Source organism: Cuculus canorus, chromosome 17 (assembly GCF_017976375.1).
Source record: "Cuculus canorus isolate bCucCan1 chromosome 17, bCucCan1.pri, whole genome shotgun sequence".
In the NCBI taxonomy this organism is placed as follows: Eukaryota; Metazoa; Chordata; class Aves; order Cuculiformes; family Cuculidae; genus Cuculus; species Cuculus canorus.
In genome coordinates this window covers 2,320,584-2,579,966 of record NC_071417.1, presented here as the reverse complement: position 1 = coordinate 2,579,966, position 259,383 = coordinate 2,320,584, and the positions used below count along the sequence as shown (strand labels likewise).

At 41.3% G+C, this 259,383-nt stretch overlaps 1 protein-coding gene across 2 annotated transcripts; it reads right to left on the bottom strand.

The window, feature by feature from the left end:
- Positions 1-99,675: 99,675 nt before the first annotated feature.
- GALNT9 (polypeptide N-acetylgalactosaminyltransferase 9) lies at positions 99,676-257,372 on the bottom strand. 2 transcript variants are annotated; one of them, XM_009555710.2, is made up of 11 exons: positions 256,853-257,372; positions 223,498-223,678; positions 200,238-200,404; positions 197,771-197,945; positions 185,831-186,028; positions 175,835-175,952; positions 117,009-117,194; positions 113,177-113,314; positions 110,460-110,555; positions 102,527-102,694; positions 99,676-101,816 (listed from the first exon to the last, which is right to left on the bottom strand). In XM_009555710.2, the coding sequence occupies exons 1-11, from the start codon at positions 257,091-257,093 to the stop codon at positions 101,670-101,672; spliced, it is 1,815 nt and encodes a 604-aa protein (XP_009554005.2). In that variant the 5' UTR covers positions 257,094-257,372; the 3' UTR covers positions 99,676-101,669. The 2 variants fall into 2 exon arrangements, with proteins under 2 accessions (XP_009554005.2, XP_053938723.1); XM_054082748.1 differs by having other exon boundaries at positions 256,932-257,043.
- Between the last annotated feature and the right edge of the window lie 2,011 nt (positions 257,373-259,383).

Below are 259,383 nucleotides of genomic sequence, written 5' to 3'. Positions count from 1 at the left end.
TGCTGTTACTGAATTCAGCATCAACTTCCTGTGGCTCAGCATGAGAAATAGAAATATCTTCTCCTAGGATAAGAAGAGGAAAAAGTAATTAATAGATAAGGGTCTTCCCAGTAGAGGCTGATTTGCTTTCTGATCCACAAAGCATTGTAGATTAGAAACTGGAACTTAATAATTCACAGAAACCTAAAACTGCTGGAGAAGTGGGTGCTTTTTTTTTCCCCCCCTTTGCAGATTAGAGACACAGTCACCCTCATCTGCAATCAGGACTGCTAATTTCCCCAGCCCAGAATGCCTACTAATCGCTCGCTTTTCTTCATTAAAAGGAGGGTGAATTGAAATTTCCTGCACTGATTAGGAATGTGGAGAAGGCAATCACTGTCATTTGCATTCAATGAGATGTTTGTTCCCCCTGACAGAAGAGCATCAAGATTATTTGAAAAGCAGCAAACAAGTGCTGTGCCATTTCACTAATTAAACCCACCCTCCTGCTCTAAAATTGATGAATAACGACTGAACTTGACTCATAATCTCTTTGTCTTCTATTATTTACTCTTTTTTAACAGTGATTTATAGCAAGGTAGTGCTTTCATTATTCTTGTTAATTACCTCTGTTCTCTACTTCAGCTTGTAAAATATAATTGCCTAAAACATAAATCTAGTCTTGCCACTTATGTTCACACATCATTAATATTATTCGGGCCATTCTTATAAAATCTTTATAGAACATAATTATACACGTGCCGTTAAAAGCTATGTTGTGTTGAAGATGCCTTTTCTGGGGACTCAGCTAGTCTGTGTATTAAACCTTCCTCTTTGTGTTAACGAGTTCGTGTTCCAGTAAGGGAAAAAAACCCCATTAATTGGTCAGTGAATATTGTAGATCCGACCAACACACCTCCTTGAGTGGGGAGCCCCGCAAAGTGGCTGCTATCTCTTCTGCAATAGGGGAGCAGAGGCGTTTTAATGAAATCACCTTCACGCTCCCTCCCAGGAAACAATAATTTCCCTGAACTGAACAATGATCTCTAGGTAAGAGGGTAGCAAACAAATGCAGCGGCACCTCATTTGAGTGATTACCAAGTTTCTTTCTGCATGTAGATAATCCCCAAACAAATTATTTTCATCCTGTCTGCCCCTGATACTTCAAATCAAAATAACTCCATATCACAGAGAACAGAAATCTTCCAGCAGCCCTTTTTTCCTATGGTAATTTTTTTGTATTGCTTATGATTATATGTAAGGAAAAAAAAAATATTAAAAGGAGAAGAAATGCATTATCCCCAGCTGATTGTTGACATGATATTAGCTCACTATTTGTCAGGTTTCTGGTAATGAACAAGTTTATACGCAGCACTTCATGTCTCCAACAAAACACTTGGCTATATGAACAGCAGTAATATCCCAGCTGAGCCTGGCGAGAGAGAAACGTGTTTATTATTTCTCAAAAAAAAATAATCTCATTCCTCCCTGATTCATCTACTACATTATTACCTAAGTGTGCATTTGGAGGTACTAGATCAGCTAATATAAGCCCTTCAGCCAACGAGTACTATCAAGTGCATTTCCATTAACTTCCATTCTACACAGCAGTAGGAAGGACAGCCTATAAAATACTGCAATTCCATTTACAATTGTTAATTACTGTAAATTCAGTGTTTGAGATAAGAGCTTTTGCTCCCTCCAGGTCTTCTACCTGATGTATTGTAGCTATTATGGCTTTTAGTTGGATTCACAATGGTGAGATCCTAGCTGTGGGGTTTCTCCTTCTCCGTGACACCAACATGCAAGGTCTGAATCAGACCTTCCCAGCTCTACAGCCCCATCAGGATCAATGGCTCGAACAGCAGTGCAGATCTGAGAGGGAGGGGGCAGAAGGGGAGCGAGCAGGGGGTAGCCTGGCAGATGAAATCAGGACTCTTTCTCCATCTTTTCCTATTCTCTACATGACTGTGAGGAAAAATCTTTCCTGCCTGACCTCACCTGTGGGTTATTGAGTAACGGCGTTCTCGATAATGCATGTTGCCTGAGGAAAGAGTCGTAACTTGGTTACTTTGGGGAAAAGCATGGAAATGGGATGAGAAGGGTAGGCTTTTAAATCAATTTTGTAAATCTGTGGCAGATTGAATTGGGCAGCATGAAAGAGGCAGGTCGGAGGGCAAATTTGCCATCAAGTACGGTTCCCAGAATTAGACAGATTCATTCTTTTCTTTTTCAAGGAAAGGTTTATTTCTTAAAATCAAATCTATTTGCTATAAGCCGTAAAGCTAAACCAAGTTCTGGGACCTACCTTCCTTTTTTCTCAATGCAGATCTGCTGCAGAGGAGTATGTGTCTTCTGGAGATTTCTTTCTCAAGAAAAACACATTAGTGCCACTCCAGTCCCAATTTAAATTGCAAAAAGCGGCTCTCCAGCTTGAACTGGCCGTTGGACAGGATTCCCTCTAGGTGGGATGGGCTCTAGCAGTACAAGTGCAAATGCTTGCCGTGCTCCAGTTCCATTGCTGGATGGGTGCTTACAGTCGAGTTGTCTGCTGACATGGTCACAGAAAGCTAAAAGACTATCTTGGTGGTTACAGCCCTGCATTTGGGAGTGCTACTCTGTGCACGCTGTCCTGGTGTCCCCCTGTCTCCTGATAACCTTGCCAACACCAAACTGAAACACAGGTGACCAGCGCGAGTGGTCAGCAAGGAAGGCTGTGTCACCTTACAGTCAGACACGGAACATATTTTCATGTCAAGCAGGTCCCTTTCATTTAATTAAACCTTCTGAATTAATAAGCCTATCCTTCATTAGTAGCCAGAGTAGTAGTAGCAGCACGGAACTTCTCTTTAATGAAACAAAGCATACCTAAAAAGCGAAGAGGAATGTGAAAAAAAAAGTTGTACCCAGAGAGCTTCTTTTGCAGCTGTTGGCGCATCATTAACATGACTGTCAAGCAACTGCTGTGTGTGTTCTAGGAAACGAAGAAAGGCTGAACAAAGGAGTTTATACTAGACATAAGGGAATCAACTTTAGAAGTCAAAAAATCAAGTATAACAGGAAAAACCTGAGATCTTGGTCAGATATTCTTACAGTCCAGAACAGCTCATGTATTCAGAGGTAATGTTGTGAGATGTGTAACCATTTATCAAGATAGCGGTGGAAAAATTACCTAAAAACTCTTCAGTATTTCTCTTAGTGACTCTCTGAAGAAAAGCTCTAAGCACAGAGATCCCTGGGTGTGGTAGACACTGAGATACGGACCACAAGGTTGTGCATCAGGCTCATCTTTAATTCCAGACGCATCACACACCACTAAGCATCTTTTTTCCCCTCTTCTTAAAGTTTTCTCTTGTTTTGTAGTTTTTCCTAAGCTGTACAATCTACTATTACAAAGCTAACACAATCGTATCTCCTGCTCAGCTGGAGGTTCCTGAAGCCAGTTTTCTAAAGAAAATGTATTTTCCATCCACTGCCTCCATGAGCCTTCCTACTGAGAAGAGTTTATGCTTAGCTACACTTAGGACATAATAAATGTGAAACAAAAGGAGGTAAAGTGAGGATTTAAAGAGCTGTATCAAATTTTATCATTGGAAGGTCTGGCAATGAGCACAATCTCATTTTCTTCTGTTCAGTGCATTTTGGAGTACATTTTTCACAGGAACCTCTGCATCTACCTAAGGGATTTTTTTTTTTTTTATTTTAAACTCCATAAATAGGTGAAGTGGTCAGACTCTAATTGTGTCTGAAAGGCTACAGTTGACACACACTGGAGACTTAATTATGTAGTGTGCAGCTCCATCTGTCAGCTGCAATATGTTTTGTTACCAAGAATTAGACTTCCATAGAAGATGACGTGACAGATTCAATTTGCTTTCACAAGGGTAGCTGTTGTGTGGGCATCTGAATGATGCTGAAAATTAGAACAACATTTACATTCCTTGTGTAGACATTGAAGTGCTATTTACAGCAAGGTTTGTCCAAAATATAAAACTGAGGCTGAATGGGTGGCAGCCACTACAAGGCTGAAAAACAGGAAACAATCAATTAAAATATCATTACATGGAGAACAGTCTTACACAACACTGTCTGAGTAAAGATGAGGCCATACATGTATAGAAAAATTCTAAAGAGTTTGGTTTTGTGTGAAGTTAATAGAAAGAGCAGATGCAGTAAAATTCAAGAGCTTTTACAGCAAATCTGATAATAAAATGTAAAGACCATAAAATCCCAGTTTGGAAGGGAAAGGGGATAAAGTTTTCCCCTAAACTAGAGATTTTTGACCTTTTTCAACTCGTTTAAACTTTTTCAAAGGGTGACACAGATTGCTCTAAAACTATTTAAGCATGATGACTGCAAGCGTACCCTTGCTTCTGTCTCTGCAGAGAGCTCACAGATCACATCTCTGGATTCATTGTGAGGTACCTAATTTTCCCGTGTGGCTGGATAAATCCAGCTCACGGTTACGTTAGCCCGGCTGCTGCTCAGCCACTCGTTTATCTGAGATAACCTGATCACCCATGACTGTGTGTCTGGAGCCTTCAAGGGACACCAACGCCCAGGCGTCGCATGTCATCATGGGAGGAGGAACAGTTGTTATTTTCAGAAATTATATGTGAACCATAAGTTTTCTTTCAAGTTTTTGGAATCACATATTCTTAATTTTTCTCAATACACGTCTCTGTCCTGTTTCAGTTTGTAGAGCCCGCACAAAGTGCTTGGGAAGCAAAGCAACTGGTGACAAGAGGTTGGCATATTTACAAATAGAGAAAACAGAAAAAGGGAAAACATACTGTGAAGGAAGTTGCTATTTACCCTAAAATGAAGAGACTTGCTAATCAGAAAATGCCTTTCACAACTGATTTGATTTGAAATGAAGAGGAACTCTTTTTATCTGCTTATAGGCTGTGACATGTTTCAACCAAATAACAACAACATTATTTTTAGCAAGCTCTATATTCATCATATAGCAATGCATCAGGAAGTCTAACCTGCCATTATGCCAGCATGCAATATACAGTTTTGAAAAATTCTCTATATTTATCAGCTTTTGAATTCAACTGTTGTCCAATTATCTCTAAAATTGTTATAATCTTAGTTTTAGCTGAAAAGCTTTTATTGAAAATCTACTAGTAATCTTCTGTAAATGTTAGTCATAAACAACACTGCGAAAGCATAAAACTATAACTGCTCGTGATTAATCTGGAGAGGGATTTACATTAACATACTCAGTTCTAAATGGTCTCTTGTCCCAGCATCTGATAAATTGAATCAGCTTACTTAGCGTGAGGTTTGCTAGGAGCTGGCTGGTAAACCTCCTCTGAATTTCTTTTTTAGCACTGGCAAAAGCGCAAAAAAAATCCAACCCCAAACCAGGTTTTCTGAAGAAGGCACCGGTCCATGAGGCTCTAACAGAATGCTGTGTCTGTGCTCCTCTGAACGCACCTTTAAAACTCATTTTACATTCACTGCATAGGCAGGTTTTACTTCCCAAAGCGCAACGCGACCTGAGGCCAAGCAAACCATGATTTCTCCACAACTGCACCCCACCACACGCCTACAGGCTCTGCTCAAACTGAACCTCTTCCTCTCTGCTTGCTGCATTTACCCTACTCGGTGCACCCCATGCATTTAGATTTGCCGTGAGATCTACAGCCATGAGACAAACGGGAGACACAAGCAGGGAACACCGATGTGGTGACACCACCAAAGCCTGTGGAGGCCATCAACAGGGCCATGTACCAACACGCCCTAGTTGGGAGTGGCAAAACATAGCTAAGTAGGGTTGCTCAGGAACATAGGTGCTTATAGAGGCTGTGTTCCGCATCCATGTTTTGGTGGATAAAAGCTACCAAAGAAAATCTAAATGCTCATTAACATGAAGGGGGTCTGCACAGTGCTTGGCTCCTCCGTAGCAGAGCCGTAGCCAAAAGGCAAAGGATGGGAATGAGGTTGATATTATAGACTGGTGACAGCTGTAGCTCTGAGCCCAGCTGAGTGAAACCATGAGCCTAAGGAGTCCACAAACCATGTGTGGAAGCATTTTCCATACTATTTTGTATACTTTGCAAATACATAAAATACAGCTCTTCCACTGCTACAATTAATTCATTTCTACCTCCAGTTTGACCCAAAATTACAATCAGATGTGAAGCTGAAGAACTAATGCTGGTCAATGACAATTCTCTAAACACTGATTTGAATATTGCTCTCATTTGCAGCCTGACTGTACCCTGAGAGGAGGAATGAAGCAAATCTAACGAACACAAAACCAAGGCAGCGATGCTGCTTGCTTAGAAAGGAACGGCTGAATTATGCTGCAGGGGCAGCTTGAGTGGCTGCAGAAATCTCTTCTCCAGGGCCCTGCCAGGGTGGTGCCCAAATGGCCAGGGCTCAGGGGGCTGCCGGTGGCACCGGGATGCTCCAAGCTCCCTCCTGGCAGCCTCCGAGCTGTGCCTTGTGCGAGCGCTATTCCCTGCAGAGATCTGCCGGCTGACAGAGCTATCTTGCAAAATTAATACCTGCCAACTGACTGTAACACTGGGATGAAGGTGCATTTATTTTATCCCAATATTTGTCTTCTCGAACGCCTTTCCTCTGCCTTGCCAGCAGAACCACCTGGAGACAACCTCGGGGTGTTCCTCTCTGTGTGGGGCTGTCGGGGTGGGGGATGCCGGGGGATCGCAGTGGTAGCCAAGCGCTGCCCATTTAGCAGGAGGTTTTGATTAGCAGCTACATGGGCACCTTAATGCCTTTTGCCTATAGAGAATGATCCTGGCTTCCCAAATGCACAAATCAAACGGAAAAAACCTCCAAATGCCTCAATAAAACCCCATCTCTCTGACACCATGAGAGGCTTTTGACCGATGCAGAAAGAGAAGCTATGTTTTACTTCAGTAAAATGAGTAAATAGCTTCTCCAACACACCAGAAAAACACGGAAGACATGCAAACTTTAAACCGTAATTTGGTGTTAAATACTTGTAAAAACCTTTTTTCCTTAGATTAATACCTCACATTTATCTGCGCTATACATTTTGTAGACATAGTGAAAATTGCTTATTTCTAATAAAATGAAGCAACTGTCCCCCAAGGAAAAATTACTGTGTTATGAAATATTTTTCCCCTTTACCACAGGCAATTTAGTTTTCATTTAAAATTCAATAACTGCATCATACTCAGAATCTTCCATGGCTGTCATAATGAGTTGAACAAAAAGTGTGCTGTAAACAAGGAAGATTAGAAAGACATTATTGAGGTAATTTCTCCCCAAGTTTCTCTCACACAGCTAGAGACGCAGAAAATGGATGCAACAGTTAGCGTGAATATGATTTAGAAACAAATAGGAAAAAGGAAGCACTTTGTTCCACAGATACTTTGGTAATAAAAGCGTTACTTCCCCTATTTCTTTTGAGTTATCTTTCACCACTTGGTAGAAGGAAACATTTTGTTGCTTCCTCACTGAAATATTGATGGAAGTGAAGATGACAAACAACATAATAATGCAAGTAAAATGCTGCCTACTTGCTGGAACATTTTGTTTCCTTTCCTCTCAGGAAGGAGCTCTGATGGCAACTGCCGGTCCATGCTCCACGTGTCTTGCGTCGTGTAGCTTTGTTGGTAGCTGTTTCTTCAGAAAAAAAAATGTGAAGAAAGAGAACAGTCTTTCCCTTTTCTCCTTGCTTGGTGCCTGAAGACAGATTCCGCTCCTATCACATCAAGCGCATGGCTGCGCGTCTCCTCTGAGCAAAGCCCAGAGCCTCCATTTTGCAGAATAAGCCTGAATTCCTTCAAACATATCCAATAAGCAAAGCTGTGCGCATCCACCTACATCACTTGGAGTCATTCCTGTGTAAATAATCTTTACCCTTGCAAGTATCATTCCTATAATTTTCATTTTAACTCAAAACAATCCCAAGAGCTGAGAGGAAGGGAGTGTTTTGTGGTGCACTGAAGATGGACGGGTGCTGTGCCACTAACTTGCCCGGCATGGGAGCTGTGACTGATGGAAACCACTGAGAAATTAAACAATTCCGAGGCTCCTTTTAGAGAAAGTAGCAAGTGTGGATGTTTTTCTTCTGAGATCAACTCAAGAATATTTCCTTTACAAGGATTTCTGGATTTTTTTCCATCTGACCATACCACGAGGTTTATTTTTGTGTTTGTACAAATTTCCACCTTCCCTGAGCGCATGGACCCCAACTACAAGGAAATTCTCTCCTTTTCCAAAGAAATCAGACACAAAATCTACTAGAAACTTGTGTATACCTTAAAAGATCCTCTGAAAATGCTTCGTATGAGTAAATTCCATTAATCTGTAATTGAAACAAGTCTGAGGCCCTGACCCCATCGTTGCTCTGGGTTCTCTGCCTCACAGCTCACAGCTCCCTAGCACCTTCTGTCATTTCTAGTTGCTAATAGCTGACCTTGTAGGTCTTATAACAGTGTTTCAATTTACTAGAATGATGACAGCCTCTATAATTTTGGAAAAAAAAATGGGGAAAAATGCATTTCGAGTGAAGCTGAAAATCTTATTCTCATTACAAAACGAAGTTTGTTATATAAATCTCTATTTTTGCCACTTCAACAAATAGGGGGAACCTAGATGCATGTCTTACAGAAGTGCAGTGTAATACAGAGCAGCTTTCCATGCTTTTTCCTCAGAGATAAAATAGTTCATTACCAATCTTCTATTAAGGCCCATTCCCAATGTGAGGGTTCCTTATTTCTGGTGAACGATGCCTCCTAGGGAGTCCCAATCCAATTATTTCCTCAGGACTTTGCTTAGCACATCTTAAACAGCTGCAGTGACTGCTGTAGGCGCCTGCCAGGCGCATGTCCTTGTGCAGCAGTGATGTTACTAGTGTTTCATAAAATTCTACTCCATTTTGGTTGGAAAAGCATAGAATAATTTCTGGGAAGAAGGTGAAAATCCATGATGTTGTTATACCTTGCTACAGTCATTCCTTCTGAATGGACCCACCCACTGAAATGGTATCCGAGAAGCCCTGCTCTGCTCCCACTTCTCCCCCTCTGTTTTTCACTTTCTCTTGAGATCACCTACATCCAAACACATCCGCACAACAGAAACTCCTGTGGGAGTGTGGGTGCTGCTGTTTTGCTGTGGCAGGAAAAGAGGAGAGAAGCATCCTGGGCAGAGTGCTGGTCAGTCAAAACCCCCTGTGTTATCCCCACTGATATTATCTTCACCCTTTGGGATCTGTTCAGAATCAAATGGAGAGTGGCCTTTATGGTCAACTTAAATTTTAGCAATGAAACCTGACCTTCCCTTCTTCTTCCAGGCACGCACAACAACACAGACCAGAGCAGCTGCCTTCTCCCCGAAGGAGGACTGTACGCTCTTATTTAACACAAGCATGCAAACTCAATTTTTAAAATCCTGTTTTGATTCTTCTCCTCTTGTCTACACTAATCAATGTATTTTCAAGTGTTGATAGTGATTTTCTAGGCTTTTGCCAGGTGATTAAGCCAGAGGAGGTCTCTGCATGCCAAACCCTGATAATATTTATGCTAGACAGCCTTAATATTGCTCTACAGGCACAAGATCATGTTCACACCATTGACTTTCTGCCCCTTTTCATTCATCTGAAAGAAACATTTACATCTCAGAAACTGATAGGACATCTGCAAGCAGAGGGAGCAGGGCATGCCCTTTTTACAAAGCTATGCCATAGGTGTTGGCAAGGAGTAAAGGAAACTTTGGAAAAATGGCCTATGAAGAGCAATTAGAGCTTTCAAGAAATAAATCAGACTCCTGCAAGTGAGCAAGAAAGTACCAGTCTGTTCTATGACACATACAGGGTATGAACCAGTCTCTTCCTGCACAAGGCTGTCCTCAAGAAACAAATCTACTACATGAATTTTTCACATCTTTGTGAAGGGATAGTCTCTATCATTCACAAAGAATTAGATATTCAGGTCCAGTGTCTCAAACTTGCATCTATTACTTGAATACTTCTGAAGCAATTTTAACTTTGGCTTAATTCAATAGCAATTCCAATGATGGTAGGTTAGTTTTAGGTCCTCCAAAAGAGATTTAAAATGGGCCACATAATAGGAAAACACAAACGAGTGAACTGATTGCTGATTTGGTTATGTCATTAAGGTTTCTGTGTGATCTACCCTCAGACACATTGCTTAGAAGAAATAACAACCTGAATCTTGTTTTCACATCAGGACAGTTGTGCTAGAGAGCAACCCTACCTCATATGTGAAACAGAGACATGAACTGGGTCCTCATTCCCACAGGTACTGCAGAAGATCTCGGCATTTCCAGGGATCAGGCTTTCAGATTTACAAGGACACCAAAGGAATATTTGAATACAGATACCTTCTAGATATGTCCTTGAGTGACTTTATGATAATTTTTGCATTGTTCTTGTTGACTGTCACTGTTCAGTGCTGTCTGAATCATTGCTCCTTGAGCTTGACGAGAGTTTTTAACATCTCAGAACAGAAAATCAACAGACAAACCCACCTCCCCCACCTTTGCCCTCCGCACTCAGGTACTTTTAGATTTGATGCTGCCCATGTGATGGAAGGGTAACTCCCATAGCTTACTCTAGTTCTATTAGTGTAGATCAAGGAGATGATCTCAAACTGCAGATTCCAAGAGATACCACACTGGTGGAGTGAACAATTCTGATTTATTAGGTTTCCTTTTCATAAAGTATTGGTGCAGAATAATAAAAAAAGGCTTATTAAATTTTTTGGTTACCCAAACCCCAGCATTGAATGGGGACATAAGGACTGTAAAAATCTTGGTGATTCCATCCCACGTGTGCTGCCATTCAGCATTTGTAAATAGTCAGCTGCCAGACTCTGCAAAATCAAAAGTGAGCCTGCTATCTCCTGGAGAACAGCGATGTGTCAACCACCAGTGAAAACTAGCAGTCTTACTTGGCAGTCTTACTCTCTCCACACAGGATCTGCTGTTTACTATAAAGGCTTGTTCCTAGTCAACAGTTTTGGGAAAGGTAAGAAACAAAAGGATGGATTCTGCTTGGTCTTAATGCTGTGCATTTTTGCAAGAGGAAAAGAATCCTAAAAGCACCTTCTTAAAACGCGGACATACCATGCTGAATCAATATGCAGTTGGGAGTGTGAGATGAAAGGATGCTGTTCAGTCTGATTAATCAACCCCCCTTATGCTTGCCAAAGACTAATTATTCTTTGATCTGCATTAATGACTTCAGAAAGCACAGTACACCTGGTGGGAGTTCTCAATGAGGAGCATTTTAGACTAAAGGAAAACCCCTCCCTGTGTCACAAACCCCTAATTTGCTTGTATCAATAGAATCAATTGTTTTGTACAGCACTGCGGTCTCCCACAGGTACTGTTGGTTGTATTGAAAGGCAATATATGCAATTTTTACCAATATCAACAAGCTATTGTTTGACAAATAGCAAACTCCATCTCAGGGAGACTTTAAAAAACACATCCCTATCTCATACTATTGCTGTACGTAGCTTTTTATCGAGCGGTCGGGCTGTAACTCACCGGAGCGCAGAGACACATATCTCATAGTTTTCTGCATTCTCAGTGAGATGAATAAGCTGCTCAAATCCCAATTTAAAATTCAGTAAAGATTATTTTACAGTCCAGATTGAGAAACAGTCACATGGATAAGGATGACACAGCATCACAAAAGAAAAAAATTATGAGTAAAGAAATCCACTCCGGTTTATCTTGATTTAAATATCTTTTTATTAAAGCAAATAAACTGTTGAAAGTAGAAGGTGTGTGCTTGTGCAATGAGAACTCTTACCAGGAATTTACTATGTCAAATGGTACTTTATGGTTATCCAATGGTGGAGACATCCAGGGCCAACAGACCCAAAGAGAAATATAATAGAATTATTTCTAGCAAACCTTCCTGGAATTACATCAATTTATAACAGAATTTTTAAGATCAGAGCGAGTAACATACAAGTGGGGATAAGTATGTGAGCATCAGACAAAATAGTAGAACAAATATTTAAGAAATAGCCTGTGTTTGTAACAAGATAAGTTAGGGTAAACTAATAATGGCTACAGAGTCTCCTTCAAGCTGTGGAGGGAAGAAAGTATCCTTTTCTCCATATAGAATATTTGCTCATATCCCAAAGCCAGGAACACAGTTTTCTGTACATTTATGGATGAGACCACATAGACAACTCTCTAAATTTTAAGAAGCTGATGGTGTTTACTCAAGAATTTAAGGAAAGAAACAAGAAAAAATATGATTTCATTTAAGAAAGAACCGTATCAAATAGCTGCTGCCCAGGAAGGCCTCAGAAAGAGCAAAGAAACCAACATTCTGTTGTTTCCCTTGAGTTCATGAATATTGAGAGCCTTAGAATAAATTAATGCTGCAGTTTTTCAATGAAATGACAGACATGAGTTGAGTTTGGCAGAGAATCTAGGAATGCATCTGTTTTGCAGCCATATGTGGAGAAGAGGAACAAATCGGTATGGTACCAATTGTCATTCCCACCAGAACATATCCTCCAAGGTTCCTGGTATTGGCTTCCCCCAGTGGTTATGAAGCGCAGTATCTATAGGATCGAGGTGAGAGAGGATCTGACTCTGTTACTCTGTTTGTTTGGGTGGGTTTTTTTCAAGCAAGTTTTTCCGATTTAAGAAAATTGAAAACAACTGTGTCTAAAACAACATATCTAAACAAACTAATACAAATGTATCCTGATCACCAGTCTGGGAAGTAATTCTCCCTATGGATTCATTGATATTATTACACGCTATCACATACAGCTTGATTAAACTACAAGTTTAAGCTGGAGCTGCGGAACAAAGCATGTCTTCACAGAGCAAGTCCGAGGAGCAGTATGGTGCCAGTTTAGGCATCATACACAGGGCCAAATTCTCAAAAAGAAGTCAGACCATTGTAAGGATTTAGTCAGAGCTCTTTTTTTCTGACTCCTCAGTTGGCCTTTAAGTACTTCATTTCCTTTGTGGCTTGCAGTCTTTCACAATCCTTCCTGATGGGGCTGGATTCTGATACCAAGAGCTTCCATGGCAAGCCTGGAAGAGAAGCAGAGAGTGCTTCAGTTTGGAATTCAAAAAAGACTGCTTTCCTACATCTATTTACATGATATCATTATTTACTTCAGGGCTTTCAGCCCTTTTACCTCTGCGTGAAGCACTGAGCAGCGTGCGCGTCCCTGAATGGTGGGAGTTGGCAAGTGCTGTTGCAGGAAGCAGCAGTAGAAGACCTGTCACGGTGCAACTGGAGAGTCTCTCCTGCTATAGACTGCCAGGGCTCAGCCCATTGACCCAAGCAGGAGAGGACAAGTCTTAAATCAAACGGAAGACAGAAATGATTAAACAGTTTGACGGAATGATCAATGATGACATCACTTTGCTTCTTTCATCAGTGTATTATGACCACATAGTATTTTCTCTTGCAGCAGAATTCATTAGTTAAATGTGAAAGCTGTGGGAAGGGACAGCAATCACAGTTACAATAAGGAAGTCGACATGTTTGCCTCAGATAATGTTGCCCAGAACTCTTTTTTGCTTGTTATTATTTATTTCTCCATTCCAATACGATTCCTGACTACACATTTCATTCCTTTTTTCTCACATGACTTTATTTTAGGTCCTTTGAATTTTAATGCCCTGGGCATAACCTGTTCAGCATATCTATGAGTCACACTGTGTGGCTGTATGGGGTATGTGGCCACCAGAAAGTACCACGAGAGGTACAATCCTACCTTTCCCATTGACAGTGGCAAAGCATCAGAGTAACTACATATGCCTATGGTGTGTATAACATCCTCAAGTCTTGCCCTGCCAGCCCACTGATAAGTCTCCCAGTTCAACAGGCTAAAACTTTAGTTGATATCGATCTATCAATGGGGCTTCACTTATTTATAACAGGAGAAGTTATGTTTGCTTTGTGCTATCATTTCCTTCTCATCAAGAAACCAACTCAATTATACTTTTCTCTGCTCCAGGCGTAACTAATCAGCAGGCAACCCCCTCAGTAAGCCCAGCCATTTCAAATACCTCCTTTCACATGTAGATATCTCAAAAAAGAAGTGTTACTTCTATACCCCTCAAGGGGTGCAAGCACAGTCATTAATCTTTCTTTCATCGCACAGAATGCTAATAAAACAATCACCTCCCTATCCCCGAACTGGGTAGGTCCTAATTAACATGCTAATTTGGCAGATCTTCCCTAATGACTCCCAAACCTCAGCAGTAATATGTTATTTAGATAGAAAAGAGTTATCTAAAAGATAGGTAGAATTAAAAAACTGGCAAGCCAGAGCAGAGTTTGGATAGGCAAAATACTGAAACGGACCCTTCTACTGCAAGAATTAAAATTCTCCCCCAGTCTATGCTAGAGATCATGTATTTACAGATCCAGCACCTCGCAAGGTTCAGAGCAAGAGGCATTTTGAATGTAATATACAGCTGTAATAAAGAATACCATTCAAGTGGAGAGAAACAGCATATGAGTAGCAATGAAGTTTTTAAATATATTATTAAACTTGTTTATTTTAATATCTCTCTAAATAAAAATGGTTTTTATTATCTGACACAAAAATGTACAAGTTGTTTTGCAAACCCAGCAGTGCCAGAAGCCCTGGCAGTTTGTATTCATGAGCAACTTCAAGATAGATAGTTCAAGTCTTAATGGAATTAGTCCACTGAGGCTAGTATTGTGTTTATGCAGTTAGAGGCTCAATATAATCAAATTTCTGCACACTTGCTCTCTTCAGAAAATGGGACTCAATGATAATTTAAATCCCCTTTTAAGATAAAAGGAAAATATTGGCAGATGACATAAAAATCATTGTTCTAAAGTTTTCTTTCGTGCACACCTCATAGATAAAAGCAGAATTTCATTAGTAAGAAATCCAACATTTTGAATCATATTAAACAAAAAATTTTGATATGTCTGCCCTCTTGAAACTCCTACTGGTGTCCCCACAAACATGGTCTTACTCTGCTACGGCTGTACTTGATGACCCTCAAGGCTGTATTAGGGAGAACAAATTCAATGTGTCAGGACTACATAACAGCAACTAAGACTAACCTGAAACGTGCTTTGGGCCCAAACTGGAGAACCTCAGAGGTTCTCCATGCTGTGCTTTCGGAGCATGCAGAAGGAGAAGTACTGGTACGGGGACATCGTGGTATTATTTTGTACAACTTTCTGCACTTTATTTAACTCCATTAAAAAAAGCTATGAAAAGGAGTCAAAACATTTCAGTGTGATATTTTGGTTTGTGATGCAGAATGTATTCTGATTAGAAGTTTTTCTTACAAGATTCTAAAAGCTAAAATAAGATGGTTTTGTTCTGATTTCTGTGATTTTTTTTCCCCAGGTTTAGTTTTTATGGCCCTTGTTCACAAAACAACGTTCTTTCCTCTCTTTCCTCACCCCTCATCTCATGGTGGCTGCAAATTAAAAAAACCCTCTACATATACATACGCTTTTTCTCTGCCTATGAAAAAGGCACAAGCAATGTAATAGTTGTTACTTATAGCTGTGATAGACCCAAACCAAATGAGTACAACTGAGCTTTGGACAGTTAGGTCCCTTTCTTTTCATTTTTTTATATCCAGGCAAACCTTCTCTCACTTCTCAAGGTCCATTTGATAAAGAATGTGCTGGTTTTGTTTACTGGCAAATGCAATAAAGCCACAGGCTTGAGATGTACTATCAAAAATCCAGTCAGAGGGTCACACTCTACTCCACTAAAGTCAATATGCATTGATTTAGCAAAGCCCCTTAGCTCCTTTGGTACCACACTGCTGCTCTTGCCTTCACATAAGGCATCGTTTATAAAGTACATTTAGATAAAACTACCAAACAAGAGGCATCAGTCTGAACAGACAAGACAGAGTCCAAGTAACATAAAAACAGTCTAAAAGCAAGGTATCCTTTTTATATGTGCAATACTGAAGTACTTGGGAACATAAATACATATCAATTTCCATATATTTTGTTTTGAACAATATAATTCTTTTCTTAGGCGTTACTGACAGAAAATACCATTACAATGAAATTACTGTAGCTCTTATCCTGTGATACTGACCTGTGTTCCTCATTGGTATTCTGGTATACAGCATAATCAGGATAGAAAGCCCTTGGGTTGAAACTCCTGCGTTACAGACCAGGCTTTTATTTCACAGCTGTTTTTTATGGAGCACCTTCTCCCCAACCCTGCCTGACTAACGGGTAAGTACTTTTGAGCACAGAGAACTTCTTTACACCACCATTAAAAAGAACCTGTTTATGGTGTCCTCATTCACCAGCAGAGAAAGGATCCGCCAGCGACTGGAATCCTTGCTGGTATTGACAAAAAAATGTAAGTGTCCTACCTGGCTGGGTTTCAGCTGGGCTTTGTAAAGCCAACTTGTACTCCACCCACACATCAGATATTGCACATTTTGTCATTTGACTGGGCACGAATAAGGGACAGCGAAACCACCTTTGTGCTGCAGGGCAACTGCTCAGTATAGCTCACAGTCAGGGCTGGTCTGCTGATCCTCTCAGTGTCACAACTCCTTCCCTCTGGTGTTTTCTTCTGCTGAAAACAGAGTGTGCAGGAGAACTGTGTGCAGGAGGGCTCCACCTCACCCTGGAGACACGCTTGAAAGACACTTTCTGATCCCACAGTAGAGAGGGCAGCATCCATTGCGTGCTGCTCCGTAGACGAGGTGGGTAAAGATCATGCCCTCACACAATTTGCTGGTCCCAAATGTTCTGTATATGCAAGAGTCCACTCCAAAGAAGCAGTAACACTCAAGATGCTTACCATGGCTTCCTGGGATCATTAGCTCTTCCAAGTACCCTAACAGAGTCTCTGATTTCTGCTCAGGTGATCCTAGTGGTCTAAACCGATCACTCGCGTGCTTCGATCTGCCGAGTCCCCAGTTCTCAACCTGTGCTTTGTTAGCAGAGTTACCCTGACACACTACATGTGGTGAGAGGGAAGTTGCCACCCTGATGGATGAAGCCAGAGCTAGACCAGCTGAAGAACCAGCATGTGGATCACAGTAAAGACTGAGGGGACCAAGTTCTCGTCCAGAACTGTCACGACAGCAGCCTGGAGAGGACTTGTGAGGACTCACTTTGACTTAGATGCTGCTAAAGAAGCTAAAAGACTTGGAAAGATGGCTAGGATAGCACAACAGGTGTACATTGCTGGCATCATCTGCGTAGAAGAGCCCGTTTCTTTCAGCTTTGTGCCTCTATTTACTTATCTGTAAATACCGGTGTCTGCATATATGTACCATTCTTCCTCACTACAGAACCTCTTTACAGAGAATGCTAATATTTCTGTGTACCACAGCACGGCACTGTGCCACGCCAGCTGGGCGTCAAGGAAGAACAATGCTTCCTTCTGAGAGAAAAAGGCTCTCAGACACAGGCTTAAAAGCAACGAGACAAATAGCTCCAGGGTGATGTTTCTTAAGGGGTGTGTTTTCCTGACAGAAATACAGTTCCCTGAGCTGTATTCACATCTTCTGTACACTTGCATCGTGGTTCAATGATATATAATAAATCCAACTTAGATCGAAACTACTGCAGCTGTGAGACACAAAGCACTAATCCAGTATAAATTTGCTTTGCTGATTCTGATTTGTTTAGAAAAAAAAATGTTGACAGGTTAACTTCACACTGGCAGGCTTTGTGCTGGATCACGTAGTATCTGTCTGCGGCACTTTTATATTTTCTGAGATCCTACACCATCATCAGCTACCAGAAAATAAACATGTGCTCCTTATCTTATGTTTTGGCTAATTCGCTACAGATGAGAATTGGACATGCATGGCTGATTGTGTCCATCTCCGTGTTGCTGGATGGTCCTCTAAGCACATGAATCTGGTATAAAGACTAAAGAATAACATGTTCAGCCTTCACTGGAACAAACCCAGAATGTATTGCCCCAGGACAAAATCTATGGGCTAAGCAGGGATCAGGTGAGTGTTCAAGGTGGCAGGAAAAGTCATTTTATGTGATGTGGAGCCAAAACCGTCGTGCAACCCTTAAAAATTAATCTGATTTGAAACCCAAAGCTACTGCTGGTTTTGCTAAGGTTCGATCAGTTATGAGTATATTCTTCAGGTAATATGGACTGTGAAGTATTTAAAAGGCTTACAAACTATCACCTTACTCATCTCAAAAAACATATTTTTTGGTCCTTGTTTCAAAATTGCTCTTCTCCCTTACATTTTTTTTTTTTTTTGGTGTTTCCCAGAAATCAGTTTTAAGAGAAAGAACTTTTAGCTGCCTGCAAGGAACAAAATAGAGTAAATTTTTGGTTAGTGACCTTCTCCAAACAACCAAAAAAGCATGTGAAACATCCCCTGATGAGACGTGGGTCACCATCTCCTGTACAAGCCACCCCTGCTCAACTGAACGCAAAAATCATTCTAGGGGAGGTCAAAAAAAGGTCAAAAGAGAAAAGACTGTATTTGCAAAAGAGAAAAGGCAGATGAAGGTCTAACCTTGGTCTTTTTGAGATGACCTGTTTATTGAAGTCACTATGTGGAGTGTAATAGATCAGTGGGTTTTGAAAATTCATTGTAGGATGTGTGGGCTGAAAGCATTAAGTCTATGTAAATGGAAATTTTCTTTCCAAAGAGTGAAATATGCAGATTTTGCTCATTGCTTCCCCATTAACGAGTGACCAAATGAAGAGAAAACTGATCAAGAAAAATGTATGCATAATAAAAATGTGTACATGCTTCATCTAAAATTCATTGCTTCTGAAGGTTCATCAAATAATTACTTAATCTTGAACAGCTGCATGCACAATAAAATTTGCTTGTACTAGGTCTGCATAGAATTAATTTTTCTTGAGAAATGTAACATAACCAATACCATCTCAATGTTCAGCAAGTGGCAACTCTAACTGATAATGGCACAAAAGTAACTTGTATTTAGAAGGATTTACATGAACCGGATCGATTCTGAGCTGGCATTTGCTGATTTTAATCACGTACTTCATTGTATAGTAGCAAGAGCCTGAAGAAATAACAGAGCTACTGCATACAAAAGTTTATTAATGAGTCAAATCCAATTCATGCATTGCTCTGCTCAACTATCATGAGAAGCTTTATGTCACAGCTGAAATGTCAAATTCCCACTGTGAACAGAGGAGAGGATATTTGGGCCCTGTGTAGGAGATTTTAGACTTTGTGCCTGTTGTAAAGTCAGAGTTTCCTTTGGCTTCCCAGAACGTCTGCAGGTAAGCCAAAGGGCTGGGGTCTCAGGAGGGTTTGGGGCATGGCTCCTCAGTGAGGAAGCAAAGGGAGAGCCTCCCAATGTTTTTGGAGCAGAACTTGAAAAGAAAGATTCACTCCATGCTGTTCTTTCAGTAAAATCACTTCTGCTCTGGCAGCAGGATTTGTTCCAACAATCTTCATTTGTTAAAGTATCTGTTCCCATCAAATTTCCCTGAATAATCTTTATTACTGGGTCCTCTATCTTGAAACGGGAGGTGCAGGCAAGACACTGCCCAGACTGAATGGTGGTTCGAGGTCACTGATGTCCTACGACCTCTGTTGCGATTAGCCTTCCCCACGAGGCTGCTGCTGCAAGAAACGCCCCGACCACCAGCGAATCAGACTACTCCCTCCCCTCAGCTCCCTGCTCGCACAAAGCATACAGAGGGAGACTTTCTCTGTTGCTCCAAAGTTAGTAGAAAGGCTCCCACTGACTTCGCTTCAATAACAATTGGATCAGACGCTGAGTAGGTGTATCAAGAATTCACAAAGCACTAGTTTGGAAGCGCTTAACAAATGTCATCGTTTCCTCTAGGAAGAGGAGCTGCTTGCCAAAGATTCAGCTCCCACTGTGAACAAAGAGATGAGGGATCTTCTTGATTTACCATGAATACTACTCCTCACAGCACCAGGCTGCCTCTTTCCATGCTCAGCTATGAAATAAAAGTTCGACAATAATCACAGGACCAAAGCAGCTTTTCCTTTTCCCAAAGCTGAATGAGTTCAAAATATTTGGGATGAGAGATGACCATGTTCACAGCCAAGCTGGGTAGCGGCCCGTGCAGTTTCATAATTCAGCAAGGTTTGCAGGGGGTTTTATTTTGGAGAAAAAAATAACAGGTTCTCTTATAATTGGAAACGGATCTAAATGAATGCCAGTGCCTTTATTCTGGCAGCTGAATTCCAGCAGCGCTTAGCAATTGTCGTGTTTGTAATGTAAATATACTACTGTCGCTGCACTGAAATAGATTTCTTCTTTTTTTCCCTACTCATCAAAATAAAAAAATATGCTCCAGCTGCTGCTGTTCAAGAATTTAGAGAACATTACCCAGACTATTATTATTCTACACACACTGCCAGGTGCACAAATAACTCACCAGCATCTTTCTCTCTCAATATCCAGTTAATTGAATCATGGCTTGATTGGGTTCAACAGAAAATTAAAAGAAAATTCCCAGTTTGAAAAGTTGTGATTTACCTCAGTGAGTAAGAGAGTGATAAGGGACTTCTCCACATGAAAAATTGGGTTTACATGTCTCACCCGAATTGGTGTTCAGTTTTGTGAGCGCTCAGCTTTGCTTTTGCTTCCTTACTGTGTTTCTGTTAGTGCTGCAAGACACAGGAGCCAGCAGACACCAGAAAGGGTCAAAAAACAGAGGGCAAAAGAAATTTTAGCATAACTAGATTTTCTTACCTATTGCATAATATCTTGCAGTGTACAGATGGAATTTCTGCTCTGGTTATGTTCTCAAACGGGACTGCTACAGCTGCTTTAACAGAGAAGGCATTGCCAAAGGAGAGCTGACCTGCACTGCACCAGGGGTCCAGTCCACCCAGCGCTTCTCTTCTGAAGGCTGCAGCATCTCAGTCTAAACATCAGTGTCATGATTTGACATCAGGTAAAGCCCAAGAAGCCACAAAGACAGCCAGAGTAGTTGGTTTGTCCATTCAATTCAGCTGTAAGCGTGTGAGGGACACAAAAGTATTTTACAGCTTAGAAAACCTCTGATGTGCAGAACTACCACACCTTCCTCCCACCCCTTTTTTTTTATGGAAGCGTTGTGACAGAGCACCTCCATGCTCCCTAACTGTTCAAAGGGTTTCTGCGTTTGCCAGAGGAACCATGGAAATCAGCTACAACAGCAGCTGCGCCAGACAAACCCTCTCTCCAGCTGTGTCTTCAGCTTGTTTTTTTCCCCTTTCCCCAGCTGACAGTTCCTAAACTCCCTGCTCACCACCCTGGGGTGACCACAGCGTTGCTCCCAGTTCAGATCTCAGGGCAGCGTCCCTCCTCTAACACAGCTGCAGCAACCAGAGCTGGCTAACGGAGAACTGCAGAAGCCTGAGACCTGAAGCCCTGCACCCCTACCAGAACCCGGAGCCATCGACAAGCCCTGCCTAGAGGAGAGCAGGAGGTACAAGGAGACTGAGAAAAACTGCACTGTCACCATCCACGGCACTAACAACTCTGCAATTGCTTAGTGACCCCGCACTTAGCAGTCAGGATGAAGGTACCTGGAGGCCCACATAAACGTGGGCTTTGGGTCAGTGCGTGCGTTTGGTGCCTGGCCTTGTGATTAGACTTGAGTCTTCAGCTCTACCATTGTTTCATACTTTCCCACTTATCAATCCCTCTTTTTCTTGATTGCAAAAGGCCTAAATTCACAGCTGATGTAAATCAACACCCTCCTAGTAAAACCAGCAGTGCCCTGCACAACTTACCTCTCACCTACGAGGGTCCAAGAGATCTTACTCTTTCGTAAAATATTAGGCATTAAGCAGCAGGTATGAATTTGACTCATTCTAAGAGTTGAAATCCCATTCATTAGCATCTGCATAATATTTCCAATTTCCTTGTTTATTGAAAACGAGTGTTTCCTAAATATGCACCAAGGGTACTTTCTCAATAGACATCAGCCTCAAATAATTGTCAATCCACTCAAATTCTATTTAACAAGTGCTTGAGTAGAGCTTGTTCTCCCAAATTAGTATTCTGTTTTGGGAAACTTCAGAGGAGGACAGGCTGATTCTTAGCATCTAGCTTTACTGTGTTAACTGCCATGTGTATATAAAAAAAAGCCACCACCTCCCTCCCCCATAAAACAAAACAGAAATCAAGAATTAAGAGCTTCCAGCTGCATTCAGTTGTCAAACAGGCTCTGGAGTATTAACAGATGCAAAGAGTACGTATCTGGGTGCGATTAAGGAGAAGCTAGATTGATTATGCAGAGTTAAGCATCATACTCTGAATTAAATTCTGGTTTTATGTGCTTGACTGAGGTGTGCATGACACCCACTCGCACAGGTAAAGCTCAGAGCCTGTCAGCATTTCACAGTCTAAGTCAGGTCTGTTTTCCAGAGCAGGAAGGAGGTCTGAGGTGTAACTCAGCCGTAACTACTCCCTCGAGTCAGTGGTCTGGCAGACAAGGTCTCCTCTGAGGACAGAAGTGTTTGTTCTTCTAATTATTGTTCCAACTGGTTTACCTTTTAAAAATTAAAGGAGAGTTTGAAAAGAAATGTATATGCAGGTCAAGTTTTACAGAATTTCATATATTATTTTATGGCTTCGGATACTGTTTTATATAACTTTGAGCACAGAATGTGCTCAAACATACTGAAAATTAAGAATATGTCAGTCTGACCTCAGTGCTGGGGAAAGTCATGGAACAGGTGATCTTGAGTGCTATCATGAAGCACATGCAAGAGAACCAGGTGATCAGGCCCAGTCAACACAGGTTCATGAAAGGTAGGTCTTGCCAAACTAACCTGATCACCTTCTATGACAAAATCACTCAACTACTGGATGGGGGAAAGGCTGTGGATGTAGTCTTGGACTTCAGTAAAGCCTTTGACACAGTTTCTCACAGCATTCTGCTTCAGAAACTGTCAGCCTCTGGCCTGGACAGGCGCACACTCTCCTGGGTTGAAAACTGGTTGGATGGCCCAGAGAGTGGTGGTCAATGGAGTTAACTCCAGCTGGAGGCCGGTTACAAGTGGGGTTCCTCAGGGCTCGGTACTGGGTCCAGCTCTGTTCAATGTCTTTATCAATGACCTGGATGAAGGCATTGAGTGCACCCTAAATAAGTTTACGGATAACACTAAGCTGGGTGGAAGCGTGGATCTGCTGGAGGGTAGGGAGGCTCTGCAAAGGGATCTGAACAGGCTGGACCGCTGGGCTGAGGCCAATGGCATGAGGTTCAACAAGGCCAAATGCCGGGTCCTGCTCTTGGGGCACAACAACCCTGTTCAGTGCTACAGACTAGGAGAAGTCTGGCTAGAAAACTGCCTGGAGGAGAAGAACCTGAGGGTGTTGGTTGACAGCGACTGAACATGAGCCAGCAGTGTGCCCAGGTGGCCAAGAAGGCCAATGGAATCTTGGCTTGTATCAGAAATGGGGTCACCAGCAGGTCTGGGGATGTAATTCCCCCTCTGTACTTGGCACTGATGAGACCACACCTTGAATCCTGTGTTTGGTTTTGGGCCCTTCATTACAAGAAAGATATTGAGGGGCCGGAGAGTGTCCAGAGAAGAGCAACAAAGCTGGTGAGGGGCTGGAGAACAAGTCTTACGAGGAGCAGCTGAGAGAGCTGGGGTTGTTCAGCCTGGAGAAGAGGAGGCTGAGGAGAGACCTTATTGCTCTCTACAACTGCCTGAAAGGAGATTGTGGAGAGGAGGGAGCTGGGCTCTTCTCCCAAGTGACAGGGGACAGGACAAGGGGGAATGGCCTCAAGCTGCGCCAGGGGAGGTTCAGACTGGACAACAGAAAAAAATTTTTTCACAGAAAGGGTCATTGAGCACTGGCAGAGGCTGCCCGGGGGGGGGGGGGGAGTCGCCTTTCCTGGAGGTGTTTAGAAGGTGGGTAGATGAGGTGCTGAGGGACATGGTTTAGTGGTTGATAGGAATGGTTGGACTCAATGATCCTGGAAATCTTTTCCAACCTGGTGATTCTGTGATTGTGTCTCTTCAGGTATTTGATACCAACTCTTCCCAGAAAAGATCTTCAAGTTTCAAGCTACAAAGTGAGAACAAGTATAGATTCCTTCAAATCATGAAGATGTCAGTGTGTGACAATGTGGTTTGGATCACAGTTGACCCAAAGTGATAAATCTTTTTAAAGAACACAGTTGTTTTCACCAGGTTTTTTTCAAGCAGGCTAGAAGCAATGCAGCAAATGTAACACTTCTATCAGCAACGTTATTTCTGCAGATTCAAGAAATCAACATGGTAATTGGAAATTATTAAAAATTGGTAAACATGTGAATGAAAAGGAAGCACTAGAAGTCAATTTAAATGGAGGAACTAGGGAACAAAGAAAAAGGAGCAATGGAAATTTTTTTCACCACATAATGATTTTCCTTAAAAAGCATATGCACATACAAAGAAGAAGAAAAATGTAGGAGAAAGAAAGCTGGAAAATAGTTGCACCAAGGGACATACATCCAGTTGTCTCTTCTGGAGTAAGAAGAGTAGAGCATTAATTTAGTGCTAGCAGGGAACTGTTTTTAACTGCATCGGTTATGTTAATTCTGAACTTGGAAGAAGTTTTGATGGAAAACTTCAGCCGCAATTGCCAGCGTCCTCAGGACAGGAGACCTGATACTCCCATGTTTGGGAGTTTGCCGGAGGGGAAGTTATACAAACCCATCCAGAACAAGGAGGTGCTTCACAGAGAGTCTTTACATATGTCAACCTGTCCTCATAAACAGAAATTGCAGCAAAACAGCTGCATGACAAAATTTAGATTATTTAAAGATAATAATAAAATAAAAAGGTAATTAGTACTTAAGATGATGAATAAAATCTTTTTAACTCTTGAGGTTAAACAAGATATAAGGATTTAAAGAAAACTCTGCTGACTGCAGTGCATAGAGATCTTAAAATTCAGTCCTAATTGTGGATTCAGAGTAGTGAGAAACTAGCACTAAGCTTATGTCACAAATTTGATATGTGCAAACAAAAGGAAGAAACAGAGGACATAACTAAAGGAAAAAATTGAACAATTCCTGCCACTTGCCGTTATAAAAGTCAGGCCAGCGTTGAAAGCAAATACTTGTGGCATGGTACGTGGCAAATGGCTCTGATGACTCATAACCACTGCCAAATAAAGCGTTAATGAAGCACCGTAGCGTCCTTCTCTTGGCACAGGTGCCATATGGGCAGAGTTATTTCACCATGATTCTCCTTAGAAAATGGTAGTCTAAGGACTCCAGGCTGTAGGTAGATAGATATTAATTCCTTCTTAAAAGTTGGAGGCTTACGAATACTTTGCATTCCTTGTGTGTAGATGTCTTTTTTCCACCTCCTTTGGCTGTCGTTGTCATAAGGTCCTACAATATTTACAGCAACCCTGCAGTGTCTCAGTAACTTATCCAAGATTCAGCAAGCTTCTCCGTCTGCCATGCTTTGTGTATCCTTACGTCTCTTAAAGAAAAGAATTCCTGTGCTCAAAAACACAGTGCTAGCCCTAACTTAAATAGCAAACACACCCTTCGGATAAGGCACCAATTAATGCCATAATTCCACTGATTAAACTATCTAGCTTAAAAGTAAATTATTTTTTTTTTTCAATAGGGTTTTCTTTTGTGCAGTATTTTTAACATTCACTTCAAGCAGGACGTTATTTGAAGAGGTACTTCACCTGGGGATTTTGGTGTGATTTCTAGCCTCATTCTAATCTCAAAGGAGACTAAGACTTAATGCTTGTGAAAGGTGTTTCATATCGGGAACCACACAGTGCTGCAGACATAAATATTAATGTCTCATAGTAAGGAAGCTGAGAAGTACAGATGATCAACCTAAGGCACAGACATCTGCTTAGCAAATCACTGCTTCATGAACCTCACTTCAGGCATGTGAGTGGATCTTACTGGCAAATTTCTGGCTCAATTTTATTTAAAAAATGGCTGTTTAGGGACCATATTTGCGATAGTGAAGAGCCTGGCACTGCCGTTACACGGGTTCAAAGTTGTAAATAGTCTTCTGGCTTTCTATTTAGAAAGGTAGTCTGTATTAGTTCCGTTAATAGGAATTAAATTCATACTATAAAACACGTGAAAATTAGACCCAAGCTTCTTCTTTCTCTTCCTTTCAATTTTGCTTGTTTGAAAAAAATAAGTCCAGTTTTAAGATCTGGAAAGTTCTCAGAGAATGAGAAACATTTCCTACATGAGCTCATATGTGAGCAATCAAAATCAAACCAAGCATTTGACTCCCAACATCAGAAAGGTTCATACTATAATACTATGTGAAACACAAGACAAACAAACCTGCTTGTTTACTCTTCTAAAGTCATATACTTATGACAGAAGTTACTTCGGACACTGATTCCCTATGTGTTTGTGCTCATCCTTTAATAACATTTTTGAATTTTTAATTGGATTTATTTAATCCGTTTAGAAGAGACATTTATTGAGAAAAGTCATTCCTCTTCTAAAATAAGAGCAACCGCCTGCAGAGCCAATTAGGACCAGTTAAATGGCTTGAGATTCAAACTTTTCATCTTATTCTACCCTTTCCTGAGTAGAGATGTAAATCTTGGTTCACCTCTTTCTCCTTTCCTTACAGCTATCCCCTTATCCAGGGCCCTTTGAGACAGATAATTCAATGAGTGGTGAGATAAAGTTTGCCTGAATAAAGACGCTGTTTGCACCTGCTGCAGATGCTAACCAAGAGCTTTCACGCCACCCTCTCTCCTACAAATGTCCTACGCTGTCACAGCTCCTCCATGAGCTGCTGTCACGTTGCAAAGGCACAAGAAGTTGGAGCCATCTGCTTGCTTCAATTAATTACATCTTGCTCCTACGATTTCTGCTGGGACTATCCCCTTTCAGGCATGCCGAAATGCAACCTGCAAGCATTAGGGGAATTTACCACATTGTCCTACCTTTTAAACAAGAATAAAAAGAGGTGCCCTTCCTAAAGTAAGAAAAACTGTACTATTTCAGCTCCCTCAGAAATGACCGGTGATGTCTTACTCTGCAAAAGACTATTTACGATGTACACAAATAAGGCTAGGAGAAGTTGAAGTGTCAAGAATGGTTGAATTTTCAGCTATTTGCTCTTTAATAAATAATGACAAGTTGCACTTGGAGTTCAGCAAAGAAATTCTATTGCCTTTCTCCTGCCAGGACATCTTTATGCATTACATGATTGGACACAAAATTTCCTGACACAGCAAGGTTAGTGCAGTCACGCACTTGAAAAGTCAACCCAGTGATATCTGGGGTTGAAAACTGGCAAGTATTAAACTGCTCGGGTGCTATGCTATTGCTTTGTGAGCTCCTCCATTTGCTTGTTTAATGGAAACACTTCCTATGAGAGCATCAGCAAAAACATCAACTTTTGGGTCTTATTGCAAAAAAGGAATGTTCGTGTCCCAGATAGAAAGGTTTTTCAAAGTACCTAAAGTGAACATATAGTAGTATAATTTGCCAATTAGAAATAAAACTGCTGATTCACAGCCTTAGAAATACCGTGTTATACTGAATATATCCTCTCCTTCTGAATATACGTGATTAACCTAAGGAAGGTCACGAAGCAAAACCCCTCCTCACCTCTACTTGAACGCTCATGTAAGCATATGATGTTACAGTTTCTGTCACAAAATATCAAGTCATCTGCCTAATTATTTCCAAAGCATTGAAGTAAAATTTCCATTGTCTTCTAGTTCCTCCACAGTTCATCTGGGCTAGCTCTGTGATCAGATCCTGAAGGATCATTAACTTGCCACCAGGCTTATGACCTGCTCTGAGGACAGCTTGACATTGCGGCATAAAGAACCAACCTGAATTTTACTGGATCATTCCCAAATTCACTAAAATCTCCTTCTCACTAGCAGCAATGTGATGCTAAACAGTAAACAGTAGGCTAAATCTAACGTTTCATTGTTGCTTTAAATCAGCCGGCCAACTGCTCCCAGAGGTTCCCGATGAAGAGATACACCCTTCCCTCCCAGGAGAATACAATGCAATTGTTTATCTTAAGCTGGTATCTGCTAGCTTGTACCCAATACAAAGAGAAATATAAAAGGAGAGTTAAGTTTATAAGGTGTTTCAGATGTGTGTCTCACTCTGGTTTCCAGTCCCTGCCACAGACGCAATGAGTTACTGTGCCCTGTGCTCACAGTGACAGCTAGGTTAGCAAGGGGAAAGGAGAGCAAATTTCATTAGCTGGCGGGGAAAACACCAGTGAGCCTCTCAGTTTAGCCTGCACAGGATAAGAAACGGAAAGGGAAATCAGTGTGGCCTCCTCCTATCACACTGCCTTCAGAAGAGCCACAGCATCCTCGGACAACAAAATCTTGGAGCTATTGCTCTGAAATGCAATCAAGCTTGGAAACTTCTGAGTAGGGCTGGTGTCGTTTATTAATTTCCACCTGTTCAAAATATGCACAGACATCTAAAGTCTGAGGTTCATAAAAGTTACTGAACAAGTGCCACTTTAAGTGACCAACTGCAAATAGAGGAACATGTAACATCCGCAAGCTGGAGAGGGACCATTCATAAAGGCTTGTGGTGATAGGACGAGGGGAAATGGGTGTAAACTGGAGAGGGGCAGATTTGGACTGGACATAAGGAGGAAATTCTTCCCGATGAGGGTGGTGAGGCCCTGGCCCAGGTTGCCCAGGGAAGCTGTGGCTGCCCCATCCCTGGAGGGGTTCCAGGCCAGGTTGGATGGGCCTTGGGCAGCCTGAGCCAGTGGGAGGTGTCCCTGCCCATGGCAGGGGGTGGAACTGGATGGGCTTCAAGGTGCCTCCCAACCCAAACTATTCTATGATTCTATGATGGTCTATATCGAGCCATTAAAATGACACAGCCCAGGAATGCCAAGAAACAGTGACTGTTTATATGAGCTGCACAGCTGCTACTTCTCTCTTTACCTCCTACGCTTTCTGCGTAAGGATGCCCTTCAGATGGTTCCCTCTTGTAAAAAGAAAAAGGAAAAGGAAAACTAGAGGGAAGAAGTGGTGGGAGAGTTTTAAATCACAAATAACAGGTTCTGAACTCATTTTTGATAGAAAACTTGGAGTCTGACAGTTCCCAAGCCTGAAACCTGACTTGCCTCCCCAAGTCCCAGCAGAAAATGAAGGAGATGGTAAGTTGCAGAGTTGGCACATTAAAGACTCTTAATTCATTCTCGCAAAGAAGCTGATTTTAGGTGAATGTGCTGACAGCTCTGTGAATGTTTCTAGATTAATCTCAGCTAGTGAATGACATTTGCAAGGGTTAGATGGCTCAGGTTACACCCTGGGCTGGAACTCCTTTAAAGATTCTCCAATTCAATAACCTAGAACGAAGAATTCAATTAGAGAATTATCAGCAGCCAGTTTAACTAGAAAGTTGTTCACATGAGGTTCTTAAATTCCCTTTTCTTCAGTAAATCAAGGCATTTATTCTCCCTGTCATACATCATCTACTTGTTATTTGCCTGCCTTAAATATTTTAGCAAGTGCTTTAAAAATGTTTGCTATTTAAAAATTTAGGTGGTGAATAAACGTGCCAGTTTCCTATTTCTTTAAGCCCTTCTGATGCCAGAGACCAGATATTAATGGAAACACTTTTCTGCTGAGCTCTCACCACAGGAATTATACATCCCCATTGTTGTCAGAGGGCTTAGCGTGGAATGGAATCAGTTCAATGCTCTTAGCACATCACTCCTTTAAACATCCGTAAATGAATAAAGTGCATTTGATGAAAATCTGTCACACACAAGTCATCTGCATTAGCAGATTTTTAGATTTTCAGGAGAATTATGTTAGACTTTAACAATAATAAAATCCCCAAACTTGCCTGCATGGAACATGTACGGGGAGTGAGGGAGCATTTTTTGCACTCAGATTAAGGAGGTTTAAATATATGAACTATGCAACAGGGCTTACATCAGCAATGGCAAAGCAAAAACATACATGGTATATGAACTCTTCACAGAATACAAATAAGAATAAAGGAAGAAGAATTAATAAAAAGTACGTACAGGGAAATACACTGATTTATTCAGATTGGAAAGAGGGAAAGAAATAATTTTTCTTCAGAGAGACCAGCCCACACTTCATTTAAAGTCCCATGAAAATCCATATGCCTAAAGCTGGCTCCACCTGGACATTTGGTTAGTGCTGGGATGGGCTGAAAGAGAAATTTAAGAACTACTTTTTAGGAAAAAGCAACTCCATTGTAGCCCAGGAATTATCCTGGCCTTAGAATCAGGCTTGCTGCATTCTTTGCTCGATGTCATCGGATTTGTTTCCTGATAATTTTGGGTCCCTGAAAAATATCCCTCCTTAGTCTGTAACAGTTGATGATCCTAGTTCTGGGAAAAAAACATGAACCCCAAACCACTAGAGATTTCATCAAGAGCATAAGGTGAATATTAGTGATTTCTCCTCTCTTCACCCAATCACAAAACTATCCACAGACCAAAGAGATGGGTCAAAACACAACCTCAAACATCTTTGAAGTCACTGAACAGTGGGATGTTTTTTTCATGTTTTCCTTTCTGCCAGGATCAGCTGGAAAGACAAAGAGCAGCCCACTAGGATGACAAAACAATCCTCTGATGGAGCTACGCAGCCTGCAAGAGCTTCGCACAGCACAAGTGCCTTTGTAAAGTACGCGTTGGCCACCTTCTGACTTCATGTTTCCACACATGACAAACTGTACTGGAAGGTTTGCTTAACTATAGAGAATACAATGAAGAATAATTTAAGAACTTATCTGGTTAAACAAGACCTGCTAGAAATGAAAAATGACATTCCTGATACAAGGCAATTACTGTAGTTCCAGCCATCTAGTCAGGAGCAAGGTATAAGGGAATATTTCCCGCATTTAATTTCCTATAAAATCACAGGTATTAATTAACTTGACTTTTCAGAAAGGTGCTGCCTTTGACATTTGAACACATGCAGATTTTATAGAGGTTTGTAACCATCTGGTTTTTGAAAACTTATTCTGGTCTCTGTAACCTGACTGAATAGCCACACAGGTCAGCACTGAACTGCTGAGAGAGCGAATAATTTTTTTGTTCCTATTTAAGAGCTGTAGTGAGGGAACAGACCCCGGTTCAGATAAGTTTACTGACTTTTCAATAGCAGTAACAATTTCTGTGGGCGTTAGCCAGGGGGAGTCAGTAGATTAAGAGCTCACAACCGTGATGATTTTCTGATTAGAAAGCAGAGGAAATTGGTTAGATGATTAGATTTAGGTGGATCTTTGTCTGAATAATAAAGCGTCAGGAAAATTATGATGCACCGCAAGATTGGGAATAACTATGGCTTTACCCCCTTCAAAACTTATCACTTTTTCCAAAATTAAAGTGCTTCCTAGAAGCCTTTCCTTTGACCTGGACAGCATGGAGAGTTGGGAGGAGAACATAGTGAAGTTTAACAAAGGCAAGTTCAGAGTCCTGAACGTAAGAAAGAACACCCCGTATACCAGCACAGATTAGGGGCTGACCTGCTGGCAAGCAGCTCTGCAGAGAAAGACCTGGGAGTCCTTGTGGACAGGTCGATCATAAGCCAATAAGCTGTCCTAGAGGCCAAGAAGGTTAATGGTGTCCCAGAGTGTATTAAGAGTGTGGCCAGCAGGGCACGGAAGGTTCTCCTCACCCTCTATTCTGCCCTAGTGAGGCCCCATCTGGAGTATGTGTCCAGTTCTGAGCTCCCTAGCTCAAGAAAGACAAGGAACTACGGGACAGAGTCCACAAAAATGATGAGGAGACTGGAGCATCTCTCTTTAGGAAGCTGAGCGAGCTCAGTCTATTTAGCCTGGAAAAGAGAAGATTGAGAGGGGATCTTATTGATGCTTACAGATATCTAAGGTGCGGGTGACAGGAGGATGGGGCCAGACTCTTCTCAGTGGTGCCCAGCAGCAGGACAAGGGGCAATGGGTACACATAACAGCACAGGAAGTTCTATCTGAACAAGAGGAAAAAAATTCTTTATTGTGAGGGTAATGGAGCACTGCCCAGGGAGGGTGTGGAGTCTCCTTCTCTGGAGATATTCAGACCCCTCGTGGACATATTCCTGTGCAACCTTTTCAAGGTGAAACTGCTTTAGCAGAGAGGTTGGACTGGATGAGTCCGTTCTAACCCTGACAATTCTGTAATTCTGTGAACAACTCAGACTAGTAGGCCTGGTTGGAAGTCCTCCTCTACCGAGTACTCAGAAGAAAATGTATTTCCACAAGCTGCAAGTTTCTTCTAATGAAAAAATAAAATCTGCTATTTCCGTTCATGTTGTGTCCCAAGTCAAGTTTTCATCTAATTATCGTTACATAAAAACAGCTTGATTTTTCTCCTAAGGTCAGATCAGTAGGTCTCCATAGGCAACACATTCCCCCCTGCAACCCACCTCTGAACGCGAGCACAACTCCATACCCATATTGGCACATACAACCCTCATCAGCTGCTGCACCTCTGCTTTAAGATCTTTCTTCTCTGAAAGAAGGAAAATGACTCCATTGGTCCCATCCTGAGCATCCTTGGATGAGAAGGCAAATTTCAAACCCGTGTTGCGGCAGCCTTCTTGGTGCCTCGCCAGCACGAAGCCCCCCCAGATGCCCTGTGGGCTGACCCAGCGCTGTGGCTGCTGCCAGAGGTCGCTATCAGCAGCCAGTACCTGCGCACTCAAAGTCCTCTCCACGTAACTGAATATCCCCACGTCTCTCGTTAGCGTTCCTCACAATTCTCATTTATGATCTATCCACCGTACTTACAAGTGCCTAGCTGTTAATAAGTACTGTCACTCCAGTTATTACATTTCAGATAAACACATTGCAGTAATTAATAGTGAGTAGCAATTTGATTTAAAAGATACTGGCTTGCCACAGTATGAAAAATGACTGGACTGTCGCTGTAAGCTCAGCTAGTCCTCCATTACATTATGTGTGCAGTTCACATGGGGGATCATACAGAAATCCCTCATCAGTAAAATTATATTCATTAGCCCTCAGTTTAGAAATGAAGCCAGTAAACCAACTTTATCAGCTCTCTGTGGGGTGAAGGGAGTTCTGATAACAGATTTTTAATTAGATGAGACTCCGTAGCATCAGCATGCAGAGAAGTAAAACTGCTCGGATTACCTATACTTTGCAGAAATAGATCCTTTGATTCAGAATACGATACCAAAAGGATTTTAACATCAAAAGTAATAGGGACGGACTGCTTATGGATAATAGTGTCTATATAAATTACAGCAGAAACAGCTGCAGCAGAGATGAATGCCAGTAAAAATGATTCTGCTCGAAGTAGTCTGTTCACATCAAAACCCAGAGAAATGCAGTGCCAAGTGACTATTAAAACTTCCAGCCAGTTCCCACTTAGAGGGATAAGAGCTGCCTCGCACTCACTTTTGCTTATGGGACCTTGATTATAAAACATTTATCACATTTTTATCCCTTGTTAAATGATTTCTTCCAGGGGAATTCTTTACTGGCAAGCATATCTAGTGCTTCCATATGCCAAGCAAGCAGGAAAAACTGCAGGAGAATGGAAAGACTGAATATTTCATACAGTCCCTGGTTGCACAGTTGTATGCTTCTGGGGCACTCTGCAAAAAATATGAGGTTTAAATAAAGCTATTTCTAAGAAAATGGATGCTAAGTTCCCCATTTGAAGCTGCTAGTCACATAACTTCTCAGGTGGGAAGTTAACCAAGAACCTGAACACAGAAGCACTGAAAGCAGACTGCTAAGAAAACCCAGCTTCCTTCCACTAAGTCTTCCTCATACACTGGACTCAAGGCTTTCACAGGCTTTGCACATGCAACACATTCTTTCTTTGCTGCTCTTTCTGTAGAGAGAGGAGGAAAGCAAGCTATGAGCCAACAGGATGACTGCAAAAGCACCTATGGGAATAGCACAGGGTCTTACTCTATATCTCTGAGTTTTGTCAGAGGACTGCTTTAAAAGCCGACTGAATCTCCTATTTGCTAACACATGGAGCGTGGCAGTCTGGACAGCCACTAAGAGGACCATGAAATTATTGCATTTGTGTGTGCCTTTGAAGATTTGGAATAGACATCCACCTTTTTCCACAGAGTAAGTATACCAGTACCGAGTTGTGAATCTGAGGTACGTTTTCCTACAGCAGTTACTGTGCGCACTCCAAACGTCCCTCTAAACCTTCTCCCATCATCTCCATGCTGCATGTGCAGATATAATGTGCTTCTGGTACTCAAGATCAGAGTTCCATATTGAATGATTAAGGGCAGCATTTCCATGTCACTCATTTGTCCCTAGCTTGCCTCTGTCAGACTCTCCTAGCTGGAGGTAACTTTAACGGTGTGTTACCTAGCAGCGACGGGGTTTTGAAAGAAAAATATAATGCTCCCACTGCAAAGCTTGGGAACTGTAACCTGGGAGAAGCCCTCTGCCAATAGAGACTGAAATCCTCCTGGGTAAAAAGTCAACCACAAGGTCCTAAGGTCCCGCTCTGAGGTCTTTTAGAGTGACAAATCTTGCACAGTGGAAACACAACAGCAGAAGCTAAGCCATAGGCTCTGTTCTCTTCCTATCCATATACTGAATGCCTTGCATCATCCAACCCAGCCTGGAAAGCACCCCTGGGGTCCTAGATCTTCAATGTAAGAGAAACATGTTTTCTGAGGGAAATGAAGAACCAGTTGACTTCTAGGGGCTCCAGGAATTGCAGGATATCTGAGGTACAGGTGCAGACGTGTCTGGTTCTCAACTCTAAATGTCTTTAATATGACTTAGGAAGAAAAAGCACCCTCCTGAGCTGGCACAAGGGAGTGCGTGAGGAGGCTGTACTGCCCTGTGGTCAAGAGACTAATTTTTAATGCTAGGATACTGGATAGGAAAATAACGGAGCTGTCAACAAGTTGCCTCCATTCCTATGGAGGGAGTTGATAAGTGGGATACCTTGGGTCTGACCCTCCACTTAGAGACCTGCTCCAGGAAAAATCAAGTGCCCTGAATTTGCAGGAGCTCTTTGCCTTTTCTCAGCAGGCACACGGTGACCGGGACCCAGCACCAGCCAGCACCCCGGTACAATACCTCTTGGCTTGGACAGTGCACTCCTGCTGCTGAGGTTCAGTTAACGGACTTAATTAACATGCTTCCTCCATATGATACCCCTCACAGAGCACAGCTTCAAGTTTCCTCCTGAGGAAGGTAAAGCCAGCTGCCACGTAGCTCTTCATGGAGGCCATTTGTGCTGTGACCTTCCTCTGAAAATTCTGTAATATTCCCCTGTCTGCTCAACACAGAATTTTATGAGAAAAGATCTTGCCTGGATTTGAAATAATTGCAGGGAGATGGGAAGCAAGCAGAGGAGCACACACCTTTCTGGACAGATACAGTTATTTTACATACCACACAGCATCATTGCAATTTAAATGATGTCAAATGTAGCTCTTAGGATCTCTCTGCTCGGAGCAATAAACTTCCAGACAGTTTTAATACCATTCAGTTGTCAAACAAAGTAGTAATTTACATAATAGCGTACTAGTATGTCTGTGGAAGTCCCAGCTCTTTCATAAGGCTCCTTGGCATAACACTTCTGCCTCTAGGAATATTTGCATTATTTTATTCAGTACAATGCAGCTCTGTGGGTCCCACCAGATTGAGCTGTCCCAAATGAATTACTCTTGAAACTATAGAAGTCTTTTGTGCTTCTTTGACAGAAGAAATACTACCATCTGGTCTCCAAAGGCTTGCAGAAGCTCTCTACTGGCTTCAGCGCGTGACATAGCTCATGCCCGCTGGCTTAGTCATGGAAACGGTTTGCATGCATTCTCCTACTTCTCAGCAAGCAGGAGATAATGAGCAGAAAAAGGAATAATTCAATCCTGAATTTGATTCGTATTCTGCACACTAATGCTATTCATAATCCATGTCCTCTTTCGCCTCCAAATTCACTGGGGATGAAGGTGTTTTTCTTCAAGCAGTCAATAGGGAAGTGTGACTGCACTGACCACACCTGAGCCCAGCAGAGAGATGGCACAGCAGGACAACCACACCCCAGACAACTGCATGATATTGCATTATCAGGCAATCTAACATCTGCCTTCCAAATATCCAGAAGCTCTGCTCAGGCTTTTTTCTCCCTGAGCATAATCTGAAGAAAAATGAAATGAAAGAAAAAGGAGCACCTGCAATGGAGCTGAATTCTCGCCTGTGTCAGAAAGCAGGGTTTGCACTCAACTCTGCTATTGCTGTGCCAAGGATCAGGGGCAGCATGAGCCCAGGTGCCTTGTACACACCCTGTGGGAGAACCTCTGTTCTGTTGCACTGAATAAGAGTGACCAGGAAAGGTTTGTAACAGATGATGTAAAACCCGAAGAACTCAGAAACAAGAGGAGATTATATGACCTGTTGTGACTTTCTGGAGGTCACACTTTCTCTTAGCGCAGATCTCCTTGCCACCTCAGCACATTTTAAACTCCCACAGAATTCCGTTTATCATTCAAAATTATAGTAGTTCACTTGGAGAGAAATTTTGCACTGTGGTGTTGTGTATCTGAACTTGCTTTTTCTACACAGAAGCAATTAAGTTCCTATGAGCAAAGCCTGCTTTGTGAAATTCCTAACTTGGTTGCCTAGAGTTTTACAAAAGTATCTTCTATTCTGGTGGGTATATGACCTACAATCATGCTGGACAACGCAGTTTCCAGGAAAGTAAATTAAACCCAAATGTGAAGGACAGGCTGCTGCATTTGCCACTTTTGCAACGTATTATATCAGGAAGACAATAGTGACCTAAATGTATATCTGCTTCACATATAACAGAACAAGGAGGATCTAAAATAAGATGCTTTCCCATGCAGAATGGATTTTGAATACATATACTGAATAGCATAACTGTGCCAATAACGTCAGAGACAGATCCTTAGGTCAAAAAACTAAAATGTCCTTCTCACTGGCGTAGGACACCTGCCTCATATGATACAGCAGGTTTACAGAACACATTTGAGTTCTTTTCCATGTCAGAGGAACTCAAGAAATACCTTTTTTCTCCAGTTCCCCCTAACTCTTACTGAGTAATCTGTACCTTTTAGTTAAGCTGCATATGCATCAAATATAAAAGAATAAAGGAGGAGGATCATTCAAACTAGAGGAAGGAAAAACTGAGACAAAGCTGAACACACAACAAAAAAAGCAAAGGATACATCTGGAAGTCTTTTTTCTTCAACCATTAATTTTTATATTGGCTACAGGGTCTGAATTGTGGGTACATCCAGCCATTCATGGTGCTTCTCTTGTCACTTGAATGTTACTGTTAGGACAACTCCTCTTCATCCTCCAAAAAGCTACATTTCAGCTTGTGAAAAATCATCTAGAACCCTATTAAACTGTGCATGCACACGATCAGCCAAGAGCAGCTCTACTGAAGAAATACAGCCTGGCTACATTTATGTTTACTTTCATGAAAATCTAATCTTTGTTCTTCTCTCAATAAGGCTCTCACAGCTCGGTCTTTATGCTCTGATAACCTTGCTCTGAATTCAAGTACCTGCAGCTCATCACTTTCCAGTACGTATGTTGTTTTGTCAGGTGTATGCTGAGCATTTTAAGAACTACTGCAGTCATTAATGAACAGAATTTCAATCTGCTGTCATCTAGTCATGTAAATGTGAGGGCTTTTCACTTCACTGCTGTTAAAACCCCCACCTCATCTTTCATAATGGCTCCCACGTATTGTAACTACTGGTCTTACATGTAGAGTATTATTTTACAGTATACCTCATAGTGCTTAAGCCTGTCTTCAGCTAAGGAAGCTGAAGCTAAAGTCCTGAGTCTAAAGTTAAATGAGGTCATATTTTCATTTTCTTCATTGTGTAACATCACTTAATCATACAGATGTACAATCCACTTTAAGGGAAAGACATCTTAAAATGCCCAAAGATTTTACTACCCAGGATAAACAAAGCCAAAATGATAAATGAAAGGACTTTTACATGACCCAAACAACCCTAAACACTAGGAATACTAAAATGTCTCTGCCCCTGTCCCTTGAATTCAGCCCTTACCACCAGAACAGTGCCTTCAGCACTAGAAATATTTTTTTCTCATTTTGATATTTCTACCAGATTCCTTTGCATTTAGCACTGAGCAGACACAAAACTAAGAGAGACCATCCTCGAAGGTGAGAAACTAAATTGAACTTGTTTCTTCAGGTTACAAATCTCTCCTGTATCCCAGTGTGGATTAATCATACAAGTAAGTGAGAATTCTCACCTAAGTAATATCATCTCACTTTGGATGAAATTCTCTCTCTTTTTCAGGGAAACAGGAGTACTTATTTCAGTGTGATAAAACGTTTTTCCTTTCCAGTACTTCCATTCTATTTTCCTTTAAAAGGTGAGAGATCACAGAGGCACTCTTTGACTCTGGTTTCCTGGATAGAGTTATAAGTAAGAAAAAAGTGATTAAAAGTTCACAGTCTCAGTACATCAGAATTTCAGTGCCAGAATATGCTGTAGAAAAAAAACCCCTTTAACCTGAAATAGGGCTATTTCGCCCTTCCTTACATATCCACAATATATACTGTAGTAACATTCATTATTTTTTTTCTTTTTGTCTCTTGCTGTTTGTGGAGATGGCAAAGGTGAAACTGATGCAATTATTAAATAAAGATTGTGGTTTAGCTATTTCACAAGGTCACCTAAACCTTGGAACAGCTGATGATTTGGTACAGACAGAAACAGATGAATCAACGTGCAGTCATTTTTCAGAATGTTCAGAACGTTCAGATACAAATTGGTGATTAACCTTTGAGACATAGTAAGAAGAAAAGGAGCTGATTCTCTCTCTCATTGCCTTCAAATCAGACCTGCTCATCCTTCGATAACACATGCTACAGGCAGGACCAAGCTACTGTGTGCAGCACAGCCCTCTCTTTCCAAAATCCTTCATCCTAGTCTTTGTAATAGGAGAGACCATAGAAGTATAAAATCTCTTTCAGCTAAAACTCTGTCAACTGGCGCATAACAATTCTACCACCTACAAGCCAGTATTTTAGCATCCAACTCACACCCTTATTTAATCATTCTTTAATACCGTGTGGAAAAATGACAGTTTGTTGGTATCGCCACATCCTAAGCTATTAGAAACAGTGCACTTGTCTCCAATTCTGCAATTTTTCTAATGCCTCTTGTCAAATTAGATAGTTCTCAACTTCACCTAGGTGGGAATCATTCCAAATGGCAACCAAGGAGAAGCTGCACTGACAGAATCACAGAAGCTGACAATTAGGCACTGAATGGAATAGTGGGAACATCAAAGACTGGCAAAAAAAGAATTACTCATCCTTTGCAAGCGTAGAAAACATTATTTCATGAACAGTAAACTGAGAATATTGCTCATTGGCATGTGTTGATTTTAAGACTTCAAGGAAACACAACAAAAATTTCAGATTTATGTGAAAGTATTAAGATTTTTCCTTCCTACAGTGAACTTTAGAAGAGGGGAAAGTAACCTTAGTGTCAAAACAGTTCTCCAAAGTTGAGGAAAATGACAGATTGTCACCACTATCTCAATTGTGTTTGTTCACTGCTTCCAACTGCTGTCAGAAAAGCAGTGAAAAGCACACTTCAGGTCCTATAAAATTGTGTTTCTGCTCCACCAGGTAAATCTAAGCCTCTAGTTTGCAAAATTCAGTTGGCTGGAAAAAAAAAGATTTACATACCTCTGTAATATGAAAATGAGAAGAGGATCAGGTTTGTGGAAGATAAATATTTTTTCCAAGCCAGAAATCTGTAGTACATCCAGAAGTTACTTTTAATTACTCAAAATTCAGAGAGGGATGTGAACTGTTTGAATGAAGGCAGAGTCGGGAATGGAGAAATCTATGAAAGTGTACCCTGTCATGAAAGGGAAAACAGATCCATGAAGACCCCCAAAAACCAAAGTCAGGTTTGAAATGAAACTTATTCAAAATTAAAAATACAGATGCTTAATTGCCATTCTGGGACTGTCTTCGATGAATAACAACTATCTAGCAGTGTCTGGTTCCAAAGATCCAATTAATAGTCATCTCCAGCTATGTGTGGCTATCAGTTTAACTTCTGTAGTTACTGATGAATACATGCAGAAGACTTTTATTGCACTTCAGACAACAAAGAAAATTTGTGGCCATTTTTTTTTTTATTCCATGTCTGCTTCTGAATCAATTTATTTTATATGGAGGCTTTAAGAATGTGGTAAATGCAAAGGATAAAACTGCAGAATTCTTTATTAGATGACTAACCCTAGTGTGTGGTCATTAAGATTAGCAATGAATCTGTCCAGAGATGTACTGATATGGTGCTCTAGGCTTCGCTATTGCTTATTCTGGAAAAAAAACAAAACAGATCTGGCAAGTACCCTTGACATACCTGCTACATCAAACTCAGTCTTGTGGGACAGAAGCCAGAGTGAAGAATTTGCTTTCTACTTGACCTTGAAGAAGTCACTTGACCTTTGAGTAACCATACAAGAAAACCAGGTTAATAGAAGATCTTTCATGAGAGCCAGATGCTTTATCTGAACTGAATTTTTGCGAGTTCATAAATTATAGAAACCCTAGCAGCAGAGGCGGTATCAAATTTATAATTCGATTTCAGCTGATGTTTCAGAATCCTGTTCCAGCATACAGAGATCCAGTGGGGATTTGAACAACTTTTGTGAGTTGTTCTTTTTGTTATATTTGAATATTATAATTGGTTAAAAGAAGTACAGGACAGCTGGAAACCAGCCTGTCTCTAAAATCATGCTTAGACTTGCTTGAAGCTTCCCCTGACTTTGCTTGGCGCTTTAGAAAATACAGCCAAACTACACAACGCTAAATAAAGGAAGCCACTAAACAGCCTTTTCATGCATTTAGTGGAAGATTTAAAAAAACCATCCCAGCCCCATTATATTCTAGCAGCTGTTAATGCCTACAGCAGGTGGAAAATGCTTTTTCTGTTTGTAAAAAATTGTGCTGGGTAATTTTGCTTCCCTAAAATAAGAGAAAGCACGTGCACATGGAAACAAGATGCAAAATTCTTAGCTTATTCCACTTTCTTCTTGCCTGGCTGATACCGAAAGTCAATCTGCTTTTTTGTGAACATGTCATGTGGCATTGAACCCTTTTATTCAAGAATCAGGAAGGTGTTGAAGCAACCCAGGACGCAGCACCATCTTTATTTGGCTCTTCTGTCTCACGTGTGGCTGGTTGAAAAGAAAAGGCAGCCACACGTAGCAGATGGCCCGATGTGCTCCAATACACTCACATCACGTACAATGCTGTGTGTCGGCACAAAGCCTGCAGTTCTGATCTCAGACTTCACAAGCCCAGCACTGCTTCCTAAATTATTTATTTCTCAGATGAGGCTTAATAATGACGTGGGGGAAAATTTGGTTTTGTGATGAAGAGTGTTTTAACAGAGCTAACAGTATGCCTACAAGCTCTGCTGGGGCTATTCAGCAGAGAGGTGAACTTTCTGCTGCTCTGTTAATGGTTATGGGTAGTTAGTCATCAGACATTAACCAGCTGTCACAAATAAAATCTCTGCAATCTACCAATTTCTAGACGTGTAGAGAAGTAGTCTCAGCTATGGACAAAAATACTACCTTCTGGAGCAGGTGACAGGACACAAGATGTTGTGGTTTACTTTGTTTTTGTTTTGCGGAGAAACTGGCATTCTTGTTGTTTGGATCGCTTCATGAAACACCTGCCAGGTTTTAATTAAAATAAAATGGAATGCAGTTGCATGAACAGGTGGAAGGAGAAGATGATATACCATACAGCTCAAATCCCTCCATGTGTTTGGAGACTTTGCAAAGTCCCAGCTATCGCATCCATAAAACAGTGATAGAGTGTGTCAAGAACATTTTGATTGTGCACACGAGTCTGGTTAAAAAGGCATCTACTTAGTCAGGGAATAGCAGAAAAGTAATATTCAAGCAGCCTTACATTACATACAGGTAATGACCGGTGTAATGGTTTTTTGTTTCTGATGTACTACATGGTGATATTTTCCAGTTGTGAGAAGCTGAAGTATTCAAATCATTCACAATAAAGTGCTAGACATCAAAACAACAGCCAGACATCAAAATAGGTGAAGCATAAAATGACTAGGATTCAAAAAGAAAAAACCAAGCAACCACCATCAACAAAACCACAATTACAATTCCTATCCTGTCCCCACCCGTTCTGGCTAAGAGCCATCTCCAGAAGTCATGAGGTTGTGCACCTCTACCTGCCAAACAGAGCAGGGCAAGAATATCTACTTCATTTTTTGTTTAGGCATGGAAGAGAGGTGGTGCTCTTCAATAGACCTCTCCCTCTTGAACTTGGCACAAGGGTAACTGCTGCGTGTATGTGACAAGAAAATGGAAAGTAATGAAGAGCCAGAGTCCTGCTTTACACTATCCTGGCCCTGGCATGAGAGAGAAATAGGTAATTGTGAAACGTGCATTGTGAGCGCCTACTGTAAGAACCAGTTCTAGTGCTATCATTTATGGACAACTGAAGTTTTGAAGGACTTTGATTTTCTGGTGGGCTTGAAAAGTTGTCCCTTTGCCAAGGAACACAATTCTGATTGCTTTAAATTAAGTCTGTCCTTTAAGCATTGGATTTTTATGCATTTACTGTTAATGAACTTGTAAATGTTCATTTATTATTACTTTGGTGGGTAATTACTTCTAAAATTATAGCTCTAGAACAACAACAACAACAACAACAACAAAAAATTCCATATGAAGGCTGAAAGCCCTTCTCTCCCCCACCATTTCCATCAGGAGTAACTCATGTCATGAACTTTTCTTGTTGTGAATAGACTACTGCAGAAGCCCTTAGTATGCACTTAGTTCATCAGTAGATAGAAACTAGCTGGGGCATGGGTTATTCATCTTTAATAAACTTTCCAGTCTATCAGGTTGAAGCTGTTCAGTGTTATAAAAGACTTACGCAAGAGAGGCTTTCTGTACATAAACATCCACTATTTTCTGATATACAATGCATAAAGCCTTTCTGATTTTGCTTTCAAGATAATAAAGTCTCCTAAGGACTAATGATTTGTAAAATTTCAGTTTGATATAAGAAAATAGGGGAAAGCACATAACACGCTGCATTCAAAGGAGCTTTTCATTTCAAATAAATCAAAGGATTGCAATTGTGTACAGCAAGAGGCAACAGATGGAGCTGGAAGTTTGACCTGCTAGCTACCTGCTAATTCTGTTAACTGTATTATTTAACCAATGACCAACACACTGTACATCTCCCTTAAAAAAAATGAGTTTTCTGACATGCTCAGCTCCATAATTTGGAAAAACGCCTGCAGTTTGTGCTTTTATTTAGAAAATGAAACAGCAGTGATATTTTAAAAGCAAGCTCTGTAGAAGACTGCATAAAACTTGGGGAAAGTTTTGTTTTCCAAGAGACACAATCCAGGGCGCTTCTCCCAGGTGATGGGTGAAGCCTAACTAGGCAACAGGTTGGACAGAAGCTGGTAATTGAAACAATTTCAGAGCTGTAAACAAGGCTTGGAGACAACAGAGTATCAGGAGTTTTCCTCTTAAATACTACATTGCAGAGAGCCTTGAAACACCTTTTCCTATTTATAAGGTATCTCAGTCTGGACTATTCCTTTCATACTTTTTTTGTGTTTCTCTTCCAGCTGCATTCTCTTCCCACAGCTACAAACTCAGAAGCCGGAACACAAGAGCACAGGTAGCTCCTACCTTCCCTAGTGAGCTTAGTGTGAGCTTTACTTACAATACTGCTTCCCAACTGCATTAGAAGAAGAAAATCTCTACACACTTCCAATTCCCAAACGTAGCACTTAATTTTACTAAATCAGAACGAATTACCTTACTCATCCCCCTCCCCCAGTAATTGTCCATTAATAAATCCTACTGCTGCTCAGCCTCATCCTTCAGTTACCCAGCAGCATCAGTAGAACCAGCAAGATTGAATTCAAGATTGTTCCCAGGAGGGCAGTAAGAAGTAAGCAATCTTTGGCTCTTGGTAGGCATCAGTGATAATAGTAAGTAGTAAGGTACTGACCTACATCCATCTCACAAACACAAGAGCTAAAGAAAGTCTTGAATGCCAGCACCTTGATCTGTCTTTCAGCCCCTGTCTGTTCACATGCATTAGGATAACACATATTTGGAATTAGAGCCAGCATAGTTCTTTTTCTTTCTCTAGACCCATAAAGTGTCAGAGCCAGGGAAACTGTGCCGTGTAAGTAAAATAAGCCAACAGTTTCTGGGCTAATCAGTTGCTGACCCTACTTGGCTGTAGACAGGCGCATGGGCAAAGGGACATCACACATCTGAGGATCAACATTACAAACCTGGACTAGAGATGAAGAGAGGTGTGGAGGGTGAAGGGGGCCTGGTGCTGGGAACATACACAAACATCCCCTCAATCTGAGTGTGTTTAGAGGGCAGAGGAAAATGGTGCTCTGGAGCTGTTCAAGACCTAAGGAATTAGAACGGTTGTGGTTTTCCATAGAGGTTTTCTGTAGCTGCCTTCATGGTGGCGCAGAGGCATACAGCCTTTTCAAGTGTAGCCTGGTTATCTAACTCTCTTCATGCTTAAAAATAGTGCTGAAGGCCCAGTGTCCTCATGTAAGAACTGCTTCAAGATTAATTTTGTTGTGTTCCCTTTGTACCAAACACAAGAGAGGTAGTGCTTTGGGGCCTGCATTTTCACTGCTGCCTAAACTAAACTATTCTTTGTCCTCTGGAAGCTACAGCTGAAACAGAAAAGAAACTTCTCATTAAGCCACGGCTTGAGATTGTTCTCAAGCCCTCTCGTGGTGCTTATTGTCAGCTACACTTCAGAAGCATCCAGTCGGTGCAAAGACATAGAACGTAGGCTCTGGCTATGGCATAGACGCTCAGGGAAAGAAGATGTCGTATTATCAGTCTTCATTTGACATAACCCAGTGCCTCTCTCTTCAGTGTGTAGAAAGCAGATACAAAAGATACAGAAGTGGAGAACTCTTTGCAGCCCCTTACCCCCAGTCTGAATGCGAGTACCCTGCTTTCCAAAGGATGAGCTCTTTCTTTTTAAAACTGTTTAGCATCTACTTAAAAGTTCCCTTGGCTTATAACTCTTTTCTTTCTTTGTCCTCCTTTGGTCAAACAATCTTTCTCTTCATTTGGTTCCATCAGCTTTCAAAGAAAAGCTTCAAAGGGATACCTCAACCTCCATATTTGTGCTGGTTTCTTCAAATCTGTGTTGACCATTTTGGTTAAAAGACAACTTAATTTTGCACTGTATTTATCTGAAAGGCTCAGCATAACCCTAAGTTATAATAAAATATTTTTCCCTAAGGTACATACATAACTTGTACGAAAGCAGTTAAACACCGCACATTCACGAAGCCGAAGTCTCTATCACATTCTCAGCGTGTCACAAGAACTTTTACCTCAGTTGTTGAGAATCTAGAAGAGAAGTTACAAATCAAGGTCCAGTTGGGAAAGTTGAGCTCTTTTTTTTTCAGAGCTGAGAGATGATAATAAAGACACAATATTTGCTTCAGGGAAAAAGCTTTGTGCCACACATTTGAAATGCATGCTGTCTATTTTGTCCACATCTCCTCCTTTAAAAGGCTAATAGAAATAATCTCTTTAGACTACATAAAATGGTAAGCACAGCAGAGTTGTAGACCTCCAATGAATGGGTTTATCAGCCACTTTCAAAGGGTATGGAAATGAACTCCTCCTGACTTCATCAGCAGACTGGGAATAATTCAAACACTTTAGCCCTGAAAGCATTAGAGTTGTTCATCCCTGGCAAAAGGAAGGGTTATAGTAACCATACATACGTATTTATCTTTTCTTTCATGCAGTCTCAACAAGGAGCACAACTTGTTTTTTATCTGCTTTGCAGCATCTCACATTGAATAGTTTCAAAAAAATATTGAAAACTCAACTTCTAGAGCAATTCATTTGTCCATCTGACTAGCTCTAAATTATCACTTTCTATTGCAAATGACGATATTTAAGGGAAAATGACAGAAACAACTTATGAAGAGGAGTATATCAAAAGTTCTTAAGAACAGGATCACATTTGCTATAGAAATACCTTATCCCAGGATAAAATGGGTGGGCAGAACTATATCTTATAAACTGAACTTGGCAGAAATTGCCACCAGTAGCGTTGAGCGTATGACTGTGCGTTCCCATGAGCTAGAGCTATGGGAACTAGCTATTCTGAGTAGACATGTGCAGTGCAGCAACATTTAGGTTAGATTCTCACTTTCACTTGGCCTCCAAAGAGGGTTTACAGCTCCTGCATATTTAGGTGAATGCATCCATCCTCCCTCTTGGCTGTTGGAAGAGGTTTGCCCCTCTTGGGTTACACTACTTCTCTGGCCCATTGCTGTTTTCTATTCACAGCAACTTAGCTCAGTGTCTGTGGCACTACTCTATTCTATCACATAATCTCCAAAGGACTATGTTAAGACGATTGTGTGCATCCGGTGGCGTTCCAGACAAGCTGACTGTAATGATCTGGTTAATTTAATTTTTCCCAGCATTTTCTATGACTTTACCCCAGAGCATTTACAATTGTCTCATATTTGTATCCAGAGAAGAGATAAAGAACCCATGAAAAATTAAAGTGTTTCATGCTGCCAAAGTTGATCTGAAAATTGTGAAGCTTTCCCAGAGAAACTACTGCATTTGCTACAGCACTGAAGCTTGCAAAACACTTCCTCTAGAAAGTATTGCACTATATGCGTTTAAACTAAAGGTCATGCTGAACTAAATAAGAAAAATGAGTAAAGATGATTAGTGTGAATGTGGTGCAGAGACTGGACTTCTGTCCTCCATACAATGGACTCTTCTGCTGCAGCTCCATTTATGTGCTGCTTTTCTCACCAGTTGTCATTCCTAAGCAGAGAAGCTTAGGCACTGATTTCCATTTAATTGTTGGAAGAGGGCAGGAGAAGAGCAGAAGAAAAATAGTAAAGGGAAGTAGGAAGAGAGGTTGTTTTTCAAAAACTCACAAGGCACAACAGGGTGATCAAACCACACAGAAACAGCGTCATGCTGCTAACATCTCACTAGTCCAAGAATTTGGCTTTTTTCCTATGGTCAGTCAGGACTCTCCTGAAGGGCTCTGCGAGGAAGAGTAATTTTTTGCATTTCAAAATGTTATAGGAGAAGAAGTGGTAGACAGAGCTATTTGGTACGGTCTCTCTTTGTCATTCATTAGCACAATGTTCTGGTACAGATCCTCTCCACACATTTTATCCCACGCAAACGCTTACAATGATGTGGTGTTCCCTGGTCCCCAGTGAAACCAGAAAACCCAGCAAGCAGAAACCACAGCCGCACTCCTCAACTGCAAACCTCCTCCATTTGAATTCAGACCAGTCAGTAATCTTGGCCCTTTTTTGGGTGCTAAAACATGACTTTAAGTGCTTCACCTGAAGTTGCCTGCATTTCAAAAGTTCTTACTACCCTTCATTTTATAAAATAAAACTGTCAGTATTTTAGCTCTCTGTTAATTGAAACGGGAAAGGCTCTGCAGAAAGTGTTCTGTTGAGGCTGTCTGCTGTACTCTAACCACTGCAGAGAGCAGTGCAAGCCTGGGAAATAATGCTTTATCCATCAGAGCTAAGCAATCAACACGGACCTTGCTGAGCCCGGTATTTCTACAGCTGCTTGCAATGTGACTGTAGTGCAGCAGCCTTGAAAGAGCCATGTTACTGCTTTCAGCTCTAGCCCACGTAGTCTGACACAGGACTTCTTTCCCTGAAAAATAAACCTATCTGCCAATACAACGTATCATCACATCCTCCCTTCGGGAAGCTGTGGATCTTTGGATTTTTGAATTTTTTTTAACTTGAAGAACTTAGTGCATAAATAGACAAGATTCTTGCAAGCAATGGCTCTGAATGCAAACAACGCTGCTGTACAGGTGTTTGTATAAATATTTCACAGATTAACTCTTTTTCTTCATCTGTGCTATTCTCTTCTCCGCTAATGAGTTACACTCGTTCCTGAAGTCACCCGTTTCAGAAGTGCTGCTTTATTACAGTGGCCTGATTAGGGCTCACTGAAGCTAGTGGAAAAGTTTCCACCAAAACTTCTTTTTTTTTTTGCTGGGTTAGTTTCAAGCATTTTAGCAATAAACCTGCCCATTTACACAGCCTACTGTCTAATTTCATCAGACTGATTTTGAGACAAGCAATAATCAGCCAACCTCAATGGTTCACAGTATCCAGTGGGTAAAACTTGTAGTTAATGCCTTTAGAAAAAGCCCTTAGCGCCATTTAGATCTTACAATGTGAAAATTGGTTCTTTCCTGGCAGTGAAGAACAGAAGAGAAAGATTTTATAAGCCTATAAAAAAAAATACAAAATATATCCTTAGAGAAGAACTGCAAAAGAGACAGTTTTTCAGGCAATGAATATGAGCACCAGTTCAGAATGCAAGCAGCTACAGAAAAATCAATGCAAAGGCTGAACACTTCTCTTGACACTTTTCCTTTTCTGAATGGCTCTCATAAATTAATTTTTTAGCCCCTTGAAGTGCTTTGCTTCTAAAAGACTTCGTCTAGATCCAACATTCCAGTCACTCCCCAGAAGGTAATGCACTCGCTTATCGCAAGAAGAGTTATACAGAAAACAAATATAAAAAAATGCAAGATCTTATCAAATCAAGGAGTCAGTCTCAGATATTAACGCCTGATATCATAAGATACAAAGTGACAAAAACACTCTCGGTAGGCAAGTGAAAAAGCAGTAAGTTGGCAAGCAATCAAGAAAACTACAACCCTGGTTTACGGGGCTGGCTCAGCAGAACAAATCTCCGGATCCACAGAGTACATAAATGCCTGCATAAATCCATGGTTTCTAATTGGACTTGCTTACACGTTTCCTGTGTCCCAAGGGTGCCAGGGAAGTGAACAAGTATCTTCAGATCAGGGTTCCAACTTTCTAGGTCATTAATCCAGATTAGACCAAAAGCTCGATTTTTAGAGCAAATTCATTAGTTTGTAGCCTCAGAAATGTCATATTATCAGTCTTACTTGTACCAAGTTCTGTTCCTCTGCTAACAATTCCTAGGTCACAAAACTAGAGATGTCAAAGCTGATGTAGGAACTTTCCTTCTCAGATAGTGAATTAACAAAGGAAACTTAATGTTTCTGGGAAAGTGATGCTGCTCTACCACTTATTTGACAAGTGATGAGGACAAGATCACTCACAGAAGGCACAGCTACCAGTCCTTGTCCAGTTCTACATGGCCAGAGAGTGACAAAATTCCAATAAAAAACTGTCAACTTCCCTGAAAAATGGCATGATGGACAGAGTTTAATTATAGAAGATGTTATTTTGTCCAATTACTTGTAGAACACAGGCACATAATAGTATTCACATACCCCTTCATGGCCAAATGACTTGTGTTTGCTCAAAATTATACCAAAACTGTGCAGACAGGCTGCAGCCTTTCAAAGGCTTGAAGAAGTCATCACCTATTACTTAGCAATATTTTCTAACTATGGTCATTATTCTCATCTTTAAAAACAGAAGTGTATATGCCCCATTTTAAATTTACTTGGGTTTTTTCTTCTGCTTTTTGGCCTTTCAGTTTCATGAGCAAAATTAATCCAAAAACTAGGAAAAAAAAGCTTGTTTGTCCTGTCCAGTCTTAGGAGATCATAATAGCTGGATAGTCCTGGGAAGTAAAAGTGGTCTTGTTCACTTTTTTTTTATAGTCGCCAGCAGACCGCAAAGCTCATCAGGGACTGCGAGGAACACACTTGCTTAGTGAGGCTCCCTAAATACCTTTGCCATGCTGGAGTCCTTACAGACCAAGTATCAGTACAAGTCTGTTAGTCAGCGCCACGCCACGATTGACTTCAAACTAAATTCACTTCTTCCTACCCCAGTCAATAGCACAGAAGGGGTTCGGGCTGCAGAGCCAGCCAGCTCCAGTCCTGTCCATCTCATTATTGCAAATTAAGAACTTCATTTTACCCAGGGCTGAGCTGACGCTGCTCCTCCCTTCTCCTGTTTGCACTTTGTTGTGGCTAAAGTTTTCTGTCTTGCTGTGAATGTCTCCCCTGCTTTTACAAGAATATCTCATTTTAAAAGCTTGTGGGTTTCTTCCTCTGCTTCAGGCATCTTCATTACAGGATACTTGAAAAAAAACAACAACAAAACCATAGTGTAGTGTGCCAGTCAATAGTGAAATTATGAGAAGTGTAATCTACTCTCCCCACCCTAATGAGCTGATGAGTAAATAACTGTCAGGCCACGGCATTGAGCTATTGATTAGGGCTTCCCACAGAGCTGATGTGCTGCACAGGTACCTGCTGCTAAATTGAAGAGATCAATAGAGGAAACTTCTGAAAACAATGGCGAAAGGTTTCAGGTTTTCAAAATGCTTTCTCTCACATGCTGGAGCAGCACATCTTCATTGCTAGATCACACCTCCTGCCTCGCTTCCTGCCTTTCACCTTGAAAAGGTTAAACATGTTCTGTAAACACATAGTCCCCTGGGACAGAAAAGGCCAATTGGTGGGAAGTGTATTTTGTAGTAGATATTAAAGCAGCTGGCTGAAAGTACTCCACCTGTAACGAGTGCTCCAGAGAAAATTTCCTCAAAGATTTAAGCCTTCCCTTCTTGTCCCTACATAACACAGCCACCACACCGCACAGGTTGAGCTCCTATTCTACCAAGAGTCAAAGCTTGAAACTGTTTTGCTTTCAGAAGCTTTGGAGAGGCTCCTCCTCCATTTTCCACACTATCACCCTTCATTTACTACCAAACTTTCAGGGCAAGATTTATCTTCTGCTTTCTTTTCAAGTCTCATGTGAAAAATTTTCTCTTCTTCTAGACCTCAGAGTATTAAAACTTCTGCCTTCCAATGTTATTATTTACTTCAATAGTCCAATTTTCAAGACTTATCATAGCTTTTGGCCTCACCACTTCTCGTTGAAGCTAGGTATAGACACAGACATCAGCCTGGAATGCCAGTTTCCTTTTCCTTTCTATTGTTTCATAGAATTGCTTAAAAAAAAAAAAGGTTGTAAGAATTCAAATGTAAAAGCGACAATAAATTGTGGGTTTTTAATGTAAACAAAATGGTCAAATGACATAGATGATAATTTAAAAAATTCCAGGGTATGAACAGTTGCAAAGATCTTAATTCATTTGGGATCTAAACTTTTTCAAATTCAGGAGGTTCTTATGAAACATTACATCCTGTTATACTGTAAAAGCGGAGCCTAGAACGTCACCTGATGGATACACCAGCAGATCTACTTGAAACTCCAAGTGGACAGCACACACCTCCAAATATGTAGCTAGTGATACTCATCCCTCTTAGATTTTGTGTCTGAGTCAACAACATCTGGAAGCATGCTGTTCTCCTTCCTACAGACCTGAGATTCTGTAAACATAGACCATAAGCTTTATTGTATACTTATATATTTTCTCACTGAGATGAATCCTGAATGAAACTACCATGTTTCTATGGACTAGTATTATCAGTATATTTAAGACCACAAATAAAACCAGGTTTTCCCATAGAAAATGACCCATAGTATTTTTTTTAAAGTGTAACTATCTGGATAGAATTTTTCAAATGGAAAAGTTCAGGAAAATATTTGGCTCTTGCCAAACAAACAACACAGCAGTTTTGAAACACAGAAAACTTTTGCTTGCATAGGAAGCCCTGATACTCAACACATTTTCAAAAAATTAGTTACAAAGTTTTCAAAGTCAGCACAACTTTCCGTCTTGACATCTTGATCTGTGGTAGAAAAAAAGTTTCAGACTATCTGGGGTTTCTGCAGGACCAAAATTGCATCTGAAGATTTGTTGAAGGAATTCTTTAAAGCATGTACTTGCTTCATCACTAGTACCCTGTTTATTCAGAATTTGTTGTGGATATTTGGTTTCATCCTGTGCCCCAGAAGGATGTCATTGCAACAGTTATTTGAAGTAATGTCTATCTTTTCTTGCTCAAACTCAATAATTAAAGATAAAAAGGGGAAATGGATTAGACAAGATGTCCTATTCCTCCCCTTTACGTTGCCCCAAATCATTTTACGGCGGGGAAGATATTTTCAGCAGATAGGTACTTATCTCCATTAAAATGCAGCAGGGGAACTTTTAAAAATGATCAAGGGGACACACTGAGGTCTTTATGTTAAACAAACAAGAGAACTTGATGTACCACTCAGAAAACAGGGAATAAGTAGAAAGCTTAGACAAGATAAAAGAGATAACAGCACACAGAGGATAAGTTATCAAACAGAAGACCTTGAAGCAAAGCATATTTTGTTCATTTCAAAAAAGAACATAAGTTTCCACACAAGAAGATGGAAGAAGATTATTATTTTCTCCTGACAGATTCATGTTTGCAGCTTTTTAAAATTTATTTTTATATAGCTGCACTATAATCAATTCCTTCCTCGAGTCTCCACTCCCAAACTATAGATCTCAAGTCCCAGAATCTAGCGTGCAGTTGAAGTTACTCAGTTAAGAGATACTGTCAGGTCTGAAATTAAAAAAAAAAAAAAAAAAGATGAAAATAAGAAACCTGGAAACTACAATGTGTCTTTAAAATGAACAATGGACAACACAGCATAAAGCACTGAAAGCTATTTGACAGAGGCAGCTTCTAGACTGTTAAACTCGATATAAATAAGTGGGTTGGAAAAGGGAACAAAAGAGTCTTTATTCTAAGAAACAATTTATTGTAATATAGCCTCCTAACCAGTCATCCGAGCCGTGGGTCAAAAAGGAGACAATACTAGCTTTTAAATCCTAGCAACGTTCAACATTTGTTATAAGGGCTCATTTTAAAGATTTTGGTGCATGGATTAAGTGGATAGATCTAATCATGCGGAGTATGTTCTCTAGCTCTGCTAATTGAAAAGAAACATACCCTCATTTTCTCAATGAAAGCAAAAAAAATATAGGAACACAGAGAATGGGAAGGACTGTGAAAAATGCCAACCACTCCTTTGATATATCAAGAAGTGAAACAAAAAATGTAAAAAGCAGCTAGAGACCAAGCAGAACTTTGCTCAGCTTTAGAATCTCAGCAGGTTTTTCTTCACATTTCTTTGTGAGGGTCACCTTCCACACAAGGCAAATCTCAGAAAATGTCTGTGAAAATGATAATCAATAATGCTAGAAGGAAAGATGAAAGAACTGATATAGCTCTCTTCCCAGCACCTTGGGACACGGTGCTAATAGACAAGGAAGAACTATGATAATCTACAATCACAAAAAGATAATCTCCCCGTCAAACAGAATGCCAGCAGACATCAGAATATTAATCAAGGAAAAGATTTTCTGGTGTTCCTGGATGTCGTCGGTATTACACTGTTGATATCTAGCGTTCAAAGGTTTTACTGCCCGAAAGCTGATGGTGCCGTGTGTTTACCCGCAGTTAGGATCCAAGAGAGGCTGGCTTTCGCCTGAGAGCCCATGCATAGTATCATTATAACCGTATTTCCAAAAATTGGATATGCAGGGGAGAACAAAGGACTCTGTATATGAGACTTCAGCTGGCACATATCAATCCTAGAGCTCGAGGTGGTAGTCAACATTAATCAGAACTAGAAGATGGGAGATTCAAAACATTTTATAAAACCTACAAGCAGGTGCTTTGACAGAGTATAATTAGGCCGAAAAATTTATTGGCCGCTAGATGCTCATCAAAGCTGAAACCATCAATCAAAGTTGAAGAGGGAGTGGACATCAGACAGTTATGCAATAAGTGCAGATGACCATAATACTTCAAAAGGCCATGAAATCTTCACTTTCTGGCTTTCAGCCAATTTTTTTTTTTTTTTTTTTTTGTGACTGTAGACATTAGAACAAAAGCTTTAAGGCAGGGAAGAGACAGCACAGGTTATTCTTCTGCTGAGCACAGGAATCTTCTTCTGGAGTACGTTGTTACAGGACAGGATACTAGTCTGCAGCCAGGTTACTAGCAGGATTTATTAACTAGATGAAAGCAGAAGGTAGCAATTTCCATGTCCACGAATAATTCCGACAGATTCTTGTTCATGCTCTATGACCTTGTTCCTCATGTGTACTGGCTGCTGTTCAAGCAGGCAAAGAAACAGTCCATATTCTGCATTTCCTTTTGCGGTAGACAGGTATTCAAGTAAAGTTGCTGCCTTACTGCCTTACCTTACACAGTACAAAAGCTCCCGATACCTTTTACAGCCTTCCATGACCCCGTTCAGGGAGTGCAAGTTCAAATGGCTTGTACTAAAACAAAGCTGCGGATAATGGTAATGAGGTCTGTTCCCTCCTTTCCCCCAGGAACTCTTGTAGACTCCTTTCCAACTGGAAAGTTCAGAGGAGATAAAGGTTGGTGGGCTTCTTTCTGGCAGGACTGGCCACAATCCAGACCCAAGCATCTGTTAGAGAGTTCAGTATTGCTCTTTTCATAACAGATTTGGCTGGTGAATCGGGTAACAGCTGCATGAGCTATGCTTGTGATGCATACAATTAATTTGCAACTGGCAAACCTGTCATTGTTCATCACTAGATGACACCAATGCACTTCTGTGCATGCCTTGAACTGTCACTAAGGGCATGACTCCAAGCAGCCCTGTGTGGTTCTGTGGACTCTTTTCCTACCATAATCACAGTTCCATCAGAAAATGATGAGAAGAGGATGCACCTGGGGAGATAACTCTGCATGGACGAGGTACCACAGTCCCAAAGGGAGAAAAGACACCAGTCCAGTAAAATAAAAAATAAAAACGGTGGTGAGACTCAGGATTTACCTGAAAACAAAGACCGATATATTAGCTCCCTGCCTCTCATCAGCACACTCAGAGGAACTTAAGCCAACTGTACCACAGTGTTGTTAATATGATTTTCCTACATCCACAGCACAAATGTTGATGCTGTTGCGTTATAAGGCAGACACACAAAAAGTGAAGACTCTAACCATGTGATGCCATAACTCCCACTACTAGGAATATGCTGGGCAGCAGGAAAGGCGTACCACAAGAAGAGTGAAGCCTGTGGTAGGAATATCCTTCCTGGTCCTGGACATGGCACAGTGACAAACAGTTGTTCTGGCAAAGCCATTTGAGTGACTGCACTGCGAGCAAGTTGGTCAGGAAACTCAGCTGACATTGGACCAATGGGTCCACATCCACCTTTTTGCCTCACAGCCAGGCAGCTCACTGCAACACCCCCAAGCTATTATCCTAGCAATACCACGAGGACTAGTAACAGCAATAGCAAAAGTGAAGCTGCAGAAAGCAGGGGTGTTTTAACATCACACAGCAAGCAATCTGGTCAATCTGTATTTCCTCAAGGGGACACAGTTTAAGCTACAGGGTGGATGGAAGCAAGCTCATAGATGGAGATGAGGGGGTGGAGGAGGAAGCAAAAAAACCACAAAACCAAAGCAAAGCAAATGGATTGGATGCATGACCAATTCACAGCCAAACACTTCTTCATCTGGAGCAACTATCATTTAATCCTCCAATTTCCATAGGAAGGCAGTCTATAAATCTAGCTGCATACATACGTATGTATATCCACATTCACATAAATCCTTGTATGAGAACAAGGAACATGAATATCTGCAACTTCAGTGATTCCTTGCCCTGCTGGCAAGAGAAGAATAACGTCTTCTTATTTATTTCTATGACAAGCCATTCATTTACACACAGCTTTTTCACACTGCCCTTTTTTTCCTTCTCGCCTGATATTTTGCCTTTGCTCTATAGTTCTTCATTTATAGTTGTTTAATTCTGAAGTTAGCTTTTGGGAGGGCAGTCTTACAGCATATAAATGAAGCCCTGGACCACTTGAGGTCATTAGAGATTTGGCGGTAAGAAAATGATTTGTGAATAAGAAAACTTAGTTCTCTCTGCCTACAAGGAATAAGCATATCCCTGGTAAGACAAAAAAAACCCAAACCAAACAGAACAAACTCCAGCTCTCAAAGCACAGAGAAAGTTCAGCTGAGAAAACAGAAAGATGCATGTTCGCAGTGCTTCTGAAATATCAAGTGCTCTGGATTATTCACACAGCTTTTAAGAAACTATGCCTTGTTTCTTGTTCACGTTAGTATAATGATGTGCAGTTGTTCCGTTCTGGAATGGAATCACCATCTAACAAACTAGTCAATTTTTTTTTTCTAGTGAAAACCATCAGCCAGAGGAGCTCACCTCATATAAAATACCTCTATTGATTCCTCATCCTGCAAGAACCAAACCTTCTGACAGAGCTTTTGAAGGAAGCTGTCAGTTCAGACATTCACCTTCGTGACAATTACTCTTAAGAAAGTAATTTTTATTAAAAAATGAGGAGTATAGAGAAAGTAATAAATATACAAGTTTAGTATGGCAGCCATGCTGTAGACTCTTAGAGTAGCAATATTACTTTACAGGTTTTTTTTTTTTCTTCTCAGCTAGTCATCGATCCCTAAGTCCATAGAAACTTCTCCGAAAGACACACAGTTCTCGGGAAGATCTAAGACCACCCAGTCTGACTTTCCACAAAGCAAGATCTGTATGTACGGCTGTTGGAAGGCAAGTGGAAAACAACACTGGGCTGCTCAAGGACCTGTATTTCCTATAACTTTTGTGTTGATTTGTCTAGCTAAACGAAAGATGCTGGGCTATTCTCTACAACAGAAACACAGTGGGTTACAAGAAGCAGAATCCTTTTTTTTTCAGCAAAGCAATGAGGATTATTTTAGATCTTGTTTATCAGAAAATGAATATCATCCTGGGATAGCCCTCAACCCTCTTCAGAACCGGTTAGTCAATTCATCACTAAGTGAATCTAGAGGGCTCTGACAACATGTCTTTCTTCTGGTTTCATAACTGTGAAAACTTGTGTTTCATTAACCAATGTAGCATGTAATCCAGAAACAGTATACCAGCTTCTAGAGCCCCTTCCTGCTTCTTCTACTCTACCATTTTCTCTTCACACTGCCAACCTTCATCTCAACTTGCACCTTACCTCATGCTTCTGTTCCTCAGGAAATCTCTTTTCCAACAAGAGTGGTATACATTCCCACTGCCCGTTCTGTATGTGGCAACTTGGAAAATAAAGTTTCTTAAGAAAACATGAGGCAATGTCATTGTGCTTAAAAGGATATTAATGATTAGTAGGGGACTGACTGCTCCCTGTAATGAGAGAGAATGCAGAACAAGCTTCAACATTTGCAGCTCTTTGGGGAAGTGTTGTTGTTTTCCCTCTTTAAATAAATTTTGAAGAGACGACAGGTGAACTCTAACTGCAACTCCCTTTGTAGGCAATAAAGCATCTGATGGAATCGCTGCACATCTGTGAGTGAAATGATATGGATTAATCAACATACAACAGTGTGGGAAGTATTAAAAGCCTTCCTTAGACTGCTTCGCAAGATCATCCGCTTGACATTATTTTGATATTCATATCTCAGCCTCTATTTGCTCCTTGTCTTTTGGGGTGATGGATGAAGGTTAGAAAGTAAAATCTCAGCAAAGCACTTTCCTTTGGAAAATTCTTGCTCTAACCTTGCGTGTTGTACTTAGGAGTTGGTAGAAAGAAGTTCATTTTCTCCATTGGTTTTCATTCATGGACAGTAGCAAATTTTCTTTGTGTTTCCCCCCTCCACACCACCTAGAAGAAAAGGTGGAAAACTGACATATTTCAGAGAAAAGGTTTATTTTACCATGAGTCTCCTGATCACATTTTGCAATTATTAGAAAGCCTATTTTAATGTATAATGGAAATTTGGAAACGTAGTTTTGACAATATGAAATTGCAAAACTGAGATACTTTGAAATGATTGAAATTAAAATAGTACTTTATAAATTCTTCTGGAGTGGGAAAGAAATTCAGTGAATATCAGTATTTTATTTGTAAGATTAAAGACTTATAATCTTTGTCCAAGGAAGTACACTTAAATGAAATCTTATTAAGTATCTCAGAACTATCGAGGAAGCAATGTTTTTCTAAAGACAACCATCATTTGATTAAGTTATCACAGATGTGAAGAGATATCAGTGTTGATGTTGTCAGTACTCTCAACTGATTTTCTTTAAAATTTTGGTTTTAAGAGTATCTTCCACCTAGTTTGGAGTTCTACAGGTTTTGGAGGACCTTCTTGACTGAACAGCAGCCTGTTCTTTGATGTGTCACATGAGCTGTCCTGTATCAAATAGGAATTATTTTAGACAACTTTCTCTAAAATTCAGTTGTGTTGAAAATCTTGCCAAAAAAAATTAAAATGAGGATATAAGAGTAAGTCTTCAAATTCCAATCTAATTTTATCCAGAGGTTGTCTGTATGATTTAGTTTTGTGCCAACACTGTTCTCTAGCTCAAATAGGTATTTCTTTCTTGAGTTTGTATTTCCTTCTTCTAGATGAATCTCCTCCACCTTAAAACTACTTTTCATCCCACTTGACTCAACAGATAGGCCTATTCATCAACTTATCCTCGGAAATGTTCTTAATTCTGAATGTGGTTCGAATACCAGATCAAATCTTTCTAAATAAACCTACTCATAAATCTTCCCAGGTAAACATCTCTCACACACCTAAGTGAACTAAAGAGAAAAACAGATTCATGGCCAGTCAGTCACTTGCTTCCCCCAGTTTCTGATTACTGGTTCATCTCTTTGGTCGGCTACAGTCTGGCAGAGACAGAAAGCACATTTGTAGCAGCCAGCTCTGACTGCATTTGGAAAGGTTTGCTAACATGACCTTTTTATGCCTGCATGAAGACACAGAACAAAGCCAAGGGGAGATGCTTGCAAGACAGAGACAAGTACTTCATCAAATACCACTAGTTGCAGGAAATGTTCAACAACAGGGATATGTCAACGGGAAGAATGCCCGAGTCCAATGTAGCAGTGATTAGAGCAACCAAAAGAACTGGTAAAGATGTTTAATCCTGTGACAGCGCAGCAGCCAACACCTAACAAAGAGCTCAGAGAAGAGCTTAATGTCTGCAATCACTGCACTGCTGCAAGGGCTGCAGGAACCAAAGCAGAGCTGGAGGCAAACCACTGAACGTTGAAACACTGTGCTGTTTAATGTCTTCATCAATGATATAGACAGCGAGAATGAGGGCACTCCCAGCAGGTTTACAGATGACACCAAGCTGAGTGGTGCAGTTGCCATGCTGAAAGGATGGGATGTCATCCAGAGGGACCTGGACAGGCTGGAAAAGTGGGGCTGTGTGGACCTCATGAGGTTCAACAAGGCCAAGTGCAAGGTCCTACAACTGGGTCAGGGCAATCTCCGATTTCAATAAAGGATGGGGGATGATGTGATTGAGAGTGGCTCTGCAGAGGAAGACTTAGGGTGCTGGGGATGAGAAGCTCAACATGAGCCAGCAACGTGCACCCGCAGCCCTGAAAACAACAGTGTCCTGGGCTGCATCAAAAGAAGCGTGGCCAGCAGGGCAAGGGAGGGGATTCTCTTGTGATGAATTCTCATCTGGAGTATTGTATCCAGTTCTGGAATCCTCAACATAAGAAGGAGGTGGAGCTGTTGGAATGGGTTCAGAGGAGGCCACAAAGATGGTCAGAGGGCTGGAGCACCTCCCATATGAGGACAGGCTGAGAGAGTTGGGGTTGTTCAGCCTGGAGAAGAGAAGGCTCCAAGGAGATGCCACAGCAACCTTCCAGTACCTGAAGGGGCTACAAAAAAGCTGGAGAGGGGCTGTTTACAAAGGCTTGTGGGGATAGGATGAGGGGGAATGGGTATAAACTGGAGAGGGGCAGATTTAGACTGGACATAAGGAGGGATTTCTTCCCCATGAGAGTGGTGAGGCCCTGGCCCAGGTTGCCCAGGGAAGCTGTGGCTGCCCCATCCCTGGAGGGGTTCCAGGCCAGGTTGGATGGGCCTTGGGCAGCCTGAGCCAGTGGGAGGTGTCCCTGCCCATGGCAGGGGGTGGAACTGGATGGTCTTCAAGGTCCCTTCCAACCCAAACTGTTCTGTGATTCTATGAACACTGAGCACTTTAAACTGATTGAGTCCTTGTGTATCTTCCTCAGCTAATTCTCACATGCGCTCTTCTTAGGAGTGACTTCCTTGTGGCAAGACTGAGGGAGTTTATTAATATCATAGAGCAGAAAAGAAGAAATAACAGGGCACTAGGGAATCTTGCAGGCCACCAGAAACGTGCCTCTCTGTCTTAGGGGCTTGCATCCATTATACTGAAATCACCTCGGTGCCTTGTCAGGTACAGGATAAAACAGGGCATCTTTATTAGCAACAATGTACTCTCACTGGAATTTTAAAACAAATTGCTTGCTTAGGATTTCAGTCAACACTATCAGGAATATGTAGTACTTTGTGTTATAGAACGGAAGGCCGTGTTTTAGTACTAACAGCTTATTTTGACTAAATTTATCTCTGTATCCTGACATCGTAACGTTGATTTAGCACTATCTTGTCAGTTATCTTAGAATAGTAATACAACCTTCCAGCTAGGGAATAAAGCTTTAATAAAAATACTTATGGAACATATGATTTTTCTTAATGATGCCCAAGTTGGGAAGACAACTCACAGTAGCTAAACAAAATGCCAGCCATAACAATTACTATAAATTCTTCTCAATCTCTCAGCGGTTAGAATCAGAATATTAACAAGTGACAAATTGAAAACACTTACAGCAAAGTCACTGATTGAACCAGCATAAATGAAAAGATGTACTATTCAGAAATCTGAAAGGACTACGGTGCAACTGCTTGGACTACTCAGCCTTAATACCTTATGCTGCTTCGGTCACGTCTGACTCAAACACTCAACAAGTCACTGCTGATAATTACAAGAAAGTGACATTTAAAAAAGTGTGGCCAGGGGAAATCGAGCAAAAACAACAGAAAAGGTTCAGCAAAGAGACCATCCATCTTTCACAAATGAGCAGGTGGAGAAAACAGTGCAGAATTGCTGAAACAGACAAAGGAAAAAACCAATTAAGCAAACAAAGAGCATATGGTCCAGAGACACCACCACACCATCTGCCTCCATTTGCAATGGAAATGGTACAGTTTAGAGTAAATCTGTCTTTTGAACAGTGGCTGGACAGGTCTTCATCCCAAAGGGAATACTCCTCCCTGAAACAAGACGTTCTAGGAAGAACCATGCCTGTTTACTTGAAAAAAAAGCAATCAAATCTTACATTCCAGTTTTTGGCTGCTCTCATCTAAAGCCTTGCTATCTTGCTTCCATTCCAATCACACGGTCTCAGAACGGGGACTCCCAAATCAGGAATAATTCCCGGTGACAACTAAAGTAACCTTGCAATTGGCTGACAGTCAACAGATATGGCTATAAAATTCACATAAGACTGAAAAAAATAATCAGTTTAATCAGCAGTAACTTGTTCACAACTTCAATGAAGCTTTATATTTGAAACAGCAAAGAAAATTAATGAAAGAATAAAGTGAATGTTATCCCCTAGGGTCTGAGGCTACTTTAGAGATAGATTATCTCTAACTTTGTCCATAGGAAAAACTAAATATGATAGCCAAGCCTGACTCCCTCGTCCTATTTCGTGAAGTGTAAATAGTCATCAAAAGCTTTTGGAAAAAGAACAGCATATTCTTGACAGCAAATCAACCAAGGACCACTGTTTATCTCTAGGAATGACCAATCTGTTGTTGCAGTGTCAGGTTTTATTTGAGGAACACACCACAGCACATCAATGCAGATATGCAGGCATCTAAACTATTCTATCTGACAACTGTCATCTTCAATTGTGCTTTTCTTGCCTACCTTAGTCTTCTTGTCTTAACCTGTTGTAATGAATTCTAGAATCCCTACTATGATCCTGGCATCTTGTAAGAGTCCCGGGCAAAACGAGATTCCAGCCTGTCTCAAGTAGATCCGTGACCTGGTGCAATCAGTACATGAATGCACAGGAGCAGCTTGAAAGAGAGAAAGGAGTATAAAACACACTTGCACTCGCGTAGGGGCATGTTTATGGGCATTTGTAAGTTGTACTGCTGTAAGCACAAACCATATTTAAAAATCACTCATCAAAAAATCCTCAACATTATGAAGGAGATGGAGTTGTTGGAATGGGTCCAGAGGAGGCCACAAAGATGATGAGAGGGCTGGAGCACCTCCCACACGAGGACAGGCTGTGAGACAGTTGGGCTTGTTCAGCCTGGAGAAGAGAAGGCTCCAAGGAGACCTTATAGTGACTTTCCAGTACCTGAAGGGGCTGCAAGAAAGCTGGAGAGGGGCTGTGTATGAAGGCTTGGAGTGAAAGGATGAGGGGCAATGGGTATAAACTGGAGAGGGGCAGATTTAAACTGGACATAATGAGAAAGTTCATCATGGTGAGGGTGGTGAGGCCCTGGCCCAGGTTGCCCAGGGAAGCTGTGGCTGCCCCATCCCTGGAGGGGTTCCAGGCCAGGTTGGATGGGCCTTGGGCAGCCTGAGCCAGTGGGAGGCGTCCCTGCCCATGGCAGGGGCAGTTGGAACTGGATGATCCTTAAGGTCCCTTCCAGCCCAAACTGTTCTATGAGTCTATGATTACTCTTCATTCCTCTTTTCCTCAGCTTTTTTCTCCAGCAAGCCTGTTCTGCATAATCTCACCTGGGGATGATAAGAGGAGTAGCAGTGGTTCCATTGTTACCCTTCCTTCTTCTATAATCACATGAAGACTAAGCTCTGACACAACAGGAACACACATGGGCTAGAAGCAGAGACCAGGCAGCTACTATAATGCTGAGCTGAGCTTAACTCAGCAGTTCCTGTGAAAAAATTGTCCACTTTTCTTCTGACATAGCTGCTAACTTGAAGAACAGCAGATTTTGCCTCTTCAGGAGAAAATTTTGTTTGAATACAAGCCCCTGGAAGTCTCTCTGAGAAAATAGATCAGTCTGATATTCAGCTAAATGTCTTCTATTAAAAGAAAAAGCATGCACCTCCACTGTATTGAGGTCATTGTTATTCCTCGTGGCTTTGGGAGGTCTCCGTAGCAAAGTAGTTCAGGTTTTAGCTCTGCTAGGTAATGCAATTCATGTGTAACTTACATTTCAACCTGAACTCTGAAAACCTTAGGAGGCAGAATACTTGTGTTGGAACAATTTTAAGTACCCTTAGAGTTATTACAGGTATGATCTTAGAAAGCTTGCTGCATAAACATCCACCAGTGCCAGAGGGAGAACTATGATATACTACACTGTCTGGGACCCCAGAAGACAGGGCACGGCAATCTTTCAGGCAGCGTGCAATTCTCTCCCCCTCACACCAGAAGTACCTACTCTGTTAAAGAACAGATTATTACTTTCCCAGTTGCTTCACATTCCATCTTCATTATAATCTGATCAATACATGATCCTTGTACCCTTGTAAACAACTTTGCCAATAGTTCCAGTTGTGTGATCAATGCCTGTATTTCTTAAGCCATAAATATTTTGCTGCTAGTTACACAGTTTAGTACTCCAGACCACCTACCGATGCAATCAAACTTTGTGCACATCTGCCCCAGAGGACATCAGTTTTCCCTGGGAAAGTGTACTTTATAATTGAGAAATCCTTGAAAATACTGTCTGTTTTTTCAGACCTATAAAGCAAGTAGATTCCAAGAAGAACTGCTCCATGGGGATTTCATTTCAGATTTAAATCAGTTGGCAAATACAGATGGACATTTACCAAATATGTAAAGCATGCAGAAACAAAGTATTCATGAACAGAACAAGAGAGGGATGGAAGTGCTTCTATTAAAGATTAAAAAGAAAATAAATGCTTTTGACAAGTCTCACTGTTTCTACAATCTAGCTTGATTTGATTATTAAATAACTTAACTAGATGACTGTCATAAATATAAGAACTAGAAAGGAATTATGTAAAGATTCCCAACCAGCCATTATTGTTCTCATTTACACTTCGTTCCACTTGCCCTACCTGCGCTAATAACAGAAGAAATAACTACTGCTATTGTTTTCCTATACCTGTTCTGCTTTCAGCACAGTTTTATTTTTCCCTCCTTCCTCTTAGATAACTTAATTTCTAATTACTGTTTTCTGTTCCGTTTAATTTCCATTTGTTTTTTAAGCACAGGAAAAGATGAACTCTACACTGTTTTGGTTTTGCATGATCATCCTTAACCGTGCGGAGCTCCCAGCTATTTTCAGCACACACTCATTTCTTGGGATCCAGCTGATATACTTACTTATTTCCTCTGCTGGGTATTCTGAATGTCTTTGTTAATATGCCTTTTAAACTGTACAGTTTGGGTAAAACAATGAGATTGTCAGACAGTGAAAGAAGTCAGCTTTTCGCGTATGTGCAGCTATGTGACAAAACATGGTCTTTGTTGTAGGGGAGTAATACGTCTACATTACATCTAGGCCAGATAACTACACTACAAGATGTGTCAGTACTTGCAGAGCAGTGCATTAACAAATCTATGCTGCTTTTGAGGTCCAAAATAGTGCTCACGGTCCTCTGAGAATCAGAACACTGTGGCAGGTAGAACAACGGTGCAGGAAACACACCCAGTTGTGCTTTCTTGAGAGAGAATAATCGCTCAAGCATGCAATTAAGAGAATTAGCAATTGTTTTAAACCTGAACTACATCAGCAACAGAGAGGTCTTGAGACTGTATACTAATTAAAGAGATGAAAAGTTTTTTAAGAGTTAGTTTTGTTTTCTACAATTTCTTATCTTGCCTTGGTTAACAGAAACTTAGTTACTCTGCTTTGAGTGCCACTATTCAGGGTTCATCCCTAGAAACACACTGCCCACCAATTGTGCTTAATTTACAGGAGCACGTATTCTCTGCCTCTATTGAATGCCTTTTCCAGACTAGGAAAACCAACCATAAATTGACCTATTCCATCTCAGTTAAGGTAATTCTTCAGCTTTACAGTTACCACAGGCAGCAACGTTTAATCACCCACCTGAATTTATTCATTTTCATTTAGACACGCTGCACCTCTATCGTGCTGTAACTGATGTGGTCCAGGAAGTCATTTGCTCTAAATAGGGGTAAGCGTCCTTGCCATCTGCAAGGCAGTTATCACCATCAGGTACTTTTATTTAAATCACAGGGCAAACTGCTCATTACAACTGTACAACTGTAATTCATATCAAGCTTAATTTCCAACATGATGTAAATTGAATGTATCGCACTGGGCCATAGAACAATACATTTACCTGCCTGGTTTCAAGGTTCATTTTCATTAGAACTTGTATTCCACAGTTAGCTACAATAAATCAGCTCAACCTAAAAATGGTTTCAGTGGCAGCAGGTTTCTAGTCTTTGCTTCAACTCATCTCTACCTGTAATTAATGCTTCATCATTGCTCTTGAGGGAGAACATCTGTTTTCACAGATCATGCTAATGGTTGGTTAAATGCAACTGTCTTTACTGTTCCCAAAGATATATTTGGCAGATCCGAAATATGCTGTATCAGATTCTTCAGGAGAATTTTACGTTTTCCTAGACTCTTTACCATCCCTTTTTCAGATCTTGTGGAACTTTGTGAACCGACAAGGAATTACCATCCTACTTCCACTGCCTAGAGGCAGACCATTATCATGATTATGTTATCATTATTCTCAATTACACTAAACTTCAGTCACAAATAGTGCATGACATTATCTTTACCATCACATCTATTATTACTGAGGAAAGTAAGGTTTGAAGATAATTAGCAAAAGGATACTAAAATCTGCAACAAGCATGCTTTGCTCAATGTAAAATTTCAAACCTCTCCTGTCCTCATGCACAGACTTGCCGACAGACCCAATGCAGACCTCAGCTTGCTTACCCACTTCTCTTCCAAACAGCACGGAACTCCAGCAGCTTGTCATTTACTCTGGGAAACTGTGTCTCACGAGATGCTAGTGGTGCCAGGAGAATGCCTCCTCATGGATAGTGCCAACAATTCCAGATTGCAGAGGTGGTGATCACCAAAACAAAAAGAAATGCCACTTATTGACTTCAGAGACCAAAATTAATGTAGCTGAGAATAAAGAGTAACAGCCAAACCGCTCTCCCATAAAGTATAATCTTCAGCTGAAAGATAATAACAAAGCGTGATAGACATCAGCTTTCTAGAACATTCTGCCTTGATCAGCATGAGGTTGTGAATTTGAATTTGTGTTGGATGTTTTTCCCACAACCCCTCCCCTCTGATCCACCTGCAGTCCAGACTATGGAAATGACAAAACAATACTTCAGTAACATTGATGCTAAGGTCACAGTGAAAAATTCCCTGCAGAACAGATCGTGGTACTTGAAGATATTGATTCCCTCCTCTCAAAGAGTTTGATATTTTCATATATTCAAGGGTGAAAAGGATGGCGTTTATCAGCCTAGCTCAACTGCAGAGATGAAACCCATGGTCAGTAATCACGCGTGATAAGAGACCTGAATACTCTCTTTCATTTCGCAGTGGCTTTTCCTTCCTTACTGTAAGGTAGTGACGCTTTCCCTAGTCTCTACCGTTTCACCATAGAGCATGAAAGACACGTGAAACCAAGAGAAAACACCAGGGTCTAACAGGGCAATCTCATGTGACACCAGGACTTATTTCCGCTCCTGCACAAGAGAACAGCCACTGTGACACTTCACGCTCGTGGCACATGGCTGAGCTGTCGTGAACCCGAGGGTGGAGCACAAATGGTGGGTCTTGCTCTGATTTACCCTCTGCAGTGATAGCTGACAGGGTTTCATTGACTCACTTGACCTTTTTGCTTGCCCCACACCATGGGTGGGATGGAGCTAAACAATAGGAATGTTACAGCTCTACTGGGGCAGCTCTCTTGAATTGAAACTAAACCTACACTGCTGCTGCAAGCACATCATAAAAACCTCATTCATTAGCATAAACTACAAGTACTTAGATTATTTGCCTCACTGCAGCTATTATAAGACTGCTTCAGAACACCATTCCTCTAAAGGTTAAAAAGATGTTTTTCTACTGTATCTTAGTAACAGAAGTTACCCACACCAAACTGATCTTCACTGTTACAGATGTGCTGAAACAACAGAAGAAAATATTTAACCACCAATAACCCACATAACCGGGAGACGCTTAGCACGCACTTCCCACACTTCCAGTTGCTAGTACTTTAGAGCATGGTCACAGCACTAGCATCTTCAGAAAACTCCCAGCTTAGGTCATAGGAATACAATAAATTTGAGCTATGTTTCATTCTCATATAGGATTAAAAAAAAAGCATACACTCAAGTAATTGTTGGTCAGGGCATTCTGGGCTAAGCCAACACACATCCATTGTCAAGACAGGAATTATATTTTAACTGCAAAGTGAAAGCAATTGACAAGAGGATAATTCTAATAATTAGAATTTGCTAAGGTGAGAGTCTTAGAATCAAATAATCATATTACCAGCAGAACCATTTTAAAGAAAGTATAGCTCCTAGTAGAGTTTGATAAATAGCATTTCATTAGCAGAAATTCAAGGAGCCAGAGGTTAGTGAGAGGTAGAGTCCAGCCAGATTTGTAATAATGCTTCAAATTAAACCCTTCATTTAGAATATCCAGACAAAGTAGAAGCTCTGTTTTACAGCTCCTGTGCATTCACTACTTTAATCAGGTATCAGCCATCGCTTTCTCTCCCGTATGCTGCAGAAAGAATTGCTTCCCCTCTCTTGCTTTTATATGCACACAAGTGTCTGGCGTTTTCAGGTAAAAACTTTAATTGTTAGCACATGGCAAGCCCATCAATGGGAGGATTTTCACATCTGATGTTTCTTAAATAGGAAAAAAAGCCCTGCAATCCAATTAGCTGCCTTTGAGGGTAACCTTAATTTCTAACCTCGGGTAAAACACTTTCAAGGGAGCACTTTGTGTTCTGAACTCCCACTGTGCGTAGTATTAATTTGTCAGCATCAAAACCCCCTCCAGAAATGAAAATATTTTAACTTGGAAAGTTAAAAGCAAAGGTATTATAAACGTAACTAATAACTGCAGAAGCATACACAATCCCATCCTAAGCTTCTACTGGATTAGTCATTGTAGACTTAGTGGAGACAAGTTTAATTGAGCAATCATATGACAGAGTTTTTTGTTAGGGAAGAGTTCATTATGAATTCAGACACCCAAAAAAGAGCAAGAGCAACCCAAGAAGTTTCTGAGTCATCCCAGCAAGGGAGGAAAAAAAGCAACATGTGATCCCAAGTCAGCGGTCCACCTCCACCAGTCAGCCAACAGACAGACCATCCAATTCATGCTCTAGAGCCTCAAATTGTTTCATCCAAGCCATTCAACAGAAAGTTACAACATGTAACTACAAGAGTATGAGGGAAGGAATACGTTAAGTTATTGCTTCCTTCTGACGCTGAAATTCAACTGACTCATTTCAGGAATAGTGAAAGCAATTTCTGCTTAATTCTTTTGGAAATTCAGACCTGACTCCTCTGAGTTACACCAGTCTGCAGGCAAGCTTTGCTGAAGCCTGTAAGGCAGGGAAAATAAGAGACTACACAGACAACAGACACTGGGATCTATAAAGCCTCTTACTGCTTTTTTTCTGAAAGGCTCTGCATGACAGTGATCACATACAGTACTCCTGCATCAAACAGTACCTCATAACCAGATATAAGTTTTAAAGCATACTACAGCACACAAATACCGTGTACTTCCCATACTGGTATCTTAACTTTGACTCGAGGCTTTAAATTCACATCAGAAATTATCTACTTGATTCAAAGCAATAAGAGCATCTGTACTTTGCCATCACCACACAGATAATCCTCAGCCTTCTATCAAATTAGAATTTTTTTTATCATAAGACTTAGCGAATGAACCGGCTTTTTCACCCTTATATATCTATAGATAGACACCTCACAACCAAACATGCCAGATTAATATTCGATGCGGAATTAGGTCCTAACAGCATGAATTGCAAAAGCGGATCAATACAAAGCAAAAAAAAAAAAAACCAAAAAACAAACAAACAAAAACACAAAGCAAAAGAGTAAGTAAAACAATTACAATAAAATCAAATGGTTATAGCCCTTATGAACTCATTCATCAGTACAACTTTTCCTGTATTAGAACTGCAATGCATCTTTCTGAGTAGCTGACGTAGTTCCTTCAAGAAGTCCTTCATGGATTGTCTTTCTTCTTGTCTGATTTTTTTTTTTTAAATGAAATAAAGAAAACAAAGCAGAGAGTTTATTTTTATGAAGCCACCCATATATTTAATTTTAAAGGTTCATAACTAAAAGGACTTCCATTTCCGGAATAAATAAAAATTAGCTCAATTATTATGAAGATAAATTAACTGCAAATGAATAATGTTGATATCATGGGTACCTGATTTGCAATAATTTACTCATTGAAGAACTATAAGCCAGTCAATTTGCATTAGAATGGTTAAGTACTTTAATTCAATTATGGAATTAATATTGGGTGATTAAAGACTGAGAATAAATACCAAATAAGTCTGACTTAATTTTATTTATCTACTAACTACATGACATAGCAAGATTGTCAGTTTAATTAAATTTGTCTCTATGAGGATTAATCTGGTATTGCTAAAAGGAAACGTGCAGATGAATTCACTAAGGAATTTCCTTATCTATGTAGGAATGGTTTGGGATTGGGAAGGGAGACCTTGTACAAGCCCTTTTTTCAGAAGTATTGAGACAAAAATCTTTAATGAGGCCAGGTTGTAAATTCAAGAAGAAATACCACCTGCACCCTCCCTCCTTGGGACTTTCATAAATGAATTCATACCAAACTGGTTTAAACAGAACAGACTAAAAATTGGACTATAAACCTACCAGTGGCTTCTCACTCAATACGTGATTACAAATGAGGAACCAATGCCTTGTACGTGTGTAGAGATTTTTGATCAAAGTGAAAAGTTTTCAGTGAAAACTTCATGCTATCGGTTGTGAACCTGCCTTACTCAAATAGGTATTTAGTGATACATGATTACAAGTCTCTCTTCCAGCACAAGAGGATGTCCTTGCAGTTAGACAATCAGCACCATAAGTAAGCAACTCGTGTTCCTTTCGGCTGCTCTGAGGCCCTAGAGATTACTTGGCTGTGCCCTCTCTCTAGGAGAAATATAAGCTGAAAGTTACTATATTGTACATTCAGAAGGCTGAACTGTAAAAATCTCTTTATTTAATGGGTTTGTTCTGTTGTTTGTCCCTTTTAGCACTCCAAGGTGATTATTGATCAAAGCCTTCACTCCGCAAGGCTTTAGTAAATCTGGTTAATGGGCAAAAACTTGCATTGAATGTGCACACACAGTAGGCACACTTGTAAAACTCCACCAAATCTTGTTCAAATCTTGGCTTACTATTGTTCTTTTTGGCCCACTGAAGACCACTTGGTAATGGCTTGGAAGCTGGAGTGTTTTGATCACTAGTTATAACTCTGCCATACCTGCATTACTAGGCTATTGACTCGCCCTGTGCCTTTCACAGAATCACAGAATCACAGAATCACAAGGTTGGAAAGGACCCATTGGATCATCGAGTCCAACCGTTCCTAACACTCCCTAAACCATGTCCCTAAGCACTTCATCCACCCGTTCCTTAAACACCTCCAGGGAAGGCGACTCGACCACCTCCCTGGGCAGCTGTTCCAGTGCCCAATGACTCTTACTGTGAAGAATTTTTTTCTGATATCCAACCTGAACCTCCCCTGACGGAGCTCCAGGCCATTCCCTCTTGTCCTGTCCCCTGTCACTTGGGAGAAGAGCCCAGCTCCCTCCTCTCCACAACCTCCTTTCAGGTAGTTGTAGAGAGTAATAAGGTCTCCCCTCAGCCTCCTCTTCTCAAGGCTAAACAACCCCAGCTCTCTCAGCCGCTCCTCATAAGACTTGTTCTCCAGCCCCCTCACCAGCTTTGTTGCTCTTCTCTGGACACGCTCCAGAGCCTCAACATCCTTCTTGTGGTGAGGGGCCCAGAACTGAACACAGTATTCGAGGTGTGGTCTCACCAGTGCCGAGTACAGAGGGAGAATAACCTCCCTGGACCTGCTGGTGACCCCATTTCTGATACAAGCCAAGATGCCATTGGCCTTCTTGGCCACCTGGGCATACTGCTGGCTCATGTTCAGTCGGCTGTCAACCAGCACCCCCAGGTCCTTCTCTTCTGTGCAGCTCTCCAGCCATTCTTCCCCCAGTCTGTAGCGCTGCATAGGGTTGTTGTGCCCCAAGTGCAGGACCCGGCATTTGGCCTTGTTAAACCTCATCCCATTGGTCTCGGCCCAGCAGTCCAGCCTGTTCAGATCCCTTTGCAGAGCCTCCCTACCCTCCAGCAGATCCACACTTCCTCCCAGCTTAGTGTCATCTGCAAACTTGCTGAGGGTGCACTCAATGCCTTCACCCAGGTCATTGATAAAGACATTGAACAGAGCTGGACCCAGTACTGAGCCCTGAGGAACTCCACTTGTAACTGGCCTCCAGCTGGAGTTAACTCCATTGACCACCACTCTCTGGGCCATCCAACCAGTTTTCAACCCAGGAGAGTGTGCGCCTGTCCAGGCCAGAGGCTGACAGTGTCTGCAGCAGAATGCTGTGAGAAACTGTGTCAAAGGCTTTACTGAAGTCCAAGAAGACTACATCCACAGCCTTTCCCCCATCTAGTAGTTGAGTGATTTTGTCATAGAAGGTGATCAGGTTAGTTTGGCAAGATCTGCCTTTTGTAAACCCATGTTGACTGGGCCTGATCACCCGGTTCTCTTGCGTGTGCTTCATGATAGCACTCAAGATTACCTGTTCCATGACTTTCCCTGGCACTGAGGTGAGACTGACAGGCCTGTAGTTCCCCCGATCCTCTCTGCAACCCTTCTTGTATATGGGCACAACATCAGCCAGCCTCCAGTCTAGTGGAACTTCCCCAGTCAGCCAGGACCTCTGGAAGATGATGGATAGGGGTTTGGAAAGGACATCTGCCAGTTCCTTCAATACTCTTGGGTGGATCCCATCCGGCCCCATAGACTTGTGGACGTCTAGCTGGGCAAGCAAGTCTCCAACCACCTCCTCTTGGATCACGGGAGCCTCAATCTGCCCCTCTAACTCTTGGATTTGTAAACAGAAGGAACAACTTTCTTTGCTATTAAAGACTGAGGCGAAGAAGGCATTAAGTACCTCAGCCTTGTCCTTATCCCCTGTCACTGTTATTCCTTCTGCATCCACTAGAGACTGGATATTCTCCCTCGTCCTCCTTTTCCTGTTAATGTACTTGTAGAAAGACTTTTTGTTGTCTTTCACAGACTTAGCGAGTTTTATTTCTAGTTGGGCCTTGGCCCTCCTGATTTTTTCCCTGCACGATCTCACTTCGTCCCTGTAGTCCACCCAAGATGCCTGTCCTTTTCTCCAGAGCACATAGAGCTTCTTTTTCTTATTGACGCATCTTGAGATCTCCCTGCTCCACCAAGCTGTCTTTTCCCCCCGCCGGCTCCTTTTCCGGAACACAGGGATGGTTTGCTCTTGAGCTACTAGGATTTCATTTTTCAAGAGCGCCCAACCTTCGTGGGCTCCCTTGCCCTGAAGGACTGTTTCCCACGGGACTTTGCTAATCAACCTTCTGAACAGGCCAAAGTCTGCCCTCTGGAAGTTTAATGTGACTGCTTTGCTAACCCCCTTCTTAATCCCACCTAGAACTGAAAACCCTATCATCTCATGATCACTTAATCCCAGGCGTCCTCCAACCGTCAAATCCCCAACAAGACCTTCTCTATTCACAAACAGCAGGTCTAGGAAGGCACCCTCCCTTGTTGGTTCGCTAACCAGTTGTGCAAGGAAGTTGTCTTCGATGCACTCCAGGAACCTCCTAGACTGTTTCCTTTCTGCTGTATTGTACTCCCAGCAGACATCCGGAACTGACTCTGACTGACATGTCGTAGAGACTTGAACACTTTTTTAGGGCAGGTGCCTTTCTATAAATGCTCTGTTCAGGACAGGCTATGATGGGCCTGAACCTTCTAGACACGCAACAGACCAAAGAATATAAAAGCAGAAATATTAATAACAGTAATCATTAGCACGCAGTTGTGTTCCAAGGATAAAACATGGGAAAATGTATATGTGCATTCAAATCTGGCATTCACAGTATTTTCCATTCCATTAAAAGATATTGGCAATTTAAATATTTCTAGTAATTGGCTCTTTTTGTACCACTCACATTCCTAATTTCTCCCAGGCAGTTCCAAGAAAATTATTTAACACGCAGTGCAGATCTTCCATGTATAAAGGACCCATATTTTTAACTACAGTCATTCCACAGGATCTAATAGCAATAAGGTTCCCATAAATGTTCAGAATCTAACAAGCTTCAGAGCACTTCGCAAAGAGTAGCCATCATTCAGCTGAAATGTTAGAATGCCCTTTATTCCCTTTTTCTATTTCCCAGCATGCATCTCACGAGAATTATGAGTTTTAAATTTGCTTAGGTGTGAAGGGATTGTGTGCCCCTTGAGCCTTTGTATTATGATAACGCGTACATAAAGGTAAGTTTTATTAATTGGAGCTCTATCCACAGGGGTTAATACAACAGAGGAGGCAGGAGAACGGGAACTGAATGGAAGGAGTGACCTTAATGAGTGGTGATTCCAAGATCCAAAATTCAATCCTGATACACTTCCCCTTGAACCTGCCCCTCTTTGCCTGTGTGCTGATTTAATATGCACTGTTCCAGGCAGCATTAATTTTTAATAGCTCACTCCAATTTATTGTCTTTTAGAAAAAAAATCAATACTCCAACTTTCCTTGGCACTTATCTTGAAAATTGCACTCAGGCGAGATTGGAATTCATTACTGTAGCCTTTGCATAAAAGTACTCCGAGTTCATGCTCTGTGCCTTCCTAACAGCTCTCTCTGCCTTCCTGACACCATGAACACAGATGCGATAGATTGCTCAGTATTTTCCTCATTGCTGTCAAATCACACTGCGTTACACTCCTCCTTATTTGCATCCTTTTATATCTGTGATTCTTATCATTATTATTTTTTCCTTATATCTTCCCCCATTTTAATAGCTGAGGGATACACAAGGATGTTTTGATGGTGTCACATCCCTTTTGCCAATCTTGCTATGAGCATAAGTGTGACTAAACCATCACAGAGCCTTTCCTCCATCCGTATCTCCCAGAAGGTTTGGAGTGGGCAGAGTTGAGCATCCTCACTTTGGGAAACAAATGCCCACTTGACAAACGCCCTTTTTCTTTCTTATCATCTAACCAGGCTTTTGAGGGAAGAAAGAAAATAAAGCGTGGTGGCAGGTTACTCTCCCGCTTCACTGCTCATTTATCCAGGAAGCCAGCAAACATGCATTGGGGACAATTTGTAAGCTCTGATTTGTCAGAGGGAACTACATAAAAATGTTCCGTAATCACAACAGTAAATTAAAAATGCACCTGCATTGAGCAGATTGACCTAATTATGCTTTCCCACATTTTCAGTGGTTTCGAGTAAGATACCCAGGGAGTCCCTCAGGGACAGAGACCGATTCAAAGGCAATAAATCCCGGAAAGGGGCCCACCGTGTATCAGAATATACCAAGAGAGGAGAAGGAAATAACTGGCATAGGCTGGTAACACACAAATAAACCTTCAGACATACAATATGACAGGAACTCAACACAAACACAAAGAATTCAGAGTTGTGTTTGTACGCTCCTCCCTACCTCCCCCAGTCTCTCCAAATCCAATAGGATTTCCCCCCCCACACTTATAGTCACATACAACAAAAAACCCACAAAATTTGGATAGGCTAATGTTATTCATTAAATAGCGGGAAAAATTTACACTTCGAGGAAAACCAAACAGGTTTTGTAATTTTTAATAAGCTACTTCAGTGTTATATTAAAAATAATGACAATAACAAAATTCCTTCTAAATTAAGACTACTTGTCTCCAACTCCATTTTGGTATGAAAAACTGAAATCTGTTATTCAGGTGAATCTGAAATAAAATTTGTTTCCAGTTTCAGCCACCAAACATAAAACCACGTGAGTCTTCTCTTGTGCTAGGGAAAACAAGATATCAAATATACAACAAAGTTCCCTTTATACCTTCTTTCATATTAATTCGATGGAAAAGCAAAGAGCAGAACCAATAAAAAATGAATGCTTTAAACTTTCTGCAGCTTCTTGAGTTGTTGCATCTGTCTCTGATGCTCATGCAGAGGTTTCTCACAGTTAAAAATGACAACACCGAAAAGGCTTTTTTCCTCCTTTTTTCCACTGGGCGCTCATTCTCTTTTGAGCTAAAGGGCACAAGCAGAGCACAGCTTAAATAAACTTCTTCAGATCTGATGGCTGACAGCTGTAGTTTTTAAGATGTGGTTTGACAAGAATGAGGAAAAGCATACAGCGACCTCAGGAAAATGAAGCAAAATCAAAGGCAGCATGAAATGGGCATCTCTCTCCCATCCTGCTGTGTGCCTGACCTATATATTCTGGGTATCCCCAAAGCCGGCTCTGAGCAGAGAACGCCCTGCACAGCCAATAATTCCTGTGCATCGTGCTATGGATAAGGGAACTGGGTCCTTTTCAGATCCCTGTGTTTTGCAAGAGTTGACTACCCTTGGTTGTTTCCCTCTATTAATTTCTTAGGGCATTATGTACCTTGGAAAGAGACTTCACGTTCTACAGCATATGAGGGCTGGGAAATAAATCTTACAGCACCAAAGTAGAGTTTGAATCAGGGATGTCACTCTCCTTCCACTAACAATTCTAGCAAAGACATTGTTTTTCATATCATGCTCACAGATGCACATCTCAACAGCATCTGAGCATCCTTGTCTTTAGCAAATACCTTTAGTCACACAGTCTCTGTATTTAGCTGTACGTTCCCATTTAGCAAACACCTTTCAAATCTAGTTGCAACCAGTCATAAGCAATCACTGAGCCTTCCCACACCTGCCACATATTATAATAATAATAATTTATTACCAAAAGGGCTTTTCCTCAGGTAGCCCCAACCCTGGTGGCCCTCCTAGCTACCTCATTGCTTCAGGAAACAAAGAAACAATATTCCATTTCCTAATCTGACAAGTAAGGGAAAATTGACTTAGAGATTTTAATTACTTTAAAACAAAAAAACATACTAATATCATTGGTTGCCATGGCATTACATTCTTACTAAATGGAACAGCATTGGCAGTATTGGAGAAACTGTCTTTGTAATTGCTAGTCTTATAATACAATAAGATTATTAATTGTAAATTCTTCAACAGCCAATACAATAGTCAAGGACTGCTTTTGATGTACTGCTACAGAAATTTGTGTAGTTAGGGTTCTACAGGCTCCGACAGTGGGAAAGGATAAAGCCCAAACACTACTGTTTGTGCAGCATATGATAACAATGAAGTGTGTGTTTGGAGAACTGGGAGAGTGTGCAAAGAGTGATTACTCAGAGAAATAATCCCACGTATGTCTCGGTCTTAGCCTTTCTAAACAGTTGTTTAAAAGAATCTAAACAAACAAACCAGTAATGACAAATGCTTTATTGACGGAAGTAATAAAGAAAGCTAACCAAGCACTGAATGGGCAGTTTGGATTCTAACCAGTCATTGCCGTGAACATGAAGGCAAAGTCCAGTCTTTTTCTTTCTTGAATGCAGGGTCCTCACTTGCTGCCCTATGTTTTCCCATGCTTCTGGCTCTTCATATTCCTTCTCTCATTTTCTCTAAGGACTAGAGCTTAGGTCATTCCCACCTTGGGAAAGACTGACAAAATGAGAAACTGTCTGAATTTAATAACTTTCACATATTTTGGTTAAATATGACGCTATATCATTGAATTAATACAGTTCTTCAGAGTGGAAAAATCCTAGTTATACCTCCATCACTTCAGGTCTGCCCTTCAATAAACTACTGATTGGTGTACATGAGCCAGAACTCCATTTATTAGGTTTTTCCTTCTTTTTTTTTCTTTTTCAAAGTGCTACTGAGAGCAGAGGATATCGTTCTGCTTGTCTGAGTTTTGGATTATGCCCGTTAATGTCTGTTTACTCCACAACCTTTAATGATGAGGAAACAGAAGAAAATTTCAGGGGATAATATTGTCTGCATTTCTTCTATTAGTTTTGTACTGATGTCGATGACATTCAAAGCCATAACTTAAAGAATCTCTACTCAAGCTAAGGTATATATTGATGCACAAGTAGTGTGCCAGAAAAATGTTGAAAACTGATGTTATAGACAAATTCTTACTCAATAATCGGGTCCTTTCTGTCACACACATCTTGTATGTTAAGTGATTACGTTGAATTTTGGCAAAGATCTGTATATAAAGCATTAAGTGTATTAATTGAAATTAAATAAACCTATTTTTCTCTTCAAGAAAATTGCGCAGTGACTTGTGCATTTTGGCAAGCCTAGAAATTCTTGAGCATTTTATGAGATTTATTCCAGTGTTTACTGGATACTACAAGGACTGCAAAGAAAATGGAATGAAACATTTGAAGCACCCCAAAAAGGAACACCAAAAGAAAAAAATCCTCTAATTCTTTCAGTTGTACCTTCATGGCTTAGTAATTGTAAAAGAAATAATTAAAATAGAATTGCATAATGAACTTCAGACCTTGAAAGAAAATGAAAACCTAATCAAGGTTACCAAATCTAACGAAGGTGAGCCCTGAGTTCTCTAACAGCACCCAGGCTAATTTTTTTAGAACAATTCCAGAACAAAACCAAGAACAGATCAGGTTCTGCTCAGTATTGCAAAACAATGTCAGGAGAAAAGAAAAATTTATGCTAAGTGAACTCAAACTAATTTTTGGCTTCTCAGGTTTGTATTTTTCCATTGCAGAATACAGAAGTACATTTTTTTTCCTTAAAAACTCTCAACAAAAGAAGAATACACAACGAACCCAAGATTAATGTTACAGTGGTCTCTTTCAACTAGCATCTCCCAAAACGGTATTTTGCTGTTAGAAATTCTTCTGGCACTGCTGAGTCCTTGTCCTTATCAAACAACGCATGGGGGTTTAACACAGCTTAAATATTTTCCCTTGTTATTATCTCTGAATATTTGTATTCTAATTACTGAATGAAACAACATATGTATAATGAATACGTAGCATAAGTTTCCCCCCAGCCTCCAGAAATGCACAACACAGCATTTTATGGTTTCTTTCCAAAGTCTTGGAGTTTCTTAACAAAGTAAATGCATTTTTTCCCACTTTACTGGTGACATACACTGGGAAAAAAAGTGTCAGGACAAAGGTTACAGAGTAGTTTTCTATAGTAGCTCAGACTGAATTCAGCAACTTGACCCTCAGTCTCATGGCATAAACAAAAGCAGATGAGAGGACATGAAATGAGAACAGAGTGTGCAGTTGCTCTACCAGTGCAATGCAAGCGGAGCTTCCCTCAGCTGCTATATTTCATGAAGAATGGGCTGCAGTCACAGCTGCAGTAAATCAGTACCTCAAAAGCAGCCAATTTATAACAGTGAGGAAAAGGACTCTGGACATTTCTGTTTTACAAAAATTCCGCTATAATGAGCAGCATAAAGGAAGATTGATGCATTGAATACATTTTGGGGTCCTTCCTCTTTGGGATGATTTGCAAGAAATAAATCATCTCTCATCACCTGGACCAGCGCAAACAGACGTCAGTGAAATACAGAGAGCTCTGGGTCAATATCTGCCAGATGCACATATAAATGGTACTACGGACCCACAACTGCTCAGCAGCCTTCCCTCAACCAACACCTATTGAAACTCCGAGGATGAGAGGGTTGGGGTTGTTCAGCCTGGAGAAGAGAAGGCTTCCAGGAGACCTTATAGCGACCTTCCAGCACCTGAAGGGGCTACAAGAAAGCTGAGAGGGGCTGTTCACAAAGGCTTGTGGGGATAGGACGAGGGGTAACGAGTATAAACTGCCAAGTGGCAGATTTAGACTGGACATGAGGAAGAATTTTTCCCCATGAGGGTGGTGAGGCCCTGGCCCAGGTTGCCCAGGGAAGCTGTGGCTGCCCCATCCCTGGAGGGGTTCCAGGCCAGGTTGGATGGGCCTTGGGCAGCCTGAGCCAGTGGGAGGTGTCCCTGCCCATGGCAGGGGGTGGAACTGGATGGGCTTTACGGTCCTTCTGACCCAAACTATCCTATGATTCTATGATTCTTTGTATAGGATTTGATCATTCACATGCATCGCTGTTGTGTCTCCTAGAGCACGAGCAGGCCAAAGAAACAAAGTGCTACTACTACACTCTTTCCAAGCTCTCTTATGAGAATCTGTTCACCTGAGCCAATCAGCAGGTAGAGAATTGCTAGAGGACAGTGAAATCTGGACCACCGCTGACATTTATTTTCTAGAAGTCAATATGGATGGTGTTGAGGACCTAGCTAGAATGGCATAACGATATACAGTGCAACTCAGGAGAAGGAAGAATAAAAGGAAAATGCATGGGAGTCACAGCTGGGTGTGAGCGCTGAGCCACCCAGAACTCACAGGGACCCCTTGCCCAAAGGAGCCCATTAGTGACAACTTACAAGAACAGTTCAAATACAACACATTAAGCAGTGAAATTGTGAGATGGTGGGTTGTAATAAAAACCTGTCAGTGCCCTATTTATTTTCAGCTCTTTGAGCTTCAAGGTGTGGAAATAACCTAGAAATTTTATAGCATAGTGTTTAAGTATGAAGCATGGATTGTTCATACTGAGCTGTGGAATAAAGAAGGGGGTTCTGGAAGAAAATATTTAAGTTTAACAGCTGTCCTATATTCTGGGACACTCACCCAACTTTTAATTGTATTGATTTTGCTCACTGAGATCATTGAGATCATCAGGTTCCTTTTCTAAACAAAAAAACTACTTGCAGCTTAGAACTGAGGCTTGAAAGCATAAACAGAGTTCTTTTGTTCTATTAGTATGTTTTTGAAAAGCTCTAGGAGAGAGTACGTCTGCCAGTGAGGATTTCGCAGCTTTGCTTGCAAAGGTGCAAGAAGACAAAATACACATTTCCAAGTGCTCACAGCTTACGGTTTTCAGGAGGTGACCTGGGAATCCTGAAGGTGAGGACATGTCAAGCTGCAAAATTATACCCTATGTTAATGGCTTTGAAATGTTCTCCACTATACAATTAAGGAGAAAAATAATAACAGCGTATACAACATCCAAACACAAGAGATTTCATGCGGAAGGCATTACTCTCATTTGTCATCCAGCATTCAGAAGAGGTGCCTCTGGATTTTCTTTTTCATGAAGTCTAGGAAAGAGCTCATCATACTGGCACACAGGTAGAAAACAGAAATAGGTATTGGATTGTTCATTTAATTCAAAGCATGAGCAGATAGTCATGCAATATTTATCACTGAAGGGTAGAGGAAGCTATCAATAACGTTTTCTCATGTGGGCCATTTTCCTCCCTACTTTATAGGACAAATCCAGGTGTACAAATACATGAAGTATGCATAAAATCCACCAGTGCACGCAAGGCCATTGTTCACACTGTCTGCTTGTACTGCCCTGCTTTGGAGGTCTGAAATCTTGCACCAATTCCTCTGCAAAGGAGTGAGTTTCATCCCATAGATATTGTTTACCCTTTAGCAAGAACTTCTGAATTTCACCTTTAGCACTGCTTATATAGGAAAAGGTAAAAATCTTCAATAGCTACTGTGAAAAAAGAGAAAAAAAACCCCAAACCCATACAAATCCAAAAAGCAAAAGCCCCAAATAAACCATGATCTGTGACTCAGGAAGAGTCAGTCCTAGATACATTAATCTACCAAACTTCTTTTTCTCATTCTTTCCTTACTCTCCTTCTTCCTCAAGTCCAGATATTAACAAAATTCACAAGCTTCAGCTAATTATTCCAAATTAAAAATAGCGGGAGGGAAGACCTAGGAAAGGAGATGCAAACACCTAAACAGAGGCTATAAGAGGTAAATAGCCTTCACATTTAATTAACAACGCCTGGGTCCTTTGAACTGGACCAGTTCATATGAGTTTATATGAGTTTCACATCATCCTTTGTACGTTTTGGAAGAAATCAAACAAACAAGCTATGTCAGATATTGGATTTGATTATATTCATTATATTATTATATCATTCATTATATTATTAATGATAATTCATTAATAAAAATGCCATCCAGATGCAGCTTATTATTTGACAGTTACAGGAAAGGAGAACTGTGTCCAAGTTGAGCGCAGTTCCCCAAACACACTCCCTCTCTCTCTCAAAATGTGTATCAAAACAAAACCCTGGTTTAGCCAAACCTCCAGGTTTCCTTTACTCATAAAAAATACCACTTGGCAAAATGTCATAACTTCACTTTGTGTTGCTGCTCTGAGGATTCCAACAATATAGGTATTTTCCCGAAGTGTCAATTTAATGAATTTCACGGTTCTTTTCAAACTTGCCCATATTGCCAGCAGCCCTTGTACTTGAGCAAAACAAACACAGAACTTCTAGAACGGAAAAACTGCTGCTTTTTCTACTCTTCAAAGAAAGTGAGAAAACAAAGTCTCGTTTCAGATGCTTTCCCCCCAAAACAGAAAAACAAGAGCTGTAGAGAAAAGCCTCTTCTCTGCACTCCAGCACAGCCAGCGGTGCCCCACCACTCACACGAGGGGCCCTCAGTGCTTGCTTCTATGATTCTGACTGATTTCATTCTTTGCCTCTGAGGCCAAGCAGAAGCAGATCTCATTTATACACAAAGCACCAATAGCCTCAAATAACTTAGTGGCCTGTTCAGAATCTCATCTAAAGGGGCTCTTTATTTCGAAAGCTGTGAGAAAGATAACAAGGGGCATTCTCTCTTTAATTAACCAAAAAACTATTTTGAGGAGTGGCTGTTCCACTCATATCAGTGTAGAGAAACACTATAATTTGATGTTGAAATAAGGAGACGTACAACATTACCATGCAAGAGGTGGTGGCCATTTAGATTCATCATGTACTTATATCTGTACAGCTAAGGTAACAATATTTGACTGCATAAATTACCCTGCAGAAAAAATCCTTCCCGAGAAGACTATAGATTCAGTAATGGGTTAATCCACAGAAACCTGAGCTTTTTGGATGAAGAACAGTTGTGTAGCAGATACAGAAATTCCAGTTAATGCATTTTGCCCCAGTGGAAATATTTTACCACTGGGCAAACTAAGACACCTTCCCCTCAATCTTCAGACAAGCAATTAGATGTAGTCTATTCATTTAAGTGCAGCAATGACAACATGATATGCGTTTATGCCTTCAAGTTTCACTTTTGACAGCTTATCCATCTCCAATGTTGGATGTCTGAGCACTTCTGAAAACATGAAATTAGTTGCGTCTTGCTCTTTTCTCAGCTAACAAGCAAAAAAAGGATGTACTTCACATCTCTTTGGTTCATTCCTTTCTTATCTTCCATGTACGCAAAATTAAGGCTACATCTTCTCTCCTTCACAGTCGCTGCCCAGCAGCTGCTTTGGCCACAGCATTCTGGCGCACAACACTGCCATGGTACTTTGCTTGTCATTAGCACGCTTGTCTTCAATAACAGATAGAAGACGCACACTAGAGCGGAAATAATAACTTTTCTTTTTTCTCTTTCTGCTCAAATTTGCTATATTTGAGTGTCTGCCCTCGTCAGTAAGATTCTGACTGTTGTAGAGACCTTCTCTGATAGGAAACCAAAAGCCACCATCCTCAAAGGGCAGTAGTACTAACGTTACCAATACAGACTGCACAGCTGAGCTCTGACATCATTAGAGTCGCAGAACGGCACAAAGGGCAGCACAGCACGTGCTTAGAGTCCAAAGAGAAAAGTGATGCAGGTCTTGCACACAATACTTGCCAGAACGTGTAGGTGGTAACTTCTTCGTGTGTCAAACTGCTCAATCAAAGAACTTTCCTATCCAAATATAAAGTAGATATATAGATACACAACTAGGAGCTCATTTTGGAAGTATTGCCAAGATCATTTTCTTCAAGGAAAAAATCTCTGCATCTGCAAAAAATAAATGAAAGTTTGCAATTCTTTTCTCCTGCCAGACAAGGAGGGGAAAAAAGCATAGCTGAGGATACAAAGACGTTTTGTATGTATGTGCCATTTTTGTTGGTGATTGCAGTCTGACTTTTTTCCCAGAATTCTGAAAGGCTTTAGTTGGTGATGTTTTGGCCTTTTTGTTTTTCTCTCTCCCAAACCAATTGCTGCATTTTTTTCCATGAGCTGCACATGTTTATCTTCAACATCCTCATTTGCTTTTAAGTTAAAAGCCTGTAATTTTTCCAATTAAAAATTAACTTTAATCCAAATTGATTTTTAATGACTCACTAACCACTTAGACCAATTCTTATAAACATAAACATTAACAAGAACAACAACAAAAATATCTCCATACCCATTAAAAGCTGTAACAACATAGCTACCTATACCTACCCCTCTCTCAAATTCTTTATGAACAACTCTCCATTTAAAGGTTATGAGACAATGAGAAACTAAATCTCGCTTGAGACATCTCAATTATTTAATTAAAAATCATCTTTGGACATTCTAATCCTGACTTAGGTTTTAGTTTCCAGTCTCAGAAGAAGAAAGTAATTACATAAGCAAATCAATACTCTGCAGCAATATGGTACCCCAAGTGTATTTATAAACAGGAGGGTATTATTAAAACATAAAGAGCTCCCGAGCTCAGCCTGAGTGTGTGGTTACGGTTGATTATGAAACTTTGCCATCATCATGAACCCACTAAGAGAGACTGCTGAACCAAGAACCGTTCTGGTCCTCGGGAGCAAGGGGATAACGCTGCCGTCCCCTTCCCCCAGGCCCCCAAGGACAACGCTCGCTGCTCAGACTGCAAAGGGTCAGAATTAATTCGTTTGGGCCCATACATCTGGGATTTAACCTTTGTCTTTGACTGGTGGAAGATGACAACTAACGTGATCTGCTTTGGGGTTAGACAAGGGTACGTGGGAGCACAGCACATCGTATAAGTGCAGCAGGAATAACTGGGCAAAGAATCCGGACTGCGCTCCTTTCTTTTTGCTGTGCAAACTGCTTCTCAATTGACTTCACTGTGTTCCAGGCACTGAGCACTGGCTTTATTTGATGGAGGAGGATTGCTATTAAAATTGTATTTTTACAACTTTTATAACAATTTTTACTATCTTTACCACTGAACATGGTATTTTTATGGAAAATGGAATTCCTATTTAAAATTGCCATAGCCATACCAATGAGGAATGAGCCCCTTACCTCTGCTTGATATTTTTGCAAGGTGTAACCAAGGCTATGAGAAATGATAGTGTCACAGGTAGTAAAAACTGAGCATACTTGAAGGATACAGGGTCAAACCCTCTTCTCTGAAAAGAAAGCCCTTTGGAGCCAAAATGTCTGAATTTATTTTTTTCACAGTCATTGCTCTAAGGTGGTCTGAGGGATAAAGCAATCCATTTAAAAACATTTTCTGGCAATTTTTTTTCACTCACATGCATTAACATAATCTAGTTTGACCACAACTCCAGGAATTTTCAGCTCTGAACAATACTTTTAACGCCTTGACTCAAAAAGCATCCTCTTGTCAGCATTTTCCTTTGTTTGCAAGGACAAGGTGAAGACAAAGCCTGTTTCACCGAAACTGTTTTCTTTTCTTGTGATAAAACACAACACTACACAGCAAGGAAGAGGAGCAGAGAAGAGCACATACCCCGTCACACATCATTACGCAGCCCTTTCAGGAGGCAGGCGACGACCAAGGGTCACCTCCTGTGAGGTGACCGCCTTGAACTTTGACTCCACTTCTCCACAGGCCACTCAGTCACTCCTTTGCAGTGAAACCACTTCTAATTATTGCATCTCTGACACACAGCAAAAAAAACTGCAGCCTGCAAACTTCTTACAACTGGAATTATCTTTAGCACAGTAAGCTGAAGTCATTAGTTATTTATTCCCTGGCAGTATAGGTGGATAATTAGCTCATAATTTGAGGTTTTCTAGGCCTGACAGCCTGCTCTGACAGCTGCCCCTAGTCCTGATTAAATCTCTGCCTCAGGTCTTGCAGCAGCATCTCTTATGAGAAAATTCCAGGCTCTGCCAATATCAGGTTACTGTCTCGTAGGTTGAAATAATCACAAATGTTTTGGGTTTTTTAGCTTTTTTAAAGGCTTTTTTTAAGCAAGAAATATTTTTTCCTTTTTTGCTCTGATTAAACATTGCTTTGCATCCCATCCAAAGCACCTGTGAGTACACGGATGCGACTGTGGCTGAACGAAAGAGACATTACATATGAAGGACTGGAACATTGTTATGAACAGACACGCAGACAGGCTTGAGAAAGGATAAAAAAACGTAGCTGCATGCCAGAAAAGGGAGAGTGAATTCAGCATAAGGAATGTATTTAGACTGCTTTAGCCCCCACACCATGGACAAGACGCAAGAGTTGTTACAGGACACCAGTCTGTGTGCCCAGAGTTTCTCCCTCCCACATCACCGCACCTGGTGGTTCACAAGAAAGCAGCCTGGATGGAGTAAATGTGGTTGCCCGGCTGCCGCTCTTCCAGTCCTGTCCACTGCTCCTGAGAAGGGAACTGGTGTGCGGGTTGTCTCCAGCTTCTTCCCGGTGAGAAGCTGAGGGCAGCTCTGTTCCCCGCAGCGCGACTGGTCCAGCACGGCCAAACAGTTCGATAACGCTGCTGCTTGTGCGGTGTGCTTAGAGGACTGGGGCACAGGGAGAGGCTGAGTGACTTGGAACAATTTAGCCCGGAGGAGAGAAAGCCAAGAGGCTTCAATGCTTATAAATACCTAAAGGGGAGGTGTCAAGAGGATGGGGTCAGGCTCTTTTCAGTGCTGCCCAGTGAGAGGACAAGGGGTGACATGAGGACTGTGAGGGCGCCCGAGCACTGGAACAGGCTGCCCAGGGAGGGCGTGGGGTCTCCTTCTCTGGAGAGATTCCAAAGCCGACCAGATGTGCTCCTGTGCAACCGGCTGTAGGTGAACCTGCTTTAGCAGCGGGAGTTGGACTGGACAATCTCCAGGTGTCCCTTCCAACCCAGGCTGTGACTTTTCTTCCATCCTCTCAGGAAAAAACCCTTTTTTTCCATTCCCCTAAAGGCCCAAGGGAGGTCTGGAACCTGCTGGCCCCTTCCCTCTCTCCCAGAGGCTTCCTCAGCGGGGCTGCCTCCAGACCTAGTCCTCAAGTAGCATCTTCCCAGCTATATCACAGCGAGTTCCCGCTCGTGGACACAGGGACCAGGTACTGGCTCCACACCAGCGAGTTAAAGCCTGCTCCAAGGGCAGGGAAGAGGGATGGAGGGGCTGCCCACACAGGGGGCTCTGCCATCACGAAGGTAAAGCCCGCAGCAGCCTTTGGCTGTCGGCATCTCCTGCTCCCCAGAGGGAAGTTCAAGCTATCACTGCCCCAACATGAGCTACACCCCTGTTTTTTCTGCCTTGGCCATGGACCCAGGGCAGGCAGGCGGCAGCAGCCGCGTTTAACGAGGTATTGATTTTGCAGATGGTGGCAGTGGTGGCATTGCCGTTTTCTGCCTGTGGCGCCCAGGTTCAGTCACTCGTATTTTTATACATTGTGCTAGGAAAGGTCAAAGCTCCCCGAAGTCTGTGAGCTGTATTGTGGTCCCCTTCATCCCTCGATTCACTGAACACCAGTTAGCTGAGCAGCCTCTGGTGACAAATTATCCCAACCAATACGATAAAATGGACCATAATCTCTGAGGCACAGAGTGGGGATTCTGCACAGATAATTAAGATTTTTCCACTTCCATGAGATAACCAGGTTCTCTCTCCACGCTGCTTCTCCTCTCTTGTTCCCATTTTCTCGCTGTTTCCGCTCCACCTGACAACACAGGCATAAGTGATGGAAGAGCCCAGAACAGGGGCCAACAAACACCCCACATTTCTGTGGCTCCCCAAGAGTTGGAGCTTGAGTCCCTTGGGCCCTCCCTGAGCGCCAGGACCAGCACAGTGAGCATTCAAGGGGTGGCAGAGGAGGAGGAAGGATCTGTCCCCATGTCATGATAGAAACTAGAAAGAAGTGAGGTTTCCAGCTGCTGCTCATGTTGTTAGGCTCTTGGGGAGATTTTTTTTGAAAGTCACAATCCCTTCAGATTGTTTTGTGGATACATCCAGCAGCCGTAGCAGAAGACAAGTCCATTATTTACCTGAAAACTGCTAGGTCTCACACACAGACCTTTCCTCATCCTGTCTCACCTGAGCAGTCCAGCTGGCACGCATTCTCACAGCACAGGAGATGCAAGATTCCTCTTCCCACCTTCTCTACGTCCCAGCCTTGTTCATACAGGGACAAAAGATCCTGTCTTGGGTATCACCAAGGGACAGAGGGACTTCTGGCAACTACATCATCTAAATCAGTCCGTGGATATAGACTTGGTAAATGAACTGTTGGTAGAGCTTGACTTCCAGAGGCCAGTCCAACATCTCAATCCATAGCTATTCCACAGATGTCAATTAGACATCACCGCGAAGTCCCATCACAAAATATTAACTCTCAGCATCCTAATAAACACATTTCATTCCTTCCTTGGATGGATCCTTTATTACATTTCAGGGGCTAGTTTACAGAGGACAGGTTCATTTGCTAAGACATGAATCATTATTGCTTGGAGCCTCTGAGCTAGCAATTTTATGAGCACGTTTCAAAATGTATTTGATTGCTGTTAGAAATCATTTTGGTTCGCACTCAACAATGAGGCCAACCTAAGCCAATATGCTCTGCCTGGCACTGTGAGGGATGTTGTGAGAATTTACTTACTAACTGTAAGTTACTGTGCATACTGTGAATTTTAAATGCTCTATTTTTTGTGTGTGTGTTTTTTTCCCTCCGAGATAAAAACACCCAGTTCTTTAGTGCCAGCGTATTAAGATTTCTATCTAGCAGTTCTGGTAAAATTGTTTCAGTTTGTTCATCCTATCCACGCTGTCTTTTCCTATCCAGAAGCTGCCTGCAGACCGTAAGTGCCATCCAAACCAAAGTGAGTCCTCTCTGCCCTTCTGTAACCCCAGGCTACACCTTAGAGATTACACTTACTTCATTGGCTTCATGCAAGAAAGCTTTTGGAGAAACATTTGTTTTATGTGGTAAGGTAGAACAAAATATCACTGCAACGGGACTTCTTTGTTCTGGCAGCAAGATTCTTGCCTCTGGGAATGGAGGGAGGTATAGACTACAAAAATATACTTAAAATAACTGAAAGTCCACTCACTCTTTATTTCTTTTCCACTATTGTGATGGTGCTGATGCCTTTTTACTGTTTGGCTCTTATATACTTTGGTGACATGGAAGGTTCACAATCAGTGTTACACTGATATATACACAGAGTAAATCGGGACCTTATACTGGAATCAGATTTCATTAGCACATTAAGAAGAGCAGAAGGATGACTTTCCAGAAAGTTGCTTAGTAATACATACATTACGGCATAAAGCCAATGGAAAATTCAGCCTTTATATGCCTCTAGTTCTACACTGTGCTCATACCCAGTATTCTTTCAAATGACAATGACTAAAACACCTTGGGTCTCCCTCTATATTCCCTTGAGAAGCTTCCCCTGTGGAATATATAGTGTGCATCACACTCCCCACTGCTTATCAGCTTACTTTAACCCGTTAGGAACCCGGCACCACACCTTTTGTTAGCACTTGACTGCCAGAGCCGCAAAGGGGCACGGCGCTAGCTCAGCATGCAGCAGAAACAGGTCATGGGGCCTCTTTTCCCTCCAGAGCGAACCGTGACTGATGAGAAGCCTGACACGTTCCTCAGTTAATTGTTTAAAATGAGCTAGGATAAATTCACTCCTTCTCCTCCCTGTACTACAACTCCTCCTCTTTGTGAGGGGGAAGATATCTTACAAGGAAATTGCAGGAAGAGGTTCATTTTTGACACATTCAGACGTATAACAACGAGAGTCGCATCAGTACTCAGAAATTGGTACAGATACTGTGATAGACTTCTGATAGTTGACTTTTGTGCCTCACCCTTTAGATTTTAACACTCACTATGAAATGCTCACATCAAGTGGAATGTACATTTCAAAACAGAAATTATGATTGCCAGCTTAGGTTCTAGGTTTGCTACTTCAACAGTTCTTTGATTCCCATGCTTATAAAACCAAAACAAATCCTAAACCTTGTATTTTATCTTTTTTCCTTGGTGTTGGGGGTTGCCAAGATTGCTTGAGATCTTCTGGTCCCTGTGAGCTCAGTAAATATGTTAGACCTGCAAATTTTCCTGAAGTATTGGCACATTAACTAATTAGGAGCCTTGATTTTCTAAGCATCCAGCATATTTCTACTTGTTTGGGATGAATCCTCCACTGGTGTACAAAAGAACATTCCTGTGAGACATGAATGTGTTCTGCACATTTACCTCAGACTACATTTTTGGCCACATCTATCAACGCATTTCAGAAGGAGAATAAAACCCCCAACTTTCAAAGTCCTTTGTTTTGCCTTATGCTCAGGCAAAAAAAGTTTAGAAAGTGCTTCAAAAACCTTAGAATTTTCAGCTTTTAAATAGGTCTGATAGTTAGACAGAATGCCTTTCTATTAAACCCAGTGAAGCACTGGTATAAAGAAGAACAACCTTATGTCACGCTGACCTGATGGATAGCAAAAAGGGTCTTTGTAACTGTTTCAGACTTAAGAAAAGAGCTTTGGCTCCAGGATCAAAACATAAAACAGGCTCCAAAGAGATGAAAAGTGTCTTCACTTTTTTTCTGATAAGGCTGAACAGAAGTAAATCCTTCACTGCTCCTAAGAGCCCACTGAAGCTTTGAGTTTCATTTCTGTTCAGAAAAAGGAGGAAGCACAATGCAGTATCCTCAGCCTCAGTATTACCTTCAGAGTGAGAGGGAAACACACAGCTTGGACCTGCTAGGGTATATTTTGAATATTTTAAACAAAAACTCCAACAGAATAATTTAAAATGTACCTTTCCAAAGAACAAAGAAAACCATTTTCAAAATACCTGTGTCACTTAATGAACCTATACTCTCCTCTCAAGAGTGACTCCAAATGACTTACGCCATATATAAAGAGATAAATCGGATCTAAAGTTCTTAAGGTACAGATTCAGAAAAACATTTAGCAACTTCGGTTTCGTGACTTGGACATCAGCTGAGCTGCTGACTGACGTTATGCATCCTTGATGCAGATTCTCTTCTCATAACTCTCTGCCCTTTGGTCAGCAAGATGAGAACATCCAGTGTTTGTCTAGCCTAGACCTCTTCTCTTGGCATGAGAGTGACCAGTCAGGTCAGCACCCATTTACCCAGAATCATACCGACAGGCTGAACATCTTCCTAATTGCTTTTTAATACAAACCCATCAGTCTTGCAACGAAAATAGCAGTTTCTTCAGTTTAAACAAATAATGTTGCTGTTTACTTTCCTCCTGCTTGCTGATAGGTGGCACCATTTTCTTCATGGAATGCCAGCACTTGAAATACATGGAGAATTTCAATAGCTTTTGGCAAACGTTTCACTGCTAACACGCCATGGCACCAAGCTGTGTGTGTTTTGGAGCTCTGTCCACAGATTAGACAGATTTCACTGTAATAAACTGCAAAAGCAGAAAAATCTTTCCTGAATCCTGATTAAATTCTCATTATTGAAGAATCACGTAAAGAACCCAGGGCCTGATCAGTCAGTGAATTACTGTATGTTGGTTCATGCTTTCCAGATTGGACAGTGCAGGTCATCCTTTCATGTTCACCTCCCACTTTTCCAGTTGAAGGAAATCCCGATCGGCCTCGCCCTTTCCTCACCATCCTATTTCTGTAACTCCATGTTACAACACTAAACCACAATCTTTTCTTCAAAAACTTTTTGTGCCAGCTGGACCTGCCCAAGGATGGTGGTATCTTCCTCCACTGTCAGCAAGATAAGGGCCATTAGGAACTTCTTGGCTTTTCTATAACAAGTAACAGACTCTGAAAAATTGTACACCCGGTCTAATGAGTGTCATAGCACTTTCTTGGGTGCACCTTTACCCCTTAGTCCTGTAAACTTTGTGGGAGACTTTAACTTTCCGGATGTCTGCTGGGAGTACAATACAGCAGAAAGGAAACAGTCTAGGAGGTTCCTGGAGTGCATCGAAGACAACTTCCTTGCACAACTGGTTAGCGAACCAACAAGGGAGGGTGCCTTCCTAGACCTGCTGTTTGTGAATAGGGAAGGTCTTGTTGGGGATTTGACGGTTGGAGGACGCCTGGGATTAAGTGATCATGAGATGATAGGGTTTTCAGTTCTAGGTGGGATTAAGAAGGGGGTTAGCAAAGCAGTCACATTAAACTTCCAGAGGGCAGACTTTGGCCTGTTCAGAAGGTTGATTAGCAAAGTCCCGTGGGAAACAGTCCTTCAGGGCAAGGGAGCCCATGAGGGTTGGGCGCTCTTGAAAAATGAAATCCTATCAGCTCAAGAGCAGGCCATCCCTGTGTTCCGGAAAAGGAGCCGGCGGGGGGAAAAGCCAGCTTGGTGGAGCAGGGTGATCTCAAGATGCGTCAATAAGAAAAAGAAGCTCTATGTGCTCTGGAGGAAAGGACAGGCATCTTGGGTGGACTACAGGGACGAAGTGAGATCGTGCAGGGAAAAAATCAGGAGGGCCAAGGCCCAACTAGAATTAAAACTCGCTAAGTCTGTGAAAGACAACAAAAAGTCTTTCTACAAGTACATTAACAGGAAAAGGAGGACGAGGGAGAATATCCAGTCTCTAGTGGATGCAGAAGGAATAACAGTGACAGGGGATAAGGACAAGGCTGAGGTACTTAATGCCTTCTTCGCCTCAGTCTTTAATAGCAAAGAAAGTTGTTCCTTCTGTTTACAAATCCAAGAGTTAGAGGGGCAGATTGAGGCTCCCGTGATCCAAGAGGAGGCGGTTAGAGACTTGCTTGCCCAGCTAGACGTCCACAAGTCTATGGGGCCGGATGGGATCCACCCAAGAGTATTGAAGGAACTGGCGGATGTCCTTTCCAAACCCCTATCCATCATCTTCCAGAGGTCCTGGCTGACTGGGGAAGTTCCACTAGACTGGAGGCTGGCTGATGTTGTGCCCATATACAAGAAGGGTTGCAGAGAGGATCCGGGGAACTACAGGCCTGTCAGTCTCACCTCAGTGCCAGGGAAAGTCATGGAACAGGTAATCTTGAGTGCTATCATGAAGCACACGCAAGAGAACCGGGTGATCAGGCCCAGTCAACATGGGTTTACAAAAGGCAGATCTTGCCAAACTAACCTGATCACCTTCTATGACAAAATCACTCAACTACTGGATGGGGGAAAGGCTGTGGATGTAGTCTTCTTGGACTTCAGTAAAGCCTTTGACACAGTTTCTCACAGCATTCTGCTTCAGAAACTGTCAGCCTCTGGCCTGGACAGGCGCACACTCTCCTGGGTTGAAAACTGGTTGGATGGCCGGGCCCAGAGAGTGGTGGTCAATGGAGTTAACTCCAGCTGGAGGCCAGTCACAAGTGGAGTTCCTCAGGGCTCAGTACTGGGTCCAGCTCTGTTCAATGTCTTTATCAATGACCTGGATGAAGGCATTGAGTGCACCCTCAGCAAGTTTGCAGATGACACTAAGCTGGGAGGAAGTATCGACCTGCTGGAGGGTAGGGAGGCTCTGCAAAGGGATCTGAACAGGCTGGACTGCTGGGCCGAGACCAATGGGATGAGGTTTAACAAGACCAAATGCCGGGTCCTGCACTTGGGGCACAACAACCCTATGCAGCGCTACAGACTGGGGGAAGAATGGCTGGAGAGCTGCACAGAAGAGAAGGACCTGGGGGTGCTGGTTGACAGCCGACTGAACATGAGCCAGCAGTGTGCCCAGGTGGCCAAGAAGGCCAATGGCATCTTGGCTTGTATCAGAAATGGGGTCACCAGCAGGTCCAGGGAGGTTATTCTCCCTCTGTACTCGGCACTGGTGAGACCGCACCTCGAATACTGTGTTCAGTTCTGGGCCCCTCACCACAAGAAGGATGTTGAGGCTCTGGAGCGTGTCCAGAGAAGAGCAACAAAGCTGGTGAGGGGGCTGGAGAACAAGTCTTATGAGGAGCGGCTGAGAGAGCTGGGGTTGTTTAGCCTTGAGAAGAGGAGGCTGAGGGGAGACCTTATTACTCTCTACAACTACCTGAAAGGAGGTTGTGGAGAGGAGGGAGCTGGCCTCTTCTCCCAAGTGACAGGGGACAGGACTAGAGGGAATGGCCTGAAGCTCCGTCAGGGGAGGTTCAGGTTGGATATCAGAAAAAAATTCTTCACAGTAAGAGTCATTGGGTACTGGAACAGGCTGCCCAGGGAGGTGGTCGAGTCGCCTTCCCTGGAGGTGTTTAAGGAACGGGTGGATGAAGTACTTAGGGACATGGTTTAGGGAGTGTTAGGAACGGTTGGACTCGATGATCCAATGGGTCCTTTCCAACCTTGTGTGATTCTGTGATTCTGTGATTCTGAAATGGCAGAATTATTTCTGTTGATCAAAAAGGCTTCTTTTCCCCATGCAGGTCACCTTTAAAGTAACACATCTAAAAACAAATGAGTTATACAATTACATTAGAGAAATAAGGTGAACTTACGATAAGAAGAACACACTCCAGAAAAATGTTGCACTAAATTTTCATGAAAAAGGCAAAGTTTTGTTTGCCGGTGTGTAGGCTTATATCTGGTTTTAGGCACCAAAATGAGTTCTTGGATTCAGTCACAGGAATGTTGCATAAATTCTGGCATAAAGAAGTTCTGATTGTTTATTTGTTTGCTTTTACCTCAACAGTACAAATAGGAAAATACCTCAGTCCTTGTTTTCTTGTTTTAAATTCCAGAGAACCAGTCAGGAAGCAAATGCATATCTAATTGATGGTGCCCAGCTGCAATACAGTAATTACAGATAACTAAACTAAAAACCAAACCCTAAACAAGCAATGTATAGACTGAACAGTCATTATTATTGCTACCTATTGCTTAGTTACAGGCACACATATGTCATTCTCAGTTGATTCATGAAGATTTAGTGATCAAAAAAAGAAGAGGGGCGGCTACATTCATGGTATACATTCTTCACAGTGAAAAATCTGAGACTTAGGATAACTTCTGTAGTTCGAATGTTGTCAGACGCGGGACTGCTGACAAAATACTTACATGAACCTAATTTTGTTGGATATTATTCACAGAACATTCATTTTAGCAAGCATATGGTACCTATGAAGGTGACACTTCTCCTTCCAAGAAGTACTGGCCTAGTTATAATAGGAAATTAAGTCCACAGAAGATCTTGGCTAGCAACAGAGCTGCATTTCTACATGGAGTCCTCAGTGTGGATTTACAAAGAAGTTTCTCACCCTAAAAAAGATTGATGCTGCAGAATGAGCTCAGTTTCCCAAGGCTTTGCAAGGCTGTTCCCTCTGAGGCTAATTGTATTGTTGACCACCTGAAGACTACAGTCAACCCTACTTCCCTCTGGAACAACCAGAGAATTGATTAACAGCAGCTCTTTGGGTTCTGCAATCACTGTCCTTATAAAAATCAGGAAAGAAAAAGCTTGTGCACTCAGGTCTCACCTCGTTAGTGCAACTGAAGCAGAGGTGTGTAAGAAAGTCAGGAGACAGAAACATTTCCCAGCCCAGTCACACAACTGTCTGTATGCCCTACAGCCTCTTCCTAATAGGAGGAGCAGGGCAGGGAGTTCTTACTAGCAGAGTGAAAGGTGGTGTCAGAACCTTTCTCAGATGCTCTGTGCTCTTTGATCACAAATTGCAAGCTTTGTGCCTACATACTAACCGAGGAGAAATAGTCTGGCTGAGATCCAAAATCAATGTTAAAACCAGTCATGTATGTTTTATACTGCTGAGCAGTTCAAGAACCCGATCGTTTCTCACCACGTTACCACCCAATCCAATGGATGACACAGAGCATCTGCTTGCGCTTTTACAAAGTTGTTTGCTAGCAATACAAAAAAAGCACGACGCTAAGTCAGGTCTGAAATATATTTAAAGAGAGGATGGCAGAGGTTAAACTAAGAAGGGTGTTAAAAAAAAGAGTTGGTAGCAGTTATTCACAGTTTTTCACCATAAGAGAATCACAGGGCATCCCGTGGAAAGAAAAGCAGAGATAGCGACTCGCAGCAATTGTGTTATATACTACAAGAAGATGTTGTGACATCCAGAGGTATAAAGGAATTAGATACACGCAGTCCCACAGCAGTTATCAAATCTAATGGCTGGGCTGGTGTCTGTAGTCTCTGGCTTGGGAAGTCCTTACCTTTTGAAATTAGAGGGAGACTTATGATGAAAGGGTCTTTCTACAGTTTCCCCATCTCTTATTTCATTCTTTTAAACACCAATTATTGACTGCTTTCAATGATAAGGTGCTGAGCTACACAGACTTCTGGCAGAAGTATGACAGTATAAAAGGGAGTGCATAAGCACTTTATAGCCCCTTTCTGTTGCCTTTGGGCAGATAAAAGTGAGTTTAGAAGCAGAAAAAAAAAATCAAGTCAATAGCAAAATCATCATTTTTAACAGTCCAGGTCTATAGATGGTATAAATTACTACAGTTCTCACAACTACTTTTGGGGGTAGCAAAGCAGCACCACTTTATACCAAACCTGGCAAACCTGGCCTCTCCGTTGATACAGGTCAGGTCGCAGGGGATGGGATATCCTTCAGTCCTTTGTATTAAGCAGGTAGTTAGAAAGTATAAGCTGTTCTTTCTCTTTGGTTGCATTGTTTAGAACAGTAACGCATCGATGACGGATCACACAGCTCCCTGTGAACTCCTAGAGAGAGAACATTTTCATCTGAAGTTTCCTAGTTGTGGTTTGATAGCATATTTTTTCCCCACGACTCAATAATTCCAAGATGGTGATTGCAAGGTCAGAATTTTTTTTTATGAGGCTATTTTTAACCTATGTTTGAATAATTCTTGTGGAGCACCCACTAGTCCATGGGCCCATAAAACAATTGATCACCTTTCAGAACAGATTAAAAGCAATTTTAAATTTTTAAATGCATATATACTTCACTTTTCCAGTTTTCCTTTGTGTGAAAATTTTGACTTTTAATACAAGGTGTCCAAATGTACAATGATGAAAAAAAAATGCAGCTCATGTCAGCAGTAAAATGCATAGTAATTTATTAACTTTTCAAGTGTAAATACAAATTTATTTAATCATGTGCCACATAATGAAAACTTACTTGCAGTCACAACTTACATTCTAGTTGCTGCATTATTTTTTGAATCAAACTCATTACAAAGAATTTGAAAACTGCACAACACTTGTTGATGGCTGATAGAAGACTGTAACCCTATGAAAAGTAATAAATGCTTCTATATATCTTTGAAAAAATGCTCTTGATTCAGAAATTCTGTTCTTCAAAATCAGGTTGCCATGTATTGCTTTCACTGTGGTATTTGTAAATAAGAATTCTTGGCCAGAGAAACCAGTTTTTACTTGGGGAAAACCATGAAGTCAAGAATTTTAGTCACATATCATTAATGCTTTCATAATATAAGCCAATGTATTTTGTGAAACTATTCTAAATTCCATTACAGAGTACAGAAGAGATCGCTGTAAATCTCTTTTTCTAATGCCACTGATATCTGAGGCATTGCAAAGACAGAGGGAAGGTGTTCACACAGCATAAGCATCCCAGATCTTTATAGAGACAATGTATTTTCAGCAGTTAGCGGAGTAAACTACGGAGAGTAAGAGAGAACCCGAGGCTAATTCATTACAGCTTTTAGATGATGTAAATACTGATGCATGTTATGCCAAATTCACTGAGAACTGACAATTACGTAATTTTAGTATTTACTCCTTGCGTCCCCTAAGTTCATGAGGTAAGCAACTCTAGCAGAATACACTCTGCATTAGTATTTCAAGAGTACCCTCGTTACCATCCAGGAAGCTATAAATGAATGATGCATGTACTGCAGTAGACCGTGGGGCCAATTCAGGTGTTTTCCATGCACTCAGTAATTACAGCTCTCTCCTTAAGTCCACTATTGTCACACACACACACAAATCATATTGTATCAGCAAAATGAGATTTAGTGCTGTACACTACAGCTGTCTCTTGAAAAGCAATGATGAAGCAAAACAAACTGTGCTAAGTTTGAGATTCTTTCCAGAGATAATATATTAAGTTTACTTTGGTGGCAACCAGATCTAGAGACATGTTTTCTATCCAGATTGTTACCTTCTTCTTCCACATTGCAATACCATCTTTTACCTGTGGCATTACCTCCTGATCAACTTTGATTAGTGAAAAAAAAAAAGAGCAGGTAGTCAAAATAGCAGCAGAAAAAAACAGGACACGATTGCTAGAAACATCTTCAATTAAGTGAATTCTTCTTCCCAAAGACTTTCCTGAAAATAACAAAGGTATTTGTGTCCTAACTGAATGATAGCATGCCAAAGTCCCTCTGAACTCCAGCTTCTATTAAAGTTCTTCTTGCAACTCAACTCACTGGGTCCCAAAACGGGCCATAATGTGTTTTAGAATGGCTGTTAATGAACCATTTCAAATGAATACGGGATACTGCAGGAATTACATGCTGTGTAATTGATCTAAAGAACAGATTAGGACTGGTGCTATTTCATTAAATCTTATTAGCTCTGGCTTAAGTACTTAAAATTGCAGCTGTCCCGTGTCTGATAGATTACACCCCTTGTCACGCGGTAAGTGAGGTTTTCATCTGCCACACCGCGGTTTTCTAGAAGGGAGTAAGCTGATGAAATGAAAATACAAACAAAGGACTACACAGGCCTGATCATCAGACACGCCCAGCCCCAAATTATTCATTAATGTGAGATAGGTACCTCAACTCTTTCAGAATATGTACAAAGACTTGTTGTTTGTTTCTCTATTTTTGTCTTAGATCATTTCTCTGCAAGCAGAGTTCAGCATTTTGCATGTGGAACTCTTCACAGTTATCACGCATCGTGGATGAGCACAATACATATCTTTCATATAATCACTGGGAAATCCACTGGGTCCTGCAACAATACCATTTTTTAGCCCCTCTTCCTGATTTTTGCTTTCCACTGGAGGTTAGCATCCCTCGGGAAGTAGGGAGCCAACACAGCTAGGGGACAGTTTTGGTGGAGGAACAAACGTCTTTAATCAAACCAAGAATAAATTCAGCTTGGGAAATAATTTGTTTCTCTGAAAGGAGAAAGGGCTTTCCTGCCACACCCCGGACTCCAGTTTTATTAACTACTACCTAATAGCTGTTTATGAAATAATAACTAATTTTTAAGGATCTTGACATGCTTACAAAAGTATTTTTTTTACTGGCTTGCCTTTGAGAGCAGTGTGCCAGACTTGACAGTCTTTCTTACCTTGTGTTCTTGTGTCCTAGGACCAAGTAATTAACTCCATCATCTCCTAAAAATAGCAATTGACGTTTTAGATCTGAATTTTCTCCACAAGGCCTATTACACTACATTAAATACTTTCCAAAACATCTGGACTGCTTCACTGTGGGAAACAAGACTGAAAATTTGAAACAACATTAAGTAGGACTCCAGATTATACTAATGGGTGAAATACTGACAAGAGACTCACAGACTTTGGTTAAAACAGATATTTCTCCAGGCTTTTATTACTATTATTCCTTTTATGAGAGAATACTTAAGACTCTCTCAGATGCAGAGTTTCTATGTTAATACCTCAGCCAAAGCTGTGGTTCACACAGATAAAGACTAAAGTAAAAATAACCCAACAGATGTGTTTTTTAAACACGAGAAATTGTTTCGGTAAATTATAAAAAAAAGGCAATCACAGAAAATACCAACTCTACCTTTAAGAGTTAGCTGAATTCTTTTACATTATCCTCTAAGTTTCAGAGCCATTTATCTACCACAAAAAATTGTTTTCCTTCTTATGCTGAAAATCTAGCTCTTGCAAGCCTTCTGCAGGCTGTGGCCTCTGCAATCAAAGTTTACCAGGACTGACCATCCTCAGTTAGACGGTATGGCCACATCCAAATGCTTTGCACTGGGCACTAAAGATATGTGGCAGCAAAATTCCAAGTCCACATTCATTAGAGTGGTGTCATAGCGAAGGGTTGTCATGCTTCCTTGAATTCTTTACCAGTAAACACAGATCTGTCAGGTGTTCTCAGCTTCAAAGCTCTTAAACAAATACAACATTCCTTTTAGGACAGTAAATCTAAAGCCTGGCATTTCTCCAAATACTCAGCCTTCCTTTTTCATTTACATAGGATTTGAAAGGCTTTCTGCCCCATTGCTAATCATGGATCAACTGTAGACTAGCAATTCAAGACAAGGAAGAAAACAAAGGCAAAAAAAAGCACACATGTGACGTTTGCTTCTGTTCAGTACAGTATCTTTATGCTCTAATAGGTAGGTATTTAGAAGTCACACTGATATACAATTACTTTCAACTTCCAGCCATCTATATATAAAATAGTTAGCACTTACTCACTGGAAAGGCTACAAATGGTGTGAATGATGTTACTACCCAAAAAACTCACCTTGTAAAACAGCTTTTCCCTCCTTTCGCCTTCTCACTTCCCTCCCACGGTCAAATATTTTAAGGAGCAAAACTCCATCAGAGTAAACAAAAGAAGAATACAGCTTTCATACAATTAAAGAGAAATTGTATCTAGAGAGAAGATGAAAATCACTCACAAATGGATCTCCCATACAAAGCACTCAAAACCTTTTCCATGGATGGTAAGTATCCTTTTCAATTGTCTAACAGGTTAACATAAGGATGTTAAATGCAGGGCAGCTGTTCCCAATTTATATTTAGCCTGCAGCTTACTACCTCTTTAAGACTGGTGGGAAGGCCTGAATACCAAGTTTGTCCACGATTTTTTACTCTATTGCTTGATTTATTAAAGATACAACCTCTCCCCACAGGTCTTAGAATCACAGAATCACCAGGTTGGAAAGGACCCACTGGATCATCGAGTCCAAACTTTCCTAACACTCCCTTAAACCATGCCAGACCAATGCAGAATTTCAAGCATTTCTATATTCAGAATCTCATCTTGAATGACTCTTTTGTATATATTCATGCATAACCCGATCCACGTGACATAAATAAAGACCATCAATTAGCCACCAATAAACTCCAGGAGAATAGGTTTTGTATTACATTTTGCACAGACTGTTTCAAAAATAAAGCTGGGACAAAATATAGTGATATACTTTCTAGATAACAACCACAAGATGACAAGAACTGATGGATTTTGCGTGTTAAAATTAAATACTTTATTACATATCATGCCCTTTAAAAATTAACTTTGCTTCCATTCTATTCTGTTCAGCATGCCTTGAAATAAGAATGGCAAAACCTCTTCAAGAAACAGGTCACCAAGCTTCATGGCACCGCAGTGTCTGCAACCACCTATTTTTCTGGCTCAGTAAAACAAAACTTTTTTTGTAAAAAACCCTATAAAATATTTAACAGTGAAGTTATCAGATGCCATCTCTGTCTCTCCTTCGCTATGACTGAACCTTCTGTAATGAAAAAGCTGTCTACCATGGACCCACATCCAAAGCCTGCCGACGCCGACAGTGGTCATCAACTTTGCCAGCCTTTTGGATACAGCCTTGTCATCGTTCTGGCCGTCTGTGTGCAGGTACCGCGTGAACCACTGGATACAGTATTAAATTCAGGTTCACAAAGATGCTGCCAATGGGTGAACTACAGTGAAATATTTATATCTCAGAGTAACAGTATTTATCTATGTTGCCTAGTTCTTGCTGTAATTTGCCTTCTTATCACTAGGTTTTGGGGTTTTTTTTTTTCAAATACTGAAAAGACCTTGTTGGTTTGTTCAGGACATTTGTCTAGACAGTGCTCACGAAGCGTATTGGCTCACATTTGACGTTTTCACAGGACAGGTAACAAAATGGAAGATTCAAGCTGTTAAAATTTCACAGATGGCACCTAAGTCAGTCAACTTATTTTCAGAAGTAATAAGTATCCAGTTTCCAGGCAGTTGCCGGAACAACTCACCAGTGCACCTGCACGCACAGCACTGCAGGGTGGGAGCCTTGCACTTTGTGTATTCAGGGTTTCTGGGCCAACCAAGGCTTCCAAAAATTCATCTGCCTGCCTGGAAAGAGTGAAATTCACCAGTGCTATACTGTGATGCCTTTACAGCCAAGAAATGTAAAATGTGGTAATATAACGGAGCATGTGGCTATTTTACCTATTCAACATTTACCTGTGTCTAACTATAAGAGGTCTCTAAAATGCTGCTTTTTAGCAGCTTGAAGGTTGAGAACCACCTGTAAACATTTGTGAATAGTCCCTTTCTAGAAACAGAGACTCCTAAACAATCAACCTTGAAAATTATCATATATTATATTATATTTCCAGTGTTATTTACAGATCTTCTTGTTTAGTACAATGAACCAGACATGCTGAAAAGGTAGGATTTTTCCAGTCCCCTTTTATACGAAGTACAATAAAAAAGGCACATGATTATTCACCATAGGAGTTGTGCACCAGTCCATAACTTAAAGCTAAAAAGCTACCCATCAGAGAACTCTCTTTACGAGGCAGTATTGGGATCTCTCCTTTGAACTCATGATAGAAATGCCTGTCTATTAGTTCCTCTGGCAGAGCCTAAGGAATCCACTTGTCTGTTGTGTTCTGATCTTCCCAAAATTTCCAAATCAACAGAAAACTCTTGTTAAGCTTCCCAGGTCATCTTCTGGAGCAAGGAAGAGTCAAGTAGGGCATATATTTGCCTGCTTTCCTTTTCCTTCTTTTTTCTTTTGAATGCCCAGCTGTGGAGGACTCTTGAAAGCCAAGTCCTGTTCAAACTAATTTGCTTTAAGACAAATACCTTGCAAGATATGGCACACTGAGCAATGAACAACGAGAGGATCGGCAGCTTCTCAGCCCCAGCAGTCAATGCCGGCCATGTTTTATCCAGTTCCTAATCATCCATTTTTGCCCCGAGCACCTTTGTACAACTAATCTGAGCCCAAAATTTGCATCCTTTGACATTTCCACTTCTAGACAACGGCCAGTGTCTCTGCTGATGATTGGACCATTCTAAGAAAAAAAAGAAGGGGGGAAGAAAAAAAAATAGAAGGGTTAGAAGGAGGAACAGACAGGTGAAAAGTCTAGAAGGAAAATAGTGCTAGATCTGTAAATCCCTAGAAAGCCTGGAAAATTCTATATATATCAAGCGATAAGAGTGCTAGAAATTCCTAGAAGGAGCTACATGAATCATACAAAGCTCCAAAACAATTCCTTGACAATTCCAGATTTAGGAATTGTTAGCAAATTACCCAGAAATCACTAGAAAAACACTAGAGAACCCCTACTCCAAGGTGTAGGAAATGGCAGAAACTACAAGAATACCTTCAAAAATGCTGAAAATTAATTGAAATCTCAAGGTCTAAACATTCCTAGAAAGATGCCAGAAAAATCCCGTAAATATTCTAGAATCAAAAATTGCTAGATATTAAGAAAACCCAAACTTGCAAGCATATTCTTGACCATTACTACAGAAATCCAGACTATTTCAACAAATCACACAAGCGACATGTAGAAAGTATAACTGAAAATTCCTAGTTGTAATATAAGAAAATTCCTGGATAACACGCGACCTATAGAAAACATACCCGACTATTTCCAGAAGGCATAAGGGAAGGATTCCTAGAATAATCCTCTAAAGACCTTGTGTTTCATTAAAAATCCTCTAGAGCAATATTCCGCTCACAATTTCCCCCTGCAAGGCTCCCTGAGCTATTTCGTACCTGTGTGAAATCCCAGAATCTCTGTGCTGGCCTCAGAACATCTTCACACTTCTTCAGAGTTGGCGTCCTGCCCTTCCCATCATCAACGAGGCATTTGGAGTCAGGGAGAAAGGCTGTAGAGCCCAGCGGCCCCAGCTGCAAGACGCCTTCCGAGCTGTAGCGGACAAGCTAGGGAAGAGAGGAAAGGGAAGACTCTGACCACAGCCCCACAGTCCCCAGCAATGGGACACAGCCAACCTGCAGCTGCCTTCGCCGGTGGCTTCTGCCCCGAGTGCTGGTGAGGAGTCCTCTGTCCTGCTCAGCGTTGGGACCTCACCGATCCGGCACACACTGCCTAAGGGCAAAGCCTGGGAAACTCGTTTTACCAACACAGGGTCTCTCATAGGACACAACATTCCCTTCTTTCACACCTTTGCTCCCCACCATTCCCCACCTACTATTTTGCTGGAAAAAGGGCAATCAAGAAAGTGAAGTAATCAGTATGTAAATCATATCCACTCAGCAGGAATTGATTTAAACAAGGACACGATGTCAATTCGCCACACAGTTTGTTCGTAAGAGCTCTGTTAGAGGCTATCGATGGCAACAACTCTAATTAGTTTTTGTAAATAAGTGTTACTGAAAAAAAATCCACCGAGCAGCCAGTATCCAAAAATATGAGAGGGGAAAAAAAATCATGAGGGAAATAACAGCAAATTGGCTAACATATGCTTCAGGCCTACATCGTGCTCTGACATTTTAGTTTTGTGTGAGGCTTAACTGTTCTGCAATTTAGTTCTCCTGCACTGAAGTGGAAGTGAAAAAATGATGTCTTCTAATCTCAGTGTGCTAGAATATATTTTATTACATTAGTATTAGTCCAAGGGAAAATATATAAGGATATAGAGAATATCTGGAGATGTCTCACGTTGATCCAATCTAACTGTTGCGGTAGTGATTTTCTGTAAGCAGAGGGCAGCTGCCCGTTCACCTTCTCACACTGCTATGTTTTGGGCTGGGGGACACTGCTTCTTCAAGCGCTCTGAGCTGGCTGGGACGGCACAACCTCCCACACAGTGTGCGTGGGAAGGGACACAGCCAGTACGGAGCCTACAGACTCCCAGGAGAGCAGTCTGCAGACATAAACCCACACCTCAGAAGCACTGGATGAGGAAAAACTTTTCCTAGGGACACACTGGGGACCTTGGAAAGTTTCTTGCGACCCAAGAAACCACTGAAGAACTGCTGGATGACGGCAGGGCTGAAGAACACAATCTCCATGGAGGAAGGTTGATTTTAAACCCTTTATTCTGCCTCTTCTACACCTGATTTTTCTCTACTACAATTTATTTTAATCTGTATTCTAAGAACCTCAAACCCTTCACGGTGGTTTTAGGATGCTCATTTAGAGGGAAAAGTGGCACTGTCAGCTCAGTCTTTATCACATTGTACTGAGATAACTATGATAGCAACAGAGTCCTCAGTTATACGTTGAAAAAATGAATAACTAATCCCCTTAATTACTGCTACTTCCTAGATAGGGAAGAGCTTCTTGAGAGAGATTTCAAAGCACATTAAAGCAAAAATGCAAGATGTTAATTTGGCAGCAGGCCAATACATCAAATCAGGCATATCTGCTTCTCACTTCTTCTCTGTTTAAATCTGGAGTCATTACACCAGCACCGAGTTTTGCCCTTCTTACGCCAGAAGTAGTCAAGTGCAGCACTCAGGTGCCAAAAGACTGCAAAAGGGAGTGAGCTCCATGGCTCGAATGCTGTGAGACCCGGCGCTGCAGGGTGAAGGGCTGAGCCACCAGAGAAAAGCAATTATCACCCAGGAAATTTACTGCCTGTCTGGTCTTATTGCTGTTATATGGCTGAAAATACTTAACAAGAAAGAGAAAGAAGGTCAGAAGTGTCTGTCATTTATTGGATGCTACTGACCAGTGCAGGAGATACCATTAAGAGTCAATCAAAAAACCTTGAATTAGAGTCTGGCTTTCTACAGCCACCCTTATTAACCTCAGAAGAATCATGCTGTGAATAATCATATGTTGCTGGTGGTAAAAAAAGCACGGTCTACTTGCTCCCAGACCAGATACCCTTTGACAAACTATGTGTTCATTTCCCCACCTGCCACTTCTGTTCAGAGCAACGACATGAAGCGCAGAGTTAAAACAGAGAGTACATCAGAGAAAACAGAGGGATAACCGCAGGAGGATTCTCCTTGGTGTGAACAATGTCAATGTCGAGGCACTGTCTACACACACTAAGTAGAGACACTGTTTTTTTTCTCCTTTCGCTATAGGCATATTTGGGGACATCAGTGAAAGAAGCTCAAGCAAGAAAAATGATTCAAAATATGAACGAACAGCCAACTTGGATGAATTATCATCCTTTTTTCCCCTACATAAAGGGCACGGGTGGTGGTGGGGAACCATCCCACAAACACTTCTTTTCTTTTTCAAAGTAAAACCTGTCTTTGTCTTTCATGCTTCTGTCTCATGAGGGCTCAGCAGAATTCAAATGAACTCCAGGCATGGCTGAAATTTACACTGGCAGGGAAATGTGTTCATCTTTCAGCCTTTATTATACATTTCCAGGTCCCAAAATGCCACCTACCAACCTGGGTGGCTTTGCTTTATGTAGATGATCAGAAACACTGCTTATAATGGGTTGCCTGCTCTGTAGGATAGGATCAATTTTCCCTGTGGTTGAAGATGAGCAGCATTTTCTATACCAATATTAAAACAGTCTATCAATATTCTTTGTCTTTAGAATCTCAATAGCGCGAATTGCATGTGCTCTGCATCACAGTATTTGGGATTTTCCCAATGTGTTTGGGAAAGACATTTTTACAGAAGCCTCTCAAAGCAGAAAGTTCCATTTCTTCTTAGGCCTTAGAAGTGGAGATAAACTAACTCTATTACGAACTATCACCAATATTGAAAGTGGCAGTTGTGTGACAGCTCAAGAGAGTCAGAGATGGCTCAGTGCAGGGAACTGTTACCTATACAATGACAAGACAAATGGAACACCATTGGCTTAATTCTCCTGAATCTGTACTTTCTGCCAAGAGTCCCAACAGTCATAAAAACTCAGGCTTACCTTAAAATAAAATAAAATTCTAAAAAAACACCTGCAAACAATTATCACATTTCAGACCACATGACATAGCAAAGCTTTAGTGCCTGCTTCTGCAAAATTAGGCCAGAACTTAAGGTACAAGAAACTACTATATGATTCGTAAGATCTCCTTGCAAAGACTTTATATCGTAACTTTCTAGAGACAATATAAATTGTGAAAATAAAATAAGCATCAAAAGAAGTTGCTTTCTGCTGCACACTAGAAAGCAGGAGCTGGAATACAGAGTCAATGAAACAGTGAAAATTACATCTGCTGTGTTCAAATTTGATCTTAAGTGCCACTACTGTATCGAAAAAGAAATAACCTCTGAATCTGTATTAGAACCGTGGGCATGACACATCACACCAAAGCCATTCCCAGTGCCAGCCAAAACCAACTGACAAAGTCCCCTTCATTAAGGAATACTGAATCCAATTCATTTGAAAAGAGAAATCCTGGGAAAGTCATGGTGGGCTGAAAGCCTTAGGTATCCCCAGGCTCCTACAGCCAGCTGCAGAACAGAAAAACAATTTTATACCTCACGTGAGGATCAAACTTCACTCATTTTTTCCTCTTTTATCTGAGGAGAGCTGAAGGATGACGCTGAAGCTACATGCTCTTTTAAATACTCCAAAATCTAATCCTGATACTATCTGCTGTACCTAAGATAACACAGAATATTTTTCCCTTCAACGTTTAGAAATCTTAGCAGAATAGAACTGAAGTCAAAGGTTGTTTATCAAAGCCACTGTATCCGATTAAAAAATAGTGAGTGGTGCTGGCTATGGAAGGTGATCCTTCAGGGCATCAATGGGATAAGTAAATGCCAGCATTAAACTGAAGGATTTGGCTTCAGAAAATCCATTCCGGTTATTTTCCAGTCAAGTGGAAAAAAGCATAAAAAAACAACAGGCAATTATTTGTAGAAAAACTGTTACAGAGGTGGCTCCATTAGCTTTCCACACAAAGTTTAATCCCTCTCTCTTGCTCCTGTTTTCCAGCAAAAGGAAATCTTTAATGATCCCTCAGCCCCGCAGATTAACCGAGCTGTAAACTGACACAGAAATTGAAACAGTGAGCTATACAGAATTATGAAACATCTTATCTCCAGAATAATTGTCACTGTAATTCAAACAGATCACAAGACTAAGTTACCAAACCTCCAGATTGTTACAGAATCTTACCCAATGCTTCCTGCAAGTTAAGACAATACCTTTCATTCACTCTGCTCTGAGCAATCGGAGCTGCTACCCCGCGTGCAGCCCTGGAAATCCACAGCTCTACCAAGCAAAATATTAACTATCTGCCCTTAAGCAACAGTTTAAGTAAAGCCTTTCATCTCCTCTCACTCTATCTGTTTGCGTAGCTGCAAGCTTCAGAAAGCTGAATGTCAAGATGTCCCCTCTTTCTGCTTGATCTCAATGCTGAGGGAGTTCTTGCTTTCACAGCTGCAGTCCCTCCTCTTTCTCTTGCTGTGAAAGGGAAGAGAGGAGGGCAGAGGAGGAGGCGGCTGCTCACCAGGGCCTTTCTATCCAAGAATGCCATTTTATTAAGTTCTCCTCCTCTTTCACAAACAATATAATTAGCTCCACGTCACAGCATTCAAGACAGACTCTGAGACAGGGAGTATTTCCACTGAGGTTGTATAAGTGCTCTCAGATAGTTCAAAATCTGTGTCCTATAACTTTCTGAGAAGCTTCCAGAACAACACATTCCACTTTTGAGGGGTGTGCATCTACCCTCCTCCTCCTGCCCCCCCATTTTTACAATTTATTTTACAACAGAAGAGTTTTTGCAGTGCTGCAAAACCAATAAGTTTCACAGGTGATTTTACGAGACAAGCCAGAAGTAGAGACAAGGCAATTCAAGGCCCTCAATATATTCCTTAGTTTCTGAATTTTTTCTAGCTCTGGACTCTTCCCTATCGCTCTCCGAACAGTATTTTCAAACCTATTTTCATTAAAGGAATTGGAATCAAGCTTCAGATCCAATCAACACATATAAAAAGGACACTACTTTTCTGCAAATCAACTTTTGAAACCAGCATAGACTGAGCATCCAAAAAGTAATTTGTCCCTGTTTGAACAAAGAAATTTTAAGGCTGCTCTCATCGCAAGCACGTGATTTATCATAGTAAAAATAATCTTGAGAATATGCAGAGGGTTTTGTTCCTTGGGTAGTAATGGTAGAGCGGTTTTATTTTTCAGAGGTAATGCAGGACAACACCATCCAGAGGTGTGCATTGTGCAAAGGAAACAGAAGGGTAAGACGTAGGAGAAAAAATAATTTTATCACAGATGAGCTGTAGTCTTACTCCTAACTCAGCTTTCTTCAAACACTTGACTGACTTCCATTCTTTCAGTGGAACCATGTATATACTCAAACACTAGAAATTTGCTTGTCAGAGCTGAAGGGTATGAAAACCAAACAAGGTTGTAGCTGAATAGTGAGAGGCTTTCACGCTGATAGGACACACCAAGCGCCAGTGAAAACCCAACTAGTGAAAATGAGTTCCATGTATACACACATTTATGTGCAATAGTCAAGTTCAACTAACCTAAATCTCAACTCAGCAGGGGTATTTTATGCCCCATGCTTGAGATAAAAAATGTCAAAAACTGAAAGCTAAACATAACAAACAACTATGCTCACCTAGCTGATTAGAAGAGAGGCTTTGAAAATGTTTATTTAATATATTAAAAACACTTGCTGTCAACACCTTTCATGCTATGCGCGTGAATAGCCTTGATTAGGGTTTGTGCAGCTGTGGTTCTCATACTGAATTAATTTTGAAAATTGTGACGAGATGATAGAAGTTTTCCAGCTTAATCATTAATTAACTTGGCTGCATTTGAGTGGCTCCAACCCATGGTTGTCTGTGAAATATTCGACTTAGATAATACATCAACCTCTGCTTTCTGCTTGGTGTTTCTTAAAGAATTAAAACTTTTTGGAAATGGAAAGTGTTGCAGGATGATTTGGTATATTAACTTTTGGCTTTCCTGTACTTTGATAGTTCTCACACACAAGGGATATTTTGGATTTTAAGGGATTGGGAAGAGTGATTTTCTATTTCTATGTGTTTATACAGTGCTAGTAACAAAATGGCTCTAGCTGAAGGCTGCAATTTAAAGCCTGAAAGCAGCTTTTCAGGCTTTTCCAGAAAATTCATGTAGACAGGTTACTGAAGACCTGTAGTGGAAGTGAGCCTAAAGAGATTTAACTGGTCACTATGCAACTTAATTTCTCGGGCATTTGTATTGTTATTTACACCTGAGAAGAGCTGCCCAGTGTCTTGTCTAGAGCCAACAATTCAAAAGGCTCATCTACTAGGGAATGTATTTACATCTCACTAAAAGGAAAATGACCTGCTCCTTAATAGAAGAAATTGGTCAGAGCTGGGTGCTGACAGGTGACCTACTTTAGCCACCAAATTTACAGGAGTTAGTTGGAAGAAGCTGGACACGATGTACTTCCTTTAAAAAAAATTCACAGTAACTTATGCCCTCACCTATTTTCTTCTTCTGGAAGTCAAAGCATATGCTGTGAAACTGGAGTCATGGAGGCAAACAAGTAGATTAAGGACTTAAATTGCAAAATAAATTACAATGAGAACCATATATTTAATTTTCTTCCCAACACTAGCATGATGATATGAGATTAGATGTTGCAAAGAGACCTTCTGGAAGGACTTAAATTTGCCACTTTCAGCTTAGAATGAGAATGGAGTAAGAGACTGAACTCTGAGTGCCTGGACATCCCTAATGAGAGACGTCTTGAAAAGCTCATTTACATCTAATTAAGCAGCACTGTTTCGTTACTTTACTCAAAGTCTGTGCCTTCTGCCTCTACAAGGAGAGTGTCAGTCAAGTGTTCCATATGATCCTGCCAAAAGTGGACCTTTTGTCACTAGAAATTACTGTCTATCTCACTTTGCTCTAATAGGGTATGACTCCTCACCAGCTTGCAATTAAGCACAATAAGAAATATTTATATTTTGCGACTCTTGTTATGCCTCCACGGTGATGTATGAGCTCGAACTTCAAATCAGTATATGTACGATTGAACTTCAGATAACTGCTAAGTCCGTGATAAGGTCAGAGTTTATTTATGCATGAGAATCTTCATTAACGTAGTTCTGATTCAGATGGTACTTCAAAAGAAACTAGAACTACATTTCAGAAGAAATTCAAGTCCTGGATTTAAATATCATCCAACTTGTATTTAAAAAAAAAACAAGTAACATCATTATGAGCATGAAAAGAAGAAATGTAATTTTAAAATCTCCAGACATCTGTAAAAAATAATAATATGCACAGGGACTGACAAAAAAGAAATCTCCTATTTTAGAAAAGTATTAAAAGATATTCTTAATTCCCTTTGAAGATGAAGTTAAATATGTGCTTAACTTTTTGCCTGCTTGAGGAATCACATCAGCAACTTGCTAAATCCTTTCTGGATAGGAGCCTATTGGACCATTGAACACTTGACTTAAAGAGGTACTCTTCCTAGAATAAGTTATGTCAAAACAAGAAGAGCTGCTCACTCAAACAAACTGTCTAAATTCATTAATCTTCAGTGGATCTCTCTGTTGTTAAAACAAATTACCATGATTCTTCTGTTTTCCTAACGGGCTTCTTCAAGGTATAGATTCACATCCCGAACTGTAGAAAGGACACCCCAAAATACTGTTGTAAAGTCTTTCCCTTTCCAACTCAGGAATATGCTGCTAAAAGCAGCTCAAGCACACCAATTCACATTTTTATTTTCTTCTGAATATTCTTTAAGTTAAAGGTTTCTCATTGATTATGGGATTTTATCCATTTACCTGAGAGGACATTCCATGGCATGGATAAAGGATTGCTTTGTCATCCTCTTCTGCTCCCTGATCTAAGCAGTAGCCACTAGCTTTGCTGTTACGGACCTATAACCGGATCAGAAAGAAAAGAGTTGTATTAGCGTACTATTCCACTATAGCTTAAGAAGCAACCAGTGTGTAAACCTGTTCTTGTCTGATAAACGCATGCTTATTCTCCAGATACGATAGGATGCCAACAGTGCTCCAGGAAGAGACATTATTCGGACAACCTGCTGGCTTTACAGACCTTGGGTCAAAGTTTTATTCTCAGCAATTACTCAAGGACCAAAACCCCATAAAATTCACTCTCAAAAAGCCAAGCCAAATTTTACTCCAAATTACAATTACATTGTTTAAATGTAAATTCTGACCATATATTTTCAGAATGTGTCTTATACCAAACAGCTAGGAACTACCCAGGATTGAGATGGAATGTGGCACCCTTTTATTTGCTCCTACTTCACACGTAAAACCAAAAAAGCATATGAAACTATTCAATTTGAATTAAGAATGTATTATACAGTTACGTGCACAAGTGATGTAAAGCACATTATTGTGAAAGGATACAGCAGCGATGACCAGCATTGGATATATTCAATATATTTAAAATTTGGGTTCAGAGAAACAACACAGTAAAAAATTCACATGCCTCCCCAGACAACTCTTTGAAAAAACTGGGCTGGAGCTTTTGTGAAATTTTAGGCTTTTTCTTCTCTTCAGGCTAGAAGTATTACATACATTTTTCAGATGGAGAAAAATTTTAGAGGTATCTTAATCAAGAGGTTATTTAGATGAACATTTTGAAACAGTCAACAGGTCAGTTTTGGTTTAGGCTGTGAACAATTTGTCTGGGCACTCCCATAATATAGAAACAGCTGCTGCATGAGCTGTCAGAAAAATCAGTGAATAAACTTTCATATTACAGTGTACAAGCATAACAGGGATTGGGCAAGGGAGCTCACCTACAGTTACATTTCAGGAGGCTTATTTTATGGCTTAAGTACCATAAAGGCTAAAGAAGATGAAGACAGTTTTATGACTTGGCTTTAAAAAAATGTGAATTGAGTCACTAGGAAATATATTTTACTACTGTTTCAATCTGTTTCACATCTATTCAATACATTTATTTTCCTTTAAACTTGCTAAAAGGTAGACATCGTTTCCTCCAGGAAAATAACCAGAAGAGGTTTTTAATAACAAGCTTGATGTTAGTCAGGATGGAGCCTCTATTTTTTTCATTATGGGCATGTAAGACTGAAAGGGAAGTATGCCAGTTTATACTTAGCTAAATATCTTGCATGGCTCCATTTTATTATAAATTTTAATGAATTAGATATTTGCATCTCTAAACTTCCCGTTTGACTCAAGAACCTTCATGCAAACACTCAATAGAAACAAACTTCTTTTTAGAACCCAGCTTGCTAACAGTCTGGTATAATTGACACAATATTGGCAATGCTGCCAATGCTCTTTGCAGTTAACAGCCTTCTCAGAGCTGACAGTTACTAATAGCTTCTGTTGAATTTACTAAATGTCTTTCCTCAGTTGCTGTCAGCGATAGTTATATCAGGATGCAAAGTGATATTATGCAATAAAACTTGCACTTTGTATCAATATCTGATACTTATTTTTATATGAAGTCAATCAAGTTGAACAGAAAGGAAGAACATCCATGTAAGTGGTCTTGTGTGAGAATATATTGCCTTTAGATTTAATTATAGTTCATGTAGACAATTAAAACAGAATCTTAAAAAAATTAATCAGCAGGAAAGCTCCTAGAACTGCCTCAGTTCAGCCATTAGTGATAGCAGTTCTTACATTACAGGCATGCGATAGAGATTTAAAGAGTTGCAGAAGGCAAATCTGACTTCTTTATAGACGGGGGTCAAGCACGCGTGGGAGACTTGAATGGTTCAGAGAAATGAAAGAAATGATCCAGACAGCTGAGGTGAACCAAAACATCTACACATTTCTAACGTGTTTGGATCCAGCATTTTATTAGGGTTAAGTAACCCTAACCCATCCACTCAGCTATCTCAGAGTAGGTGTTCCAAGGTTTTACTCAATACAGATACACAAGTAAAAACGAAAATACAGCACAGAGCAGCAATATTGTTTCTCCTCTCCTGACTTTTTCATGGTGATATAAAGACCTGCCAAATGGAACCTTCCCCTCATAATGTGAACACAGATATGTTGCTTTTTCTCCTGAAGGAGGACTGCAAAAATTAATTAATTAAATGAATGCGATCCTTCAAATAGTTTGGCAAAATCCCCAAAAGGGGTGGTTCTTTACCTAAAAACAATTCTGTAAACGCAGCTGTTCCCATTAATGGTAATTATTTTAGCTCTCTTGACTGCTGATGTTTTCTTGATGACATCTGTGGCATCCTAATTGGGAAAATGATTACCCCAAATTTACGTTCTCAGCGCTGCTCTATTTTAAATGAAAACCAAGGAGGTAGTGTCTCATCATTAGTGAGAAAGATTTCATCTGATATACTCTGGTGAGAGGGAAAAATGCTTCTCAAAACCACACTTCTCGGTGTTATTAAAAGTAGGGGAGGACATTTCTGTTGCTACTACTGTGCTGACTTGAAGCCGCTCTGTAGATCCTGAATACCTACCACTAAGATGAAAGGACTGCTCTAATGCAGGCATGATATATTTCCAAAACCACACAGTACCTCTCCATAAGTGACCGTATTATTATAAACTCTCATTTCAGGATAGACGTTCTCCAAGTACCACTTAAAACTCCGGCACTGCAGTCGCTGTCGTAGAGCTATTCTTTCAGAAACATCTCCGAAGTCAACTCCAGGGTTCTATAAAGCAGAAAAGGATATAAAGAAATTTCACTGCATTGATTTTAGGGTTCTTTTCTTTGTTGAAACCAAATTAGAGTTAATTTTGTATACCGAGCTGTATTCTCTTCTCTCCCTTTCTTAAAGAGTAGCTCATCAAACAGCTGCTGTTGAGAGCAGACAATAAATATTAATGAAATCAGTGGAAAAAGAAGGATAACGAACAAGGAAAAAACAAACGTAAATCAAAATAAGAAGAATACAATAAGGATGTTGTTATGTACAGCAATTCTAAATGTTTGCAATCAAACCTGAACCCCTGTGCTGTCAGATTTGTTAGGGTTTTAGGCAGAAATTCTGATCTAAGACGTGGCTGCTTGATTGGAGTTTCCTCTAGTAACAGCCTAGGATACTCACTAACGTGAGTGACATCAGAACAGACCTGTTAAAACTTGAAAGCAGAGCTGCTCAAGAAGTTATTGAGCTCCATCAAGCATTTGCATAGACCAGCATTCAGTTTTTATTGGAACTGGAGCTCATTTGTAGACTTGAGCTGTAAAATGCAGTTAAGCTCAAACCCTTCTTTATCGTTCTACCTCAGAGTTTAATTCATGTTTGAATACAAATCCCATGAAAAGCACAGGCTGGAAGTGTCGAATCAATATGACCAAACACAGACATTTAAAAAAAAATGCCAGGTCCTGCATTAGCACCTGTCAATTTAGACCACTATAAATCATCACAGTTCAACATTAAGGCAGTAACAGTTACCATATCTACAAATCTTTTCCAGCGCTGTATGAATGGAATTGACTGAGACTGGGGAGTTTTGCATATATCTATCTTCATTGCCTTGCACACTTCCTCCAGAATGATTTCTGTAAGTTTTGCAGATGACATCTAATGCAGAATTACAACACAGCAGCAAATCTTAGCTCAGGGTTCATTAGAATGCCCAACAGATGCCTTGTTTTCAGGGGAGAATACAAGTGTAATACTGAACAGGTTTTCCTATTTGCCACATAAAGAGTTTGCTGCGCTCACTGCTGCTTGCGGATGCACACTTTGTCATGAGCTCTCTATGAAGCATCCATTTAAATGAATGTTAATTTACGTACTACTTCAGGCTACGTGGAAGGAGAAAATTCCCAGAGGCACTCGGTACAATAAATTATTTAATATAAGATTTCTTTATCACTAAAAATGTCAAGAAACAGATCATAAGCAGGGGCATAGCAAATATTTGGCTAACTAAAATAAAGCTATGCTGACCTGTTGATGAATGTTACAGGAATATGATCTTGCAGATCTGTCCAAAGATCATAGAGTCATTAGGTTGGAAAAGACCTTAGAGATAGACTCCAACTGTTCTTGTATACTACTAAATCATGTCCCCAAGTACCTCATCTCCGCGCCTTTTAAACCCCTCCAGGGATGGTGACTCAAACATCTCCCTGGGCAGCCTCTGCCAGTGCTTGAGAAGCCTTTATGCGAAGAAATTTTTCCTAATGTTCAATCTAAATTTCCCCCAATGCAGTTTGATCCCCCTTGTCCTATCACCTGTCACCTGGGAGAAGAGACCAACACCCACCTTTCTGCAACCTCCTTTTAGGATCATCCACTAATCAGGATAGACATTATTCACAGATCCTCGATAACTTAGAAGGGAGTCAATTGTCCAAAAGATGGTCTGACCCTTTCTAAAAGGAGTAATTTTGATGGGTTTTGGTACGGTGGAACATATATTTTGCTTGCTCCTTTTCCTCCTTATTCTACAATGAGGCAATACAATGCCCTGTTTGTAGAGTCATCTCTACAGACCACAGGAGCAGCAAAACGAGCTGCTATGAAAACACTGTTTACTTCTGTATTATCTGCAGTCACCGTGTGCAGGCTGCAGTGTAATGGTACAAGTTTGAAGTGGCCATAGAATTTAGTATGTGGACATATTCTTTTTAACCAGGCAGTAAGGTTTCTAGTCCTCCTACAGAAGGTTTTTCCTGTCTTATACTTCTTAGTCATCTAGAAAGAAAATTAGAGTGGAATAACTCCCTGCACACTAACGCTAGCTAACAGGGTTATTTTTATGATGCACATTTTATCAATTTATTTTATGGAAAAAAAAAATGTTCAGTACTTCTGTTGATTTTATGTCTCTTAATATAGATACACCCTCTTTTTTTAAAGCATTGCTCAGTGCAGGAAACTCCATCAATAAGTAATCTCAGAGAGATTATTAAAGGAAATCATGCTTTGGTGTAAATGGTTAGCTAAATATCTTATATTTTGTCAGAATTCATTTGCAGATGGCATCAAGCAAAAAAGTTTATCAAGGTCACTTTTTCATTTCCTATTTGAAACTTACCATTTTATCCAACGGATACAACTAGGGCCAAAATGCCCCCAAAATACTTCGATGGACATTGCCGTGTCTTCCTTCTACTACCACAGAAATCTTGTGAGGCAAAGAAGTTATGCAGTATTGTCTTTTGTTAAGGCAAAATAGTTCTCTGCAATTAACTCTCATGGAAAGACAAGTCAGCAAAACGCATCTTTATAGAAGCTTTGCACAGTGTCCAATAGTGAACAGCGGTAAGAGAAATTGGGACATGTGCAAACATCTGAAATATCCAGACATTGCAAGGAGACAAATGAAACGTTGTTCCTTTAGGTATGTGTATTTTCAAATCTACAATAGGAATGAACACAATGGGTTTGATAAATTACCTGGGTACCAAAGTACAAGTAGGTATTCAGGACATAGACTAAATACGATGAAGTCTTTGACAAGACTCCCGTGACTTCAATGGACTCCAGGTCATAACTGAATATCCACAATGACACTGCTGCGTTGGCAGATTTTCCTGTTCTAGTAGGAACGTTCCTGTTTCCATTTACTTCAAGCAGCTCGGGACAAAGCCCTTACATAAGGGTTAACTAAACCATCATTATCAACCAACAGATCAGAGTATATTTCCCCTCAGCTGCTCTCCCTGTTCCCCTTCGCATGAATGACTTGAACGCAAACACCACTAAAGAACACAAGAGCAGTCAGTTTCCACTTGACCAGGGTGGAAGACATATCTCTTCTCTCCATGAATTAAGCTTTGTGGAGATGCAGCATGTGAGATACTTACAGAAGAATGTGATAAATTGAACCTAGAGTTTATCTAATATTTATCTTACATGGATTCCTAGAGGCCCACACATGTCATCTATAATTCGCATGCACAGTAAGAAACAGAATGCGTCCACATTGCAATTCTCAGCCTGTAGACAATAAAGCCAGTTAATGCGCGATTCTTTTATTACATACTTTATTTTTTATGCTGGTGAGGCCTACTGAGTCTCAGGATGAATGATGATATTTATTTATGGACATTTCTCTAGTCCTCACCATTGTAGCATATGAACACCTCGAAGTTTAATGGCATCTCAAATTAATGACTTCTGCGGAGGAGGCGCATAAACCTGAAACATCGTGCTCCAGTTAAATGATAAATCTGCGTCACTGCTCCTGAGCGTACAACAAAACTTACACCAAGGAAGAAAGTTTATATGGCAGAACACTCCATATCGAGCACACAGCAGCATGAAAGCATGCTTCCCTGAAGCGTTAGCTCACTTTGTACAACTGTAGTAATACCATTCACCTCAAAGAACCATGAGCAGCCTCCCATGCTTCTGTTCAGGAGAGAGTGCGACCCACACTTACTGCCATGGGGATGTTCCATGCCATGTAAACATGTGACTTGAAGTCATCCATCCAAACCTCAGCGGCTCGCAGGGCATTGCGCTTTGCATAGTAATCAATGTCATTGTTATAGGGTTTCTTTGTGCGTTCAATATGTGCCACACGAGAACAGGGCAAGACCTCCATGCTTCCTCCGCACTGCCAGACCTGGGAGAGTTGAAGGAAAAACAATTACATTATATATATATATATATATATAATTTTTTTTTTAAGCCATAAAAGCTTCTTTTCAGATGCTGTATATACAGTGTCCCCCAGTTGGCAATGGGTACTATCGAATGACTCTGAACAATTGCCTCATTTACCTTCTTTGAGGGTGAAACACCTCTCTCTGCATGTTGGCTACACGAGTCCAAGGTGAATGCAGCTGGCTGTGTTAAGTATGCAATCTAAATGCCATAAATATACAAGTCCTTCCCCATAACGTCACTGTTCTTAGAACCATTAAGTAGAAGACAAACTACAAGGTCGTAACCTCTATCATAGGGACTAATTTAACCTTGTGCTTGTTACTGAAACATCAACAAAACCCAGTTGTATCATCTGACTGTGTTTGGCACTGTTTATATGGGGATTACTGCATCAGCTTTCCAAATCAACTAACAAACTTAAAATAGTTCAAATGTGACTGCCAGAGAACGTTGATACACTTTTAGCATATGTAAGAATTGCAGATGACCTATTCCACACCAGAGCATTTTGGGGGAGGATTTGAACATTACCTTTGGGAAACAGAAGGAAACAAATTACCCACATGCACAATGCCAGCAGGGGAAAAAAAAAAAAAAAGCATGGAAACAGACTTATTTTGTCATTTTAGAAACTTTGACTTTAATGGTGAGTCAGTCAATTATTCTTTTCTTTGTCTAACCTAGCCACCGCAGGCTTCGCTGATTTTCATTCCACCAGTTTTCCCTTCATGAACACACTTTGTCCTGCCTTCATCAGCAAGAACTGACTTACCTGGCTGGTAGAGGACACCCCATGGAAATTTTACCCAAGAATAAAGACATCAGTGTCAGCGCGAGATCTCTCGGTGAATCCAGCCGTTAACCAAACAGTGTGTTTATTTAGCAGCAGGGCATACCACCATACTGGGCAGCGGATGTGAGCACAGCAAATGCATTTCTCACCCAGTGCTCCTACATCCTCTCAGCTGCTTACCTGTGGGCACTGAGGAAAGGAGAAACCCCTGAGGCAACTATTCCGTACAGCTTTACCTACAACCTGCTCACATTAGAAGCAATAATTGACCACTTATTGCTCTACCCCTGAGCTGATGAACATGGATAAAAGGGACTGAGTGGAGACCGATCACCTAACCTTCCCAGACACCACCATACCCATAAGGTCTGGGATTTTTCTTGTTGATTATCTACTGTCTGAACTCCAAGGTGGGAAACAGAGGACTTCTCTCTCTGACTCAGCAAGACTTGGAGTAACTCAAGGTGAGTGAAGCTTATGCCTTTCGGTTCCCTCATGTCTGCACCTGCTACTACAGTCTAGCTGAAAGAAATAAAATATATTCAAACATAAGCAATAATCCACTGCTTTCCAAGGGTGCCTTTTACTGAACATAAGAGGTCATTTCCAGACAAGAGGTGCTCCAGAATAATACCGGGGCAGTTCCCCGCCTAACCTGCCTTCTCAGGGACAAAGATAATTTGCTTGAGAAGTGGCAGATAAAACCTTCTCCTCCAAGTGGTCTTTTTTTAAAAAAAATAAAAATACTTTGTTAGGTAATATTTATTTGCCGCTTTCCAAACAGTTCTGTAGTAGATCACCAGCCACTGGAATTTACATGCGATGAATGAAAGACACTGAAAAACACAGTGCTCATAAATTGGACTGACGTATGCCAAGGGTTTCCTGTGCAAAGGGGAAATGCTACAAAAAAAGAAAGGAATTAATTGATTTTCATGAACAGAAAGGGAAATGGGCAACATGTTTTCTGCCCAACTCATCCTGGAAGTCAGCTATTTAATGCACAGCACGTTTTCCTTTCTGTTGATATGGCTAATGACCTTGTAATTTTTATTTATATCTTTTGGTAGCAAGGGCAAATACATTATCTGAGTGACAGATTTATTTCTTTCAAATACCAGTGCTCATGCAAACCTGAAAAGGAAAAGGTACTAAACTGTAGCATTAAAGGAAACAGTTTAGCTCATCTGTAGATTCAACACAAACAGTTATTTATCAGTGATAAATTCTCCCCAGATGAAATCCACAGGGAACTCAGACACCAGACTTTGAAGAAAATGCAACAAACCCAGGCGGCAGCAGCCTCAGGCCAGACAGCGCTCACCCTGCCAGCCAGGATCTCCCATGCTCAGCAGTCAGAGGGAATTTGCAGTGTGATCACCCCACCTGCCGCTGTCTAGATTGCTTCACATTTACACTCGGTCATTGCTTTCTCCTACTCCTCAGCCCTATTTTTCTCTTTAAGGAGAGCAAAAATCTGCTGAAGAGTGGGAATGAAGGAAAGAAAATACAGGAAATATTCAAGGATATTTTGCTTCCCATAAAGATGCTACTTTACCCCAAACGACTCTCTTTTTTTTTTTTTTTTTTTGTGGGAATATGCAATTTTCAACACCAGTGGGAGATGTTTCCCAGGATAAGGATGGGATTTCCAAGCCCCCAGAAAGAGAACTCGATGTACAGCAGACGTGTTGAGGAGGCAGTTAGACAGTCGTGTATCACCAGAAGTAGATGTGCGGTGTGACGAGGCCGTTAGAGAGTCGTGTATCACCGTGTGTACATTCTTATGTCACCACTTCTCCACATCCCAGTTAAATGTCACAGCTGCTTGACTGTGGGTTGTTTTTCTTTTCACCTCCCTCCCACTGGAGGGGGTCGAGTCACCTTCCCTGGAGGTGTTTAAGGAACGGGTGGATGAAGTGCTGAGGGACATGGTTTAGGGAGTGTTAGGAATGGTTGGACTCGATGATCCAATGGGTCCTTTCCAACCTTGTGATTCTGTGATACTGTGATTTTCAGGCCAGACAAGGTCTCCTGTTCCACTTCATGACAATTAGTTGCTGTTCAAAGGAGCATGGACATGACTCTCTATCCCCACACCTTTTCAGCATGCTGCTAAGTATGGAGTCAAGCTCTTATCCTCTACCTTTCCAGCCCAATGATTACTGAAACTTGCACAAAAAAAAAAAGAGTTTCAGTAGTACAACCAAATATGTGCACCCAAACCTGGACGGGACCCCAGTAGTTAAGAGCATTCACGTGATATTTAGATAAAGACTCAAGACTTGTGTCTGAATCAAGAGGATGGGGAAGTTTAGCAGCACCTTCTTCCCTGCTGGATACAGAACCGAAAGACGCATGACTCAGAAAACCATTGCCTGACTGCCTCTAACTACAAGAAGTCTCTGAAATACAACAAAGGATGAAAGAACCAGGAAAGTTTCACTGCATGAAACAGATAAGAGCGAGGTGAGGCAGTGGCTGCCCTGAAACTGGTTGATCCTCTTCCTTTTTTCATCTTCAAAACTGTATTTAATGACCCGTTTTAACAGCAGTAAACAACCCATTGCTTTCCACACCTGACTGTGAAATTATGTCAGAAAAATAATTACATGCATCTATAGAGCATTTATCAAGCAGAGTTCCTAAAGCACCTTACTATGGGAAGCAAACTATTTCTACCTGTGAGAATAAAATGATGCCCAAGTCCCTCCAAACTGGCACTTTTTAGGCAAAGGAAACTAACCTCCTTATCTATGGCTCATCTTCTAGGACAACAACACAGTTCCAGAACAAGTTATTCCTTTCATACTGAGCCGCCAACACTAGATGTGTGTTTCAAGGTTAATTTACTGAGCATGCAGCAGTCGAACAGTCTCTCTGAGCTGCTCCCTACAAGGGTGCACATCACCAAAAAGCACACTCAGCCTTGCTCTCCGCCTATGGAAGGTAGATAGAGGTGCCCTGGGCTGGGCACAGGAGTAGCTCCGGCTGAGGAGCAGCAACAGCAGAGAAGGAAATCGGCTTCTGCTTCATGTGTTCCTCGACTCAACGCAGCTGCTACAGCCCAGGGACTCAGCATTGCCTCCGTGAGCACCACACTGAGCAGTGTTTTAAGACATGATCAAGTAATTCCAAGAGACACTTAATTTATTTGCTAATTGTAGTTAATTTCTAATTTCAGTACTGCTCTTTAGGCTGCTATAAACAAAATTGATAGCAATATAAATGTTACCATAGCTATGTTACCTTAGCATTTTTAGTGCTAATTATCTCAATCAGCTTTTCTATAAACAGACATATTAAGTATTAAGAAGAACAAGCACCCACATCAGGGGAAAATTACAAACTGAATGATAGTGTTCGTGGTTTGCGCTACAATGATTTACTGGCACTAATAATTAGCTATTCGTGTACACCTGAGATATGGCTGTCCTACGGAAAAGTATCTACCGTTTATTATACAATAGTCAAATATCCAAAGAAAAACCAAGGTGAGACAGTCTTGCTTACCGTGGCCTACACAGCGCATCACCAAAGTTCTCCGAATACTGTACATGATTTTAAAAGGCTAATGAATGGCTATGCCTTAACTCTTGCCAAACAAGACGTTGTTTCCTGAGAACATCCTTTATCCCAGTTACTTGTTGCTGACGGTCCAAATTACCATCGTTAATAAGATTTTTAAAAATATTGGTTTCCTAAGAAAAAGCCAGAAAAGGTCTTAAAACAACTGCCTTTTTTTGGATGAAGTTATTAGGAAGTAGAATTTCAAAAAGAAAAAAAAACCAAGAGTTCCATCCAAAATCCAGGTATTTGGGGAATGAGGAAAAGAAGCAAAGCAAAGTGAAATGTAAAATTCCATTTGGCCCTTTTGGTAAAAAAGACAGTTTCTTTTCTAAAGAAAAAAATAAAAGTCAAACAAACTGCCTGGTCACTGTTGCAGCAGGGGACAGAGCTGGGCTGATCAATTCCCATGTCATGGCAACGGAGAGAGAGAACACTGCTGACATGGTCTCCAGTTACCAATAGCATCATACCCTGCTGAATCAAAGTCAGAGCTCCAAACCATCATAGGATTTAATATTCCGAGGAGCCACTTGCAGCAGGGCAGCTGCAGCTTCCAGGACCTGCACTCTCCAGAGACATAGTGTTCCATAGACTAAAAAGCACCCCGTGTTACCTTCAGCTGTTCTGTTTTCTGAAAATGCATGTTTACTGACTAACGAGTGAAATTATTCACATTACTTCCAAAAAAAGGCAACCACATTCCAATATTTTGTGGCCGTTCTTCTGCATGCTTTTAGGAGTGTGAGGAGAAGGGGGTGCCTGCAGTCTGTCAGTAACTAATACTAGAGATTATTCTTTGTTTCAGTAGAAAAATGCAGCTTGCTTCACAAGTTTGTGTATGACATTACTTTTTTATGCTAAGCCAACTACACAGGGTTATTTAATTTGGTACAAATGATGTCAATAAAAGCAAAACCAGAGGTAAAATGAAAATGGTGTTGGAATGAAGGCACAACTGAGGAGACAGTTAACTCTCAACTCAGAAAACTTAGACTGGAACGAAAGATCACGATCCTTAAGAACTTTGCATCCTGCTGTGACTTTGCAGTTTAAACACCTCGGTGCTCACTGAGAGGGAAAAATAAAAGCTTCAGACTCTCCGTTGCAACTATTTTTTCGATCAAACATCCCTTTGATTCAAGCAGCTGGAGAGATGAGGTATCCAAGAAGGTGTTACAGTAGAAAGGAGACTTTGGTGTATGTGGGATTTGCTTCCAAATAATTACCCTTTGCTAACAATTTCACAGCTTTTTTTTTGTTTTTAATGGACACACTAGTTCTGTCCATTGGTGAAAGTTTACAGTGGCCAAGGCAACTTGAACACAAGAAGCGAACCATTTATAACACATTGGTCTCCATCTCTTTTAAAATCAGCTGAGTAAATACTGGCCCACTTTTCCAAAAGAGACCTGGGATTCATCCTGCTCCCTACTCATACAGAAAAACAAGCAATTAATAATTTATGATAATTTGAGACTTTGAGCCCCTTTTTCATAGTTAGCAAGCTCTCCGGAGGTAGTGCTGGAGAAGGATTATTAATGCACAACTTGCAATTGTGTCGTACAGCTTTGTGCTTTATCTGCTTCCAAGAATTTGTGGTCCTTTCAGTGGTCCCTTGCTGAAAGCAATACTCACCGTCTACATCTTCCAGCAGTAAGAAAATGGGAAGAGTCGGCCTTCAAGCCCTACGTGTGGCAGCAGGGATCCTCATTTCTAATGTCCATAGCAGACCATGCTACCCAGCATTTCTGCAAGGGCTTCTGCCGGAGGCAGCACTTCAGAGGCAGAAAGTCAGCACGTCCCAAAATGAAAACCTTAAAGCTATTACAGACTCTGTTTTATAAAAATCAGTTCTGAGCTGCACCTGCACAGCACTTCACAGAAGTAACCTTTCAGATTTCTGACTTTCTTTTCTATATGAAGCCAAAAGAAGAGATGGAGGAGTTTCTAAAGCAGCTCAGATATCCCCTTTTTATGATATCCAAGCATGGGAATTCTTAAAAGTCAGGGATCTCAGGTTTTCTTCAATTTTCAAAGCAAAGCCTATCAAAGATGGATGTCTTCTAGACTACCCACACACACCCACGGGAGGACTGGAAAAGATTTTCCTGTCACCAAAGAATTTCCTCATGTTTCAGAAATGTTGCTGACCTAAATTGTCAATCACAATATCAATCTTAAATGTTTTCACTAGTTGAAACACAGACTCTTTGTCACCTCCATCGTCCTCCCCTCAAAAACCAACCCCAAAATACATTTTTAAAACTGAAACATTGAGAACATTAATAAAGGGTATTTGTTCTCACTTAGAAATTTTGCCAAAGCACAGCCTTTTCCACAAAAGTATTTATCAGCTGGAAAAGCCTCAAAACCCTGCCCATCAAACTTTAAGAAGGCCGGGGGGCTTCCAGCCTTGCTCAGAGTACACGTGGCCCAGACACAGAGATGCCCTAAATCACTGCGACACATCATCCAAATGAGGAGATCTGACAGAGCGATTAAATCGCGGTTTCTTGAGGGGAAAAGAAGTCTAAGTACTTTCTGGCAAAAGCTGCAATACTTGAAGGGCAGGAGGACGCGCACCCCAGGGAGCGAATTCATAGCAGCAGGTACCACTGCCCCCTCCTCAACTTCTTTAACACCATTGGGTAAAACAAAATCCATGTGTACAGCAAAGTTACAGGAAAATTCCTACTCTGATGAAGTCAAACAGCAAGATAACTCCTAACATTAGAAACGTGTATAAGAAGATGATGCTGTATTTTTGGGTCCTCTTTCCAGTCAGCCACAGACCAACAAGGTCAATTCAGAAGGGATTATTCAAAGTAGATCAAACTCTGACAATAAAGTGTTTTTTCTTGTGAAACACAGGAGCTCTCTTGTTATCTTCCACTCCTTAACTGATGTGGCCACTCTTCTAGCATCCACTCTAGAAACTGAAAATGAACACGGATACAGCACATTTTTATTTCTTGCATTTCTGATATTGACAATTTACACAGTTCACTGAAAACTGATTTTTCAAAGTAATTCATAGCCTGACACTTTCTTTTTTTCTAAAGGGGTTTTATGGATATTCTTTCTTCCATATACTCTCAGTGCTGACTATAGTCGTATTTAATCAGATGAATTAGATAAAGTGCTTGCACTGTTTTTCATTTTGCATAGGAAGCTGTTACAAACTAGGGAGCTGTCATAATCAAACACGTCATAAGGAAACATTAATCACATGGTCTCATTTTGTTCATCAACTACATTTTTAACATCATCTTCAAAGGCAGCCATAATTAAGGCTTAAAAAAAGTCCCAACTCTCGGTTCTCAAAATATTCTGTGTCATTTAATGGTGTACTTACAGAGCAAAGACCTTTCCCTGCTGGGACAGAACAGTTTACACCAGAGAGAATTTTAGCTGTCAGAAAAATAATTGCTAAATGGAAGAAATCACACCTCAAGATCCATAGATCACATGTTAAGTCAAATATTTCAGGCTAAAATTCTGACCAATGCTTGCAAATTACAGGACCTCAAAGGGTCCTTCCTTGACCGATCGTGACAATGTCTGTTAGAAACCCTGCCTTTTTGTTTTCAGCTCCTGCTAACAGCAGTTTATAGATAATCTAACAGCAGATACATAGGGAACGTAATAAAATCTCACACATAAAAGCTAATTACATTATTAGGATAGTCTTGTTAATGTAGATGCATAAATACCTTGTCCTCATTGCTGCCCTGTAGGGTTGGGAGCATGCAGCGATATTCATGGACTATTGATACTGGAGGGTTGAATTCCATTTGGGGCTCCCCTCATGTTTTTTTCCTCTCATGCAACACGAACCCAATTTGAAGACAGAGCATAAATATGGAGGATAGAGCTGACAGCATGATAAGAGTCTTTAGTATATATTTGGCATGAGTACTATCCCTCTTTATGATAGTTACGTTAGTTGCCCCAGTTGAATACTTGGAAGCTAGCTGCTTTTCCCAGAACCATTATGAAAGATTCTTGCAGAATAATCACCTAATATGATATTTCATGGCAGATTGAAAACAGCACTTTTTCTTTGTAAAAAAAAAATTAAAAAAAAAATACTTCAAAGACACTTGGTTAGCCTTTAAAATTTTTTTGGAATTTATTGGGGTTTGTCCTCTTCGGTTTTTTCCCCTCAGGGTTAAATTTTCCCCTCAGATTAATTGCTTCCAGAGAAAATAGGCAATGGGACCATTATGTTCTTGCAATGAGATGCTCAACTGATGCACATTTTCTAAATTTCTCTGGTGGCTCTTCAGCAGCAAATTTAGAGATTGTCCTTCACGTGTTTCTTAGAGGTTACGCAGAAGCTCAAGCTAGCAAAGATCTCAGATGTGACAACAGTGAGAATATAAAACCCTTCTGTTAACACTCTTACAGAAGAAAACAGATAAGCATGAAGAAATTGAAGTAAGTTCTACAGAAACTTGCACTCGTCAACTGTCTTGCTGTAAAGATAAACTTTGTGTGTAAAGAACTATGTCCAATAAATTAATAGACCAGCTGCTAGTGGAAGGAGAAGATAGTATTTAATATGATATTAAAAATGTCCGATATACTTTAACCACTAATCTGGTCTCCATAAACCCACTTTTGGCACAATTTTCACAAATTGCACCTTTGTAAAAAGTATGTTGAGTGAAAAAGTATTCCCTTCTGCAAGGAAAATTCCAGACTCTCTGAAGTATCTTGGTGATCGGGGATGGAAATTATGAAAAGACTCTTCAGGGGCACCAGAGCAGACTGCTGCCACGTCAGCCAGCCGCATGTGCGACACCGCGTAGACCGTGCTTTACATATGGATTTCAAATGGGCATTAATTGGGATGGTAAAGACTAAAATACCACTCCAAGCCAAGCTGGTTCATCAGTTCTTGTTTGCCATTAGGGAAATTCATTTGTAACTGCAGTGATACTGGTCAAAGAACACCCTGGGACTGTTCCCCGAGGAGCTGATGAGAAGGCTTCACAGCCAAGCTGAGCGTAGCAGGAATTAAGCAAGCATGAGGTCAAAATGACGGCACAAGGCAGGCAGGTCTGTAATCAAAGAAACATTAGGAGAGCTTACCAGATACCAGACTTACGAGATACCAGACTTCCATCACCAGGCTCTGGAGTCCACTCCTCATTCCTAAATCTGAGCTCACAGGATTCAGGCTGCAAAGCAAAGCCTGATTCTGGTGACTCAAACGTTGCCAGCACAGGTCCACTAGATGTCTGCCTGCTCTGGGACAGCCACAAAAGAGAGGCACCAGGGGGAGTTTTCCAATGCTTTCACTGATCCTGATGGATCCAGCAAGATATCACGTGACACGAAGAGGACTGTTGCTCACTCCTCTACTGAAGGCATGATCTGTCAGCACATCCCTCAGGTAGATAAGGAAGGAGGTGATCTGTTAGTTCCAGAAAGCATGTAGGAAGCAGAATTTTGGAGGACGGCAGCTTAACAGGTAATAACAAAGCAGGAAACCTCACAGGCATGGTGCATAGCAGACACTGGTACGTTCCGTATTGCTGACCTTCGGTGCGGACAAGCACAGTTTATTTACCATCAGCCTCATTGACATCATTGCTCAGGGGTGGCATTTCGGTCTGACAGGGGAGGAAGCATGGAGGAATGGGAATAGGAAGGAAGGACAGCCTGTCTAAGGGCAAGTTTTTAATTTCCAAAGACTTGTTTTTCTCAGCAAATGAATGAATGTTGGCACCTCAAAATGCTCCAGGAGATGTTAACGGCTCCTATCAAGTAAATGACAGGCATAGAAAAGCAATTGCTTTGAGGCATATTCTTAAACTTCATAGACCGATAACTCTACTTCGTTGAATTCTCCTGAAGTCATATATCTTCTCCTGGTCTAATACCAAATATGCTGGGTTTTGCAAGCCCCAATCATTTTTCCTTGCATAAAGTAAACGCAATTTAGTACCTCTAATTTAGTTCGGTAATTGTCACAAGCAGACGCTCCTCATAACATATTCTTTAAGAACACAAGTGATGAGAACAATTTTCTGCCTTCTTAAAAATTTACTCAACTTTCCCCCAGATCAATAGAACCCCTGCAAATCTGTCAGCACAGACACTGTTTGTACTGTAACTGTTAAAATTCAACAAATTGGCCTCAGAAAAATTCAACCCAAATGGGATACACGAAATGGCATAAAAGACCAGCCCGTCATCCTTGTTCCCTCACTTCCAATTCATGTGCTTGCTTTAGGTTGTTTCTTCTCATTTATCCCAAAAGACCACAGAGAAAATCTCCCTCTAAATTCAAGTCTTGGCAAAGGATAAAGACATATATGCATTAAGCTTATGTCAGCAAACCTGAGGCTGAGCTCCTGCAGCATTTAAGTTCTTAGAAAAATATCTGTTTTGCTGGACTTTGAGCTTTACTAACCTGCATCAAACCACAAAATAATGCTGACTAGTCAGTCCAGAAACTTCTGAAACATAAGAACCAGTATACTATAGCTGCCATAGTGCAGTGCTCAGTTGGACACTACTTAAGAGGGTCAAGACTAGGCCAGCTGGGCATAACAGTCGTCCAAACCAGGCTGAAGCACACTGCCAGATGCCAAGAGAAGATTAGAGAGGATACAGAAGGTCAGAGTAGGGATGTATTACTTGACATGTGTAGGTGTTCACACAACACTTCCATGAGAGTCTCTTGAAGAGTATAAAACTAACTCACAGAGAACAGAACTGGGACACTTTCTGAAAAACATAACCTATAAAATATTATAACTGCCTTGACCACGCTTGTCATTGCTGTCTCAATTTACACTAATATATGTCAAGATCAGTCCATTCCTCAGTCATTCAGCTACTCGATCACTGTCTGACCAAACTGACAGGCATTCAAACTACTACACGTGGCAATACTTGCAGTATGGCTTCCTAAACATTTGATTTCCTATTGGAAAGTCTTATCTAAAAATAGTAACTGGCACTTAGTCAATATATACTTTTGGTCCATTAGTAGTTTCATTCCATTGAGGTTTACAAGGCTCTGTATTAACAAAACCCAGTCCTTCAGATAACATAGCAAAGCACTGTGCTTTTGATCTGAGGCCAATTCCACCCTTGCCCTTGTCAGAACTGTCACCTATGGGCACTGTTTATTAAGCACCAGCTTCTTCAGAAATCAACTTTTCTTCAAGAAACCCATCTTCTGGGTGGGAAAAGGAAGTGGTGAGTACAGAGGACCAAATTTGGTTGAATCTCATCATATGAACTAATTTAAACACATCTTTGAGATAGAGCTAAAGCTAAAGATTGTCATATTTAGGTGGGGTTTGTACACATCTAGTTTACATTCAGGTTTGATCATTGAATCACAGAATAGTTTGGGTTGGAAGGGACCTTAAAGATCATCCACTTCCAACCCTCCTGTGATAGGCAGGGGCACGTCCCACTAGATCAGGCTGCCCAAGGCCCATCCAACCTGGCCTTGATCAGATGAGGACAGTCTTCAACCTCTTGAGGGGAAGAATTACTGACAAAAATAATGCAAAAACTGGATTTCCAGCCCAGAAGCAAAATTAAAAGCCTTTGCCAAATCCAGGCTCTACAATTAAAACACCCAGACTAGAAAGCTCTGGTGTTGGTCTACTCATAACATCAAATTTCAAATTTAAACTTTTTGTACTCAGAAAGAAAACAAGAGAGAAAAAAAAGAGAGCAAGTTTGGACTATCCGTGCACATGGCAGCTGAATTATAGAATGACTGAAGTTGGAAAGGACCTCTCTGGAGGTCATCTGATCCACACACACCCCTGCTCAAGCACAGCCACCTAGAGCCACTTGGCTAGGACTATGTCCCAGCAGCTTTTGAATATCTCCAACAATGAAGACTCCACAACCTCTTTGGGCAATCTCTTGACATTGTCTCAACAGTCTGATTTCAAATAACTCTCTTCAAAATGGCAAATTAAATGTTTTTTGTACTATTTAGGGTTTATATTGTAGTACATCTGGGAGATAAACCAATGTCTGCCTTTGCAGAAAGGGTGGAGCACGTAATTTGAAGGCACCTTTTCTAACAGGCATCCAGAAACATTAGCCTAAAAATAAACAGAACCTGTAACAGCATTTCCCTTCAATCATTATCCAAGCTAAGCCAGGATGAAAGTAAAATGTAAAAGTTGTTTAATGGTTTTTTTTTTCCTCAAAGTGAGTTCTCAGCTTTCTTGTGTAATACCGTTAGTTCACACTTTCAGTCTTCTGCTAAAGAAATAATACATACTGCATATGCAACCTTCAGGAAGAAGGCAGAAAAAAAAAAAAAGATAAAATGCTTCCCGGCATTTCAGCTGAGACCACAGGGAGGAAGAATTTATTGATGCTTCCATTAGAAGAAAGTCATCCTTGAATAAGAAAATATTGAAACAGACTGTCTAAGGAAGTGATCACAAAGGGTCTTTTCAAAGGACCCTAAGTGGAGTCATCCTCATTTGTTTTCTCTTTCCACAACAGCCTCTTAAATGATCTTTGCATATTGTCTGCACTAAATCCTGCAGGGTTGCTATTTTGTTTTAAAGAAAAAAAGCTTTTAGGCTGCAAGGGATTCATTCAGTGAGAGCTATTATGCTTATTGTGACTCTGCTGCAGAGCCAAGGGATTTACTATATGCTCATTAGATCCTGCTTTGTTCCAAACCAGTCCTTTACAATGCAAATTTTAGCACTGATCTGCTTAGAATAACACTTTCAAAAAAAAAAAAAAAAAAAAGCTATTAAAGTAAAAGCTTCTTCTAATGCAGAAACACTTCTAACTCAGATTAATTACTAATATTTCAGACCATAAAGACATCTGGCGTCTCAGCTTGAATTCAGCTTTGAACGTGGTTATGGGAAGTCACAGGGACTCGATGGGTACAAAGCAATGCGGTGGACGGTCACAGAGCTCAGAGGCCACTTTACAGAGGAGCCACGGATGAAGCACATTTGTCAGTTGGCTTCTTGGTGGCCGGCGAACAAAGTTTATTTGTTCAAACGCTCAGCATCTAGGCAGCGGAGAAGCCTCATCATCAGAGGTGTTTGTTCTCCAGGAGCTCTGAATGAAGCTACCTGAAATGAGAGGCGAGTTCTGCACAGCCCTGCAACGTAACCATCTCCAGAGCAGTGCCAACGAGAAAAAGGAAAGAAACCAAGACAAATATAGCTGGAAAAAAAATGGCAGAAGTGAGCAGAAACCACTTGCTGGGTGCTGATACTACATGTTCAGCATTCGGGGAGCTGTGACAGTTTCTGACTCTCAGAAGCACTCTGAATTAATGGTTGGCAGCTGAGACTCACAGAGGTACTGGTGGTTTGCGGTGCACTCGTGTTTTTCAAAGCATGAATTGTATTTTATTCCTCCTCTATGACCTTCCCAAGGGAGTGGAGTTACTAACACAGAACAATGAATATTATCATCCAGGAGATATACCTGATAACTGATTCTTAATAATTCTATAAATGTCACTAATTCTTAGTGCTTTAAGTGTACAGCAGTGATAGTACTGCCGTAGGAACAGTGTGAATCCATCTCTCATAAGTAGAGGAACCACCAGTCTAGTGACACTGTACCAGAGCATTCGCTCTGGTACTCTGATTAGCAGAACTCAAGGTGGAAGTAAATTTATACAGAAAACTGATCTCTAGGAGGATAATTAATAAAATATCATAAGTGAGCAATATGAAAAAAGTAGTTCACCACAAATCATTATAGTAATTCCAGACATCATTTCCCATACATCCATTATAAGTCAGATCAGGAAACTCAACACGCAATTCACATTAAAACCCCCACAAATCACCGCCTGCTTATACAGGATGAGTTCATCTGGTGGGAACAAGTACCTGCTCACTAAACTAACACATGATTATTTAATTCAGATGACATTCTGTTTCACACAATAAGTGCCAAATACTTAAAAAAGAAAAGATGCAGATGTGTGTGTGCATGACTGTCACTGGGAACGTTTATTTATTTACTTTGGATGATAAACCCATGATTAAGACTCTCCTCCTGGGGCAACCATAACCAGTGCCAGAGGAGAGCGGCTGCGTGTAGACAACTGGAATAAACTACTTGGTAAGGAGAAAGTCAGGTCTGATATAGACTAAGGCCAACACTGAAACACATCTTTAAAGTCTGAAAAACATGACTGACTTACACTGCCCTTTTGTGGAGGCACAGCTTCCCTTGACAGCTACCGGAGTTGCAAGAGGAACTCAAAAAATGCAAAAAAGAAAACAACCCAGTGAGTCTGTTGGAACACACTTTGACTTCACCTTTCTGACTAAAGGACAGTACGTGTCTGGAAGGATTCTGGGACGCCTTACAGGAAAGGCTCAAAGGCAGAGAAGAACAACTTAAACAAAGGGAAGTGCTGCTGCGTTCTAGTCATTCACTCTGCTTAAATGCTTTATTGTGACTAATAATGGCCAGATAATAACATTAATCATAGGCTGTGACATGACTGACAAACTAAGCTACTGTGTATGAACAGAGAGCTTAGTACACCGCTTAAAGAGCTGGTAAAGAGATGCGGTTTGGGTAAAACACAAGAGAAAAAGGCTGTTTGTGATCTTGATGGACAACTCCCTAAAGAACCTCTGAATCCTAGGACTGCAAAGTAGGCTGTTGCATTTGTAGATTTGTTGCCTCTCCAGGGAAATTTGAAGTGAGGTGTATCACCAGACACAGCCTCATACTGGGTCTTTTAATGTCATTTTTTCAGGAACAGTTACTCCCAGTTACAAAGATTTAGACTAAGGTTTGCTTTAGTTAATGTGCAATTCTGTTTGGCGAATTTTTGTTTAAATTTTTGTTTGTTCTCTTGTATAATGAAACCCATAGAAATGTATCAATGATGACATATAAAAGAAAGTTCGCTAGGCACGGTTTTTTTTCTTTAAACTAGATAGGCCACATTCCATCTAGCATAAGAATGTGAAAATACACATACACATTTGACAGTATTTTTCCCAAAAGCTAGAAGCGTCCTCACAATCAAACACTGTAAATATTAGCTTCAGCTTATTGGGAAGAAAGTGTCCTGTATTATTAAAGTACTCAGCAAATAAAGGACATTCTTTGTTTGCAAGAGACTTCTAGAAATTAAATATATATGGGTACAGATATGGTCTCAAATTGAACCAAAAATGTGTTTGGCATTTCAACGTGTTTCACAACTCAAAGCATAGAAAGAAAGTTCATTTCAGATCAAGCAAAACATCTTTCAACAACATCTGAAGATACTCTTTTTGAGACTGTAATTTTATGGATTGTCCTTTAACAGATATTTTCTCAGATTTGTATTTTTTTTCATATATTATATTATTCAGAAACTTACTGTCAGGTTATAGATAAAAAGATTATTAGTTGATTACAAAGGAAGCATTGACATTCACCTTTTGCCTTTATATAGCTTCCTTAATCAAATCACTCACCATCATTCTTTGCTCCTAGACTGGGAACCTACACAACCAGCTGTAGGCAGATTTTTAAAGGCCCTTCAATTAGAAACAGTCTTGAAAACCAACTCTGTAGAAGAACGGCCAGTGCTCTGAGGCCAATCCATGTTCTCCACTGTGGACCTACCGCTTGGTGCTAAGCTGAAGAGAAAGGTAATCTACAGCTAATGGAATTCTGCCTAAATTCATTTCTCCCTCTGCTTCCCTGTGTCAGACAGACAAACGCTGAACCACGTGGTGATATCTATCATGCTGGGAATCAGTAGCAGCTCTGTCCCTGCCCTTGGAGACAATTATAAGGCAGAGCTCAGTAGAAGTTAAAAATATTTTTGTGTCATCCGTCTTTGTGCTTATTGAAAGACTTTCATCTTGACACCTGAGAGCGAACAGCAGACACTGACTGTGAGCAGGGAAAACAGTATCCCGACTTCGTAACCTGGGAAATGAAAATGGATGTTTTTCACGCCACCTGTTGATGACTCTGTTCTTACAGAATTCATTGCTTCCATGAGCTTCTTAGCATGGGAAGGGTTAGAACAACCAGTGTATGGTAACTGAGGATTTCAGAGAATAGAATCATAGAATAGTTTGGGTTGGAAGGGACCTTAAAGCCCATCCAGTTCCACCCCCCTGCCATGGGCAGGGACACCTCCCACTGGCTCAGGCTGCCCAAGGCCCATCCAACCTGGCCTGGAACCCCTCCAGGGATGGGGCAGCCACAGCTTCCCTGGGCAACCTGGGCAGGGCCTCACCACTCTCATCGTGAAGAAATTCCTCCTGATATCTAGCCTAAACCTGCCCCTCTCCAGTTTATACCCAATGCCCCCTGTCCTGTCACTACAAGCCTTTGTAAATAGCCCCTCCCCAGCCTTCTTGTAGCCCTTTCGGGTATTGGAAGGTCACTTCTAAGGTTTCAGAATACTCAAACAACTTGCTGTTACAGTGTGCTCATCTCTCCCCCCTCAATCTTGCTCTTCGTTATCCTTCCCTGGCCACCACAGAATCTGGCCTCTCTGCATTCCGCATACCGCTAGTTACTGAAGTGATTAGAAGGTAAATACACATTCACAAACAGAGCACTGCTCGACATACGTCCAACAGAGGCAGTTATATATAGCACAGTCACGAATAACAGGTATCAGCACTAAACTGACCTCAAAAGCATGTCCCAGATGTGACCAGAAAACCATTGCGTTAGAAAAAACAGAGTATAGTTAATGACCTATGGAATTTTATGTTCCCAGACAGCTGCTATAGTTCTAATAAAAAAAGATACACTTCAACTAGAATTTGTCTAAAATAAATAAATAAATAAATAAATAAACAAACAATGCCTCTGTTACTCTACTAATTTCTGGAGAATGGTAACAATCATTAAATGGTACATTGCTTCATTAAAGCCTGAATTTCCAAGAAGTGAAAGGCACAGTGCTGCAGGATCAAGCAATTCTTCCATCACTTGGCTGATTTGTTTTATCCCTGCTGGGTCACAAGTGCTCTTCGTTTACTGAGCTCCAGGTTTCATCTAATTATGTATTCGTGAAGCCTTTGTTGTAAACATTTTGGGCTGCCAAAGAAATAATCAAGAGTCTTCTCTACTTCTGTTTTTCAACCTAAATACAACTCTCTTAAGGAATCTTTTCTGATAAAACAGTATGGATGATAAGAAAAAAAAACTACAGGGGCTGCATTGCTTTCCCTACCATCTTTAAGAAAATTTGAAAAAATATAACTCTACATCATTGTGATGAAGGCACTTTCCTGGGTTTTCAGTTCATTTAATTTTGCCCCGGAGCATCTTTGCTGTGAGTAACGTGGAATACAACCCACTTGTCTGTCCCATTGCCTCTAAACAATCTCTTTCCATCTTTTCTCAGAGCCAGGCTGTCACAAGCACTGTAATACCTCCACAGAGATCAGATAAGACAAAAGCAATAACCACAGTCAATGCCCCCAAGGGCTTCTTCACTAGCTAACTGCAGTGTCCACTGTATCAAAATCCTGCTCGTTGCCCTGTGTCAATGTTCACATGCTCCGCTGCTTCTATCATTCACATTTCCAGTGGAACTCCAGCCTTTTCATCTGCATTGTCAAGCGACGGCAACAATTATTTCCTCTCCCCATTTCTCCTGTCACTGTCACCCTCTGCCAACCAACTCTGGTGACAGCCTCTGCTCTACAACCAAACTATGCTGAGCAAATCTATCACTATCTGAAGGATGCTGCATTTGAAGAATCATTCAAGAGTCCTGCCATGCTGCGAGAGTAAGAGTTTTGTGGCCGCTTGTGTCTTATTGCTGAGACTAAACTGCAGGTTACATGGTTTGCTTTGGCTGGGCCAGGTGGAAAACTTATCCCAGAGGTGTTTGTGCCAGTCCTGGTTCATTCGCTCCGGCCTTTGTATTCCCCCATCCCCAAAAGGCTCTCACTGCTTGAGCTGGTCATGCAAATGCCCAGTAATCTGGGTAAATTATACTTCAAAATTATACAGTCTAGTTTAAGCAATAATAGGAGCTGCAACCCTGCATCATTTTGGCAGATCTGGGAAGGTTAAGTATGCGGCTAACGTTTAAGGGAATAGTTATCTCTCCATCAGGATGATGACAAAGAGGAGGTAATATATTTTTACCTAGTTTTGCTGGAAACAAAATGCCTGACAGTAATTTATGTTGCCATGGACCAAGGGTGAAATTCAGTTTTTTAAGAGAGGAGTACCGTAGCTGTTAATGTGAAAGCATTATGGAAACTTCAGTCACATCCATTTTAATATGTGCTACACGTGCACGTATTAAAACACCAGATGCATTTCAGAGATCCTACGAAAGGTGGACATGGACAGGAAGGAATATTTCCTCACATCGGTCATAAAACAAGAATTGAATATAGGGAAATAAAATGTCTTATTCAAAGTCACATCTGAACCTATTGCAGAGACAGAAATTAACTCATGTTTTTCAATTTTTGGGCTAGTGCCTTAGCTGAAAGATTGTCCTAACACAGTGAGCTACGGTCAGTCTACAGGCTCTGCATGGAACAGTCGGAGAGTTTTTACTCATTAATGGATTTCTGGCAGGAAACATCTGTTCTGCTCAGCATTGCAAAATTTGCGTTCAATCCAGTTTTTCCTCACCTTTATTATTTTGAAAAGAAACTTTCCTTGGTGCTGTGACAGGAATCAGGACCAGACCCCCACACTAGCAGCCCCGGGTGAATCGGAACGCGTCAGCAAGGACAGGCGCCAATGGGTATAAACTGGAGAGGGATTTTTTTCCCAAGGAAATGCACCGACTCTCCGTGAGCTGCCTGGGGAGCCCCTGGGCTTCCAAAGCCACTCGCAGGTGGGCTGCTGAGGAACAAGATCTGGCAAGAAACCATGCAAATTCAGAGAATCAAATCAAATAAGCAGCTTGTGTGGAATAAGATGAATCATAGAATAGTTTGGGTTGGAAGGGACCTTAAAGCCCATCCAGTTCCACCCCCTGCCATGGGCAGGGACACCTCCCACTGGCTCAGGCTGCCCAAGGCCCATCCATCCTGGCCTGGAACCCCTCCAGGGATGGGGCAGCCACAGCTTCCCTGGGCAACCTGGGCCACGGACTCGCGGCTCTCACGGTGAAGAAATTGCCCCTTATGTCCAGTCTAAACCTGCCCCTCTCCAGTTTGTATCCATTGCCCCTCGTCCTATCACTATAAAGCCTTTGTAAACAGTCCCTCCCCAGCTTCATTACATAAATGTAATGAATCAGTGCCTTACAATTAAGAAATATCCTCTTCATTTTTCCCCCCACTGCAGTTTAACTAGGATCCTCCTTCCTGATTAAAGTCAGTGATTAGTGATGGTCCCCAGAAAACAAGCTAATAAATTCACAGGCTGATAGTAATGAGAATATGAAGACACTGTTTTAGAGATATCTAAATACTGTCTCCCAATATCTGCAATGATTCATGTCAAAATGCTTTAGGGAGGGCTCAGTAGCACCATCTGCTCCCTTGAGAGGATGTGTCATATACATTCAACATCTACCTGCGCTCATGCACACAGACAGACAACTGAGTGGAGCATCTGAAGGCAGAAGCCAGCGATCACCAGAAAATCCTGCAGGTAAACCTGTCCCATATCTGCATTTGTCAAAGCATTCAAACTTCAGGTGGAACAAATTTTGTGCCAATGTACTTCTCTTCCTCGCAAATTGACTGTAGTTCACTCGAGTTCCTTCTAAATAGCATGAACTTTTTTTTTAATCTCAAAAGTATGCCATATAGTGAGAATTAAGAAGTCCAAGCTGTTTTACGAGAGAAATTCAACAGACGGTTTGATAACTAATGGCATAGGAAGAAATTCCTAACCCTACATCTTCTATGTAGCAAAAAAGACACAATGAAATCTAGTAAGTTGTAGCTAATGCTAGAAAAATTCTGACTTCAGAATAAACTGAAGTTTTCAAAACTACAAAGAAAATTAAAACACTGAACGGTTTACAGGCTTAGTGTGGCAAATTCTCTACTGTTAAAAGGGGGTTTTTTTGGTAGTGAGGCTAAGCATCTTCTAAAACCTACCAAGAAACTCAAACAGAAATTACGGGAGTCCCTGTGTAAGCTCCTGGGTCAGGATCTTGGCCCTTCATTAGTTGGTTTAACTGAAGAAGCCTGGTAGAAGTTGGGGGATTTAACCTGGCATAGCAAATCTGCAAAAGTATTGTGGAACGAGAAAACACCACAGCGCAAAATGAAGCCTGACAAACAGCAAACACTAGTTTTCCAGTTTGTTATAAATGATAAATAATTTTTATGTAATAAAATTATTCAGGCAGGCTTCCAAGACTGGGCTCAACCCAACCTAATGACCTCTGATGCAGAAGCAGGGTTTCTTCAAACATATTTTCCCATAAATTTCTCAAGCTATGATGTGGTTAAAGAGCAAGAGAGAGACAGGTGGAGACTAATAACTCCTTTGCAAGGGGAAAAACACTGAATGTGTTTTTAGCGCATCACTTTCTGGCAATCCGAGACACAACAGAACAACCACTTTGTCTGCTTGTAATCGCTAAGGATGCACTGTAAAGCAGAAGTCATCAAGAAGAACAAACTTAATGCACTTGAGAGTGGTACAGATATGCTTTTGTATTAATAAACTAAAGAGTAGGTAACAAGCAACAGCCAGAACTGAGCATGCTATGTGACAACACCTCAGAAGCGTTCTTTAGGTTCTGTAAACGTCTTCCTCAAAAACAAACTGGTAACTTTATTTTTTAAGCTAACCCTTGAGGATAGTCATCATATGATGCTAAGTTAAAAAAAAATAAAGTGAGCAGCAAATAATAAAGGGAAGCAGCCAGGTGAAGTGAGACCCTCCCAAAGTCACTCTGGCTAAACACAGGGCAAAGCCACCTCCCAGCCTCTGCCCGGGTGACCACGCAGGGCACCAAGGAACAACACGGGGGCTCTGGAGGGCAGCCGCAAGGCATCCTCAAGACACAATGACTTCACGCACTCTGTTGAGTTACAAATGCAGGTTTTGGTGCAGCTGTGCTGGAAACTCTGGGACACAGCATCTCTTGGAACAGAGCATCCTGGCACATCTGTGAGCCACAGCAATATCTGCTCACGGACAGCTCCCTAAATGCCACAGAGGCTGACCTAGGGACTCTTCTTATATCTCTGGGTAGATTACCTCAACTTGGACCTTACTTCCAAACTACCTTCCATTTTTAACCGTTATATTGCAATTTGCCTTTGTCTGCTGACATTAAGAAAATTCTGGTCTTAGAAATCTTCTCCTTTATATCCTGTGAGATCATTAGGTAATCTCTTTGTGCCTTCTCTGCTGATGCAGAATGGCATTGCTGAGGGCAGAAATGCAATTTGCAATTGCTTGTACTTCCAGATCCATCCAAGCACTTGACTGCTTGCTTAACTATACAGCTCTGTGTTATTACATTGACTACAGCAGGACCACTCACACGGCTAAAATTAAATGCCTATTTAAGTGCCTTGTAGGTTTTTGGCTCGTTAACAATTCACTGCCAATACTTCAACCCACTTAGACTGTCGCTCTCTTTCACTTGTAGTGGTTTGCTGGTGTTATCTGGAGTTTGAAAACTCCTTCTAACTACAAGTTGAACAAGTAAATGTGCTTCTGAAAATATCCATGAGAAAACCTGCTGAAGAACTTGCTATCTTTCCTCCTTATGCAATTTTCCCAACAGAACTGTACATCACACTTATCTCATCAGCACTCATCACCTCAGGCAGTACATACAACGTGGGTGGGTTTTCTTTTCCCCGATTACCTAGGAAGTCTCGCCGTCTCATGAATTCTCATGAATTCTCATTGAAAACTTTATAGCTATAGTAGCCTGGAATGTAATTCTCTAAACCAATTTTATACTCAATAAAACAATTTAATACTTAATACACTTTATGAAGAAAGTGGCACATTTTCTAAGCAGTGCCTCTTGGTAATGAAATCAAGCCAAAAATCCTCAAGGGAAAAAAATTCCAAGCCTGTGAGTAGCAGCCTTGTGTACATGTTGACAGTGAGGATGGGCATTGGAGACCTCACAAAACCAACCGCTGCCATTTGATTGCCCAGCCAGATTTGGAAAAGCTGTAGCAACAGGTCCATCGATGAAGAATTGCTAATGCTTTTCACAACAGCCACAGTGCACTGCAGTGTACCAGGGCAGTTATGAAAGGTAAGTCGAAACGCATCGAACTAACGTGAAGAGAGGCAAGCAGAGCCCCTGTAACTGCCCAATTGACATGATCCTTGACAGGACAAGGGGGAATGGCCTGAAGATCTGCTGGGGAGGTTCAGGCTGGATATCAGAAAAAAAATTCTTCACAGAAAGAGTCATGGGGCACTGGAACAGCTGCCCAGGGAGGGGGTCGAGTCGCCTTTCCTGGAGGTGTTTAAGGAACGGGTGGATGAAGTGCTGAAGGGCATGGTTTAAGGGAGTGTTAGGAATGGTTGGACTCAATGATCCAGTGGGTCCTTTCCAACCTGGTTGATGTGCGAAAGCAGACAAGGGGGGCTGGGAGCGTTCCTTAGAGCTTGGCGTTGTTCGCCTTGAAGACCTTGAAAGTTGATGATGAAGGAGCCAGCTAGCAGCAGTTTACTGATAAGTGGGCACTAGAATGCAGAAAGCTGCTGCATTTGCTTCAGGAGTTTGAAAACAGCCAGAGGAGACTGAGTCTGCGGAAAGTTCAAAGAGAAATATATTCATCCCGAGGAAGACTTCCTACTTCATCCCCAAGACCCCGGCCAAGGACCATCAGGAGGCACTACGCAGGCGCAAGATTGGAGTGAACTTTCCAGATCTAATTATAATATGAAGCGGGGAGAGGGTATGAATATGTAGTAGGCGCTTATACCTATGCATGTCTTTGCACTATAAGTAGCTGTTAAGCTCTACAGTGTGCAAGAGAGGAGGAGAACCCCCTTGCACCCCAGCGCTGGAAATAAACATACCTGCTTTATAATTCATTTTGGGTTATAGGGTTTGATTCCTCAAAACATGGCGATTCTATGACAGGTTTGGATGAACTTTCCAAAAACACAGGGTGGAAAAAGCACAGAAATAGTTTCTCACCTTCCTAGTTCAGCTGAAGCCTGAAAATGCTGATGTGTGAAAAAAGGAGTTAATTTTGCAAGAACTTTCTAGAGCACTCAGATGTTGACTTCTGAAATTCTGCAGAGAGATGATTTTTGGATTTAATTTTAACTGAGAACAGCGTAAGCCACCTTCAAGATGAAATCAGCGTTCTTAAAAACCTAACTTCAGCTTGGAGAACAATCACTTCACTCTTCAAAGCAGCTTGTAAGAGATCTAATCAAATAATTATAATAAGCTTTAGCTGGAAGGGCAAGGAAGAAAAACTGTGTATGTGAATGAAAAGAGGATGGGTCACAATAGTAGCAATGACTTATGAGGGTTATTTCTCACATTTGAAAGCCCAATAACTGACAAGTACCCCAGCCATAAGTGAATTCTATGAGCTTTTTGTGCAAGTAACGTTTTCCATCATGCGCCTAGCCTGGTGCACTGTAACAATCTGTCTCTCTTCACAAAATCATAAGGAATGTTTCCAAGAGAGCTTCAGAGGGTAAAAGGCTGTCTTGTCTGCTAAAATGCCCTTGCTTCAGTCATCAGTGCTTCTCTGCATTTAAAGCTGCCTAAGTGCTTAACGCTCCCCTTTTGGTGCTTTGTAGGATGTTTTCCCTACAATGCATCATTGGCACAATCTATATCCCCCATTTCCTTCTGTTTTTTTCTCTGGCACCTTTCACACAATAAGACTAATCTGTGCTTTCAGCTTGGCTGTTGTAAATTCACACTAAAGCCATTGATTGGAGTGAAGTTAGCCTGAGAGCACACCAGCCTGAAACAGCAGCTTGTCACAAGAACAGCTTTGGTGCATTAGAGGTGCTCCTCTCCTCTCACCTGATTTGTCATCACAACTGGACCCACGAATCCTCACTGTTTTCAGCATATGCAAAAAAGCCCCAGCCTTTTGCTAACAAAACTAGTAGCATATTCCTGCAGTTCATCTTAGGGACCTCTTAGAGTAGTTTAGATGACGTCCTCAGATTTTTAGTGAGAGGCTGCACATTTCTAAACTTACCTGAAATAAAACAAAATTTTAAGCTGTTTTTCTATATGGAGAAGTTGTATTGAACAGAACGATCCTGTGCTGTCAGAGAAACAGTACAGATCATAGACTTCATTTCATAGTTTCTCAGCTTAACTGACACCTTCAGGCTTTGAAGGGAAAGCCCTCATTAATGTAATGGTTGTACAGAAATGGGAATATCCAAGTGACATAATTCTGGATAGAAGACTGCTTCAACTCTAACCTCTGACCAGCTTCAAAAGGCAAATGCAAACTGCAGTTTGTGAGATATGTTACCTAAAACAAAGTAGAAGACGTCAATCCTAGTTCTTCACCTCTGGATACTGCAGCAACTGGAAGAAATCAGTTTGTGGCCCTGACATACTCAGTCCTGGTTGAGTATTAGAAGTCTGTGTTTTACACTAAGATAACAAAACTTGTGAAATCCCTCTCCAGACCATATCATCCTGCTCCATCATCCATGGTTCCACAATCCAACACTCCCTTTGCAAAAGAAAAACGCCTGTGGACCTTTGCACTGCCTTTGTAGCCATGGCAAACTGCACATGTTACAGATAAGTTATTTTCACACTTCTACTCAGTTTAGGGCTATTGCGTGTGTTATCATACATGTGCGGTGTGGAAAATCATGCTAATTATGACTATGGTATAACAAGAAAACTGAGGAAAGCATATGCCTGTGGCCCTATTACTGCAATGGGAAGTCTGCTTTAACATGAACTATCAGTCTGCTCGCTTGATTCATAAATCAGCACAGGATTTGAGAGTGCTCCTTTAGGCAATAATCTGTAACACCCTTAAATACATACACAGTTATAAGCGTTTCCCTAAACATAAGTGGGAACTTAAAAACTGTGCTGAATAACCTTTGTTATACTGGGATGGAATTAAATCTCCTATTGCATCTTTGCATGATGGATCTCTGTAATCACCTTCTACTTAATCAAAATACACTCAGCATAGCTGTGATTACACAATTTCTCATGATGAGTAACAGTCTTCATCATTGTTTGGATGAATTCTGATTTCTCTATGTAGATTATACGGTTAATTTGTTATTCAGAAATTGCATTTAATCAGTGAAGAACATTTTGAATCTGACCAGGAAAAGAACTCACCTCAACAGCAAAAGGAAAAATAGTAAGATATTTGATAACGACATTATGTTTCAAACAATTTTGTCCAAAGCATTGAGCTTAGCAAGCATAGTATAAGTTAGCAAAATACTGTACTAATCGACATATGGGGAAAAAAAACCAATCCTTTCTTGTTTCACTTCTCTGATATTTCACATCACCTACAAGTTGCTACACAAGAAGCAGTTCTTAAAAGAATTTACAGTGGATTTGCATTCTGAACAAATTCACTTGCTCAGCAAGAGAAACGACATTAAACTGCTGACAAAATATACAAAGCAGAGCTGGTTTCAGGTATTCATGCCTTAGACCGTGACTAAAGCACTGCAAACATTAACATCAAACCATGACTACTTCTAATAGAAACTATGAAAGAATTCAAAATAAAATCTCTTTTCTAAAGAAAGAAACTAAAAAAAAAAAAACCAAACCCCATGTATTAGAATGATAAAGAGGCTGCAGAAAATTCAGGTGCTGATTTCATGGGTATTAACTATGCATAATATACATATGTAAGAGGACAGAATAACCTTGTGGGTTGGGCATTTTTTGTAAATTTGAGAAGGAGGGCTGGCTTGGATCCTTGGTTCTGCCAAAAGCAGAGTATTCGAGTAAGATACCGCACACCTCAGAGCACTCATACGTAAAGGACAGATAATAATGCTGCCTTATGTTAAAAGCACGTGACTATCAGAAGCTGAAAAAGCATATAGGAATTAAATAACTTGGCTTTTTTGTTTGTTTTTGCAACAACAGCACTGATGTTTTAAAATACTGGCAGTCTGCTTCCAGAGAAGCAAGCAGAACTTGGCGTTGACTCAGACTAAAGATCCTCCAGACAACACTGATTATTGGGGTGCCTCAATTTGCAGATGGCCAGCTCGAGACCCCTTAAAAAGAATCAGTGAAGGTGTCTCTTTCTAGCCACCTGCAGTTATTTCCCAGTTTAGCAAAAGCAAGGAGACAACTACTGAGCAGGGCGCTTCCCTTTTTGCTGCTGCATGCTTTACCACGCTACGCAGCGTGTCACGTCGCAACCCCTGCCTTTTGTTAGGTGGATCATCACAGGTGTAAGAGCACATGCCATTCAACATAATTCTGCCTTAACTGAAGTGCCAGTCTATGGAACAGTTACTGCTCCCAGCAATTTGAACAAAACACATATAGGGACAAACCAGTATTTTATGTCAGTGATGGATGATATCTACGCCAAGAATGAACTAGATTGTATTTCTTTAAGTCTCTGATCTTCAAGGGCTGCAATTTAAACCATTTATATATGGTGAACACTGCAGTGTATACGGCTTTGATCATTTTTAGCCATCCTCAACCATGGAACAAGGCTTGCCTGCACCAGGTAATCATCAGGATGATCCTGAACATCCTGCCCTCCCTTGGGTAATGTTTCACAGCACTGCTTTCTGTTTGTCTCCCTGTAGCAAAATGAATAGTGGCATCAGGTTCTGGAAGAGCAAGATTTAACTCTCCAGTAGGTACACAAGAAGAAAGTTGCTTAAGTTTGGAGGAGAAATCATTTAGTCATCAGCTTCTCTTGCCTCTTTGCAACCCCAGAGAGACCCAAAGCCTTTAGGTCCCCAGCTGCTCGGTGGTCCATTGGGTAACGTTAGCACCTGGGGCAGGTTTGAGCACTCACAGTTTGCTCCAAGTTAAATTACATTGGCCCATCTATTAGTGTGGGAAAACTTATCTACAAACACAGAAGCACTGGAAGTGCTTGGCTGCCCCATCAGTGAGGTGATTAGTAGCACTGCTACGCTTTCAGGCAACTATTGCACTCAGACAGAAAGAAACAAAATACATTTTCATCAGCTGAAATACAGAAACTGAACCTATAAACATAAAGCATCTGCTTTGCGAAAGTGAAGAAAAGAGGAGAACAAAAAAAAAACAAGAGAAACATCACGGCTTTAAAATGATAAAAGCCCTTCTAAGAATGGTATATACTGTATTTGCTGACAATGTGTGCAGCATCATTTGTCAGTTATGAAATTTTAAAGTGAGGATCAAAAGGTACTGAAGATGGAGTACTTGCATGACACAGCTCTATTTTTCTTTTTCTGAAAGCCTTACAGTCCTTTTAACACAAGAAATCAACAATGTGGCAATCACATTTCTGCCGAACAAATTTTCGACCTTGACAGGTGGTGGTTAGTAAGCCTGGTGAGTGGAATTAGCAGTCGCAGGGATGACAGCATTGGACATCAGGCCACCTGTCACTGCTTGCTTCTGGGAAAGAAACCAGCCTGCTCAAACCCCCTGTTACGGGGTTACTAACACTCCTTATCAACCGCCTTCTCCTCTACCTACATTTGGTACTTCAGTCACGCCGCACCGGTACTGGTGTTCCTACGAGCTGTTCTTCAAAACTCAGATAAATACACAATGGTTTCAGGAAAACAAGATCTGATATTTTTATTCACAGCATCAGGCTGTAGAATTTCACAGAAAACATCTTTTTTCTTTTCTTTAGTTGAAATATATATAAAACAAGGTCCGCCCCACTACAAAATTATGCTGTAGTGATGTAGTAACCATGATGGTTTAGGAGTAAAAACTCAAAAGGTTTCTGAGCTCAAAGACTTCCTACTTTCTCTGTGCACATACGTAAACTAATAAGGCATTATTTCTGTGGTTTCAGCTATCAAGAACATGATTCCCTATCTATTTTACTACTATTTCATTCTTCCATTATAGTACGTTGGAAATCCAGTCATGGACCCACCCAGCTTTGTACCTGGCACTGACAGAGATCCCAGCAGAACCTTCTCTTTTCATCCAGTCACACAGTATAACATTGCAATGCAAATGCAGACATAAATAACGGGCATGGGAAGCCGATCTCCTGGGTCTGCCTAGTACACAATAAAGACAACACACAGGAATTTAAAACAAAAATTGTGGCTGAAAGACCTACAAAGAACTCAAATTTCTTATTATTTTGCAGAATGCTTCAGAAAAGAAGAGTGACGAACTCCAGAAGGAGTGGCTTGGGCAATGTGGTGAAGAACGTTGATACCCCAAAAAAGAACTTAATCTTCTAAAGAAGAGAGGACAAGAAAATGCTACTTGGAGATAAGTGCCACAAACTGACAAGAGTTTTTCCTGACAGATATCAAAAACACAGCCCTGTTCATCCCATTACTGAAAGATAACATTGCATTAGGAAAAAAACCCTCAACCCAGCTGCTGTGAAATCTTTCAGAGGACAAATCCGATTGACTTGTCAGCATCCTCCTTAGTGTTTGGCAGTTCCAATAGCATAAGATACGATAATCAAATATCAATAACTCTGTTTCTCAGGCATGCTTCGGTAAACATAAGGAGATAGATACCTCTCATGAAGCTGCTCCTTAAAATGACTGTAACCTTTCTTATCTCAGGTGAGCTCCTAAATCAGCAACACTAATGCAGAGGAGGGGCAGCATAACCCACCCAGCTTAACAAAGTCAGTTAGTGTTTGGACAGGGCTCTTGCATCTCCTTCCAGTCATTGAGAAGCAGCAAACCAGAGGCATCATTTGGTGATCTGAGTCACTTTGAAGAACACAAGCACTAATTGTTCTACTTTTCAGTCAGTCCTGGCCGTTCACACCATCACTCCTGACAGTACAGCATCACAGGAAAGCATAATTGCACTGTGAAAACACAAAGAAAACAAGCACCCACCTCTAAGCACCTGCTATCCTCATAGACCCATAGAAAAAATAAATGAAACAAAGGCAGGAAACTTCCTTGGAAAGCTCAATTACAAGTAAAGAGACAGCACTGGAGCTAATGTTCCTATTTAATAACCCCTCCTAATTTGAAGAATGAATTTGGTATCCCTTCCTCCCCTCCAATCAGTGTCCCCTTCCTTACTTTTATCCCTTCCTAGTCGCTGTATCCTTCATTTTCAGAGGAGGACCACGTTGGCTTGAACACTTCCCTGCTGCTTTCTCATGAACTTCTTTGCGCTGTCTTTGTGAAAAACAACGCTACAGCCTTTTTTCAAATGTCACTTAGTATTTGTTTTCAGGTATTCATTTTGCAAGCCAAGGCAGGATGCCTCACAGCACGCCTGAAGTCATCTCCAGGGAGCAAAACCCTTAAGCATGTGCTTAATTTTAACCAGGCACTCGATTCCCATTGACATGGAGGGGACTTACATGAGTGCTTCACGCTAAGGAGATACTTCAGGACTTTGCTGAATTGGGACCTGAATTTTGATTGAAGACTGTTTCTTCTTTCAAGGAGTTCCAACTTACCTTTCTGGTTGCTTTTAAAATCTCATTTGCCTTTCTAAACACAGTAATACCTACTTGGTTTCATTCATTTGTTTGTTTTAAACCCAGGTAACTATACAACATCTATATTAGCACCTCCAAGGACTAAATACAACTTACCATAAGCTAAGTACAACTTACGAAGCTGTTCTGACGGCGCAGCCTCGAAGATTAAATAAAAGTCTGTGTCTGCTTAAATGTCTGGCTGACATCTAGGGAAAACTGTCTGGTGCGCTTTCCAAAGCTTCTCTGAACTATTTAAAGAAAAAAAGTATGTACGCACAAAGCACTGGTTTCTGCTATCCGTTGAATCTGATTAGGAAATTTTACTATAAAGTATTTTTTCCTTAATATTTCTTTTTCTACTGTTATTTTCATGAGTAAGTTAGTGTGTGTGAATCATCAGACAGCAAGCAGATCATTAAAATTTTGTGAGTATCTTTTGCTGTCACTCATTGAAATGATGTGTGGTAATAATATATATAGAATTTTACACATATAAAATTTTAGGGCATATTTGTGTACAGGCAACTCTCAGCATCCTTCAACAAAATCTTTATTTGAGGGGAAGTGCCACAGAGCTAAACTTGCAGATCATTCCAATTGAACACCTCACCAGAAGCAATACAACAACAATGAAACTAAGTTTGAGGTGTGCTACGGTACTGCAAACTCCCTGTGGGGAGGATCTAGCAGAATTCCAGCCAAAGTTTTACCAGTGACATTTTCAAGCAGAAAATCAGTGGGATTCAGATATTCGGATCTCAGAGCATCATCTGGAAAACTTCACTCCTTTTATTGATCTTTCTTTAAATCACGTGTGCATTAACCATTATAAAGAAACAGATGTGTGTGGCTGCACGTGTGCTTGGGAAGGAGGACAGAAAGGGAGGGAAACGAAATTGCAGGCCAGGATGGCAGCTACTATTGAAATTACTTTATCGTTTCCACTCCATTCGGTTTTTTTGGGCTAGCAATCAAGCCAGACATATTTACATTAACAGAGGACCTGGCCTTCACTTTTCTCCTAAATTGTCTCTTCTGGCTGCACCTCAAAATAAGACTTGGCCATTTGACAGGGAAAAGAGCCAAGATAGCAGGGTCATGGATTTTTTTGTTGTTCTTGTTTGTTTGTTTATTTAAGCTTCCTTTGGAAAGGTTTAGTTGTATTTATCTACTGCAAGCAAGTGGGCAGGGTTTACAAGAGGAGCTTTGTTCAGCAGGCTTTGGTGTCACGCAGAAATGCTGCCTTATTTGAGTACCTCTCTTTTGTGCAAGGGATTTGTTTTTTGTTTGTTGTCAAGATGCCTCTAGGTATTAGCCCCCACTTCTTATAAAGAGATTATTTTTCTATTATTTTTCAAACTGTTTCCCTCCAGCAGTTTCAGCCACTGTAATACTTGAAGATATTCCAAAAGGCAGAGGGATAATGCAGGGACACTGAAAAAAAAAAATAACATTGTGGCTTCAGATTCTCTTCCCTGAAGTAATTTTCTTTTGAAGTGTCTGCTCAGTCCTCAAATACCAAAACCCTTTTTCCTTGCCCTCTCTTAATCCCTCCTCAATATCCGCTTTATAGAAGCTTTGAGCTGCCAAGGCTTTGCTTGTGTCCCATACTACTACTACAAGACTTGCAAAATAAATCAGGATCAAGAAGCCTGCCCCCTCTGGCCAAACTGACCCTGGTAAATAGAAAGCCTCTTGGCATCTTGATGGAAGTTGTAAGAACTTTATTTTGTCCACAACAGCTAAATTTCTCCTTGACCCATAGACTGGGAACTGACCCAGTTCTAGTGGTGAGGAGACAAGCGGCGCAGGCTGCGTCCTGCACTGGACCATGCAGTCCCTCACCGGACCCAGTGCGCATCCGGCCTTTAAAAAGGTCACTCCAAACAGGAGGCTTAATTCGAAAATAAAAATCACACATCAACAACACAGAAGTTGCCACTAGGGTAATCTCAAGGTAAAAGTATGACAAAGAATAGTCAGAAACAGGGAAAAAACACAGTATTATAAGGCTCTGTTTCTCATCTCAGTGGGCACTGGGTATGAACCAGATAGGTTTGTCCTCTGAGCAGGTGAAGGATCGAAGCACATGTACAAAGCATGAGTTCCAATGGCATAAGGCATTTCCAGGCTGTCCAAAAACCCTTCACTAAATTCAAGCTGTTCCGATTCACTGGTACGTGAATACAGAAATAGCAAGTCTGGCACTCTTCAGCTTTCTTCAGGATTACAATTCTAAAAGGACTACGTCTGGAAAAACATCAACAGCTTTCAACTCGCTAAGGCAGAAACGTTTGACACAAGGCTTCCTAACACATCTGAAAAATAAACAAAATTTAAGTGGCACATAAATCTGGATCCAGTACAGATTCCTGGTTTATACCTCAAACTGGTATGGACTGACGTCTCATTATCAGTCTGAAAGAAACCAAGCTCATCTCTCACCTGAGAATGACATAACCTCTCTATCATTGGCCATAACCAACTTTTAGGATGTATCTCAGGAACTAAAAAAAGAAGTGCAATATCAGCAGGTTTGCACAATGCAGATAAATAAAAGCCTAATGGTTGTGATGGGTAACAATTTGCACAAAGCGGTAGTTGAGGTGCATGAAAAAAAACATTAGTTTGCTTAAAAAATCAAATAGTAACACCATTCAAAATAAGAAAGAAGATTTAATTCGATAAACTGCACTGTCTACTGATGAATGTGCCGATAACTCAATACTTAGGTTTGTGTCACCACTGTAAATCAAATCTCATCTTTCAAAAATCTGAATGTTATTCTTTCTTGGTCCATCTTCCGCTGAGGATTCTCAGCTCTAATGGCAAGAATAAAATTTATAGTAGAGAACTTCAACTTGATTCTTATGCTAGATGGAAGCTTGTCTCCAGAGGTTAGGCTAACAGATTTCTTACTCTCACAGCTGCTTGGAAGTTTAAGGAAGTCCGAGGCTGCCAAAAAGCAAAATGAGAAGAAATAGCCTGGGACATGGGAGAGAAAGAGCTAAGAATACTTTTTCTTTAAAAAAAAAATAAATAAAAATCTTAAAGTCTTTGGTAGGTAAGTTCTTAATTCTGGAAAAAGCTGTCTTTTTCTTTACCACCAGATGAATACTGTACAGCTCTTGGATGTCTTTGTGATTTCTGGTATATGGCCAAAACCATGGACAAAAGTCACTGAGCCCCATTCACTCCCAGCAGCCCAGCGTGTGGCCCGAGCGCTACAGGAAATTCACTTAGATGTTTTAGTGGTGCAGGACACAATTTAACACTTCTCCTTTTCATTCAGATATTTTTAGGGCTTGTAAACATGAAGATAATTAAGATTTGTTAGTTGGAAGATATCAAAGTGACTGTACGTAATTAAATAAACAATAAACAGATTTGACTAATCTGAAAGGACTAATTCAGGTGTAAGTGGCTTTAAGTGGAAGACCTTGGTTTAGCAAGCTAAGGCCACTTTGCACACACTTCACACTTTGAATTGATTCACTCCTCCTGAATCAAATCAGCAAGACCGTTTCGGTTTCTTTAGCATCTTCACTGAAAGGATGTGTCAAATTCTGAAAACACTTTGAAATTTGTCACAGATATAACTGGGAAGAGTGATAGAGTCTTTAGCGTTGACATGAGTAAACTGTTTACCGCTACCTTTTTGAAACACTGAAGTGAAACACTGTGAACAGTGAAATGTATTTATGCCGGTTTAGAAGTAATCTGAAACTGGAGTTAGTAAACATACGAAGACAAAAGACAAGAAGGAAAACATCACTAAGGATACTCAGAACAAGCACATATAAAACTCTTCTTGGCCAATCTACTGCAGCCCATCTAGGATTTGTTAAGAAAAATAAAATACCCCCTGAAAATTCTGCAAACTTGGCCGCAACATTGATCATTGCTGCCTAGATGTCCTGAAAGTGGGCCATGCGCCTGACCAGACCACTTAGGCAGGAATTGTTGTCCACAACACCTGCTTACAGATGTGTATAATGCATTAATGTGAAATTAACCTGTAAACTAAAACACCATCATGTTGCCGATTTGGATCTCATCATTGAAACTAATGTCACAGATCTACTCAATAAGCTCATCACCTGTATAGCTGTCTTCCACCACTTGCACATTACAAGGAAGAATAAGACCCTCATGATTACCAGCTCTGTTCACCTACCTGAATTATTCAATTACCTTTCAACCCATTGTATAAATAAAGAACAGTGCAGATCACATCACACCTTCCGAGAAAAAGCATCTAATAACTTCATGGATATCTCACATGGATATCTTCAGCAGACCGAGCCCAAGGTTTATAGTACATACTGATAATGATGTTTTCAAGCTCACCCATAGACTTACTAACCCTCTCTAAACTGGTGGAGTTACGGTAACAAAGGCTGCCACTGTGTGGTCAGTTTTTTAGTATTCAGTGAAACATAAGAGTTTTCCTTCTTTACATCCTCACTTCAAACAGGCAACTGAAAAGCAAAGTAATTAATCAAGGCTTTACGTACACAGTAGAACAAAAAAAATAGACCATCATTTTTGCTGAATACTGGCCTCGGATATGACCGCAGCCCTGCTGCCATTAGCCAAATCAAACTCAAGGGAAACGAGACGCAATTTGCTTCTGCTAGAGAAGAAACGGAGCTGAGAGAACGCACTGGTGCATGCCAACAGGTAGGAAATGAATCCTACCTCAACATCCTCTGGTTTTAGGCTTGAGATATCAGCTGCACTGCACAGGCATTAGCTCATACATTTGTAGGATTGATTACCAATGTTGCAATTAATTTCTACTCAACAGAATCTTTTACTTCAGCCTTTAACTGTGTTTATCCCACATACCGAGACAGCTTCAGGTTGGCTTGCCTTGCACGGACATCTGAGTTCATCCAGTGAAAAACCTCTCCTTTCCGTATATCCTAGTAGTGGGAGAAAACCCCTGGTGATAAAGAGTCAACCAATGGATAAAATGAATGCTGATGGCTGCTGTTATTTATATACGTATTTTACATAAATCTATGTTATAGGGACTTGCCTTACATCACACTTTGCCTTCATCAATGTGTTTCCTCCCATACGAGCATACCACAGAATCATAAGGTTAAAAAAGACTTTAGAGATCATCAACTCCAACCATACTTTGTCTACATATGTCACACTACCTTTGAATAAACAAACCCCAATTATCTGCACAAGCCAAGATGTGATGGAAACAGATGCATGTCAAAGCAGCAGAGGGGAAGAGAGAAACAGAAAAAAAATGGTGGGTTTTTGGGGTATATTGTAGTGATTAATGGAATGCACTTTTCCATAGAGAAAACTATAGAAAGAATTGTTGCTTCAAATCTGTCCCATTTCAGGAGAAAAAAAACCCACACATTTTAAATTACACTGATGTTTTCTTCCTTCTCATAAGATTGATTTCCACAGTATTAAATATCTAATTAAAATATTACCACTAAATTGTTTCTCACTGGAACCTCTTAGCATTGTGGTAAAGAAAACTTCTTACCAATATAAAGGGAAAGCTGCACCGTGACTCAGGCCGGGAGAACAGGAGAACTTCTGTTGACTAGGTGTTAATTTCTGATGTTGAGTTACCCATCCTGGGCTATCAAATACAATTCCATTATTTTAAATGGCAGGAGGGGAAGGGACGCAGCAGGAAGATAACATGGGAGACGTCTGTCAAGGATGGTTTCCCAAAGCTACTCTCAAAGCACGTGCCACGTAAACACTTATGGCAATTCCAGTCAGGTAAGAGGGAAAAATCATCTGCAGTCACCCGGCAGTGCTTAGTGTCCTTACATTTCCCATTACACAGCAACAGCAGATTTTATGTTACATTCTGGTACCATGGAATTTAGCCATAAATAACAAGCTTTTATGCAAATTAATTCTGCAAGAATACTACTGATGACCCGAGCCCTTGCCAGAAGTAGAATCTCTACCCACACCTCTAGCAAAGACAGAAGCAGCTCCTACAGTTCAACCTTTACAACAACAATTTGCTAACTGGATGCAGAAGAATATTTTCAGATACATTTAAAATAACAAATTATAAAAAAAAAATCAAAAGCCAACCAGTGTAAAATGGGTGAACTTAATGGGTGGGAAAGCCAAAACAGGATTTCCGCTCCAAATTTAAGCTGCAACTGGAGGATATGTGTGGGTACAGTCAGAATGAGGAGCTTGCGGTCTAACATGTCTGAACACATCGATCTGCCAACACACCCTGGGAAATGAAAAGTCTCCTATTGACTTCAGCAAGCTCTCACTGCCACAGGATGTTCCCATGTTCCCAGGTTGAGAAACAGAACACCCCACTTGTTAGCCTCAGGGAGTGGCACCCACAGCTCTGGGCAACACTGGAAGGAATAAATCCACATACTGGGTACAACAACTCAAGAAGTACTTGACACCCACAAATGACTGCACGTCTTCACTCACAGAGACACGGTGGAGGTGGCCCATCTGTCCAGCCTCGATGCACAAACGCTCCTGGTGTGGAAGAGAGGAGTTGTATTGGAGGGCTTTCTGCTCAGTGGAGTGGGAATCAGGTGGGCAGGATGGTGTCTCAAAGAGCTACTGCACTGCACCTTTGCATCTGACTTCAATCCAAGCCAGCTTTCAAAGTGTGATTAATGGTGATATATCCATGGAGGGACAGCTAAAATTTGCCCCTCCGTTTCTTTAAATAAATTCTCTTCGGGTCCAAGCCCAGAAGGCCAACAGACACAGTGCAATAAACAAACGTTAATGTGGCTCATTCTGTCCAGTTAATTAATAGTTCTTCTCAGAAAGCATTTAGTAAATTATTTGAATGATGAATAGTGCTTTGAAAGGTTTTTGGAGTTACTAATAACACTATTCTGTCTTCCTGTTTCACAGCTGGTTTTATTAATAGAACCCTTTCACAGATGAGGGCTTATATGCAAGAACATTCACTGAAATAACACCCAGAAAGACACTGGATGTAGGCTGAATCCCTGACCTCTAAGAAGTACAGCTCTGGTTTAGGAAACCATCAGTATGCTGGCTAAGACTAAAGGAGAGGGGCTGCTTCCAGGAACACGGAGCCTGACATTCTTGTGCGAGAAACTGCTGTGAGTTTTCTAGTTTTTCATAAAACACTAGAGTTTCTAACAAGGAAACACTCACCTGCTCCATCTCTTATTGAACTTTATCAAGTCTAATGGACTCTACTGATTCATTTTCACTTAATTGGTTTTACGATGTTACCTCATTATTAGTTGAGCTGCAGGCATTCATACCATCTTGGAAAGGTAAATTGGCCCTAAAACCAGAGAATTACTCCTTTAATTAGGTTGGATTGATCAGAAAGGCTACAGAGATCACCTGCATTAACTACAAATCAGTATATGTACCCTGCCTAGAGTCGGAGAGCAACAAATGACCACAGAGGCCTTGCCTTATAGCACCCACCAGCGTGAGACCAAGTTACAAGACTCTCCAGAAAGGCCACGGACTGCAACCACGCTCAGCTGAAATTTGTTATTGTAATGAACTGAACCTTCTCAAAGTAGCAGATGCCAGGAGGGAAGGATGTAATATGGATTTCCAATACCAGCCAAACAACCTAGAGCCAAAATTCTGTCACTCTGCTGCTCCGTGGAGTGTCTTGTTTATGGACTTTCATTACTTACCCGGCTTTGTAAACCACGCATTCCAGAGCTCCCAGTGGTATAAGCAACTTATCATCACTTGCCATCAGCTGTTGTATATTATGTACATTAGTAAGGTTCCCCATGGAAACATGGCATAATCGAAGCAGTTTGTTTTATTTTCCCCGGTAAGAAAGAAAAAAACAAAATAAAGATTTCTGCAGAAATAAGCTTCTGAATACATAAAAATTAATAACAAGGCACTAAATGTTTCTGTACCAAATGATAGAGTAGGGCAATGAAAATCTATTCAATATGTTGGTGCCTGGCCAGCTTAATCCACATTCTAGGAGGGATTTAAAAAATTGCCTAAGTGCTCCTATTAAGTGTCCTCTTTTTCATGACATCTCCGCTTCAAAGCTGCTCAGGTGATTTTGAGGATTCTCCCTTTTCAATGCCCAACCTACGCGAGCCATCGCACAGCCCTCAGCAGGAGCTGGAGCACAGGTAGCTGGGTACACAGAAGACACTGCTGTTTGGATGGTGCCAAAATGTATTTTTAAAAGTTTCCTGTTGCTTTATTCATCTCCAGTTCCACTGAAAAACAGTCCTCAGTTAGAATACAGATACCCCTGCTCACAAAAGCTCATAAACCCATCTTGGTTATACACAAAACATCTGTAGCCCATATTCTGTTAAGGGTATAAATCCGTATTATGCTCCTCTGCACACCAGTATTTATCTTTGTTGTTTAGTGCACCTCTGCACACTGGAGAATTCATTAGGAAAACGACACAGTCATGCAGTGTTGCTATAAATTAGTGTTCTGCCTCAAGAAATGCTATTGATTTTGCATGGCATTCCTGGATTTGCCTGTGTGCCAGTGAGCTTAACCACAATACTATAGAGTACATCAAAGAATATGCTCAAGAGTCGAGTTTGCAGTCTAACTGAAGCTGTTTTGGCAGTATGTTAAGCCTTCACAGAAGGCCAGTGAAAAAAAAAAAGCCCTTGAACCGATCTGTTAAATGGATTAGATTTAACCAAGCATAAAAAAAATAATGGCAAACTTTGCAGCTCCCTGTCTTTAAGCAGAGCAACAGTAAGGAGCAAGCTCTAGCTGACAGGCTGAAGTGGTTCTTCTCTTTCCAGCAACTGGAAGGATGACTTTGGCATGCTACATCCAACCAGCCCTCAACCTCAGAGGACGCTCCTTGCAGAACAGGTCAAGCAAAATGGGGTAAGTCAGTCTATCCTATCAGGTAGCAGAATAACAAAGGACAGAGCCAAGGCTTCTGTGAATGCATTCCAGCACAACCACACCATTTAGACTACCATATCCATTCTCATGGCACAGCTTGACGTGCAGATTCCCGGAGAGTAGAAGCAAACACGAAGTTCCCTAGCTTGGGCGTAATGAGAAAATACAGACCTCCAGAAGGACATCAGTGACACCCCGGCAAAGTCAGTGGGGGAAGAATGCTCCTTGTGGGAAGCACCTGCAGGACCTGAGGTGAGGGATGCGAGTCAGAGGGAAACTGCAGAAATGTTACACCAGAAGATGGAAGGCAGGAAGATACAAGGAGTACCTGCAAATGCTGATACCTACTACGACCTGCAGATGCCTTGGCATTTGCAACCATGACAGGGTACCCCGTCTTCTGTCGCTCAGCTATGCAATCTTAAAACTGTGAGTTGGCTTTAACTAGCCGGCAATCAATTATTGCAGGAGAGCCAATTGATCACATATCATGATCAGCCAGATAATTTGCTTCATATTTCCTTTAACGAGGCCAATGGGCATGATTAATTGCTGCAGGGGGTAGAATTTCAGCATGGCTAGTGGGGAACTTGTTCTGTAATACTGTGAATCCCATTACCGTTAATGGAAATTTAACAGCCAAATCCCCTGTGGATCACTTAGAAAAAATTACCCCTTAAGGTTAAAGGGGATTTCATTAATAGTATTCTAGGATGCTCTAATTTAAAAGTACTGTAAGCCTCCAGTGTCATGTAGAAATATGCATCCTACTGATTTTAGCATATCCCTTGTTATATGTATCACATTACTTTTCTAAAATGGAATTTCAAAACACAGCTCAGCCTATTGAAATGTAAGGCACATTAAGGGTAAACTCTCTAAAAGTTATTCAAGGAGATTTATCTGCTAAATTCCTATTAATATTAATGGAAATTGCCCAGCTACATTGCTAGACAGTACTTGAAAATGAGCCCCAACAACAATCCATGAGGCTCCTCAATTCCTGACGCTGACACATAGCATAATGTACACTACATGCAAGTCTAAAATTTGGACTGGAAATCTAGATCCCATGTTGTCACGGATAATGACATTTAATGCTTCATCTTGCACCAGCCTGAGATGTAGACAGAGTCTTACAAATTACTTTTTAGAGTGTTTGGCATCAAAAGCCAATACATGGATGTCACTTGAAACTAGCTAAAAGATATGTAGAAAAGTATTAAGTTGTCACTCCAGAGTGCTTTACTGACTGTCAATCACTAAGAACTACTGGTGACAGAGGGCATCTGTTGCTGGGCAGCCAAGCTGGCAGAGAGTTAAATTCCCCCTGAAATGAAGGGCTTATGTTCTCCCGAGACCAAGGTCCAGATGGACACCCAAGAGAGTCACCATTTAAACACACACAAAACAAAAGGATAGCTGTAAATATTAGACAGTGTCTCGGACTGATAACACCAATAATTTAGAATATATTTGAGCATTTTCCAATTGACAAGTAATTCACAAATTGAGCAGCATTTTCATAAATTTGTGCATTGATGATAATTAAGTTTCTGGACATTTATTTTTAACGTATGACTGGGACTAATTATTGAACAGCTTGATACTGGCCAGAGTCATACAGAACTGCATCTACTCCTTGATCAGTTGGATGAAACTCTTCACACAGGGAATGAGAACTACTGAATGCTGGCAGTATCACACTGTGGTGCATGGATTCACTCATTTAACCGAAGAGTCAACATCCATTGTGAAAAAAATTTATGAGTTTTCTTGGGAGTTGCTTAGGTACTTAAGCGGTCCAGTGTCCACAGCAGCACTGAGCTAGTCATTGGCAGCTGGGTAAGAGGGTGGAACGTGACAGCTTGGTGGAGCTGAGCCAGAAAAGGTGGAGGGACAGAAGAGTGATGAAAAAGAATACGACATATTGGCAGGAGCGGAAAAAACAGAAAGTGGAAAAAAGGTCTTAATGACTCACCAGGAAGAAAGGAATTATGAGTGGAGTAAAAACTGAACCAAGGTGAGGAAAGTTATCTGAATTTTTAATATCCACCCCTGCGCTGCTCAAGATGATTCAGTCCTGTCAATTTGTCTCACACACCTGAATAGCAGCTCATCTCCCATAAAGCTCTTCCTCTGCTGCCAGCTCCATGCACAAAATGCAAAGGGAAATGTCCAAACCCCAACAAACGCCCTTGAGAGGATGCAAGGAGAGCTGCTCGCATACTACGCCTGCCTTCCAGGGTTGAAAACTGAATAAAGTCAAATGTGTAACTCTCTGCATCTTGTTTTCATGGTTCTCACCCTGGGGCCTGAGATCCAAACCAGGAGTAAGGAAGGAGTAAGGAAGGTGTAAATGTGACCACCCTGGTTGTTTCTGTATGTCAAAGCACAATAAGGTAGAACTGACAGTTCTTTATCCTCAAGACTCTTGTGAAAGAACTTAGATAGTAATAAGAGTGTGGTTAACAATCAGAAAAAAAAAAATATAAACAGTCATTACTGAAGACCCAATGGGCCTGTGTTGATGGGGAAATATTGCACAAAACCTCCACAGGGACAGAAGCAGAAACAGGCATGAAAGGCAGAGGATTAGTATGCCTGATCTTTATTAATGTGGTAAGTAGTGCAAAACTGGATTTACCAGGGTTGTGTTGAAAAGAGATGCCATTCAGATCTATGGTAAGTTAAAATCAGTGGCTGCTGTGCCTGTGCACTTAGAGCAGAAATCCAGCTCGCCCTCACCCCACACCCCAGGAAGGCAATCTCTCAGATTGGGTTGGGTACTCCATTTTGCTGTATATCACAATTAAAGAGGTTATATGCAGCAGGTTGAAAGATTATGATGCAATCTCTAACACTTGGTTATTTAAGAGCTTTCTGCTTTGCTAAATCACAACACTTTCTTCACATCTGAGAGTGTGCAGACATTCAGCTAGTGCCACTGAAGCAGAGGTTTTTTTTTTCCTGTCTTGACTTACCAAAACGCTAAGGAAAAGATTACAGGATCTTTAAACCACCTTTTGAGATGCAATTCACTCAGGTCACAGTATCATCACTCCTCCTTTGTCTTATTGTTACGTTTGCCTCAATATCTTAGTAGATCTCAATGCTAAATTTTAAACTATTGCACTATCCTTTCCTGTCTGCTTTCTAAAGTAAAAAAAACCCCAAACGATTAACGCCCCACAAGGTCTATGGAATGAAGCAGTTTTGTGCAAAGGTCTAAGAAACATCTTAACATATTCTAGAATCTTCTACTTATTTGTGTAGAAACTGCCTTTGACATTTGACATGACAGGAAATGTTGCTTCAGTAAGATGGACAACAGGGCAGGCTTCATTAAAACAAGCAGAGGGAATGGAAAGGGAGAGAACGTAACTTACACCAATTTGCACATCACTATATCCTCTTGAAGATATACTGAACATGGACTAATGAGGATAAAGAAAAATGAACCACATTTCCCTTGGCAATTACTTTTTCAGTGCTTCCTGCTAAGGACAACGATGAGCAAACAGAGCAAAGGAAGGCGCGTACAATATGAAGAGCTGCTGAGCACGAGATGCCACAAACCTGCGTCCAAGCTCTGCTTTCTAAAACTCGCGTCCTACCACTGCTGTAACCCAGAGAAGAATACCCCAGCATGGCTTTAGGAGCAAAATGCATTGAACAGAGGTAAAAATGTCCTAGGAAGAAGCTGGAGAGGAGCAGACAGAAGAATGCCTATGGCACTCGTGTGGCAAGGTGGATAAGTTAGTGAACAGCCTTTGTTTACACTCAGGGCTTGGCTCCATGATGCATTTTGCACACCTCTTTCCCTCCAGGGAGAGGTCAGGTTCATTGGAAGCAGCTGGTACGACCACAGGTGGCTGTAAAACTCAAAGCCCTGTTCTTTAAGGAGATGCCTGTCAAATTTTGGGTTGACATGTGCCATTCTCCACTTCACCCCCTCCCAGCCCTGCAAATTATTAATTACAGTGCTCTGGATATCACTAAGTTGCCTTCTGGCTCGTTGCAAAATGCCCACGTACCACCGCTCTCAGTCCACAGCTGCCTGTGTTAATCACTACCCCCAAATGCTTGTTTGCCTTCTCTCTCTCACTCCTCCCGGGGTTCTAAAAAATGTAGTTCCAAAAAATCTAGAGTTTTTTTGGCAGATCTCTATCAGCCATTTTCTTCTCCCTTTTTATAGGTTAAGCCTGACTATGCTTTTCTCTCCACTCACAAGTCATGTCACAGGCATCAAGGGAGGCAACAAAAGGGAAAGCAGCGTATGCAGTGAACTGAATAATCAGCTGACAAAATTTCTAAGATGATGGAGGCAGTTCAAATAATATTGAACTTTTGGTTCAATACATAATAGTTTACTAGAGCTGGCTGAGAAAAATGCATTATTGGCAAGCTGCTGGACACACCGAACCCTAAAATACCCCAACCCCAGGCACCAGGTAAGATTTCAGTCTGACAAAGAAAGATGGGACAGGCTACGGATCTTGAACAAAGGGATGATTTTGGAAGTGGGTGCTATGTCCAGCTCTTCACACAGCAGATCCTAAAAGAACTGCACATCTTCGCAAACAAATATGGTTTCACACTAAAACTTAGGCCAGTGATGCCTTCAGCAGGTAGCCGAATATAAAATGACCTGATTTGCTTTCTGAATTTCCTTTCCCATACGTTTTCTGGGAGTGTTGTCCCTAGATAAGGGCATTTTGCTCTGGGAATTTGATATCTTGTTTTAAATAAAATGTCAAGATATGTGTGATAACCAATTTCTAATTGGTAGGTCCAGGTAGATCTTAAAGAGCAAACAGCTGCCAGAGATTTTGCATGTGTCTATCAGAGAGCTGACGCCTGACCACATAAAATGTATTTAATAGCTAACACAATTAAATCCAGCTCTTTAGAGGGATTATTTACCGAAGGCGATCTTTCAATACAAATCCATAGAGGATCATCACGTATCTTACAGATACGCATGAATTGCTAATGTCTCTGTCATATGGGAAGACAGCATTTCAGCGATCAAGTTTCTGTACAAAGTAGATAATACACAAGTAAAGAGAAAAATACAGTTGTCTTTCCTGGTCTGGTTCTTTATTTGATGGATGTAATGCTTTTCCAGACTTTTCAGACTGGTATGCAATTTCTGAAGTAATAAATTCTGATCTCTTTATATTTACTATTAAAGAGTGAAAAAGCGCATCAGCAACGAGGATAAGAATATATTATTTTTGTGGAAGCATTAAAGATTTTGTTGCAGTGCTAAAAAGGGTGAATTATTGGTTTTTGATTTGAGCAAAGTTTGCAAAAACGTCCCACCCTCTTCCGAGATGCCACAGAACAAAAATTGGAAAAATGTTTCAGAAGGCAAATAGTTCTAGAAGGCAAAAATTAAATGGAAGTGAAATTTAAATTTACTGAGAAAGTGGCATTTTGGTTGGACAGGTGGATTACTGAGGAGGAAGAAGAGCAGTACAATATATGTGAATCACACAGCTCTAATTTATCATGTGAATGCATTCTCACAACAGTATATATTGTATGGCACAAAATAAAGTACCCTGAGGTTCACCTTTCAGCTTACTCTGAAGCTTTGAAGGTTTAGCATCTAAGAACTGACGTTTATAAGATCTGAAAACAACAGGCACTGTGAGTGAAAATTCTGAGAAGTGCTTTTGTAGTCATGCAAAAAGATATCCTTTATAACCTGTGCAGATTCTCTGACAGAAGATGCTTTGACCCTTAGGAGCAAATCCCTCTTCATTTCATCCGGCTTGTGTTCAAGAAGCCCCAGTTCTAGAAACACTAACACTTTTCTCTTATCTGTTTACTTGAACAGCTTCTTTGCCCTGTTCTCAAGTCTAGCACAATACTTCCCTGGCCCTCAAAATAGAATCTTCATCCTCTCCCCGACTGCTCTGTAAATGCCTTTTTTTCCTGTATAATACCAGTAATCGGAAAAGCACACATTTTAATGCTTGGAGCCACCTGCCTGCATTGGCTAATCTTTCACGAGCTTCTATACCATTCTCAAAATCCTTCCTATTAGGCGATTTCCTTCTTAGCACTCAGCACTGTACCTGACCCTTCTTTCTGTCAACACATCCATTTTTACCTTCTTTTTCTCATTGCGGTTCTTCACACCTTGACCACACGCACATTGCGTAAGGGATACCATCCACCTGGTGAAGCTCTTCTAATAGCAAATGCTCCTTCTCTTTCCCAGCCTTTTCCGTCTCAATCTCTGGCTACATTACCCTAGTTCGACATAAATAAAAGCATTTCTATTTAAGAATGCTTTTTTTTGGTAATGCTTCCATTCTGCTATGACATATATTGAGCAGGTAACAGTTCTTCAAAGCACCCAAACAGTTTGGCATATAAACAAGAGATTTATAATAGTACCTTTTAAATTATACATATGCTATTGATTATGTATATTAGTGGGACAATTTATGTACAAAAGAGATCGTATACTTACAGTTAAGAGAATCCAAGCTATGCAGAATGTTCACAATGAAAATCTAAAATCCACTTAATTTAAAACTGTTCCATTTTACAAAATTGATTGAAGCCAAAACAATCCTTTTGCTACAAATTATAGCACTTCCATACATTTCTGCTTTTGGTGAATAAAGTGGTTCTGTTTTTGAAATTGTGCATTTTTTATGAACGGTATTATGAAGTTTAGCATTTTGGCTTAAATCGAACTGTTTCACAGAAGCCCTGAGAAGGAATGGCCCAAAATAAGCACTACTCTATGACCCCTACATGCATATAAATATACATACGCAGACTTGTATACCCAAACACACAGATGAGTTATCCAGATATCAAGATGGGGAGACAGAATGTGTGTATTCTGCTGCAGCTTAATTAAGGGGATAACAGTACATAGAAAAGAACAAGTCTCCATGTTCGTGACAAAAGCTCTGGCTTTCTCATGTCTTGTATTACAGAGCACTGTAATATTTGATTCTAGATTTTGGAAAACTGCAAGTTCTTAGATAGAGACACATGAAGTGGTATCAGAAACTCACCCTATTCTCACATTTTTTTCACACGCTCATTTAGCAATCAACAAAAGATAGCAATTCCTTATTTATAAAATTCCTTATATCAAACAGTAACTAAGCAGTGACTGATATTGCCAATATTTATGCATAGGAGGGAAATAAAAAGTCTGTTATGTTACACAGGAAATGATAGAGGAGAAAGCAAACAATATAAATCACAAGGGTTCCTCTAAATAGCTGTGTTGGTTTCCACATAAAAAGTCTCTGCAAAGCAAAGATCTGACACGCAAACAAATCAAGACTTGACACTGTTCCATATATTATTACAGCGTATGAAGAGCTACTTCCAACGTCCTCTACTTCTGTTATTTTAGTTAGAGACCTCTTTGTCTGTGTCCACCCTTGGGACCCAGAAAACCTGAGACCAAGCCACTTGAAAGCCCTCCTGGATGGGTAGGGCAGCTGGTGGAAAAGGCTGCTGAAGCTCCCTTGTTTCATAATACACGGTAACACAAACTCCTTCTGACAAAGCAAATCAATACTTCAGTAGGAGACGTGCCCCAGCTTGGCACAGAATCTCAAATGAACAAAAGCCCTCTTTCTGCCTGAAGATCACCCCCAGAGCACTGTATCAAAACTCACCTCATTTAATACAAGCATCTGCAGAGGGTATTCTCCCCTCTACGCCTCCCACGTCCTTCTTTAACATTTACTGTTTGAGATCAGTAGTCTATACAATTTATCGCACCTGTCAAGGCTAATTTATTCATGCTATCTGGCAGTAATCAAAAAGACTGAGATCGATGTGCCAGCAAACCCTGACATTTATTCATATTTTAAAGTCCCATTTGACCTTGAACTGCAGCTAACTGGGGCTGAACTTGTCAGCAGCAATCTGAGGCTCACTGGCTCTGGCAGATCGATGCCTCTGGGCTAAACGCACAACGTCAGGGCAACAAATGCTGAGACGGTGAGCACAAAGGGCTGACCCACAGGCAGAGGGTTAGGGGACCAGGGAGAACAGCACCTTAACAACACAGTGGTCCCGGACCCACCGACTCGTGCTTATGTGTTCCCCAGGCACAACTGTTCAGAAAGCAATGAGCTTGTTGCTGAGGGGTAAAAGCGGTGAAAGAAAGAAGTGATGGAGAGAGCTGACATATGCCTGTCTGCAGTAGTACAGGCAGAACATCTCGGGTTGCCCTCAGCAGACGGCTGCCAGGCTGCCCCCACTCCAGCCACTCATGGGGAGACAAATGAAGACACAAAGTCAAACCACCTTCCCTCCCTAGGCAGGGAACAGAGGCAGTGGCTGTTGATCCAGCAACAAACGGCAGAGCAGAAGATATATCAGAAACTCTGCAACCCACCAGGCACCTGCCAGCCCAGCACGGCAAGGTCAGCTGGAAATGAGAACAGAAAAAACAGGTCTCAAGAGAATCGCTTTAACTGTGCTCTTGCACTCCTGCTCAGGAACAGGCTTCAGAATTTGCTTATTCCTCCCAAAAACCACCAGCTTTGCCCTCTCCTCACTCAAGTCATGCCCTAAAGGAAGATCTCTAAGGCGTACGTGTCTTATAACCTCCAGTAATCATTTCAGGCTTCAAATTCAGAACAATTAGTAGGGGAAGTCAATAAAGTACATTTAAAATAGTTTCCACCTAGGCTTTGCCATCAAATGACACTAATGTCCCATAAGGGCATCTTTAGAGCCTCTGGCCTCAGTTTCCCCTTGGTTAAATGGATGCATACTCATTCACCTGCTACCCCAGAGCACGCTAGGAATTCTGTGTGTGACATGTTTGAACTTATTGAATTGTTTGTTTTTCTGCTGATAGGAAGATATTTGTGCAAAAGACATGGTATTAGAGATGCAGAGGAAATATAAGTGGCATTTCAGACAGAAACATGCAACTAGATTATTACAGTCACAACACTTGACTATGTAACATGCAGTTGCACCTAACACAGATTTTGCACACTTATTTTGATGCTTCTCTGGGTTCTCCTTGGCTGCATTTCTCACGCTCTAAATTCTGTATGCCATATTAAATACGATTTTTTTCAGCAAGATCTGCCTTTTCTAAGCCCCAGAATACAAATAGAAATGACAGATGCCACTTTGTGTTTGGTTTTCCTTTCTTCTAAATAGCTAAGAACTTTCCATTATGTTGGGAGAAAGTTACCAATAGAAAGCAATTGGCATTTTGACCAATGCATACGTGCATGTTATATATATATTTCTAACACTGTCAAGCAGGGTAATCTGATGCTCATAGAAGAGAAATAATGACATACAAGGATGCAAAGGTAATCTGTCTGTATGGATCTAGACTAGCTGCAGTATGCAAGCAGTGAAACTATATATGGAGCTATGCAAGTTACAATAAATGTGCTAATAAAGCATTTCAGCCACCCTGTTTCTCTATTTTACTATACAGCAAGCAAAATCTGAGAGAAAGACTCTTGGACTTCTTTAATTTAATTCTTAAATATTAAGACTTTAAATATTTTATTGGATATTATTTTTAGATTTTCTTCCTCACTGAGATGACTTAATTTATTTGTTCAGGAACAAAGCAGGAATTAAACTTCACAATAAGGACGAAAAAATGCACAGAAAAAAAAAATGTGGCAAATGGTTGCCACCAAGTTCCCAACTCTTGGCAGCCAATATGATCTAAAGGTACTTGACTGTACTATCTTGTCCCAAAATACTGTGATGAAACATTGAATTGAATTGAACATTGAACCGAAGGAAATTATATACCTCTGCAGGATGCACAATTTTCTTTACACTTGTTTGTTTGGAGTCTTTCTGCAACATGATTACAACCAAACGCTCGCTGCTCCCAGTACCAGAAAGGAACAGATAATAAAACTGAGGCAGGCTTGGGAAAATCTCTTGGGGTTCACTCTCAGGAAGAAGACTAGGTGGCAAAGGATGACCTTCTCATCTGCTCACAGACTCTGTGCCAAGGACTGCGGTTGTGCCCACAGGCATTCACACCTGTGTGTCTTTCAACTGTGCTCAGCTGAGCAGTGATCCATTCCTCCGCTCTGTGCTTCGTTCCGGTCCCTCTATGCAGAGTCTCATCCCGCTGTGAGCTCTTTGGTGAGGAAACCATCTCTCCCCACCACCTTCCTGCAATCTGCCTGGCCAACAGCAACTTTCTGAAACATTAACCGCAGAACAAGTCACCAGAGCCCAGCTGCACCCTTTTTGGGGGACATTTTCTGCCACCCTAGAGATGAGAACTTTCCCTCTACTGTTTTTTCCCACTATGCAGTGAATATTGTCATTGGCGTTTGCAGATGGGCCAACTGAATAGGAAGGGTAGGAAGCAGACGCCTCCTCCTCAGACTCCTCCACGACGCAGCTGGCCAGCATTCCCCTAGCCAAGTGCTTGACCTGCTGTCCAACATGGGCACCGCGCCCAGGGGTTCCTTTCTTGTGAATATTCCCATCGCACTATGCAGGCCATTAAAATTAAATTTATACAGGACTCGCTTTAACAATTTCTCATTGGTAGCAAATCTTCTGCTGCCTTCAACAAAGTTTGTCTCTCTCATGCACAGCATTAAGCTGCTTTTTTCCTCTGTATTATACACAATGCAAATAATGATATAATTTTCTGGCACAGAGGAGCGAACCTTTATTTGATGACACAAGTACATGCATTATTCCTTCCCTGCTCCTCAGCTCAGCGGTATCTATCACACAGGTCAGCTCAACGTGCTTTGCTTTATTCAGGCAAAGCTATCGAAAGGATAATTATTAGCGAGTTAGACATTTCTTTAGCAAGCTGCAAAAAATACAGTAAAAAGATGCCATATTACCTCCTAAAGTTTTCCAGGCAGAATTAAAACACCACCAAAGAAACCTAAACCCCACAACATTTCCACCCTCCAAACCCACATCTCATCAAATATCAGCTCCATTTCCCTCATGCTCATGTGATGAGAACGCTCCCACTCACGAGTGCAAAGGATTTATTTGCCTCTGTTTAACACCATAAATAATGGTGACTTAAATTTTCCTACCAGAGTAACACCTCACCCACAGATGACAAGTTATACATTTCAATGCCTACAATGCTACCTCCGGACACTGCGCCCGAGACGGAAGGACCTATAAATCTGACAGCTCACTTCTAGGGCTGAAGTACTCTTCCCCTAGTGAGATGGTTTGCCTGGGGGATGGTCCCCACGGAAAACCCATCCAGCAACACACCCCCACACAGGAGAACGGGCTGCATCAATGGAAAGTGGTTTGGGCTGCAAGTCTCACCCCCACCGGCTGCCTCTCCAAGACATACTGGGGCTGCTGGTCTGGGTCAGGGACTTCCACACAGGACACTAACCCAAACCAAAGCCTCACTCCAACTGCAGAAGCTCAAGCTGAAAGAAATCCTACCATCCTCAGGGCCCTCTGTGCTTTATAGAGGGTCAGATTAAACCTCTCATCCCCAGAAAAACAAGAACCACCTGGGGAACCAATCAAAAGATCAATCAGCAAATAGTCACCTCCTTGCCCTGGGAACCACTAGTATCCTGAAATACTTTTGCCTTTAATTTGTTGAGTGGAAAGACAATGTTTTCCATAGCACTGAAATATGAGTTTTAAGAGTTCTGAAAGAGACTCAAAATTGTTCCAAACAACTCAAAGGAACCTTTTGCCAGGTGTACTAGGCACCCGGCCAAGGACTGACAGCTGGGGACCTCTGGTGCGCAACATCCCAAGCCAGGCTTTCAGTAATCAGCATCAAAATTTAGAGTTCTACAGAACATTTGGAGTATCGGATGAGTTGTTATTTTGCAATAGACTATATGTTGTATGAGGAGGTTTCTGACTAGCTGTAGCTCATCTCTAGGCTTTTGGTTCGGTCTCATCACTAGGCAAGGGAGATCTATTTCCATCTCAACACAATTAGCACACTCCTCTGCATTTTTCCTCTTTCATTTAGTTCCCACTTACCACTGCAGAGGAACCTGTGTAAGATTTAGATTAAACGTGCAGGAAAGCGGCTGAGAAGAAAGCAACGAAGACCAAGGAAGCAATTTTTTTCCTCCATTCTTTCACTGTTGATCTCTTTCTGAAATTTCCAGCGTTATGCTTTTATAATGTCTCAGTACATGGAAGAGTTTGTAACATAAAATGTTACACTTGATGGAGCATGATGAGAAATTGAAGCCAAATGGCCAGATGCTCTTTTCTGAGCTATTACCAATGCTCCTACTTTAGAGAGTGTTTTCTAACGGTATTCACAAGCTCTAGTCCTGTAGTTTGCTGGCAATTTCATGCTAGAGCACCACTGCACTATGTTCTGATGAAAATATTGTTTTCCATTCAAGGTTACAGTTATCTTCAATTTAATTAAAAAAATAATAAAGAAAAAGAAATGAAACAAAGGCACACTGTGGTTCAAAGAAATTGCAGACAGGTAGGGAGCTGGATTCACTCTGCAGATGAAAGATCAGGTATCCCATTTAGCATACAATTAAGACTATATAAATGATCAGGTAGGAGAAAATCCCAAGTCCTCTAACTTGGTTGAAGAGGCCAAGGGCCCTCTTTTAGCTGTTTGGCTTGGCTTGACACCATTTTCACCTGCATTTTCATGGTTTTCTTGTTTGTTGACAGCACGACAACCTCTTTGGTTCACTGCGTGGAGGCACGAGTACCAGTTACTGAGAGCACACGACCACAGAACCAGTACCAGAGCAACCAGGGCTGTGAACAGCCTTCCCCAAGCTTTCCATGTGATTATTGCCCTGCAGAGCCCCCTGGGCTGGCAGCTGCACACTCTGGCAACGGGGCAGCCTCTGCTTTCTGGGGACTTCAGCCACTCCAGGGTTCAGCAGCCTGCGATATAATGCCTGCATGAGAGTCTCCACTCACAGCTGAGTCTGTCGCTTTTCCCAGACAGAATGCATTATTGCTTTATACAAATGTCAAGCCTAATCTCATCCTGTTCGAATCAATCAAACTCAGCTGGAATGATGAGATGCTTAACATCCAGGCTGGAAGAGGACCTGGCTCATCATATATGCACGTCACCACAGAACAGTCTATTCCAACCCCTGTTTTGAAGAGGGAGAAGAGTTGTTACTTAATGTAATCCAGGCATCACAAATTCAATCTTTTCTTGATTTCTTAATGCCTGACTTTACAAGCTTAACATCTTTTCACCTTAGGAAATACCTATAAAAATGCTAACCTGAACTGCAGATGGAAAAGAAGACACCTTTACTCACATGGCTTATCTGGAAGGGGAGAGGAGGAAATTTATCACAGAGATCTTTGCAACCTATGCGATGGAGTAACTCCCAATAACAATAGATTACATCACTTACTATGATTTTGCTTCAGCAGTGCAGAGTTCAGTGTAGAACTAGTCAGAAACTTTAATAGCACTTAACTTCACGCTGGAAATGCTGATTTATTGCACTCCAGCGTGAGCAGGCATGTTGAAGGACAGAGTGAGCTGCATTTTAGGATACTAGCAACTGAGAATTTTTGTTAACGTCATTTAAGTGATTAAATGTCTTCAAAGTGAAAGACCACCTTCTAAACTTCTCATTTGAAACTGATTTAATTTATAGTAAAAAATTACAGCTTGAGAAAAATTAAAATTAAAAAATGAAGTATTTTTGGATTTACTGAAAGAAGACACTTTGATTAACCCATATTTTTGTACAATCTTCACTTGCGTTTTACCACAGCACATGGGGGAATCCCCTGAAATTTCCAGAAACTCTCCAGAACACGCTTTCTACTTACCTCGTAGTTTTAAAACCAGCAGCCTGGCCTCAGGAATCACACAGGGTAAAAAGCATTGTACGGCATTTGGAATTAAAGTTTGCTATACATAAACCTCATGATACTTTTATTACAGCACACCGGCCTAGAATCTGCATTTAAAACACTGACTGCCCAAAGTCTTATGAGGAGCGGCTGAGAGAGCTGGGGTTGTTTAGCCTGGAGAAGAGGAGGCTGAGGGGAGACCTTATTGCTCTCTACAACTACCTGAAAGGAGGTTGTGGAGAGGAGGGAGCTGGGCTCTTCTCCCGAGTGACAGGGGACAGGAAAAGAGGGAATGGCCTGAAACTCCATCAGGGGAGGTTCAGGTTGGATATCAGAAAAAAATTCTTCACAGTAAAAAAATTCTTCACAGTAAGAGTCATCGGGCACTGGAACAGCTGCCCAGGGAGGTGGTCGAGTCGCCTTCCCTGGAGGTGTTTAAGGAAAGGGTGGATGAAGTGCTGAGGGACATGGTTTAGGGAGTGTTAGGAATGGTTGGACTCGATGATCCAATGGGTCCTTTCCAACCTTGTGATTCTGTGATTCTGTGATTCTGTGAAAGGAATCTAAATCTCCTCAGCTAAAGGAAATAAAAACAGGTCAGGATTTCACTACTCAATAATCTTCGTTGCATTTCTGTTCAGAGAAAATGTAGTTCATGTGGTTTTACAGAGAGTAAAGCTGGGCCAGCCTAAGTTTGGAAAGTATAATGATTTCCTTGTGTATGAAAGTCCTTTTATTTCTTCATAAAGAGATTTCAGTGAATCTGCATCATGTTTTTTTACAGTACATACAGTAGTTCTGCAAAGCGCAGAGGTGGGGCTGCATTTCTATAGACATAACCCACACTGGATTTCAGATGAGCAGCTTGGCCCCCATTAGCAATGGAATCACAATAGAAGAGAGAGAGAAAATTATCTGGGCTTTAATCCTGTTTTCAGACACGAAGAACTATATATTTCCAGGGCCACACGACTGCCCGTGGCCAAAACTGGCCAGTGTTCCTTGCAACACATCTGCATGAGCTGAGATCACAACTAACTTAAAGCATCCAGCTATGCTCTAAAGGAGAACTAAGTCATCACGTGAATCCATCATAGAGTTAGTTTGTCACACTGGTACGTAGGGACAGCTCTAACTGACTTTTCTGGCCAGTACCTCTTAAAACTGTACTTTCTTTAAGGCATTTCAAATTCGGTAATTCATTAATTTGCAATAAAGGAGCATGTGTTTTGTTTTATTTTAGCCATTAAGTTAGCATATCTAGCAATTCATTAGTTGATGCAGGTTCCCTTCTTTGAGGTATATCACAGTGCTTCTGAGAATAAAATAGTAAGAGAGAAAGTTTTGCTTTCAGTTGTCAGCATAGCAATATATTTTTATTTAATTTGTTTGTATTCTTAATGGTGGAAGCAGAATTTAATTTTCATGAGATCATCCTTTAAAATAAATGCCTGATCTCTTCCCACTCACCATTACAGTTGATGGGTACAAAAGAAAAAGAACAGCTATTAATTCACCTTATCACTGAAGCACCGGAGGAAGAGAAAGATCCTTAGTGCAATGATTAATGAATTGCTATAAAAAGCTGCATCATAAACTGCCTGTATTAGGTCAAATCATAAAACAAGCTTTTAATGTTTATACGATCCGTTTCTAAACAATTAAGTGTCTCTGTGGCTCCCACAGGAAGGAAACATCCATGATGCTTGCAAACCATGCAGTTTCTTACAGGGTCGTACTCTGGGCCCCTTGCCCAAAGAGATCCCCGGCTACATTCAAGTACTGCTCGAATTTCTGTCACTATTGGGACATCTCTCTGTACCACAGGTCAGAGAGATCATTTGATGTTCAGTAGCAGCAAAGATGAACACCATCTGCCCCAAGTTCAGGGGATCCTCTTCAGGCACAGACACATCCACGGCTTTGCTGCAGGAAAAAATACCATTATTTTTGTTTTCCTCTGCCTCCGTGTTGGGAAAAGGGTAGCTGAACCACAGCTGGAATGAGAACGGAGCTATCTACCGCTCACTGGATCCACGTGGAACCAACGAGGCAGAGCAGCGGTGTAGTGCTTGCCTGAACACATTGACCAAGCCAAGCCTCCCGTGCTTGTGAAGGGCACTCCATCCACGTAGGAGTCAGCCACAACTTCATTTTGTAAATTCCTGCCCCAAATCAGCTTTTAGGTGCTCAGAGACAATTTCCAACAGCTTCAGTAGCTGGTTGGTGAACACAAAGAGAATAGCACCATTTGTCCAAAATGGAATTCAGTCCTGTATTTATCCATCTTGTGGTGAAACAGATGCAGATGACACTAAGCTGGGAGGAAGTGTGGATCTGCTGGAGGGTAGGGAGGCTCTGCAAAGGGATCTGAACAGGCTGGACTGCTGGGCCAAGACCAATGGGATGAGGTTTAACAAGGCCAAATGCCGGGTCCTGCACTTGGGGCACAACAACCCTATGGAGTGCTACAGACTGGGGGAAGAATGGCTGGAGAGCTGCACGGAAGAAAAGGACCTGGGGGTGCTGGTTGACAGCCGACTGAACATGAGCCAGCAGTGTGCCCAGGGGGCCAAGAAGGCCAACGGCATCTTGGCTTGTATCAGAAATGGGGTCACCAGCAGGTCCAGGGAGGTTATTCTCCCTCTGTACTCAGCACTGGTGAGACCGCACCTTGAATACTGTGTTCAGTTCTGGACCCCTCACCACAAGAAGGATGTTGAGGCTCTGGAGCGTGTCCAGAGAAGAGCAACAAAGCTGGTGAAGGGGCTGGAGAACGTCTGACGAGGAGCGGCTGAGAGAGCTGGGGGTGTTTAGCCTGGAGAAGAGGAGGCTGAGGGGAGACCTTATTACTCTCTACAACTACCTGAAAGGAGGTTGTGGAGAGGAGGGAGCTGGGCTCTTCTCCCGAGTGACAGGGGACAGGACAAGAGGGAATGGCCTGAAGCTCCGTCAGGGGAGGTTCAGGTTAGATATCAGAAAAAAATTCTTCACAGTAAGAGTCATTGGGCACTGGAACAGCTGCCCAGGGAGGTGGTCGAGTCGCCTTCCCTGGAGGTGTTTAAGGAACGGGTGGATGAAGTGCTTAGGGACATGGTTTAGGGAGTGTTAGGAATGGTTGGACTCGATGATCCAATGGGTCCTTTCCAACCTGGTGATTCTGTGATTCTGTGATTCTGTGAAACTGCCACCTTTGAAAAATATCATAAAGGTTGATGTTATATAAGTGTCCATCTATTTCCTTACTATCCCAAGCGTGCAATCATGTCCATCTCCCTTTTATTTCCAAGAACAGCTGGTGCTTTTCCTCAACCAAACCATAATCTCCCCAGCTTGGCAAACAGACATTGGCTACACTGCACGGCTAATCCGTTAGGAGAATGTGGCAGCTCTAACCAAAATGAACTTCACATGAAACACAGCAGGAGTTAAAAAAAGTGCTGCAGAGTCCTAAATATTTTCAATAGATATGATTGTCCCAGTCAGTTTATGCAGTGCTTACTCAAAACAGAAAATTATTTAAGTGTTTCCATCTACTGAATTTAGAAAAGGGAAACCCCATAGTGGAATACCCAAGATGATGATTTTTTTAAATAAACAATAGATTTAAGGAGGATTAGCTGGGTTATCGAACAGTATCCTCCCAAATCAGCTCATTAGTTACACTGACTTTCTCTATTTCACTACATTAAAACAATTTAAATGAGGGTTCATTAGTTGCAGTGTAATCTAATTCAGACACTCCAAGCCTAATCCCTTTTCTTTTAGCAGTAAGATAATAATAGTTTGCAAAAAATGTTAAAGGATTATTGTCACAGCTATTTTAAATTAGGGACTGTTTTCAGCCAAATGCGTGACACCACTTCCCCACCGTCTTATTATTTATTATTATATTATTTCTTGCTCTTTATACGTTCATTCATTTATTCTTTCCCTTTTCTGTCTTTCATTGCTCCACACAAGCAGAGTCACACATGGGCAACAGCATCCCTTTGTGCAGGTGTAGAAGATAAATCAAATACCCCCACGTGGGTCAGTGCATCAGGAAAAGGAGGGAAAAGGAGTTTTTGCAACTCACTTTGAGATTCCGGAGTTTAAAAACCCCAACTTTGTACATTCACAGTGATTTTATAAATATCTTAGAGGGAAGGGAGAAGGTTCCCGTGCATTTTCACACCGCTAGTTTCTGACAGCTCTGAAAGACACACAGGAGGGGATCACGCGTAGGACTTGCAAATTAGGAGGCAGACACTGTGTATTACTTACTGTGCTGGATCCACGCTGAAAACACAGAATAACAGATCCATGCTATGGATGTACATCTCACTTCAGAACAAATTCAGTCATATGCCTGTACTTTCATAAAGCCATTTTCAAACGCCAGGGCTAATTATTCTTTATAGGGCGAAAAAAAAACCAACTCCCTCCCCCAAACAACCCAAAGGATGAGAGTGGATTTCTAGATCCCAGGTTTCTGCAGACTTTTACAGGTTGCCTGCCCCTGAAAACCTGTTCTCGCTCACTTCAAATCCTTGTCTCTTCAAGCAAGTGCCATCTTATAATCCTATTAAAACTTTTGCCTCTGTTTACCAGGAGCCCTAATCTTACTTCACAAGGTCTTCTCGTCTAAGGAAGAGCGACAGCTTTCAGATTTCTTAGGAGGCTTATTCATCAGCTACGACAGAGTTTTGCCAGAGCGTTCAATCTATTCTGGGAGCAGTCATGTGGAAAAAGTTTCAAACAGCTCAAAGCCCTGCACAATGATAAAGGAAAGCTCACACAATCCTGGTAATAGCCTGACCCTCTTAAGGAAAATTGGATGATTTGTGGCAGCAGTTTTTCTGTCCCCTATGTGGATTCTGAACCTTAAAGTATAAACATTAAAGTATAAACATTTAACATTAACGTATTCACACAGTCCCTTTACAAACCCTATCCCTCTTGCAATGCCGGAACAATAAATACACACCCATACATGAAAATAAACTCCTGCTGCAGTGACCTTCTTCCTCAGCCCACTGGTGTGAAGGAGTTTGTAGCCATTTTAGGAAAAAAAGACATAAAGGATGGACTAATTTGATGTTCAGTGTTTCACAATGAGCAGAATATATACTTTAATGAGCACATTACATGCACCAGGGACGTGTTACTGTGAAGCAGGGAATAAAGAGTAAGGAGAAAATAATTAAACAGTCAGCTTTATAATGAGGAAACTGTATTCATGCAACATTAAGTGGCCTAATTTTCAAGTGCTAAGCCTTGGCAGGTTCCTTGGACTCCTGAAGGAGTTGCTAGCAAGCACCACCTTGAAAACAAGGGCAAATGATCCCAAATATCAAACCTCCTATGGGTCCAGAAACACAGGACAGACTGATGCTGTCCAGAAGTCATCTGACCACACTTTGCACTGACCTTCCTGACAGGATCAGAAACCTGCACCCTGCAGTTCTTATTCTACACAGAGAGGATCAGAAACCCGTGCCCTGCAGTTCTTATTGTACACAGAAGACCCATAAAGTTTCAGAAAACCAGGACATTCATCACGTGGGGTATGCAGAACATTGCAACTGATTTCTACCAGCCTGGCCTTAGTCTTCTGCTGGTACCGCATCTGCTAGGTGACAAACATGTGACAATGTCTAGGCGAAATGAGCACACCAAGACTTAGTATAGCTGTTTGCACAAGCAGAGCAATGTGGAAAGGAGAAAATCTGTCGCTTTGGGTTCGGACATTGACAGAATGAACGAATAAACCATACTTCTGAGTCTTATCAGTTGTCTCAAGGCCAGTAAGGCCAGGAACATTCATTTACTGGGACTGTCAGTTCCAGATAGTGTAGCAATATCAATTACTTCAGTGTAATAGCCTATCAGTCAGAGAGCAACTCTGTTGGGCCACAGGCTCCCCATCTTTCTTTGCAAACGGACATGGCATAAAGCATCTGCTTTGTCACTCACCCTCATGCCTAATTCAATGTTTTCTCCTCCATAGACCTCCATACCAGGGTCAAGCAAGCCAATCTCACCAAAATACTCTCGGTCCACTACAAATGAGCATCCAATCATGGCTGGTGTCCTGCACAGAGAGATTAAAGCAAAAAGTTAATCATTTATTAGCTACTACAGGACACATCTCATAAAGATTTACACAGACAAAGCAGCCCTTAGTCTTCAAGTTTATATTTTAAATTTACCTATTAGCAAGCAATCACATTGCACTTCATCCCCCAACGGACAGCGAAACTTGTGGGACCAGAGACACACAAATAATTAGCACACTGACAGACTCACTTGGACAAGATGCCTGTGAGACAGACACCAGATGTGAAGCCAAGTACCTCATGCATGTAAGTGAAGCATTAGGCCGGTTTTCATTTGCTTTATAGATACAACCTCTGTGCTGGAGCTGAAGTTCAATACCGCACAGAGTTGCACAAGAGCTAGGCAACACTTCATTTGAAGATTAATGCACAAAATGCCATAGGCTTTGTCAGAAATTAGGATTCCCCGTACTCACATATTAAAAGTAAGGGCATGCCGAAAGCCACGGATCCATCATGGTGTGATGTTTGGCAGGGGACTTCTTGGAGTCAGCTCTAGCAGATAAATCTCAGCCTTGGTGAAGCTGTTACATATTTAACATTTCTATGTTTGCCGAGGTCAGTTCTTAGAAAAGGGCAAATTTTCAGATGAAGAGACCCTGCCCTCAGACCTGCCACTGACCAACCGGGTGAGCTCGGATAAATCATCTCCCTTATCTGAGCATCAATTTCTTTATGTGCAAAACTGTTTCTGCTCTCCTTTACAAAGCAATTGGAAACCTGTCACTGAGCAACCCTACATGACAACAAATTCTGAGATCATTTACCATATGAACACAAATTATTCCGATGCAAATCAAGCTAGTGACATTTGCTAGTTTCATTTGTCCATACTATCTCTACATCTCTGGGTTGGTCACAACACCTGCATCTTTAAAATTCAAGGTAGGCATTTGGTGTTGTTACTACAGCCCAAAATTAAAAAATGTAAACTTCACTAACTTTAAGGTTAAACCCAAGAAGAGCCTGCAGCTTTATGTTTGACTTGCAATTCAGCTGTAGGTTGCATAGTGCCTACTGCAAGATCATGGGCAGTCATCCTGCAGCCTGACCCCCAGGGCACAGCCAGGCGCTGGGGACAGCCTCTCCCCATTTTTGTGGGATTTTTACAGACCAGATTGCTGAATCAGGGAAACTAAAATTGTTTGAGAAACTGAACACTTCTGGAACTGACCGAGAAGAATGAGCTCTGCTCCCTCTTCCATCGAAAGGGAGGCAATATTGAACCATCTGGCACACACACAACATCATTCCTAACAGTGCTATTGTAAAAAGACATCAAGAAAATTCTAGTTTATGCCAATTTTCTATTTTCTAATAGAACAGAGAATGCTCTATCTATGGCCCAAGCTTATATATATATACACAGCGAAAATGTCCTATAGAAACAAAGATGATGAAAAAGGTCTAAAACCTATTTTAAGAAGTCTCCTTTATGATGCACCAATGTTATACTGCTGTTATGAAATCTCTCTTGTCCCAGATACTTGCATGTTTTTTCAATTCATACAGAAAGCTATTCACAAGCTATTTTCCCACGACATCTGAGAAACATATTCATAAGGCAGTTTCATACCCACGTGAAAAACTGCCCTGGCTGGGAAAACAAACACATTTTTTACCCGTGCATTGTTGGATCCCACCAGCAGCAGCATGTGGCTGCTGAAATGGTGTTATCACATCAGGTCCTTTTTTTTCATCAGCAGTTCACCATTGCTACAGTAGGAGGTTAAAAAGGCTTCACACAAACATCCAAGATATAGTTAGAGAAAACAATTCCTTGCAGCCAGGCCTAATGCATATCCCAACATTGCAGAACACAGTCCATTCGATGTCAGGAACTATTTGGTACCCTTTCAAAATGTTCATTTGCTGAGGTACTGCTATTACTTATCTGTAATAGACTCCGCTGTGGCACTCACATTACTGGTACCGCTTCAGCATCTCTCCCTTGCACTTTGTCTCAGTTTGAAAGCCATTGCAACCTCTCAGATCATTACCAGCCTACACTGCAGTCAGTGCACAGTATTAGTCTCATGTTTCTCTGCATAATTGAAAAAGGCAGCTGTTGACAGAAACACATTTGATCGGCACTGTTTCTGATAAAGGAGTTGAAACAGCTTGATTAACTCTTATGTTCCATCCTTACAGAGTGAGATGCATACCCTGGATCATGAGCTGGTGAGACAAGATTCCATGGCGTTTACAAAGGCAAACATCTGGCTTTCACAGGTGACGCTGGACTGAAGTGGGGCTCTCGGCCAAATACCTGCACCTATTCACTCAAAAAAACTGGAGGAAACTGAGGCCAGATGACATAAACCCTACAATGAAATTGCACCAAGTTCACCAGCAGCATTCTCAGTGCTTGGACCTCTCCCACATCCCACAGTTCCCGTTCTGGGCATGCAAGAAATTCAAGTGCTCCTCTGTCTGGAGGTGTTATTTGTGAAGACTTTCTGCTGAATCAATCTCTGGTCATAAGCAGTCTTAGAGTTCTGTAAATACCATGCACGGTCCTGGGTATTCCTGGCCAGACACATCCATCTTCTGTTGATGTTGATCACTTACATACCAGGATCTTTGCAAGATGGATGGCAACTATAAATTCAAAATATTTGGTAAAATGCATCTTCCTGCTCATAGTTCTTAGAGCCATGACTGAAGACAGACTTCACTAAAAAGGCAGAGCACTCTTCTGTACACGGGACCAGACATATCCTACATGCATCCCACTGTCACATCCTGTATCACCGAAAACCATGATTTAGGTTACCAAGGAAACTGAAATAAAAGGACATGACCAAGGAAAGGGAATTCAGTAGCTCTGAAATGAAATAAGCTTTTAGAGGAATATTTAGGTATTTCTTAGGCATTCACCATGATAAAAGAGGGAAGCAGGCAGGGGGAAGAAACACATGCCGCTTTATTTTCCTTTTTATGTACACAAAGCTAAACACACACTTCACTGGATGAAGGCTTGAGTACCACTGTTTTGTGAAACTTAGTTGCTACTTCAGGCTTAGACTCCTCCCCTTTCTACCCCCGTCCCTCCCCCAATCCTCTGAAGGCAGTCCCTTACAGGAGTAGGATGCTCCCATGAGGAGATTTCTCCTTCCTTCCTAACGAGGAATGATAACTCCTCGGCTTTGCGGACTGCTCTCAGGTGCTGGAATCTCCCTCTCTCTGGTGGATGGATTTGCAGCTGTCGTCTCTGTCCATTCAAACACTGACTTGTTAATTGAATGGGGGGTGTAACACATTTTAGATGCAACTACATAATCATCACTCACAGACGAATGCCGCTGAGGACTGCTTTTGCAACTCCCTCCCTCTCTTCTAGATTTTATTTCTTCTCATTAGACAAATTCAAACAGACTCCACAGGCCTTCATGGCTTATTCAGAAAAAAACCATATTTTCAGGAATGAGCAAGAATAACAGTACAATGGCAGAAGGAACCACATCCAGCTTTTCAGAGAAGCCAGCCAAATATTGCCATTCTCTGTGCCCTTTTCGACCTGAACTTTGCTGCCTGCAGCCGCTGAACGGCTCTTCTGAACGACAGCACGGGTGCAACCCCAGAAGGTGAACTGAGAAGCCCATGTCTCTGCCGTGGTCTCTGATGTGATGGAAGAGCTTGTCCATGATGCACAATGCTGAATCTTCTGCATACTGCATGTTCAACACTTCCATCAGGTTCAACCAGAGTTTTAAGCATTCAGTTCTCATCAAGCCCAGGCCCTTAACTTGCCTGTGCTTTGACTGACCCAACTGTAAACTAAGTGTAATGTGACTGCACAGCCCAGTGAGCTGGTAACAGCGCTGCGAGCTGGGGGACCCTGACTCTGCTCCCAGTTCTGTCATTCATCTGGCCTTCAGTGAGTCACCTCCCTCTGCTTTCGTTTCTCCACCTGTGAAACACATATCATAATACTGGGTAGAAGTCTGAGAATTGCTTTGGTACCTTGAAAGCCTAAGATTCACTTCTAAAAGTGTTTTAAGCACAGAGGTGGATGATTTTCTACTGGACTACGCTGTTACGTTGACATAGTGCAAACACTTCTACAAAAATGTGCCCCCAAAAAAGCATGAGACTCTCCCTTTGCTGTCATCACTGGGTTCTTCCAGTATCGGAAAAATGCTAGCGTATCTACAACTTTTAGTACAGTGCAGCAAAGACTTCCCTTGAAAGTGAGAAGTGGGTATTACAAGCCAGAGCAACTGTGTTAGCAAACCTTAAACACTGCTCATTAGCCAAGGGGTAGCAAATGAAAAGACACATGCCCTTAGCACTTTACAGCTTCAGAGTAAAATATATGAACCTAACTTGCTTTATATAAAAGGTCCTTTTTCCTTAAGTTGTGGAGTTCCTCGTAAAATGGTGATGCTTTTAGAATAAAGCATCACAAAATAGCAATTAGAGGTCTACTATTTTTTACCAACAACTCAAAGGTGTTGGGAAGCTTAATTGATCTGTGGAATATTCTTTGACATGACTGAGGATGTATAAACGTTAATTATAATCAACAGTAGCATTCAAAGGATAATGTGGGTAACACAGCAAAATGGTTTTTGCAGTTAAAACCTTAAAATGCAGTATAGAATCAATACAATTCTGCACTGGAGAAAGATACAGCATAGTCAGGTTGTGGAAATTACCTGATGGTGTGGCTGTAATAAGGGAGATACGAGAGAGACATGACTCTGGGTAATGCCTTGGGAAAAGGAGGAAGCAGAGAAAACAGCACTTTAGGGTGGTAAACCCTTCCCTTCCTTCCTCCCCTCCCTGCCTGATGCCACAGGCACAGTGCACGCGGCTGTGAAGGAAAGAGGAACGTATGGAAGAGGGCAGTGCCTGCTATGCGATGGGGTACCAGGAACAGAGGATACACTGGGCAGAAAAGAAAGCCACTTGGTGTAGGTCTGAGTCAAGGCTATTTTGGTTCGGTGACTTCTCCAGGAACACGGCTATGTCGGCAAAACTCCAGCAGGGACCGGTACCCTTTTTTTCCAGGCAAGTGCATCACCCTCCTTCCTTTACAGTCTGCCTGGGGGCTTCATCAAGAACAACTGAAGGAGAAAGGCATGAGCACTAGAATGACATACTGCATGTGATATAACTCTTCCTCTCCCTTACACATCCTTCTTCCCCACTTTCAGGTCAATATACGTGCAATCAGGTGACATTTGAAGCAGTTTTCAAAGTATGCAACAAGTCCAATTTCCAAGACAACTAACCTACAAGCACTTACACAAATACATGAATAAAACCACAAATATAACTATAACTATAACTAAATATATAAACATACACATATATATACACGGATAATGAGAGAAAGAAATTCAAAGGACACATCATATCTTTGAGTTTTCCACCTTTCCTGGCAGAATGTTTCTTTGGTTCAGGTTCCTAAGCATGACCTCACCCCTGGCCTGACACATAGATGGGGAAAGCTGCTGCAAAAGCAATTTTTTTCCCCCCTCCTATCACGTCTTCTGCAAGAAAGAGTCACATCAGGCTGCAAGAAGAGAACTCAAGGACAGATTTACTGCTCAGAAGCTGCAGGAAAAAAAACTAACCAGCTTAATGATGGGGAAGCTTGTTAACCCCTTTGGAGAGCTGTAACATATCAAAAAAACCTCAACCCAGAATGCTTGGCTAGTAAAGGAAGGACAATAGTGATATAGAATAACTCTGTGATGTCCCACGGAAGTATATTTTCTTGAACAGGCAGGATACTCTTCAGAAACTGGGCAAATGAAAAAGATTCTGCTTTGTTATAGGCTCCTGTGAACCGGCAGCTGGGAAGATGGCCATAATCAATCAATAAACAGTCACCAGTTTTATTATTACATGACAGTATGGTTTATCCCGAAAGGCTTTACAAATGAACATGTTCCTAAGTCCATGTACACAGATGGATCTCTTCCCAGAGCAAAGAAGACCCAATGTGGCTGCAGCACCATCACCTTGACAGACCAGCACAGGACCCGACTTGCACACTCCCAGCCCAAAGCTGGCAGCAAAAATCACTTCACTGTGGGCGTGTGAGATGCTACTTTATACACACGAGCGAGGCACGTATGCTTTCCGGAGTGGCTGATTCAGTGCGTGTACGTACACATTCCTAGCGGTACCAAGCTATGGTATATTAACGCAATAAGTGAGAACATATGCAACCATGAAATGCACCACTGCTGCTGGAGGAAGATAAAATAGAAAGCTGTGCAGCGCTTGGCTGAGTGAGGCTGACTAATGACTCTAATGTCAGTGGCTGCTGATCAAGAAATCAAACACAGAGCAGTCCATCATAATCACAGCAGGTGAGGCAAGATGAGCTAGAGCCAGAGCTCAGGATACCAGAACCATTCCTTGCTGTTCCAAAAACTGGTAGTATATTCTGCATACAGAAAAAATCACAGCTTGTTCCAATGCATAGTCAAAATCATTAGAAACCCTCTGAAGTGGGAGCCTTTGTTACACAATTTGTTGCCAGATTATAAGGACATTTTTGGGCAGTCTGTTTCCAGGAACACAAATGGAAAATGATGTGATGGACAGAGCACGTCAAAACAACAATCCTCGTTTAAATCTTCATATTAGAGACATCTTACATCTCAAATGTCAAACATGCAAAATGGATTGCCTGCAGAGGCCGATTCAGGGAACATCAATTGTTCTGACTTTCAAAGCATTAATGTGATTAAAAAAAAAAAGAAAAGGACTGAATTTAAACTATATCAGTAATCTTTACAAAATCCAACACTTTGTTCCTGCTATTTTTTTACTTTGTTTGTACTTCAAGGCCACATCCCCTTTGTCATTCGGACCACAACAACTGATCTGATATTTTATGGTCTGCTCTTGACATGACTGCCTATATGGTGCCCCACTGACTTGAAGGAGAGTTCCAGCCCCTTCCCAGCAAGGCTTTCAGTAGGATCACACCACTGTTAGTGTTCAAGAAAGCAGAGGATCAGGCTTCAAATAGAAAACTTTGGAGAAAAGAAGTAAGCAGATCTGTTATGTAATCCCAGAAGAAAACAGGAATTGGACTCTGCTTTCTAAATGTCTCACCCAATTCTGCAAATCAATGGTATTTATTCATACAATGCAAACATCAGAAATGCCAGGGCTCTGTTCCTCACTGACACCAGGATACACATATTTTAACACTGAAATTCTTTCTCTCTTCGGAGATCTTGGAGGAAGCATTCAGCTACACCAACCACAAAACCAGCCACGGGGTTATTAGTTATTAGTTATTACCCTTCTACAAAACACACAGAGAGACACAAACCAAAACCACGATTTGCAGAAGAGTGTCAAAGGAAGCGTTAAGAAGGACAGTGTCAACAAGGACTAAATGAACTTGCAGTTTTCATGCCAATGAACAGTTCTGCAGTCTTATGACTGCACATGGATCTGAAGAGCATCCACGTGGATATCACTTAAAAGTCACAAAACCGCATAGTGTTTCTGTAGGCACAACACAACAGCACCCAACTGCACTGCCAAATGCTTTAGCAAGTTCATCCAGGTGCTACTGTGTCGGAGACCCAGCAGAAATCAGTGCAGTGTGGCTATCAAGTAAGATGCCCTGCTCTCCCAGATCACTGCTTCAAAGCACATATTCCCAGGGAGACAGGTGAGTGTTCAGGGTTTGATGTTTATGTCTCTGCATTTCATTTCATTATGTAATTCATAATTTGCAGGACAGATATTTATGCAATCACAATGTCTCAGTGCTCCTAATATTTGTCAGCAAGGGTTGGGTGCTCTCCTCCTTGTGCCGCTTGTCTGCTCTGTCTCTGGGCAGTTTATGTACTGTTGAATTGGAGGGTTTCTTCGCTCCAGTTCAGAATAAAATCGCTGCTCTTAGGAGCCAGCTACTTACATGCATCAGATTTTAACACTACTCAGTGCTTGAGTTTGGACCTTATTCACTTCTGCATCAATCCAACTCAGAGCTAGGATAACTCAAGTAGGAGCTTGAGCATAAACCTGGGGAAAGTCCATAGCGAACCAGGCCTTGTATTGCTGAAAGAACCCTCTCATCCCAGTGTTATAGACATGAGATTCCTCATTCTCTATTAAAAAGGTCAGTAGTTGAATTTCCAGAGGTGTTTTGCAGATATAACTTCCATGCTTTGGTGAGTCCACGAGCTACCACCACTGAAAATCACATCTAAGAACCTGCTGAGGCTTAACGTCTTAATTCAATGTGATCATTGTCTCTAGAACAGAAGATACTCAAATGCTAGAACAACTCAGGTGAAAATTAATACAGTGATTTCACATAAAAACTGGAAGTAATGAAGTGTGCAAAACCTTTCAGGAATAAAGATCGAGACCCTGATCTCAGGAATGAAAGCTTTGGCTGATTAATTTTCCTTCACCAATAAACTATCTCTCAGGGCTGAGTGAAACAGATCTAAAACACCTGCACTTTCAGAACAGTGTGAGGAGAGCAGGGCATGTTATCCAGGAAAACCGATTTCCTAAGTAATTACTTTCCAGCTTATTGAGGTTTCAAGCAGAGCAAAGGGTCAGTGATGAAGGACTGTTCTGTCCTGTGGTAAATAAGGTTAATGTTACAGTATAGCTCTGTTTTGCAGTCACAGGGCATGAGGATGAACCTAAGAGCAGCTTGCAACACTTGCTCAAATATGGTCTGAAATATTACTCTCTGCATGAGGGACAGATCCTGGGAGATGGTCCCATCCCACTGATCACTGACAAATGTGATCAGTTCATTTGTGTCCTTTCACTTCCAAAAGACCACTTGGATCCTTTCAACTGGACATGTTGTTTGTGCTTGGACAGACTTCTCAGGACCCGACAGCTCAAGTTCTACAATGGAAGGGAAGTGCATCAGCTCCTCTGCCAGAGCCTACGTTTGGACCATACAATAGAGTGTTAGCTTACTTTATGACAAAGCTGATATACATCCAGATGAAGATGACTCTAAGCTGGTAATTTGTGTCCTTCATAAGAAACCTCAAAAAACCTCAGAGCAGCCTAAAGTGCATCCCTGGGCTACATAATTTTTAGCCTTTATTTCAACAGTTGCTACCAACAGCACCCTTCACCCAGCACAGGGCATCACAGAGGAGCTGTTAGACAGCATCTGCACTGGAGAAGAAGGAATAGGAGATATGAATTATCAAAGGAAGCCTTTCTTATCAGCTCCCATTTTCCTACTATTACAATTCCTGAAACAGCATTTCCTTAGAAAATTCCATTTCTGTAAGGCAAAATATTTCCTTATACAGAAAAATAAAATGACACAGACTACATAGTCTAGTTTAATTTTAAAATTCATCCAGCAGCAAAACTCAGAACATGTGCAAAGTTCTCCAAAGAAAGAGCAACTCTCAAACAAGGCAAAGCCAACACATACCGTAGTAGAGCTGGGAAGCTCTGGTTTGGGCTGATGGCCAAGAGCACTGCCTACAGACCAGAAGTGAAGCCAGCCTCTTAGCAATCACATACAGAACACTTTAGTTTCTCATACGCACAACGTTTCACTGGCTTATTACTCATGCCAAGGTCCACTGGAAAATAAATCACAGATAAAAAAGATCCTGCTATCGTTCTAAGGGCTACAATGTGAACTTGAACCACACAGTTATGACCAGAGCACCTGCACTTCTATGCACATCGTGGTGCTGCTCTGACATGTGGCACACACCCCCACAGCTTTGTAGAGCCATCTATTTTCTCCAGTTTCATTTTGCTATCCCTGTTCAAAGCCTATAGACTTGCTTCACTCAAATTCCTCCTTGGCAAACAGCTGAGATTGAAACACTGCTGCTACCAAAATGACAGCACATGGGAGATTTACCTGATGGGAGCTGACTCATCCCCCTTATCGAGCCAGTCCTGCGGTGGGATTATGTACATGCACCAGAGGCCCCAGTTATAGCCGTGAGCTGCATTGGCGTATTGCTGCACTTCAAAAGTGTTGTACTTAATATTGTCAATTGCTGGTAAGATGATCCGCTTTCGATCTTCTTTGATCCGGGTAAGTGCAGGTTCCACCCTGAGAACAATAAAAACAGCAAAATGATTTACAGCCATCCAGTAATCCCAGGTCCTCCTTTGCAGTCTGATAAAGGGAAGCTCTCTAATACCGAGAGCAGTAGAGACGGCAGCCCGTAACACAGCGTAGCGGCATCGGACACAGGTCACTACCACACACCGAAGAGGCTGGAGCTTGTTGTGGGATACTTCCCATAGCAACAGCACATGGATTACTACCTTTGTGAAGCTATCCCAGAGTCTAAGAACACAAAATTTTACCGAATGCTTATTCTGAGTCCTGGAGGCTGTCAATTCGATTTGCAGTGGACAAGAGTTGAGAGGAACTATCACTAAGAGTAACTAAATGGTCTCCTAACAGCTACCCTGCCATGATGCTTGGTAGCGATTAAATACTCACTCTTGCTGACAAGGCCTGAAGAACAAAACACGCACCAGGGACTGAATGAATCTGAAGGTTACTCAAAGGCTTTAATCTTGTTTCCTAAGAACTGACCCCACAGGATCTAGTTTGAATGACAAGCATGGCTGCATTATGTCTTCTAAACCTCTTTGGTGATGAAAAGATTTTAATTGCCAGATGGTGCAGAAGCAGTGAACTGCAGGAAATGGACCATCATTTCCAAAAGCCTTTAAAACATCCATGTGCTTTCAACAGAAGCTGCATCCCAAAGCGTTTCAGGAAAGTAAAAAGCCTCAGAGCAAACATTAATTTCTGACCAAGGTAGTCTGAAGCTGCTATGAATTTACAGAGAAACTGATCTGAAGAGGTAGCAGACTTACATAAAGGCAGAAAGCACTTCTCAAAGCAGTATTAGAAACAGCCACTGGTTCACTCCTTTGTAACTCTGTTCCCCCTCAAAATAAGCTTTGAAGATTTTGCAGAGCTCCCACATGTATCATTAGGGAATGGTGGTTTGCTGCAATTCACAAAGGTGGTAGGATTTAAACACTGATATTTTCTCTTTTTCCTTCTGTTGTTGGTTAAAAGGCAATTGTTCCTTTGTAGTTTCAAGTTTATTACCTTTATTTTGTTTGTTATCTTATTTTTAGTTTGTTAGCATGTATTTCCTCGTGCAAGGCCAACAGAAAAGGACACGTTATGGAAGTAACACTTGAATATGTCAAAAATATTTGTCTTTTATGTACACAGACTCCATATTGCTTACATAAGGTTGGGTACTGCTTGCTTTTCCTTCTTTTTACTCCTCCAACATCAGTAAAAAGACTCATAGATTCAGTGAAACCTTTGATTATTGATGATGAACTACTTACTGCAAATAAATCATCACGAACCTCTGTAAAATAAGAGCATAAGTGACAAAAAGACAAGGTGCCACAGCATTTCATTTGGAGAGAAGTCAAAGAGAGTTAAAATAGTTTTGTTTGGCTTCCTCTAGGAAAATGACATTTGAATTTGTCAGCTGGATGCCAATAACACAGAACACAGAAGTTTTAATTAAAAGGATGGTCACAGGTGTGATGGGAAGAGAACAACAACATTGCAAATTGCAGAAGTTTCCCTTGGCTGGCGAGGTTATGAAAGAGATGTTCATCTCATGTGCAACATATATTGTTTTGTTACTCTATTTATTCCCAGAATAAATCAATGCATCCCGCATGACTGGAATGGCCTCAGGTCTCTCTCACTACCCCCTGCCACCTGCAATTTTCAGTGCAGTACTTCTACTTTCGAATCCCAGCCCTGCAAGGTACCAAAGACCTCCACAGAAGCATGAGAGTGCATCAGCCCAGAAGGGGTTCAGTGAATTCAGCTCAGGTTGTTAAGTACGCTTTTGGCTTTAAAATACTTCTTTAATCAGCACGATGCACATTGTTTCTTCCCTCATCCCCCTTTTTCTTGCATGGCATTCAAAGAACTGCACCCCAGACTCAAAAGAGATTTTTTTTCCTCTGTGGAAGAGACAAGAAATAGCGGAGAGAGATTCAGGACAGTGCAGCACCTGAATCAGAATGCTAATTTGTATGTTCTTTAAGCCACACTCATGCACCCATATAAAGAACCAATGTGACCTACCAGATCAGGATAAGCTACTTGCGTTATTAATACAAGATTATATTTAGGAGATTAACTCTTTTGAAAAAACAGAGGGTGGACTGCAGAAAAACTCTTGCAAATCCAACAATGCAGGGAAGCATGCAGAAAAGATGAATTTACTTTGTCCCTTCCATAAAGTTATCTCTGCTTATCGGCCTAGAGGCAGCAGAAGAAAGTACAGCAGAACAACGGAAGATGTTGGACATACACCCTTCTCCCATCACGAACCAGGTGCCTCCACGCATGGCTATAGCAACTCCCGTGCATCATATCAGCAGGAGGCTCTCCCATTCCCTTCTGGCCTCTGAAACAAAGACGGTCAAAAGACCAAACAACAGGTATAGATGTCACTAATGACAGGGCACTAATCGTTTTACCGGAAGAAGTATCCTCCTTTTTGTAGTTGTGGATTAGAAAATAACTTTGGAGCAGGTCACTGCCCCCGTGGAACACGTCACTGCCCACATGGAACACCTGCAGCAGAAGCCTTGTTACAAAACTGATTCAGAGTTCCTTGAAAACCAAATACCCCAGTGGGCTACGGGCCACTCCTGAAGCCCTTGGACACCGGTGCAGTGGGAAAGTCACAGAGCAGAGGGACTGCATCCTCCAGTGAGATCTGGTGCACATCACAGGGCACAGTCAGACCCAGAGTCTCCCATGGAATGCACAAATTTATTACGTTTGGGTCTATGTTCCAAATCTGCCATGCGAAGCAGGAAAACTGACTGCATGCGTTCTGAAGCAGAAATCTGTAAATGAGTTTCTTTTGCAAGAACCAAATTCTATCATTCTTATTCACTACTGTCTGATTCTGAAACAGGTCTTTAACAAGCAAGGAAAGACTGGGAGTTTTAAAAATTATTTTTCTCTCTCCTGGTTAGAGTTCTTTGGTCATTGAATCCTCAAGTCCCCAGTTACTGGGATGTTTATACTGATAAAAAGCAAGACCATTTAACCATCACACTTCAAACTATCCTGAAGTTTCCATGTTCCTTCTACAGTTCCTCCCTCTGTACCCATTTTGCAAGTATTTTACTTTGAAGGGTAGAAAGGGATTGGTAACGAAAAGGCTTCTCCCTTAATGTCAGGTGTTTGGAATAGACCCCCCACATCCAAGGTAATTGCCTCAAACTTTCATTCTCAACAGAGAGAGGGAGAGGCTGGTACTTTTATACTGAGATGCTTCTTCTCAGAATAATGGAAACACCGAAAAGAGGTGAGATTAATTTAATAATGTTCCAGAGGAGCCTATTTCAAATACAAAGGGAATTTAGCCTGCAACTTTGCAAGACAGCTTAAAATTGGATTGTTGAAGTGTATCCCCAATAATAGTTAGAGAAAGAAAGTGGAGAAAATATTTAACAGTCATTCTGATTTTCAGTCCTCAATCATATTTGTGATTGCGTTCCTCTGATACACGTGTCTTGGAAATGCTAATCTAGGTCCTCATTTCCTTTGTAACAAGAACAATCAGTTCCCAGCTCTGGGGCTGCTGTCACAGCAGCTGTCACCAAGCTACTCCTGTCACTCTACAGCTGACTGAATTCCTGTATTTTTCCAGTTGTATGACTTATTTTATTATCATTTGACTTGTTGCTTTGCACCCAAATAGCACAAGAAGGGATCTCCGGAGTGTAATACAACAATCAGACCAAAATACATGATTCAATTCCAGTAATCCCTATCCATCTATTATTTTGAAACCTCAGAATTTGAACTTTCATGAGATCTGACGCATCTGGAAGCTGTCCATGTGATGGAAGTTCTGTCTCAGTCCTCTGCACTTAAGAAATGTAAATGGTGATGATATTACTCCTTCAGCAAGCATTGATATCTCTACCCTCAGGTTACAGATGAAATAAAATGCCACCATGCCAACGTTATGGAGTGAACTGGTATGAAAGCAACTGCTGGAACTTCATTTTCTCAATCTCTCATCCCTCACAGTGAAGGTGACTTTCCTCCTCTGTCTGTATCTTCGTGTGTGGAAATCACATGCCCCGACACATTAAGAACAGGAACGGCTCAGTACCTGGACAGACTGCACATTTATCTAACTTCCAAAATACTTCCACACCCACAAATCAGAGAGCAGGCTCTGAGTCACAGATGGAAAGAGAAAATCCAGTGCAGAGTTGTTCCGTCACGTAGCAAAATTCAGAATGGAGTGCCTTTTAATTAACTGTTGTTCACCTCTGAGATTTCACAGCTTGTCTTGTCTGATCAGGAGAAATAGTGATGGGGTATTCGGACACCATACCCTAGTTCATCTCAGAGAGATCCACAGGAACACTCAAATCCCAGATTCGGCCAATGCCCTCTGCACCACTGTCACTGCTTCTGCTCGGTTCTTCTACCAATCTGCCAAGATCCTTAGATAGCGGCCAATGAAGGACTATCAGCTTGAACAGGACTGTGTTTACATGGCTTATTTTAGATAATCCATGAAATAGGAATGGGGTTTTATTGCTATTCGTTGCTAGCAAAGTCCAGCTTGGAGCAGTTCTATTAGGCTCCATGGACTTACACGGTGTCTTTGTCTCTGCAAGTTGAGCTGCACGTTCACCAAATCCTTTGTGAACTTTGCTTGTAATTCTGGCTTTGTCTAATCGCTTCAGGTTTTGGAAAAGATTATGATTAAATCTTTCCTAGTAATTTCTACTTTTTTTCCTAATTTTAAAATGCTACATTAATCTTTATAGACACCAGTGTTTTTCCCCTGATTTTTTTACCCCCTCCTTGTCCTGCTTTATCTACTGTACACCTGCAGAAGCCAGGTGTTCCTGGCAGCTCCCTGGACTAAAAGGACAGAGTGGAAGAGGTTGTTGAAGTCCGAGTCTGTTCAACGTACTATGCTGATGAGCTGCAATATGTTATTTGAGCGTTTCCTTTCCACACGGCCATTGCTGGCAGTGAGGCAGGATTCATCTGTGCCTGATTAGGTACATAAGCCAGATGTGAATTTTGAGATTCATCTCTGTTTTTCACAGATGCGAAAACATTAGGTTCCTAGCTTGTATCCGAGTCAACGTACTTTATGGGCACAGAGGAACTTATATTGTTAACAAGTTATTTACTGGACCAAGCGGAAATTTCTCCCAGTCATATTCATAGATATGATGGGTTTCAGTAAACCAAATATAATCAAAAGATTCAGCTTTAAAGGTAGTGCTTCACATCATTCAGTTCTTTTTTCCACTTAATAAAAACCAAGCAGGCAATTTGGGCTGGAATTTGAGTGACATAAAACATTCCTCCCTTCTATCCTCTCTAAATATATATATTTGTCAGTGTCGTCTTCTAACTCTGAATAGATTGCTGGTGAGCGGTTAAAGCCAGCAGAGAAAAGACAGTAAATTTCATTCCTTATAGACTCCACTAGGATAAAGAGTCTTTCCAAATGCATTTATTTCTCTAAAGCAGTTCCAGAAATACAGTAACACACGGCTGAAGTTTCATTCCCAAGACTCAGCCCTGTGATTGTCAGTGCTTGGTCGAAATGCCACAAAGCATATCGCTGTCCCACGATTTTGGTAGGCTTCCCACAGGCACAAGGACAGGCTGGGATAAACATCCACAGCAGGTGCCTTAGTAAGTGACTCCTCCTTACAGAAACTCTCTTGGGGAATTTGTGGAAGGCATCTATGATCAGGAGCATGCTCACTACAAAAGGATGTGTCCATTGGTCAAAGACTGTTGAGCATATCACTAAACACAGCATGTGCATTTCATGCGTTTAATGCTTTTGCCTACCCATGGATCAGTTTCTGGATTAATACTGGATTTTCCAAGGTGTTGAGCACCCATGACGACTTCAGTGGGAGCTCCAGCAATGTCAGTGCTGTGGGCCTCAAAAAACAAGTTCTCCCTAATATCTCAGGTCTCCCTAAGTTCTCCACGATACCTCCCTAAGTTCTCTCTAATATCTCAAGATAAATACTAGAGTTAGGAAAGAGCTGGAATTTAACCCAGGGTATAGACTAAGCCTGTAAGAAGACTGAAAGCAAAGGCAGGGGTCCTACTGTGATCACATGGGCTTCTCTAATCCCATTGTAAGTCTTTCTCTGAATATATATGAATTCTATATTTAATATTGGGCCAATTCAGAGCAGCTCAAACCCCATGGGAAACCACAGCAAACAAAAACTTCATGCTGTCTCACATCCTTATCAAATTGCTGGAGAGTTTGTGCCAATGGGGAAGTCTGATTTTTCACAACACTAAAAAGAACAGCTTCTTCCAGATAAAAAACAGAAAAACAAATTAGTAATGAGCTCCTCAGCACACACGATTACATAATTAATCTTTTAAAATATGTAAAAACACCTGCTGACTTCAAGCAGACTTTTAAAAAGGCTCAACATAGGAATAAACACATGCGATCTAAGAGAAACCACATGCATGCCGCAGGCCAGATCCTCTGCTGTTCAACTTTTCTACTTCAATGGACTTGACAACTTGAGGGATACTTTCCTAACATGTATCATCTGAGGAGTGGATCCAGAATATTTCCAGTTCTTAATCAGAATGATCATCCTAGGCGTAACTCCCCCCTGCCCCCACGCCACTGGGAAATGTCTTTCTCAAATTCTGCCCTGTCCCAGCTGGGTACCCAAATACCCCTATCTCTGGGATCTCTTGAGATAGAAGTGGTTTTTTCCTCTCCACCATCACTATTCTCATTTTTACTCCAATAAAAAAGGAAGAACTACCACTAAAAAAATCCAGCCTTTTTTTTCCCCTCCTGTCACAGATAAGGATTTCTTCTTTTTATCTCTTGCACGGACTTAAGGAAGAGTCCTTATAAGACACAAATGAAAGACAACACAGTCCCATCTGCTACATCTTAAGGCTCAGTAGTTTTAACACTGTATTTTACTCTAGCTGTACCACTGTCAGGTACCAAGAAGTAAGAACTTACCACAGAAATGTAAGAAAAAAACCTGTGTAAATCAAAAGCTTATTTTGCATGTGATTTTATTCGCTACCTCACATTTCACTGACAATATACATTTATCAGATGCAGACAAGCAGATCTACTGACATCCATAACTCTTTACTGAGGCCAACTGAGGAATATTTCATGCAGAATGCCTTTCCTGTAAATAAGTATTCAGAGAACTAAAAAAAAAAAAAAAATCATACTCCCTTCCTCAGTTCCTAAGAGGAGAGAGAAATTCCCCATCTGTTTTGTCTGACATCTCTATCAGCATTCCCGTGTTCCCAGGGAGGTTTCAGACCTGCAGCCCCTGGCCAGAATGGAGCCAACGCTGCCTCGACACCTACGGAAGAGTTAAGGATCAGCTCTTTGGCTGCCAAATCTGAATAGCCCTTTACTGCACCACTGAAAAACAATAAGGATGCTCCAATGAACGCTCTAGGTTATTTAGGTAGATGAATAGTTGAAGCTGCTTTTCTGGGATGTGCTCTGTATGTAAGCTGGCACTGTCCCACGAATCTGAAAGGCCCACATGGCTTATGTTGAATGCTTCTCTCTTCGCTCAGATAATATTAGATCCCTTTTGCTATCTAAAACATGTATTCCATTACGTTACCCAATTGATCCTAAGTGATGGTAGAGGCTTTGGATGAGAAAAGAACTCCCATAAAAAATACATGTCCTTTCCTTTGCATTTGCAGAAATACAACTTCCCAGGTGAAAGTCACGGTAACAGGGGTGGTGCAATGAACCACGTCCTGAGAAGGAGTGATAGGTGTGAGCCCTCCAGAGGGGAGGGATGGCAATAGGAGGAGGACTGCAAGTGTAATTTCACTCTCACTCTCAGCAATTCTCACATAAAGAAAGAAGAACCTGGACTTTGCCAGGTCCCCAAAGAACCACTTGAGCTTGAACATGGGGGACTGGGAGTTTATTTGCTGACAGAGTTTGGCTTCCAGTACATTGCATGAAAACATTAACAAGGGAACTTTCAGGGGAGCAAAGACCTTGTGGCTTTGCCCTACAAAAGCATAACCATGTCTCCGTTATCGAGTACATGGAATAGCCAAAGCCAGTAGAAGATCAGGAGGAAATCAACTTCTTTTTCCTTAATGCACTTCCTCAAGAATCTATTGCTTATGGAAGCTATAGCAATCTGCACTACATCTTACAGTATAAAACAGCATCTGCAAAGTATTATTCACAGACCCCAGGATCTGGAGCTTTAGCTATTCTTCTTACTTCATTAAAATACTAGTTTTCTGTATTTTTAAACCACTGCCAACTCAGGGATGATCCATAAAGATGGACTGGGCACAGTCTGTTGAATACTCAGCTTATGTTTCAGGTCCTCTTTCTCATGTTGGGCTGTCTCTGGTATATTGAAATCTTTTGATGAAATCCTCTTACTCCACTGCTTCCTTTTTGATACTTTCTCTTTGTCTGGCAAAAGTTTAATTATCAATGCAAAACTTCATTCAATACTCTGATACTACCTCTGTGATAGGAGCAAAAGCAATTCCTAAGATAGAATGCAAGTCTAATACTCTATCATTGTGTCTTCTTTTACGGCTCCTAGCAGTCTCTTTATGGCTGCTAATATATTGTGGTGTCTGCCTTTTACTTACTGATTTCTGCTCTCCTTCATGCAATGTGTCCTTTTTCTGACCCAGAGAATAAACACCCCATCTCTGCTATCTATCTTTCCTGCTCTCAGTTATAATGTAATGAAGTTCTCATCTCCTTGTCATGTTATTCCTTCCCATCTTTCAAAGACAGGAATCTATATAATGCTCTACATCTTCTGCAACGCAATTAGCAGCCAGGATGCAACGGTCTGTACTCACTGTTACTGTGCGTGGCTTAATGCACAGTGGGTGGATCTAACAGAAATGTCAGAGCAGGAATGATGAAATCTTCAGAGGACTGAATGCAAAACTAAAATAAACCCTCAGAGAGGAATGCACAGCAGCTTTTCTTACCTATTGGTTCTGCTGGGTTGCCGACTCTAGATACTGACTCTTACTGACATTGAGTAGTCATTAAAAATAGACAAAGTTCTACATGCAGGACAGGTAGAATTTTACATACGAACCGTACACATACATTATCATGTAATTTTAATGTAAAATTCTATTTGAAAATTAATAGTAATGGCCTTCCTTTCAGCTAGTCCTCACCACTTCTGCTCTCACAGCAGCAGTATTGGCTCACATCATCAAAAGCCTTAAGGGGAACAGGTCAGTAGAAAATCTCTGCTCTGCGCTAACACATTTCAACACCTGAGAAGCAAAAAAGCAGCAATTAAGCTCAGCAAAATAAATAATTCAATAGTTAATTTGACCTGCCAGGTTGTAGAGTATTTTTTTTATATCCTACCAGATTGTACTTTAGTTTAGAAGAAATGTCCCTGGAGAGCAATGCTGTGAGAGCCCGTAAAATGCTATAGTGTGATACAAGGCAAAAGCTCACCTGTAAACGAGGCAACTATTATTTAAAGAAAAGTTTTTTATTGTCAGAATCCTACATATGTCATGAGAAAGAGATGAAGTCCTTCTCTGATTCTTTATGAATTAATCTGCCAACCGATTAGGCAGGTAAAGCAGCCATGGTCTGGAAGACTAAAATTAAAAGCAGGTACTTGACTTTACGTGAAACACAAACCAAACAGAAAGTTAATGCTCTTTTCTGTAGTAAAGGAATCGGCTTCTTTTTAATTGCCTCACAAATAATCCATAGACATTTTCGAGTGGGAGCAATCCATATGGCTTCTGAATACATGAATATACACTGAAAATAGGGCAAAATATTCATGCAAGATAAGACTTAGGAGAACAGAACAGCAGCACTTTGACAAGATACTCCCACATGACTACCACGTTTATAGGGTTAGGGAGTAGGGGTAATGTTAACCTGGTGGGAAAAAGTAAACCAGTCCAGATGGAAGAATTTCCAGTCCTTCCCAGGAAAAGAAGATGAGAAGAAAATCGAGATGACAGGCAACTACATGTGTGCAGGTGGGCAGAATTAAAACTAGGAGGAAATGGGCAGAACAAGGTTTGAGGTGGCTGTCAGCAGCCAAAGTTTGAGGGGAACAACAGGAGAAGCACCAGAAGAGAACACTCTGAGCCTCCACATGTGGCTCTGGAACAAAGGCATATGTGATGCTTCTGGTGCATGTTTGCTGTGCTTATTCATCCCCTGTTGCTACTCTAGAAGCCCAGTGGTCTCAAAGCAGCTACACAGACTGGCTCAGCAGTGTTACTGAGACTTAAGCACACTTGTTGAAAGGAGAGTACACCAGGGAGATGCAGTAGATGCAAACACTTTATCTTGGATATACACGCACTCTCATTTACTGAGGAGTCTAGGTTCTTGCTATACTGATTCCAACCCTTTCTGACACTAATGCAGTGCGATAAGGTTAAAACAAACGCAAACGAATCCAAAAAGCAACCACAAAACTCTTTCTTGCTTACTGATACCACTGCCTGGCTTCTCTGGGTAGAGTGCATCAGTAAATTCTCAATGTCCTTTATAGAATTGATAGCAAAATTATCTGCAATGCTCAGAAAACCACAGTTTAAGCAGGACAAGCATTGGGAACAGCATTCAGACCATGCTTTCCCTATTCCTTCTTTCTGCCCAGCAGCTGATATTACACAACATGAACATTTGCAATGATTTGAAAGATATAGTTGCGTTAGAAGTAAGTAAATAAATTAAACCAGCTCTTAAGCTTCCAGAAAATTTCCACAAATGCTATTATAGTCTTTCATGCTCCTGGGGAAAAAAAAATGGGATGAACATAAACCAGGTGCACTACAAGACTTATTTTATTGTATCTTCCATTTTATAAAGGTATTCATGAACACATAAAAATAAACACTCTACTCCTTTGCAATTAAGTTTCTCTCTGGTTGTCAGTACAGCTATTTTTAGTTTTAATTTGGGGATATGTCCCAGAACTGCAGAGCATAATCAGCTCCACCGTAACCCTGCATCATCATTATCAAATACCAGACTATCTTTGGAAGATACAGATTTTACATACTGAAAGTCCCAGCAGCTCCTTTTCAGCTGCCTGTACGTATCAGTAACTTCAGTTCTGACTTTCAGTAATGCCAAATATTGGCCACTAAGTGGTGCTACAAAGATTTGCTCCAACAGCGGATCTGGGCCGTTAAACCCCAAACTGCACTTGCCACAGTCAATACTGCTCCCTTGCAAAAGAGGCGATGAGGAAAGGTGTGCTAATTTCAAGCCCCATTAAAAATGCAGGAAATAATTCAGGGTTTCCCTCAAACATAAATGCAAGAAATTTTATGAGAAAAATCAGATTGGCATTCAAGTTTCTAAGAAGAAATGACAGAAAACAACAAGGAGATTAAAAAAGCATGCATCTGCGTCCAGCCCAGAGCCTCCGTAATGGTGTCTCCCCATGTGGAGGTTTCACATTCAGTGTGGCTTAAATTACTTCTCCCCCAACTGAGCTGTACCAGAGCAGAGACAACAGATTTTTTTACAGATCTCACAGCCATTGCAGAAGATTTTCAGCAATGTTACAGTAATCAAGAATCTTATTCGGAAGTAATTGTTCAAGTGATAACAGCAGACTACAGCCACCTCATCCCTACAGTTTTTCCGCTCCCCTGTTGCTGAGCAACCTCTTTCACAGCCTTTGAGACACAGGGCACAACGTAACAGTACTGCTCACCCCGTGGGAACAGCCAACAACTTACCACCCAATGTTGAACTCAACGTGAGCATCAAAGAAACCAACAACAGGAGAGGTTGCTGCTTTCCAGCCTTGGATTCTGGCTCGAATCAGTCCTTCTCGTTTGTTATTGCGCACTATTTTCACCAGTCCCGGGTATCGTTTATTAACATACTGGTCCAGATTAAATTTTAGCTCAACTGCAGGATAAAAAACAAAACAAATATTCGGAATGAGGAAAGTCCTACAACGTTACCTTTTACTTTGATCTACTCTGCAACAGAAGGGGAAAGAAATCCTTAAATATTCCTAAACCCTTAGTCATTCTCACAGAAATAAACAAAGTACCGCAGTTGTGGTATGGATCAGTTCCAGGCGTATCAGCTCAGAGGAATCGTGCATCCGAGCAGGTACAGTTAGACTTGCGCAGGTCTAACATGGGTTGGTGGTTTTGAGTATTGTTTTGAAGAGCTAGTTCATCTAAATATTTTTAAACCATTACTATTCTAATTCTCTGATGATTTCCATCAGGCTACAACCTGACTCCGGAGGAGCAATTCTGACCTTACAGCAGTGTAATATGGGAGTTGGGCGACAGATTTTTTTTTTTTTCTTTTCTGATTTATGCTATTCAGTAAAAGTTTGAAAAATAACCTCAATTGATTTTGGGTCAAGACCTAATTCAGATCACAATTAATTTCCCTTAATTTTAAGGGTTTTCCCTTAAATATAATTAAGACTCTTCAATACCAGGCTTCTTTCCTGTTGAACTAAATAGATATTTAAGATTTCAAATAGATGACTTCTCTTCTGTTCATTTTCAGGCATTCAACCACAGACGGAGCAGAAGTCATTCACTCCTTCATTCAGCTTCATTTCAATAGGCTTATAAACAGGCAAATTACCAAAATGGTCTCTCTATTTTTTTTTAAATCAATCTAGTTTGGTAATTCATTTACACTGCAACTTCTTCATAATGAGGCTTTTACTCAAATATATTTATTAGGAAAACTAGTAGAAGCTTCCAGGACATCAGAAGCCTCATTCTTCTGATCTATATTACACAGTAGAATCATTATCATCGGAATCAAAGGCCTGATAAATCTCCAGTTATCTGGAAGAATGACAGAGAAAAGCCATATAAAACTTCACTGAGAAACAATGAGTCCAATTCTCCTCTGTAGTACATGGACTCAAATATTTTGCAATCTCACATAATTACTCCACAGGTTACACTGCCGTAATTGAAAGCAGAATTAGACAAAAGGTTTTCTAAATCTATACGTTTGGGAATTTATTTTTGGTTTAGTGATTTGTTCTCTCATCCTTCCTTTCTCTTTGGAGATCTTGAAGAGGAACAGCAACTTAAAAAAAAGATTTAAAGCTGTTGGTCTGTGAAAGAAATGCTAAACTTGAGCCTTATTTTAATAAATATGATTGAGAAGTAAAACAACTGTAGAAGTTTAATGTATAACAAATTAAAACACAACACCACTGCCAATCACCTGTATCCTCAAAGTTCTTCAAACCCAACCATCCTGTGAAACACGACCAATAGCACCCTATATGCTCATCAATATTTTGAATTTTGACTACTGTAACAGAAGTGCTATTTTTACATTAATGAAACGGATGACTTGAAAGCTGCATGTGCTTTTTGCCCGTTCCATGTTGTTCTCTCTCCAATCAGGAGAATCTGTAGCTTCACTTTTCCTTGAAAACAGGATTTAAAATTTTAGTCTATTAATGATGATATTCTTTTGGATCTGAAAATTTGGAGAAAGAGTCATTTCTATATTAAGGTCGTTTATACAAATGTCATTCGTCGTGTCATTCAATAAAATTAGTAGGGTTTATCCACATAATGTTTATTTGTTGTATAAACAGGTAATATTTACTCACAGCTTTGTGCAAGTGGCTCAATCATTCCTCTTATTAACAAACAGTCTCTTGTAACTTCTACTTACTTCAATAGAGGTACATTAATTTACACCAACTTATGGAATCATAGAATAGTTTGGGTTGGAAGGGACCTTAAAGCCCATCCAGTTCCACCTCCTGCCACGGGTAGGGACACCTCCCACTGGCTCAGGCTGCCCAAGGCCCATCCAACCTGGCCTGGAACACCTCCAGGGATGGGGCAGCCACAGCTTCCCTGGGCAACCTGGGCCAGGGCCTCACCACCCGCATCATGAAGAATTTCCTTCTTATGTCTAGTTTAAATCTGCCCCTCTCCAGTTTATACTCATTGCCCCTCATCCTATCACTACAAGCCTTTGTAAATAGTTCCTCCCCAGCTTTCTTCTGTGATTAGCCATAAATCAGTGGTTGCACACATGACCTTCCTCCCCCCGCTGTTTAAATGCTGTTTCATCCCCACATAAAAAAAAAAAGCATTTCAGCTAGTAGTGACCACAATCCCCCTGATTTATAGTTCAAGTCCATTAACCACACAGGATACAGAACTTAGAGGTAAAGTTACGCATGTTCACCATTGTCACTGTTGTCATCCACCAGAATGATCTCCTTGAGCAAGTGCGATGGGGTGTGGTTCACAACGCTGTGCACAGAGCGCAGGATGACAGAGAGTGCCTCGTTTACAAATATAAAGACTACAGAGATCTGGGGCAGGTCATCTTGGTAGGTCATCTGTTTGCACCTAGAGAGGAGAAAAAATGAATTAAAATTCAAGCAGCGACTGAAAGGTAAAATATACCGATAAGTATCCCATCTCTTCATTGCTATCCAGCATAAAGGGGCTTACAGGCATTGCTCTTCCTAATACCAAACAAAGATGGTGTAAAAGATCAAAAGACTCATTGAAACTAGGAGCAGCAAACTGTCCATCAACTCGGTAAAACCCACAGTCTATCTGCATGTACACAGAGTTGGAGCAGCTCTCGTTCTCTGGAAGGTTAAAAAGTCTCTTGAAAACCAAAGGAATATCAAAAACTTTGCTCAAAAACAAGGTGGAGAAGGCCCACAATGCTAGAGACTGTGCCTCCCGAGGAGTCATCAGAAGATCTGCTGTTAACTCATAATTAGATCTCATATTTTTAACACTAGGATCCACTCAAGCAAATTCTACGTTTGCCCATAAAGAGAGCACTTGCTACCCTTTCTGATTCTGCAGTTTGTGCAGAATAACAAATGCATGACATTTGTTGTGCAGACATGTACTTGCTCAAATATTTGCAAAACAGATCTGCTCCATCTGAGACACCGTCTTGGTAGGCAGCTACATCTCGAGATCCACAATTTGCCTTTGTGCAAGTGTGTTGCCATAGAAGAAAAAGAGGCCTGGAGAAGTCATGCAGCATAGAGCAGAATGTCTGTTTCCAAGCCCCCAGCCCGTGCCCCTCTGTCACACCATACCTCTCCCACTAGCAAAGATGCTAATTTTAACAATTACCTAAGTGTTCTTGCAGTCAAAAGCCATTCAGAATTACCATAGCAATTGCTGAACCTGCTCTCTAAAACATCGCTAATGATATCACAGGAAATGACTTTCCTGATCTTACCAAACTTTCTGACCTCTTTGCTCACTACTTTGGCATAATAATCACTTTTTTTCTCCCGCTATCAGCAGTCATGGGGATGAGGAGGGCAACAAACACTTGACTGTTGGGTAACCTCTGGAAATCAGTTATGAGTTCTAGTAAAGTGCAATTACTCTCAGTAAGTAATCATCCCAGCAGTACTTGCTAAGAGACCGGAGTACTTGTCATTGATTACTGTGCTACCATAGCTAATTACCCGTACCTTGCTGGTGACCTGTACTATAAGGAGGACCACCTGGTAAAACTTCTGGCTCAGCTGCATTCCTACACAGTCTAAATATAAACCTGGAACAAGGACAGAGATTTTCAGAAAGTGTGAATGTTCAGACACAGCCTCCTTTCTAAATATCTTTTTGAATGTGATTTTCTTCTCAACCACATCAACATATGAAAGATGTCCATTAGGAATACTTCACTAACAGCAAAGAGCCATCAGCTACACAATTGGACCTTGCAAGATTTCTCTTGCTGAGTGACATCTCTGATCTCACAGCAATTTGCTCCAGAGCCTCCAGCAGGACACAGCAGATGGCACCTCAGTAAATCAGACTAACGGAAGGGAGGCAGAGGAAGGAGCCCACCCCAGGCCACGCATCCTGGTGGGGTCCTGCATCAGCACCCAGAGCTAGCAAGAAAGAAGGGAAACAACAAAACCGTGTAGCCGAAGTCTGGAGACAGCGAGGAGGCTGTGGCAGAGGAGGAGGTGTAGGAAGTACAGCAAGGAGAGGGCAGTTGAAACAGCTGCAATGTAGAAGAGACAAGCAATAAAAGGAAAGGTAGGATGAACACAACTCTGACAAGCAGAGAGGTACGTGTGGATGGACCGAAGTATTTTGCCTAGGAAAAGACAGGGAAACACTGAAATAGGACAAGATCCCAGTGGATTAGTCTGGTCTTCCTTTAACTTCTGATCTAGAAATTTTGCTGAACTTTTCTGGAGTAAAAATTATTTGTTGTATTGGCAAGTGAACCTGGGCACCCAGCCACATGCTCCAGTTTAGCCTGAAAAGGTTGCCTAGTACTAATCCCCAGTGTTTTTATTCCACCCTCCTACTTACATTCTCAGAAAAGCAGTATTTTTAATTTAAGCTTTAGAACCAGCACACATAAATCATAGCCTCCACTTTTGATTTATTTACTCTTCATCATATTAAGTACATGCATTATTATCCTAAGTGTGACTCCATGGTCTTACCACTTCGTAAGAGTTTTCATGCCTTAGTTCTCAATAATTACTTATAGAGCATCATGGACTGCTTTAGATAAAAGTTTGTTTTGAATTTATTAAATCATTACTGTCACTTCTCCCCTTTCTCTTTTAGTAGGACATAGTTGAAAAGCTGCATTGTCTGTCTTTGGAAAGAGTGCTCCAACCATTACATATGGGAATATCTTGGGTAACCCTGCTGCAACAGGAACTAGATGGGCAAAGACAAACCTCAGAATTTAGCGGTGGTTTAAATAAATTTTATTTATTACAGCAAGGATGAAGAACAGCAAAAGAAGGTGTCCAGCTTTTCAAAATACAGCCGTGATTTAGGAGTTTATTTCTTGCAGACTTCCAGTCAACCTTGAACTCCCAACTCTTTAAGTCACTTCAGAAAATGAGATGGATGTGCTGAGGTAGTCAGGAGAAAGAACTGGTCTGCTAACATACACGTCTGATGATGTCTGAGAGCACGAGCAATCCCAGACAAGGGGCCTTTCCTTAAAAATCAGTGGGTGCTTAAGTGCTTTGTTGGACTGTGCCCAAGTGCTTCCCAATGTATTCTGTAATTAGGTACCAGCCACGGCAATTTACAGTTAATACTTCCTTCATTCCAAGAATCTCCAACCACCAATTGACACTCAGAGCCAAGCAGTGACATCAAAAAGTCACAGACAAGAATGCACTACCATCAAGGCACAACCGCACCTGCTGTCACCTTGCATCACCTTTGCTTGGTCAGATACTGATGACAGACCAAACGCATCGCAACTGAATGTTCAGTCACTTGTGCCTCTAAGCAAAGCTGAGAAAGTCAGAGTGTCAGGAGGACACATAAAGTCCTCCTTAGTGCAGTGCTTGATTTTGGCCCTGGAGCACGGCAGCAGGAAAGAGTTCATTTCAGAGAAGTCCAGGAAAAACATAAGGCTACAACAAGACTATTGACTTTCAACAAGACATGGGGCATCCTCTCAGAAAACAGCTGGAGCAGGAATCCGGAGAGAGAGGGAAAGCGTCAGGCAAGAAAACTGTGAGCTAACAATAGAGGAGCTTAACATAAGACTACTCCGTTTTGTTATTTCTTTTGAGAGGAAAAGTAACCAGAAGGTGAAGACATCACTGCACAAAGGTGTCCCAGCAAGGCACATAAGCTTCAACCTTACCACCAAAAGGGCTTTGGTAAAATATCAAAAAATCATGCATTTCTGGGAGCTCTGATACTGTGCAGTTAAGTGCCAGGGTATTAAGACAGCCCTGCCTGGGGAGTCCAGAGCACCAGCACTACAGCCGGCACTCTGCCAGGGAAGGGCGCTGGGAACCACCACGCTCTCCGCTTCTCTGCACTGGGTCTGATCACATTATGAACTGGGTGAGGGAGGACAATTACAGTAATTGACAGCTGAATCTTGGCCTCATTAACATCTGTCTAACACTATGGAGTTCGGTAAGATTTTAGAGCACACATTTGACCTCTGTGGTAGCTAACGATGGTCTAAGCTGGCCAGGCACAGCTCACATTTAATATTACTGTGATTATAATTTAGTATTATGAACTGTCATGAGGTTTAATACTGTACAACCAGTAAAGAACCTCAAGTCTGCATGAGAAGCAGCGCCTCTCTCCAGGGCCAATAGGTATGCTGTCAAGAAACACACCGCTGGATGCATTTAGGACTAGCGATTCCAAGCAGAGGCTCCCAATGCCATGGCTAATCATTTCCATGGATCAGCTGAGGATGGATTTGACCCGATATATGAAAAAGCCCTTCAGGCACCTTTCATGCAACGCGCCAAGCATCAAACCTGAGGCATCCTGCTGTTGTCTTGGGAAGAGTCTTTGAGTGCTCTTCGCCCGTATTTGCTACAGGAGAGCTTGGCTGGCAACCCAGAGGTATTTCCTTTCTACATGACAGAGAGTTTGATGTCAGATCATTTTTCTCTGTTCTGGAGATGACTTTCACTCATTCTTAGCTCTGCATTGAGGCTGTTCCTTACATGAACATTTCCCAGCCAGCTCCCTAAGCCCAACTGTGAGCACTGCCTATGCAGAAAGCAGGAACGGGTCTTCAGTCAGCAGACCAGAACCTTGGAACAAGAATCATGTACTAACACAAAAAACTGAGACAACGAGAAAAAAACCCTCAGATACACATGAGCCTGCTCATGGCAGCCCTGTTAGCTTGTGGGCAATAAAGGGCAGGATATTTTCTTTGGTCTTAATCGTCACTTCTTGATAACTATATTTAATCTCTGTATCTGATCCAACAAACCCATGCAAAGTCCTCTATTTATCAGAGCTGTTCTTACACTCCATTTGAGCAGCACTATTTTTCTGGGAAGGATTGACACTACAGCCATGTGGGTAGTTTAGTGTATTACCAAGGAAAGAAAAACCTTTCTCGCTCTCTTTCTCCTGCTTTCTCTCCTGTCTGCATACTTGCTAAACTCAAAAAATGATTTTGCTTGCAGCCCATAATATACTGAGTTTGGAAATGGATTAGGCAATGCATTTAGAGATTTCTGACAGCTTTACCCTTCAGGAAGAAACGCAAACAAAATTAAAGCTGCTTCATGAATCTTTAAAGTATTTAATACAAGATATATTTTTCCAATGAACCACTGGGATGAAGATGACTGTGTATTTCTCCCCTTCACAGGCTTGATAAAATTGCTGGGCATGAAGAAGTCTCCTATACAGAACCAGCACAAAAATCCCCAATACTTGAAAGCTGCAGAATGATCTGTGTTCATGTTTTATAGCCACAACAGAGGAAAGAGGCAGAACAGCACTTCATTGGGTACACAATCAATGAAAGGACAAAGATAGATATCAAAAAAATATTGAATCCTTGCTTGTTAATGCTAACAAATACCACTTGCAATCACTAGGTCAACGTGTGTGTTGAATCCAGTTAAACCAAAGGCTCAGAGTAATCTTACATGTGTGGTTACCTTTTAGTACCTAAATGCTGCTGTGACTTCCGTTGGCACAGATAATTTACAACAGCTAAATCACTAAATCTGGCACCTAATTCAACTTCTGATTTCTTTCTCTGGAGCACTACTGAGGCTCTGCAGCTAGTGCAAGATGTAATAGTAACTTTTCAGATGCAGAAATTAACTAGCATTACATTCTTGTTCCATACAGTGAACATGGGACAAGCTGCAAAGATCTCCTTCCCTGGCATGGGATTCAACTGCTGACCAGTCCGTGGAAAAAGCAATGACAGGCTACAAAACTGATTAGCTTCATGGATCATAAATCTGTCAGGCAGAGGGCTCCAACTCCTTCCTAATTAATTCTCCTTTTCAATAGAAGGTATTAATTGTATTATGCCACAACATTCTCTTTCTTTAAAGGATGGATTTTTCTGTCCTATCCAAAAGAAAAGAAAAAAAAAACCCTAAATTTTTCAGGTCAAGGCTTGCTCTTACTTTCTCCTCCTGTTTTGCAGCTCAAAGACAGCAGTCGCTAAGAATTATGTAATATAAATACAACAGTGAATGATGGAACAGTGGCACAGAACATTGATGCTCACCATGTCTTGAGAGGAGCAGACTGTTGTATTTCCAACTAAGGTAAAAAGAAATCAACAGTTGCTTTCAGAAAAAGCCTAGAAACTACGGTCATATCAGAAGATACCCTTCTATCACGGCTATTTCTTCACAATCTGTGCTGTTTTATGGACAGCCTCCACTTTGATTTACTATACGGAAGAAAGCATCACCTCCCCATCTTCCTGAATTTATTTGGGGAAATGCAGATACAAGATAGAGAGCAATTCCTGTTGGTGCTGTAAGCTTGGTAGTCTAGGCAGCTCCAAAAAGCCATCAACACTGATGGACAGAGGATTTGGTGGGTGAATTTCCTCCCCTGAGTGACAGCTAAAAAAAATGGGATAGTTTTTGCTCCAGCTCTGCAAGTACTATAAGAGTCCTGTCAGTATACAGACATGAGCATTAACTCTGACTTTCTTTATCCATCCACTTTTTGGGTTCTCAGCAAAGGAAGTATCTGCCAAAGCAGCGAAAGGCAATTTTGAGCTCTACTGCCTCATTCTTCTTGAAAGAACAAACTGAATGACAATTTTGCAAGACTGAATGTAATGCCAAAGACACAACTGCCCTTTCTACTGCTCAAGAGATCATCTTCATAGTATGTATTATTTAAAGCTCTTTACAGCCCGCAAACGGTCAGCTTCCCTGACCAACTTCTACCTGACTTCAGTTGTTCCCTCCGCCACACTCCATGTAGGATGTCCTCAGCAGTTATCCCTGAAGAAGAAATTCATTAAAATACAGACACCTCCTCAACTGTTCCCGAGTACAAACTGTGTCTGTTCCTCTTCCAACAGTGTTTCAGTGCTTCATATTAAAAGGCAGTCAGGGGAAGTCAACTAAAATAACCTGTTTTCCAGCTTTTCCGGTACACAGTGACGTTGATGGTCATTTTTAGGATTATAATAAATAGCAATCTTAAATTAACTCCATGCTGTGGGAATTCCCAGTAGCGTTTTTTTTGCATGCCTCCTTGACACACTTTTCCTTATTTTGCATCCAAAAGCCTTTAAGAAAGATATCACTCACTTAAGAAAGAAATCAGGCCAAACCCTTGTTTCTATGCTAATCTCAATTCCTGTCTCAAGAAAAAGTATCCTTCAATATCAACGAGCAACCAATCTTTGCAATATGACATGATTTCACCGGCACATATATCTGCTCCTGGGAATTCCCCACACTCCTGGGCAGAACAATTGTAATTCATGCCTGTAGAACAGCAGCAGCTTTTAAAAAATACATGTCTTTTATGCCTTAGAATTCTCTCTTTTCTGTCCTGTTTCCTACAGAAAAGACCAAAGGCACAGGAATTTCTGTCCTCCAGTACTTCCAGAAAGGAGAGATCTCTTTCAAGCTGGGAGACAGGCAGTTCCACAGGTAGGTTAACGGTCCCATGAAGTTGCAGTAATACACATGGGACAAGGGTTTACTGAGGATCAGACGGTTATTTTTGTCCTTTCCCCTTTCTTTTTAAATTTCAGGCCGGTACAACGAGGACTAATGTCTCTGCACAAAAACCTCAATGCATGTTTGTATCTTTTGAATTTTTTAACACATTTCCTGCTCTATTTGGCTTAATTCCTCCCTTCCTTATGACAAATTATTTTATGTGTATGGTAGAAAACCCTAAGAACTGTCAATCAGTGACTCATAACACAAAAGGTATACATAGTTAACATATGCGGCACAAAGATTTCCCCGTTTGTGAAGAATATTAAACCTTACACTTAGGATTATTAGACTCTTCACAAGTAGCCGCCACACACATAAAATAAGGCACTTTGTATTTCAGTGAGCCATTTCTGGTTTTCCTCAGGCAAACAATAACAGAAACATGCCATCACGCCTAATACTTGTATTAATTTACACATATGAAAATGTTAAAAACAGTTCAAATCACTTTTAAAACAAGCCCCTTTATTAATATGACAAATGGCTAAAAGCTCATGCTCAGATTCTCCTGTAGTAAAAAGCATTTGCTTTTTTTGGGGAACTTAAGTTGAGTCACTAATATTTTTTGAAATACCATCTGTAAGAAATTTCGAGTCTAACCCCTGGTGTGCCCATTCAGATCTGCCCGTGGCTGCTTGGATGCTGCATCAGAAAGCATTAGGCTGATTGGAAATTAATGGAGAAGCTGAAGTGTGCTTTCAAATGCCTTTCAAAAATCCCAAAGAAAATGTATCCCCCACAAGATTTTGTTTTTAATGATGCCGCACTTAAATTTAAGGAAGAGCCCCACTAAATTCCAAGTGACATGTATTCTGCCTCATTCCAGGCAATTAAACGCTAATGGCTTATTTAGATTTGTCAAGAAGTTCTCAGGATTTCTGGAAGATCCCTGTTCCAACTGGATTTTTAAGAGTGGTTTAAAAAAAAATAAACATGAAAGTGGTTTTGCAAAATTCTGCTTTAAGCCTGGACAGCTCTTTGAACTTCAAGTGAAATACAAGCGTCGGTGAAATCAATGAAGTGACAGAAAATAAAGGCAAAACTGTAGGCATTTTTCCAACTCACAATAGCAGTGACTTAATTCAAAGTTATTACCAACAAAATACATTCAGAAAACACTGTCTTGTGTGCAACTTTTTGAAACTTAATTATGCTGTCTCTAGAGGACAGAGAATATATTCTCATCTCAGTGCTTCACCAAAACTAAGACCTCACGTTTCAAATAGGGGAAGTTCAGAAAGAACCATTCGAGAAGCCAGGAAATGTTTTCTAGGGTGCATTCACAAAATTGGCTGCTATCATGTGGCACCACTTCTAGTTCCTGCCACCAAGGTTCATTACTCTCCAGCTAACAATGTGAAGTCAGCTATTTAGCTGCGTTTCCAACAGTGATTTCTAGCAGAATTCCCATTAAGAAGTATTCTTCCACTCAAGCTGATGCATCAAGATCAAAAAAAAAAGATCTTAGTAGTAAAGAAAGAAGATAACAGCCCAGATATCCAAAAGCGGACTACATATCTTAAAATACCACCTTCTCTGAAACGCCTCTCCCATTGCACTCGGAGCACAAGCCAGATGTAAGGGAAAAACGGTGGAGTGGATGGAATCAAAGGAAAAATATTTGATAAGTAACATGAAAAACATAACATGAGTAAACTCACCATTTTCCACTTGCATACAACAGTTTGCTGTACCCTTGCAGGTATTTGTTATTTAAATAGTAATACGTAAATACAGAAAGTTATCCTTTACTATTAAAAATTTACTGGGAGTATTTAATGTTAAAAATTCAAGGTACTTTTGTTTAATTTTAACTATCTCAATCCCTCAGCTGGTGCTGTTTGTGCTGGACGGAGACTGAGTATCACAGTGGCATCTAGAAATGTAGGGCAATAAAAGAGTTCTCAAGGTAACTGCTGCAGAGCTCTTCACGGATTTCATTACAGGTTTGCTGTCACGTTGCAGTGTAGTGGTAAGGAGGAGGATAGAGGAATGCAATCATTCTCCACTATTACTTCAGCTAACAATGTTTTTTATGGTCTCGGGAGGACATACAACAATGTTTGGCAACCAATCCTTTCTTTAATGGGCTCCAATGTATTTCACAGGAGACTAGCTTTAATCTCTGGTCAAATCCAGTTATGCAGGAGAATGTTTCTTTCTACCTATGTACAGATACAGGATGGTTGGAGGCGTAAATAACTGAATGGGAGGTCAGTCATAAACTGAGTAAAACCATCCCCTCACCACCTGCCAAAACCATTGCGAGCAGCTTTTAATTTTGCCCTATCCCAGCAGCTGCAAGGTGGGTTTTAGCCAGAAAGGTAATGCTTCCCCAGTAACCCCAGCACTGGGTGTGCTGAGGTGATGCAGCAGCTGATTTGAGTAACCAGCAATAGCCTTGAAACGCTTAAACAGCAGTCACAGGGGTTTTTCCTCCTGCTTTAAATGATCAATTTCTATTGGAGTGAAAACAGACCAAGTTTATGGTATGTAGGAAGAATTATGGTTCTAATAGAGCGGTGTTCCAAGAACAAACGCATAAAGAACATTGATTTAGCACTGAAAATGGGAGTATTAAATCCATGATGTTTAGATGCTTTATACAGGATCGAGCGGAGCTCAATACAGTGGCAGCAGCAGCAGCATGTTTGTAAAAAAGAGCATCTCTGAGTCAAGCAGAAAGGACAAATGAAGGTACATGTGCTGTGTGTAGACAAGGGCAGGAAGGTGCCTGACCAGCTAAGCCTCCTTAACAAGAGACGATGAGGAGCATCCAAAGAGTTCAATGAACTCCGGATCAGGACCCTGCAGGATAAATCACTGGGCAAAACCAGCTTTGTGAAAACCTAAGAGCAGTCAGATCCTGAAGCACATTTGAGACTTTACTCCTTTTTACATCTTTCTCAGTAACACTTGCAGGATTGTTCTTTGTGTATTGTAACTGCTTTATGAAATGTCCTATTCAAGTAAAGAAGTTAAGCACGTTTTAACTTCACTGAGGTTACTCACACATTTAAAACTAGGAACATATTTAAGTGCTTCATTGGACTGGAGCCTAATTGCACTTTTATAGCTTTTGTTTAAATTAAAGGCTAGCTAGAGGTGAACAGCACAGCATTCAAGAATTTCATGCATTTAAAAGTTAAATGTTAACAACAGTTTCTTACCTTCTAATTATTTTGAGCACTTCAGAAAACTCTTGCATTTTAATTTAATTTTGGATACATAATAGGTTTTTCAAAATGTTTTTAAAAAATCCAACCACATTCACTGTCTAGCACAAAGCTAATATCTAGGGCACACACTTCACAGGAGCAAAACATTTCAATATATGGGGATATTTTATATTTATGAGCTCTTATTCACAAAAACAGGTCAGCATACGCTTACTCTTCACACAGGTTGACAGAAATCGGGCACGCATCCGAGACCAGGCAACAGACTTCAGTATGGTTGTGAATTTGAGTGGGCCAAGGACACATGCCAGGCTTTTCTCTACTCGGAGAAACTGTGGCCATTATAGTATTTCAACATTCATGCCCTGACCTTGGCCAAACCTGCCTGCTGAGAACCGATTCCCTTTTTCACTCTATGCTATCTGGTATTTTTTCCCACTTAGCCATAGATCACAGACATTTTGACGTCACATGCTCAGTGTTTGCAGATTGAAATTAATTTGCCATTAGAAAGGAACCTGGAAGCGAGTGCTCTGCACTGGGGGAACAGATTATTCCCATTAACTGTCTGCTCAGCAGACTGAAGCTGTGCTCACAGTGATGCCCTTCTTCATCTGTCATCTATAGACAGACACATTCAACATGTCTCATCCAGACTATTTCCTCAGATCTGTACTTAGAGAAACTTTCCCCTCGTTGCTTCCACAGATTCCCAGGTCTGTCAGGCAAAGGAGTGGAGCGCTCCTCGATGAGCAAACAGATCACAAATTCCTTGCCTCGTGGGTACACGTGGGTTAAGCACACCAAGGCACTAAGCCGATGAACTAGCTGTAGGTCATGGATTTGTTTTCAGGCAGCGTAGAAAATACAGGACCAAAGCTTCAATGTCATTTTTATCTTGAATGTAATGTAAACTGCACCATGCCCCTCTGGGAGAGCTGTGTCCTAATGAAACACCCACGGAGGAGATGAAAGCTTACTCCAGTTGCTCAGAGAGACAACTGTTCACTTTCTGGATGGAAATTAATCAAATTTATGCTTTTCCTCTGGAATTTTAGGGGTACAGTCTAACTTAGCAACAGCACCCAAGGGTATTTCAGAGCACTGTTTTAATTATTATTGCTGCTATTAATATTCTACCATTAGTCAAGTCTGAACGACTGTCTCTGCCAGAGAGGTGTGTTCATACTACCCCCGAGGCAAGCCCAGCACTAGGTCTTTCTGAAAACAAAATGCATAAATGCAGACTAACAAAAATCTGGGACTGTAGAATAAATAATATACTTATCCCTTGGCACAAAGTAGTAAATAAACTAATTAAGGAACTGTTTGACAACCTGAAGGCATCTCACACAGGTAAAATGCAGCTCCAGAGGGCTTCATTTTTAGAAGCTGAGAAACAGGGACCTTTGTGCATAAGTAGTATTCAATTTGAAATTAAATCTCCTATAACTTAAAGCTGCCTAATGCCTCGCTGACAAATCCTGCCATGCCACCACCACCAAAAATTGTAGGTACGCTTCTCAGACCAAGGTGATTCGGATTTTTTGATGTCCGCATGACAACCATCCTCATTTTCTCTGTTGAATTTAGACATATAAGGAGAGGTGTGTCTTTGTGCTGGGCAGCCAGCTCTGCTGTTCTCCTCCATTGAACAGCTTCTTGTCATTGCTTAAGTGATCCCTGCACAATGTATCAGCTATATTATAATTCTCTACAGAAAACAGAGAATATTGTTGCTTCCACTGCTGTCACTACTATAAATGCTGAGTGAGGGCCTTCCAGCTTTCCTTCTGGGGAGGGGAGATAAGAAACACTGATCCAGAGTTTTTTTCCAAGAGTTATTTTCATATATATGCTAATCTGTACACGTAAGTGGCCACAATAACATGCAGAGGATTCTTGACTTCTTAACTTAAATTGCAGCCCATGCCAAACTTCTTTGCAAAAAGTAACTTTGCCTCAACTAGTCATTAATTACAGATTTAGGCTAATCACCTTTCTAAGACAGAGCATTTATTTGCACACAGGATGAAAAAAAATAATTCTAGAAGCACAGAGCACGCCTTGTGCTTTCCCAGTGACCCTGCCTTTACAAAACTTCAGTGACGTAAAAGCTCCACCACAAGTTTTGCGTGAAAAATGAAATTTCCCAGTTGAGCTTCCCAGTGCTCACAAGGCCATTCCTTTCAATGCACTGAATCCTCAAGAACCACAGAGATCATTAATCTGATTTTACACCATATTTTACACCTTGACCTCCTTCTGCTACATGCAGAGAGTGGGGTTTTCACCCCCTTGGAGTTCCGAGGCTTAGTTAGACATGCTGCATGACGCCTGCTTCACAAGGGTTACTTAAACATGACCGGACAGCCAAGAAACATAGACAATAATCATCAGTGCTGACTTTACCACGGATGCACCAAGGCACAGGCCTGGAGCTCCTGCTCCTCAGGGCTTGCACCATGTTTCCAAAGAAGTTTCCCGGTGGAAACATTCACCTGCTACAGGGTTTCTTGTGACCAAAATTGCATGTACTCAGCTCCATAATGATTGCTTATTAAGACAGCCAGTTGGCGAGTTAGAAATTTAGGGAAAACAGTGCACAAACTGCATGTGAAGCAACAGTGCCCAGAGGTGCTTTAAAGTTGTGTCCAGCAAGGTGATCTGGTTTGATTACGGTTTGATTTAGAGACAACAGTAGAAGGCTCAGAAGACAAAGACAACAAAAGACAAGGTTTTTTTCAGAAAGCTAAAGGAACAGAAAATAGAGGCCCCTTATTCCAACATGGCAAAACTGTCAAACTTAGCTGACAGGTGCTGTTTCAGAGAAACAAAACTTAGGAAAGCATCTAAATCAAGCTATCCAAGACCAGGGAGCTTACATTTGCTTACCTGCTACTGTTGAGTACTTCTGGCTCTGGTTAGTTTGAAGAGTCTCTCACTTTTATTAGCACTAAATTCACTCAAAACAGGAGTCATGGGCAAAACAAGCAAGAACTAACACTATTAAAATGAAACACTGCATCAACTTGGAGTCCACAATTCAGTTTTATTTCAGACAGAAGAGTAAACTGTCTGACATTTTGGCCTGTTCATGTTTTTATCACAAAGACACAAACAACAACAACAAACCCCTCCTTGATGTTATTTGACCTGAAACCTTGACTTTTTTTTACTAAGAAGCCTATCCAAATAAAATAGGAACCAAAACTAGCTAAATTTGAAGTTACACCAGGGAAGCATTTGGAGATAAAACATATCTCACATTGTCAGCAGAACCAAATTTGCATGTGCATTTTAAGAAAGAAAAGGGGAAGAACGTCTCAAAACATTAGAAGAATTCCTTCAAAGCTGTAAGAAGGATATCGGGTATAGCCTAACAGATACACATGTAAGGAAACATAAAAGGAAAAGCAATACCACCCTGAATTCATTGCCTGACTTGCTCTGTTACTTCTTTTTATCCTGTAATGTGATGTCACGGAGAGTAACATAACATGACAGTTCAGAAATTTACAGGAATATCCTTTTCTCCCTGGAAGTGATAGCAGGCAACAACGAGCCATGGGCCCAGGGGAGTGAAATGAAAGAAACTTTAAAATGCCAACACGCAGCTGCAGACAGCTGCAAGTCATGGCTGGATCTCTGTAGTGCTTCCACAATACAGATATATGTTTACTTGTGAAAGAACAGCACACACAATTTGAAGGCTCACTCCACCACCGCGCATCTTAAGGAGGAAATACTCCTGCTATGAAAATATTGTGTTTCTCTTTTCAAGTTCAGAAAATTACTAGTCTCGAACACATACTTTGCCATTGTATTTAAGGCACCTGAAAATGTAGAAGTCACACATTATACAGATCTTAAGCAATGCTACCATGGCTGCTTCTTCTCCATCGACTACGAAGTCAGCCGAGTTGATCACCTTTAATTTGATGTCTAAGTTTTGGTCAATGTTATGCAACTCACCTTAGGTAAACTATTAATGTATTCCAGAGTACGTTCTGGTGCAGACAAACTGCAGGGAATGGCTTCCAGTCTTACTGCATTTACACACAACATTGCAATCGGGTTTTTTTTCATGCTCCCTTGCTAATCAAATTCAGCCTTCACTAAATCTACATTTATTAGTGCTGACACTCGGGCAGAACTTGTCTTCAACAATTAATATACATAAAGACAATGCAAAAATATAACAAGAGGAAAATTACAGCATTTGAACATAAGGTGGGTTTTTGGAAAAGGTGGTTCAATTTTATGTTTCTGTTTAATTTAGCCTTGCTGCTTCTTCTTTTATTATCCCATGGGACAGTGTTCATAATCAAGATCTATGTTAAATGCTTTGTTCTATAATTAAAGTCACTATTTAATTGGAAAGTCTAGCACTAAACAAAAGGGAATCAATAACATATTTAATGGGAAAAGCCAGAGAAAACTTCTATTGAATATCAGAAATAACTGCGAGGCATTGCTGTATGTCTAGCACTGCCACTTTGCAGACAGCATGGAGTCCGGCTTGGGGGAGTCTTTGCTTAGGAGCCGGCAAAACACTCTGGTATGGATACCCAAACCCACCAGCCCTATGCACAACAGAGCAGAAAGTGTAATGCAACTTGGGCACTCTCATGGTCATACTCTACTGTTTTTGATCAAGCAAAATCAGTCTGAGAACCTTCATAATAACGGCTTCAACAAGTGACTGGGAAGTTTCTCAATTATTTTTGGTTATTATTGGGAACATTGGTGACAGTTCTAATCTGTTCTTCAGTCTTCTCATTAGAGCAATTTAACAATGTACAACTAAATAAATGTTCAAAGACCTAACGGTCACCTGGGATTTTGGAGACCAAAGTTTGAGCCCCACATCCCAATTAATATATCATTATTTATGCAAAGCAAGCAGAGCTTCAGCAGAGTTTGGGAGAAGACCTACAGTACCTTCATAAACAGGGTCGAATCACGATTACAGATCTCAGTGACAACTACAAGGTACACTACAAAAAAAAGAGCACTGGGTGTAAAGCCAGGAGCTGGCTGGCAGTACCTGTGATTCAGAGGGAGTTTCCTTTCCCAGCCAAAGCAGCAGATGATTTTTCCATCTTTTGTGGGCTTTACACAGTTCCCATCTGAGCCCATTAACAGCCAAAACAGGAAACGCTTCCCAAACTGCAGCGATAAGCCTTTGGCATACACAAGGATACACAAATAAGCACAACTGGCCCAGAGGCAGCAGTGAGAGCAAACTTAGGTTGTCAACTGACGTCTGAAATGAGCTGAGTCAGAATTACAACACAGAACACTGTGCAGGGGCTGGTCAGAGCCCGGCTCTCCACACAAGAAGCAACACAGGGACTTAGTCTACACTCGTTCCTTCTATTCCCGGGCAAAACAGAAAGTCACTTCAGACTTGGGTACATCTCTATGAAGCTGTTTTACCAATTGTGCATAGAGTGTGTGGGGAGTTTCACAGCCCAAGGAAAACATCCAGCCTGTGTAACCTGGCAAAGCTGGGTGAGATCTATATAAAATCCCAGAGTATACGTGTACACACACACCTCCCTTATTCTGTTCAAAATCCACATCTGGACATTGAGGTGGAATCCAATGAAAATACCAGTTGGTTCCATCTCTTACTCAGTTTCCCTCCAATAAACAATCCCAATCTGTGGCCCAGAGACAATTCTGTCTGCTCCATTTCTATCTCTGCTTTTTCCTTCTCTCTGCTCCAACTTCTGTGATATTTGCAATCAGAGTGGCCACAACGGGTTTTTCAAAATTTTAGCACAATTTTTTAGATTTGCTGAGAGTGGGTGCAAAAAGTCATAAAGTTCCCTATTAAAAAAAATAAGCCTAATTGAAATACAAATATTGTGCATGTACATTGCGAAACAGTCAGCTGTGAAAAATAAATGCTTAATTTCAACCAATGTTTCACTTCATTGTGGCCTGACGTAAATATGAAAGTATTAATAGAACCTAGCGACAGAAAATTAATTATTTTAGAACTAAATTTGACATTAAAAACTAAACATTTCATTGGTCTAAACAACTTTTTTTTTTAGAATAATAAACTCACAGAAGATGTTCAGCCTGATATTAAAATATATAAAATATATTTTAGATGAGGTTTTGTTTTTCAGTTGCCTTTTTCTGCTCAGCAGAAATCCTGGTTGTTGAACTGCACTGGATCTGTTCCAGTTCAAGTCCTCCTTGCAAAAGGGCCCATTCTGTTATACTCTGGTTAACCTGGGAAGCATCTTAAGGGTCTGTTTTAATTTGGAGATTCTTGTGCCACTTAGAAAAGTTGTGCTAAGAACACCTAGTGTCCCCAGAGCATGTGAAAAGTGGGTCATGAGGCAGAGCAAGCTGCAGAGGTGGAGAAAATAAAGTAAAACCAGGTCTAGCTCTCTCCAATCCACTGATCCAAAAGCTAATGCTCTTTGAAAGCCATCTGCCTTCTTGCCCTGCTCCCGCAGGGACACCCAACACCGACGGGCAGAGGAGCAGCCCATCAGACAGCCTCAGGCAGGTGCCGTTGCACCCACACACTGAGCTCCCTCTCACCACAGGGAACTGCCAAACACGACCGGGCTCGAGAGAGCTGCTGGCTGCTGGCTCACGGATCACACTGAGCTCACAGAGCTCCAGCACCAAAAGAAAGGGTCAAAATGAAAGGTGAGCTCTCTGCATTCTCAAAAGCTCACCGACCACTGAAGGACAGAAAGGCTGTTTTCCAGCAACTGTTATTAAACCCTTGAATGAACAAATCAGAGGTCTATTTACCAAGTCTGCCCCCTCGATAGCACTATTTGATCAATTCCAGAATCCTTTTTGATAGGTAATTAAAAAAGCTTTTCCTTAGGTATAGAGTGGAGTGAACCATTAATTACACTTCAGAGCCCTAGAGATGCAATTCCTTTGCTATTGTGAAATGTCTATAGCAAGAAACGAAAATGCTCGCCTCTATAAAAGAACTGAATAAATGAAAGTAATTTCCTCGAGACCTAGATTCCTCTGCTCTTTATGGCTAAAGACTTGACTTGCTTCAGCATTAATAAGTTTGTTCTTTAGGGCTGAATTTTCTCAATACAAACATCCATGACCATAACACAAAGAAATATCTTCTTTGGCAGATAGAGCTAGCAGAGAATCCATATATTAGTCTTATTGTTACCGCTGAACTGCCACAACGCACTAAGCATCAAGTTGCACAGAAAAGATCAGTTAAATTAAAGATCGTCACCAAGCAGTGACAATCTCTGCTAAAAGCAAATTTAGGCCTTATAGAAGCTCCGGGTTCATATTAACTTTTCTCAAAACTATGCATAATGCATCACAGCAAGTGGTTTAAACAAGTGCATGTGTATGTATGTGTGGACGTGTCCTGCATGTAAAGAAACCCCAGAAGTTACTTAAGTTGCAAAGTCAAGTGACATAAAGTTAGAAAATGCCAAATTTACAGGTGTTCAACCTGTTTATTCCAACCTCTTGTGATCCCGCCCGTGCACCACAAAGAGCAGGGGAATTGATGTTATCCTAAGAGACAATGCTTACGTTTGAAAGCATCTGGTAAGTTGACACTTCCCAATTTTCCAGGATGCTATACGGCAATACAAACAGCTTTTGTAAGTTTAGGAGCCCTTCCCCCGACCTTTCAATGAAATTCCCTCAGGTTTTGACTTTTTCTGCATTCTTCATCTTTGGTAAAGTCTCCTGTCACAAAGGGCTGTAGCACCTCTGTCTTCACGCATGATTGGGAAGGACTGACTATGATCCTTTGTTACTGGAGCACAGACTTAGCTTTTGTGCTACAGCTGGCAGCAGTGTTATTCCCCCAAAAGGGCAGGAGGATGGCTGCTGCTGTTCTTGACACCTGTAGCAGCAATACAGCATGTTCCACCTAAACCTGTTGTCTTTCTCTACTCTCACTACCTCTAACAAACCAAACCACTTGAAGGCAAATGACTATGCAGGGTTTTTTTCCACTGCACAGAGGAAACGGGGTATGTTAGTGAGGGCTAGAAAGTCCTGCTGATATTTTACTGCTGGGAAGAGAGATCAGGACATCCTGAGCTATCTGCAACATATTTCCCACAGTGGTTTAGCCCTTGAAAAACTTGAGTATAGCAGTGAGCAAAGATGGGTCTCAGCTGCAACGTGCAGAGACCTGTGCTTCTTTCCTTGCCCCTTCTTCTTCTCTTGGCCTTAACTACGGAAGAGTTTTTCAAGCTGACCATGATCCAGCAGTGTGCCCAGGTGGCCAAGAAGGCCAATGGCATCTTGGCTTGTATCAGAAATGGGGTCACCAGCAGGTCCAGGGAGGTTATTCTCTCTCTGTACTCAGCACTGGTGAGACCGCACCTCGAATACTGTGTTCAGTTCTGGACCCCTCACCACAAGGATGTTGAGGCTCTGGAGTGTGTCCAGAGAAGAGCAACAAAGCTGGTGAGGGGCTGGAGAACAAGTCTTATGAGGAGCGGCTGAGAGAGCTGGGGTTGTTTAGCCTGGAAAAGAGGAGGCTGAGGGGAGACCTTATTACTCTCTACAACTACCTGAAAGGAGGTTGTGGAGAGGAGGGAGCTGGCCTCTTCTCCCAAGTGACAGGGGACAGGACAAGAGGGAATGGCCTGAAGCTCCGTCAGGGGAGGTTCAGGTTGGATATCAGAAAAAAATTCTTCACAGTAAGAGTCATGGGGCACTGGAACAGCTGCCCAGGGAGGTGGTCGAGTCGCCTTCCCTGGAGGTGTTTAAGGAACGGGTGGATGAAGTGCTGAGGGACATGGTTTAGGGAGTGTTAGGAATGGTTGGACTCGATGATCCAATGGGTCCTTTCCAACCTTGTGATTCTGTGATTCTGTATGACAGGAGATGAACATACCTCCATCACATTATGAATTCCCTAGTAACAAAAATAATCCTGCAAACTTCTTTTGCCATTAATGTAGGTTTCATATGTACTAAAAAATTCATTCTAGAATTTAGACAGTTAATAGTAGTCAGTACCAACCAGACCACTGTTTTATTGTCTTGCATTTTAACAGAAAAAAAGATATTGACTACTTTCTATTGAGTATGTGAAGTAAAATCACAGCTCGTTCCAACATTAGGATGATTAGCTGAGCTTTTCTAAATACATGTAAATCAACCATAATAAATATTCTACTTGACATTGAACTCAAACACATTCCATTCTCACTACTCAGTCCTTGCACCTCCTCAGAGAACTCCGCTGCACCGTACTCAGCTGCTTATAGGCAAAAATGACCGTTAGGAGTTACATAATATGTTAAGGAAAGATCATCATTCCAAGTTCAAAATCAACCCATTTGATTCAGGTGAAATCCAACAAGAAATGAAAACAGCGTTCAAGGTCAAACTGAATAAACTTACAAACTGTTGGGGAGGCTCTGCATTTTTCAATAAAAGAGAGCGGCAACTTCTCTATATTATATGTCTCTTGAAACTACACATAGCTAGAAATATCAACTCACAGTATGGTTTTGACTGTTTCCCCAGGGTTATCTGCTTGCTGCATAGAGACAGGGCAAGCATTCAAGCTGTGGGAGATGCAATATCCGAGAAGAAAAAGCTGAGATGTATTTATTACACTGTGTTAGGATCAAACTATAATTTTGCAATTATTGTGTGAATTGTAATCGCCAGCGAGCTATTTACTGTCATTGCTTTGATTTGGCACACAAACACAACAAGCACAAAACCTGCTGTTGTCTCCTGCACTGATTTAGCAGCTCCTCTCATAAAGAAAATGCTTCCGAGTTAAAAGGAATAACTGCACTGGCAGCAACAGGCAGAAAAGCAGAACACAGGGTGAGTATATGGGAAAAGGATTTTGAGAAAAGGATCACCCACCCAGCCTTGCGGACTTTACTGCAGAGGAAGGACAAGCAGGTGACTCCAGGAGCCTTCATGGTCACGTTATCTAACTGTACACCTCTTTAGCGTAACATATTTTTTTAATTTGCTCTGTGAAGGTGAAAATACCTCCTGAAAAGCAATTAAACTGCTGATTGTTTACTGTAGCTATGTTAGCAGATAGAACAAAAGGTTTATTCTATCAGAATAAGATACTGGACAACAATAAGAGCGAAGATCAAAGATAAAATGAACTAAAAGATAATATTCTTGATCAAATTTCTTTAAAAGAAGTCTGAGCCTTGAATATTATGAGTCCTACACTTGCACAGAGAAGTCATATTTACTTTAATAACTTGTGTCTATGCAATGCAGCTTTGAGTATAAATTTTCCAGGTTCATATCTTTAATAACTACTGTTGTGTGCAAATATGTAGATCTGAACATTTTATATGGAAGCCAGAATGAGGAGAAAACATGGTTTAATACTTTGGGAATGTGAATGAAGAGAACTTTTTTATTTATGAATAAAAAACTTCTCTTCGTTCACATTCCCAAAGTCCAAGGCATGGACTTTGTACATGGCCTTGGACATTAATTCTATCTTGCTTCTCAATTTAAAAATCAGAAGTCCTTCCTTTTTAAAAATGGAAAGTTCTGGGAATTATGTGACTATAAATCACAAGCAGACTGAGAAGGGCTCAGTGACGAAAGCTATTAGTGAAAGACGGAGAGATGAGACCATTGGCCAAGTCAGTATATAAGGCTGGACAAAACAAGAGTGCTTTTCCCAAAGCCTGCTTCAAAGATCTGGAGGTTTAGTTCTCTCCAATACATAATTAGAGCAGGGCGTCCAAATCAAACAGAAAGTCAATCTCAGCTTTGCCTTACGGCTATAATGCACAACTATCACCTGTTAGGCAAGCAGATGTTGTACCACATGGTTGATAAGAGAAGGCTGATAGGGTACGGAGTGAAAACTGCCTCTTTCTGTTAGAGTGTGAGCTCTCAAGAGAGACAGTATATGAGTAGCTCTGCATTTGAAGTGGTCAGAGATAAAAAATGCTGCTAATGAGGACAGCAGAAATTTATAACAGAAAATAGCAACCAAATGGCAGCCAAAGGTCCTTTGATATGAGTGGATAAAACTCTCCATATAATAAAAGCTTCTACCTTCTCCAAACTTGTGCTTATTTTTCATAGCAAATTCAATCTGAAGGATTTCCCTGTGACTTTTATCTAGAGATGTGTTTCAATTCCAGCATCTAGACCTAATTAGAACCACCTCAAAAGTGTCAAAACACCACAAGGCAGGCAGTTCTCCCAGTAACTCAGACAGTTAATAGTGCACCATGGCCTTATGAGATTCCCAGAAGGAGAACATCACGAAGCTTATCTAAATGACTTATTGAATCTTCCCGGTAAAACTGTGGAAGAGTATAATCTGAAATGAAACATCACTGCATTGCAAATGCTCTCACGCTTCTGACAGCTGCTGAGCTAGATTCGAGCCCTGCAACCTCTGCTTCTGTATTCCCAAGTAGAGCATTCTCACTTATTATTCACCTGACCAGGTCAAACCTCAATGACTTTCATTTGAAAGGCTTCACACTGATTCTTAAGGGTCTTTAGACCAGATCTGATGCACAACTCAAATATTTGCATAACTACAGATTACTTTTTCCCAAGAATAACTCCATGATGGATTTTTATGATACATCAAGAGAGAAAAAGAAATGAGGCGATTGGACAAGTCAGTATACTTGCATCAAACGTGACATCCAAGCAGCAGATTTTTTTCCTCTCTGCCACTTCTTTTATCGAGGTCTCCTTTTGTATAGCAACTACCCGAGAAAATAAATGCTGAGTCAATACTTCTGAGATTAGACTAATATGTAACACAGCTAATGAAATCTGTAGTTAAGCTGAAGCTTGGTTTTGCTGAAGTTTGGGTTTGGCAGCATGAACTGCCTAAAATCCTAATTCAATTGCAATCTACTCACAGAGCGCAGCTGTTTTGCTTGGCTAAACTTTCCTCGTTACTTAATAAGATACTTTTTTATTTAACTTTCAGTTCTGCCTAGAAGCCCTAGTGGGTCTTCTAAAACAGAAGATTAGTATTAGAAATTAATTAAGTATTCTTTTCAATTCTGTCTCCTGAGAGTAACTAGGCAGTGCTGCTGATCTCCTCTGCATTAAGACATTACTGATTGTCATTCGTGGGATGACAGTGTGGATGTCTCATCTGGAAGATACATAACTCCATAAATATGAAAAATTTGAAAGCCATTTAGTACAAAATATAATAAATCAGTACAAATATTAAACATATAACTACAATGTCAAACACAACACAGGCACGTGAAGACTACAACACTAGAATAAAAATAAACACACATTCCAAAGACAAAACAAATCTTACTGCAATTATAGGACCCCAATGGATTACACTTAGTCCATGTTTCGGCACATTGTAAACCCCGATTTAACAATTCTAAGACCATCAAATGCAATTAAAGAAAAAGCAGTTGATTTGATGTGTTTTTTTTTCTTAAGTGACCCATGTCAACAACGTGTTTGTTGTCCCTGCCCCACCTTCCTTTGCACAGGCCTACAAAAAGCACCAACTAAGGCTCCCACCTCTGATGATAGGCACTACCTGGCTTTTTTTAAGTGAACTAAACCCAATAAGCACCAACGTCCCGATGCAGTTTTTGAATTAGCTATGCATTTAAAATGATACTTCGTGCTTGAGATGGTGGTCAGCCTGTTTAATTTTCACTGTGTGTGGGAGGTCTGTATATGACTAACTGCTCTCATACTCTAACCAGGATGGGATTTGAAGAGAACAATACCATGGTGGGTCAACAGAACCATCAACCACTTACTCTCAATTATAATGTGGAATTCAACTTACTTTTTCGGTCTGTAGTCAGGGATGGACCTGTCCAGTGATATCCTGTCACTGAGTTGGGCATTGTAACCATATTCTTCATACTTAGTCTCTGACTCGTGGCTATCATCTCTCAGGGTAGCAGCCATTCCCCCCTGGCCCAAGCCTCCTGGACCTTCAACTAATCCCATGGGCTTTGCCAGACCTGAATGAAAAAGAAAGAAAAAAAAGAAATCAAATTGTTAATATAAAGGAAGTGGAATTAACTTCTGTGACCATGGAATGTTTATAGATAAACAAGATCTAAATTCCCATGAAATTCAGCTCCGAAACCCTCATGGGTCTGTGGAAATTATCCTCAGCTTTTCAAATCAGAGTCCACGTTGACACATCTTGCAGTATCAGTGCATAATTATTAATGAGTAAACAATAAACAATATATTAGCATCTTTCATGATTCCTCCTTTTTCCTGAATACATCCCTGGAAATATTATTCACGTTTCCAAACATTCAAAAAATTCCTAATGATCTTTAAGATAAATTTTCCTCATAAGAATTGGAAACAAGGGTGCTATAGCTCTGTTCATTTTAAGGGAGATATGTTGAATTTCTACCACAGGTAGATCTGCTAGTTTAACTCCATATTCATGTCAGTTCTGGAGTGGAGGCAACTGCTCTGTGGCTCTAAGATCACCTGTAGCTCTTGAATGGTTCAGGTTTGGTTCCCATGCTGGGAAGACACAGCATGTGTAACTGGTCACCAGCTGCTGCTGGGTGGGATATATAGGGTAAACCTAATTTCACTATGTGAGTCAATTCATAGGTCATTTGGACTCAACTGCATACCTTGCCTAGCCTGACACCATTGCTCACCTGGGAATTACTCCAGATTTCCTCTGTTCTTCGGATCTCTGATGAATTAAATATGTATACTATGTATACTATGTATACATATTTAATATACATATTAATATGTATATTGATATATTAATAATATACTATGTATACATATTTAATATACATATAAGTTCCATACATCTGATAGGATCAGAAAGTTTGGACACATTTGAGCTAAAATGATTAGCTCCATTTGGTTACAGCTGAGACATTAGCCAGTCAACAATGCATTTATAGGTTTCATTCACTGGTATATTACTGGTCAATTAAAAAAGACATGTAAAACAAAACTAAACCAACTTAAAAAATACCCCTATGAACAAATTGCCAAGAACATCCTCCATGGCAACACACATTTCACTTGGTGCCTAATTGTCATGAATAAGCTCCTCAAATATCCTGTGTTTAATGTCAAAGCTTTCTTTTCCAAAGGTTCACTGTCAACAAGAAAGTCATTATAAGCGAAAAAGTTATTTATAATATTCTTGGGCATGACATACAGAAATGTGCAAATATCCTCCAAATCATTTACAATGCAGAGCAAAACAATTAGAGTTTGACCTGCTCAACATGTTTCAAATTAAGAATTTTTCAAGACAAAAATGTCATTATTTCAACTAAACAATTAAAGAGAAAGACAGAAAGAAAATGTCAACATTTGCTGGCAGCAGACATGCAAGGCAGTACAAAGCTGGGACTGCCTTCTCCATGTCACAATAAGGTCTGGGACAGTTTAGTCCCTCATGAAGGAATTTCTTGCATCTCATTGCTAACGCTGTCCTGACTTGCTGGAGCTCCATCATTATCTCTGTTTAATTACAGGACAGAATAGAAACACAGTGGTTTGTTAGAGGTCTGAAAGAGTAAAGTTAGCATGTTCTCCTGTAGGTGTTTATGAGAAAATCTTGTGCTAAGGTTAAGTGCAACACTACAAATAGTCTCCCTAAAAATAAAAGGACTGAGTACCTACAGTACTCTGGAATTTTGGTACTGATTTTCGCCTACAAAACCACACACCTCATCCTGCAATCAGTGATCCTAATTCAGGACAGACCTTGTTTGTGTTTGCGTCTTTGATGTCTTCTCTGTGTTCTTCATCATCATACACTAAAATGCTCAACCGTCTCAGAGTGAATCATGAGTTTTAGCAGGAGAGAGGGCAGAAGAAGAAAAAAAGCACACCCTACAGAAAAACATTTTTGGCATGGCCAAGCTTTTGAAAAATTCAGGCAGCTTCAAGCATTCAAGCCTAGTTGAAAAGAAAGGAAAATAAGACACTCCTGCAGCCATGGTCTCATTAGAGGTTTGTGGGGAAGGTGAGCTCCAGGTCTTACTAGCAAGGGAGATCGAATAGAGGCACGAGCAGAAAACCCATAGGCCATGGATCCATGAGGGGAAAGTAGAAAGATGAAACTTCAAAACAGCACCTTTTTCTAGGGTATTATTTTACTGGTATGCAGGAAGAAAACACCAAAGCACCGAGCTACTGCAATTGATACTGATGCTTAATCAATAATTAACCTCTTCAAAGCTGTAAGTGAGACAAAATGCTAAGAAAAAAAGAAAAACATGCTCAAGGGAAGGAAAGGTGATATCAGTAGATATCTCTCGTCCTCAGTCACACAACCAAACTAGGATCTTGGACTGCCTTGATGACTTATCCCCCAACATCTGGTAATGTAAACCAGACCCCTCCTGCAGTTTGATGACTGCTCTTTCTCCCTGGCCAGATATGATGGCCATTCTCTCCCAAACACACTTCCTTCTAGTAAGGCACGTAGCTAACCTGGAAGACAAACAGGAAAGAGCTCTTGTCCTGCCTCAAAATGTACAAGGAGAGTGAAGGTGTTGGTTCAGCTGGACTGAGCTGAGGCCCAGCAGGGCAGCCCATGTGCCTATTCCTTCTCCTCATCTACCTACTAAAAAAAAGAAAATCACATGGAGATACCAGAACAAGCCATTAATGCCAGAGAATTTGGACCTAATGCAACAACTGCAAAAAAGTAAGCTAAATGTTTCCGAAGAATATTATAATCATTCCAAACACCTATTATAGTTTTCATTTGACATTTCAGGTCTCACATTATTTCTGAATTCATGAAATTGTCTTTAGGTATGTGTGGAAGCATTTAAAATGTTTTTATGTGCTTGTCTCGGCCGTGTTTCTCCACTGTGCAGAAGCAGAGGAATAAGAGTCTTTCTGGTGATCTTGGGTTGGTCACACAGAATCACAGAATCATCAGGTTGGAAAGGACCCATTGGATCATCGAGTCCAACCATTCCTAACACTCCCTAAACTACGTCCCTCAGCACTTCATCCACCCGTTCCTTAAACACCTCCAGGGAAGGCGACTCGACCTCCTCCCTGGGCAGCTGTTCCAGTACCCAATGACTCTTTCTGTGAAGAATTTTTTTTCTGATATCCAACCTGAACCTCCCCTGGCGGAGCTTCAGGCCATTCCCTCTTGTCCTGTCCCCTGTCACTTGGGAGAAGAGCCCAGCTCCCTCCTCTCCACAACCTCCTTTCAGGCAGTTGTAGAGAGTAATAAGGTCTCCCCTCAGCCCCCTCTTCTCCAGGCTAAACAACCCCAGCTCTCTCAGCCGCTCCACGTAAGACTTGTTCTCCAGCCCCCTCACCAGCTTCGTTGCTCTTCTCTGGACACGCTCCAGAGCCTCAACATCCTTCTTGTGGTGAGGGGTCCAGAACTGAACACAGGATTCAAGGTGCGGTCTCACCAGTGCTGAGTACAGAGGGAGAATCCCCTCCCTGGACCTGCTGGTGACCCCATTTCTGATACAAGCCAAGATGCCGTTGGCCTTCTTGGCCACCTGGGCACACTGCTGGCTCATGTTCAGTCGGCTGTCAACCAGCACCCCCAGGTCCTTCTCTTCCGTGCAGCTCTCCAGCCATTCTTCCCCCAGTCTGTAGCGCTGCATAGGGTTGTTGTGCCCCAAGTGCAGGACCCGGCATTTGGCCTTGTTGAACCTCATCCCATTGGTCTCGGCCCAGCAGTCCAGCCTGTTCAGATCCCTTTGCAGAGCCTCCCTACCCTCCAGCAGATCCACACTTCCTCCCAGCTTAGTGTCATCTGCAAACTTGCTGAGGGGGCACTCAATGCCTTCATCCAGGTCATTGATAAAGACATTGAACAGAGCTGGACCCAGTACTGAGCCCTGAGGAACCCCACTTGTGACTGACCTCCAGCTGGAGTTAACTCCATTGACCACCACTCTCTGGGCCCGGCCATCCAACCAGTTTTCAACCCAGGAGAGTGTGCGCCTGTCCAGGCCAGAGGCTGACAGTTTCTGAAGCAGAATGCTGTGAGAAACCGTGTCAAAGGCTTTACTGAAGTCCAAGAAGACTCCATCCACAGCCTTTCCCCCATCCAGTAGTTGAGTGATTTTGTCATAGAAGGTGATCAGGTTAGTTTGGCAAGATCTGCCTTTTGTAAACCCATGTTGACTGGGCCTGATCACCCGGTTCTCTTGCATGTGCTTCATGATAGCACTCAACATGACCTGTTCCATGACTTTCCCTGGCACTGAGGTGAGACTGACAGGCCTGTAGTTCCCCGGATCCTCTCTGCAACCCTTCTTGTATATGGGCACAACATCAGCCAGCCTCCAGTCTAGTGGAACTTCCCCAGTCAGCCAGGACCTCTGGAAGATGATGGAAAGGGGTTTGGAAAGGACATCCACCAGTTCCTTCAATACTCTTGGGTGGATCCCATCCGGCCCCATAGACTTGTGGGCGTCTAGCTGGGCAAGCAAGTCTCTAACCGCCTCCTCTTGGATCACGGGAGCCTCAATCTGCCCCTCTAACTCTTGGATTTGTAAACAGAAGGAACAACTTTCTTTGGTATTAAAGACTGAGGCGAAGAAGGCATTAAGTACCTCAGCCTTGTCCTTATCCCCTGTCACTGTTATTCCTTCTGCATCCACTAGAGACTGGATATTCTCCCTTGTCCTCCTTTTCCTGTTAATGTATTTGTAGAAAGACTTTTTGTTGTCTTTCACAGACTTAGCGAGTTTTAATTCTAGTTGGGCCTTGGCCCTCCTGATTTTTTCCCTGCACGATCTCACTTCCTCCCTGTAGTCCACCCAAGATGCCTGTCCTTTCCTCCAAAGCACATAGAGCTTCTTCTTCTTATTGACGCATCTTGAGATCTCCCTGCTCCACCAAGCTGGCTTTTCCGCCCGCCGGCTCCTTCTCCAGAACACAGGGATGGCCTGCTCTTGAGCTGCTAGGATTTCATTTTTCAAGAGCGCCCAACCCTCGTGGGCTCCCTTGCCCTGAAGGACTGTTTCCCATGGGACTTTGCTAACCAACCTTCTGAACAGGCCAAAGTCTGCCCTCTGGAAGTTTAACGTGATAGTTTTGTTAGTCCCCTTCTTTATCCCACCTAGAACTGAAAACCCCATCATCTCATGATTGCTTAGTCCCAGGCGTCCTCCAACCATCAAATCCCCAACAAGACCTTCTCTATTCGCAAACAGAATCCATTCGTCACATGAATCTCTGCCCAGCTGCATTTGCAGGTAAATGGAAAAAAATAGAGCTGTGCCTCTGATGTCCAAATTTCTGCCTAATAGCAGCCAGTTCATGAGTCAAAATTTCCTCTTACACTAGTAGTGATTCACCCAGAGACAAATCCAAATCATAACATTGTGTTGAATTGCTGCTTAGTAAGAGATATGACTGAGTGTACTGCGTTTCAATAGGACTTATGACACTAGTTGCCATTCTTGACTGGCTCTCGTCTTAATTATTACAAATATTATGATGCCTATAGTTTATTACTAACATAGAAACATACTGAGTGTTCCAACTCTGAATAACTATCGTTAGTCCAATGTGATTTCTTGAAAAACCAGCATTCTTGTCCCTAAAAATTGAACAAATTTACTTCATAAATCACAAACCACTCTTCTCTATTGCTCACATTTTGTTGCAGAAATTTACCTCATGAATCTTTGTTCCACTAAAACTGGTTCAAATCTGCCTGAGAACCTTCCATTTTCGCTTGCAGCAATCATCATAAAGCAACTGGCTTAGCACCAGTGATCAACCTGCAGCTGGTATCATAGTTTTGCATTCTGCAGGGACAGGGAGAAACTAGCACAAGGGAGGGATTGATGTAATCATGCCTCCAACTGGGTCACGCAATGATGGAAGCTATAAGCAAAAAATGTGATATCATGCTATTTGTGGTATTTAAGAAGGACTATTTGAGTTTTCTAATGAAACAATCTTCTGTAAGAAAATTGGAGACTGAGAAAGCTATAGTTTCTGTTGAAACATGACCAAAACTCTTCAAAAGTTGTGATTGTTAGTGATTTCAAACAGTAGAAATTTTTTTAACTTACTGAGTGAAGCATTTCAATACACATCAAATACACTTCCGAAAATATTTTAGGGAGCTTCATTTTGAAGGAAACTTTAACATTTGTCCCTCTTGATCCAATTTAGGATGAGAGGCTATTTGGCACTTTGACTAGCTTCAGTATTTAATATTACTTCCTCCGGAAAAATTAGAACAGAAGGGCTTAATGTTGCCATCCCTGGCCTGACAACTAGCCCTTGCTCAAGTAATTACAGAAACTACATGTCTGAGAATCTAAATCCCTCCCCTCCCCAAAGGAAAACCACAGCAGCCTAATCTTCCTGCACGATACAGTCTTAGACTTAAAAGACACTAATAGCAAGCAGCGATGCTCCGTGCCTCTGCTTGGCTTGCCCGACATCCGGCATCTTAAAGGGGGGCTCAGTTTCAGGGAAAAGTCAGCTGTTCCCTCAAAAAAACCCCACAGACAGGCCTTATTAAAAGGGAGTCAAATAAAGCACTTTAGAAGTTAAAGAATCAAGAAAACCAGACACTTCACAAAGCCTATGTCCTTGAAAAACTGCAACATGGAAATTTATTTGCTGATCATTTGGAATCATCTGGGCTGGGTTCAGCAAACTGAAGATGACTTCATTAGAGTTAACTGACCTGCTTTAATGAAATGCACTCCAAGATTTGACGCGTTCATTCGACTTTAGGCAACCATGTAATTCCACTTGTTAAAAACTTTATTCTTTATACTATATGATCTTGCAGTTTACAGAACAAACTATTTACATCTTCATGGCACAAGTAACAGGGGAAAAAAGCCCACATGAAGAGTCAAGGAATTTGTTTGCTATTTTTCTTATGAGATAATTAGTTAGCTACCCTTCCAAACCTTACACAATGACAGTTCATATATCTTATTCTTAAATCTACTGTTCTAGCTCTTCATGCTGATAATCTGATCTTGTTCTATGAAAGAGTCCTATATTTGACTTCCTCTCAGAACATACTGCTGTAAGGTTGTTTCTCTATTCATTACACAAACTGTAGTCTAGTCTGACTGACAATTATTATAGCAATGCAGTAACATTGACCAGTACACAGCAGCAATTAAATAAATGATAACACATTGCTTCCTTGTGCAAGAAGAGCATGAAAGTGACTATAAGTAGTTTTGTTTGTGAGTGTTGTGTATGTTAACTTCAGCAATTACAGGCAATGTTCTTCAGTGCTTGGTTAGGTAAATAGACACAATAGAACCGTGTCTCACATAAGAAAACTTTTGTATAGCATTTTTTGTCTCAAAGGATTACCTGTTGCTTCAGCAAATGTCTCATCGGAGTGCTTTGCCCCCACGGCTACTTCAGTCAAGATCATAACTTGCTAACCCCCAGATCCTCAGTGATCTGCACGGACAGCCTTTGGTGGAAGAAAGAAAACCAGAAAGAGAGTGCCAGTTCAGCAGCAGCAGCCCCCAAAAAGGCTGGTCTTTAGAGATGGGATTGGGAGGCAGGAGACAGGAGACAACGTCCTCAGGTTTGCTGTAGGCAGAGGCTGCTCGTGAATAAGACAACTTCCAGCAGATCATCCGGGGCCTCATCAAAGGGGTTCCCTACTGTCTGGAGTCATTAAGCAGAATCCTCTCCTCAGAGACCTGCCAGTATGCCGAACATGGGAACAATGCCTGGGAGGGCATAGAAGAACAGAATACTCAACAGCAGAGTACTCTACAGTGAAAACCCAGGAACAGTCTACAGGAGAATTCATTCCTGTGGGTCTCACCTACTGGAACAACAGGGAAAGGAATACATTTCTGGGGAAACTGCTACTTGACAGAAAGGCAGTTGCTGCTCATTTAATATGGTGGGTATTCCTGTCCTACAAGTGATGGGGAGCCATATAAAAGCTAAAAAAAACAGATCGTAGAATCATCAAATATTTTGGGTTGGAAGGGACCTTAAAGATCATCCAGTTCCAAGCCCCTGCCATGGGTAGGGACACCTCCCACTGGCTCAGGCTGCTCAAGACCCGGAAGGTCGCTACAAGGTCTCCTGGGAGCCTTCTCTTCTCCAGACTGAACAACCCCAACTCTCTCAGCCTGTTCTCGTATGAGAGGTTCTCCAGCTCTCTGATCATCTTTGTAGCCTCCTCTGGACCCGTTCCAACAGATGGAGAAGTGCTTTTGGTTCAGCTTCCAGCTGAACTCAGATATCTGAGTTTTAACCAAGGCAGATGAGATGAGAGAGCTCTTCTGCTTTCTTCCGTTAAAGCTTCCTGCAGATTTCCAGATCCTCGTCTTGTATTTGAGTTGCCTGCCTACAGGTCTGCCCTCACACCTATATCAGCCTTTTGTCCATAGCTTGCCAAGCGATTGTGGGCCATGCACAGCAGCGTTGCTAACAGCATAAGACTGTGGCTCGTATCAGAGCAAAGGATTGAAATCACTCTGCCAGCTCCGAAATGGTGATGAGCAGAGGGGAGAGAGGGAACAACAGTGGTAATGTCCAGTGAGGTGCTATTATTAAAGCTGACTTTTCTTTAAACTTTTAGTCTAAAAAGATCTACAGCCTTTATGCTGAGATCAGTTATACACAGTTCAACACCGCCGATGACAATGAGGTCACAAATAATTAGTGTCTGTCACTCATTTCAAATTTATTGCTCTCACTGCGGAGATTTCTGTGTAAGAAAGAAACTGCTGGGAAAATGGAGAGCAGAATGAACCAGTCTTACTTTCTTAACCAGATTAATTACTCTGCAGGATGCATAATTTTCTAGGAAGAAAAGAGACCTTCTATTTTTCACCATAAACCCTGTCAAAATGGAAAAATTACTGAAGATATTTATGTGAGAAACTATAGCAAACCCAAGATCAAACTACATCTGCAATTATTTTAGTGTCTTATCGTCTTAAAAAATTTGCAACACCATTACAAGTAGCTGTAAATCAAGTTCAGCCAAGGTTCTTAGACATAATTAACCTCTGGCCAATACAAAACAAAACTAGAGAATAATTATACACCCACATCCACAATAGCACAAATCTGTTCTTAGCCTTTTCCTGGTCATCCTGCCACTTCTGGCAAGGCCACCTTCCCTTCAGCAGCTGTTGCTCTGCTCCCACACCTCATCCCTCTTTTGTTTAATGTCTGCCCAGGAGGTATCAGAGATGCTGGGCACAACCACGAGGCCATCTCCATCACCAATGCCACCAAGTCTGGCAAACACCGACAAAACTACTGCAAAATCTCTGAAATGCCCTTATTGACTTGACAAAGTCTTTGTCTGAGAAGGGCTCCAAAGCCAAACTTCTGAGCTTTATCTGCACTTAGACCATCTGTGCTCTGGAGTAACTACACAGAAGTATTCTGGTTCCTAACACCGTAAAAGGAGAGAATAAGACATTTCCTTCTAAAAAGGCTGGCATAGTCACCCAGCAGTTCTACCCATGACCCCTGAAATACCTCTCTCTTTTGAACAGGAAACATAAATCTTATCTGCAAACAAGTTGTTTCCATTTCTGATTTTGATTTCTCAGTTGAAAACATCCCTGCATACCTTGTAAGGGAATATAAACCTTTAGATCCCAGTTTAACTAAGGAAAAAAAAAGAATTCAGGAGAAATAGTAACTCTATATAGTTCAATAAAGCTGACATTTAGCATGACCAGTGCCATCTTTTGAAAGAAAATGTTCACAGACTCAAAAATAGGTTCAGTAACATAGCTGAAAAATCCAGCTTACAACATTTTTTAAGCTAATCCTATACAAAACCACCCTTTTGGGAGCAGATATCAAATTAGTTGCATCTAATGAATCAGTTCTAATGCTTCTAAAGTGAATTACTGTTTTGTGCTAATTTTGCAATCTTGTTCTGTTGCAAGCAGAAACTTCAGATGAAGGTTGCAGCCTCACTGCCTGGCATATCTGTAGGCATGGAGGAAAAAATTCCTACTGCTAATTCCACCTTCAGGAATTAGCAGTGCATGTTAGAGCGAAGCAGATGCATAAGAACAGCAGCTGGTTGGAGGAGGAGGAAGAAAGAGCAATATGAGCGAGCTGTTCAGCGCTAAGAAAAAGGTCTCAGCTCAGTAGTCTCGCTGTTTACAGCTCCATTTTAGAGATTTTGAAAAATAACTAAGAGGAACAAGTTTTCTAAAAAAACCCCATTTTTACATCAGAGAGAGGATCGAGTGCATAAACAGCGCCTCCCCTCTCATGCCCACCGAGCACTGCCCACTCTGAGTGGCTGCTCCGGTCAGTATGTTGCCCAGACTGGGTGCCAGAGGAGACATTCTGGGGTGGCGAAGCAAGATGGGGCACAGCAGAGGGAAAAGGTACCATGAGCTTTGTCTCAATATCAAACTGAGCTGATGAGCCCCACCAGGCAGATGGTTTGACAAAGAAGGGACATACAGAGACTGCAAAATGGCAGCAACTTTTACAAAACATTTTGAAATCTCTGGATAAAAAGCACTGAAGTTATCTACTGCATTCCAAAAGAAGCAGATTTGGGGTTTGAGATTCAGTATCAGAAAAAGATCTCTTTTTTGGAACTAAATAAAACCCCTCTACCCCAGCTACTTCAGCCACTGAGGCGCTCCAGGCTACTGGTTTTGCACTGACTTGTATTGGTTCACATGTTCTTTCCTTAGGCTACTGGGTACGAAGCAGCTCCCACCGTATAGAACGTTATGGTACTGGGAGCTCTCTTGCAGCTGTCACTGAAATATCACAGTACCTCCCAAACACCAATGACGCTGCACTCCCAGTACCCCTGGAGGTCGGAAGGAGTCATCCTACCCACCTTTAGGCAGCAATGATCTGCTGCAAGGTTAAGGAACGCCCCGGGATCGCACAAAATACAGTGGTGGAGACAGAAGTCAAAAGCAGTGACTGCCTGAACTCGTCCTGTTATGACTATTTAGGAACTAAAAAGCTGCCTCCCTCCGTTTCTAATACAGGCCTACTCTGGTAAGAGCTGAAGCATCTTCTGTCCAGTCCCTGTGATGTCTGGATGACCTAACAGTGTGGGGCAGTAACATATGGCCTTACACATAGAAGGCTATTTCTCTCTTCTCCATCCTATGACACCGCCTAGACTACCAAAATGCTGAGCAAGTTTCACAGCCTGTTCTTTCTTTTTCCTCCCTCTCCAATGATGTGTGCTTCATTTTTGCCAAAGAATCTCGTAAATTGTGCTCAAATTAGGATTTGTGAAGTAATGACCATAGCTAAAGAGTGGCTGCAATCACTGTCCTGGAGAACATTAAAAAAATTGTTTTGTCCCACAGGCATAAAATTGTAGCTCAGTGGACCAAAATTAAACCTGGAAATGTAAAAACAATTTTCTGTTGCATGCAAAAGGATCAACAATATCCAGGAAAAAATAAAAAAAATCTTATTTGAAACTACTTCATTATTTGGCACTATTTTAGTCAACTTTGCAAAGAGTAGTACACAGCATGGGGAGTCAGTAGTACCCGGTTCATGATTCAATCTAAATGTTAAACAGAGCCTGGCCCTTAATTTCTGCATATCTCAACTTCCCATATCCCAAATCAGTTTGCACTGCCACCACCCTGCAGTAAGTCTAAACAATATATAAGATTTGCTGCCCAGGGAACTGATCTGAATGTTGCCCATATCAAAGGTGCTTACTTTTTGAGCTAGAAGGAATGCTGTATGTGGATGAGATTTAGTTTCACATACAGAAACATTCACCAAATCAGACTCCACAGGGATACAGGCTCCAGCTTTCACAAAGAGGGGAGCAACAAACAGAACCCCATCCAATTTAAATTACTCCAGCTCTTCCATTTATCTGAAATCCAAAATACAGTCTTATTTTTTATAGTTGCAATCAAGTTTGCTGTATCATTGCTTGAAAGATTTATGTCTCCTAGTATCCAGTATCAGCCCCAAGTATCTCTGCAGACATAGCAGGGAAAAGACAAACAGTATCCTGTGGCTGATGGTTTGAAAAGGCAAAAAAGTACAATAACTTTTAAAGTGAAGCACTTAACGTGCAACTTTTTGGCTCTAGAAAACAGATGGTGCAGCATTTTTTTTAACCTTAATCTCATCTCCAGACCCTTCTCTCTGCTTAAGTGGGATCCTGAGATGGTGTTTTCAGCCTTCATCCACAGATGACCGACAATCCTGTGAGACACTTATCTGTGAGAAGACTGCAGAACAGTGGTGAAGGGATGAAGTGATTTGGCAGCTCTGCCGGTAGGAGGGCTATTCCTTTTCTGCCCACAGAAGCGAGTCAGGCAGAGAGAGTGCAGAATCAGGAGCCTTGGAAACGACGTAGATTACAACAAATTATCTGGCAAGAAGACTAATATCCAACCCCTTACGTGCTTTACCCTGTGTTTCTTCTTCTTTTCTAAAATGGGGACATTTCCTGGTTGCAGAGAGCCGTCTGAGGCACAGTCTATGAATATCTGTCAAGTGCTCAAAGTACATTAGATCGAAAATGCCATAAAAATGCCCAGGGCTGTTATCAGCATCTGGGTTGGAAGCCGGCCCTTATTCTGTTCTACACACTCTGCCCCTACCATATTGATGTAATAACCCTTAAACCCTTTATAGTAAGCACTACCAGGACAGGATTTGGCCATAACAGCTTGTTTTCTCAGTGTTTCCATAACTTGTAGTCTAGATTCATGATGCCATAGTAGCAGATGCTATGCAAGTCCAGAAAGACAGTTTCTATCCTAAAGAGCTTGCTATCTATGTTGAAGACAAGAAACAGATGCAGAAAGATAATCAGCGAAGAAGACAGCAAGACAACTTGGATCAGTAAGAGAGGCAGAGAATGTAGTGCAACAGTGGCCTGTGGATCTCATCCTTGTCATCACAGCAAGAAAATGCATTGTTTCGTAGCCCACTCAGGGATCTTACTTACTACCGTACTGAAAAGATTCTATCCCACCGTGACCCCAGAAGTACCCACAGGTGGCTGCTGGGGATGAAAAGGAGAGGATTCCTATGGGAAAGTAATGCATGGGCAGGATTTATATTTAAATTTAAATTTATATATTTATTTTTAAATATAAATTTAAATATAAATTTTATATTTATTTTAAATATATTATTTATATTTAAATTCAGGTTATATTTAAATTTATATTTTCTCTGCCTGACCTACTATTCAAAGGTGTTTCACACATGCCACTGCTGGCTTCATCAGCCCTCCTACAGGTCTTATTTTTCATTCATTGGCTTAGCTGAAACACTAGCATTGCGTAGGCTACTCCCTCTCTAGACACAGCATTCATTAGTGCTTTTTAATTGGAAGAAATACTGTGTTTTTATGTACAGATATCTAATATCAAAAGTAATTGCTTTTATAGAATACTCATTTGGAGCTGGTTTCCCCTTGAGATGAGAAAATGTATTCTAATTACAACAGATAATTCAGGAGGAGATAAACAGATTGATGACTGAAGGACCAAGAAATAGGCGCTGCACAAACCACTGGAGATGAAGATAAAACCTCATTTCTGAGGTAGAACAGCGATTGCAAGCCTATAGATAATGAGAGATGCCAGAGTTTGTCAGAGCCTTGATATAAGCAAAACCAATTTCCTGAAGAGCAGGGATCTTTAAAGGAGAGAGCTTTATGATACGTTTTTGAACTTAAGTTTCAAATAACAACAACAAAAAGATCCTACCTCATATACGCAATTCCTAATTATATATGTGCGAGTCTCTTTTTTTATTATTATTTTGATTTTAATGATCAAAAACATCATCCACAGAGAAAGATCAGTTGTTTCTCTTTAAATAAGTAACAGATGCCAAGATTCTTGTAGAAGTTTTAAAATCCCAGCTGACTCGTGGCTTGTGCTGGTGAAACGTATAAAATGGATTTTTCTCTTCAGGGCTTTGGAGGAAAGCCAGGAAACTCCTCCTCTGGTGATAGCATAAATCTGGAGTTGGGAGAGAGGGAGCTGAAACATCGGTGTAACTGCCTGGCAGCCCACTGACATTAAAAGGACACAAATTCTGAGTGTCATCAGTTTGGTAACTGGCCTCTGGCAGTAGCCACTACCTGAGGCTTCAGAGGAAACAACACACAAATCATAGAGCACTTGGCCAATTAAACTCTGCACAGTCCCTGGAAGCAAAGTCCCCTTCTGAACTCCACAGGCCGGTAACTAAAGCCCTGAAGCATAATATCAGATTACCCTCATTATCTTAACTCAGACAGGTAGAAATAGGGCTCAAAACTAGCCAGCACCCTTTAAAAGCCAAGCCACTAATATTGCATTCAATGGCCTCTTGCAGCAATGAATTCTCTGGTACTGTCACAGAGTGTCATTGATTCACATGGAATAGATCATCTGTATCAATATATCAGATTTTCTTTAATTTTTCTAGGAAAACAGAGGTGAGAACTCCTGAGAAAGTGATCATTAAAATAAGAGCCATTCTAGAAGAAGGGAAGAGGGCTTCTCCTGGAAAAGCTTCAAGTTGCAAGAGCTAAAACTTTGGAGATGTTTAATCAGGTTCAGGAGCAAGCTACTCCAAGCCAAGTTAAAGGGGTTTCATTTCACAAACGAGGAAAAGACCTTTTGAAAAACAAGGAGTTCACCTGTGTGAATCCGAGGTAGAGGGACTTCTGACCCAAGTTCTGACAGGGCAGAGCCCACAGATGAAAAGATGCTGCTGGATACAATACCATTTTCTAGCACCTACAGAAGTGACCGTACATCTCTAACTGATAAAAATACCCCTTTGATTCCTGATGCAATTCTAGATGAGAAATCCTGACTGGTCTACTCTCAGACCAGCCTGCGCAGGCTTGTACCACTCCAGACTCTACTGCGCTGATACTGAAGTCTGAACTAACGAAAGGCTGTGCTGTATCTGACACTGCCAAGCCTGCCAAAGCAATTCCTTTCAGCCCAGGTTTCAGTCATGCTCCCTTGGGACTCTGCTCCATCTCTGAAGGATTGTGACCAAGACTAAGCAAGACTCTTCTCTCCCTGCTCAAGGGTATTTGGTGAGCTCTCAGCAAGGCCCAGACAAGCCCCATCTCCTGCAGCATCATTTTGCAATCCATGTTATTTGCAGACTTTCATATGCCTCTCTGTTCATTTATCTTACCAGTCTGCTACTAAATTAAACTAACACAATCACACAGGCAACTTTCCCAATAAGAAAGTCACATACTACATTTGCCGTTTGCATGACTGAAAAGCTCCTGGTTGTTCAGCCCATTCTGCACAGCAGAGGATGACAGCATTAAACCCAGTTGGAGTAGCTGCTGGAACTCAAAATTGCTTGAAAGCAGGATCTGGATTTTCCACAGCTGTGAAATTAGTCACCATGTCCATGTCTGGCACTGCAGCTACAATAAAGAGACAACATTAACACCTGCAGACCTACTGGCTATGTCTACTGTTCTCCGTTCCACGCTCCAACGGTCACTGTCTGGAATTTTTGTTGGCCAGGAGAGAATCAAAGTATCTGAAAAGGTCCCCAGTTTTGTCGGAGCAGTGCTGGTTCTCTGTCTGCTGCCTTTCAGTATTATTACCAGGCATTTCGCCTAGGGAATAGGTGGTGGAAGAGATCAGCCACCATTGAAGACGTGAGATTTCAAATAGAATCATAGAATAGTTTGGGTTGGAAGGGACCTTAAAGCCCATCCAGTTCCACCTCCTGCCATGGGCAGGGACACCTCCCACTGGCTCAGGCTGCCCAAGGCCCATCCAACCTGGCCTGGAACCCCTCCAGGGATGGGGCAGCCACAGCTTCCCTGGGCAACCTGGGCCAGGGCCTCACCACTTTCATCGTGAAGAAATTTAGCTGCCCACATCCCTGCAAAGATTCTGGAAATCAGAAGTCTAAATCCGCAGCCCTGGATTCTAGGCATTCTCCACATGACACAGAAATTATGTAAGAGAACTATCAAAAGAACGTGGTTTCTAAACCCAAGGTTAACACGGCTAGCACCTAAACCACTCGACCGCCCATTTTTCCAAGCTAAACCCACTCACTGCTGGTGCAAGTTGTAAGCATCAACTATTTCAGCAGTTTGGCAGCTTAGTATTAGGTCATTCAGTAATTTCATAGAATCAGAATAGTTTGGGTTGGAAGGGACCTTAAAGAACATCCGGTTCCAACACTTTGTGATGGGCAGGGACACGTCCCACTAGATCAGGCTTGAACATGATCAGCTCATTCACCTCATAATCCACTCCCATCTGTTACATGACACCACCTGCAATCTATCATCATCAATTCTTCCATCAGATTATTTCCATCAGAAATACTTCCATCAGATCTCTTCAAGGGCTCACATTTAAAAAACAGTTAATTTGGATTTTGGTTCTGAAAACAGCCAGAGCATGCCTTGTTTCCTCCATTTTCCTTTCAGCGTGATACTACCTTACAGGCTCTTTAAACGTGACACACTTTTCTTTTGCATCGTTGCACAGCAATATTGTTGGCTGGCTTCAAAAGATACTCATTTTCCTGAAAGACTGTCTATTTTACATTTGTAGAAATGTGTATTTTTCTTGAACTGTGTTTGTGTGCTGCTTTTTCAGGCACATCTTTGACACCTCTCAGGGAGTCTGGTTTGCAAATTTTGTTTGAGATAAAACTTGCATCTCTGCTTTTCGTCCTCTTACCTCCCTTCACTTTATTTTCATATCTCATGTCAACACACACTACAGCTGCGCCTTGCTTGTCAATGCCAGGCTGCAGAGCCTCCTTCCAACAGCCTCTTAATATGCATATGATTTAATTTTCTAGCAGCAGGACAAGTCAGTTCAAAACCAAACACAGGACACATTTGAAACAGCAAAAATACAGCCCAGCATAAAGCATCTGAACCAAAATCCTTTCAAATCAACAATTTACAGCAGTTTTGAAACTACAGTGGTTGAAGTAAGTTACTATTCAAAGAGTTCTAATTGGGGAGACAAATTGGCAGCCACATTTAGCAAATCTATTAGAGGATGCATCACAACTAAAGATCTGATTCTCTCCTGTTCACAGAGGAGAAGTCCACAGTGCTGAGAATCATACTTGCTTTTGAAGTGCCTTGCTATTGTTTAAGAAAATGTTGAGCCTGGATTTGGTTTTGACTTTAAAGGGAGAAGCGTTCCCTCTTGAAATTCATAAAAGAAAGCCTATTTAGGAATGAAAGGCACAACGTTGCATGGATAGTGCATAACATACAATTAATCAGCGATTTATCAGGGAAAAATAAAAAGCATGAGGTTTTATATTCTCTGGAGGGAGTAAATCAAAGGATAAGACAGTTTTGCAAAAGAAAGGAGAAATAAGGATAAATAGCAATTGTCAATAAAATTGAGAAAATAAAGATGTAATGTGAGGTGAAAAATATTGGCACAGTGTTTTATTTAAAAGTGGTAATAAAAGCATTGCTTACTTTGATTTCTGCCCTTTCTGGTTTATTGTTGATATAAAGATAAATTGACTCAGACTTCCAGGAGTGGAAAAGCTACGATCCACCGTTACATGCACTTTAAAAACCAGCACTGCTATAATCCCCAATTCATTATTAACAAGATTGGCTTCATTGTGTGTTGGTATTTTTACGAATTGACTATGACCTACAGCTAGTGCAGGACCTGACAAACTCACTGTAAGAAAAAGCGGGCTTTGTTTGACAAAGGTGTGGGTGTGTGCTTGGCAACAATATGCTTCTTTGATCCACCTACAGAGCATGTTTAAAGCTATTGCACACATATAGAATTCAGATCATTAATGAAGACAATGGCTGAGTTTTTGAAATTGTAGATTAGACTTTTCCAATTTACCTTCCAAACGCTACTGACTGCAGTACCGCTTATCTGGTTTCCACCGAGGCAATGTAAAAAGAAAATCAAGTTTTTCAGAGGCCCAGTTTTCCTTCAAGCTTTCCTTTACTTCATGCAGAAATTCCATAAAAGAATGAATATTACTGTCCCTTAATGTGTCTCAGGTTTGTACTTATGTACTATGGCTTCATTAAGAAATGTTAAATCACACAGTAAAGAGAAAAATGAAAACAGTGATAGAAGGTGCTTTTATACAGGAGAAGAAGATTCTTTAGTGAAGGAGACAGGTATGAATCAGAATTTGAATTTCAGAAAATTGAGATCTGAGCTTACAGCTTGGATTCATCACTCCTCAAGGACACAAAGCAGACCTGCCATCCAGTCACGCTTAACCTTCAGGTCAAACCCATGCTTCCCTAAGCAGAAAGAGCTTTCCAGCACCAAATGGTCCCAGTGAAAACCAACGCTGAGCCCCGTGAGCCATGAAGGGTATCTGATGCGATGAGCAGTAGAGAGCGCTTTACACCGCCTCGCAGAGAGCAGCGCGGGATCATTTCTCTGCTCCTTGCACAGTTTAATTACTCAGTCACTACCAAAAGGCAATGAGACAAGCTAGTGGGACCCAAGCCTGCCATTTTAGGAAGCTGAAAATAAAGGATGCCCTCCCGCAGTACAAGGGTGGTGTCAGGGAAATTTCATGCTGATACAGTTATTAACTGAAGTAAACAAGAAAGCAGAGGAAAAAAATGCTTCCTTTAACATACTGCTAATTAAAAAAGCAAGCATTCAATGTGCTTGAAGAATTCAATGTGAAGATCTGAGACTGGTTCCTTTAAAAGCTAAAAACTTGATTTTCATGTTTGTGTTCAAATGAGGAAAATTCCCACTTGTCACCAATACAATTTTTAACCTAGTTTGCTAACGACAAACAGTTTGCGGAATCACGCTGCCTGCATTGGTCTATCAGCCTGCTTCCCACCCTCATACCTTCCGCTCATCTCTGCTCATTAGATTTTGATGATTGTGCCCAGTTTCAGCCAAGGCTTGGCAGACAGTCAGAGGTCTCCAAAAATTACATTTCTGTGAGCGTCACAAAATATGACACCTAGGAAGAAAGTGGCATTAAAATGTTTCCACAGAGAGAAGAGGTTCAGCAGAAGATCAAATATGAGGGACCTATTAGAGCGATTAGAGAGCACCCAAGAATTCACATTTAGGGTACTAAGCCACAACAAAGTCAGCTTCCTCCTTTTTGCTGCTCAAGGAACTTATTTTTAGGATCAACTGTGGTAATTACTGGATGTCTAGGTCTGTTGGATGTCTGGCTGTTATTTACATGACTAATTAACAATATTATGAGGTAAGATGCTGCACAGACTAGTCTGGACTCAGATCTCCTCACTTAAATAGAGGACACAGATAAGGGAAGGGAAAGGAAAAGAACAGAGAGATGAGTTGACACCACAGCTAAAAAGCAAAGGAAAGGCACACCTGGAACTGAAGCTCAGGTCTCCTGAGCTCAGGTATCGTTTCAGCAGCTCTAAATATTTTCTCAAAAGCTGGAACTGAAACTTCTCCTTTAGCCTTCGGTTCCTGTTTCTGTGAGCTTACACACACTTCTTGTCAGGTGTTATTGGCAATGATAAGAACCAGGTTAAGAGATAAAACAGCATAAGTTTTGTTCACAGATTAGGGGATACTTAATGAAATAATGCGGTATGTCTGTGACTCCCCCTTCCCCTGTAAAGAGATCATGTTAAGGAAAATTTGTATGGAAATGCCTGACTCACTAGATTAGTACTTCTGTACTTCTTCCTTTAGGAAGGGGAAGACACAGACTTAGAGGTGAGGCACCACGACAGCCAAGCCCACCACCCCATGCAACTCTGCCTGTTTCCCCTGGTGTTTAAGAAATTAATCCTTCTCATAGCACGGCTGCTTTTCCCTCCCTATATTTGAAAGGAATATAATGCAAGGTATGATCCCAAATCTACACAGCCTTATCAGCAGAGTATTAAGCAAAACCGTTTTGGTTTGGTTCTTTTTTTTTTTTTTTTTTTTTTTTTGACAGGGAATTAATCAGATCAGTATTTGTCAAAATACTTTTGAAATCAACCAACCTCTAGTTTCATAACCATATGCTGAGACACTCATATCTAGCATAGAGAAGATAGATTAGAGGCATCATGTCCAGGTTCAGGGACAAAACCAAAAGATCATACACTGACTTCTTTTTCTAAAATAGATTTCTATCCAGAAATATCGAGGGTTGTTTTTTTTCCTGACAGTAGAGTGTACAGAGGATATCTACACCTACCACCACGCAGAGCATCACAGAGTCATGTCGAATTGATGTTGAATCTGCATCAGCTGTCCTGTCCCTTGGGCCAGATTCTGATCCTGCCCCTACACTGCCATAAGCAGGCTATGTAAAAAACAGCTTTCATCACTTGAAATTCCGGTTCAGAACAGTTATCAGGAATCTAGTTGATGTGAATTGTCAAACTCCCACCTTTACCAGAATAACCTGTCGTGCACTGTCGGACAACGGGGAACTCCACCTCTCCTTAGGGCTAGGAAGTCCTAAAAAGATTCATGCACGGCCCCTCATTCCAGTTCACTAATCCCATACCTACTTCATCAACTACAAGCAACTTCAATAAGAAGAATTTTGCAAAGTATTTCACTGTTCTCATTCTTCAACAACGTCCACTGTGCGTCCAAGACAGCAGTATTTGTGCTCCAGCTTCCTGTCAGTATGATTAAAGGCTGTGAGAGATGCCAAAACAAGAAGTCCTGTAACATACGCAAAAATGCCCTCTGCAATCATAGAATCATAGAATCACCAGGTTGGAAGGGACCCACTGGGTTGAGTCCAACCATTCCTGACACTCCCTAAACCATGCCCCTCAGCACCTCGTCCACTCGTCCCTTAAACACCTCCAGGGAAGGTGACTCAACCACCTCCCTGGGCAATGATCAACACCTCCTTTGAGGGCTGCATCACTCAGCCTGCGTCCATTGGCATGCTGGGCTGCATCAACCCAGCTTCAAAGTCAGGCCATGTCTTTGTTCTCTCATTAATATTTCGCCTCCATTTCTGCATAAGTTCTGTTCACTCTTCTCACTGCGCAAGGAAGACTTAAAAATCTCGCTTTGTGAACTATTTAAGATGTGATGGAAAGAGGGAGACAAAAAAATCCAGTTATTAGGGAGATCAGGTTCAGGATGAATCACAGAAGAAATTCTTAATTCCCTGACCTTATCTATGAGGACTCTCTGTAGCCTGGTCGGGCTTTCGAAGGCCTCAAATGGGAACATGGCTGCGCATATGGAAACTATACCAAGCTCACTCTTTCAGAAAACAGAAGGTTTTATATATAACATCTCTGGCTACTAGCATTAGAAAAGCTACTTCCATTACAGAAATAATTTTCTGTTGAATGAAAATATATCAGGCCAGACGGAACTATTTCAGGAGGAAGATCAAGCTGGTACAAGGCTAAAATCAAAGATTATTGGGTTTGTGTATTCAAAGCTTGAGTAGCTGAAAGCAAAGTGTTCGGTGCATATGCTGACATGTTGAGGTCTACACCTAAAGTAGTACCCCAGGAAGGATACATACAGTGAGTTTGCCAGGTACTAAATTAAAGAAAAAAGGGAAATTTCTAATTAGTACCTACTGTTCACAAAGGCTTTCAGCGACAGGACGAGGGGCAATGGCTATAAACTGGAGAGGAGTAGATTTAGACTGGACATAAGGAGGAATTTCATCACTATGAGGGTGGTGAGGCCCTGGCCCAGGTTGCCCAGGCAAGCTGTGGCTGCCCCATCCCTGGAGGTGTTCCAGGCCAGGTTGGATGGGCCTTGGGCAGCCTGAGCCAGTGGGGGGTGTCCCTGCAGGGGATGGGACTGGATGATCCTTAAGGTCCCTTCCAACCCAAACCATTCTATGATTCTATTAAATCTTTTCACTGTGCCCTACAATACTAGCAGTGCATAAACAAACAAGCATTCTTGAAGTGTTAAAGAGCTGCAACCTCAACAAGATGCAAAAGATCCTTAAAAAGTGGGAGAAAAGACTGGTCACCAAGATGAAACACACAAGCAGGCTCCTGTGGAGCATTTAGCTGCCCACATCCCTGCAAAGATTCTGGAAATCAGAAGTCTAAATCCGCAGCCCTGGATTCTAGGCATTCTCCACGTGACACAGAAATTATGTAAGAGAACTATCAAAAGAACGTGGTTTCTAAACCCAAGGTTAACACGGCTAGCACCTAAACCACTCGACCGCCCATTTTTCCAAGCTAAACCCACTCACTGCTGGTGCAACTTGTAAGCATCAACTATTTCAGCAGTTTGGCAGCTTAGTATTAGGTCATTCAGTAATTTCATAGAATCAGAATAGTTTGGGTTGGAAGGGACCTTAAAGAACATCCAGTTCCAACACTTTGTGATGGGCAGGGACACGTCCCACTAGATCAGGCTTGAACATGATCAGCTCATTTACCTCATAATCCACTCCCATCTGTTACATGACACCACCTGCAATCTATCATCAGCTCTTAGGATTAACAGCTCTGTGCAGCAAAATCCAGTTTTCCTATTAGAGGTGTGAACAGTACCTAGTCCTTGCTCAGCACCTCCAGAACAGTGCTTATAACACAAACAACACAGGAATACTTTGATCTCATTGGCTGGCTGGCACCAGCACAATGGGTATCAACATCTTCCATCAGCAGGTGTGTGCTCATCATAATCACCAATGGGATTGCGCTTTGCAGATGGAAAATTGTGCAGCTATCAGCAGCCTCATTTTACACATGGCTGGATGACTAGAAATCTGCCTCACAAGGAATCTATAAAGCAACTGCAAATTTTAATCCTGAGGAAGACTAACCTTTGGGTTATAGAATGCTATTTCAATTGGAGATATTTTTAGTCTTATCACTGCCTTCGGTTCGGTATGCATAGGAAAGAATACCACCAATCTTTTCTACAACACAAGGCTTGCTTGAAAATGAGTTAATATAACAAAAAAACCATTTTTATTTACAAAAGCTTCACATCCTAGAGGCATGAGAGCGGTAGAAAAAATAAATTCAATTTCTAAAAGGGCAGTAAGGCCCTGTTGCCAAATAAAATACAAAACCAGCATAAAGAATCCAAATGAAAAACAACCAATTAACCCTACCACCCCACCAAAAATGCCACAGAAACAAAATGAGAAGCAAACTTCTCCAGTGTTACAGGAGAGGTCTTTCCAGCTGTCACAGTGGATTCATTCCAAGAAAAATGAGCTCCTGTGCAATAAATCTCATTTTGCTTTGGGAATGGTACGGCAGTACCTTGGCTAGGATGCTAACCTGGGCTATGGGAAACAGGAATTGAAGACTGTGTGACCTTGCGCAAGCTCGTTTTTGATGCATTCCAAAGTGCTCTGACACACCAAGGATAACTCCCACGTGCTAGCATCTCGGGTTCAAGCTTAGTGTTTGCAGCAAGGACCAGCTGTCCCTCCAGGCAGAGATCAAACCTTTGGCTGAGGCTTGGGATGGCTCTAGTTAACAGAGGATGAAGGAAAGGAGGGAATCAAAAGTCTCATCCTTGCTTTGAAGTCTGAAAACATTCGCCCACATAAGACTAACCGCTCTAAAGAATGCAGCGGTGGTCTTGCTCTTCACCTAAAGGAAAGCGAAAGTGATACAGTTCTCCTTTTGTTTCTTCAAATAACATTAGTGGTCAAAGTATTCAGGTAGGACACAGATAACCCATACATATTTGACTGTGTATGCAAGCTAAAAGTTTTAATAATTATTCAATCAAATCTTAGGGAAAGGCCTAGTTTTGGATCCCAGTTAGACTGTGAGTTAGGCACTGATTTGCCCAGTGCTGTCAAACAGAAATAAAAATTACCACAGGCAGAAGCAGGTTCAAAAGTCAAAAGTAAAGAGCTTCTACTATGTACGCACCGGCTGAGGGACAGGGTAACGGTGTCCATGGGAGCACAGTCAGTAGCTGAGAGCTGGGGGCTGTGCCCAGCAGCACACATAACCAACAGGGTATGAGAGGAAGATTCGTTTTTGCTCTGTGGTAGGTAGATAGTACTGTGCAGTGTCGTGGAAACAGATAAATCAATCTCTGAACAAAGTTCGCTTGGATACCAGAAGCAAGACAGCCACAATAAGGCTGGTAATCTGACCTCCTGGTCTGCGTACTTCTTTTTGCAAAATGCAGACTGGAGCCAAACAGCACAAAGACAGAAGCAATCCAGTAGTAGGGGTCAGAAGTAGAAACACAAAGTTGTCCAGATCTATACTAGAAAGAGGAATCACTCTGACTCAAGGAGGAAGGATCCTGTTTCCAAACATACAAAAATAGTACAGGGACACAGTATGAATTCATCCTTTATACTACATATTCATCATCGTAAATAGCAATATATTGTTCATCCTTTGGCAGAAGTACCTTCATTTGGCCAAATTTGCTGCTGGAATTACTATGCTGATAACTACCAGTTACGCTGAAGCTTCTGAATCAATAACATGGATAAATTTAGGCAACTGACTTCAACAAAACTAAGTGCATGGGCGAGCTGAGAATTTGGATATTGATGCAGGTATAAAAACCTATTTGAGCAAGTTGCCCAATCCTACCAGTAACATCTGTCACTGTCCACGCAACGCACTGCTGACAGCAGAACAGGGGTTGGCAGGTTTGCTTAGAAAGCAACGTTGGATTTGTACCTGATTAGATTCCTGGCAAGACACAACTGCTAACTAGATCACAGACTGTTTTTTAACAGGAACAAAAACTAGTAAAACACTGGTAATCCCACAGACACCGGTAATCCCACAGACACCAGCTCTGCGTTTCCTGAGTCCACAAAGTTTCTGATGGAAGACTCCCCTCACAGACATCTCTGCAGAGTCGTACACGGCCCTACGTGAACCTCTGTAGGTAGTACTTGTGCTTCACAGTGTCTAAATATTTAAAGAACTTTACACGAGAGAGAGCCGTCAGGATCCATTTTCTTGCCTGATCAGTTTATCAGATATTACGGACTAGTTGGGAGAACTTTCATGCTGCTTGTATGAAGCGATGATTCAAATGCAACTCTAGCACACCCAGTTCGAGTCATGCCTTATAAATTGTGTGAGACCCTCACACTGGTGAGCACTTATTCTCATGAGTACTCCAGTAAAGACAACTGGATTGCCTGTATAAGTAGCTTTGAAATGCAAGTAAAAGGCAGACAATTGAGTTCCACAGCTGGCTTTTGGCTACTGAGGCTCAGATTTTGTCCCCTTTCTCCTGCCACAGATAATTGCCTGAAGAGGGGAAAGCAGCGGATTCTACAGTCAAGGAATTGTCCTCTTGGAGCAGGCTTCAATAAGAAAGGCCTTTGCATCAGCAGCTTCTTTCCACAGACACATTTGGGCTTTGCAGAAAGGAAGGAGGCATCAGTGATCTGTTGGGGAAGAGCGCGGCTTTTGCTAGTGCTGTACTATTTTACAGTGTCTATTCCGCACAAGGGAGTTGGCATTACAGCAGCCTCTTGCTCTAACATTTTGCCCAAGAGGTTAAGTACGAAGCAAAAGCACTGAAAAACTAGAAGGCCCAACGTGCCCCTTTATATTTTAGGCATATTTCATCCACTCAGTTTGGATTATTTAGATGTGATTTCCAAATGGTGCTGTTAAATAGGTAACCCTCTCCTGTAGTAGTCTGACACCAAATACCTCTGCCTGACAGAAACATTTTTAAGTAGCAGTGTTTCAGAGAAGCTGTTTCAGAAACCTTTTCCTTGGTTTAGTTCTCTTAATGATTGCCCATTCTCCCAGGATGACATGCAAATTACAGCTCAAGTATTAAAAATATAAATCAGACTGGTGGCAGGGCTTCTAGAGAATGGCTCCATAGGAGGTGGCGCAAGGCTTTAAATATTCAGATGTCTATATTCTCACCTTTTCTAAAAATGTTTTGCTCATTTGCTTAGACAACTCTTCAGCCCCTGAGAAAACTAGGCATGCACAATGCTTATGATGACAAAGCAGAATCAATCTCCTCAGCTATGTACTCTGCAGCTGCCCTTGGACTCTCCTCCGAAGCCACTGATCAAGGACATACTTGGAAAAGAAAAATATACATTGGGCCTTTTGCCATTTGTCAGAGATTCCCAGAACCGGCGCTCTTCTCCTGCACTGTTTCATTGAGGATACAAACCAATTCATGGTCCTAGCCTCATCCCAGTCTTGAGGGCAGATCTCTCAGAACAGGTCATCCAAACATTATAAAATAAAGGGAGAGGCAGGTAGCCACACCTACTTCACAAGACAGCTTTTCAAGGCTGGGCAGAATGCACACAGAATGGATTAGCTTCATGGCAAGCAGCAAGAGGGTTGCCTTTATCCTAAGGACACCTTTTTCTTCTTCTCACTACAAAACCAACAAACTTGTCTATAGTCATTGAAGTGAGCCCTCTCAACACACATTCAGAAAGATGACCTAAGAAACAAACAATCAAACATATGCAATTATTGAGAAATGAAATGGCCTAAGAAATGCAGTAAGAGGGGTGGAAAACTGGTATGAGAGGTCCTTTGGATGTTCCCCTGGATTTCCCACAGAAAGCGCTGCTGCACTGTCTTTCCATGCACAGCAACGATTCCAATTTAGCTAAACCAGATGGAATATAAAAGCTAGCGTAAAGAACCGAAGAAGCAAAAGCCCACTTACCTCACCATGGGAGGAGAATGTTAATCAGAGGGATGAGAAAGCAGAGCTTGGCTCCAAAATACCACTTCCTGGGACATCTACAGACTTCTATACCCACACAGGGCTCACTCTATTTAAGACCTACAGCAGATTACAGGCGTGTGAACACTTCAGCAAGCCAGCTGGTGAAGCTCAATTAGATGACATTGGCCACAAATGGTAATCCCATCCTCAGCTCTGTTTTAGAGGACCTCTTGTTGATGTAAACAAAGGCCTTTTCCTACTGCTTCAGAGTTGAAAAAAAACAAAGCCAGAGAAGCCATACAGATTATCCATGCTGCACCCTTGTATGCTGCCAGTGCGGATAATGTGGCAATGAAAGAAGACAGAACAGATATTGGAGGTAAGCCAATACTGAAAAGATTAAGCCTGCCGAGATTTGAAGCTATCTTCACCAGGTGAAATTCCATACTCTTCTGTGTACTGGAGAGTCTGCAAATAAGAACTCAAATGCCTAGCAGATTAGACCAAGAAATAAATTACAGAACCAAGATTGCCACCTTCATCCCCAGCAGTACTACCATACATTTAAACTCAAAGTAACCCCAGCTAATGGAGAGGATCTGAGACCAAGCTGCTGTTCTCTGATTACTCCCTTCTGTTCCTTAACTCAACAAAATTTTGGCTCAGGAGATAGTCTTGCTACACATAATTTTTATGCTCTTTTTATGTCCTATAGGACTTGCTGAATAACCAGCAATTGCCAGATGCACTGTACCTTGTCCCCAAGCTGCCTGGAAAACCTGGATATTGAAGAACACTCAAAAGGATAAAAACTATAGGTCAGATAGACAATTTTTTCATCTGTTTGCATCTGTCGCGCTGTCCTTGAAATGGGTTTTGCTGCCACCTATGACGCTTTCAGATATTCACAGGCATTTGAATGGCACCATAACAATGGGCTTTAGGAAAAGCAGACACAACTCATATACAGATTCAATTAGCACTTGGCTGCTTTAGCTCTGTGCTCTCAGGAGAACATGACTTTGGGTCAGTGGGAGGATCTCTATCTGGTTTTCATTCTCAGAAGCTAAAGTTCTCTTATTTCAGAGGACAGTTTTGATCAATAGGACTACAACAAGATTGGAAGCCACTCTGCTGTCATTGGCTTGCTTTCTTCCTGTTGTCCAGAACATTGCAGGCTCTTTTTCTTTCCTTTTTTTTTTTTTCCCTTTTCAGTTTGTTAGTTCAAAATAAGTGATGGAAATGACTACCAAGTGAAACCCTGCAAATAATAATAATAATAATATTAATAATAATAATAATAATGTATGCCAAGTATACTGAGAAAGAGAGACTGAGTGCCCATTAGTAAGGTTACAGAGTGGCATTAATAAAAGGAAGATTTGTTAAACATGACTCATTTCTTTTCCTTCCTTTCATAAATCTTATTATTTCCTTGGAGAACAGCCATGCACTTAGTGGCTGGAACTGCATTCTTAAATGATGCTCCTGGTTTAACTACTACCTGCCTTTACTTAGTTAAAAATTCAAATAAACAAACAAACAAAAAATCTAAACACAAACCCCAGGTTTTCTAATCCTATATACCAGTACGGTGGTTATAGATGTGCAACAACCACACTGCAGCTTTTCCACTAGAAAGATGAAAGACTCATATTTGCTTTTCCAACTCCAGCCACATATACAAATAAACGGAAAGAAACTGAACTGGAATATCTCCTTAAAGGCAACAAAACCAGCATCAGGCAAAGATTTTCTTTTCACCTCTGTAAACATTGCTTTTAATCCTACAGAGTACAAATGATTCAAGTTCTACACAAATAAATGAGTCAATGATAAAATTACCACGATTTTTCTGTCAAAATAAGTGTTCTTCCCAGCTACAAATGCAAAAAGCACAAACATTACACAAAAAAACCAGTTACCAGTATACAAAACACAGAGCACCGAGACTGACTTTAAAATCACTGATGTTCTGCTCGAATGGAAATATATTTTTTGTATTTGCCGATATTTTGAAGAGTTGAATAAAATTTTGCCCATTTTACAAGAGATTTACCCTCTTTTTTCTCCTGCCATACCTATAGACTTTTCTTCCTGATATGCCTAAAGAGAATAATACTATTTCAAATATAATGTTATATTCTCATAAGTGTTATCCAAATATTGAGTTATGATACTGTCTTCTCTTATTTTGAGCAATTAAATCTTGCCCTTCCTGAAGTCACTGATTATGAGTTTCCACAGCTACATAAATCAAGACTAACACAGTTAAAGCCAGTGTGAAGTGGAAATTGGTCTTTTGGAGTTGACCATCACTTCTCAACACTGAAGGTCAGGCCTACAACAGTATTTACTTACCTAAGCTTGAGCGACTGATCCAGAACAATTGAGAATACTTGTTCTATGCTATATGGTAAGAAGATAAACTGCAGCATAACTTAAAAAAATAAATAAAAAGGAGATGTAGTTGGCATTTTTTACATCTGCCTTCACTAGGTCAAATCCTGCATTTCTTAATTCTTCTCCTCAAAATGAGACCACATGGAGACGCCTCTCACCAGCACAAGGAAAACACATGGCTGAGAGAAATCCCCACAAATAAGCTGATACTTTTGGAGATAATTATGTGCTAATTTTGTCAGACATGTGTTAGTGTCAGACCATAACCAAATTAAACAGAAATAATTAGAACATGAGAATCTGGACATGGGTATGAGAAGGCGTGGTTCCATGAATGTAAGGCTGGCAGTCACACTTAATCTTCCTCTATGCACATGTGTCTTTACCTCACCTCTCTGCAAGAGAATTACTCTTCAACTGAAAGTTGCCAGCTCTAAAAGCTTCTTTTTGATAAATCTGATGTGGACATTCACGTGATCCATTTGCAGCCTGTTCCCAACTATTACTTTTTGATATGGAAATTTGGAACCATTTTCAACCGGCCTCAAGCCTACGAAGAATAAACTGTCCTTTTAAAAATACTACCGTTCCTTTTAAGTATGCAGATTGCCAGACTGAATTTTAAATGCAATCATTTTCCTTCCAGTACACTCTAAAAATCAGGAGTCATAGTCTGCATGAATCAGTCCTCTGCACCTAGGACCTGCTATTTCCATCACTTCAAGCCTGTGTGTTGCAATTACATGAATTGTCCACTTTTTCCTCTCAGCCTCCACCATGAAATGCATATGCAATACAAAACCCATTTATCATACTGGAAATTGCTATTGTATTTAATCTCCCCAAAGAGAGCAAAATCAAATTATAATGTGTAAAGAATGATAATCTGTCAAATTCAAGAGAATACTCCAAACTTATCCCACCACGCCTGCAACAGAACAGGTCAAAGAGGTCTAGTGCAGAAGACATGCGTAGGAAGACATGATGCGAGCATACATAATGAGAAGATGAAAACTCTCTTAATCTTTGCAGATTGAATGAAATCTAATTACATGCTGTATTGATTGTTGTGTATTACTGGAAAGAGAGAGTGAAAAGGGAAAATGGCAATTACAGTGAAATTGTAGTCTGACCCTTCAATTACTTTTGGCATGAAAGGTTATGCTCTACTTCGGGCATCAAAAATTCTTTATTCTCTATGGTAAACCATTAGCAACAGACTCAGATGCAAAACCAATTAAGAGAAAAATTCCTTGAATTAAATCTTTTTCATTTTTTTCCACTTTAAAAACAATAGAGACAAAGGAAGAAAATAACAAGGTGTTATCTTTATCCCATTTCATAAATCGCTACTAAGTCTATCTGGTGCTAGATCTGGGTTGACTGAAAATAAACTATAGTCATCAATAGAAATACCACAGTAAAAATGAAAACATAGATTGATGAACTAGATCTAGAATTATTCTGTTTTTCAAAATAAATGTTATACTCAAAGTCAAACATTAAGAGGTAAAATAAAGTTTCACCAAGAAAATTCCACAGATGCCTTTCATTGCTTTTCTTTCCCTTTGTGCAGTGTTCATTTACTTCCACCCAAACCTGCAGCAGTTGAGCATAAAGAAAGCTTTTAGAAATACTATTTTTCCAAGTTGATAGAAAACCAGAGCATGAGCCAACTGAAAACTATTGTTTGGGTGTATGTCTGCACGACTCTGCAGGGAATCATGGCAATTCTCATTCATTCTATTCTAAACATTCTTGTTCTGCCAAAGATAATTGCAAGGACCAGCTTTCTACTGACTTCCATGCTTTCTACTGACATGCACAGTCTCCTGTGTTCTACACACACCTCTATAGGTACCATACGCACAGTTTTTATTCAGACTGAAAAGTCAATGAGTTCTCCAGTGCTCAGTTTTTGGTTGCCTCTTGATAACTTTTTGACATTACTGCTTGCATTTATTTTTCCTTGTGGAAGGTACACTTTAAGATAACATATCTTTGATTGCATGAAAACAAATAAGTGTCACAGAAACAAAATGTATCTCTCCCTATAAAAGTGACTTTGACCCACCTCCTTAAAAATTAACATCCCTCTAACACAGTAGAGCACTGTCTCTCACAGGCTCCCTTGAATCTCAATGCTGTTAGACCAGCATTATGCCCATTAACAGCATGAATAATGAGTCATATTAAAACCAGAATATCAGTGAGCTAATCCCATAGATGCTTGATCCTGATTTCACTTACAGTGATGCAATTCTGATGATTTCAGTGAAGCACCTCCTATTTTTCTAGGAATTTTGGTTTTGTTGCCATAGGATACAAACAAAAAAAAAAGTGACAAAGTATCTTTTCACAATGACAATTAAGTAATTAATCTGTGTTAAGGTTCCACTGTGTAATAAAAAACCCAACTGCGTCAGAAAGAAACTTAAGGGAAATTAATAGGGGATTTGAATAGTTCAGCTTGAAAAACTTTCTGTACTTTCCTGTGCAAGAACTTTCAAGAAGAAACAGCCTACGGTGTTTATCGGGACCCGAAGAAGCAACGTAACATTCAAATTCAAGTAATTTCACTGTGAATTTCAATATCCAACAAACCAAATTAAAGCAGAACAATCCCCCTCCCCCACCCCTGACAGATGTATACTTTACAGAAAACTTCCCATTTGCTGTGAAGCCACAGTCGTTATGTGCAGTGGTGGCTGCCCAGTGCATTAAAGGACTCCTGCTGATTCTCCAGGGGTTGCTACGTTCAGATGAACTCAGAACAGGTAAAATCCTATACAAAATCTCATGTATAAACAACACCAAGAACAAATCAATTTGAGTCAAAAAACCTATTCAGTTGAGCTATGATGGATATAGCCTACGGACTAATCTACTTTAGCTTGGGAACTCCGTGGCTTTGTCAGATCTGGGAGACGGATATCCCCCTGAAACACTACATTCTTCAAAACTGCTCCAAAATATGGTCAAGGCACACAGCTCTTGATTGACACTTTCCCTCTAATTCATCAGTGTGTGCTTTTGTGACTAACACCCACGCTCCACATTTCCCTTCTCTCTTCCCTGTTTATAATAACGAGTGCATAAGGGGATGCCTGTCCTACAATGCTTGCTGGCACAGGCTGCTTACTACCATAACATACTCAGATTTATACAGTCATTCAGAAAGCAGTAATTGGAAATATACTTTATCCTAACCCCCCTATTTGTCCGCATTTTAAGATGATGATATCCTTTGTTAAATCAATGTTATGAGTCAGATTTTTCATTAGAAGCCCAGAAGCACATTTGGTATACTTAAACATGTTTATGCTGGAAGTTTTATTTGGTCCCAGGTGCTAAATGTTACATTTATATTATCATCTCATGTAGAAGTTCACTCCTTCAGCCTCTCCTTATCCAGAGCACTAATGTATTTAATTACATACTTATTTCTCTGACATTCCATCCTTAGAATTTTACACATCTATGCAAATACAAATGCACTTGTTTTGAAGAATTAGTTTCTATATGAAATGTTAGTAGTCCTGTAACAACTTTTATGTCTTAGTCTGTTCTAACTACCGTTGAAGGGTTCCTTGTTTACCTACCAAGATTTTTCAAGGCTGGTGAAATATAACAGAACATCATAAAAAGCAGTGGTGGATGCTTCCCCTCCTCACCAAAGATAACATCAACCTTAAATGGCAAAGGCATTAAGGAAAAATACAGGTGCTATGTTAAAACAGACCTTTAAAAGTACACAGTGTAAGAACTCGGCAGAATGTTTTTAAACTAGTTCTGAGACCAAGCGTACGACTTCCAGTTATAACCTAACAGTGGATTTGCTGTACGAACACCTAGCCGTGCAGAGCAAAGACAGCCAGGCAAAATGCAAAACCCTGTACAGTTCGTAAGGACTCCCACCAATCCTTAAACCCAGGAACTCTGCAGCCACCTTAACTTTGTATCTATTAAGGAAGTCCTGACTTTGGACCGAGAGTCCGGGGTGGGGGCTCAACAAACCCCTCCATCAAGACCCTGCAGCCACCTCTTTCCCTTTGCTTTCGGCAGGGTGGAGTCGGTGCCCTGGCTTTCCTCCCCACCAGGCTGGCGGTTCGGGTTCTCTCCCCCAACCCGCAGCACCTTCCCAGAACACAGGGCAGAGGGGACCGGTGCTGCGTACCCTCCCAGCCCTCTCCGTACCATTTAGCTGGTTGTAGACCACTTCCTCCAGGTGGTCCAGGCGCTGCAGGATGGACTCCCTGTCTCCCAGGCTGCCCACCTTGGCGCCGCGGCTCCTGGCCCGGCGTTCCGCGCTCCGGACGATCTGCACCAGCTCTTGGGAGCGGTCCTGGATCCTGCAGTAGACGGAGAAGAGGATGATACCCACGAAGACCAAGATGTTGACCGTCAACAAAGTTTTGATCTTCCGTGCCACCGCCATGGGAGCCGCGGGCGCGGAGGCGGGGGGCGCATCCAGGCGCGGCGGCCCCCGGCTGCGGGGCGCGGAGCGGAGCTGTCCTTCAGCACCACGGCTCCGCTCCCCCCTCCGGCGGCCGGGCGCGGAGCTGTCCTTCAGCACCACGGCCCCGCTCCCCGCCCCGGCGGCGCGCTGGGCGGCACGGAGCGGGGCGCGGAGCCGAGCGGCCGCTGCCCGCCGAACCGCCGCCGCCTCTTCCTCCGGCTCCCGCTCGCCCGCCCTCGCTCTCCGCCGCCCCAAACGCAGAGCGCCGGTGCGGAGTGACGTGCTCCGGGGGATCTCATCTACATGCACACGGTGGAGCCGCCGTGCCGCCACGCCTCGCCCGCGGCTCCCCGCCCCGCCCCGGGGAACGAGGCACGGGAGTCGCACGCTTCTCTCCCACTGGGAAACACGGGGGGGCATTTTTCCTTCCCTTATCCTGCGCGAGCGTCACTATTCCTAAGAACAGACGGGATGAAATTTGTCCCAGTCTGTGGGTGCGGCAGCCGGAGGTGAGATGATGCCCCACCCGCCTCGCCGCTGGAAATGAGGTGAAAGAAGTTCGCTTGCTCCTGGCGAGAGGGAGAGCTGGTAACGCACTCCCCTCCGTAGGTTCTCCAGCAGCCAAAGTACAACACTGGCTAGCGATCCTACCTGGAAGTGACATGGCTGGGACCACATCCACGTGCAAGAGAGACTCTCTCCAAGTGCACACAGGTGGAGAAAAGCAGCCCAAGCTCTTACCCTCACACACACATCCAGTGACTGCTGAAGAATTACCAGGTTCTCTAAGCTTTATACCTGTGGACATTAGATCCCTTTCAGTGAGTAGCTTCTTGCATGGTCACAGTGGTCCTCCTCTATACACCATCTCACTTAGAGGGTTGCATTGCATAATACAATCCTGTCTGCGAGATTTTTTTTTTTTCATCCTTCCCTCTTGATTTCAGGAGCTCCTAAGTTCAAAATCCAGCTAAAGTTAAAACTTCCCTGAATTTACTCTAGTTTGGCAAGGCATGCTCAGGGTTTCCTGATGTATAAACTCTCCACTGCTCTCCTACTTCTGACCCTCCTGTTGTTCACCCGCATGGCCCTTCACGGTGTTGTTTGTTGGAGAAGATATGTTTCTGTCTTAGATTAATTCTCCCCTTGTCTTGTGGGGACTTCCAATGAAACCTGTGTCAGAGGGATCAGCAGCACAGAACAAACCTATACTGGAGTTTCACCATAATCTAATGTTATCCCTGGCAGAAGATGCCACAGGTTTCTGCAAGGTCACCTCTTGCAAACAGGTATGTCTCTATAAAAATAGGTATGGCATTTGGTTACTTCTGACAGTGCTGTATTCTTAAACACAATATCTAAAGGCAGGTTCAGATGTTCTTTCACTGAAGCAGTGGTAAAACTCTCAGTCAGCTCAACAGAAGCAGCTCACAGCCTGCACTTTTCCAGCATTTCGATTATTTTAGTAGTAGTCTTATTGCAGGTCTGTCATAGCATTGTACTTGCCTAGAAAATACCAATCTGGTTTAAGAAAATATATTGAACTAATGATTAAGTGCAGCTTATTAGATATCTCCACAGCATTTAATATATTATAGCAACACCTGCTGGTCTTGATATGGTTAAGAATCTGTTAGATCACTATTTCCATTATAAACTCCCAGTTCACAAGCTGTCCACAAGAATTCAGTCTGGGTTCTGATACAGGAGTGCACAGTTTGTCCCAAGAGTTGTAAAACACCTTTGAGAGGTTTCCCAGATTCTGATAGGTTTGGGTTGGGTTTTTTGGTCTTTTTTCACATCATTGCAGTTTTAACTGGACTTTTTCCGAGACACGATTTCATCCATGATTGACTTCAGTCAAGCAGTTGTTTCCTTTTGCTAAGTAAACATTCTTAAATGGTCAGTTTAAAATGGAAGAACATGAGAATATGTTTATATGGCTGAAACCTTACCTAACACCATTCAAGCAAAAGTGATAGCTCTTATAGGTCACCATTCAGAGAGCTCAAAGCAACTTATAACTAAGTATAGTATTAGATCTGATTGAAGGATGATAGTACTGTTTTTAGAAAAAAATCAAGGATATAAAATGTATTTTCTTTTGTCACTGAAACAAAACCAAAAAGCTTCGACATAGTTTCATACAAACAACATTGAGCCAAAGTCATTGTTTCCTGTTCCCAGAGGGTCAGGTTTAAGTCTTTCTTCCCTCAGTAAGGCTTGTATTGCCAAAAGAAAACTAGATCAAAATCAATATATGCAACAT

Bases quoted from the DNA above. Each gene is read 5' to 3' on its own strand.
- GALNT9 (XM_009555710.2), bottom strand. From the start codon at position 257,093: ATGGCGGTGGCACGGAAGATCAAAACTTTGTTGACGGTCAACATCTTG. The intron at 200,405-223,497 runs GTAAGTTGAATT...TCTCCTCTCTAG, and splicing joins CCTGACTACAGACCGAAAAA to GTGCAAACAGATGACCTACC. The intron at 102,695-110,459 runs GTAAATGGATAA...TCTCTTCCCTAG, and splicing joins GCCATGGAATGTCCTCTCAG to CTTGTCCGCTACAGCTCGGA.